The 261,643-nt window shown below is 35.3% G+C and overlaps 1 protein-coding gene across 8 annotated transcripts; it reads left to right on the top strand.

The window, feature by feature from the left end:
* Positions 1-20,071: 20,071 nt before the first annotated feature.
* On the top strand, positions 20,072-184,644 carry Adamts20 (ADAM metallopeptidase with thrombospondin type 1 motif 20). Of its 8 annotated transcripts, none has more exons than XM_063254584.1 (39): positions 20,072-20,422; positions 20,980-21,320; positions 41,328-41,490; positions 59,346-59,605; positions 67,360-67,443; positions 67,971-68,095; positions 69,420-69,460; positions 76,918-77,023; positions 78,847-78,993; positions 81,616-81,757; positions 91,510-91,614; positions 98,132-98,277; positions 99,483-99,664; positions 99,768-99,904; positions 102,203-102,320; positions 104,658-104,753; positions 107,739-107,905; positions 108,060-108,189; positions 112,289-112,415; positions 114,025-114,235; positions 114,721-114,885; positions 115,331-115,495; positions 116,701-116,820; positions 117,337-117,444; positions 118,254-118,418; positions 118,528-118,812; positions 119,476-119,637; positions 121,223-121,399; positions 143,368-143,535; positions 150,276-150,449; positions 150,528-150,698; positions 156,018-156,083; positions 156,762-156,891; positions 157,075-157,169; positions 157,256-157,350; positions 157,966-158,099; positions 162,410-162,501; positions 180,531-180,635; positions 183,151-184,644. In XM_063254584.1, the coding sequence occupies exons 1-39, from the start codon at positions 20,332-20,334 to the stop codon at positions 183,238-183,240; spliced, it is 5,586 nt and encodes a 1,861-aa protein (XP_063110654.1). In that variant the 5' UTR covers positions 20,072-20,331; the 3' UTR covers positions 183,241-184,644. The 8 variants fall into 8 exon arrangements, 4 of the variants coding, with proteins under 4 accessions (XP_063110654.1, XP_063110653.1, XP_063110656.1 ...); XM_063254583.1 differs by having other exon boundaries at positions 155,883-156,083; XR_010049214.1 differs by lacking the exon at positions 183,151-184,644 and having other exon boundaries at positions 155,883-156,083; positions 157,256-157,313; positions 180,531-180,604.
* The last annotated feature ends 76,999 nt before the right edge of the window (positions 184,645-261,643 follow it).

Genomic DNA, 261,643 nt, shown 5'->3' with positions numbered 1-261,643 from the left:
AAATATTGGATAAAGAACTGCTAGACTGGGGAGAAGGGAACCAGCTAAATAACTGCTGCAGATTCAGAACAAACTACTTCATAAAATAAACTGAATTCAAAGACAGTCAGTCAAAAGGTAATTTTAGAGGCTAAGAAGAGGAAAGAGGCTGCTCTCTGACCAGTTCCGCTTGTGCCATCCACTGCTGGTGCTTCCTAGGAGGCAGATGCTCAAATGCTGCCCTTCCACTGATGCAGGCTTTTCCATGACTGCCTCTGAAACTCACCTCTCAGTGTTTGGTAATGTTCTACACTGCAGCATTCTCTTGCATGAGTGTAATTCTCTCCTCTTCACTTTTCAGGTTAACTTTTAGTTTTCTAGGCTTCAATTGTGAACCTATACAAAATCATTTTCTGGTGGAACCCTTTCCCATCAGAAAATCCTCTTTGACTTGTGTAATGGTTGATACCTTATGTCAACTTGAGAGTTTAAAGTTTAACTAAGTAACTCAGCAGAGGACCAGGGTCTGCACTTTTTAAACATCCTCAGCCTGTGCTAAAGGAGGGCAGAGAGGGTGTGACTGCTATACCTGCCCTGGGGCTCGCAGTGGTGGTAGCCTGTTTTCACTTTAAAGGAGGAGAAGAGACTTACTCTCTCCCCTCTTTTGCTCTTCCTGCCTTTGCAGTCTTCTGCCACCTTGAAGTGTTGCCCTGTGTCATGCCACTTTGCCTTGGAGCCAGCTGATTATGGACTGAAACATACACAAACTGTGAGCTAAATAAATCTTTCCCTCTTTGATTTTGAGTGATGGGTATTTTGTCCCAGCAATGAGAGAAAACTAACCAAGACAGAATTTGGTACCAGGAATGTGATTGTTGCCAAGACTACCTGACCATGTGGTTCAAGAGCCTTTGAGAATGGCTTGTGGAAAGAGTTTGGAAAGATTCAGAGATATCATCGAAAGAATAGCACTGAAACAGCTTAGGCTGTTCTGTATGGGAGATTCTTGTCAGAGCTCAGAAGCCCAGAAAACAGTAAAGACCAGGGAAAGAAGGTTTCTCCTGGGAAGAAGGACTACACTGGTTGTTGGACTCCACAAGACATATGTTGTGGCTTGGCCAAACATTTGTCTGTATTTTGCTCATGTTCAGAGACTTTGCCCGAGACTAAGATTAAGGATGGTGGACTAATTAACCTGACAGAAAAAATTTCAAGGCAATTGAACGTTGAGGCTGTGGCAAGGTTATTGTTGGGGAATTTTAATCAGATTTATGTTGCAAGTCAAGAGCAAAGAGTCCAGCAGGATGACTTAAAATGTTGTGAATTTGGCCAGAAGGAAGGTTCAATAAAACTATGGACAGAGGAGATCTCTATTGCTGAGAAGAAACAGGCGAATATAGATGATAGCCTGAGGGTATCATGAAAGCAGAAAGTCTCCATTCTTTGCAGTCTAAACACTGCAAAAGTGAAAGACTTCACTTTGAAGAGAATGCTGCAGAATGTCATGTTCCAGAATGGCTGTGGTGGTACCATGTTCCAGGGTTGTGGCAGCATAGAAAATTTGTTCCTCAAAATTGGATTCAGAGTACCCAATGATCCAGGCTCTTGATCTCTACAGCCAAGAGAGAGGAAAGCTTGGCTACTGCACAAGCTGGCAGCAGATCTTGGCATCATCCACATGGTGCTGGATTTAGGTACATGCAGAATACAAGAGTTTTGGGGTTAAAAAAGCTTTTACTTCAGTTGCAGAAGGCCAGAGAGGCCAGGCAGTTTGGCCCTGAGAAGGTATTCTGTGAAGCTGTGAGTATGAAGTCAAAGTTTCACTGGAGACTCCAGAAGCATGGAAAAGCCAGGAACATGGATTATGTAAGTAAAGCTGCATGAGAGAGAAAAGCAGGCCTCTGAGAGAAACTGCAGGAACTGCAGCTGCCAGAAGGGCCACAGGAGTGGAGTCCCTGAAGCACTTTCAGTCTCACAATTTGCTGCAACTTGCTTCAGATGCTGGACATAGAATCACAGGACTTAATGATTACCCCGCTGGGTTCTGGATTTCCTTTGGTCCTAATCCTTTGTATTCAGCTATTTGAAACTTTTGGAATGAAAATGTTTATCTTGTGCCATTGTATGTTAGAAGTGTTTAACCTTGTTTTCATTTGTACAGGCCTTGCAACTAAGAGTTTGCCTTAACTCTCAGAGGAGACTTGGGACTTGGACTTTTCAGCAATGCTAAAACTGTTAAAACTTTGGCAACTCTTGGAACTAAATGCTATTTGTATAAAGGAATGCACATTAGTCTTTGGGGGGCCAAGGATAAAATGTTATGGTTCTAATGTAATATGAAGTTGATAGACAATATTAGTTCTTAAGGATTGTTAAAACTATATTATAATATTTAAATTGTGAAATGATAGGAATAAGCATGTCTTTGTATCTGAAGACCAGTTTAAAGAAATGTGTCTGGTTGCCAAGGTGACAAGGGGTAGATTGAAACAAGCGTGTTAACTTGAGAAATTTAGAAGCTTAACTGAGCAATTCAGCAGGGAGCCAGGGTCCTCACTTTGGAAACATTCAGAGTCTGTGCAAAAGGAGGGCGCAGAGATGCTACATCTGCCCTGGGAGAGGACGGTAGCCTGCTTACAATGTAAGGGTTGAGAAGAGGCTTGCTCTCCCTGCTTTTGCTCATGATGCTTTTGCTGTCTTCTGCCTCCTTGAACTGTTGCCCCTGTGCTAAGCCACCCTGCCTTGGAGCCAGCTAATTATGGACTGAATCCTCTATAACCTGTGAACTAAATAAACTTTTGCTTCCTTAAATTTGGGTGTTGGGTATTTTGTCCCAGCAGTGAGAGAAAAGTAACCAAGACCGCTTGAATCTGAGTTATATTAATGATGTGTGTTTAGTTCAACAGAGTTTGTGCATACTAATTCTGCCAAACTCTGGAAATGTATGCTAACCACTCCCATTAATGGCCTTTGTCCTGTCCTCATTTAGCAACTGTTATGATTTAGATTTAAAATGTCTCCCAAAATTCTCCTATGTTCAGAGGTGGAATTTTGGAAGGTGATTGGATCATGGGGACACTATGGTCACCAATGGATTAATCCACTGGTGAGTTCATAATTGAATGTGCTGTTAGGAGGTCCAGCTGAAGGAGGTTGGTCACTTAGACATACCTTTAGTCTCATATTCTCTCTCTCTCTCTCTCTCTCTCTCTCTGTCTGTCTGTCTCTCTCTCTCTGTCTCTCTGTCTCTTTCTGCTCTCTCTGCTTCCTGGTTACCACAGGCTGAGCAGTTTTCCTCTGCTAGGCCCTTCTATCATTTCTGCTTTGAACGTGGTAACCATGAACTGAACCTCCTGAAACCATGAGTCAAATAAACCCTTTCTCTTCAAGTCAGGTATGTCAGGCATTTTTTTTTCAGTGATGGTAAAACTGACCAATACAGCAACCAAGGGTAACTTCACTCATACCTTGCCTCCAGACTGCTTCAGGTAAGTCACAAACCTTGACTTTCTGTTCCCAAATCGTAGGGTTTTTTTTTTAATGTCTCAAGGACTCTCATGTTTCATTTTTGAATAAGCTGTGGTTGAGCTAAGTAATTTCTACAGTTTATGAAACATCCAGCTAGGGAATGAGATACTAACTGAAATTCCCTATGAGTATGTTATCATATATCTCAAGTCTAAGATTTTCCATGAAGGAAAACAGACACAAACACTTAACTAGGGGGTTAATTTTGTTCATTGGCTTGGAGTTGGATAAAGTTTCCAATACTAGGAATTAATTTATCAGGGTTATGACTTTTAAATGGATGAGATGCATGAGCTAGGAATGAAGAGACTTGAGTTCAGTTCATGGTTCAATAGTTAACAAGGGACATGAATATAGACAACTTATATTATTCCCCTGGCCTTATTTTCTGCATTTTACAATAAAGGAGTTATACTACATGAGGAGACAGTGCAGTGAAGCTAGTGCTAGTTATGGTTTTTTTTTTTTTTTTTTTTTTGAGGAAGCCCATCCTCCATCAGTAGAAGCTGTGAAATCTGTAATTATACTGACTACATTTCCTGATGTTAGCCCTACCATTTCACTGCTTCTCTCCTGATACATTAATCAGATATAAGGCTCTTGATCTCAGAAAATGGAAAGATATGTCTTGTTCATGGATAGGAAGAACAAATATTGTGAAAATGGCCATTCTTCCAAATTTGTTGTATAGATTTAATGCAATTCCAATTAAAATACCAATAGCATACCTAACAGATCTAGAGAAAACACTCCTAAAATTCATCTGAAACCAGAAGAGATGTAGAATAGCAAAGACAATTCTGGCAACAGAGGCAAGGCAGGAGGCATCATAATCCCTGACTTGAAGTTATACTACAAAGCTCTTAGATATTTATTTGTTGTTTTGTTTTTCCTCTAATACAAAAAAAGATAGATGTACATGTATCTGCTTATATATGCCTAGAACTTCACCTAAAGTGTTTATAAGAATTGATTTTAGTATGTGTGATAGTATGAACAACTACACTGAGTTGAGAAAATGTGTGTTATCATGGTAGCCATTGATGATTTCCTATCATTTTGATTCAAAAGCCAATAATGCTTTTATTCTTGGTTTTGATCGATTTTAGTCTGTTTTTGATTATTTGATTCCAATATGTATGATGATATGGACAACTATTTTGGAAAAAAACAATCTACATTAGGGTACCATTATTGATTTCCTAGTGTCTGGTCTTAAAAGCCCTTAAGGCTCTCATTATTTTGTTTTGATTGCTTTTATACTATTTTGATGTGTATTAACGTATTGTGTGTGATGGTATGGACAACTATTTTGAAGAAAACAAGAGACATTATGGCAGCCACTGCTGATTTCCTGCTGTCTTTTTCTGAAATCCTGTGTTACATGCATTGTTTTACACTGTTCTACTTTGTTCTGTTTTGCTTTGCTTTGTTTTATTCTCTTGAAAATAAAAAAACAAATATAAGGCTCTTCCTTCTCAAATATATTTGTGTGTATTTTAAGAGCATGTTCTTCTGAAAAAGTAATAAATTACAAGTGCAATTATATCTTTCCATATGTCTTTTTGCCTGTTAGTAGTCTGATTTTCTTTTATTTTAATGTATTTGAGCTGGTTTTAAAGACCGGTAAACATTTCCATTATTGTTTAATCTTAGGAATCCTTAGGAGGATGTACATTGCTTTAAGTTTTAAAATATGCACGCATGAGTGAAACCATGACCACACTTACAATTTTGTTCTTTCTCCTGCCCTTCAACTTCAGGAGACCACAGATTACTTTGTTTCATGATGATAGTTTACCTCTTCATATGGTGTTTACTTTTTAACATTTGATTGTTTTTCTTTTTCTTTCTTTATTGTAAGAACACTGAATAAGAACTCTGCCCTCCTCTTAATTTTCGTTTTTATTAGTACATGTTTGAGGCACACAATGACAGACCACATCTTAATTCTATTTTCATTCTCTTCACCATTTTTCCTTCTACCCCTCCCTCCATCTCCTGGTCACTTTAATCTAAGCAAGGAACTGAAAATCCTCTACAACAAAAACCACAGTATGGTCAAAAAGAAATTGAAAAGGATATCAGAAAAAGAAAGGATATCTCCTGCTCCAGCATGGGCAGAAGGAAAACAGTAAAAATGGTCATACTTTCAAAACTGATAGACAGATTAATGCAATCCCAATCAAAATACCCATAACACTCCTCACAGAACTAAAGCTTAACCCTCTTGACAAAAATTTAAGTATGCATAGGGTAGTTTAATTTTTAATATTTGGAAGAACATTTATTTTGTATTTCCTTAGCAGCTACATTATTTCATATTCCTAACAACAGGTTCCAGGTTCCAGTTTGTCCAGTTAAATATCTTTCTGTCCAAGACAAATCCACTCACTGCTTTCCTGCTCTTTTTATTTTCTCCTGTGTCTCCTTCTCTACTGTTCATTTTCTCCTTCTCTACTGGCCTTGGGCAATCAGGTTTTTAAATATGCTCAGCACTTTCATTATGAAAGACATTTAGAAAAAAAAATATGTGCTTCTTTAACCATATGCCCCTCACTGACTCCTCTGTCGTCACCTCACTATCTAAGTTACCCAAAAGTTACCTAGTCCACTTTTGTTCTACTCAACTTCCACACCGATAGCTCCACCCAAGTGACTGATGATTGCTTTGGGGCGGGGGATGCAGTAGACATTTATAATTTTATTTGATCATTCTTTCATTATTGGTTGACTATTTCTATCCTACTGGAAATATTTTGGCTCTTAAATAAATAATCAAATTTTGACTTATATTTAAAATTTTTTTCCTAATTCTTTAAGATAGCATCTTGGAATGAACCATACAGCCTATGTGAACGGCTGAGCATTCTATTTGTGCTAAGTACTCTACAATACATGCACAACGATGAAAAATGCTAATGATACACTTCTTGGAGTAAGTATATCTGTCATTAAGCGATGCATGACTGCATTTTATAAGCTGTCTCTCTTATTTTAATTTTCTGTAAAAAGCAAAAACCTTTAAATAACATATACTAGCATATAAAGTATATACACACTGAAATAATACTTATGAAAGTACTCACTATATAGGTAAAATACATATTTATGTTGGTGAAAATATCAAATAATAAAGGCTGAATTTCTGAGATTCAATTTCAGTTTTTAATTACTGTAATAGGTATGGAATTTTTTCTGTTATGTGTGTGAGTATAAAAGAATAGAATAAATGACGCTGATGTATATATATTCTGTTCCTATGGAAATATTTCAAAATTAATAATGCTATAAATACTTTCTCATCTGTTTGCAAAATTTGACTACTACAAAAATTCCTCCAAGTTTCTCATCTGTTTGCAAAATTTGACTACTACAAAAATTCCTCCAAGTTTCATAAATTTCCTTTGAATACCAAAATACTGACTTCAACCTTTGGTTTCCACCTTATTTTGATTCATCATCAAACTATTCCTTTGATGATGGAAAAACATCCATTTTTGCTGCCTTCTCTTAGTAAAGAAGATTCAGCATTCCTATGTCCTTCTGTAGCCCATTACTTCTCCCATGCTCTCATGATCTTAATATACTTTATTTTAAACCAGGACACTATAAAGAAATTAAATGCTAGATGAAATGTTAGATGTGAAAATAGCCATAGAAGTTACTTATTCCAATCTTCTTATAGCATAGATAAGGAAAACAAATCGATACTTCAAAGACAGCAATATTTGACAGATTTTTTCATTTGCTGTGCCGATGTCTTCAGCATCATAATAACCAATTCATATCTATATAAAATAAATAATTGCATCTTTTGAAAAATATGGTGATGCACATTGAAGTGAAAAGGCCTGCATACATTTTTCCCTAGTGTCATATTTTCCTGAGTACAGAGATATTTACTTGGCTCCTTTCAAATGTATCCCTGGAGTCTTATATTTAAACCATTTACTCATCAGCATTTTAGCCCAGTGGATTTCCAGGCACCTCCTCTATTAGAACAGAGCCTTAATTTTAGCTCCTCCCATTGCTTCCAGAGTTTTGCAATTCAAACCAGACTGAGAGAGAGCAGCCCCTTTCTTCTTGGGACCCTGGAACGATGCCATCCTTTTCTCCACTGGCTAGCTAAAGGCTCCTTGCCTTATTTTCACCTCATCCTGGTTTCATTCCACGTTATTTGGCATGCAGTCATATAACTGGGGCAGACTCCAAGACTGGCTCCTGTGTGTTCTCTGATCTTCTGCCATTATTATTTTTTTCTAGCATCAACAACAACAAAAACCCTTTACTGGTTAAATGCCACAGTGTTCACATTCTAATTTAGCAAATTCCTTAAAATAAAGATTTTTTTGTTTTGTTTTCTAAGCCTAGTATAGCTTTACTTTAGCATAGAATTAAAAAAAACAAAAGAAAAAGAAAAAACTCATGGTAGTAACTCTTTCGACCTTTTTTAACCCTAATAAATTGCTAGTATTTTGTCTCATTAACAAAACAAAATGTGGAATATACTATGTATTACATTCTTTGTTGAGAAGAAGCCATTTTACTCATATTGATTTTAGACCATAAATTACTAAAAACTTGGTTTTTAAAGAATGTTTGGGTAAAAGACCAATTTTCAGAAGCAAGACATATCAGTTCATTATACTTTGCGCAATTCTGATATAAAGACCATTTAAACAAAAATAATTGTGCAATTGTTTAGAAAACTTATTTCTTTCTACAAATAGATGATTCTTCTACTTTTGTTTCACTTTTCACAGACTATAAATGTCATTCTATATAGAAAGTCAGTTGATATGTTCAGTGTGGATCTATTGTGCTAGAAATAAATTTCTAGTAAATAATAATATAGCATTTGCAAAAGAAACAAGTTGTGGATCTTGAACAGCAGAGTGCTAAAGGTCAGGAAGTTTTAAGTGATTGGAAAATGATGAATTCTACATTCTACATTCGCTAGGTAAACTTAGCAATATTAAGTACCTACCAATGAGTAATTCATAAATTCCTCAAGATAAAGAAAAGTTAGCAAATTTCATTTTTTCTTTCTTTTTCTTTTTCTTCCTTAATCCATGACTCAGGAACCATGTAACCAGCAATATGTATACATTTCTTATTATTATTTGTACTCAGGGGTTGTAAGGAGAACAATTAGAATCAGGACATAGAATTTATAATTTTATAAATTTTATATAGTTTTATGATGGTCACCCAGAGTTTAACTCAAGAAAGTGCAAGAAATCTATCCACAACGCTAGAGACTCAGAATATTCAGCCAAGGGCCTGAATCCCACAGCAATGTCCTGCATGAGTCCAGAAAACCTACAGCCCAAGACAATGCCTCTCATGAGTCCAGCTGTAGGTCTAGAGCCCATGAGAAGGACTCACACCAGAACATTTTACGGATCCATGCTGGGAAGGCCCAAAGGTCAGTGGTGGAAGCTAGAAAGTCTATGCCAGCAGGGAGAAAGAGCTGAGCTCCTAGGTTGAGGGTTCTATACTGGAGCTGAGAAGTCACGCTCATAATAAAGACCAGGGCTGTTCTGAAAAGCACCACAGCCATCCTCAGTGACACTGAGGTCTCAAGTTCCTCCAATGATAAGAACAGAGTACATGCCAGAAAGCCAGCATGACGAGATGCTCCCGGAGATTAAATAGCACAGATCTTCCTCTCTGGAGCCAGGAAGTGATGCTGGCTATAAGGACCAGAGGTCCCCCAAAGTGAACCACAGCCACTCTCACTAGCAAGGTCCCGAGCTTCTCCGATGACTTGAACTCATACTGAGGAAGCTAGTCATGATGAGCTCCTCCAGGAGAACCAACAAATAGCAACAAACAGCAACAAATAGCAACATTTGAAGAAACCCACAATGCCTAGCTTCTCTTTCTCCACGTCTCTATTTTCAGGTGGACCATCTATACTCAGCACCATGCTGATTTAATTCAGCTGGCAATTAAGTTGACCACCAGTTTTTCATCCGTAACACATTATTGTTACTTTTTTGTTTTTCTATTTTTATTTTTTATTAATACATGTTTATTACATAATGATTGCTTTCCTTGTAGGAAGTTAGTACATGTACTTTAAACACAAATATGTTCTTTGGAAAAGTGTGTGGTTATCTTTCTTTCTTTTTAAATTTTCCAAGAAAAATTGAATATATGGTTACATAACTCATAAGTAGCCACAAGAAACATTTTTGTCTAAATTTTCCTGATATTTTTGACTTGTGAATTCCAGTTATGGGCTCTGATTATTGGATTAAATTTTATTTAGAAAGAAATATGTACCACAAAATATTTTAACATTTAGGTATCTGAAGTTCTTTTAAACATTTCCACATAGTAAAAAAATTTTATATGTTAAAATATATTATACACCCACAGAAATATGATCATGAGTGTAGATATACAGAATTTCATAAAAATTCACTTCTACAACTAGAATCTAGATCAAGAAATGAATGTTAGTAACCTTTTAAAAATCCACTTACTATTACTCCAATATGTATTCTTTCTATATGAAGAATTAGCCATTATCCTAAGTTCTGACATAGTTGAGTTTCACCTGCTAATCATGCATAGTATATAAATTTTACATTCATGAAGTATACTTTCTTTCTTGTGGAATATATGTCACTCTCTAACCAGTTTTGTGAGATTCATTTGTTCTTGATTTAATTGAAGGTTATATGTTCCACTGTTTTCATATATGGCATTTGTGATTTGTAATCTACTGTTGATTGGCTTTTGGATAGTTTTTAGGTTTGGACTTTCCTTCTTTTTGTCTTTTTCCTTTTTATCGGTACTGGGGATCAAACTCACGACTGCCTGCTTGCAAGCCAGGCGCTTATGCCGCTGAGCTAAATCCCCAGCCCTTAGGTTTGGACTTTTACAAACAGGATTGTTGTGCCCTCTCCTATAAATATCTGTTATGGTTTATATCTAGATGTCCCCTAAGAGCCTCATGCACTAATTGGTGAGACCTAGGTTATAAAAGCTTAGAACTGACCTGTGGAAAGGTTTCATCTCCCTTTCCAACTCCTCTTTTGATTCTGCTTCTAGTCTGTTATATGGAGATCAGCGCTCCTTTGCTGTTCTCTCCATCACACTCTTCTACCTTGTAGTCAGCTAACTATGGACTGAAATGTGGGTCAAAGTAAACCTTTTCTTCTTTAAATTGGAGTATTTGGTATTTTGTCCCTGCACCAAAGAAAGTGACTAAAACATCTCTTCTTGAATTTATGCATGTATTTCCTGTGAAAATATACTTATCCTTCTCTCCACTTGAAATTATTCATTTTAAAATTTGTTCATTCTGTGGTTGGATGCTGGTATTTCATTGTACTTTTATTTACATTTCCTTGACAGTTGATGATTTCATGAAAAATTTCCTGTTAGGGAGCAGCTGGTTTTATTTTTTTAATCCTATTTTGTGAAAATGTCTTTTAAAGTCATTTTATTATATTTCTGGTGTCTTTTTTTAAGTTAGAGGAGTTTTGTTCTGGATATAAATCTTTGTTAGATAAATGTATTACAAATAATTATTCTCATAATTTTCATTTTCTTGATAGTGTTAGATGGAATTTCTTAATTAATCCTGTCATGGTTTATGTCAGTGGCCCCCAAGCCTCGTGCAATTATGGACATGACCAAATCTAGTGTTTGTAATTGGTTCATCATCTAACGCTCAGATTGGTGGTTTGAATGCTACAACCGCCAAAGGGTGGAGCCAGGATACAATATAATGGTGGGAAAAAGATGTGTCTGTCTCTGTCTTGCCGGTTAGCTCTTTGCAGCCAGCCATGAGCTGTGGCCACCATGCTGCCCGGCCACTTGGGGCCAACTGAGTTTAGATAAAAACCTCCAGGAACTGTAAGAAATACACCTTTCCTTCCCTAACTTCCAGTGTCAAATATTTTGTCTCAACAATGAGAAAAAAGTAACCAAGACAAATCTCGTGTGTGATTTTTATGGTCATATATTTAGAAACAAGTGCTTCATCATATTTAATTATATTTCAGTTAGTGATGGGAGTAAATTCTGAGAAATGAGTTATTAGATGATCTTTGTCAGTATAGAAACATGATAAATTGAGTTGCTCATACAATTCAAGGTGGTAAAGCCTAAAACCTACAGGCTGCTTCATAATCTTACAGATCACCTTCTTAAATGTGGTCAGTTATTGAAGGAAACATCAATTTGCAGCACATGGTTATAACTATAATCAATTTCTCCCAAATTCTTCAATTTCCTAGAAATTCTTCATTTCACTATAAATGAGCTCAACAGTTTTAGTTAACTCTTTTGAATTCTTTGGAACAAATTTTCATATTGCAATATTCATGTTATCCTATGTTTTCGTTAAAACTTTATTATTTTTTCATATTTAGATCTGCAATTCAATTAGAATTGATCTGTGGATGTGTTGTGAGGTATGGGATTGCATTTTAATTGTTATTAATGAATTCATGTTTGCAATGGAGAGAATCAGAAAATAGAGATTGTTTATGATGTCCTGCCCAAGACCACAACTCTGATTGGTGTTGGTAATATTTTTTCAAAGCTCACCACTCTTCATTTCACTTTCAAAGCACTTCTTTTTTGGTTGAAGTCTGGCTTCAGAAAAATATTTTGAATTTTGCATATTTAAAACTCTTATTTTTAGTAGTTGTACTTGAAGTTCATCATTGGAGTTTTTAACTCCAGTGATGACACTGTGCTGATATCAGTTCAGTCAGTGCTGCATTGGTGAAACATGGGCATAACCTAAGATTTATTTTGCCTGCCTGGGAAAGAAGTACTACTTATTTTAAAGCTCAATAACTTTATTATAACATGTTTTCATGTTGACCAATTTTAGTCCTTTTTATCCAGGATGTTTTTTCATGAAAGATTCAGGTTTCATTTCAACAAAATTACATCTGCTCCATTGTCGTCTTTGATTTGGGGAGGGGTATTGAAATAGGGTCTCATGTAGTCCAGGTTGACCTTAAACTCACTACATAGCCCAGACTGGCCTTGAACTTGCTTCAGCCTCCTGAGTGCTAGATTATAGAAGTACATTACTATGCCTGGCTTCAACGAAATCACTTTTGCATTTTAACTTTAAATTTTGTCATGTTATTTTACTTGATGTTTTTTCTTTAGGGACAATTTCAAATGTGTATATGTGTATTTAATCTTTACTGTGTAAATGTTTCTACTTTTGCCTGCCTTCTTCCTCCTATTCCTCCTCCCTTCCTGCTTTCCTTTCCTCCTCTGTTTTCATTTCAGTATGGTCAATTTTCTTTTTCTCCACTTTAGCCTTTATGTATTTTCTGCTCTCCTCTCCAAGTCATTTTCAATTTTATATTGTTAGGGTCATTTCTCCTCTGCTTCTTTTCTAAATTATGCCAGATTATAATTTTTTCCTCTGATTGCCCTTCATGTGTTTTCCTTCAGTTCCCATATTCCTGTTTTGAAATCTTACATAAAAAATAATTATTTTATTCATTTAAAAAATCTCCACAAAATGATTAGTCAACTTTACTCCATGTCTACAATCCTTAAAAAACAGAAACCTTATGCTTGAATCAACTGGATTCTCATGCATTATCTTTTGGGTCTGAGAGTTATGGCTTGTCCATTTAGCCTCTCTCATTCGCTCCAATATTCTTTTGCTTTCTCTTCCATTCTTTCTCTCCTGTGTTGCCCAGTTTCCCAAATCTCGGGTGATCATCATATGCCCTCCAGCCTTCTTCTACGTGTTTGTCCTCATTCATCTTTCTGTGTGGTTCTCTATCCCTCTTAAATCCAACTCCCCCAGGGAAAAATTACTCTACTAAGAGAAAATCATTGCATACAAGTTCCTAGTATATGTTGGATTTTGTTACATAACTGTAGAACTTGCTTCTATTGTTAAAGGTATCAAGTCAATAGTTCTCATGGTTTGTCAGTAGTGAGGCTGTGTTTGATACTATTGTTAGTGCTAATGTATTATTTTAGCCAAGATGTTCTATCTGTTATAATCAGTTTTTCTCCCCAATAACATCCAGCACCCAGAAGGCAAAATTCACAAGGTAGGATGATATCCTTCCAAAAATTTTTAGGCACTCAAAGAAGCAGAAACTTATGCACAATAACAAAAGGAGAAAAGTGACCAATAACTGACTGATATATTAAGAAGAACATTAAAAGAATTATTTAACTGCATTCTATATGTTCAAAAAGTTAAATAGAAGCATGAGGGTGATAATTTTTAAAATCAAAATTAATGTTCTACAGATTAAAACTACAATATATGAGATGAAAGGTACACTGAATAGGATTCATGGCAGAACAGATGGGCCAAAAGAAAATAGTGAACTTTAAGAAGGGAAAAAAATATACAACTTGTAATGGAATAAAAATACCTTTATAACACATCAAAAAGATATTCCATGTACAGAGGACAACATTGTAGTTTTCATCAGAAAACAATTCTAAGAGGAGTTTTCTGAAACTTTTGGATTCTTGAATGTAAATGAGAGATGTTAGAAGCCATTCCATGGCAAACACCAACCCCTAGACAGAAATGGAAAATTTCCAGGACAGTGAGAGCCAGATGCATAATTCTGTTCATTAACAAACTTGAGAACAGAATGAAAGCCTTACTCCCTGACTTTTCATTGGAAGGGGAACGAGTAACAAGTAAACCAATAAGTATTAACAAGTGACAAATGTCCCCCAAAGACCTGGTGAAGTGGTAGAAGACATGGAGGAGGCCACCTTAAGTCAGCTTTCAGTGCCTTTGGACTTGTGCACTGATGACAACAGCAACATGACAAAGAGTTCTTGGTCTCTATAATAGCATTTTCAGGCTTACAGGGAAATGGCTGTTGGCATTGGGGCAGATGAGAGACATCATCAAAGCAAAGCAGAACATGTTAGATGAAGTCAGAGTGCTGTTTTGGAAAAACACAAATTTCACAGATATAGACCTGAATATACAGTGTATAGCTGAATGGACATCCAGAATTCCAGCTGGGGCTGGGGATTTAGCTCAGTGGCACAAGCACCTGCCTGACAAGTGCAAGGCCATTGTTTGACCCCTGGTACCAAAAAGATCCTAAACAAACAAACAAACAAACAAACAACCAGAATTCTAATTGAGGCACATTGCTAACTTCCTTTCCCCACACCAAATCATCTGCTGTCCAGGGGCCTCATACCAGTGTGAACTGAGACTTGGAACCCTGGAGAAACTGAAGAATATTTCAAAATTAATGTATCTCAAGTCTCATAATGAAGTTTTCTATTTCAGAAAAAACTTCAGGGGTTGGGGATTTAGCTTAGCGGCCTAAGTGCCTGCCTTGCAAGCAGGCAGTCGTGAGTTCGATCCCTGGTACTGATAAAAAAAAAAAAAGAAAGAAAGAAAGAAAAAACTTCGTTTCATGAAAATAATGAATCAACTAGATCTTAAATGTAAAGCAGACAACACAATCCTTCTCCTTGATTGGTGTAAAAATTCAAATACTGTCTCAATCTCTACAATTTTCTCTCACCATGATGTGCTTGCCTGCACATCCCTTAGGGCGAGCCAGGGTCTTGCTGCTTGAGCAGAGGTCATGGACCTTTCATCCTCTTCGTGACTTAAGTAGTCACCCTTGGAAGTAAGACTGAGGCCACAGAAGGAAGGCTGAAGGTGATAGAACTAGTTGTTCATGGTATGCTATTCACCACCCATTTGCTGATGAAAAGAAACTGGCCAGCCCCTGGGAGTTCTTATGGCTGCTCAAAACTTACACCATACCCAGAATATTTTTGAGCTTTTTTTCCTTGAAGCTACAGATTTACTTAAGAGTGGGGTTTTCTAATATGCTTTTTTGGGGGGGAGGGAGTATCTTTTGACTTTTCCAGTTTCAAGATAAGTTTCTTGTTTATTTTAAAAAGAATAAAACCAAACAAAATAAAACACAATAAAGCTAATCAAAACAAAACAACAAAAGTGATAAGGACTTCAAAACCAGATAATAGGAAATCAACAATAGCTACCATAATATATCTTGTTTCTTTGAAATAGCTACCTATGGCATCAGATATAATAATCTCAAAACAAAACAATGAAAATAACACAGGACTTTAAAACAAGAAAACAGGTAATTAATAATGACTATCATCTTCAGAAGGAAATTCTCCATAGTTGCTAGACTACATATTATTATCCTCTAATTAGATGCTCAGACCACTGACCTTAGGCCAGTGAGGTCAATCAAACAGTAAACATTACAAGCATTAATTGTTTTTTTTCTGCCTCAGTACCTATCATCCCAGCCTGTTTCTCTGGATCAGCCAATGGCCTACCGGGGTGGGGGGAGGGCATCTTGGCTCCCAGCCCATGTGCTGGCCAGCTCACAGGAAGGTGTTGGCTTCTTGTGCCTCCTCCCTGCAGCTTACAACTGCTACCGACTTACAGTATGAAAAAGTTAAATGTAAGACAATGACAAAACAAAAATTGCATGCAAGACACTGAATTAACATACTCTCACTTGAAGGTTTACAAATAAATATGGGTAGTGAGAATCCTAAAGTAACAACTTAAATAATGAAGAGTTACAACTATTGAAGCATATCCAATACAACTATAAAACATACTTCATCTAACTCAAAAGGAGGTAGAAAAAGGAAGAAACAAAGGATGATAGACTTCAAAGTAACCACATAAAGTTATGCTACATGAAAAGAACATAAAACAGTCTTCTTAAAAGATAATGTATAGTTAGCTGATAATGTGCCAAATTATTTGTAGGCTATATAATTCTCAATATAATATTTATATAATTAATGAATATTTATTTCTATTCCACTGGGATTATAGCATTTGTACTGGGGAAATTGCTTCAAACATCTTTTTATAGTCAATCTTCACATGATTCTAATAATATAGTACTGAATCACATAGTAAATAGATTATTATAGCAGAGTATATGTGATAAGAGAAATTTGCTTTTCTCTGTATACCTGAAAACAATAATAATGCTTTTAAATCACCAACAAAATGACCTTAAGTGGTTCACTTATTTTGCTTTAATCAATGGATCATTTTTACCTTCTAGAACTCAGATAGAGTTTATACTAAGCAATTAGTATTTGTAATAAGAATGGAGCCACACGTGTTCAGTCCTGCCAACCCCTTCTGTGCACTTAGCATTTTTCAGTTCTTTCCACTGCTATCACAGTGGTTCTCATTCAGTGCCAAATTTGCACTTATAGGATATTTGGCAATGCTTAGAAATTGTTTTGGTTGTCACCACAAAGGAGGGGTATTACTGGCATCTGTCGAGTAGAGGCTAGGGAGGCTGAAAAAGTCTGTCTCAGATGCTTTTTCTCATGGCTGAGACAAAATACTTGACACCCAAAGTTTAAAAAGGAGAGGTTTATTTCAGCTCACATAATGGGTTGGCTCCAGGGTGGCATGACAGCAGGGTGGCATGGCAGAGGGGCATCACAGGGCAGTAGGAGGCAGCAGCAGATGGCAGGAAACTTCCCTGTCTCCCTTTATAGTCCATCCAGGTTGTAAGCCTATTGATTGATGCCACCCATGCCTTGGGTGGGGCTTGTATAATCTACCCCTTTAATTCCAGCATTATAGCATCAACTCATACTTATACACCCAAATCCAGCCAGCTTCAAAATTTCCCATCTATGACCACATGATGCTTTGGGGGAACTTCTGGATACAGCCATAACACCATCCTTCAATGCATGGGGGCAGAACAACAGCCATTCAGTCCAAAAAGTCAGCATTGTTTTTGTTGGGAAGGCTTGATTTTGGGTGATCAATTTATTTCAGTTTGCCCAAGATATCTCAAGTTTTAGCACTGAAAGTCTTGTATCTCAAGAAACCCCCAGTCTGAGGTAAGCTGTGACGATTAATCACCTACCTCCTACATACTAATATTAGAGAAGCAGTCAATATTCAGATTTGTTGTTCTTGATGGTATGAGCATGCAGTCTCCTATAGTAAGTGGTAAAAACATAATTACCATAAGTAGATATTGAGAATATATTTTTTCCAGTGTTATACCAAACACGTTATCTACAGAATCTCTTTTGATCATCTTTCACACCACATGAGTTACTATTAGTATCTTTATTATGCAACTAAGGAAAATAGTCTTACAATGGGTTAATTGTTTGACTTTATACAACTAGCTACGGAATTAGATTTATAAATCAAGGTCTGCTCAACCCTTGAGCACAGTGAGCATATTCTTCAAAAGAAGACCGAAGGATTTTTTTTTCTGCTATACCAACATTATTGTGTAGCATGTATGTATAATGATAATTTTCTAAATTACAAATCAAACAAAATGATATTTGGTATAAATATGGCTTTCATTTTCCAAGTTGTTGCTGGCTACAACTGTATCTGTGTCAGCTGATATGAAAAGTTTAATTTTCTTCTGAGAAGTGTGGAATTTGAAACCAAAGAAATTTAAATTAACCTTAATTTATGACTAAATTCCTTAATTTCTTGCACCTAATAGAGGCAATGAGTAAATTAAATAAGATAACCTTTCTAAAGTCTGTTTTACAATACCTGGTATGTCAGAGAAATTCCAAAAGTGGAAGCTGTAATAATTATATGAAGAAATAGCTTGATTTAAACACAGATTAGCTTGTTCATGACATTTTTGTTAGTAGGGAAGGAGAAAGAAAAAGAAACAATAAAAACATCATAATAATTTAACATAAAGAAAAAAAGAATTTGAACTCAGGACTGGCAGAAATCCAGTTTAAATACTGTATTAAATTTAAATACTGTTTAGATACTGTATAAATACTTAGATATTGTGTGAAAATATAACTTCACTGCAATGAAGGGAATGATACTCTTTAGCTAACATTGTAGAGATTATGACATAGAACAAACATACACACTGCATCTACTCTTAACATTTTATTCCCGAAAAGTTATGTTGAATATCAAATAATTCACTGCATATGCTGTTTTAAGTGATAAACATTCAATGATGGAAAAGAAGTATCTATTTTTCCTGTAGTCAGCAGTTAGATATCCAATTTAAAAGGTACAATTTTATTTTCTGTTGTTTGTAGGAAAAGACTTACTCCTAAAGATGTGTTCAGAACTGTAGAGTAATTAAAGTGGCCAAATGATAATATTCTGCAGATAGCTATTAAACACAGAGGTCTGGGTACAGTCCAGTTTTGTTGTGTTTACAGCAACAGTGTGCTTAACTTACAAAAAAGCCACAAGAAGTTTGTAATTTCTCTGATGAGTGAAATGGCACTTGTGAGGAAGGGTTACAAAAGAAGGGGAGTGACTGTGGAGAATTACCATCACCAAGCTGGATGATTTCCTGGGGAGATGTAAGTTTAAACCCTCCCTTCCTGAACACGATTGTTCCACCTTTGTGGTGAACAACTGATAATAAAAGAGGAAAGAGGCATGCCATTAGAAGTCACTCTCAAGAGCGCAGGAGTGCAGGATTTCCATTGTTAAGGCTTCAGAGGAGGAAGGGTAACCCGGAAATGAACCGAAAGTGTATTCCCTTGTGCTTGAGTTCTCTACTTTTTCTCTCATATTGTCTCCTTTGGTTGGATTTCAAGCTGATCTGTTTTTTTCTGTTTCTCTGTCTCTTTCTGTCTGTCTCTCATTCTCATTCTCTCCTCTCTTTTGTTTTCATATTGGTTATACACAGAAGTAATTTTTGAACCTGCAAATCAGACATGCGAATTTAGGACAAAATTATACTGAAATGATAATTACTGTCTCCTCCCACTGCAGTTTATCCAATGGAACAGACTTTTGGTCACATAAGTGGATTCAGAGCCACAATCATGGCTGGGAGGGGGGATTTTATGTGGGTCGTTCAGTCAACAGGGTATAACCATACTGTGGAACTATCCTGCCATAAAACCAATGACTACTGTCCCCGGAGCAGGGGCAGGTAAATTTTGTGGATCTTGAAAAAAATATTAAGCCCTCAAACGAATGTTAAGGCAAAAAAAAAAAAAAAAAAAAAAAAAAAAAAAAGCACGATAAGTTGCAGGAATTTTGGAGATTCAGGCTTTTTTCTTGAATTTGAGTAGGCAACGGCAAGCAATGATCACTCAGAAGTGCTAGTGACTGCAAACTCAGCTCTCCCTTCCCTGCCCAAAGCTAAGGCCCAGAGGAAAAGAGATCTGCCCGCTGGCTTTCTTCGGTAGCATCCTCTACAACCTCTACAATTTCTTTTGGACGCTTAGTTTGAGAAGTTTGAGTTTACTGTGATGCATAGGTAACAGAAAACTGTGGTTCTAATGCATGTCAAGTCACTCTTGAGACCCCACGTCTCTCTGGCCTACGAGTCGCGCAGGGTGTCCGAGGCGTGTCAGGTCTGGGACCCGCGGCCCACGCCGCCCGCCCCGGCGCAGCCCCAGGCAGGTCCGCTCGCGGTTGGGGGCGGGCGCTGCCGCGGGAGGCCGGGGGCGGCCCCGGCCGTGCGGATTGGCCAGGCGGCCCGGGGCGGGCTCCACCGCGCGTCCCGGCGGAGCGGGCTATATTGGCTCGGTTCCTGCCGGGGCCATGAGTTTAGCGGCGCGGAGCACGAGTGGAGGAGGTCGCTGGAGAGCGCGGCGCGGGCGCAAAAGCGAGAGAGCCTGCCTAGAGCGAGCCAGGGGCTGCGGTGCCATGAAGCAGCGGCTCAGGGAGCGCAGGCTGGCGGTCTGGCGAGGCAGGCCGACCCCGGGCCCGGGCTGCTGCTCCGGAGGCTGCTGAGCGCCGGGCGGCCCGCGCCGACACCGGAGAGGCGGCGGCTGGGTCTGCCTCGCGGTCGGGATCCCCCGGGTGGAACCATGCGGGTGGCCCGGTGGCTGACGGGGCTGCTCTGCCAGCTCTCGTTCCTCCTCACCAGGTCGTGGGAAGTGCATTTCCACCCCAGGCAAGGTAGGAAACCGTCGAGCGCCTTCTGCGGCGAGATGGGCGGTCGGGCCGACTGAGACCCGCGGCCAGAGGGGGCGGGCTGCGCTGCGGGCTGGAGGCTCCGAGACCCGGGAACCCGCTCGCCTCCAGCATCCCGAGAGGTCTCGGTCGCGCAGATTTCGAGGAGTCGCGCGCACTGGGCACGTATCTGACTCCCGGGACTACGCGGCGGATGCGCCTGGGGCAGGGTGGCGCGACAGCCGCGGGCACGGGTCTGTGGCAGGGAAGCAAAGGGCACTGGAGACGAGTGGGCTGCCGGGGCCGAGAAAGCCAGGGTCTCGGCGGGGGTCGGTGCAGCAAATCGGGGTGTGGGAAAGCGGGGCGCGGGCAGTCACAGAGCCCGCGCGCTTAGGGCGTCCCGGGCCCGTCGTGTTAGGCAGGCTAATGGAGCACTACTCTGCCTTAAAGAAGGATAGACTTGAATCATTTATAGGAAAATGATGCACCTTGAGACACATGTTAAGAGGAGATTCGGGGTCTGGAACGCATGGGGTTCAAGTGCCTTATCGCTGTGGTTGCAGAAGCGCTGGTGAAGACGCTGGCCTCCTACGAAGTGGTGACCCCCGCGCGGGTCGACGAGTTCGGAGAAGTGTTCCCCCAGAGCCGCCACTTCCCCCGCAGGAAGCGCAGCTCCGGGGCCCTGGAGCCCACGCCCTTCAGGACCCTCTACCGCATCAGCGCCTACGGGCAGCTCTTCCAGCTGAACCTGAGCGCGGACGCGGCGTTCCTGGCTGCCGGCTACACCGAGGTGCACTTGGGGGCCTCCGCGCGTGGGGCCCCAGACCTGCGCCACTGCTTCTACCGCGGCCAGGTCAACTCGCGGGACGATCACACGGCCGTCCTCAGCCTCTGCGGAGGACTGGTAAGCGAGCCCTGGTCCCTGGCCATCATCACCTTGGGATCTCCTAAGGGCTGTGTGCAGGGAGCCGGGTAGTGGGGTTTTTAGGGGGCGGTTTGTGATCCAGGAGTTCAGTGGGTCACGAGAGGGCTTAACACCGGTGAAACCGAGCAAGGGGCCTCTCCTTTCCTGAAGCTGGGAGAACAGTTTACAAGGTTCTCGAGTCCAGATGACCAGTTCTCTGCATGCTGGGCAAAGGAGCCACGCTGAGATTCTTTCCTGCTGTGGGAGGCTTTGCTACAAGTGGAGTGCGGTTTCCAGGACAGCAGGGTGATTCCTTGAGGGCTGCCTTTCCTGAGTCACCTGTTGAGGTAGAACTCCCAGACTTGACTTAAATTTTTTGAATGCACTGGAATTTAGAGTGATAGAAAACAAAATATGCATGAAATGAAACGACATTTTTCTGAAAGATGGTTTTGTCAGTAGTATTGGAAGGCCATTAATAAGGAAGAAGCCGAACCCAACTGTGTCAAGTACATTGGCCTTGAAAAGGGCTTTATCTTCAAAGACCCCTTGCCGGCAGTCGAAAAAAAAACCATCATTCTCATGAAAAGAGAGAGAAAAAAACAGTTTTTTAAGAAAAATAATTTATGGCGGAGAGAGGAAATGAGATAAAATATTGCATTCTTTTGTTTCTCTTCCTCTAAAATAAGGATTCATAACTTTTTAAGTGAGGTACAATACTTTAGTAGACTGATAAACTCAAAACCTATTTTTAGCATAATTTTAGTATGCAAAGTGAGATAAATAGTCCAATTAAGTAAAAATATAAATAAAAATAATGCAAAGCCTATTTTCAATTTACTAAATATATGTTTATTAATGTTAAACTAAATTTAATAGTGGAGCTGTTTACTGCCATATTTTTGTTCTATAATGAGCATAGACAGTCCAGAATGTGAAACAGAAGTATATATCAGCAAAGTAGTAAAGTAACAGCAGCCTGGTGACAATGAAGATGCAACTTTATGTTTATTTTTTATTAGTATGTATTTGTAGTACCCAATGTTGGTATTCCTTTTAGGGAATAGATGCATGTTCTTAAATATATTGTTTCTTTTTATTCCTCCTTCTCCTGTATTCCTCACCCCAACTCTGGCACTCTTTCCAATTTGCAAAAGGTTTATCTCCCTGTTTCTCATTGTTTATTTTTATTTTGTTTTTAAAATTATTTATACCTTGGTCTTCTCATATAAGAGAAGTTACGTGATATTTAGGCTTGTGTGTCTCATTTATTTCACTTAACATGTGTCTCAAGGTGCATCATTTTCCTATAAATGATTCAAGTCTATCCTTCTTTAAGGCAGAGTAGTGCTCCATTATATATAAATTACCACATTTTCTTTCTTTATTCATCTGTTGATGGATGTATACATCACTGTCAAGATTTAGGTTTTATGAATTGTGCTGCGATAGACATGGATATACATGTGTGTATCACTGTGGCATGATGGTAGGAACACTTTAGGGAAATACCTAGAAGGGGATCTGCTGGGTCAAATGGAATTTATTTTTTGAAGCATATCCGTATTGATCACCATAGTGGTTGTACTAATTTTCATTTCCCAGGATCAATGGAGAAGGGTTGTTCCCCAACTCAATCCTACTCTTGCCTGAATGTGTTATTACTTGATTTTCTTTATAATAGCCATTCTATTTGGAGTAAGATGATATTTTGAGATGTAACCTGGAGCCTCAGGTTAAGGACACTTGCTTTAAAACAGGCAGATTTTTGCTTGTTCCATTAGTAACTCCTCTGATAAATACCTGTTCAAGAAGAAATGAGAGCTAGGATTTTGGTGCTAGTTTTCAAGTATTCTACCTTTTGTTTAGCAGAAACAGATAAATGAAATAAATACTTTTAAACGATGTTCAAAGATATTTTCCGAATATCATCACTGTTTGTTAATGGACCAAGAAAAAATTGATAGTTCTCTCCAGGCCAAATGTAATACTTGCTTTCAGGTAGGTAGATTTATGATGTGTTTCTGGGTGTGAGCATTGGCTGTGGGTAGGTAAATTTGGAACACCTCTTTGCTCTTTTCTGAATCTGTTATCTTGAGCTGCATTTATGTGGAATTCCTTGAACGATTTTCTTCCTTTCTGTTGTGGATAAGCATAAAATATTTGTGACATCAAAATGGCAGAAATACACAGTAATATTTATGCAGCGATCTATATACTTCAAAGGAAAAAATTTCTCTTTTCTAAAACCTTTTAAAATAATGCTTAGCTTATCTTGAAAATCCTAGATTTACTACCACAAATTTGTCATGGTCAATATATTTTCTTATTTGGTGTTTTATGGCATGGAAAAACCTTCCAGATGGGAAACATTATTAGGAGGGATATTTTGCTTATTCTGAATCATAATGTGAGTGTTCTTGAATTTATTATTCAGTGTGTACTTTTTTAATTCAGAAAGCTGTTCAAGAGGTTCCTGAGAAAGGCTGGAGTGGCAGTAGAACATATGTATAATCTCAGCTTCTCAGGAGGCTGTGTTAGGAGGATCTCAAGTTCAAGGCAAGTTGGGACAACACAGTGAAAACCCGTTTTAAAAGAAGTTTCTGAGATGTCACCAGAGTCTATCTTTTCCTGTCATAGTCATCAGTTTAGATACAGTTGCCTGTCATTACCCTGCATCATCAATCTTATTTTTGCAAATATACTTTGCTTGTGATAAATTTATTAGTATTTGCAGAAGATTTTTGATTTAATGTTTAAAAATTTATTTGCAGATAGGGATTATCTTAAGCTCTTTGAATTTGTACAAGGGTAATTTGAGCATATCAATCGTGATGGAAAGTGAAATTCTCTGCTAACAAAGTTCTAAATGTTTTTCATGTGTGACCTAACCAATTGTAAGTCTGAATTACTAATGAACTTAGTGATATGTTCTTGATTTTTCTTATTTTTTGATATTAGAACTAAGTATTAGCTACTTATTTATGATTGTATATTTTTATTTGTACCCCAATTCTAACATTAATTTCCTTTAGATTAGTTTTTTCGTCAAAGAGCAGAACCCCTGGCAGTCTGAGAATCCATTTGTTACTATATCAGAGTTATCTTAGTCTCAAATCAGTCTTCACTGTTTATATCTGGATAAGATTGTGGTACCTACAGCCTGGACTAGTGGAGTTGTTTGCAGATAAATGTTGACACCAACCTTCAGGCCCTCCTCCTGCTTGCCTTCTAACTTTGTCACCTTGTGCACCTGATTGCAACAATCTGGCTTTGACCACTGTTGGTTCATTAAGCACTATTTGCTGAAAGACTTTTGCAGCTAGTGTTATTAGCTTAGGATCTTTTTTAGTTACTTGCTTTGCTTCAATTTTGCTTCTGATCATGAATGAATTTTTCATTGTATGAAGTGCTTTTCCTGAGCATATTGAAATGAACAGGTGATATCATTTTTTTCCCCATAATGTAGATTGTTTTACACATTACTGAATTCAAGCATACATTGACCACTGATGATAGTCGACTATACAAAGACTGTAAAATGTTCTGAGGTTTTTTGTTTTAGTTGGGAGAAGGCTGAGGAAATTGTGCTGTCCTGTTCTTCAGGTTGCTGGTGATGTCATTTGTACTGGAGAATTTGCACCTTTCTGGCACGAGCAATTCAGTTTTGGGCTGGAGAACTTCTGGGCTTTATTCTCCTTGCTCAGTCCAGGCTCACTGGTCCTGCTATTGACTCCTCCCCTCCTGGCTTTGACTAGTGCTGCAGACCATTGGTACTCAGCTGGGGGCAGTTTTGTTTTGTAGAGAACATTTGCAATGTCTGGAGACATTTTGCTTGTTACAGCCAGTAACAGTCAGCTGAGCTGAGGAGGAACACCTGTGTGGGTGATCCATTAGAATTGTATACCACATGAGAGGGTCACCGAAATGAGTTTAATGACACTGGCTTAAATGACTGAGAAACTCCAACTCTACTAGGAGAAATAGAATGAGAATCTTTAGACAGAAAAACATAGAAAGAGCATAGATTTTTTTAAAAAAAATAGTAATTGAAAGGTATATATCAAAATGATTAAAAGTTATAAATAACCTAGGAAAAGATATGCTATGAATGGACTGGCATATTAAAAGCATATCTCCCTTAGATAATATATTTTTTGTATCTATGTCTCCATGGATATTTAAGTGAAAGGTTAGGAGAGGGTCTCCTGATGACTATTGCACAGACTCTTAAGAACAAGAGCGTTTCTGTTATATTTTACTTCTTGTCAGTTCATATGACTTCAAAAATACCTCAGTGCTTACCAGAAAGAGAAATATTACGGAATTTATTCCTTGTTATTGAGATTGCTGTACATACTATTTGAGTTTAATCCCTCTAGCTACATATATAAACCTTGGTTAGATGTGTTCAGCATCTTTTAAAAAATTACTATGGTTTTTTTGCTCCAGATGGGCCAGGGCTTGGTGAAAGATGAGTTTCTTTATGTATGGTGTTAGTCGTACACTTCCGTTCGTTATGTCCTTAGACTTGTGCTTCAGAAATCTAGAGTCATCCAACAGAATGGGGAAGGTAAAAAGAAATGGAAATATGAACTTTTGCATATGGGGAGAAGAAGAAGAGTTGGTGGGAGGAGGGAGGAAGGGAAAGAGAAGGAAACCAAACAACAACAACAACAACAACAAAAAGTTAAGATGTGCTCTGCACATGTACAAACTCTCCATGGTTAATGGAATCATTATGTATAGGAAAAAAATAGCCAAAAAAAGTACTCTCAGAAGACAGAAGAAAGGAAAGATGATTCATCTTTAAAAAAACAATCCCCCTGAAAAGGCAAACAAAACAAAACAAAATTGGCCATGAATTTTCTGCTTTTTGCTCTGGAGCCAGTTCTTAATCATCACTGATTTTTTTAATCATCATTGATTCATTCATTTATTCAGTGAGTGTTTTGTGTAGTACCCTGTTTTCTAGGTGTGACCAATGGTGGTGTAATGAGGAACTGTCAGGAAAAGAAAACTTTATGCATTTACCAAAGTATCTGAAAAGTGAATCTGAGCCTTTGTGGTCTTATGTGACATTTATACTCTACTGATGGTGAGAAAAATGGCTATTACATCTGCTTTTTTCATCTTGTTTTAAAGTATGTTCAATTGTAAGATCGACATTGGGCTCCTATTGTGAACATCATTTTAGAACATGTTATCCTAGGGATTGGCCAGATAAAATTCTTTCAATTTAATTTTTCAGATAATGGCACTGAGGATCAGAGACATGAAGTAACTTGCCCAAGTTTCCCCTAGCACAGAGGACTTGCACCTCTAGGCTTTTAAATATTCATGGGATATGATCTAGAAATACAGATTGAAAAATAAATATTTTAATTAGCAATTTGTAGTACCTTCTTTTCTTTTTTCTTTTTTTTTTGTCTTTTTCCTTTTTATGGGTACTGGGGATTGAACTCAACGAATGCCTGCTTACAAGGCAGGCGCTTATGCCGCTGAGCTAAATCCTCAGCCCTTTATTTTCAAATGTTATCTTCCAGCAATTAATGCATAGTGAGATAGCTGTAAATGTTTGGGAAAAGATTCCAAGAGGTTGGTATTTTGCCCTTGTTGTTTTTGTCCTTTAGTGAAATCTGAGACAATATTAGTTGTAGCAATAGTGCGTGTACTGCCCATGTATTTAGTATATGGATGAATGCCAATACTGAAATAAGAACATTTTGAAAAAATGATTGTATGAAAATGCTCTAAACATGAAAATTTTGAGCTATGGAAATAAATTGGAACCAGTTGTATAATCAGTATTTCCTTTCAAAACAGCTTGGCAAATAGATGATCATTATTCTAAGTAGTTGGGAAACCCCTGCCGAAGTGAAAACTAGTTTTACAACTTTTAATAGTTATTGAAAGAAATTGTCTGGAATCTGATTGGCATTTCTTATGAATTGAATTGCAGGACTCATTTTCAGATAGGCAAGCTGCTAAAAATATGGGGTGATCTAAACACGATTCTATGAACCACCTGTTTTGCTAAGTCCTCAAATTCCTTAGCAGGTTCCTTTCCAAGTTAAGAAAAAATGAAGTGCTTCCTTAGGAGCCATTAGGCAAAATCTGTATCATGTTATTATTTTAATAGGAATAGAGTGGATTATAGAAAAATTGATGGAAGTAAAAATACTCTTAAGTCTTGAAATTATAAAAGCAAAATATCCTTTAAAATACTTTGCTATTTTTTCTTGAAATTGGTATTTCAAAACATACAAGGTTTTGTTTAAGAAAAGGCCTTTTTTATTGGACAGGCACCATCCTTAGAAAGCTGTGGTGTTCCAGCATAATTTAGAAGGAAGTGCTGATGAACTCAGGTAGAACTGTATTTACTTCTCAGATGGAAGCTCAGATTGAACCCATGGGTAGTTTTCCTGGGGCATTAAAATAAAAAGTACCTCAGAGTCAGATTTTGGCCCAAGAGGAGTATGAAAAAATTCCATATGTATAAATATTTTCAGTAATGCTTACAAATGCTGTAATGTTATTTGCATTTAATTAAGACTTGTGTCTGTATCTTTTTCCAGCATGCTATCACATTTCCCCTCTTCAGCAGGCTTTCTTAAAAGTCAGAAAGGAATTTTCCTTAGATACATGTACTCAGATTTCAAAAACATGTCTTATAAATATAAGTGAAATTAGTATTCTGGGAAGGCAAGAGATACTGGATTTTTGGTGTCTATCAAAAGTAATTGATTTGTTTTATTTTAAAAATACACACTGATAACACTAATACAAAATGCTAAGAGATAGGTTACTTGAAAAATTTCTAATTTTCAAAATTTTGCCTTCTATTTTATTTTATTTATTATTTATTTATTTATTTTTTTGTCTTTTTCCTTTTTATCGGTACCGGGGATCGAACTCACGACTGCCTGCTTGCTTGCCTTCTATTTTAGTGCTTTATCATCAGTTAGCTGATGGAATTTCATTAATTCTTAAACCTTTTAAAAATGTATAATTCGGGCCTGGGGATTTAGCTCAGTGACATAAGCATCTGCCTTGCAAGCAGGCAGTCATGAGTTCGATCCCCGGTACCGATAAAAAAGGAAAAAGACAAAAAAAAAAAAAAAAAGTATGATTCTAGTATCTTAGCATATTACCTGAGTGTTAAAAGTTTTTCTTTTCAGCAGAGAGAACTGTCATGTAATCATATGTCAGACAAACCTCAGATCATCGTAAATTTAGAATGTTTGGAAGACAAGTGCAGTGGCACATGTCTGAAACCCCAGCACTAAAGGAGACTATGAAAGTTTGAGTTCCTCTTGGGCAGTTTAGGGAAGAGACTCTTAAAATAGAAGATAAAGGTGGGGTTGTAGACCAGCGGTCCAGCACTCCTCAATTCTGTCCTGGAACTTGGGGGATAAAAAGAATGTTCCAAAAGAAAAATCAAAAAATTATTCTAGAGGATATGAAAATAGCCTTGTAAATTTAGACTTATCACTTTCATATTTTAATACCCTTGTAAACAATGTGTTTTATTTTTGTTTGTCAACATGAAGTGGAAGTACAGTTGCTTTTCAACAAACTTTATAACAAAAAAGAACACATGAAAACAGGCCCATGTTTATTGTAAAAATGTTAATTTCTATAGGTATGCATTGAATTTGTGCTATATTTCAGGCAGTTTTAGATGTTGGCAATGTAAAAATAAGAAAGATGTTGAACTAGTAATGGTAATTAGTGTTCGGAACTTTTGTTTGCAATTTTGGTAATTTAAATGTTATTAAGTGATAATTTTATTAAAATAATGATGACTATGTATACATTTTTTATTTACAATGAAATTTAAAGTAATTTTAGAGTTGTTCCTAAATAATTTTAAGGTATTTATAGTTAGAAATGAAGTCTCATTCACTAAAACTATACTTTTGATATTAGTCATATTTCAGGAATCGGTTCATCACATAATTGTGTTTTTCAAAAGCGTGCAAAGTTTTAAATATAGGTCCTTTTAAAAATATATTCTGAGAGTGATGAGTTTCTTCCATGTCAAGCATACTTCCCGAGACCCGCCTCTGTCTGACCCCATCTTCTATGTCCGGTCTCCAGCTGCTGCAGCTTTGGCCTCTGTTCTCTCTGTCACTTGAATATGTCAGCCTAGTATCATCTCTGGGCCCTCAGTTCTGTTCACAGTGCTGTCCTAGACTGTGTTTTTTAAATGAAGATTATTGGTACGTTTTGGATCTACATAATGATCACATTCATCACTGGGAATTTGTACCTCTACATGATATAACTGGATTCTTTTTTTCCTCCTTCCCCTATCTGCCTTCAACCACTCTTCTCTTCCTTATTGACAAAAGCTTTGTATCCATTTTTTCCTTTTTCGCTTGCTTTTTTCTTCCTCCATGTCTCCCTTCCTTTTCCCATTTGAACATTTTCTTTCTATTTCATAATATCTCTTATACATTTTGATCTTATTTTCAATTTTGGTTTCTCAAACCAGAAAATCAATACAATATTTGTACACACATGTTTGATTAGCTTCACTTAAGAGTATAGTCTCAAAGTGCATCCATTTACCTGTAAATGCCTCAAATTTATCTTTTATGGCTGAATATTACTCCATTGTATAGAAAAATCTTTATTTATTCATTGGTTGATGGAAATGTGAGCTGTTTCCAAATTTAGCTATTATAAACTGTGCTGCTGTAACCATGGGTGTGCATATATCACTGTGGTATTATGTTTTTAATTCTTTTGGGAAGACACCAAGAAGGAGAATAGCTGGATCAAATGGACCATCTAGTTTTAGGTTTTTTTTTTTTTTTTTAAATCTCCATGCTGATTTCCATTGTGGTTGCACCAGTCTACACTCACACCAACAGTGGAGAAGCGTCCCTTTTTCCCCACAACCCCAATGGCATTTGTTGATTTCTTGACAACCATCATTATTCTTGAAGTGAGATAGAATCTCAGCATTGTTTCAGTTTGCATCTCTTGAATGAACAGTGGTGTTGAACATTTTCTCATTATTTGCCATTTTTTACATCTTCATTTGAGAAGAGTATACTCAGTTCAGGTTCCCAGTTTTGGATTGGGTCTTTAAACTTGGGAAGGGGTCTCATGTTTTTGAGTTCTTTATATATTCCAGGTACTGGTCATTTGTCTAAGGAACAGCTGGCAAAATTTTTTTCTCACACTTTGGGTTGCCCCTAACTCTGTTGGTGATTTCTCTTGCTGTGTAAAACTTAATAAGATGAGATCCCGGTTAATTCTTGGTGATAATTCCTGTGAGATCGGAGCTTTATTCATAAAGTCTGCATACACCAGTGTCCTCAATAGTTCTACCTATCCTATCTTAGTAGCAGATTTAGTGTTTCTGTTTTAATATTCAGGTCTTTCATCGATTTGAATTTTTGTTTAGTTTTTGGTGAAAGTTATGGGCATAGTTTTAGTTTTCAGTGTGTGGAAAGTCAGTTTTTCCAGCACCATTTATTAAAGAAGCTAGCTTTCTTCCAACGAAAGTGTTTGGCTTCTTTGTCAAAGATAAGGTTGCTGTGTGTGTGTGTGTGTGTGTGTGTGTGTGTGTGTGTGTGTCTGTGTGTTTATCACAGTTTTGTAGTAGTTTCAAGTCAGGGATTTGTTAAACCTCCACCTCGCATTTGTTGCCCAGAATTGTCATTGCTGTTCTAGGCCTCTTTTCATTCTAAATGAATTTAAAATTGTTTTCTCTAATTCTGTGAGATATGCTGTTGGAATTTTGATTGGATTTTACATCTGTAGAACAAATCTGGAAGTATGGCCACTTTCACTACTTTGGTACTTCCTACCCAAAAACAAAGGATATCTTTCCATTTTCTGATGTCCTCTTCAGTCTCCTTTTTCAGAGTGCTGTGGTTTTCAATGTAGAGGTCTTTTACTTTCTTTGTTAGATTGATTCCTTATATATTCAGTTTTTTTGGATGTTCTTGTGAAAAGTGGTTTTCCTAATTTCACTCTCAGTGAGTTTGTTGTTTGTGTACAGGAAGGCTATTGATTTTTGAGTGTTGACTTTGTATATACCTGTGCTACTGAATTTGGTTATTGAAACTAGCATTCTTTTGGTGGGATTTTTGGAATCTTCTTTGTAGAATATCATGTCATCTGTAAATTATGACAATTTAACTTCTTTTCCTATCCTTATTCCTTTTACTTCGTTCTCTTGTCTAATTGCTCTAGGTAATGTTTCCCGAAATCATATTGAATGAGAGTGGTGACAGTGGATATTCTTGTCTTGTTCTTGATTTTACAGTGGAAGTTTTCAGTTTTCATTCATTTGGTATGATACTGGTTATTGGTTTATCATAGGTGCTTTTATCAGATTGAGATAAAGACCATGTATTCCGATATTCTGCAGAGTTTTTTTTTAAACATGAATAAGTGCTGGACTTTGTCAAATGCTTTTTCTGCATCTATTGAGATGATCATATGGTTTTTGTCCATGGCTCTGTTAATATGTTTTATTATGTTTATTGATTTGTGTATGTTAAAACATCCCTGTATCCCTAGAATGCATCCTACTTGGTTATGGTGTGTAATCTTCTTGATCATTTGCTGCATCCTGTTTGAGGATATTTGTGTCTGTGTTTATTAGAAAGATTGGCCTGTAATTCTCCTTTTTGTGTTAGTCTTCCTCTGGTTTTGGTATCAAAGTAATAAGTTTGTATTAGGAATATACTTGGGAATATTGGTTACCTTTCAATTTCATATAAGAGTTAGAGAAGCATTAGGTTTTCTCTAAATTTCTTGTGGAATTCAGCAGTGAATCTGTCAGGGCTTGCGCTTTTCTTTGTTGGTAGGTTTTTAATTGTATCTTCAATTTCATTGATGGAATTTTTATATCTTGATTCAGCTTTGGTAATTCATATGTATCTAAGAATCTATCTATTCTATATTTTCCATTTTTTAAGAATACAGGTTCTCAAAAGAAATATTGATGATCTTTTGGATTTCTTCAGGATCTGTTTTGATTTCACCTTTTCATTCCTAATTGCATGGATTTGGAGTGTTTTCCTTCCTTTTATGGATAAGCTTAGCAAGAGTTTGTTAATTTTATTTAATTTTTTGAAGAATCAACTCTTCAATTCATTGATTTTTTTTTTTTTTTTTTGTATTCTTAGTCTCTATTTCATTAATTAATTTTTTTTCTAGAAGCTGGAGGTTCAACATTAACCTGCTTGTTTCAGCTTCCTCAGATTTCTATGGGTATTCACCACTCTAAATTTCCCTTGTAGAGCTGCTTTCAGTGGAATTTTTAATTTCCTGGATATTTGTTTGAATGTGTCTTACGGATTCCATTTTTGCCTTTGTTGGGTGTTCATGATTTCCATCATTTTCCTAAGATCCTTTTTTTAAAAAATCTGCACCTGCTCTGGCTCTGCTCACTAAATCTGTCATGATCACCATCTCAATAGTTGCCTGAGAAACTGTTTCTGATTTGATTTCTTCTAGAGCCTCATTCATCTGTTTTACTTTATCTGTTAGCTGTTCAGAATTCAGGTGGGTGGCTTTTGGGTTGTTACACCTCATTGCCCCCTGGGTTTGCCTTTGGTGAGCTGGAAGTCTGGGGTTGTATCTTGTCTTCTCATTTTCTATTTTTTTTTGGTTTTGTTTATTTCATGGGTTGATGCTTGTAAATTGCCAGTGGTGGGTAGCTTTATTACTAACATTTAGAACCTTTAGGAACAGATTCCTTCTCAGGGGTGTCTTCCATGTATAACTGACTTTAGGGTTTTGAATCTGCTGCAAGATCCTACTCCTTGAACTTATTGGGAATGAGAAGTTGGTGTCTATTTGGCCTAACTCCTGGTTCTTTATACTGGTCGATAGTATTTTTTTATGATCCTTAAGAAATCTCCACCTTGGTGTACCAGGATGAGCAACTGATTAGAAAAATTTATGTCACTTGGCTACAGTGGTACAATTGGCATTAATAATAGCATCAAATATAGTCTAGAAAATGCCAAACTGTGATAACTATTAATTTGCTACCTTTAACCATATGAATTAGATTTGTGATTCTATAGTAAAATATAAAATTAATCAGAAAATTCTATAGAAGTCTTCAATATGGCAATTTTATCCTCAGAGAAAATGTAAAAAGGGTTAGGGGGAAAAGTAGGGACATTGAAGAGGAGAAAGAAATTAGAAACAAGGCTAGAGGACAAAGGAAGATTATGCATACTTTGAGAAACTGGTAAAGAAGGTAGGAGGGAAAGAGAGAAGACAAAAATAAAGATAGGAACAGAACAGAAAAGAAACAACAACAAAGATGAGAAACCGTGTTAACAGTCATGTAAAAACAGGAACAAACAAGAAAAATCAAACCAAAACAAAACAAAAGAAAAAAACCCCAAGAAAACAGAGAGTTGAAAACACTTCTTTCTTTCTTTCTTGGTACCAGGGATCAAACTCCTGACCACACACAGGTGCCTATGCTGCTGAGCTAAATCCCCAGCCCCAAGAAAAGAAAGAGAAAAAAGATAATAAGGAAAAAACATGTCCACTTCAAGGTGTATCTTTGCTGTCACTGGTAGACAAAGTGAGCAGACTCCAGATTCGTGTTGATGAATCCTGGGACTTTACAGCAGGGTGGTGGATAATCTCAGCAAGCCTGTACCTTAAGTAATACTGATGTTCAGGCTAACTTCTCTCTGTGAGGCTGGAACCAGAGCTTCAGCCTGCAGTAGTCTGTACGCCTGCTGTTGACTTGAACTTGGCTCCCTGCTGGCTCGAACTTTGCTCCCTGATCTCCTGCCAACTTGAATTCAGCTCCCTGATGCTGATACTGAGAGCAGCTAGATGAAGCCAGCAGCTGCTCTGAGGCCTGAACTCAGTTGGCTTCTCTCTAAGGCGGCTCCCAGCCAATTGCCCTCTTGCTGGGGACATCTGAACCAGAATAACTTAGCAGCCACTGCAATATCCAGTGTCTGTTGCTCCATTGCACTGGTGCAATTCTCTGTGGAGGCCTCTGGGGTCACCGGTAGTGTGCATCTTCAGGTTTGAGCTACCCCACCCATATAGTGAGTCCCAGGCTCAGGGAGAAAGCCCTGCCACCTCCTCTTCCTTCACTGAAGTCTTTGTTTGTTCTCCCCATTACCCTCGACTTTCACATGGATACTTTGCATTATTCCAATCTCAGCCCATCTTTTCTTCCTGCAGTGCCTCCTTATCCTCCCCACCTGTTACTTTCTGTTTCCCTACCTTTTTTAGTTCCTTTGTGTACTTATTGAAATCTAGCATAGTATATTTTTATGGATTGACTGCACTTTTCCCATATCAATATAAGTTCTTGGGATGTAATGATATTTCTTTTACTTTTAGCTCTTAAACCTGTGTCTGGCCAGTAAGAAGTGCATGAAAATTTGTACTGAGTATTTTACAGAGTTTATGAAAATTCATATTGATTACTAGTATGGTGTAATAAGTTAAGGCCTGAATTTGGAAGCAGGGTGTTTTAGGTTCACATGTTAGTCTTGTCATGTATGAGACTTGGACAGTTATTTAACCCTCTATTTTTCATTTTCTCCCCTGTAAAGTGGGGAAAATAATACAACTTACTTAAAAGTATTAGGCTTAGTTATATGGAATGAACAACATACATGAATGATGTCTGATCCCTGTATTGGAGTTAGCTATTGATATTATAAATACCTGCCCTGAATGACTTAGTGTCATCTGACTAGGGAGGGATCTGTCTGTATTAGTTCAACATTTGAGGGTTTTTGTACTCTTTGGATTGACAAATAGAAGAAAAGCACTTATTATTTCATATGTAGATGGCCAAAGCATTCTCTTATTGGTTTTCCCTTAGTTGTATAATTTTGTTATTTAATTTTCAGCCTTATTGCTTTGAATCTCCTCTGTCCTCCCACTTTTGTTTAAACCCTTCAGTAATTAATCAGCGAAGCCTTTTTAATATCCCTAAAATAAAGTGCGAAGTCAACCAGTTATATTGAAATACAGTATCAAAAAATTAAAGTTATATATATTTTTATTTATTAGCCTATAAAATATTAGGAGGTATCACAGACTTAATTTTAACTCTGAAGCATTGATGAGCCCAAACAATATTTTGAGAAATTTCACACACATTCCTGTGATGAAAATACCTGTGCTTTCTACTGGCAACATCACTGGGATATATTGCCTACATTTATGGTTGAAAGGAAAGCTAAATTTCAGTGGTAGGTTACTGAGAATAAAGATGCAATATTCTTCACTCATTTATGAATTCCTCTGTTTAAAAAAGTTCCTGCATGTAAGACTCTGCAGGTTCAAGCTCTAGTCTGTATCCAAACTTACGTCCTACCTCTGTGTAGCGTAACTCCATCTTATAAAGGTAGGACATAGTTTTTAGGGTTAAATTATGTCATGGTTTATGTGGGTGGCCCCCAGGCCTCTTGTGTTGGCATTGTGCATTTGTGATTGGTTCAGTGAATTGTGCGTGGATTGATGGTGTCAGTGCTACACCCACACAGGGGTGGAGCCAGCATACAAAGCAATGGCGGGAAGAAGATGTGTCCCTCTTTTGCCAGTTTCTGCCTTGCTGTTTGCAGTTGCCGTGAACTGTGGCCCTGCTATGCCATCCTGCCTTGGAGCCAACTGAATATAGACTGAAACCTCCAGAAACTGTAAGAAATAAACCTTTCCTTTCCCAGCTTTGGTCATCAGGTATTTTGTCTCAGCGACGAGTTAAAAGTAACAAAGACAAATTACCATGTACCATGTTTGCTATTTGTTAAGATATTCTAGTAGGCAATGGAATTCCTCTACCTATATAAGCCTCCAGTCCAATATGGGAAGAATATGAAATGTGTTCAAAAAATACAGTGGATTTTTAAATATAAAATTTCTATTATAGTAGTAGGCACATTGCTGATTCCCCAGAAAATACTTCCCCTTGATTCACAGACACTTACTTATCCCATCATTCTTGCTACTTTCTGCAGCAGTTCTGGAAATCCTCTTTTCTGTCTTTAGTTATGCTGTTGTGGCTAACTTGATTTTCTGCATCAATTTAAGTTGTTTAGCTTTCATGCTCATTAGAATTCGGGGAAGAACCAGAAGCCACATCGGGCCAGATGGTGAATACGGTGAATGAAAACACACTATAATATTTGTATTTGACAGAAAGTACTATAACCATTTGATCAGTGAAGGATGATCATAAAATATGATGGATGTTTGAATTAAATAATTTATTGTAGTAAAAGACACATTTCCTAATCCCCTGCACAATACTCAATACTCTTTCATTTCAACCTACTTACCCCATCTCTTTTCACTGTATCTTTACTGTGATAAGTTTTTAAAAACATTTAAAGTTCACTGTATCTTTTGATTACTCTAATAGTTGTAAATAGTAGGCAAATATTTAAATACAATGTGTGATAAAACATACTGAAGAAATTGGGCAGATGTGATGTATTTTTAGGAGGAGGGGTAGATATATGGTTTCCCGGATTCCTGGTCGAGAGAAAACTTTCTGAGTAGTTTCTATTTAAACTGAGTCTGGAAGGTCAGTGGAAGCAGCATGTACAAAGTGTGAGGAAAGAGGGGTGCCTTACCTGATTCATTCTGCATTCTTCATTGACTTCCGTTTCTACCTGGTTTGTTTATAATAAATCCTTCTAGAGTTTCTTTACTAGTAAGTAACCAGGCAGGTGGAAATGTTTAGTTTTTGGTTTTCTTCCTATAATACACAAATTGTAGTGAGATAGACATCCTGCTTTCTGGTGTTTTTGTTTGTTCCAGCTAATATAATGTGCTTTGAAGTTCTATTTATATACGGTATAGAATGCTTACTCTTGTTTGTATATAACCACAAGAAAAGTATTATATAGGTGTAGCATGATTAATTTAAATGACTATCAATGTAATATTTAGTTTCAATATTTTGCTACTAGAAGTAATACTGTAGTTACTGATTTTGTAAATATATTATTTTACATGTGCAAATGTATAGGGTTCATAGGATAAATTTTCGGAAGGGAAATTGTTGCGCCAAAGAGATAATTGTGATCCATACTGCCAAACTGGCTTGCATAATGATTATACTAATTTATATATTCAACAGTTATATATGAAACTGCCTATTTTTCTGCAAACATATGTTTAGAATATGTTGTAGAACTTCTAAATTTTTGCCAGTGCCATATGTGAAAATGGTTTTGTAGTTAAGTGTTAATTTCTGTTTTTATCCTGAGAAAAGTTTAATATTCTCCCCACTTTTGGGAGAGGGGACAAAATGTCCATTAACATTCTTTTTTCATTTTTCCTTTGAATGTTAGTCATTTTATGAACTTTGAAATTTTAAGTATTTTTTGAGAATTTATGAAATATTTTAGATAAATAATTCCTTTTTAGAAAAACAATCCCTTTGCTGGTTATCTGAGTTGCAGATATTTAGTATTCTGTTTATCATTTATATTTTGACTTGTATGTATTTATATGAAATGAAAGTTTTATTATGAATGTTTTTATGCAACATGAGTTATGGTTACCTTTTCTTTCATTCCAAAGTTAGAAAGTAATGTTCTTAAGTTATGTTCTGATGTTTTTTATAGTTTTACTGAGAAGGTATACATCATTGATCCTTTGACATTTGTATTGTTTGGGATGAATTTTTACCTTTTCCAGATGTCTATGAACTAATTACAGTACTGTTTATTGTTTTTCCCCCACTTTGCTATTGATCTGAGATGCATCCATTTACAATAGGAAGTCCTATATTAGTTAGAATTTATTACTTGCTTTTCTATTCAGTTTATTAGTCTGTCTGTTTCTTCATGTGTTAAGAATATTTAATGCCCCTTTACAGTGTTTAACACTGTGTAGTCCTAGTCCCATCTCATTCATTGTTCTCTCATAATTATCTTTACTGTTTTTATTTCGTTTTCCAAATGCAGTTTGAATACAAAAAAATCTGTTAGTGGTTCTTTATTTTCAAAACTGGAATCTTGTTATATTTATAAATACATTTGGGAAATTTTACTGTTCTGGAACATACAAGTTTCTCTGTATTCTCTAATTCTCTAGTGAGGCATCAACATTTTACAGGTCTCACAAATTTATTATTGGTTTTATTCTTGGATATTCATCAGTCTTTTAAAAATGGGTTTGTTTCTATCGTAATATCATAATATAATTATTGTTTTTATGTATATGAAATCTATTGTTGCCTGTATGTATTTGGCTCACTGAATTCATTTAATGTTTATAGTTTTTCAGTTAATTTTATTTTTAATTTTAAGGGTTCAATATAGAAAGATGACAGTTTTGTGGCTAGCGTTTTATATTTTTATCTCTTTCTTTTACTTAGTTCTCTTGCCTAGTATAGAGCACCCTTGTGAAGTGGGAATACTTTGGATATGTCTTCATTGAGCATCATGCTTTCTTTGGCTATGACATAGTTTGTCATATCCAAGAAGAATCCATCTGTTTCTCCTTTACTTATTAAAAAAGTCAAGGACATTCATTACATTTTAATCAATATCCATGTGATTTTCCTATTTTCATAAATGATTATAATAAATTATATTAATAGATTACTAATATTGAACTATACTTATACTATCATGATGTACAGTTCTTTTCATATGTTGCTGGATTCTTTTCTAATAGAATGTCATACTTTTTGCATATAAATGAGTTTTTATGCTCTTTCCCCATGCAGTGGGAGTAAAATGTCATACTTTTACCTTTTATTTTATTTATTTATTTATTGGGGTTTCACAAATCAAACTCATGACCTTGCACTTTTCAGGCAGGTGCTTATACTGCTATACCCCCAGCCCCATATTTTATCCTGATATTTGTTTGTAAGCTTGGCCCGTATTTGTTTTTGTTGTTGTCTTTTTCATGTTTTGGTATAAGGTCAAACTAATTTCATAAAAATAATTTAGATGTTTTAGTTTTTATATTTTGGAACAGTTGAAAGACAGTGGAATTATTTGCTCTTTACAGGTTTCATAGAATTCCTCTGAAATCAAGGCTAGGATTTTTTTCTGGTGATGTAACTCTGACATCTTTTTCTAGGTCTTAGAGAAGGAGATCTGTTTGGATTTCTAATATTTCCATATTCTTTTTGGTAAATTATATCTTTCCAGAAAACTATCTCTAATGTAAATTATCCTTACTGTCTCCTTTTCTGCATTCTTCAAATATTGGTATGTAGTAGGCTTTCTGTTCCAGTTGCTTAGATAGCGCCAGTTCCTTAACTCAGGCTTTGTTAGCTCTGTTCTGGGTTATTCCTTTTATCTTACAGATATGAGTGTTTGTTTTCTACCATCCATAATATAAAATCTTACTAGATTCCATTTCACGCTTTACAGTTTCAACTATTCACATTTAACATATATTGATAATAGTGTTTCGTATGTAGCAAGCATGTAGAGAAGAATATTGGCAGCCCTGCTCTTACAAAGTTGATATTTAATGGCTAGTATCAAACAAGCAACAAACATAAAAATGTGTCAAGCAATGATAAGTGCTGTGAAGAAAAAGTAAACAAGATAAAAGGAACAGAGGTAGGAAGTTGGATACTATTGTATGTGTGGTGATTAATGCTGAGCAAAGAACTCAAGTGGTGGAGAGAGGCATCAGGGAAAAGTGCTTTGGGCAGAAGGTTGTATGTGCACTGGTGCTATGTTTATCATGTTTAGAAATACCAATGACAGCAAGAGTAGAGCTCCTTGGTGAGCAAGGTAGAAGTAGAGCTCTTGGCAGTTTATGACTAGAGGGATAGGGTGGCAGAACACATGAAAAATGGAACATAGTAAGGTCCTTTGATTTTATTGACTAGCATCAGCAGTCATTAGTTTTGTTTATGTTATTTTCAGTATAATTGCATGGTTCAAGCTTCTCTTTTTTAGATTCTTTTAAAATTTTTATTAGTACATGTTTGTAGTGTATAATGATTACATTCATCACGGGGACTTGATGCATGGACATAATATATACTAATTATTTTTATTTCCCCTTTCCCTCTCCCAGTTTCCTCTCTTGAAAAGAATTCCTGTGGCTTCTGTATGGACACTAGATTATAGAAGGCTTTTGATAGTTTTTAGAAGATATTCTATTTGATCATGGACATATTAGTAAAAGTTTGGAGGTAGTCATTCAATTTTATTTATACTTTGAAGATTGAAGCATGTAGATTTAAAGGTTGGTCCAGTGTGTGGTAAGAGAGAAAGAGTCCTACCTCATTTTTCTCATGGCTTTTATGATATCAACAATTTTAAAATACTGTGGTCATTTACGGAAGTAGGGAACATTGCAAAAATAGCAGGTTGGAATCAGAAATAAGGTGTTCGGTGTTACACATAGTAAGGATGGGAATGTTATGTAAGTGGAAATGTCAAATAGCAAGTTTGGTGCTGTATTCTGGGATTCAGAATTGTTGAATTCTTTGTAAACACTCTACCATGGCTGCTCATTGTTGATGGACAAATTTCAAATACTGCATACAACATCTTCATTCTGACCCCGGCCTACTTTTTAAAGTCTTGTATCACAGTATAACCTTGCATAGACCAAAACACACAAGCTTTATTATTTATAGAAGATTGTAGATATCTCTTCCATTTTGAGGTCTTTATTTATCTCATTATCCATAATGTGGAATACCATTCATGTCACCTCTGTCTATTGGTATATAATCTTAAGCTTCATGAAGAGTGGAGATATAAAAATGAGCCATGGAAAGGACAGTTAATGTTCAGTTGGTGAGAATTAATGAACAGTCTTTCCTCATTTACTTCTGTGCACTGTTTTAATTGTATTTTATTTCATTTTTTGCTGTTCTGTGGATCCATCCCAGTTCACTGTACATGATAGCAATAGCAAGGACTCTACCACTGAGCTACTTCTCCACCCTTGTGCATAGTTTAACCTGTGGTACCGTATGCTCCTAGTGGCTGTTGGAAAAAAGCTGTCACTTACTTTTTTTTTTTTTTTTTTTTTTTTAAGATGGGAACATTTAAAGCACATGATGGTGAATATTTCTTGGAACCTATCATGAGGGCAGATGGGCGTGAGCAAGATGACGACCACAACAAGCCACATCTTATATATAGACACGAGTTAAAGAGGAACTCTTTTCTACAGTTGCACAAGCCTTGTGCAGTTTCAGGTAAACTATGAAGTAAAACTCTGTTCATTTAGATTGTGATCAAATCTTTTTGTGGGTTAGAATTTATGTTTTCCTTAAAAATTTATATACTTTTGATGAATTTGTTCTTATCAACAAAAATGTATATATTTATGTTGTACAGCGTGCTGATATGTGTACATTATGAGATGACTAAATCAAACTAATTAACAAATTATCTCATTTTTTGAGGTGAAAACACTAAAATTTACAAAGATTTTCAAGAATTTAGTACTAGTCACTGGATTGTACAAATTTCTTGTATAAAGAACATACTCCTTGCATCTCATTGAAATTTTACTCCCTGTGACCAACATTTTCACTTCTCTCTGCCACTAGTCCCTGGTAACCACCTTTCTATTCTTTAATTTTATGAGTTCAATTGTTTTAGAATTTACATAAAAGTGAGATCATTTGGAATATCTTAAATGTGGAAGTATTCGATATTTTAAACAATTTTTGATCTATAAGAATCTACTAGAAATTAATGTTTGTAGGTAATTTTTAGTAGTAAACTAAATTTAAACTAAAACATAACCAATATATGAGATTTATAACAGATAATTATAGAAGATTTTTACCTCAATCTGCTAATGACAACTGCTGATATAGTATGGTTTTGCTCAGCATAATTTTAGATTAAAAACAACTGAACCTAAGTAACAGAATTACACTGCTTCATTTTACATGATTTTAACTTGATATAAATGGAAATAAGTTGTACATGGCTTTCAATGACTTTTCCCTTTTGTTCTACATTGCATCTGCGATTCATTAATTTTGACTATATGCCAGCAGTTCATTCATTTTCATTGTCTGAGTGTATTACTGTTCTCATATTTATTTTCTGTAGACTTTTGGGTTGTTTGTAATTTTGAATATAAACAGTAGTGCTCTGAGTGTTCTTGTACTCGTCTCCTGTATTTGAGAATTTCTCCAGGGTATAAATATAGATAATTTCACATCACTTTACAAGATGGCCTTTGTCAATTTTATCGTTCCAACAACATATGAGAGAAGTAGGTTTTTTTCATGTTTTCTCCTATAGAACTCACATTACTAGAGATTCCTAGATTGGAACTTAGTAATGATGGATTTCTAAAAGGATAAATTGTTACTAGTAAAATATTTTACTTGTACATTGTGTAAAAATTATCTTTATTAAGAATTACGTTCATCTATATACATGAATCTTCATTCTTCACAGAATGACGTTTGGTAATATAGTAGACAATAAAGCACCTGCAGTCATCATCAAAGTATAAAATGTAGACAAAAAAATAGGATTAGAGAGCATTTATTTGAGATCGTAGGTGTTCATAAACTGTAGTTCCAAACACTGTGATGCCATTTGTTTGTGGATATAACGATACGTGAAGCTTTGAAAGTTTTCCCTGGGAACACACTTCTTAACCTTGCTGTTGTAAGGTTGCCAGTGTGGAGTGGTTCTCACTGTGTCTAAAGCCGTGTTTTAAATCTATTGACATAATAGATGTCTTTCTTATGCTTTTAATATGAGCATAAGGGTTTCATTTTTACGACTTCAAAGAGAACATAAATGGGTACAGCTTCACAATAGAACTCCTCAGAAGGCAGCTTATGCTTGTTCTGATCACTCATTCAGGAGCAGCTTGTTTAATGAATTGTTTAGCTTCTTAAGAAGAAAGCCACCAAGGAGACATTCTGAATGCATAAATGTTTCACATAATGATATGCAGGGTTTTGCATTCATGACCAGTGTTCATAATCAGCAGGAAAATGGTTCACCGAAAGCCAAGTTCTTTTACTTAAAAAATATTTATACTATAGATGTCTTATAAAAATTACAACTAAGAAACAACAAAAAAACCTATGTAGAAAAACACTTTTTCCATGACATTTATTTGTTAAAAATATAAAAATGCGTTCATTCTTTACATTAATTAAATCCTTCCACTTTTAGGTACAATTAATATATACATTTTTAATCACTAATAAACACCATCAATAGCCTAAAAATGAGTCATTAATCATCATTTTGTTAGTAAAAGTGAAGAGTTATGAATGTAATTAGTGAAATGTTACTCGAAGTATTGTTTCCTTCCCGCTTCACACATTGATCAGAAGTACTTCCAGGAGCTTATCTAATTCTAATCAGTTTATCTTCAGGAGAATCTTTTGCATAGGTGGGCTAACAAGAACCAACATGATTAAATGGAAAAAGAGAAGTGATTTTTTTTTTCTTATTTTTATGAAGGTTTTATAGTGCAGTTTATGGTTGCTTTAGCTTTGATAAAATAGATTACATTATTTGCAAGGTCAGAGTTCATTATGTACTGCAAGGCTGTACGAATTAAATTTGGTAGCCGAATGGCAGATGCCAGGCTCCCAGAAGTAAAATCCAGTGGAAACTGGGAAGCTAGCACATAAGAAATCATAAAAGGAGCAAATGTAAAATAATAACCCACACATACCGCTTCCAAAATAAAACTAAACGAAATAAATGAGACTCAAGGGAAAGAGCCTAAAGAGATTGCCAAGAATGAAAGGCATCTCCCAGGTGTTACGTTGTCCAGCCGCTGTTGGTTCTCCAACGGCCTCCTTGTGACCCACTCATCTCACCGTCGTAGGTAGTGGCACAGAGCTTTGGTAGAAGAATAAAACCTATAACTGGATGTGAGAGAATGTGAGATGTCTTTGAATTAGTTTTAAGATATTTGCCAGTTTTAAATTTCTATGCCTTTCTGACGTTTTTCTACATTTAGTTAGTTGTATGGCCCTTTTTTTATTATTATGGCAGCACTTTTTAAAAAAAGGTAATTTTAGATTTAAATTTAAAGAGATTAAAGGCAGGGAGGCTAAAAATTTTTCTTTCAAAAGTTGTTTCGTCAACAAAGAGTTTAGGTTCAAACAAACAAAATACATTTTAATATAAGTAAATTGAAGATATTTTACTTTTTCTCCACTTTGATGAAACATTTTTATGTGAGTAATCTATTTGCATATTTCTGTGAGTGCATGATAACTGCTTTTTCTTTTTTTTTTTTTTTTTGGTCTTTTTTCCTTTTTATCTGTACCGGGGATTGAATTCATGACTGTCTGCTTGCAAGGCAGGTGCTTATGCCGCTGAGCTAAATCCCCAGCCCCCGATAACTGCTTTTTCAATAAAAACAGATTTAACTGCAGACTATTTCCTTTAAGCATAATAACTTATTCTGTGCTTGCCTAAAGAAAATCGACTTGTTTTTAGTGTCAGCAGAGGTCACATTTCATTTACTAAGCTTGAAATTGGGAATGGGAGTTCTGGCTTTATTACTAACTGGCTTTGAGACCTGTACTTCTTTATCTCTTATCCAGACTAAATGTTGAATGTTTACTGCCTTTAATGTTCCTTGTAAAAAGTTTTTAAAAATTCATTTTTATTTTTAACTAACAATGATTATACATATTTATGGGGCACACTGTGACATTTAATACATACACTTAGTGTATAATGACCAGATCAGGGTAATTGGCATTGTATCACATTAGACATTTATTATTTCTCTGTATTGAGAACATTCAAAATCCTAGTAGCTATTTTGAAATATTTAACTCATTGTACTATAGAACATTAGAAATTATTTCTCCTATCTTCCCACACTCTTGCACCTCTTATCTATGTTCTTTCCCTACACACACCCCCGCCCCAACACATTTCCTGGGCTCCATTAACCACCATTTTACTCTCTGCTTCTGTAAGATCAACCTTTTAGCTCCTACATTTGAGTGACCACATGTGAAGTTGTTTTCCTGTGCTGGAATTATTTCACTTAACACGATGTGGTCCTGTTCAATCCATGTTGCTGCAAATCGCAGGATTTCATTCTTTTGGTCTATGGCTATACCATTCTGAATATACCCAGATTGGTTCTGTTTGCTTTTTAAATCAATTTCACAGATTTAGGGGTTTATAAGCAAGCTAGCTATTGGGAAGAGACAGTTCCTGAATATAGGGAATTTCCATTAAGATATTGTATGTCCGTGGGCATTGGAATGAATATGTATATATATAAGCTCCTTGCAAAAGGCACTTTGGGAAAATGGAACCAATATTGCCAGATATTTTAGAGAAGTTAAAAAAAGTCAAATTTTCAAAAGGGACTACTGAATGTGGATTATTAGGAACCAGGTTGTAATATTTTATTTGAGGATTTTTGAAGTCACTATCATTTATATTATTTTATAAATTTATGGGAAGAGAGGAATGTGTCATTAATTCATCTAGGGATAGAGGGTCTAAGCATGGTCATGATCACAGCCAACATTTTGCATTAATGGTTGATTAACGGCATTTTCAGGGGTCAGCTCAAGAGTCTGCATGTAGAGAGATAGCTAAGGAAATCTAATTTTCCAGCCCATCAGTTTACCAAATTGCTCTCTGAAAAGTTACAATCTTCTACTCACCAAAGCAACAGATCTCTGTCGGTCTTCCTTTTACTATTTGGGGGAACCATTGCACACTACTGGTCACCTTCTAATTGAGTTACCTGTTTTTTTGGCTTCTCCAAAGTACTTTGCTTTCATTTTTTGCTTCTTTTTATTTTTTCCTGTTGATTTTTCTTCATCTTCTAAGTTAAATATTTTCTGAAGTGCTCCTCTTGGCCACCAATTTACACTACTTTTTGTAAGTTTTTACCAATTTATTTTTTTCTACTTTCCTATTGTCTATTAATTTAAATAATATATAATTTTTTAAAAAAAGTTTTAACTTCAGCTCCTGTTTCAAGATTGAATCTCAACCCTATGTACCACCTGATGTCCTGTTTTTGCTGTCTTGGTGATATCTAAACCAGGACCCTCTCTGCTTCCTTCTCTGGAAACTGATCCTCCAAATGAAGTCTTTTAGTGCCCAGGTTTCTGTTTAAAGAAAGCAAATGTGATAATAGAAGCTTAGCAAGTACACTTTTTAAACCTAGACCTACTTTACTTACAAGAAAAGATTTGTTTATATTTGGACAACAAACCATTTGCTTCAGGTATCCAGGCCTCCCCTCTTGCTTGTTTGTCAAGCAGTATTGAACAGAACATGAGAGTAGTTGATTTTGTTAAATAGCATTCTTCAGTCTTATTATTGTACTCAGATTCTGAAGTTAATTTTGTTCCAGACAAGGAAAACACCCTAAATGGTGAAATTTGCTTAAGTAAACATTAAGATTATGAATTATTAGGAAAAGAACTACTTCACAGAGATTCTCTCTCTCTCTCTCTCCCTCCCTCTCTCTCTCTCTCTCTCTCTCTCTCTCTCTCTCTCAGTGCTATATTTTCTTGATCCTTTGCATAACTCCTCCAGATGTGTTTTGTCTGGAGAAAACCTAGAGGTGGCATGGGTGTTGGTTCCATGTATACAGGGATTATTGTATTAGTTTAACTTTTTTGCCAGTTGTGTGCTCTTCTTGCTACAGTAATGAAATGGAAATGTATTTAGCAATACATTCCTAAGAAAATAATAAATCCATATATATGATGGTTATTTTGTGTTGCCATAAGTTTATCGGTGGCAGTTTCCCAGAGCTCTGTAGTTTTATTTGTTCACTAAGTCTTGGCTTATTTAGTTGATTATTTAAAAAAAGATGAATTATGTGAAATGGAAAAATAAGAAAGAGAACTATCATGCTAGAAACTGATGCTTATTGTGGAAAATATGTCACATGGAAGGCTATTGTAAACCTCTTGACATTTTCTTTGCAGGAACAATAATGTTTTCCAGGAAGGATTGCTGGACTGTTCTGGAGAATTAATTTAACAAGTTTGAAAACATCTTCCCTTGTTTTAAGATTATGTATTTTATATTATGTCAGTGTTTGTTGGTAGACATAATAATTTTCTCTGTTATGGTTTTCAAGGCAGGTTTTTTTTTCTAATTTTCTTCTGTGCTAACCTGGAAATGAATAGGAGAGGATTATGAATATTGAAGTATAAGAAAAGCTATCATAGTCATAAACCCTAACCAAGGAGTAAACTATGCTGCTATTTTGAATATAACACTCTACGGTCTCTTTTTATATTCCTGTTGAGAGTTGATTTCTGTGTTTGTAAATTAAGCCTTTCTTATTTGCTGGTAGGAATTCTGGTGTTTTCTTCTGGTCCATATCAACTTATGGACCAGTCAGTGATCAACATGTAGACCCTTGATCTGGTCTACATGTTCATCAGATCTATTGTTGAGCAGGGACTGTGAGACTATTGGCCCTTCTCTGAAATATAATCTGCAGCTACTTTTTCATTCTACATCCATTAAGAAGTTTTCTGTCTTTGCATAAGATTGCACTACTTCTTGTTTTGAAATTTGTGTTGCAGAGTTTCTTGTCACTGAGATGCTTGTAGATAAAATAATAGTCTCTAGTAAAAGGGAGGGAACTAGCTGTATTCTTAGTGGAAAGCTGCCTAATATTTTCAGTCAAGTCATTTCTTCAGTGCTATGATATTCTATAATTTTTTATGTCATCTACCAAACTGGAGTAATCTGATGATCATCCTTCAAGGCCTGATGATTGAACAGTTTGAAGTAGCTCTATTTAAGAAAAATCATAGAAAATTGTGAATGCAACATTTTCAAAGTTCCTTGTAAGGCTTTATGAAGGGACATTGGAAATGAAAAAAAAAAAAACCAGAAGTTTAAGCTTTTAGGTTCATGGTGGATCCACCTGGACTTTTAGGATATCATAAACCACCATAATAACTTTACCTATGACTTCATCATTGGAAGCCAATACAGAGTTTGGGACAGAGGTGTAATATAATTAGTCTACAGTTTAAAGAGACTTGTCAGATAGTTATGGAGAAAGGACTAGAAGAACATGGGCAGAAGTAACGAGACTAATTAGGAGGATAGTGTACTAGTTGGGTAGAGAAAAGTTGAGGTCTCCCATTAGACTTTTAGATACCAAAGAGTCAGAGTTTAATATTGTATAATGTAAAGTAGAGGAGAAAACATGCTTCTGTTTATACAGTTTTAGGTTTTTAGGTATCCTGTGTCTCATTAAGTTCCCCTTCCTTGGTCACTTTCTCATCACCGAGGTCTCTGATACACAGCAGGTGACACCTGTTTCTGCTCATAGTTGGCGGTATCCAAGGTAGGGTGGCATGGCAGAGCGGCCTGGCAGAGGAGAGCTGCTCACAGCAGAGTGCTCAGGCAGCAGAGAGTAGAGAGAGGGGTTGGGAAGGGATTGACCTTCCAGGTTATGTTCGGTCACTGCCTCTTCTACCTAGGCCACCATTTCTAACAGCAAGTCAGGTAAATGTCCCTGTAATCTAGTCACCTTCCAGAGTTCTTGCCCTGGATCCCATGAGGAGGATTTGTAGATAAAAACCATAACATCTCCCAAATTTTTAGTTTATTCATAATAATAGATATTAAATTTTATCAGTTTTTTTCCTTGCAAGGGTCAAAGTTTTTATATATTTCTCCCTATTTTTTTTTTAGCTAATATGGTAAATTATTGATTCTCAAATATCTGGTTTACTTTGAATTTATACCAAAGTTTAGTAATTTTTTTTACAATTTTAAAAATCTGTGTTCATGAGTGAATTTTGTGATTTTTCTCTTACTTACTGTATATGAAAACAGCAAGAAAAATGAGGGTTTATTGCAAATGAATAAAATTGTAGACCATGGGACATTGTTTAGATCAACCAGGTAATGAAGAGAAATAAAAATAAGTCACTGGATTGGTGGAGAGCAAGAAACATTTTTTTTCTCTCTAAAATATTATGCTACTAGAATCAGCCATGTAGCTCATTTTATAGTTCACCTTTGATCTCCCAGACACATACTTAATTGCAAATATTTAGTGAAATAAATTTGAATCCTTGGCTCTCTACTGCTTAGCCACATGATGCTTTTCTCATGAAAAGGAAGCATAGATTGTAATTATTTGCAATTAGAATCTGATTCAGAATTCCACTATTCAGAAACAGGCCTATTTAAAGACATTGAGACACAAGACTGGGCTGCTCTCAAAATGCAAATGCAAGGGAAAGCTGCATTCGGGGGATGGTCTGTGTGCCATGCTTTGTGAAGATTCTTATTGCTGGAGTGAGAATTGGACCATCTCCAATCCAGGGGCAGACATACTGTGTTATGCAGAGGCCACCCCAGACTTCTGGATCTTCCCCAAGAAGCTTGCCTCAGGTTTTCTACCTTGGAAAATAGCCAGGAAGCTGAAGGGAAAGCAAAAGTTTTTCGCCTTTCTGACCTCTCTGCAACTTCTTTTGCACATATCAACTTGTATCCAGATCCTAGATTAACTTCTTGTGTTAAATAAAATGGACAGGAACATGCATTTTAAAAAATGGTGACTTATCAAGTCACCATTAATGGATGTAGCAGAAAGTAAGCAAAACATTTGTTGGAAAATAAAAGATCAACCTATACATAATATGTTTGATCTTTTTCAGTTTTAAATTTACTTTGGAAAATATTTATCCTTATTTTAAAAATATTTTAAGAATCTACTAAAAGTAAGTGAACATTTCATGTAAGAATTCTATTCTTTTCAGTGAGGGCTATTTCAGGAATTATAGAGCTGGAGTAGGGACAGATATGCTTTAAGAAATAAATTATTTCTAGCTAGAGGAACATTAGAATAAACAGTGAGGTAAAATATAATCTTGTTTTAGATTTCTGTTATGACTTTATTTTAAAAATACTCAAGTCAGAAATTGCAGAGTTAAAACTTATTAGAAAGTGCTCATATTAGTTATTTAATCGTTATATAATAATAGTGTTGAACGTGGAATTATGCCAATACTTAACTGACGGAACAGATAGAGACAATTTTAGTGCATGTTGCACTGAACTAGCTTTGCACTTTCAGAAGTGTATTGGATTTCTTATTACTTAAAATTATGTCAAGTTATTCCTGGAAGGACTCCACGTATAAGGATCATGTTGTCAGAGAATCATGGAGCTCAGGGGCAGCCCATGTAAAGTTTAAAAAGCAAAAATAAAGTGAGTTGTATGTTATTTACAGCTATATTATAGTAAGTGAACATGGTTTAGAAATGAATGGTCCAGGAGACTCATACAAAAATATGAAAGTAAAGTATGGTAGAATTATGTACCATTGCCAACTTTTATAGCTGTAGGCCCTATTTTGATTTCAGTAGCTGTACACATTTGCAAGAATTATCTCACTGGATAACAGTACTCAATGAATTTTGAATAAATGATGTTTTAAAAAAATGAAATGTTGCACTTTATACATTAAAATTCTTAATTCACAGATAAAACATTTTCCACATACATCTCTGAAGAAGTAATACAGAAGTTTGGAATGAGTATCACATATGGGTCCATATAATATATGTGATATAATTTGTACTAGCTGGTTTGTCTCAGTCTTATCTCTTAGAATTTCTGATAAAGGATGGGGTAGAAAGATGTGGTAAAGCAATTTGCAAAATGCAAAGGCTATGCAAGTATTCATTTTTACAATGCACTTTAGGTATAGGGCTTGGATGCTAAAAACTAGAAAGAGATAGCAGCTGTATATTCCTTTTCAATTAATAGAACATCTTAAAGGTTTTGGGGTTGTGCTTGTCAATGTGTGCCTGTTTTTGACTCCTGATCTATGCAAGATTCCTTGATTTTGCTCATTGTGAAAATCTGTCTTATATATGTTATTAGAAAATCCCTGAGGGTTAACTTCTTAAGATTGTGGAAGAAAAACAAGTATTTCCTCTGTGACACTAAAGAAGTATGCTTCTTTATTTTGTCAGCACACATAGCAGAAGAACTGTAATTTCTCTGTATATAGAATAATTCAAGAGTTTTCTGTGCTACTATTTTCTTTCAGGGTCACTAGATGAAAGGGCAGTACTGGATTGGTCACAAATCTTTATCCTGGGTAGGACTATAACTCTGTATCTCCAAATTGTGGTTCAGCTTCATAGTCCTGTAATACAAGGACTAAAATCCATATTTAGGGACTATGACCAGTTAGTCCCTTTTAGTTTTCTAGGAAGCAGCATTTTCCATTATGACTCTGGTTACTACATTCTCAACATTCTGTGTGTATTAGCACATATGACCTTTAGAAGAGTCATGTGCTGTGGCATTCAGCTGTAATAATTGCTATTGAGGAAATCTGAATTCATTTCTTTGTTATGCCATTTATTCAGCTGGGTCTGCTGAAATTCCATGAAGCCTGTGTCACATGTCTCTGTGTTTAAAACGTGCACAGTAATAGTGACTGATTCATGGGTCCAAGGAGGAATAATGATGTCATGATTCTTTTAGGCTTCAAGTTTTGGTTGGGGAAAGGCAAAGCCAGTACCTTATGCACATTTATTGCTAGAAGGTGGAGCTCTAATTATTATTATTATTATTTTTTTGTCTTTTTCGTTTTTATCGGTACCAGGGATCGAACTCACGACTGCCTGTTTGCAAGGCAGGCGCTTATGCCGCTGAGCTAAATTCCCAGCCCTGGAGCTCTAATTATTAACTTGTGAGACTGTTTGAAATAAAATGTTTGAAAATATTTTATACCTAAGACTCATAATTCTAAAGTAGTGAGATTTCCAATCATATTGAGGAACCAAAAAGGACTGTAGATTTACATATCATATTCATGTTTTAGAATAACATTTATTTCAAAAAGTAAATGTATTTCAAATTTATATTTTTTAATCTATGTTACCATGGATAGTTTACTTAACCCTTGCTCCTTGATGTAAAATGAGAATAATTATGATGCCTACTTTATAAACCTTTAGTATCAACAGAACGTGTAAGATATACTAGTACTAATATGTAATAAACATTTAAAAAGTAGTATGTATTTTATTATGGCTAGTAGTATTAAGAAAACTGAAGAGCATATAATAGATCTATATGGATGGCATATAATAGAATGTATGATTGATCCAGGAAACAACAGTTGCCGCCATTGTATGTGTATCACATTGATATTTCCCAATCTGGAGTTCTAAACTCGTTTGTTCCTTGCTATATTCCTTGTTTCCATCTCCCTGCCTTTCTATTTTATAGCTCTGTTATTCTTTCTTCATCCTAATCCTCCTTCCTGCCTTCCATGAACATTCATTGAGCATTTAAAGGAACACATGGACCAGCAGCATTCTCAGTGTTTAGGGAATTCACAGCTTGATGGTGGTTCTGGTAGTTACTGTTTAGTGGTGAGCTGATGAGGACAGGTTCTTACACTTTATCTTATGAGGATCTATTCGATCTCATCTCAGAATGACATAATAAATCTTCTAGAACTTCAATAAAAGATGAGTGGAAGGAACAGGAAACTGAAGATGATGGGCCCATTGGGAAGGCTCTTTGTGTTTGGTTTAATTTTGTTGATTGTAATAGTGTTCTACAGCAAGAGCAGCCTGAAGGAAAATTATAAAACTTTGTGATTAGAACCTACAAGTAAAGGAAGAATAGAGAGAGACCAGTGGGTGTACAGTTTTGTGTGTGAGTTATTGGTATTGCGAGGCTATTGCTCATATCAATAGGAATAGGGAACCCCGGTATGAGAGAAGAAATGAATTTAGGGATTTAATTATGTAAAAGTTGATGATGAGGTAGCAGTAGGATTTTAAAATAGAAATATGGGATCCTAAGCACATTATAGTCTAGCAACAATTTTAGTAGTTTATATTCTTAGGATTTATTAATTTTAATATTGTAGTGTAACTCCTTGCCATGAAGTGTTATAATGACTAATGTAATTTTAAAGTTTTTTTTTTTTTTTTTTTTTTGTGGTCTTTTTCGTTTTTATTGGTACCAGGGATCGAACTCACGACTGCCTGCTTGCAAGGCAGGCACTTATGCTGCTGAGCTAAATCCCCAGGCCCCCCCCCCCTTTTAAAAAATTTTTAAAGTATTTTATATTCTATGGAGTGATTGTTATGTGGTGTTCATGGTATTTACTTTGGTTTGGTCTAAACTAGTTTTAAGTCATATTATACTTATTATTAATAAAAAACATGACATCATTTTAACGTTTGACTTGGTAGGACAGAGAAAAGAAGTATTATATAGGAGTGCTATGGTTGATTTGGCAAGCATACTTTGAATAATGGCCAGTTAAGTAAAGTATTTGCAAAGCTCACTTTATCATCATTTACTGCACTGTTTAGGGATAAGTAACAAGAACAAGTAATGAGGTTAAATATCTATCCCACAAATTTTAAATAGATGTTGTTTTAAAAAATAATGTTTACTTTCTTAAAATTATAATAACAGCAAGCTCATGATAGTGATTTTAAGGGCACTGAGGTGTTAAGGAAATTATCCAGTAGTTTCTTTTATCTTCCTTTTAATCATATGTTATACTCACAAACATTTGTGAAAGTGTATGTATTTTAACCACATAAAACTATATTTACTCGCTGTTTACACCTATTATACCAAAATTCATTCATATTATTGCATGATGAAGCATAGAATTATGTATTTTTCTAAATTGTTTAATTATATTACCACAATTGTATATTCTGTTATGAAGTTTTTTTGGTATAGAAATTAAGCTCTTATGATATGTATTGATACCATTTATTTGTTGTTAAATTATGATTCTCTTTTTTTAAATAATGTATCGAATAAACATCAAGAAGTATTTTTACTGTTTTTATTTTGCAAGTTAAAGCAAACATACTCTACATTGCAGTGTATATGTACAAATTACAAACTCAGGCTCTCTTTTTTCCCCCTCTTCCATGCCCCATACACCAAATCTGGTGCACCACACCATAGCTATGTTGTTTTCCAAGATGGCTTCTGTAAAAGGCTTTCAGCATCACTGGGCTTTTAACAACAGCAATGATAGACTGATAACTGCTCAAGATGGCTAGGAGTAACTGTAAATGCTTGCTTTCTTGCATGCTTTTTCAAAAACTGCTCTTGATTACAAATTTGAATTAATAAAAAGATAATAGAGGAACAGATGTTTCTTTTGCCAAGTGAATGCATAAAATTTTTTCCATAATTTTAATTTTAGGTTATAAATTATGAGGTCAGGATTCTGAAATGTTTATTGTTATCTCATTAACTAAAAACTTTTTACTGACTTAATGGCTGAGTGTGTATTTCTTTAATGTTTATGCAAAGACTGAGGCATGGTTGAATTCTTGATTCTTCTGGACAAAAATTTAATGACTGAAATGACTGAAATTAATTAGTAAAGGAGAAAAACAGTTTTAATCTCACACTTCCACCTGCCATTGCCTTTGAATGACCAAGACTCAGCACTTGCCCAGGAGAAGAAGCAGAACCAAAACTAAAAGAAATCAGAAAATAGAATTGAAAAGCCATAGCCTTGTATGTTTTTTACTGACGGCATTTAAAAATAATACAAGCAGATTTATTTCTTATATGTATGTATATGTAATGTTGGCATTAGGAAAAAAGTACCGTGTCTATTTATAGAAACACCAAAATCATACTCAGATTTGCAAGATAGCAAATAGCCCTTAATGAATCATCATGCCTTCTCTAGTGGACAGGGTACAATTTAATTTCTTTACTATTTTTGCCCATTTTTATGACTGTTACACTGTTAGTAACGTAGGAAGTCTAAGGTTTGTTCCCTAACAATCCAGTGAGTTCAAGCAAAGGGAATTTTTAGGATATTTCTGGTGTTGTACAATTAGTCTGTCAAAATGTTACGTGTCTGATTGAAATATATTCCTGTATGAATGACTGAAATGTTGTCTAATTGTCACTGAAGAGTTTCCTAGTTATCAGGTAACAATTGGATCTTGTCTGATATATTAAAATTCCTTGATGAATGAGATTAGATCTTTTACTTTTTATATGTCATCTAAAACCTTTTAAACTGTTCAAGATACATGCCAAAGAACTAATGTGTGATAGGGCAGAAACTGAATGAAAGGAGATTACAGTCATGACAAAGGCATCTGTTACTTCTCTTACTCAAGCGATATTTGCCAGAGGAAATCACTTATGTTGTCACGGAAGAACATTGTGTATGTTGTCCCGTAACACTTCTGTCTACAAGAGAACAAACTCTTACTGTTGAACAATCTCTTACTAATTTCTCTTAGCCACTAAGAGACTGAATGTGGGCACAAGCACTGCCTGATGTACAGTATCTGGAAAAAATGCTTTTCTGTCCCAGGGGAGCACCCGTCTGTGATAGGGTACAGTTTAATCTCAAGAAAAAGTTTAGAAACTCATTAACTTTAAAAAGTATGTTAAACATTAGCCCTAACTAGATTTTTAAAATGTTAGCCTTACTCTGAGATTACTTAAAATGTATTTGAGTTTTAAACACTAGCATGAGGTAGAAAGAGAAGTAATCTCAGCAAACCAAAACCTATTCCATATAATTAGCCCCAAAGCAGAAGAAAAGGTGTAGCCTTAAATGGATAGATTATTGACTACTGTTACAATATTACTGTTAGCTGAAATAAATTCTTTTTCTTTTCTTTTTTTTGTCTTTTTCATTTTTATTGGTACTGGGGTCGAACTCAAGACTGCCTGCTTGCAAGGCAGGTGCTTATGCCGCTGAGCTAAATCCCCAGCCCCCTGAAATAAATTCTTATATTGAAATTGCCTTTGTGTTTTCCATTTTAATGTATTACAGAAAAAGGAAAATACACAATCCAAAATATTCATAAAGATACAGCACCTTCTCACAGTCATCATTCTTCACCATATTCTCAATTGTATCTCAATTACAGTACTGTTTCCTTCTACTAAGTAACTGATCAAGCATCATAAAGGAAGTTAAAAATCCTGGTACGAGAAGGAAGATAAAAAGAATGTTTCACACATAAAACAGTGTAATTTACTCCTCATGAAAACTAACAGTGCTTTATTCTAATCAGGGCCTAAACTTTCGTCTTTATTGACTGGTCAGGAACAAAATTTATGAAGATTCAAAAAGGCTCTTTACATAAGAGGAATATGATACTATAAGAAACATCTTAAATAATTAATCATTCGTTTGATAGTGTGAGAAACTACTGAATGTCAATGGTTCTTTTTCTTGTTCTTTTTTCCTTTAAATTTTATTGTCAAATAGTATCCTTCTGTGATTGAAATCCTACTCTGGAGCCGGATCTCTGTAATTTGAACTCCAGTTGTGCTATATTAATGCGTAACTGCATTATATTTATTAAGCCAATTCTACAAAGCTTTTGTATTATGATAGTCAAAATTAAGCCATTCACATTTATTGTGTTCAATGATCTGCACAGCTTTGTTCCTTTTATTTGTTCTTATTTCTACCTCTATTATTTGCTAATTATGTCTATGAGTTCCTTAAACTCTCTCTGCTGTAGATTCTGTAAAGTGGGATTAACAGTATTCTCATATGTAATTATTAAATGAGGTAATACAGATGAAGTTCCAGAAATGTGTTTGCCTTTGAATAAGCAATGCATTTGTTAAGTGTAATTTGTATTTCATATTGACATATTGTTTCTTATTTTTCCTTCCATTTTCATACCTTTGTTGACTTTCCTCATTAAATTAGAAGTTTTCCTGGAAATCTGTTTTTCTTTGGTAATGTTACTTTTATCTTTTTCTTCGATAATGTGACTCTCTCTCTCTCTCCCTCTCTCTGTCTGTCTTTGTCTCTGTCTTTCTCACACACACAGACACACACACGCACACACACACATGTACACGCAAGCTACACGTCACACATGAATACCGTTTCCACTAGGGTTTATGTCATATCCAAGTTTACTCCTCCCCTAAGCATATGTGCCAACCTGTACTGCTACCAGCAGTTTATAAAAGATTTAGGTGTTCCAGCACAACTGTTTTTGTCAGTTTTTTTTCATTTTAGTAATTGCAGCAGGTATACGATCATGTTTCATTGTTTTTTTGCTGGTATTTCCTTGACTACAGTAACGTTTAGGGCATCTTTTCATGTACTTAACTGCTTTTGGGTTTTTGCTTTTGTGAGATAAGGAGACTCCTTGATTGTGCCTGTTGCAAAAGAAGCTTTTGAGCAGCATAATTCCAGCTGTGTAATTTTTGCCTGACTCTTTTTAGCCTCTTCCTGTGCTATTGTATCCACAAATTCATTGCTAAATTTCACTTCAAGAAACTTTCCCCCACATTTTATTCCAAAAGTTTTAGACCTTGGGTCTTACTTTTAAGTATTTAAAAGTAATTTTGAGTTACAGTAATTTGTTATATTTGGTGGTCCTGGGAACCTTGATGAAGATGATTTGATCATATAGCTGAGGGTTTATTTTTGCCTCCTTATTTTGTTTCTTTGGTTTATGTGCCTGCTATGAATATGTTTACCTAAATTTTTATATAGCCGTATGTTTTCCTCCACTTCTATACATACCTAGCTGTGGAAATGCAGTGTCTCAGCATAGGTGAAATCCAGCTCAAAAACTGCCAGAAAACCTTTCGAGGAGATTATATCAGTCCTTGGTTTTATCATTTTTTAAAATTGTAGACCTCCTCTAATAGATAGAACCAATGTTTTGTCTCCAGTTGAATTATTATTGAGACACTTAAAGTAACTGAAATTTATCTTCGGTTATGTGTTCATATTTTTTGTCTCGTCCCACTAATGTGTGAGCTTTATTGAGGTCATTTGCTTCTTATTTTCTAAACATTTCCTGACATAGGCTATGTGATGGTGAACCTTTTAGGGTTTTCAATGATAATAAACAGTCTGCAGCCCCATGTATGCCATAGGTTTGCTACCATGAGATTAGTTACTCCATAAATGTTTTTTTTTTTTTTAAATAAATGACATGGATGAGCAAATAAATCAAACTGAGTATTTTTTTCTACTTAGAAATCCTTCTTACCAGTGAAGGATTACATTTATATTTAAAATAAAGTAGATTATTTTAATAACAAATATATAAATTTGTCTTTGTCTAATAAATCTTAAATTTATTTTTGTGTTAGTTATTTTTGTTTATAAACTACTAAGGGCCTTCTATTTCTTCTCATCTGACTTTTTTGGTCTATTTTTTGCTGACACTACTACCACTAAATAGTTGGTAGAAAGATGAGCTAAAAAAGAAAGTAAAGAAGAGGTAAAAAGAGGGGGCTGGGGATTTAGCTCAGCGGCATAAGCGCCTGCCTTGCAAGCAGGCAGTTGTGAGTTCGATCGCCGGTACCAATAAAAATGAAAAAGACAAAAAAAAAAAAAAAAAAAAAAAAAAAAAAGAACTAGAAAAGGTACCCAAACTGCCTGAGTATTGCTCTTTAGTGGCAATAGTCAATAATTTAAATGTATAGGTTTCTGTGCATAGTACTTAAAGATATTACTTACAATGTCCAGTAATTCTATATATAACTACAATAATCTGGTATTTTATACTATCAAATATTATAAAATATATATCTGCATTTGACCTTTTGGTTTTAAATTCACATCTATTGTGACATTGCTTAATTTTTTGTTATTCCTGGGACTTTTTACACATTGTTTAATAAAAGTACATTTTGTTCTATGCTTAATGAAGTTGTACTCTACAAAATGTGATTGCTCTGCAGTGAGATTAAATATCATTGATGACTTAAGGGCTCATTCTACCTACTGAGAAAACCAATAGAAATTTATTGATTACCCACTGGTAAATACTTTTTTTTTTTAATAGTTAGACTTGTTAAGGTAAGACTTAGATTCAGTCTTTTAATATGGTCTATAATGTAAACATTTTTCAAACTGTTCATTACTGTGAAATTTAGTGCTTGTGATAACGTGGTGCAACATTGTTTTAAATAATTTGTCCTTTTATTGTTTCACATTGAAGGAAGATGTGTAAGTATTAAATGTTTCAGCTAGTCTTTTCTTGCAATACATTTAGTCACATCCAATTTAATGTCTTTATTATATTTTTTTTCTTCTCAGAAAATCAAATAAAGAAAACTGCTTCATATTTATATAATGACAGCAACATGAATGAAGGTCTTAACATAAAGAAGGAAATGGCTTTTGGATACCCTTTAAAAAATAGGTCACTGGAAGATGAAAGAAGCCCATTACATTCCAGGAATAAACGTTTTTTATCATACCCAAGATATGTGGAAGTTATGGTGACTGCTGATGCTAAAATGGTTCGTCACCATGGACAGAATTTGCAGCACTATGTCCTAACCCTGATGTCAATCGTAAGTAAACTTAGTTGGACTTGTGTGTATCCTAAGGTACTTATCTCAGTTTTCATATGTCAGTGAAAAGTTGAGTGAAAATTGCTTTTGTTTCTGGGACAGCTTTCTAAAACACTTGAAAATTTGTGAAACCACTTGGAGAAAATCCTTGAGGTGTTCTTTACTTCTTCCCATGAATGGCTTCTGCCCTCTAGTGACAGGGAATATCCTCTGTCACATTGATCTTTGAACTTTTGAAACTTTATCCTATTTCAGCCCTGAGGGGACAGGATACTGCTACATTATCTAAATCAGAAATTTGTATTTTATAAATACATTTGTGAGAATAAAGGGGTAGAGCCATGTTTGCAAGTTTTGATTATAAGATAGCACTAGGTATCTTTGGTTTGATGTTAATATCTCTGTCAAACAGTGATGACGCCAGCATTCACAGAATAGAGTTCTAGTGCAGGTAAGGAACACCAGTTCTGTGTTAGTGATGGTGCCTTATGTCATATATATGCACATGTGTGTATACAGATAAACACAACTTATCATACCACCAGGATTATTCCTGAGGTTAGTTAGGTCCGGTGTTTTAGAGACTTGGCCATGACACATTTGTAGCAGATTGTCACTTCCCCTTAGCTAGAAATTTCTAGTTAAGTTCATGGGGAGTTGATCCTAAGTCAACCCTGTCATTTTCCTTTTTTTTTTTTTTTGACATTTTATCTTAAATTCTGATGTTTATGTCATGTTGTAAGTTTCTAAATTCAGTATCTAGTATAAACTGAGTACTCAATATACAGTTACTAAGAGAAAGTAAGAGAAAGTGGTTAAAATAATATTTTTCTGAATATAGCACATTATTATAAACAAAAAACAAAGGTAATCCAAAGTGATTTTATGAAATTGAATAATACAGACACTCATTTTGTTTATTTGAATTGATTTTTAAAAGTGACACAGAATTATGGATAGAAATTTATCCTGATGAGTGATAAACTTTGCAATTGAAAATGGTTAATTTTAATTTTTAAAATATTTTTCAGTTAGTGTTTTTATAATATTTCATATAAGTGATGTAATTTCCTACATTTGGCCCATGTGTGGTGGGTAGTACACGCCTGTAAACGCAGAATAGTGGGATACTGAGGCAGAAGGATTACAAGGATAAGTCTAATATGGGCAAATTAATGAGTTAGTGAGACTCTCAAAATAAAAACAAATTTTTTTTTAAAGAGCTGGGGATCTAGTTCTGTATAAACGGTCTAGGTTCATTCCTCAGTATCACAGGAGAAATGAAGAGAAGAGAGGGAAGGAGAGGAGAGGGGTCAAAATTGATTAATTAAAAAATTAAGAGAATTGAATGGGTGAATGGAAAAATAGCAGATTTTATAAATGCAAGGGAATTTGAAGAAGGAATTTGGAAGCATGGTAAATGACAGGTAACTGATGCTGTGGTTTTGAAATACTAACTAGAAGAAGTAATATAAGAATAATTTTAGAATAGCTACATTTAATTGTGAAATACATATTTCAATATCTGTGTATATTTTTGGTGATATCACCACCCTCAGAAAATTTTAATCTATATTTTACATAAAAACATCACTGTTAGAAGATACTGTTGCACAGCTTGGAGTTGAAATTTAAAGCTGTGTCCATGCGGGGCAAAGCAGAAATTTTGATTTCATGGAAAAGTGGTTGTGTCTGATGTTGCTTGAAACCACAAACCATTGCTGTCTGTATCATTTCCTAGATTTTTAGTCCCATTAGAAGGAGAGCAGGTTTCAGCTGAAGAGGAAATGTTTGTAGATGCAGTGACCTGTTTTGCATTAAGCCTGATTCACGAGGAGATAGGTGCGGTGAGATTGAGAGAGAGGGCAGAATTCCAGATATCTGTGGAGTAAGAAGAAGAATTTAGTACCTCTTGAGAGGTACTTCGGGCCTCTGCACGCTTTTCTTTCTCCTCAGAGGACAAATGCCAGATGATTTCTGAATACTTGACTTTCGTGCTTCTTCTTCAATTGTTTTCTTCTTTAAATGAAAAAGTATTCAAAGAGAATTCAGGCAGGTCAGCAGACTGAAAGGCTCTGTGCACACACTGTTGTTTTATGGGTAAAATCAGCCCTGTTAATGTGGGAGGAAACCTAGAAAAGGATATAAACTCTTTATTTTGCATAGAGCCTTCTTAGTTTTAGTATGAAAAACCTCACATTTTAAAAATGCTTTCAGCCCTGGGTAAATTGGGACAGGTACAGCTCAATTTCCAAAATTGCTCTAAAGAAGTCAAAGGAATGTTGTACCCACATAAATGTCGACAGTTGTTTCCATTTGAAGAAGGAACCATGTAGATTTTGCACACTTTCTTCCCAAGTTTTTAGAAACCATGAATTAATCATTAAAACACACAAACACTTGGACTTCTGGTAATAGTCTAATGATAGGAACTAGGGAAAAGAAAAATTTGCTTTAGACGTGGAATATGATAGTAAGTTATTTAAAGTTCAAAGTGATGAAAAAGAGTTTGTGTGTGTTAAGAGTTTGCATGTAGTGGGGAAGGCAACTGAACAGATGGATTATATACACAACTTAGAAAAAAGCTTTTCTAACATTATCTGTTCTGTAGAAAATAAACAATTGTGCTATCTTTTTTTTTTTTTTCTTTTTGTCTTTTTTCATTTTTATTGGTACCAGGGATTGAACTCACGACTGCCTGCTTGCAAGGCAGGTGCTTATGCCACTGAGCTAAATCCCCAGCCCCACTGTGCTATCTTCTTAAACTGTTTGCTTTTAAGAATTTAGCAAGCTGAGTGCAATGTTATAAAAAGTGTAATTTAATTATCTTTTTAGGCTTCTGTATTATGTTACAAATATAGTTTGGTGATATTTATTATTTAGTAGGTCTCTGGAATTGACAGTGAGTAAGAACACAACTGGTGTGGCATAAAATGAAATAAGTGTACTAACTCAGCAGAAATACTCCATCATCTGCTGTATTAAAGCTTTTATCCTTAAGAGAATTTTGGCACCAGCATTTGGTTAAAATAGTATTTCTACATGCATTACTAAACTACTTAAATATATGTAAAATAGAACAGTTATTTTCTTTGGCATGTTATTCTAGTATTTGATGACGTTTAATAAACTTTAATTACAATGTTTCAGGGAGTAGCACTCTCCATTGTATTTATAAAGGTTTGTTTTATGATAGTCTCTCTGTCATAGACTTACTAATATAAATTTAAGGAGCATCGCTTGATCCTCAAGAAGTAGTCCTATTTAGTAGAGCATAATTACTACTGTTAGAGGCATTATTCGAGTATGAACCTTCTTTGTAGTACATTGGTTTTATACCATTGCTTACAATTTCTTGGGCTGCTCTCACTAATATTATTCAAGATGAGGAAAATTTCATACATGTATTATAATTACTTGTGATATTTTTTCCTTCCTTCAACTTGGCACTTTGTGTATTCTTAATTCTTTGTACATATCACTTTATATGTGTGTGCAATGTCGATCTTTATAAATTAAAGAGTATTGTTCTTGGTAAACAAAATTTATTTTATTAGAATCAGTTTTTTAGGAGTGACTGCATGTGTTAATGAAGGTCACCTATATTTGTGCCATATGTGAACCTTTCTTGTAACTCTAAAAGTTAACATTCAGTATATCATTTCCTAAGAGGTAGTCTATGGAATGGAATATTAACTCTGTGTGACCTGCTGTTTGAGGGAGTAGGACAGATGACTGCAACTACACAGTTGCAAGAAATGCTACAAATAAAACATCCATAGATTATTTATTAGCTTATTCAAGATCTGATGAAGATGTATACTTAGCTCTTTTTGTCTCAGTGTTTCTTAAAATATAAGAATTTAGTTCTTTAAAGAAAGTGTTCTTCACATTCCTCCCCCAACAATCACCTGGTTAGCACCGATCCAGTACACAAGGGTATTATGAGTGAGGGAATCAGTGTCTCAGAGTGTCTGCAGACACTAAGACAGAAGAAGCATATCTATTCTGCAGGTTGAGCAACTGGTGTGTAACTAACAATGGAGCTAGGATTCAAATACAGGTCCCTTACTGCATAGAACTTCTCAGGGGCTGTGATCCGGTTAACCACCTGCAGGACAACATCAGAGGTTAGGAAATGAGTTGCAGAGAGTTTTCAAATAGTTTTTGTAGCAAGAGCTAATGAGGAAGTACTTGAGGCAAAGTGCTAAAATTCTGTAAGATAACATTATGTAGTCAGAGCCCACACCTACTGTGTGGGTGGTGGTGAAGTTATTTAAGCTGAATCCACTGTTTTCATGTTTTACCCTAGGAGACTGTAAGTTAAGGGTAAAAGATCGTGCTTTATTCATTTCCATGACTCTAGTAAGCAACATAGGGTGTGCCAGGCAGTAGTCAAAAAACATGAAAGTAAATAATGAAACAGTGATGCTTTTAGGGACTTTGCTTTCAATTTAGGCGTGCTGTCATAATTTAAAATAAGTGTCGGACATGGTTGCACACGCCTGTAATCCCAGCACTCTGAAAGCTGAGGCAGGAGGTTCACTGTGAATTTGAGGCCAGCCTGGGCTACGTAGTAAGTGTAAGGTCAACCTGAAACCCTGTCTTAAAAAAAAGTATATGTGCATATATATACGAGAACTAGCTTTACACAGCAGTCATGCATCCCGTAACAGTGGGGCTTCGTTCTGAGAAACACATCGTCGTGGGATTTTTGTCCTATGTCTATATCACAATGTGTCCTTACACAAAGCTAGATGATACAGCTAATGGCACATGTAGGCAATGTGGTGTATAGGTACCATATGACCTATTGCTCCTAGGATCATGATGAACAAAACAACACAAGATTAAATTATAATGTTTGTTTATACCAGCATCAGCATAAATACGCAAGTATGCACTGTGTTACGTTATGGTGGCTGAGTGTCAGTAAGTACCAGGAATTGTTCAGCTTTACCTAATCGATAGGTTTACCTTTGCATGTTTATGAAATCTAGCATTGACTGAAAAGTCATGTGGCGCGCAACTTTTCTTCAGAAAGTTTTAAATCGGTGGTAGTAATAATAACAGCTATTGTGACTGATCCCTACAACCCAGGCTCTGATCTAAATCTATTGGTATCATCTTATATAAACCATATGGCCTATTAAGTAGAATCATTATTAGCAAGTGGCTCTCAGAATTTGAGCCTGATTAACTTAACAGACTTTATAACCACTACCTATTATACATAACGATTGTCTGAATTACTTTTAAAATTTTGTTTTAGAGAGCAAAACCGATAAACAATGAAAACAAGTTTCAAAACAGAGTAGTAGGATGGTTACAATACTTGATACATTGTGTGTGCATGTCTTTTAGTAGTTATTCAGAATGTAGGACATTGACATGACATCTTGTCTAAACATTATTAGCACAATACATTCTTTTCAAGGAACAAACGGAAGCTAACTGTATAACTGCCTTAACTATCTTGTATATACATATACTTTTTCCTTTTACCCTTCCTTCCTTTTCCCTATCACAGTTTGTCTTTTCTTTTGAACAGTTTCTTCCCAATCCACAATATCTATTGTACTTTTTTTTATTTTAAAGAGAAGAAAGAAAAAACAGAAAAATCAAGATGCAAACAAATGTAAAAAACAATAAGATGCAAAATGACCGCATTATTTTTTCTTTAATTTTGCATTTTAATGATATTTTGTTGTAATATTATTTTGAATCATAGTGTAAGTACATTGGGAATCTGTGTCAAAATTCTAGCTGGTAAGTTGGTTACTTTTCGATAAAAGTACAGCATTTATTTCCTTCAGACACTGGAAAATTTTTTTTTGGTGTTTTTTTGTTACAACTCACGACTGCCTGCTTGCAAGGCAGGCACTTATGCCGCTGAGCTAAACCCCCAACCTGGAAATCTTTTTTTAGTTATATATTTTATAGCTGATATGTTAACATCTGGATTGCCATTTTTAGTCAGTATATTTGCAGCAATGAGCATAGTAATTAGCCATTTGGACCCCTTATCATGTGTAAGCTCTTTTTTTGGTGGACAAATAGGAATGCATGTTATCTTTTAAGACAACAGTCTTTGTAATGCTTTATCATTTTTAGGGGGAAAAGAGTCTTATTAATACCTTTGGGTTGTGTTGTTTATTTTAGAATTTGACTTGAAAAGTACCTACTTTTATACTTACAGAATCCAAGGGTAACTCTAACATCAGAAATATGATTATATTGTTTTCTGTGGTAGATACGTATTTTAAACTTGCACATAAAATGGATATTTATAAATTCCACTGTAAATTTCCACAGCTCCCATTTTAAAGTGGGCAATACTACAGTGCTAACAGATCTGCTTGAACTCACCAATCATCTGCCTGTCCTTGTCTTAACTTACTGTCAACCCCACTGGGGCTACCGCCACTCTTGCCAAAAATGCTACCACCAGAGCCAAAGGCATCACTGCAGGTAAAGACAGCAAACCTGTAAGTATTTGTGGCTATAGAGCTCAGGCAACAGCAAAGGTGCTGGAATGTATTTTTATGCCTGTTGTGGGCTGATCCTGTAGTGTCAGCACCTCCAGGATGCTTTTGGCCCTGGTTCTGGTAGTAGTCCCTTTGGTACAAGAGTCACCAGCAGTGGTCATGTTATGCATTGTCCTAAAGCGGGTTTGGCTGATGCAGTGAAGCTCATAGTTCAGATAATTCTAGCAAACTCTAAGCTCTACAAAGCCAGGGGCCATGTCTTCTTGTTTATTTCTGCATTGCTGGCCAACAAAATCAGAAGTAGAGGCTGAGAATTTATTCCTTAAACCAATGAGACAAGTAGCACTTTTGAAGCAATATCCTGAATTGGAACAGAGTACAAGAGAAAGTGATTTAGCTATGGGAGAGTTTAACACTGCTTAGGTGGCTCAGATCCAGAGAGACTTACATCCCTGAAGTAGTGCCTTCTCCCTGTAATGGTAGGTTCTTTAAGCACTATGGGAAGAGGATGTGGAGCAGGGACAGGACAGTAGCTTAATCACAAACTGAGCCCAATGCAGAGCCCACCCACAAGGCTGTGTGGACTTATATTTTCTAGTCTTGGATTATTGAAAAACAGGTTGTGACCCATGACTTCTTCTACAGCAATTTACATGATTCTAGATGAATAGTGCTAAATGTAAATAACAATGACCATATTCAGAATGGGAAATATGAAACTATGGCAAAAATATTAATGCTAAAGAAGAGATCAAATTGGATATACTTTCTCAAATATTATGGTCATGTAAATTGCAAATTACAACCCAGAATAAAGTGAATTTCTTACTAATAGCTCGCTCCTACAAGTAGTTTTTTAAGCTGTAATATGTATTTAAATCATATGAGCATTTTGATAAAATGCAGAGTCTGAGTTTGTATTTCTTAAGAACTCTTTAGCTCTTGGTTACACTGCATAAATGCTGGCAATCCGTGCACTAATCTTAGTGGCAAGTTTTAGGATCTTGGTTCTAAAACTTTGCTTTACATTAGATTCATTACAATACAGGGGAATTTGAAAAAAATACTGATGTCTGTGTCACAATCTTAGAGATTCTGATCTAATTCATTATGGATGTGACCTGAGCATGAGAATTTGTAAAAATTGTCTATAAGATTATGATATGTACAACTAAATTGGATAAGTGATGTGCTAGGACTGGTGTCAATTTGCTTTTTGAGAAGAAATAATCATTTTAGGCATGTAATCTTTCTTTTTATTTACAGGTTGCAGCAATCTACAAAGATTCAAGTATTGGAAATCTTATAAACATAGTAATTGTAAAATTAGTTATAATTCACAATGAACAGGTATGAAGCAGGCTAAAATTAGTACTTTTGTTTTATTAGATTTTTGTATGATTGTAGACAACAAAACATTAGAAATTAGACATTTTTGAAATTTACTTTAAGAAGTTATTTTGAAAAAGAGTGATGTGTTATTCTGTTGTGATCAATGTAAAATGAATAACAGTGTTTAACTGAGCCAAGGAGATAGTATAAATGAATAAATAATTTAAAAATCTAAGTTTACAAACACCTAGCTATTCACTTTACAGTCCTAATATGGAAGGATTTAAATATGTGATTTTTTGAAAGTTAGTTACTTTTTATCCTAAATAATTGATGGTTACAATGAGATCTAATTAGACTCAGTTTTGATTACAATCTTTTAGATATAACTAAACTATTTTTAAATCTGTGAGGGAGAGATAATGCCATTCTTTCATTGGCCTATGAAAATACTGTTTGATAAATTGTGTGCTGCAGATAGGCTGGGAGGGAAAGAGGACTTAAATGCTCTGGCATTATATTGAATTTCTTGTTATTTTGTACAGGAAGGACCAGTCATCAGTTTTAATGCAGCTACTACACTACGCAACTTTTGCTTATGGCAACAAACTCAGAATGTTCTTGATGATTCTCATCCTTACCACCATGATACTGCTGTTCTTATTACTAGGTACAGTTTTAGAAATGACCCTTCCAGTTGTAACTTCTTACTCTTTCTTTTTCTGTCCTACACGATGACTGATACTCTGTCAGTAAACACAAAACTGTTACATGCAAACATTTATTGAATGAAAGAATTTATCTTTCACACTGTAATATGATTTAGATCCTTTGGAAGTTAGCAATGTCAGTTTGCTGAGTAATGGTTTGAACTAAACAAATTAATTTCATTATATTAGTGGCAAAATGAGAGAATTGGGAATAATTTCTAATCTGATATAGAACTGAAAGTAGGTTTCATCCATTCTATTCTTGATGTTTTAGTCACTTTAAAAAAAAAAACAGCTTTGAATTTATTGGGTTGCCCATTTTTTCGACTCCCTGTACTTTAAAAAAATGTCTGTCATTTGTCTGTGTGTCTACATACCTATCTGCTTCTTTTTTTATTGGTGAGTACATGCCATAATTATCAGACTGCCTTTGCAAGGGTCTTCACAATTCTATTTATTTGAAAACAACTTCTTTTATAAAATTGTTTCCATTTCATAAATATTGCTGTGCAGTGCTAATTCACAGTTTGTTTTGCATCACCGGTACTATGAGGATACGTGGATCTTAGCTTTTTGTTTTGTTGATTGGTTTAGCAAATAATCATTTGTTGGGAGCAAGCCTCCAGAAAACATTAACTTTCTAGAACCTTAAAGTGAAAAAGTAAATAAAGCTCCTGTGAAAGAACAGACTTGTTGCCCAGGTACTTCATCTGTTTTTAAGATTAAAGCAGAATTGGCAGTTTATACACATCTACTCTATCACAGCCCATGTTTTGTCCTGGATTATAGTTAGAGGTCAAGTCGCAAAGAGTGGGGTTAACTGATTTGATTAAGAAGGAGGGGAAAACCCATGTGAAGAGAACATAGGAAATTGATGAGTGAATTCTCAGATTGATTGGTCAGTGACTAAATACAGTGTAATGCAGAAACACAGTTTAAACAACTTGCTAACATCTGAGAGGGTCATTATTTTACATAATAACTGAAGCTTTGTGATGGTGTTGAATTACTTAGAAGGATGAACAGTGTTATATATTCATTGTGAAGGCAGAGAGGTGAAACACATACAGAAAAATTTTTATGGAACTTGACTAAAACTTCAACTTTTTTCTACCTTCACTTCTATAGAGCACCTTTTGCTTACACACACAGGATGCTTATCACAAAAGATGCACTACTCTGGAGTTTTGAAGTTATTTGTGGTATTAGTCATGTCATAGTATTGTTTTGGCTTGTTGCAAAAATATTTCTGAAGATGTTTCAAAATAAATCTTTTATTTTAAGGGAAGACATTTGTGGAGCTAGAGAGAAATGTGACACATTAGGTAAGTTATTGTGTCAATTAAATTTAGCCTGTGTAATTGTTTATTGAATTATTTAAAATATTTATGTTATTTTTCTTTTAACATTTTAGTCATTTTAATTAATTATGTTGGTAAATTACTATACAGTACTTAACACATTACTTGATTCTGTCTCTGTAAACTTTACATAATACAAGAACTAATATTTATTACTAAATATCAGATACTATGCAATGTGTGACATTTAACTTAGAGTGTTTTATTAGGTCATATTTGGTTGATGAAAAATGATAAATAACCTTTACTAACGCAAAAGGATAAAATGAATGCTATGAACCCCCCAGTTGTCAAGTGTTAGAACTCTGCTATTTTGTTGCTATTATTGTGATTCATTCTTATTTTATTTCTCTGCTGTTCCTGAAGAGCCAATTTTATGTTTTGTCAATTCCTTCTATCTTTTGAAAAATAACATTTTTATATGCTGTATGCATTTGTTTATAAGCAGGAAATTATTTGGTTTTTCTTCTTTTTGGACTTTATATTTGAAACTTTTTTTTTTTATTTTAAAGAGGATAAAACCAAGGAAAATAAAACAATAAAAGCAATGAAAACAAATCAATGTAAATAACACAGGACTTCAAAACAATACCAAATCCACAATAGTTACCATGATGCCTTTTGTTTTCAAAATAGCTGCATATACCTTCAGACATAGTGAAAATCAAACAGAATAGAATAGCATAGAACCATAGAAAACAAAACAATGATTGCAATAAAAGTCTTCTAAATAAGACAATAGTAAATCCAAAATGGCTACCATAATATACCTTGCTGTCTTGGAAATAGCTGCTCATGCCATCAGATAGGACAAAATCAAACAAAACAAAACAGAACAAAACCCAACCCAACAAAACAAAATGATAGAGGAGTTCAAAACAAGATTACAGAGAATTAACAATGGCTACCACCTTCAGAAGGAGATCCTCCATAGATGCTACCCTGTGTACCTCTATCCTCTGAATAGCTGATCAGACCACTGGTCCTAGACCTGGAAAGTCAGTGAAACACCAAACACCACAGCATCAAATCACATTTCACCTCAATAGCCATCACTGCAGCCTGTGTTTCTCTGGATCAGCTGGTTGCTTATGGGGTGGCCTTAGTGGGAAATTGGCTCTTTTTGTTTCCCTGCTGGCGTGCCAGAGGGTGCTGGGGTCTACCACCCCACGCCCTGCAGTAGCCCATGCTTTAGGGTTCACCCGGAGGTCTTACTTCCTTGTGAATCCTTGTTCTCTCTCTGTCTGGGCAATCTGCGCTGACTCCTTTCCCCCACCAGCTGCGGCCTGTGCATGGTACGGTTAGAAGGAAGGTCTTGCTTCTTGGTGAAGCCTTATTCTTTACCCCTGCAGTCCGCGAATGGGGGAAACCTTTTGAGTGCTTGCATGACATTTAAAAAATTTCAGATTTTTGTTGGGTATGTTGACACATGCCTCTAATCCCAGCAGGGAGGGAGGCTGATGCAAGAGGGTCTCGTTTTTTTTTTTTTGTCTTTTTCTTTCTTATCGGTACCAGGGATCGAACTCATGACCACACACTTGCAAGGCAGGTGCTTATTTGCTGAGCTAAATCCCCAGCACCCAGTCTCCATGTTTTTAAGACTAGGTTGGGCTACATAGTGACTTAAAGTCTACATAGTAAGACCTGTCACAAAAAGCCAAAAATTTTTTTTTCTAGATTTTGAAACAATTTAGTTTTTATTTTTAGATTAGGAATTCTTAATTGGTAACATCTATATAAATATGCCAAAATTCAAAAGTTGCTGCAATCTGAAACACTGTGTTTCCAGGCATTTTGGATAGGAATACTGAACCTAGACTCAACATTACACAAAATGCCAAATTATTTTGTATAGGGCGTATACCAATATACATCTTTTCTGAATAAAGTCTGAGAGTTCATTCAACCTAGGACGTCTTCAGATTTCTCGTATTTGACAATCTAAAAACAGTGTTTCATGACAGTCATAATTTGTATTTTTCTGACTGACAAAGAGTTTGAATATATTTCTTGGCTATTTCCTGCAAGAAATAAAATAAAGAAACACTACATTTTTAATGCTGTGATATTTGTTGTCTTTCTGCTTTTCAGATATTTATAACTTCACAATAGCAAACCTTTTGTGGCTTATGTGTATTAAAATTTCTATTAAAATTTGTTACTTGGTTTTTATTCTTCTGCTTAAGAAAGTATAATATAGCATGATTTATAAGCCTTTTTATGGTTAGCCTTTATGTATTTTACTTTAAGACATTCTTCTGTACTTCAGTGTCTAGACATCCTGTTACAAATTTTTAAATTTATCCATTTACATTCCTTTTTCCATTTGGATAGACTTTTCTGTTTTTATTTGGGCTTTTCTGAACCACATACTGAGTAATTGTTTTCCTTTTAGAGTTTACAGTGTGACATAATCAAATTTCTCTATGCATTTGAGTCTCTACATTATCCCTTCATCTTATGAGTGCATAATTATTTAATTCATCCAATTCCACCATTTTCATTCTTATTATTCAATAATAAATCTACCAACTGGTACAGAATGTACCCTATCTTGTATTCTTAAAGTGTATTTTGAATATTTTAAGACTTTGACTCATCCAATAAATGTTACGGAATCAGCATATCAAGTCCTTCTAAAGCATTTATAAGTTCCTTTAGTTCTTTAAAAAATTATGTATTTTTTTAAGTAGGACTCTTTAAATATCTTCCAATAAGGTCTCTTTTTAAATATATTACATATTTAAAGATAGTGTGTCTGGTTATATAAAAATTAGTTTAACTTTCTCTTGGATATTTGCTGGCTATATCTTCAATTTTCCAATGTGCTTATGTGCTAGAGTTTTTTTTCTTCTCTTGAAATCAACATATACTTATGTTTTTAAGTTATTGAGTATAATGGCCTTTTAAAAATTGGAAACATTTATATTGTAGTTACTATTATATAAACACACACACACACACAGGCACACCCCATCTGTTTCTGTTTATTGCATTCTGTTTTGTGCGTCCTCAACTTTTCCTTTGCTTTTTCTAGTTTTATTAAAGGCTTATTTTTTAAATCTTACTTTCCTTTGCATTTTAAAAATTATTTATACTACTTTATCAGTTTTTAAGTCACACTGGTTTTTTACTAAGAATACTTAAGCTTTATCTTAAACATTTTATTTAGATTATTTTAATTTTGTTCAGCTTCCCCTTAACTTACAAACTGTTCATGTTCTTTATTTTATTTGTGTCATTTTGTAAGTCTCGAATGTTAGACATTTTAGATTTAATATTTATTCAAGTTTGTATCCATGTATATAAAATTGTCATAATTTTTAAAATCTTAAATCCTAGATTTCTGAGGTCATTTTCCTTTTTATTTTTTCCCTTGAAAAGTGCCCTTAAAATGTTTAGTTAGTGAAGTGGTGGTAAATTATCTGTTTTGACGTTTTTAGAAATATCTTAGATACATTATGATATTGAGAATATAGCTTTCTAGGAACCAGTTCCAGTTATTTTCAGAGTATTTTAAGTATATTCTTGCTCTGTCTTTGGCATTTGCTGTTGTGAATTATAGTCTGTTTAGTTGTAGATGCTTAGGTGATATTTCTTTGACTTTTTTTAAATGAGGTCCTCTTTTAGTCTTGGATGTGATGCAGTTTCATTAAACTTTGTTTATTCTGCTTAGGTATATTATGAATGCTCACTTGATTATCTTTCAGCAATTCTGGAAACTTCCATATATTTTTCATTTTTTTCTTGTAATTTTGTTATGTAACCTAATCTACTTTTACCTTGGGTCCTTAATTACACATATATTGACTTATTCTGGTATCTACACCTTTTTTTTTCTTTTTTAATCTTTGTGCTTCATTCAGGCAGTCTGCTTTACCTTCTCTGTTTTGACCGTATCTAATTTAGTCTTTCATTCATCCTTTTTATTTTCCATTAATATATAAATTCAAATTTAAAAGGTAATATTATCCAACCTGTTCATGTTGTTTACTCTTTAAAAATATTTGTTCACATTTACAATTGAATGTAATATTTCCTAAAACATTTTATATGAAATAATTTTATATTTTGTTTGTGAAAATACAGTTTTCTAAAATACTTTATAGCCAAATGTGTCAGTTTGCTGACTTTCTCTTTTGCTAACTTGTATGTATGTTTGATGATTTTTTGACTGTGAGTTTACATTTACTTAATATTCAGTGGATTAATTTTAAGTAAGTCTGGACATAGTAGCTCATTTTTTGCTTTCCTTCTGGAAGATTTTCATTTTTTTATTGCAACTGAAAGCATGTTCATAATTGGGATACCTGGCTTAATGCAGAAGAGTCAGGATCTACATTTGCTTTGCATTTTCCCCTAACAATCTCTGCATTTCTGGATTATGTTCCTTTTGTCAGTATCTACCCTTAGATATCTTCTAACATTACTATTCATTGCTTACCGCTTGAAATTTAGCTCAGTGTGCCTCTCTGTGTGTCTGTGTGGGTGTGTGTATGTGTGTATGTGTCTTTCTGTCTGTCTGTCTGTCTGTCTATATGTATATGAAGGAGAGACAGGACGTGTGTGTTAAGTTTCAGAGATAAAGATTTAATAGTTTTTGTAAATCCTGTACCTAATTTTTATGCAAGGAAATTCCTTAGAAACTAATCTTGTACAATTGTGAAAATAGATGCCCGGTGCTCTAATTTGATAGCAAACTGAATTATTTCTACCCTACAAACTATTCTCTGGCTTTGTTAGGTATATTTTATGGATTAATAATTTAATAACAATCTACTAAATATATTTATCACAGTATACTTTTTTCACATCTTTAGGCTTAAAGTGAAGTAATACAAACTTTCACAGAAGGATTGCTATTCTTATTAATTTTAAGTTGTTTAATATTAGACATGCTAGGCCCTTCCCAGGCAGTTGTGGTCTCCTAATCCCATTTATGTTTTTGTAGTTTCCATCCACCCTTAGGCACATAAATTATCATGACATTTAGGAGCATAGACTGTGAAGGTGAAAGCATTACTATTATCCATTATTCAAGAGTGATGATCATGTTGACAGCTCAGATTTTTTTGTACTTCCTACGTCTCATATACCATATGACAGTTCCACATGATTTAACTTAATCTTCACAATAAACCATGAATTAAGTTGAGGTACCATTGCAATTTTATAGATGAGGATAACCAGTTTTCCCCTATATTAATATAAGAATTAATATCTTATTTTCTCATCTAAAATATATTTAAAAATAAATCAAGAAAGACTACTAATGACAAGCACAAAATGCTAGCAACATTGACTAGATTTCTTGCTATATCCATTCTTTTATAGGTACTGTTACCTGAATTTCTAAGCATGTTTTACAAACTATGTTGAAAAAATGTTTTCCATTCTTCAAGATGCCGGACTGGGTGATTCTCATACTTCAGACAGAGAACCTGAGTCATATCTGAGGCTTGTTCCTTTCTCTCTAGGAAAACTTTTAGAGAATCCTCAGGCAACTTGAATAAATCTAGTCATGAACTGTCAACCAGCACTTTGCTACCATAATATACCATTCACTTCAATTTTTGTTGATGTCACCTATTTATGGGGACATTTGAGCCAGTGTCTAATCATATGTGATACATAGTTTCATAATCCTATGTGACAGAAATGCTCACTATATATAGAAATATAATTGCATTTAAGCATGAAATATAAAGTTTGGCGTATAATTGATTCAGTACTGTGTTCCAAATATCTACACAGCTTTGAAGACAAACATATTGAAAGTAAGCCGCAGGGGCTGGGGATTTAGCTCAGCGGCATAAGCACCTGCCTTTCAAGCAGGCGGTCGTGAGTTCGATCCCTGGTACCAGAAAAAAGGGGGAAAAAAAAATCAAAAAACAAAGTAAGCCACTTGGCAGATTAAAAATATCAGTGAAAGAAAGCATGGGGATAGCAGAATAATGCAATTACCTTACAGTTAGGAAAATAGAGATTTGACTAAGAAAATCTACATGTAGGCATGAATTTTAAAATCTTAAGGAAAGCAGGAAAAATTCCCTCATTCTCCAGAGACTTTTACAGGTTATTGGCTTGTATAATGTTAGTCTTTCAGTCTTTTTTAAAGAAAAGTTCTCCCTCACTTCTTCCTTTCCTTGCTCATAGTCTTGATTTTAACTAAGAAAATGCTGTTTTGGGGGTAGGTTAGGGACAATGAAGGATGTGCCCAAGTAAGCCCTTTCAGCAAGAAGTTCAGAAAGATGAAAAATCATTTCTTCTTTGGCTAAGATACTTGTTTTGACTTTCTTCCAGACATTTTAGATTCCTTAATTTAACTTTTATTTCTCCTAGTACACAACAAAACAGTCTAGTCATTAGGAAATCTATGTTAAATAATAAGAAGGTGTTCATGTTTTTAGCTTTTATAAATAAAAGAATACTTAGGAGAGAGGCTAATTACCATTTGCTAGTGCGAGTCTATTTTGTATTGAGAAGTTTCTAAATGCAAAAACTTTACAGTAAGAAACTGACTTTTTATGTATAATTTAGATGAAATACACTGGCTTTGAGAAGGGAGTTGTGACAGGAGGGCAGATAAGTGTACACCTGAATATTGAAGGATGCATTAGCAAAAACCATGATATTATATTAGATTAAAAGCTAACTGAAAAGTTAAATTGATTAATGATAGAATGTATCTTGTTATAATAAATATTTATTTGATTTTCTTGTTCTGTGTTGTATTTTAAGATGGCCCTACTGACTAATCATTGCTGTTTTTGCTGTCCAGCTAGTTTATACTACCTTCACCATTCAGTGGCATATTTCAACTGCATATTTTTTTATACAGTGTAAAGATCCTAATATATTCTAACATGTACTATTGCTGAAATAGTTATACGATTATTGAGGGCTTACATTAATTATATCATACTTGTGTTTTGTTTAGCATCTATCAAATGGCAGATATCATTTTGAACACTTATACTCTACTTCTTAATTATCCTGTGGCAATTGATATTTCTGTGATGTTTCAAGCTTCAAAAGTTAGAGGAACCTCCTAAATTTATAGCAGTCTGTGCTGTCTTATTCTTAGTTTTTCTAATACTAGTTTATAATTCATTGCCTTGCCTACTGGATCAATTATCTTTTTTATTTTTCTTGTATTTTTAAAAATTATTTGGTCATCCCATTATTTTGTCAAATAAAAGAATCCAAGGATTCACTAAAAGAACTTAAGTTAAGGAAAGTCAATCCATTCTTTGTTCATTCACTTCAAAAAATTGTGTAAGTCTACATCTGTGCCCAAGTATTAAGGACAATGATTAAATGCTTTGAAATTTAGTTCTTATTTTTAAAAATTTAGTTCTTACTTTATGCTTTTGGTGGTATTTTCCATGTTGAGTAAACTCAGATGTGGAATTTTTCAGGCTTAGCAGAATTAGGTACCCTGTGTGACCCTTTACGGAGCTGCTCTATTAGTGAAGAAAACGGACTCAGTGCTGCCTTCACTATCGCCCATGAGCTTGGGCATGTGTAAGTACTTTCCATCACCTCGATGAAGTGCTTTCTATTTGTCACTATGCAGAATGCACATAATTATTTACTCAGTCGGATGATCAGCAGCACCTTTATTTCTCCACAGAATATTAGTAATGTATTTTTCTACCCTTAAATGCTGATTGTGGCTCTTTCAGCATCTATGTTAGTTCAGAAAGGCTGCACTGATCAACAGACTTAAAAAACAAAAACACCAGAATCTGGCAATTCTTTCCTTTCTTTTACCGTCCTGGATTGCACGACAAGCACTTCTGGCCTCTAATCCTTGTTATGCTCAGGTACTGTCCTCCACCACCATACAGGAAGGCCTGAAGGGGCTCTTCATTTGGGGGAACTCCCAAGAGTACTTTTCAAGTCAACTCATTGCTTATTTTTATAGTTCAGAGCCACAGCCGAGGACATGCATAGGGATTTCTCATTTATTATCATCCTCTCATTGCTTCCTGATTCCATCATTCATCATAAAAAAACGGAGATGCTTTTATCCATTCCACTTCGTAAAATTTTACTGGGTATTCTGTGCTGTGACTAGGATTTACCAGAATAACTCTGGAACTTCCATGAAAACTCAGCCCTACAAACTCTGCAACTGAAAAATGATCGGCATGATCTCAGTGTATCCCCAGTGTATATCAGGAAGGTTCTTTGTTACCTCCTAAAAAGGAATTGAGGCTAGAGTTGCCTGACTTAGTTTGACCGCATTTGTTTTGCTGGTTATGATTGCAGACATCATGAGTGCCTTCATGCAGAGTAATTTGAAGTGGTGATAGTTTTTAGTGAGCTAGCATACCTTTGGATCCCTTTCAGCCTAGTGACAGCTCATGACTATCAGCAAACTATGCACTCAATTTTCTAAGTTGCTTGTCAAGTGGTGGGGTAGGATGAAGAAGGAACCCATGAATTACTGCAGCAACATTTGGAAAGCAGCATTTGCTGGTTTTTAAAGTTGCTGACTAGAAGTTTTTTTGCAGAAAGTACTATCTCAAACGTTTATTTTTTTCCTGAGAAACCCCAGAGATCTTTAGATGATTGTTAAGTAGTTTAATAACTAAAGTAATTTAAATAACAAATTTCAATAGGTAAAAACTTGAATTAGATGACTTCTGTATTCCTTCTAAACTTGAGTTTATGCTTGAGTCTTCAAATATAGAAGACTGTAGTTGACTTGATAGTTATATAATATCTTTGCTTTTGTTCCAATGATTTGCTTGCCCTTTTGCGAAATTTTTTTATTGTTTGCACTTCTACTGATCAACACTGATTAACTATAGATCAGAGGTGGTGTTTAGGTTATTTCATAGAAAATAGATGGGTATTATAATATAAACAAAGTTCATTATAGTTCATTATATATTCAGTAGAGTTCATTATATAGTTCACTATAGTTCATGAACAAAGCCTTTTAGCTCCCATAGCAATAGTGAGTGGCTTAGAACTTAACATAATGTCACCTAGTATGTCCACATATCTCTCCTTGGGATATCTATGTTGAAACTTTCAGTCATGATTATGTGAATACTATGCCCATATTGTGAGAAGTGAGCCATTTTCTAAATATGCTAATTCTTTAAAATTGCATGCGAGATCAACAGAGCGAGTTGGTGACTGACCAAAGCATAACCTTGAGTTATTTACTTTTAAACATCAAACTATGTGGGTATGTGTGCCTTTTGGAGAGTTCCAATGTACAAGAGGTAATGTAGCCAGATTTATCTATATTTTACATTCTTCTGTAGTATAGAAATATTTATTTTATGTATATTTTTATAGTTTTCTTAAATGTTTATTTTTGCTTTTAGATTTAATGTTCCACATGATGATAGTTTTAAGTGTAAAGAAGTTGGAAATAAACATCAGTATCATGTAATGGCCTCAACTTTAAATTACGATTCAAGTCCTTGGACCTGGTCAAAATGTAGTCAGAGATATATCACTGAATTCCTAGAGTAAGTCTGAATTTATAATGCTTATATTGAATAACTGAACAGTTATTTTACTATAAATTTGTAGTTTGTGTGTTTTATTAAAGTGACTCAATTTGTTTGCTTTTTAATCATGCAGATATAAGCCTATTTTTAATTGTACAAATGGAAATTTAAAAACAACAAAAATGATGTATATTATTTCACGTCTTTACCAAAAAACAAAAAAAAGTATTTTCATTGCAGTTGGACCCATGTATCTTTTAAAAAAACACTTTGGATCCTTTCTTGTTTTGCAGATACTGTATGAAAGAGACGTAGTGGCAGTCACTACTTCTGTATGTGTTTTTGGCTTTTTCAGAAGTTACTAGGTAATATTTTGAGATGTGATTGAGTGCCTCAAGTTGGTGGTATTCTTGAAGTCAGACAATTAGCTGTCAAAAACCACAGTGATGTGGAGTTTCCAGCTTTCCATTCTTTTTTTTTTTTTTTTTTTTTATCGGTACAGGCGATCAAACTCATAACCGCCTGCTTGCAAGGCAGGTGCTTATGCTGCTGAGCTAAATCCCCAGTCCCAGTTTCCCATTCTCTTTTGGAGGCTCTTCTTATCTCTTAATTTCTTTTCCCCTTCATTTCTTGACCTGTCAGTTTTCTGATTCTGAAGTTCTTTTCCCAAATGTTGTCTTTACCATAGTCACTGAAATATCCAAAAGGGCAAGCCAGGACATCTTTTTGAATAAACACAATACTATTTCATGTCTTTTACTATATATTTTGATTACCAATTCAACATTAGTATTTCCTAGTTATTCTGTCTTGATGAAAGGTATGGGAATAAGTAAAACTGTGCTTTGGAATATGTGTTTATAATTATGACCTATAATTATCACCACTGATGAAAATTTATCCTTCTAGGGAATTTGATTTAAAAGCATTGCATATAGTTGATTGATTTGTATGTGATGACATATAACTGTGATCAGTGGTTAACTTTATGCATTAGTGAAAAAATCACATAATGTGCTTATTTTTGAAAGGGGGAAATATTTTGATTCTCTTTGTTAAGAGATTTTATCTTTTTTCATTTTTATCGGTACCGGGGATCGAACTCACAACTGCCTGCTTGCAAGGCAGGCGCTTATGCCGCTGAGCTAAATCCCCAGCCCCCTTGTTAGAGATTTTAAATGTTACATATTTATCTTATTGAAAAAAATTATGTCTTTTTAGCCAGTAAAAGTTTACAAAATTATTTCTTTTGATTATTACAATGGAATACATTGTTGATTTTTAACCTATAATAGCTAAACATTTTCATAGTTTTTTGTAGGTTGAACATTTTGTGAAAAAATAGGGGCAATGTATTTATATCCCATGCTATTTAGCACTTTTCTATTTAAATAATCTCGTACAGCTGTGTGTCACTTAATAACAGATACACAGCCTGATAAATGTGTCCTTGAGTACACCTGTTGTTTTTATGAACATCATGGCATGTACTTGCACAAACCTAAATAATACTGATCAATTATTTGATGTGGCCTCTTGGTACAATTGAGAGATACAGTAAACATGAGATATATGAAGCTGCTGCTAGCATATACTTGGGTGGGCATACAGTTCTAAAGTAAAATTTTTATAAATAGGAAGTACATTCTTAAATAATGCTAAGTACAGTACTATAATGCATAATTTAGTAACAGTCATTTATTACCAAGTATTATATACTTGACATAATTATGTGCAATACACTTTTATACTGTTGTCAATGTAGAGGTTCATTTTCAGCAGCCGTGCTACAAACTGGGGTAACGTGTTGCATTGTATCGTTACGATGTGCAGTATCACTAGGTAAACAGGAGTTTTTCAGGTCTGTATAATCTCACAGGACTACCATCTTGTTTGTGTTTCGTTATTGGCCTAAAATCTCTACATGGCAAATAACTGTATTCTAATAACAAATTACTAGATAAACACTACCGCTGTCAGTTCACTGATGAGGCAAATTAAACTCAGGATGACTGAATAATTTGTTCATACTCATACATTAGATGTCAGGATCAAAATGTTAGCTCCCAAAGCCAATGATCCTGACTCTGCTTTGTGTCCTAAAGAAACTCTGAACTGAAGACAGCATGAAACTTCTTGAAATTTCCTTTTTTTTTTTTATTTTTAACTGGTAATATACTTTCTCAAGTGATTTAAAAACTTGTTTTTATTTTTACAGCACTTTGACGCTTTGTACATTATATTTGAGGCAGTACTATCGGATAGCAAAATGGACCAAAATTTTTATACAAATTGCATTCTGATGAATTTATTACGCAAGGATGTGTGGGTTACACACATAAGACAAGTGTTCTATTATACAGCAACATGGTGCAACCTATTTTTTTTTTTTAAATTTGCATGGTCTAGTTAGTTGTGGGGATCAAATACAAACAAGCACAGTAAAAATTCCTTTAAACTATGAGGTTGTCATTGTGCATAGGAACATTGCTCTACTGATGTTTATATGAATTGATTTTTAAATTGTGGAAAATAATGCATATTCTCTTTTAAAGGGAAGAACTGTAGTAACTGTGGGAGAGCATGCTAGTCTGAAATATATGCACATGTATTCAGAACATTTGTTTTCTGTTGGCACAGCACTGGTCATGGAGAGTGCCTTCTCGACAAGCCAAATGGAAGAATATACGACCTGTCTTCACAACTTCCTGGCTTAATGTATGATGTAAACAAACAGTGTGAACTTATGTTTGGTCCCGGATCACAAGTATGTCCTTATTTGGTAAGAAAAATTTTAACCTTTTGTTTAAAATAACTGTAGAGTTGTAGTTAAAATATATAACTTATATCTTACATGGCTGACTAGAGGAGGAGTCATGTCAGAGGTGCTCAAAGAGAAGTCGCTGAAGCCACAGATACTCTGTGGTGGGGGAGAGACTTATACCCTAAAATAGAAAATTGTTTGGAAAGACCATACATATAGATCAAACCAAATAGCTTTACCATTAAAAAGGGAATGTAGGGGCTGGGGATTTAGCTCAGTGGCATAAGCGCCTGCCTGACAAATGAGAGATTGTGAGTTCCATGCCCGGTACTAACAGAAAAAAAATACAGTGGCACCTCACAGCCTGTGCTGCTCCAGGCCCAGTGCCTTTGGGGAGCAGCCACCGTGAGCACATTCCACGCTGCCTGGGGGAACAAATGAGTGCTCAGCTGGGCCTGTGCGGAGCCTGCTTTGGGAAGGCAGCTTCCTGGTGGCATCCTCATCAGCACTTACTGCTGGCAAGGGACCTCCCAGCCTCTCTGGGAAGACAGGATAAATCAGCAAATAGGACCTGTTGTCTCTCCTGGGTGCATACTACTCCCGTGGATCCCTGCTGGCATGCACATGCGCCCCTGACTCCGTTACCCCACTTCGGAGTGGGGAAGAGTCCTCAATCCAAGCCTATTGACAGGACTGGGTTCCTGGTGGCTGCAGGGGAGAATTCTTGAGACTGGGTTAGTTAGGCTTTTGAGTGCAAAGGAAAAGGGGAAATTGGTGGGCTATCTGCAATCAGATAGCAGCTAAGACAGGAAGGGACTTGTGTGGACATTGGGCTTTATTGTATAGTGGTTATGCGGGAATCGTGTCCACGCTGTCTTTGATCTGGGCGCCCACTGCATTTTTGCTCTTGATGTTTGTACTTTGATATGATTGTTTCTTTTCTTTCTATCTTCTAGTGTATTTGGTTTCTTCAACTCAGGCTTCTGAAGCAGTACTGTTTTCTTATTTTTTACTTGTTTTTCTGACTTTTCGAATTCTTTCAAGTTTCTTTCCTGTGTTCTGCTCTCTCAGTGACTCCTACCTTCTGTCGTATTAATTAATCTTTTGTCCTCTATTGTGTTCTTTCTCTCTTTGTCTTATGTTGTCCCCTTGCCTTCTCTTCCCTCTTCTCCACTTTATAGGTACACAAATATATCTGTTCTGACAGCCTTGCAGTTCTGAACTTGTAGTTTTTCCGAACTCCAAAATACATCTCTCTCCTCCTACATCCCATTCTTACCCCAACAGATATTTTCTTAAAACACTCAATATCATTCCAATCAAGAGAACTTCCACAGAACTTGACCCCTTATCTAATATTTAGCTGTTAGCATTTCCTCTGTCTACCTCCCCTCCTGCTGATTTACTTTCCTGTTTCACCCATCTTTCCTTCCCTTCTCCTTCTACATTGCAGACTAACTGCTAATAATAGGAAAGTATAGGCTAAAAGTATATTGATAAAAGATAAAATTATAAATGCGAAGCTTTTCACATGTGATATGTATACGGTTGAATCTGTGGATGCTGTTATTACCAGTAGTAATTCTTTCCTCAAAACACAATGATAGTGTCTAACCACTAAAATCAAATAGTTGAAGGAGTAAACTTTCTCTGTGGGTAAATAAAGCTGAAAACGTATTACTGGAAGTCGGTGTCTAAAACTATAGTCTCTCCTAATCTTACTGGACCTCAACCCTCAGCATCAAAACAAACAAATACAAACCATGTCTATCTATATCTAAACCTATATTTACATCCACAAATACAAATAAGGCAACAAAAGGCTTCCAAGCATCCTCAGTGTTTCTTAGATAGATCCAGGATAACTAAAGGAGAGGAAAGCAAGCACCAGGTAGTAGAACATTAGAAATTGACTAAAGAAGAAGTAAAAAGGCCCCAAAAATCAAAAAAACAAAATTTGGCAAGGTCAAAGGGAATATGACCCAAAAGCTCACGGAGCTATCTTACAAAATAACCAATGTAGATATTGGAGAAATAAATAAAAAACTGGTTCACAAAAATAGTTCAAATGATAAATGTATCAAAGATGTAGGCTCCGTGAGAACATATCAAGAGGAATACCAGAAGTTTAAAAAATGTATAGAATTTTTAAATCACAGAAATAACCAATAGAAAGATAGAATTTTGGCAATCAAGGACAACATGTTTAATTGTGGTGAATTACTCAGAGAAGCGTTAAAAACAATTAGAGAACAAGAAAAATTCATCTAGCAACTATTAGACAATGCTAAGAAGACCAACTTTAGGCAACCTGCATTTGGAGAGAAGCTAGAAGACAGTACACACATGGTAAAAAAAATCTATTTGCAACAATTAAGAAATTTTCGAAGTATGAAGAAAGATTTCAATATATAGATAAGCAATACTAAAGGAACACAAATCAATTATAGTAACAAAAGAATCTCTCTATGACCTTTCAGTAAACATTTTGGATGTCCAACAAAAAGATGGGATCTTCAAAGCTGTCAGAAGAAAGCAAAAAGTTATATAATAAGTAAACTTTTTAGGATTATTATAGATTTCTCAATACAAACGGTAAAGGTGAGGAGAACCTGTAGTGACTTATTTCTAACCCGGAAAGCAAACAACGTCCTACCCAAAGTAAACACCCTACAAAACGTTCCTTCAAAATAGAGAGAAAAAAGAAACTCATTCATGAAAAAGAAAAAGGTAAGACATATATGAATATGGAATAGCAGTTTAGAAAATACTTAAAAATATACTAGACAGAGACAATAAAGCCAAAAATTCAGGTAAAATAAATACATCAAGCCAGGAAAATGGATAAAAAAGAAAAAGAGTCATCAAGAGAAAAATTAAATGTCAAGAATAAACTAACCTTTCAGTAATAATTGTCAATGTTAATGGTCTCAATTCCCCTCTTAAAACACATAGATTGGCAGACAGGATCAAAAAACTAAACCAAACCAAACCAAAACAAAAACACTGCAGTCTGAAAACAATTTTGAAGTCTTGTGTCACTTATACTGATTTGTTTTGATTGGCTTTATTCTGTTTTAGTTTGTTTGATTTTATTCTCTTCAAAAACAACAGTATATTGCATTCAAGAAGTTCATCTGATTGAAAGAAATATTCACAGAATAAAAATTAAGGAATGGTAAACAACATTTCATAAACTAAGGCCCCTACAATAATCAGGGGTAGCAATTTTACTTTCAAACAAAGTAAACTTCAAGCCAAAGATGATCAGAAGATGCAAAAACTGTCAATACATACTGGTTAAGAGAAAAATCCAACAGGAAGAGATAACATTTGTGAATATATGTGCTCTGAATACTAGAGCACATATAGTTCTGATTATTAGAGCACATACCAGGAAACACATGCTGAGAGACATAAAACATTAAATAAATGCTAGCACTATTATAGCAGATACCTCAATATCCCACTTTTACAAAGAGAGATCAACTAAAAGAAGTCAACAGTGAACCAGTTGAACCACACATAGGAACAAAGGAACTAATATACAATAATTATCAAACAGAATATACAACCCAACTGCAACACATTCTCAGCAGTGTGCGGAACTTTCTCCAGGACAGGCCACATACTGGTCCACAAAATATTCTTAAATACATGCTAGAGAATCGAAGTCACCCCATATTTACCATCAGACCGTAGTAAATTAAAGCTAGAAATCAATTTTAGATAAAACTGTGGAAAGCTGTAAACACCTAGAAACTTAAATACTCAGTGAGTCATAGAAAATTCCAAGGCTTTTTTTTCCAAGCTGCATTAATGTGAGTGTTTTTTTCTGTTTTGATAAGTCTGATTAATGGGTTGTATGTTTTTCTTTCAAAGAACCAACTTTTCAACTCCTTCATAATTTTTATTTTTAAATCACAATTTCATTAATTTCTGCTATGGTTTTTATGATTTCCCTCCTTAAATTCAGTTTGGGTTTGGATTATTGTTGTTTTTCACATATCTGTTTTATTTGGGCTTTTTTTGTTTGTTTGTTTTGTTGCTCGGGTATATTGAAGTTCATCATTAGGTTATTTATTTTCATTTGCTCCATTTTTCTAGTGTGAGCATTGATTGCAGCAGCAATTCAAGCTCAAACAATTTAATGAAGCCATAAAGATCAGAGGAGAAATTAATGAAATTGAGACTAAAAAAATATAAAATATCAACAAGTTGAAAAGGTGGTTCTTTGAAAGAAAAAAAAAAAGGTAAATCATTAGTTAGACATACCAAAAACTAAAAAAGAAACAAAAAGAAAAGAAAAAAAGCACACATTAATGCAGTTTCAAAGGAAAAAGTCAAAATAAATTAGTGGAAGATAAAACAGGTTAAATTCTTGAAATCACTGGAGTAGGCAAGAACTCAATAGAGCTCCCAACTGCACAAGTAATAAAGCTTTTATTAGAGAAGGAAACAATCATTAGAATAAACAGATAACCTGTATAATATGAGCAAAATTTACTATCTCTTCTTCAGACAGAGGACTAAAATGTAGAATACATAAAGAATTCACAAAAAATTAGACCCCTCCAATAAGTGACCCAATTAAAAATGGAAACTAAGATGAACTTCTCAGAGTCCAGATGATAAATAAACATGAAAAAGTGTTCAGCATTTCTGGCCATTATAGAAATGCAAATTGAAAGAAACTAAGATTTCATCTTATGGCAGAAAGAATGGCAATTATCAAGAAATTAAGGAAGAGCAAATGCTGGCATGGTTGTGGATAGAAAAGAACCCTACCACATTGTTTGAATGTAAACTAGTACAACCATTATGAAAATCAGTATGGAAATTTCTCAAAAATTAAAAGTAGAACTTTTGTTTGACTTAAGTGTTCACCTAGTTATTTCCCCCACAGAGCTAAAAACATTGTATTACAGAGATACAAACTTAGCAATGTTTATAGCAGCATATTTCATGATAGCTAAATCTTGGAAGTGGCCTATAATGTCCAACAACAGACGAATGGATAAAGCTTATGTTATAAGTATATATTCTGGCATACTAATATATCCAGCTATAATGAAGAATAAGTTCATGACATTTGTAGGAGTTAAAGGATACACCTTGAAAACAACATGCAAAGTGAGGGAAATTAAATTATACAGATTTAGATACCATAAAATTCCTTTACTTTGAATAATCTAGAGTACAAATAAAGAGGAAAATGAAAGAAAACAGGGAGATAGATTTTTTGCAAATAGGAAGGGGCCAAGAGTGTGAGGGCAGGGAGAAGCGGGAGGGGAACAGGCTGTAAAACATTTCAGTGAGTCAGGTTCTTGCGCAACTGTCCTCCAGAAATCTAATCTTTATACATCACAAGCATGAACTGAAATATAATAATAATGAGAATAATGATGATGATAATAATACTGAAAGTGGGTAAAGTGGGTCTAGAGCTTGAAGGAAGGTAGATAGGAAAGGAATAGATAATAAAAGGAGTCCTGACATGTTTGGGACATGTAGCCATTCCCTAAAGATAAAGGTAAACATCATATACTTTGAACTTGCAATTAAAAAAATATATATATTTCACAATGCACATTTATTCTCTTGAGTGGAAGATGAACTAAATATAGCTTTTAAGTCTATGAAAAATTCAGTGTTTGGAGGAAAGGGATTAAAAATGAGAACCTAAAACTAATGGAGTACTTATTTGTGTCAGATAGTGTTAGGTACATATGAGTGATCTTTGTGTTCCTCTACAGATCACTGTGATATATTCTCACTTAGAAAACAGTTACAGAGCAAATGTATGACTTGAAAAGTAAAAATATTTAAATTTCTTTATTTTCAAATAATATTATTTTGGGGGTAAATGGTAGATGGTTTGCTAGTGAGTCCTTTTCAAGACCTCAGGAATCTAATAAACTACATTTTCTTTTACATAGATTTGGATTCAAGAGAATTAAATTGGGAGCATATTATTTAATTTTCATGAAGCTATTACTTTTTAATTTACTTTGAGAATTTTTTTCATAATTTCCAGTGAATTATTTGATTGTAACATTTTTTCTGAATCTATAATCATGTTTGTATAAGTTTAGAATTTAGTTTAGAATAAAAATCTTAAAAAAAAAAAAAAAGACTTCAGGCCTAATTTTTCCAAGCAGAGTAGGTATTCTACTTTCTCCATGAGTTACACACCTGAGGTAAATTGTTTCTTGCTTTACTGATTGTCAAGAACATTGGAATAGGGGCTGGGGATTTAGCTCAGTGGCATAAGCACCTGCCTTGCAAGCAGGCAGTCATGAGTTCGATCCCTGGTACCGATAAAAAAAAACGAAAAAGACAAAAAAAAAAAAAAAAAAAAAAAAGAACATTGGAATAGGAATGCAAATTTATTCATTCATTTAAATAATACATGCATGTTGCACTTCCCTAATCTGAAAATCTAGAATTGGAAATGTCCTGCGATCTGAAAAATTTTGAATGCTATTGTGACCTTACAAGCAAAAAGTTCATACCTGACTGCATGCAACTCAGTAACTGCCTTCAGGCTATATATATAAAGTGCATATGAGTCATAAATAGATTTTGTGTTTATACTTGGGTCCCATCCACAAGCTACCTCATTTATTGGTGAACACTCCAAGACCTGAAAAAAGAAAAGCCCCAAATCTTAAACATTTCTGTTTCTAATCATTTAATTTAAGGGAAACTCTACCTCTATTCCCAGTTTCTAGTTTTGATCTGGAACATAGTAACTGGCACAGAATTAATGTTTATTGAATTTTGAGTGAGGGAATGTCTAGAAACAATGACTGGGGAGACATGAAACTTATTTCCACATCGTAATATTATTCCTAAACCCTTAACTTTATAATCACAGATTTTAGTAAGAACATCCATGGGAGAAGGAACCTCTGCCTTACTATTTTATTACAAATACACATTTCTTTCTCACCCAGAGTGTCTACTTGACAAACTTTGAATTTAAATTCATAAAAGGATACTTACTGGGTATTGTTCCTGTGGCCCTCTGTGGACTTCATTTCATGTGAAAATATCAGAACCCTATGTTCAAAATTTGAAAGTGTGCTTTATATTCACAAAATAGTAAACCCTGGTACATTAAACTATTTTCATGTACATTATTCATACATTCCACAGTTATATCAAAAGTTTTTTAAGACCTTTATGAATAACATTTTGCAATAAAAAAGTCTTTGTAAAGCGAGAAAAATGTCTGCTGAATTTGTTTTTTGCTTTTTTTAATTTTAAAGATATAAACCAAACCAAACCAAACAGAATAAAGCTAATCAGAATGGAACAATTAAAGTGATGCAGGACTTCAAAACCAGATTATAGGAAATTAGCAATAGTTACCATAATACACTGTTATCTTCAAAATAGCTGCCCATACCATCAGACACAGTAAAATCAAACAAAACAAGACAGAATAAAATCAAACCTAAATAAAACCTGTGAAAACAATGGAGGAATTCAAAATAAGATAATAGGAAATTAACTGATTATCACCTTCCCTTTTTGGATATTTCCTCCTCTATCACTTTCACAATATCTATTGTACATTTGGGATCCCACTGACACCAATTTTTATACTAGGAGATAACACAATGTTCACTCATATGAATCTAAACCATTTCACCCATGAACATGATCTCAAGTTGCATCCTTTTACCTACAACAGCCTCAAGATTATCCTTCTTCCCATTGTATGAAAATACCAGATCTTCCTTAGCCATTCTGTGGTTGATAGGCAAGCTACCCCTGCTTTTTTATGGGTCCTCATCCCATCGAACAATTGTTTTCTCTCCTTTGACTTTTGGTCTGTGAATTTCCTTCTGAGTTAAATGTATTTTTGATATACAGCGTACTGATGGATCTTGTTTCGTGATCTAGTCTCCCTGTGTTTCTTTTTACTGGTAATTTGAGACTGTCTACATTAATGGTTACAGCTTACATGCATTGGCTCATCTCTGCCATGCTGTCCTCTTGCTGTTGTTCCCCTACTTTTTCCATTCATTTAATTGCCTGTCCTGTTAGGTGATCTTCCTCTGCTGCTGTTCCTGGAGAATGTCATCTTTATCTGTCTCTAGAATATCCTTCAGTGCTCTTTGTAGGGTTGGTTTGGTGGTTGTGAATTCCTTCCGTTGTTGTTCTTTATCATGGAAGTATCTTATCAATCTGGGATGGAAGTTGTTTTCTTTTAGAATTTGAAACACTTCACTCCAAGCTCTTCTTGACTTGATGATGGTTTGTGTTGAGAAGTCTGTCATGATTCTGATGGGTTTTCCTTTATAGGCGATCTGTTTCTTTTTCTAATAGCTTTTAATTTTGTGTTCTTGTGCTGAATTTCTGGGATCTTGATCATTTTATGTATGGGTATAGATTTATTTTAGTTATAGGTCGTTGGAATTTTCTGTGTGCCAGGATGGTATCTGTGTGCCAGGTCCTTTCCCCATGTTTCGGAAGTTTTCTGCTATTGCATCTGTAAATACTCTGTTTACATCATTTGTGTTGGCCCCCGCTTTTTCACTGACCTCTGTCATACTTATTTTTCTCTGCATTGTCTTGCAGCCATTGAATTGTTATTTCCTGGTTCCTTAGTTTTGAGAGCTCTTTCCCTTCACAATCACTAGCTGCAATCCTGTCCTTAAGGTCTGAAAGTCTGAGTTCAGTTTCCTTCAAGTGGTTTTGTCAGTTTTTGATGGAGTTTTTATTTCCTGAATATCTCTTTGAATCTGTTTTTTGCATTATAATTCCTTCCTGTATTGTTCATTCAAAATTTCCATCATTTTCTATTGCTCCTCTTCTTTTATCTATGTCTTCTGTAGATATGCTCAGCAATTCTTTCATTATGTTTGTGATTTCTTCTTTTACCTGAGACATAATTTCTGATTAGATTACTTTTATACTCTCATGGAGTTCTGCCTTTACTTCAGTTGCTGTCCTTTCAGAGATTTCAGGTGTGTGACTTAGTTTCTTCTGTGTCTGTATTTCCCAGGCTTGTTCTGTGTGGGCTGGAGGTCTGAGATTACCTTTTCCTCCTTTGTCTTGATACTTTTCTGGGTTCCTCCCAACAAACTGGTTGCAGAGCCTCAGGTGCTTCCCAGGTTGACTGCCTCTGTGTGGTGGAGGGAAATGCCCAGGCCCTGGGGTTTTTCCAAACTCAGGTTACTAGGGTGGCAGTGGGGCATGTGGTGGACTCTCCAGATCTGTGTGGCTACACTAAGACTTCCCCGATGGCCATGGTGCATGGTGGGGATGCTGTGTCTTCCCCAGCCTATATGGCTATACCAGGACTCCCCTGATGGCAGCAGGTACACAGGGGCAGGCTTGTCTGATTTCTAGCCTGTGTCAGCTTCCCACAGGAAGCAAGCATCTCTAATGGTGGCCTGTGGGTACATGGGGTGTATCTGGCTGTTTCTCCCTACCCATACCTGAGGGAAGTGAGCTTCCTGATGGCAGCAGGTGTACAGGATGGTCTGGCTGTTTCTATTAATTTTAAATGTTTGCACTCTGTTTCTTTTCTCCCATTGTTGCCTGTATAAACAGAGCTTAAATTTTGTTTTTGAAAATGAATGATGCTATTTTGTGGTGTTTAGAGGAAATCAGTAGCTGGAAAATATTTAGTAAGGATGTTTGCAGATTATTTTCAACTGTGACCACAAGCTCGGGAAGTAGATGAACTAACTGATCAACTGATGTCTTAGACTTAGTGTGGTGCTGTTCACCTGCCTTCTGTCGCTCTGCAGAAACAGTGCCGACGTCTGTGGTGCACTAGAGCAGACGATGTTCGCAAGGGCTGTCGCACGCATCACATGCCGCTGGCAGACGGAACCAACTGTGGTCCTGGGATGGTAGGTTTCCTCCAAGGGTGAGTCTTGTAGCACGAGTTTATCCAAGGATGTGATTGCTCTGTATTTTGGCACTCTGTTCATTATTTGCTGCCAGATTCTAATCAGCTATTGTCCTGTTTGTTAGATGTTGTAGACTGTGAACTGAATTAATATTCAATTTTATCCATTTTGAAACATTCAATAGATGAAATTGAAATTGCATAAAATTATGTAAATATAGAACTACATTATAGTCTTTTCATGAAAATTCATGCAGACATCAAGACACCACTATTTCATCAAATCCTCCCAATTCAAAAATGTTTCTATTGCACGTATTTTATCCCTTAATGATCAGTTAAGGATAGTTGAATGCTTAAGTGGCTTCTTCAAGTCTTTATGGTTCTAAGTGCATAAAAAATACTCGATCCTCCCAAAAAAAACTGCCTACTATACTGCATCTTTACTGTCCTACAATTAATTGTGGTATTATCTAAAACTATTAATCCATTGCAGAATGATAAGGCTCATTATTGTAATACAATATGTTACGTGTGGAAATAGAATCAGATTGTGCTTTGTGCTCCAGGGTGAAGTCCTTTTTACATCATCAGCCAGGGCATTCTGTAGTGTTTTTAATCTATCAGGTTTCCTTGAGCTGTCACACAAAAGATGCCTGTTCTTCCAATGAGTTGGCTTCTGCTGCAGCTTCTTTTATCTTCACATTGAGCAAAAGGAAAACTCCTCAAAAATAAATACAATTCAGTAGCTGAACTTAGTTTCCCCCAATGTTGCTATGGAAATGTTACCAGCTACTGGTTTTCTTTCTTTCTTTTTTTTTTTTTTTTTTTTTTTTTGTTGTTGTTGTTGTCTTTTTATCGGTACCAGGGATCGAACTCACGACTGCCTGCTTGCAAGGCAGGTGCTTATGCCACTGAGCTAAATCCCCAGCCCCCTAGCTACTGTTTTTCTTTCAGATCACCTTACCATTAAAAGATGTGTGTTTTCTGTAAAGATTGATCATGCTAAAAAAAAAATTAGCAATTTTTGTAGTAGCTGACCTACTCATTAAAATGATATAAGACTAATTTCCTTTATGTAAGTTTAGGATCAGCATTTTTGTGAGCCTTTTTTAGTTTAGCCATTGCTGAATCTTAGAATCTGATCTTTAATTGATCTGATGTTTCTACTTAGGGGTAAAGAATTATTAACAGTGCTGCCCTTTTTTTCCTTCCTTATTTTCTGTGACTAATATTAGTAAGTAGCTATTTGAGGGCAGTGGTGCATTTGTTAAAGTAGCTATCATGATAAGCAGAAGCACAACCCTATTTGAAATTGGAATGCTAGCTACCGATTATAACCCATTAGATGTCCCAAGATATTTACCTGATTTAAATATAAGATTGGGCCTTACTATGTTTTTTAGCAAGTTTTAAAGTTTACTATATACATGGGGCTGGGGATGCAGGGGTATAAGTGCCTGCCTGGCAAGTGTGAGATCATGAGCTCGATCCCTGGTGCCAAATAAATAAATAAATAAATGAAATTTTTAAAAAAGTTTGCTATATGACATGAACCTTCAGGATTGTTTGCGTATGGACAAAATACTGGCTGATATATTTAAAAATTTCAAGATATGTATTTATTATAGCTAATTTATTGCAATACTAAAAATGCAATTTGGGCATTAGCATTTTTTATTCTAATGTATATAAGTATAATCCTTAGATTTAAAAAGTGTGTTTTAATAAGTTTTAACAAACATGGATGTAATATTCCAATCATAAATTGAACATGTCTACTGTTCTAAAAATTCAATCTCATCTTCCTTCCTTTCAGAGACAAATTCTGTTCTGATTTCTGTTTCCAAAGAGATGCTTGTATTTTCTTAATCTTAATGTAAATGAAAACCTACTGTATATGTTTCTTTTGAGCAAGAGGATAGATCAGGCTTTTTTATCAGCATAATATTTTGCTGCTTTACCCACATTATTGTGGATAAAGTACTCATCAGCACTCATTCCTTTGTATGGTGTTGTAATTCAGTTATACAAAGTACCTAATTTGTTTATTCTTCTGCCAAAAGACATGCAGATTTTTTTCTGACTGTTATGAATATTTTTACAAACATCCTTTTTATAGACATGTTTGCGTTTCTTTTAAAGTATAATTGCTGGGTTATACAGTGAGAATATGCGTAACTGCATAAGAAAATATCAAACAAAATTTGAAACCATGTACAACATTTCAGATTCACTTGAGCTGTACAGAAAGTTTCAGTTACCCTGCATTCCTTGTCAGGTTTTGATATTGTTAATATTTTCTTTTGAATAGCTATTCTAGTAGTATAAAATGCAATCTCATTGTGGTTTTAATATACATTTCCCTGATTATCTATCTTGTATATCTTTTCATTTGTTTATTAGCCATTTGAATAATCACCCAATGAGATGCTATGGTTGTCATGGATTCATTGGGATTCAAGGTAAATGCAATGAGATAATGAGATAAACTTAAAAACCCTTTAAAATCAGAATAGATGAAGGGCAGAAGTGGCATTTAGGGTATATCATGTGGGTCATGACAGATACAGTTCTTTTATTGATTAAAAACAGTGAGCCCTATATTTTAGCTGTATTCATTATTAAATGGCTTCTTACTGAAGGGACATTTTCAAAAGTACCTTATAATTTTGTCTTAACAATCTTCTATAGTAATTGTTGTAAATCTGTGGCATGAATGCGCTGTGGGCTGTGTGTATTATTGACAGCTCTAAAAGGTTCACCATCACTGTCCTATGGTCTTTTAATCTTGTGACTATCTTATAAAGTGAATTTTTATGTTAAATATTTTGAATAGTAAATCAACATGTATGAAGCCATGGTGAATCTTTAATTGTAATAATGCGTTAATTTTACTACATGATGAAAACGTACTATCCTTTTGATTTCCTGATTGCACAGATTATGTACATAAATTATAAACATATATATGTGTACACACACAGTATTCAAGAAAGAGGATTATTTTAATTGTTCCTGGGAGAGCCCCATAAATTACACTTTCTCATAGTATATTCTACTTTGAGATTTTGTTTTCATTTATTTGTAATATGCCTATCTTATGGTGGATAATTTGTTCTCATGGATGTAAGGCATCATTCAGACTGCTAATTAACTTGACAATATGATTTATTCATTCAACAAAGGTTTGCCAAGGGCCTGCTATTTGAGGCACTATTATAGGTGCTAGAGACATGTGTGTGAACAAAGCAGACAAGATACATGACATCAGAAAGCTTACATTCTAGAGGCAGGCTAGAGTGTTAAATGATTAATAAAGTAGCACTGTGGACCTAATCAATGTCATGTACAAGGAAATACAGTAGGCAAAGGATTTTAATTTTCTTGTAGGAGAAGGCAGATTGCAATTTAGGGTGTAGTGTTCAAGATAGACCTTACATGAATTTACCAAGCGAGCTGTTTTAAAGGAGGTGAGAGAATTACTTATGACAATATCTGGGGTGAGTGTGGGATGAGAAGAAAAGCTGAACTCCTAAGACTATAGTGTTCAGGGAAGATCGAGGAAGGAATTTCATTTGCAGTAAAGGGAAGGAAAAATGAGACTAGTCGAAAGTAACTAAGGGAATATTATGTAGAGCCCTGCAGGCCACTGGAAAAACTTTACAGAGAGTAAACTAATTGAAGGATTTGAAGAGTCTCATAACCTGACTTGACCCAGTTTAAAAACTAAGTTGTAAAAGGAGTCATTCTGCATTGTACAGAGCAAGAGTAGAAACAGAGGCCACCTGTCACTTACAGTGATTAAGTGGTGGTTCACCAATCAGGAAGGACCAAGATAGAGCTAAGAGTGGTGCAGTATTGAGGTAGGCAAAAGAAAAAATAATATAAAAAGAAAGAATGGCAGATGAAGCTGTGAAAAAGGATCAAAGAGAAAGAGTTATTGTGTCACGTACTGAATGAAGATAAATGAGGGAAGACAGAATGAGGACTGGCCATTAGTTATGGGAGCACGTGAGTCAGTGGTGACCAACACATGAGCAGGTCCAAAGAGGACTGGGGTTTAAGCCCCGGGTGGCGTGAGGTTATGAGAAAATAAGCCAAGTAGGTTAGATAGTGAGTGCAGATCACTCTTCCAAGGAGAATCATGCCAGGGGCTAGTAGGAAAGTGAGAATTAAGAAAGGCTTTGTGGTTGCATTTGTTGTTTTTGGAGTTAAAGAAATAAATACTTCATGGAAATGATCTAAAGAAGTACTCTCAAACCATCTATAGTAAAGGGTAAAATTTTTTATAACTTTTGATTATGCATAAGCTGATACACTTCTTTTGTATAAGATAAAAATTATTAGCGAAGCATGGTATCATACACCTTTAATCTCAGCATGTTGGGAGCTTGATTCAGGAATGCAAGTTGGAACCCAGTCTAGACAGGTTAGCATGATCTGTCTCCAAATTTAAAAAAATAAAACAAAATTGTCAGGGATGCGGTTCAAAGTGCAAAAAAAATCTATTTACTAGGAACGAAACTCAAAATATAAGCCAAGTTTTCTATGGAAAACTTTATAACTATCCTTCAAAGAATTAAAAGCAGAATCACCATAGAAACCAATATTTTCACTTTGGATATGTATTCCAAAGAATTGAAAGTACAGCCTTGAGAATGTATTTGTGCGCTCATGTTCATAGTACATTATTCACATGAGGCAGAATGCAGAAGCAGCCAAGTGACCGTCCTTAAAGGGACGGATCAATGAAATGTGGGATATATCTAAGCTATGGTTTGAATGTGTGTTCTCCAAACTTTATGAGGAAATATAATAGCCAATGCAATGATACTGAGAAGTAGGGCTTTTTAGGGGTGATTAAGTTCTGCTCTTATGTACAAGTTAAATGCCTTTTTTAAGGGGCTTATAGCAGGGTACTTGTTTGTTCCTTTTGCCTTCTGCTTTGTGAGAGTCCAGTCTTCCTCCTCTTCAGAGGATGCAGCATGCACAGTGTTATCTTGGAAGATAGCAGTGTTTTGATGTAAGAATTCTCAGACCTGTGAGAAATAAATTTCTGTTCTTTATGAATTATGCAATCTCAAGTATTCTGTTACATAGCATCACAAAATGAACCAAGAACATACAATGGAATATTAGATATCCTTAAAAAGGAAGTTCTGAGGTCGGGTATAACATGCATGAACTTTGGGACATTTTGTTAAGTGAAATAAGCCATTTACAAAAAGCTGAATGCTCGATGGTTCCAATTCTATGAAGTATCTGCAATATTAAAACTCTCAGGAGCAGAAAGAATAATGATTACAAGAACATAAAGAAAGGGACATAGGAATTGTTATTTAATGGCATAGTGCTTTATAACATAAAGTTCTGGACATGGTTGAACAACAATGTAAATATACTAACACTACTGAACACGTAAAACTGGTTAAGATGGTAAATTTTATGTGTATTTTACCACAATGACCAATAAATGCAAGCCAGTTTTTAAATTGTAATCATAAAATTGATCAAAACTGAAAGATGCAGCTTATAAAAGGAAAGGGGATGAGGAATGGAGAAAAGCAAGAAAGAGGGGAGGGAAGGAATGTAAAGAGGATTAAGACGTTTTATGTATATGTACCAACTCTCCACGATGAGTGTAATCATACACTGCAAACATGGGATAATAAAAATAAATTACTCCATCAGAATCCTACCAAAGTGCTGGAATGTAGCTTAATGGAAGGGGGCTTGCTTAGCGTTTGTGAGGGCCCGAGTTCCAGACCCAGCACTGCAAAAAAAGTTTGTTTGCTGTCAGTTTTCCTGAACATTTGTAACTAGTTCATACAGTGTCAGTATATGGGTGCATTGGTTAGAGATCATTTAAACTATGACTTAGGACAGATGGTAGAGAGATTGCAGTGATGTTTTGAGGAACGAGAAAGGATAGGATTAAGAGTGCAGGTGGAGAGATGGACTGAGGTCACGCAGTTATCATTGTACTAGTGGCATGAGTATTGGATTCAGATTCTGTTGGGTAAGTAGGAGTTCTGAGAGATTATGAGGAGATTCTTTTGCGAGTTTCCATTTTATTGATGAAAGTAAGAAAAAGTTCATTATTTGGGACTTTGGATGAGATAAGCATAGAAAGTTATCTAAAAGAGTGAGAAAGTCAAATGTATCTTGGAGTAAAAACTGAAAGCATGGAAATATACAGTGTTTTAACTAAAATTTATTTGTATCTTTTTAAAAAATACCATTTTCCGTTCTACTGTTTAGTTTTTCTCTTCTCCCCAGTATTACTCTAAATCTCAAAAGCACAGATCTTGCAGTTGCTCAGCAAATAGGAAATGTTTATAAATTGGTAACAAATGTAATCTTATTTCTTAGTAAGTTTCAAATTGTTTACAGATTATTGTACTGATTGTTTACAGATTATTGTACCAATCTTTCCAATGCTGTTATAATTACTTCGATGCTGTAACTGGATATCCACGAATTATTCCTTGTTGTGTGCTTATTATTTTTTATAGCATTGCCGCCACGGGCTGTGTGTAAACAAGGAAATGGAGACACGTCCTGTAGATGGCGAATGGGGACCCTGGGGGCCTTATAGTCCATGTTCAAGAACATGTGGAGGTGGAATCAAAAGCACAACCAGGCTCTGTAATCGTCCTGAGTATGTTTTTTTTATGTCATTGTAAATTAAGATTATCTCAAGGCACCAGAAAATAAACATCTGTTTCATTCACTTCTAAAACTGGAGGTCAGTTTGTAAGTTTCTGAGATTCAGAAAACTTCTGGAATACTTTAAACTATATTATTGTTTTATAACTTTGTAGATTTGGACTGTAAAACAAGGTCTAAATAGATTGCATTTTATAACCTTAACTGAGAAGCATTTTAATGTACTTTTTTTTTGTTTTCTGACAGTATAAAATTAAGAAACAGTTACAGATAGGAGTGGCAGTAATATAATGGCATTTCACAGTTAGTATTAGGAAGGGTTCTGGCTCTTTGCACTAATGTTTTGGCTTGACTGGACAAAATATTTAATTTGGTTATTTAGTTTATTGCTTTGCCTAATTCGTTAGATCACATTTTATTTCTCTGCTTCTCAGGTTCTAGATATATCACTGTCTCTAACTGAATAAGTACTAAGGCATATCTCCTTATTAAACTATTTTTAAGAGTTTCCAATTGCATACAGATTTTTGAATAAGTGTTTCTATTGTATGTATGAAATATAAACTGGTAAGCAATGTGACACTTTCCTTAATGTCTTAATAAGTATTTTTATCCAGAAATTTGGTATACTCTGAATAAAACCTGACAATTCATTTGAATTTTAGAATAGCTAAATCATATAGAGGCATTTATATTGTGAAACTTTTGAAGAATCCTCATTTTCTAGTGTAAGTTGAAAAGAGATGAGTATAGATTGATATCTCAAAACTGCTTGAACTGAGTTCTATGTAGGGTATACATAACAAAGAATCATGTGTTTTCTTTTACTACAGTGTCTTCTCTTGTTCTCTTGTTACTATGTTTGACTCATTACACAGGTTTTTCCCTAGAAAAATGCCAGACCTTTTTTTGAAGTTTTAAAAACAAAATCCTATCATTAATTTTTTGTTAGATGATCTTCCCCTCTCCCCTTCCCTTCCCCTCTTTCTGCTCTCCAGGCCCCCCGTGGATAGTTTTATAATTCATTAGCAGGGAATTGCTTAAAACCCATTGCATGTTTCCATTAAAATTAAAGAAAAAACAAATCTTAGTGCAATGTCAGTGATTTGCCTGATCCTGGAAACAATGAAACAGTTATGGAAATAAGTGGCAGAGATAATGTACTGATGTGCTTTAAAATGTAATGAATTTGACTAGGCCAAGAAACGGAGGAAAGTACTGTGTGGGCCGCAGGATGAAATTTCGATCATGTAACACTGATTCATGTCCAAAAGGCAAGCAAGACTTCCGAGAGAAGCAGTGCTCTGATTTTGATGGTATACATTTCAACATCAATGGTCTTTCCTCTAATGTGAGGTGGCTTCCAAAGTACAGTGGTAGTAAGTAATTAGAATATTTCTTTTATAGAAAAGTTTTTGAGACATAGGAACGCATGGCTTTTTGAGTGTACATGTAAAATTTGACTTTTTTTTTTTTTAATAGTTGCCATAAAAGATCGCTGTAAACTCTATTGTCGGGTTGCTGGAACCACTAATTTCTATCAGTTAAAGGACAGGGTTGATGATGGTACTCCATGTGGAACTGAAACGAATGACATCTGTGTTCAAGGCCTCTGTCGGGTAAGTGGACGGTATGTTTCTGTTACATTTGAAGTGACTTTAAGGATAATATTTTTCTTCTCTTTCCCTAACCAAATATTATTTCTACTTCTTTCTGTTTCTTTAGCCAAATATTGCTGTTACTTCAGAATACCGATGAGTTCCAATAAAGAAGGCTTTGATGTCATATTCTATAGGAGTATGCTTAGATTTTTAATTAGGCAGTCTCTGTAACTTTGCTGAAGAAGATAATTTTAAAATTACTGTGCTGATTCTACTATGCCATAGTATTCAGCATCAAGATGAAGATGCTGACAGTTTCCTAAAAAGGTAGAAGATGCAAGGGTTGAAAAGTGTTTTTGCTACTTCAAATGTGACCATTTTACTGTCCTCAAATCCACAGAATCCTCTCTGTCTAGCCTGTTTCTTACTTCTTATGAACATTCAGCAAACACTAAGTAGCTACTAGACGTCAGAAATTATTCCTTTCACCAGAATAAATACACAGAACACAGTCCTTACCTTACAGATTCGAGGGGGTGGAAGAAAGCCTGTAAACAATTAGAATGCTGTGGCACGAGGTCCTCTCTGAGGCACACTGGGGCTGTCCAGGGAGGAGCATTTTATTTTATAGAGAGCTAAGTATGGGGCTGGGGATTTAGCTCAGCGGCATAAGTGCCTGCCTTGCAAGCAGGCAGTCGTGAGTTTGATCCCTGGTACCAGTAAAAAGGAAAAAGACCAAAAAAAAAACCAAAAAAAAACCTGAGAGCTAAGTGATGGGTTTTGAGAAATTTTCACAATGATGTGAGCTCTGTGCTAAGCATCGAAGATAAGGTTTCACAAAAGTGAGGAAGTAAGGGAGCAAGATTGGAGTTAGGGACCAGCAAATGATTTTATAAGTACTTTTTGTCGTAACTCCTTAGAGATCCATAGAAAGATATCAGTGGAGGGAGAGATGTGATTTGCTTTGCCCTTTAGAATTCTGCAGAATGTGCTGGGCTAGCTGTAGGTAGCTGGGATGATTGGCAGGGTTGCTGGTGACAGATAAACACATGCAGATAGTGATGCTGAGAATGGGTGTCAGGTTAGAGAACTGGGGCAGTTCTAAACACTTTCAAGTTATTCCTATGAACTCCTTTCTTTAGTTAAGAAGAAATTTAATTTCATTTCCCTACATACTGATAGGTTTCTTTTACCATTTACGTAGATGTTAAGGCCTTGCACCCAAAGAGCTAATGAGGTGATCAAAGAGACTTAAAATAACTCATAAGTTAGAAACAGCTTATATATTAAGCAAAGTTTACTAAGTTGCCTGAAAAAATTATGCTTTATATAAATGAATATATAAAGTCAAATAAAGATATGATTAAGATCTGAATGTATAGATACATCCTTCTTTCAGACAATACAATAAAGATGTTTATTTTGGAAATATTTTTCATGAGAAACTAGGCATGGTGTCACATCCTAGTAATTCCAGCACTCTGGGAGACTGAGGCAGGAAGATGACAAGTTGAGCTGAGCCTAGGCATGGTTTAGCAAGACTGTGTTTAAGTAAAAATAGAAAAAAAAGAGGGGCGCCAGGGGGGTAGTTCAGTGTGAAAACCCTGGGATCAATTCTTAGTACCAAAAACTAAATCATAAGGCTTGTGAAATTTTTCTGCTGGTTACTAAACATAGAGAACTAGTCAAAGAAGTAAAAAAAAATTCCTGTGTTAAGCACAGAGTGGAGCCACACTTATTTTCTGAAATCCCAGTGACAAACCATTTATTTTTATAGGTATTTTATTCATTCTTTCAATAAATGTAGTATGCTAGTTTTAAATAAATTGTTTCTTTCAAATATTTATTTGAATCTGACTTTATTTCCAGTTGATGACTTTTTTTAAAAAATTGATTTATAATAAAAAAATTTTTTATAGTGTCTAATGTGTTACCTAAATTATATTTCTTTAAAGATTTTCAAATGCTAATGAGTAGAGACATCTCTGTGTCAATGACACAGTGTGGATCCCTAAGTTTTATTGCCCAGGACATTGATTGAGAAAACCTTAGAATCTCTTTTTTCAAATATCACTGTGTGTGACTTTGATGCAGTGTGTATCTGGGCATCTTTTGAAATACAATGTTTTTTAGATCATGTGAATAGATTTTTTAAAATATCGATGTACAAGACCAGTAAATATTCTGAGAAAGCCAACTGTTTGAATTTCTTGTTAATTGAAAGAATATTTGGAAACAGAACTTTGTAAATTTAAAAGCAGCATGTTTATAGCTAATCATTTGTATAGTATTAATTTTAACAATTGTATTTTGAAGCAAGCTGGCTGTGATCACGTTTTAAACTCCAAGGCCAAGAGAGACAAATGTGGAGTGTGTGGTGGAGATAACTCTTCATGCAGGACCATGGCTGGTGTCTTCAACAGTGCCCACTATGGTACATTGTGAATTTGTTTCTAGTTTTCCCTTTTACTTGATATAATGTTGGAGCATATAGTGGTAGTGTTGTAGTAGTGGTTTGGTATTATTTTGTGTACTCTATAACTTCAATCTGAAATGACTAAGGACAAGTTTCCTAAATATGAAACACGAAATTTTGTATCCAATATTTCAGTTATGCTGATGATAAACTTTGTGAGTTCAGGAGACCTCTAGGGCTTAATGAAGTACATTTTTGCACGTGTCTGTCAGGAGTACAGGGACTGATTTTGGGTACTTTATCTGGTCCCTGGCCCTTTCCTCCAGCACTGTTTCCCCAGTCTATTTCCTGGCCACAATGAGGAGAGCAACTTTGCTCTATCCTATGTCTTTTCTCTGTGATGTTCCTTCCAGGAATCTGCTGAGCCTAGATAGAAGCCACTGAAATCATATTACGTTGTGAGTGTTGAGTATTGTTATGCCAGCAATGGAAAAACTGATCAATATACAGAGTGCCTTTAAATTAGTAAATTTATTTGCTCAGGAAAATATAATTATTAAAAATATGTAAGGTGCATTTATGAGACAAAAGAATAAACTCAGTGCTATATAACTAGTGTAACTTGATCTGTTATGTTTCTTATTAATGTTATATTGAAAATGATAATTGATTATGAAGGATGAAACCATCAATTTAAATGTTGGTTCCTGGAGCTGGGGATTTAGCTCATTGGCATAAGCACCTGCCTTGCAAGCAGGCGGTGGTGAGTTCAATCCTCAGTAACGATAAAAAAAAATGTTGGTTCCTAATTATCTTCAGATTTGCTTTCCCAAGAAGTATCTAGATCACGGACATAATTGCTTTTGTCTGTGATTTCAGTTTTCTTGTCATTGTCTGTGTTTGATGAAAAGTATTTTTTTAAGAATAAAAACACATGTTTCAAATTAAGATTAAGTGTTTAACCTTGAAAAAAAACATGTTGTGACTTAATGTGTAATGGAAGAAGTCCTTCACAGAATGTGAACACATTTATCACACGCCTGCCCCCTGCTGGTTCCTTTTATCTTGTCACTTTCCTAATACCTTATGCTTACCTTCTTGAAAAAATGAAATAGCAAAGGCTTTAAGTAGCTGAACAGAGTATGTTAGAGAAAAGGGGGTGAATTTAGATTATTCTTGGAGGTTTATATCCTACAAGCAATATGCATATAATGCATATGCAGTTAATACACCATGTATCACCTTATATTTAAAATGTGATGGTCTTAGTAAGATATAAATAAGGTTGCTCTAAAAACATCCAAGGTGATCTGACGTCACGATTATAAATAGAAGTTCTTATAAATTTATACTTCTTAAGTTTTTCCCATATTTATCAAATATAGTACATTAGAAAAATTATAACTTCTTTTGCTCATTATTAAACATGGAGAAATCCTAATTAAAAAGTACAAAGAAAAACCTAGAATATCATAGAGGAAAATTAGTTGTATACTTAGCCTAAGAATATTCACACACTCTGTAATGAGTGTTTTGTCACAAATACATGTTCTTGTTTAATGTATATTTGATAAAGTATTTACTCTTTCAAGTAATGCTAGATATGCTGAATTAAGTCTTATAACAAGATATGATGTTCATTTCACTTCAGTAAATTTTTTATTTTTCAATGTTAGTCTATTAAGACAATTTTACTACAGTATAATATTGGGAGTAGATGTAGGGATTGCAGTTTGTTACACTACAAACATAAAGCTTAAGGAAAATGGCTTTAAAAAGTAATTGTTTTCTAATAATGAAATTTGCTACTCAGTAAGTCTCTGTGAACATCATGTGACATTTTCTAGTTATATTGGCATCTCCTGTGTTGGTGGACAGTATTTGAAATTCATGGATCTCAGCAGTGTGTAAGTGCCTGCCTGGCAAGTGTGAGGTTGTGAGTTTGCTCCCTGGTATAAAAAAGAAAGAAAGAAAGAAAGAAATTCTTTTCCCAGTAGAATGTGTAAAATATAAATACATTAGCCAGACTTAAAAATGAATACAAGTCCTAAGTGTCTGAATAGTTGAAAGCCCATCTTTAAACTATATAAAGAATTTTAGAAGTAAGAAAAATTAGGAAAAGTTGTACTTTAAGAATTTTATAAACTCTCATGTTTCTGAACGACAACCATTTTTTCTCAATCTTGTGCAGTTCATTAAGACATTGATTCAAAAGAATAATTACTGTAATATTTTCGAAGGTAAAATGAAATGAAGAGTGACCATGCCGTTCATTTTTTTTCAACCATTCATCAGTAATATCCTCTGGGATATCGGCTTTTTGTGAAATTCAACACGTATAAAATTGTATTTCAGGTTACAATATTGTTGTAAAGATTCCCAAAGGAGCAACAAACATTGAAATTCTTCAGCACAGCTATTCTGGAAAACCAGAAGATGACAATTACCTTGGTAAACACTTTTAGTAAACAGCAATCAATATGGGGTTTGTGGGCAGTTTCACGGAGGAATGTGGTCAGCGTAAATTATACTTTCTTCTTAAGCAATACAAAATATGTTCTTTAAGAGAACGGATATGAAATTCTGAAATTCAGTGTTTTTCTTTAATAGTATTTTAGATAACCAAAAGGAATGTTTAGTTAAAGTTCTATGTGTATTTAAAGTAAAATTCTCTTTTTATTTAATACTAATTACAGAGCTCTTTGGAGTTAGATGGTTTGAATAGTGGTCTGCTTCCATGTAATAGGAGTTTTAAAATATAGTTTTGAAAAAGCTCTTGTGTTAAAGAAAAAATACAGTTTCATATTTATAGATGTAAACGACTTTAGTCAAGGTATTTTATAATTTAGCTATTCCTAGAATCTAGGCTTAATTTATGAGAAATTAGCTTCTAGGTTTAGTGAATTTCACAAACATGAAAAGGATATTTTTCCAAGCTTTCTTTTTGGTCTTAGAAGTATCTTAAAGGTGAATTTACCTGTGTTTCACCAAGCTGGAGTAGGTTTTGAGGTAGAGCTGATAAATTTTGTTTCACATTAATAAGAAATGAAAGTAACATATTATTCCAGATAATTTACACTTATTGCTGGGAATATTGATCCTCTTACCTAAGGAATTTTCTTTGGCCTTACAAAGTCAAATGTAAGAGGTACAGCTGCTCAGTGGGTACTGGGTTTCTCTCTGGGTTGATAAGAAGGAAGTAGATTAAGGTAATGGTTGTATAAACACTTTAAATATATGACTGACATTGAGTTATTTACTTAAAAGTGGTTAATTCTGACCTGGGCATGGAAGTTCATGCCTGTAATCTGAATAATCTAAAAGCCTGGAGCAGGAGGAGTACAAGGTCAACCAAGCCTGGGTAACTTAGTGAGACACTGTCTCAAAAAAAGATTTGAGGATATATCTCAGTGCAAAGGCTCTGTGTTCAAATCCCCAGTATCACTAAAAAAATTAATTTTATGTTTTGACAGTTTTGCCTCAATAAGCACAAGAAGATTCCCATAGAAAATCTGATATAGTTATTTGATTTATTACTTTTCAGTGGAAACTGTTTTCAACTATTGTTTTTCAACAAAAATATTATGTGTATAGACTTAGATATATTTTACCATGTTATCATTAAGTAATTCAATGGGTCTTTTTAAAATTTTTTTTTATCAGTATTGGGAATTGAACTCACAATTGCCTGCTTGCAAGGCGGACGTTTATGCCGCTGAGCTAAATCCCCAGCCCCATTCAATGGATCTTTTTAAAGTTCCAAGTATAAACATATATCTGCCCAAGTTTTAAAGTTAAAAATATCCATCAATAAAGTATTTATTTTGTAAGGAGTTACAAATGCAAGAAAACTATCAAAATCTAATTTGAAGCAAGTAAAATAAATATGACATTACTAGAAAACATTTATGTGTATGAACTTTGTAACTAATGTAGTTTTCCTATCATTTGTTAAGGTTTTATTTCCATTAGAATGAATGTAACCAGTAGTCCCTTTTCTCAGCCTACCTACGTTTGCTAAAAAGGAAGGACATCAGAAAATGGATGGAGAGAGGATGAAGGGAAGGGAAAAGGATTGTAGAAAAGGAATGCAGATGTACTGTGCTGTGTACATGTAACAGCTCCTACAAGGAACATAAACGTTACATACTGTAAACATGTGCTAAGGAAAAATTTTTAAAAAGTGCTGATTCTGGCATAAGGAATGATTGAGGAATTTCTTTTTAATGAGATAAATATAAAATTTCATTTGTGCCTCAGTGAATTCTGAATAATATGTTAAGACAGTTAAATTAGTTCACATGTACATAGAAACAGCCATTTTACTTTGCAGTAATTCCCTCGGAATTGCTTTTTCAGAAGAGTATCATATTTATTATAAAGTTTAATTGTAACTTGTATTTTTTGGCTGAGATTTCCTGAAATGCCAAATGAATGTTTCCTGTATAGATTGCTGTTCCATTGAGAAGTTTAACACAAGTAAAGCAAACAGAAAATACTTTGCTAATGTGGAAGTTTTACTATTATAAAATTTAAATATTATACGGTTTCTTAAAATTAAAAATACATAACATAGTGCTTTATAGTTGACATACTTTCACAAACATTTTCCAAATTTGAGTCTGATTGAAAGCTTTTAAAGGTAGAAATTTTTATTAGCTCTATTATGCAGTTTAGGAAACTGACCAAAAGGCTTGTCAAAGTTCAAATAGCAATTAAATAAACAACTGGAACTCAGAGACGTTACTTTCAACACCAAATTACTTTGCCTTTTTAAATATTGTGGATAATATAAAATTTTATGTTTAAAAATAAATTCTAAATCTATACTATTGTTTTATATGCATACAGAGTGTGTGTATTTATATATACACCTGTCAATGGGAAAGAGATGAAGGGGTTTGAAGAGAGAGAAAGATAGGAGTATTAGTCACATTATATTTCAATAGTGTGGACCCACTCTTTATAAAACGATCCAGACATTTATTTAGAGAATGATATAGTCATTGAATGGCCTTTTAGAATACTGACCCTGTACATTTAAAGCTTTGTACATTTTGTTAGAAGATAAACGTAAATAGGATGTTGTATAGCAGTCTTTTCCTCCACTGATGATCCACACTGACTTGATGATCTGTGTGCTGGAACTGTGGTTTCTTTCAGCCCTGCCACTTCCTGTAGGTCCCTTCCTGTAGGTCTCACTGACAGTGACCTTCTCAAATAGAAAAGTGGATTTATTTTAAAACCTTTGTGCTTGTCCTTCTGTACTCACAAATTAGATACCTCAGTACAGTAAAAGAAAGTTCATTTCCTAACATTAATTGATATTTACATTCTGTAAATTTCAGAAGTGATTTCAATTTAAGAAGATAAATTTGAATTTTCTCTACTATTGTTTGACTTTATTGTCTCAAGCAATATTTTATTCTTTTACAGCATTATCTGATACTCAGGGGAATTTTCTTTTGAATGGAAATTTTGTTGTAAGTATGTCAAAAAAAGAGATCAACATACAAGGAGCTATTTTTGAGTATAGTGGATCAAATAACTCAGTGGAAAGAATTAATAGTACTGATCGACTGGAAGAAGAGCTTGTTTTGCAGGTAAAATTTCAATAGACATTAATAAGACTTAACTTAAAAAATACTAGTGGGCTGTGCTGGTTAAATGATTAGCATTTATGATTAATTGTAAAATGCTGTCTTAAGAATATATGCTTTATATATTAACTGTCTATCCCTTTGTATTTTTATTGAGGTGTTATGTGTGGGTAACTTATACAATCCTGATGTACACTATTCCTTCAACATCCCTGTGGAGGAGAGGACTGACCCGTTCACATGGGACCCCTATGGACCATGGCAAGATTGTACCAAAATGTGTCAAGGTAGCCTGCTACTGAATACTGGAGACACCAGTTTGGCTGTGCATGCTGGTATTATCGAGTCCTTCTGAGTCTGGCTGCCTATGGAATCCTCCTCTCTCTCTGTACATGCATAGCACACAGGTGTAAGATGGGTTGATCTTTTTCTCTTGCTTGCTTTTCTCCTCATTTTATTTTCTATGTCTTACACTTAATAGTCCTATTTAACTCTGTGCTTTTTAAACAGTCTCTATTACTTCTCTTTTGCCTTTATATTCTCATGTTCTTTAGTTGCAGCCGAGAAAGTTTTTCTAACATATGTCCTGCTTCCCAGTGAATCGCCTGCTGTCTCACCCATTCTATTCAGTCTCTGTCTTAGCAACCTGTCTCCTCCTGTTAGTTTTGAGATATAAAACTTTATTTCCCTTCCTTGACCCCAAAAACATATATTTGTGCTGATGGCATGAATGATAATGCAGGGAAATTCATACTAGAAAAGCATATGGAAAGGCAGGAATGTTCGTGTAGACTGTGATTGTGGAAACTTAATTGAGCAATCTCAGTTCAGTATATAAACACTTACTGAGGGACTGCCTTATTTCAAATTTTTAATAAGACCCCAATTCTGCATTCAGGTTTTAAAGTCTAGTGGATGCAACAGAAGCATCAGTAGATATTTTAATAGAAAATGGTAAATCATACAGATGGACAATTAAAATATGGAGAGAGCTGATTGGAGAAGATACTGAGAAATTGTGCAGAATGGAAAGTGGTTTTCATGAACAATAGAAAAAAGGTTTGTGAATGAAGAGGAGCAGTGAGTGAGAGTGAAGAAAGTTCAGCACAGCAGAGGACCATTCCTTCTGAGAGGTGGCCTGAGAAACCGATACATGCTGAGAATGTGAGGGGCAGACTAACAAAACTACGTCGCGAGGGGCCTGGGGAACTGTGGCACTCCATTCAGGGAGAGGCACAGCCTTGGACCTGGTGTATTGGGACAGTACGGCCCAGAATGAAGCAATGGGACAAGTACTCCTGTGACGTTTGGGTAGGTGTCTCCGAGAAGAGATATGATCATAGGCAACACCAGGTCCGCTGGGATAAATGCTCAAGGAGAAATGAGGATCTTGGTGAGGCAGAGGAAGAAGGGGTTCAAAGCCCTGGTGACCCTCACAGAACAGAACTGGAGTTTAGGGAGCTGAGACAAGCATCCAGCACAGAGTGTGTCTGCTCTTCATCTTGTGCTTGTGTTCTCTGGTTTGTACGTTTTTTAGGCTCATCATGTGACTATCACTTTGCTGTCTTCCCTCGTGATAACCTGGTGAATCCTATTCCACTTTCTCCTGTGTTGATTTCCTTGTTTTCCAAGTCCCATGAATGTTTCATTTTGAGTTCCTTCCCTTCTTGGTTGAAACATACTCTTCAGTACTTCACTGAGAGGCTTGTCACCTCTGAAAATAACATTATGCTATTTTTATACTTGTTAGATACCTTCAGGGTGCAAATTTCTAAAATAGAATACTTCCTTTGGAACCCTTGTTTTTTGGATTGTAATTCTCCTTGTTTCTCAACCTCCTGTACTTGAATATTGCATTTTCTATTCTGAGAGTTTTGTGATTCCTCCCCTTAATTCTAGAGTCTGAAATGTGAGGACATTGGACTTTGATGTGATTTTTTTTTTACATCAATTTTCATAACTAATTGCAATGCTTTCTAAAATTCTTTAGATTCTTCAGAAATTTTATTGTACTATTTTTTATAATTTCTACATGTAATTCTTTTACCTTCCTAAAATTTACATTGTTGTTTTTCTTCTGAATGTTATTATTTTATTAGTGTTTCTTCTCCCTATGCCTTGCTTTTGTTTCATGGATCCAGTATCATCTACTGTGTCTCAGGATATTCATCATAATTTAAGTTTTCTTCTGTTCTCTGAATTTTACCTATTCATCTTAGTCTATTTTGTTTTGGTTCTCTTGGACTCTTCTGTGTTACAATCTCTCCTAAAATATCTGCAGATCTTTTGTATCTGTTAGTATTTAAGAAGTATTAAATTGCTGATTGTGAGTGAGCCATGAACTTCATTCTAGGGTAATTGTGTCTTTGGGTACTTCTTCCTTAGGTCACTGGGGAGAAGACCCAGATGCTGTTGTCAGGCCATCACTTTGCTTGAACTGAACAATTTGCTTAGAGAGGTGTTCTTTCATCTTTTAATAGTCCTGATGGGGTTAGCAAATGACAGAAGTTGCCTCAGAGTCAGAGAGGGACACAGCCTGGTGAGATGGGATCTCATCACGCAGTGTAGAAGAAACTTAGTCACTGCGTGTTTCAGGCCAGTGTCTTGACTTCCCTGCTTCATGTCTTGTTGTTTCAGGTTCTTTTCTAGAATTACATTGCCAGTATAGTAGCCACCACGAGGCTAGTCTATTGAAATGTACTGTAAGTGTGAATTCCACACTGGATTTTAAAAATAAATATGGAAAGTAATGTAAAACATGTTACTAATATTTTTATATTGACTTTGAAATCAATATAAAATATAGTCACTGTTGAAATGATCATATCTTAGATATTTGGAATTAAGCATAAATGAAATTAATTTCATCTGTATCATTTTGCATTGTATTGTGACTAAAAGAAAATGCTAACATTGTATAACGTGATTGTCATAGTATTTTTAATGAAGCAGTGCTGGTTTTGGCTAGGAGGGTAGTGGCCTAAGGGTTCTTCATAAGTACTTTTCCATCAATTCCCTGTTGTTTTTAGGCCTGCTCCACGCACATTCACCTCTTCAAAGGAGTCTGGTACTTTTGATTCCTGAGTTTTTCTTGGATTCTGTGGCATGAATTATTCCCTCCCCCCTTCACAGGCTTAGGTTTCATCTGCCTTGGCTCTGTTAAATAGCTACTCCCACTGTTCATATTCAGACTTTCCTTGTCTACTGTATTTCCTCTCTATATATTTTTCTTTTAGATATATGTCTTTCAAAATTCTTTAAAGATATTTTAAGGGGTGTTTGGGAAAGATCAAAGATAAGTATATGTGTTCATGTTTAGTTAACTGAAAGTACAAAGTGGAGCTTTGATAAGGCAGGAATTTGATCTCATCTGTTCTTACATTCTGTACTGTCGCCTCACTGCAGAAAATGTAAGTTCACACTATTCTGGCTTCTCGTGACTACTTCTCTTAGTTTACTTTCGCTGTTTACTGCTACATGTGAACAATATCAAATTTCAGTGCTTTAAATTAAGGTTTATTTATTGTTCATCTCATGCTTTGATGATTGGCTATGGTACTGCCCTAACTTGGTATCTCAGTCCACTGATTTTAAAAAAATAATTTGTAGATTTTATTTATAGAAGTTTTAAGTGTTTTGGAAAATTGAACAGAAAAAACAGGAAGCTTGAATATTCCCTCTTTTTCTTCCCCTCCATTCTATTCTTTACATATTAATTTTTTGTCTTAGGTGCATGTGTATAATCAGTGAAACAATTTTGATATATTATTTTCTCCTGAAACCTGTACTTTATATTTGGGTTCACTCTTTGCTGGAAATTCTATAGGTTTTGACCAATGTATGCTGATATATTTCCATCACTGAATTATTAGAGAAGTTTCATTACTCTAGAAATCCCCTGTGCTTTAAGCAACACTACCACGACCTTTTTTTGTCAGTTGATGCCTTTATCATTCGTGATTCCAGGCCGACACACCAGTCCCACCTGAGAAATGCCATTCTGAAGACAGAAGGGAAAGAAAAAGAGAACTAATTGGAATTTATAGTACATCACATGGCATCAGCACTAGGCCTAGCCACTCATTTCCCCCCAAAACTACTCAATCTTAGCTGTAATGGATTTCTTTCTACTTTATACCTTATTTCATCTTCCTTTCATCTCTTCACTAAACAAACTTACAAATCACTCAGGCCTTAACTTACTTATAATAAAAATTAATTCTTGATTATGTGAACATAATATAGTAGTTTATTCAGTTTGAGGCAATGAAAGATTTTGCTTCTTTAGTTGAATCCTTTAAGCTGTGATCAGAATTAAAAAATTTTGGATTCTCTACTTATCTGAATTTTTCTTTAATTTTTAATTTCTGTGTGACTTTGGCAAAGGTTTTCATAGAAGAAAAATCACCTGTATTCGTAAGAGTGATCGTATGGTTGTGTCTGATCAAAATTGTGACCACTTACCACTTCCATTGTTTGTAACTGAAAAGTGCAATACCGACTGTGAACTAAGGTAAGGGAAATCTAAAGTATGGTGTAAACAGTATGTAGTAGAACTAGCTAATAGTGAGATAAGGAGTCAGTCATTTAGCACAGTGCCTGACACACAATGAGTGTGTTATTGATTCCCAACATCTACCCCTGCCATTATGAAATTTCAGGCTCAATAATGTGTGGTGAAAACCAGTACCTAATTTGAATTTTTATTCATAACATTAGAAAAATATCAGATTACAGTTCTCCATAGTTTGTGTAGGGAATGGAAGCAATTTTGTATGTAAAACCAATACAGGTAGATAGTAATCTAAAAGATCTGAAATACAAAATTTTGTATTATGATTCTGTAATTCCCACTGAATATACAAACTGGTAAACTTATAAAGTTTGAGGATTTGCGGATTGAGGTATATATAGATTGATTTGCTTGATATTTTAGCATGTCTTTTATTAACTACTAAGGAACAAGTTTCCAGATTATGGCAGGAAAGTTTGCAAATCCACCTAAGTTTCTTGTTGTTTGTGTGTGCATGATTGGTAATGGACTGGTGCCGAGGACAATAACCCAATTTTTAAATTTTTTTTTATTGTAGCAGGTGATATTTAATATTCAAGGATAACCAAAACCTCTTGCATTCCACAAGGATAAGAGTGCTTTTTTGATTAGATCAAAGATAGCAAAAACCAAGCTGTGGGAAGCATAGTAAAATTCTTTACTATTGAAAATGCTATTGAAAATGACCTTTATGATTTCTGTGCTCCCTTATTCATATTGTTTTATATATTACTTGATTCTAATTGAGTTAATTTTACTGAAAGTAGCTTTTTTTTGGAGGGGTACTATGCACTGAACTCAGGACCTTGCATTTGTCAGGCAGATACTTGTGCCGCTGAGCTATGTCCTTGGCCCAAAGTAGCCTTTTTGCTTGTGGAAAAAATGTTTTCCTTCCAAACATATTTAAATGGAAACTAGATGAGTATAAAGAAAGAGAAATCTGCTTTATAAAACTGTTCTGTCAACTTTTAAAGGCTTTATATTTATTGAGTAGATTCCCAGACAATCCCTGTTTACTTATCCAAGTTCTGAGCGGGTCCTGTGTAAGGAGAGATGACCTGATTGGCAGACAGACACATTCTGATACAGCCTTAAATCTGCTACTAAGTCACTGGGTAATGTTGATTGAAGCCAGTTGTTTTCAAAGGCTTTGAGGGAAATTGGAGTTCCTTGAAAATATATCCAAAGTTGTCACCAAATGTCAGGGTGAGGTCAGTGAGTTTAGTGTTGGTTCCCGTCTCCAGCCATAGCCAGACCAGTTCCATTTTTATGTATTTTGTGAGTAAATATGATCTTATTTAGAAAAAAGTGGATTTCTGACAAAAAATTTAATTATTTATACCATTGGAAGGTAAAATCTCCTTGGGCTTTTTTTCTTATGTGTAAAATGAAAGTTTGGGCTATATGAGCTCTAAGAACTTTTTAGTCCCTTTAGTGATATATCCATTACTTTAGGGTGCTTGTTTGTCAGCTCTTAGAATTTTAAAGTCTGCATCATATCTCTCTGAATCTCTTTGTTTGTTAGTGCTATTGAGAACACCTCCTATGTGTTAGCATCTTTTTTTCCTAGGTGGCACATCATTGGCAAAAGTGACTGTTCATCTCACTGTGGCCAAGGATATAGGTCCTTGGATGTCCAATGCATGAGGTATTCTGTTCACAAAGGACAGACTGTTCCAGTAGATGACCACTACTGCAGTGACCAACTGAAACCTCCTACCCGAGAATCATGCCATGGTGACTGTGTCTTGATAAGATGGCATTATTCAGAGTGGTCCCAGGTACAGTAAAACTTATGGTTGAAGATTAAGTTAGCACATTTTTTCTAACTAAACATTTATATTTTTCTGAAATCTATTTTCTAAAGTTTATTTGGCTTGAACCAAAATGTATAATAGATATTATGAAATATGCCTGCCTGACAAGCATAAGGTCGTGAGTTCGATCCCTGGTAACAACAACCCAAAAAAAAGATATTGTGAAATAGAAAGAAATTGTTCAAAAGGAAATAGGAACTGAAAGAAGGAGGTGAGGAAAAAGAAAAAAAAAATAAGATGAAGCAAAGCTTTGTAAATAATGAGAGGAAGAAGGGTGTAGGAGAAAAAAAGAGAAACTAAGATATATCATGTGCAGATAAAAGTTTCCTATGGTGCATGTGATCAGTATGTATTTCTAAATTATACCAATAATCTTAATTAAAAATTTTTGGCTTGTTTTTTTATTTCCAAAAGTCACCTCTTTTTGTTTTGTTTTGCTTTTGAATCAGTGTTCCAGAAGTTGTGGAGGAGGAGAAAAGACCCGAGAATCTTACTGTGTGAACAACTTTGGCCACCGCGTTGCTGACAGAGAATGTCAAGAACTTCCCCGTGTGCTGCTAGAGAATTGCAATGAGTTTTCCTGTCCTAGCTGGGCTATTAGTGAGTGGAGTGAGGTAACATTACACATATGAGGCTTAGAACTGTTAAAACTAGTTAGAAAAGCATCATGCTAACATTTTTAAAAAGTCTATCATTTTATAAGCAGCTTTATTATCAAGGAAATAAAAGCATAAAAATGATGTGTCCTTAAATTGTTCACAAACTAGAAATGACATTTTCTGATTTTTACCCTATGACTATTTTTATAAGAATGTGTTACTGCCCATGGCATTCTGGGTCATATAATTATTTTAAGCTTAGCTTTGCATCTTTGTTTCTAGGCAAATAAATATTTTAGTGGGGCTTGGTAGCAGAAATTAGAGTTGGCTGATGTTATTCAGTGAATATCTCTGGAGGAGTGGAGAAATACACTTAGGAATAGTCTTCCAATTTGCATATTTTAATATGCATATGGACCATTACATCACTGTGTAATGCATTTGTGCTGATTTCTTACAGTGTCTTGTTACATGTGGAAAAGGAACAAAACAGAGGCAGGTATGGTGTCAACTGAATGAAGATCGGTTGGGTGATAGTTTCTGCAATCCAAGTACCAAACCTGAATCTCTGAGACCATGTGAACTTCATCCATGTGCTTCCTGGCAAGTAGGACCATGGGGTTCTGTGAGTATATGAAATAGGTTCTTCTCATTTGATCCATCTTTACAGAATAGCAGGAAAGGTGGGATATATCAGCTGCCTACATACCAGATTCAGTGAAATATGGGTTGATTTATTAGGAATATAACCCTGAAATAAATATCTTTATATGTAAAATTTTGACATTCATGCTAATTTTGTTGTGGTAAGTATTTCATCTTTGCTTGTGAATTCACTTAAGTTAACAAAGATGCTATAAATCTTAAGTTTTCATCAGCTTTGTTTAAACTGTAAGTATTTTCATGCCTGGTGTTTACAGTGGTAGTTTTACTGTATTATGTTTAGATGTTTACTGGCCATGAGCTAGAAAACTGCACAATGAGCAATGCTTAGGCTGGGTGAGGGTGGGTGGCTTGTGACCCTGCAGAGATTGCACAGCTGATGGAAGTCTTCTCTCATCTCCTTAACTAGGAATCTGCCTTGTTCTTTTCTGATACTTACTTAATATACTAAATAACATACATCAGGTTAAGTTTGAAAAAGTGTTTTGTTTCTTTAAATTGTATTGGTTGTACCTCAAAAAAATCACATCTCTATCAGTAATTCTATAGTTACAATTTTTAAAAGATACATTAATAATACCTGGTATGTTTTGTTAACATCAGTGTGTTAGTAATATCTATGAAGTTAATTTGAATAAAGGAGCATATTAATTGAATATGCTAGTTTTAGGTTTCAAATCTGTATGAAGTCTGGGTAAAAGATCTAATGAAGATATATTATTAGCTATGTGTTACAGTTTAGAACCAACATGTCCCCTAAAAGATTCATATAGAAGGTGATTGGCTCATGGATATCCTTTCCTCATCAGTGGTTGGCATGCTGATGGGTTCACTCATAGATCACTTGCTGTTAGGGGAGAAGTTCTGGTTGGAGGCAGGTCACTAGAGTTGTGACATTATAGGGGAAGATATATTCTTGCTTCTGGCTTTTTCCTTTTTTTCTCTGTTTCCTGGCCACCATGCAGTGTGTAGCTTTCCTCTCCTTGCTCTTCTACCATATGGTTTCTGCTTTGGAGCCATGGACTGAACCCTCTAAAACATGAGCCACAATTCACATTACTCTTTAAGTTATGTGTGCCATGTATTACTATGTAGTCATTAAAAGAGTTTATGTAACTTTGAAAACAATGGTTCTTTATATCTGTGTATTTTTTTTTTTTCTTGTAGTGTTCAGCCACCTGTGGACATGGGTATCAGATGCGTGCTGTTAAATGTGTCAGTGAGCAGTTCAATGCAGTATTAGATGATGCAGAATGCCAGGGAGCCAGCCATCCAGGTGACAGACAGGTAAAGGAAACCTCTTCATAGATTAGAACAAAAAATATTTTTCATACAGAAAGATTATTGATCTGTTCGAATTATTTTATATCCACTTTTCCCACTTCAATTTATATATCTAAAAGTGTGCATGAGAGATGTAATATTTACTATTTTTGTTTTTATCAGGTATTTTATAGCATTATTATGAAATATTTTACTCTGTCATTAGACCAGTTAATTTATATATTCGTATTTTCTCACCTGTATGAGATATATTATTTCTTATTATGAATGTGATGACCTCTTGATTTTTAAGGTAGAGTTTTGTGTGCCTTCAAAAGTAAGGATTTTAGATTGAGAATCTTATTTTCTATGATTAGTATATAACTACTTTGTATTGTAATAACCTTTAGGTCATCTACTTGTATGCAGCTGTTCTTGAATTAAGCATGTAAAAAATGAGATAAAGTATCAGATTTTATATAAATTGGCATGGTAATTAAATGATGTTCTATGACATGCTTTTTTTCCCCTTTGGAACAGGACTGTATAGTTATACCTTGCCTAATTGCCCCTAACATGGGGACCACATCATTACCAGCTCTTCCCATGACAAAGATGGCACAATGGCGGCATGGATCTTGGACCCCAGTAAGTGAACTCATTTAAACACCTCTGTTACTTTTACAGAAGCTTTGAGACATTGACAAAATAGTTGTTCCAGATCTCCCCAAGTTCATGTATGCAGTAATTCTGAAATACTTTGAGGGTATGGAAGAAGCACAGGATTTAGGATTAGGTAATTTAATAGCTAAATCTTACTTTACTTTTGAAAAGGCCTGTGTCTTTGACATCTTTGTGGACATCTTTAAGGTTTATTTTCTAAAGTACAAAATGATAAAAATACTGTTATGTTTATGTTGTTATGAGAAACACATGTGCTGATAGGTATTTTTCAACTTTAAACTACTTGCATTTGTAGTTTTTCTGAACTTTAGGCTTTAATGTATTTGAAATATATAATTTGCTTTACTCTTATATTTTACTTATGATCATTTAGATATTCTATTGCTTTAGTCCTTTAAAAAGTCTATTTAGAGTATAGAATTTGCTTTACTCTTACATTTTGCTTATGAGGTCATAGACACTTTATTACTTGAGTCTTTCAAGGTTATTTTTAATGATAAGATTCTCTTACACAAAATATTTTCAATACCTTTACCGTTGATATGTAAGCATTATTTCAAATCATTATTTTCATTAAATTATTATATCTGCTGTGTGAAATTTACTGTGTAAACTGGAATACTTACTGGCCCCATCTGTACTTGACTCATAAATGATGGTAGGTGATAGTATTTCTAATTTATGGTTTTTTAGGAAAGGGCCTTTTAGAAATATAACAGCTCTGAGGAGAAAGGCACTCATTATGGTTTGATTTTTTTTTTTTTTTTTTTAAGTGCTCTGTATCTTGTGGAAGAGGTAGTCAAGCCCGTTACGTAAGCTGTCGCGATGCTCAGGATGCAATAGCAGATGAAGCATATTGTGCCCACTTACCCAGACCTGCTGAAATGTATGTCTGCTTTAGTCCTTGTGGAGAATGGCATGCAGAAAATTGGTCACCTGTGAGTTTTCTTATTAAAATATAAGTAGTACAATTTTATAATATTTCATATTTAATATAACACTAATATAGTATATTACATTGTAAATATTGACTGTCCTTTTTATAAGTGTTCAGCTTCCTGTGGCCATGGAAAAACAACTAGACAAGTTTTGTGCATCAGCTACCACCAGCCAACGGATGAGAGTTTTTGTGATCCTGAAGTTCGTCCTTCGGCAGAACAAGAATGCAACCTGGCAGCCTGCCCCGTTACATACAGCCACTTTCCTAGTTCCTCTGAGCAGCCCAGCTATTTCCCAGGCAGGAACTTTCCTCACAAACCTGAAGATAATCAAGATCAAGGAGGCCATCTGTCAATCAGAGGAGACCAGTGGAGGACAGGGCCCTGGGGATCAGTAAGCCACCATTACTGAGTTATATTAGTCTTGTAACTTTTATGTTACAGCTCTTTACCTGCTTTAATGTTTAATTTATCTGATGATATGTAACTTAAATCTAAAAGTATTAAGCAATTTTAATGCTGGGTACAAATTCCCAGAGTTCTTATTGCACATATATTAATGTGATATTTTGATCACAGAGGAATACACTTAAAAACTATCTGATTAGAGTCCATTATAATAAAAACAAAGGAAAACCTTTTTGGAAGAAAGACTAAAAATGCTGATAATAAATATTATTGTGGTAGCAATACATTTGCTATTTTGGTAGCAATTTTACATGTGATTAATGAAGAAAATAATAAGAAAACACCAAAGAAGAAACGTAATGCTATCTTGTATGTTTTATGCCTTCACAGTGAGTCCATAAAACTTTAAATTCTTTTTCCTTATACTGTACTCAGGATGAGGGTGAAGGATTCTTCCCTAGGACAAATGATTTCTAGGAAAACCTTCAGTGAAACGCAAGTGCTCTAACAGACTTTCTTGATTCTGATTGTGATTCTAGTGAGGGTGATTTTAAAGCTGAGTTTGCTTCTGGCTGAGTCTGTGGTTTTGTTGCTCTGTTTCGTGGTGTGGAATCTGCAGTTGTGTGTTTCTGTGCTTTCTCCCTGCCAGTGCTCTCGCAGCTGTGCTGGGGGTCTTCAGCACAGGGTTGTGGTCTGCCAGGATGGAAACGGACAAAGTGCCAGTTTCTGTGATGCTGCCTCAAAGCCACCAGAGTCAAAGCACTGTGATTTGGGACCTTGTCCACGCTGGAACTATGGCAGCTGGGGAGAAGTAAGCCAGATATTCCCTGCATTTGTGGAGATAGTTACACCTCTGGAGAGTAAAAGTAAAGTACTATATGTCATTGGATACAGTGGGATATTACTTCACTATGCTATAATGGGAAGAGGTTTTTTCCTTTTACTTTTCATTTTCTTGCTTTCTTTCTCTTTCTTTCTTTCTTTCTTTCTTTCTTTCTTTCTTTCTTTCGAGTCAGGGTCTCACATGCAGTTCAGGCAGGCCTTGAACTCACCACCTTGTAACCCACACTGGTCTCAACTTGCAACAATCCTCCTGTCTCTGCCTCCCGAGTGCTGGGATTACAGGGATTACAGTGTACCACCATGCCAGGCTAACTGAATGGTTATAATTGTTGTTTTAATAGATATTCTTGTGTGATGTAAGTCCCTTTCTCACAAGTATTCCTGATTTTGGAACAAAACCTGATGAGCCTGCCAGTATGCTTGAACTACTAATATCCTTTTATCCTTACTAAGTTATTATTTACATTTCTTAGAAATTGGGTTGTTAGAAACATAGAAAAAAGTTTGATGTTTAGACCATGTTTCATCCTATTGCTAAGTTGTTTACTTTATGAATCTTTTCCTTTAAGTCAGACAACTATAGACACTGGAAATATAATTTTTTGCATGGTTACTTGAAAACTGGTAGTGCACCCTATAGTCCCAGTGCTGTGATGGGGAAAGGCAGGAGGATTGCATGACCCAGCCCCACTTAGGTGACTCTATGGCTTAACAAGACTTTATCTCAAATAAAAACTAAAAAAGGGACAAGGATATAGCTCAATCTCCAGTCCCGGGGGAAAAATAAAGTCACTCTGAATATTATTTCCATCCATATTTTGGATGTATAAGAATAAGAAACAAATATATTAATTTTATAGGTCATATAATTTAGTCAAATGATTTGTTTAATGATTTTTATATAAAATTTCTCATAAAAACTTGGAACTCAAATAGATACACTTTGACTAGATGTTATTAAACATCAAAAACATTTTAAAGAATGGACTATTTTCCAAATTATAGTTACTTCATTATTTCTCCATTTAAGTATGTTCATTTTGAAACTTCAAGTCATATGAAAAAAACATAAAGAAACAAGAACTTTTACCATTTTAATATACTTCCTGCTAGTCTTGTTGAATGTGGGTTATGTTATTAGATTCATAGTACAAACTACTTTGTTACCCACTATTTTCATATAGTATGTGCTGAATATCTTTATTAGCTTATTAGCACTCATGAATACACTATAATCCATTTATTAGATAGCATCCATTATAAAATTAATACTTACTAGATAAATTAATTTGTGTCTGGTTTACCCCGCTAACATTATCATATAGATCTTTGATACCTCATTCAAACATCATATTGTACTAATAATCAGAATATCATTTTTTTAAATCATGGAATTAAAACTTTGATTTTTTTTTAACTAGAGAAAATGATTAAAATTAGGAAGAAGTAAACTTTAAAGTCTAGTGTTGCTAATCCCATTTTAACATTGAATAAAGGAATAGAACAGTCTCTCTAAAGCTGCATAACATTGAATTTTCTATTCTTATTTTTAGTGTACACAAACATGTGGAGGAGGAATAAAGTCAAGATTTGTAATATGTCAGTTCCCCAATGGCCAAGTGTCGCAAGAGCACAACTGTGAAACGCTGAACAAGCCACCTAGCGTGGTACAATGCCATGTGCACGCTTGCCCTGATGATGTGTCATGGCGTCGGGGACCATGGAAATCGGTACGATAGCATTCCTAGTTTTACCTTATGGTTGCTTTATTACTATGCCCCTTTCCTTTTCATTTCCTCTCCTTATACATTGTGAAACCCACACACTGTAACTGTAATTGTTTTTAAAAGAGCAGACCATTAGCCACCTTAGCTTGTGTTATTAAGCTTGATAAATTGAGGAATCCATTCAAGTACAGTAATATATAATGCTTTTGTATGTATTTATTTTTACTTGTGAATTTTGAACCATAGTCCTGTTCTAAAGGAAATAGTTTCCCCCATTACATCTTTGGCTTGCCCTCTAATTAACCAGAAATGTCTTGCTATTTACATTTGTACATAATGTTAACATTGTGCATGTAATAATGACGAGTTAAGCTATGTATTGTTTGAGCAGATAATTGTATGTGGCTTTTGTCTGTCTATGTCCAGTAACTGATACAGAAGCAAAAAACCATTCTTTTAATACTTGTTTTTATCATTGTTAAACTTACTGTTTTGTTTGGAAATGTGAAAATACTATGTTAAAGAAAAGATAGAAAGGTTTACTTACATAAATTGTTTACAGTTTGTTAAATACATCATGAGAAAGTGTGATTTATGTAATTATTTATATGAATATTCACTTTTTCCCATTATGTGAATTTACTGTGGTATGGGAATATTTTAACCTTCTAGCGTTATTTTTTAGAATTGTAGACAAAGCTCAAATATTACTCATGACTAGCTTATTTTTCTAGTGTTCTTCAAATATCCAGGCTTTGAGGAATAATTTATATAGAAATATATTGAAATTAACATTTTGATCACCTTTGTCTGTTGGACTCAAACTCAGGATATTGCTGAACTATAACTATGATCCCTAACTTTGTCTTTTAAAATCATGAACAACAGTACATTTCTTTCAGATGAAGAACTGATTTAAGTCTATAATCTATTTATAACTAGGCTTATAGAGCAAAGCCATTCTTTACTTGGAAAAAATTGTAACTCTAGTTTTTAACCAGTTCTTGACACTTGCCTCTGTTTTTCTCAAAACAAACTTTTACAATGAAATTATATGAGATTTTAAGCCATGATAGTTAAATTAAGTGAAGACTAAAATTCACATTTATAGTCAAAGTGTGCCTGATGTTTTAAGCAATATAACAATTTAACTTCATTAGGAGTATTGTAAAATAAAATTGCTGCTTCAAAATACTGTCTCTTCATGGGAATTAATAAAAATCCAGAAAATTTCCTGATCCCTGTTGTATTTACTAAACAAGCTTAACATGAAATTTATTAGAAATAGTCTTTTTGGGACAGTTTTAAATCCATATTTTTCACCCTTCATTTGATATTTTAAAACATGTTAAGGTTTACTAACCTTGTATAAATATCTTACATGGTATTTATATATTGTGTTGGAATGTACCTAATACTATATTCCAATATACTTGCTTTGTGCTACCTTTTGTACATGAATGAAAAACTTGAGTTTTCATTAAATTTTTGTGCATAGGTGACTTTTTTTATCTTACAAAGTAAATAATAAAAGAAAATAGTAATCCCTACAAATTATGAAATAGTAAGAAATAAGTACAAAATTTCTTAATTGTTTACTGGATGTCTCTTCCAAAAGAAATTCTTTGAATAATTCAGTCTTTGCACTAGTGAAGAACTGTAATATTTTTTTTTGATAAATTGAAAATGTTTTTAAAATCATAAATGTTTTTATCAGAATGTTTACAAACTTATTTATTTACTTCACTACATGTGTATAGTACATATATATATTAGAGTGCCTGAATTTCTTTTATCATATAAAGATTATTTATTTGTTCAGCCAGCCTTTTATATTAAAAGGATTTAGGGGATCTGAAGTTTTGATATCAAAAGCAAGTATCATTTTTAGTCCTTTTAGTGTTGCTACGTATTTTCTAAACTTCAGAGTACCTTTTTCAACATACCAGATTAATATTCTTTCATGAATAATTTTATTTTCAACATATCTTGTTCATTAAGTTAGAAAATTAAGAGAATATATGTGTGCCTGTGTAGGTATGTGAATGAAATCTCTTTTCATTTTAAAGGGAAATAAAAATAGAAAGTGCCAAATCATAAGTTACTATTAGAAAGCTGTAAGAATACACCTAATTTTTCTCCATGATGTAGGAAATGTTATTCTGCAATAATGAAAATAAATAAACCTTAACTTATGCCTGTTAATTTAATTTCTGTATTTTTGTGATTAGTCATTGTGAAATGGTTGTATTTTAACCCTTGTTTATTAATGATGTATGTTGCTTTGTGCTGTGCATAATCTGCATGTATGTTTTATTTTTACTGATTGAATCAACACCTAAAATATTCTGTCACTGATCAGACGTTGTATTGTAATGAATGCCTCCTTTTTTGGTGCTATTTTTCTTAATGAGTTTGTTTTTCTTATTAAACATTTTATTGCTGAGTAGTGTATTTTTTCATAATTTTATTTGATATGTGTATAAGCTAATGCTATTTTTAGATAGTAATTCTTTAAAAACACTAACATGAGTCTTAAAAAATAAGGTTTATTATTTAGCTGTCAATGTTTAAATACTATGTTTATATTTTTATTTTTGTATATTATAAACAATGAATAAAAATAAGTGATGTGCACGATTTTATTTAGTAATTCAAAACAGATATGCCTGTGATCAAAGTAGTCTTTAAAAGATGAGTAAAGTCTTTGCTTTTCTCTTTTTCATACATAATGATGTACTTGAACCATCCTAGCAAATACTTTTTAAGCAAATTTATAGTTTACATAATTTTCTCAGTAGGTCTCACCTAAGAAGTAATTCATTGTCCTATATTTTACTTATTCCCTACATAGAATGAAGTATTTGATAGACAGTGTCCATTCTAGTGGGTTCTAAAGTTGAAGACAAGTTCACGAAAGTAAAGAACATTTTTCTCCCTAATTTTCTAATGTGATACAAGGGAAAACCACTTTTAGAAATGAGCTTGGGGAATAGTATGCATCCAGAAAGCCCTAAGTGTGTTGGTTAAGAACTGTGTGTAGTGCAAGAACGCCTCGGGTCTCAGCCAAGCATCCGCTTGCTCTGCTCCTGCAGCGCCCTCTTGAGGTAAAAGGTAGGCAAAAAGTGTGTCCACAGCTACCAGGGTCAGTACTGTGGGGAAGTGGGGGACTGCAGTAAGGAAACCGTTCTTGGTTTTGACTTCGTAAAGTGGGCTATTATGTGAAAACATCCATAGTCATTAGTTATTACCTTAAGTTTACAAAAGCCACATATAAAAATAGCAGACTGAAAGGAAAGCAATTTTAGATGAATTTTAAAATTCACAATAGAAATACTTATTATGTATGAAAACAGTCTTTCCGTTTATTATGCTTTCTACTGTACCCTTTGTGTGTGTGTGCGTGTGTGTGTGTGTGTGCATGTGTGTGTGTGTGTGTGTGTGTGTGTATGTATGTGTGTGTGTGTGTGTGGGTACCGGGGATTGAACTTGTGACCTCGCGCTTGCCTGGCAGACCCTTATGCCACTGAGCTAAATCCCCAGCCCCACTACCATACCCTTCTAGGGTACATTTGTTGATTTTCCTAAAAATCATGAATATCTACTATGTATTAGGCATGATACCTAGTCACTAGAAACGAACTAGACTAGTTTTACATGCTAGGAATTTACAGTTTAGTGGTGAATATAGTAAATAAATGGATGATCATAATCTGGGGTGGAATTCTCATTTTATTTCAGTGACAATCATGAGATAATATTGAAGATGCATAAGTGGTTAATAGTTTACAATAATTTAAGAATTAATATGGAGATTGTATTTTACTACAGCATAATTCTGCCAGTAACATCTAGAAAACCTGAGCTAGTAGGATACATTGTATCATAACTTAGCAGGAGATGAGCCAATGTCTAGTTACACCCTCTAAGAACATTGATTTCTGGTACCCCTTCCCCCACAAAAAACTCTAACAGTCTTTACATAGATGCAAGCACTTTACTGCTTTGCCCATGGGAATTTTATGCCATGCCAGAAGGGAGAACATGGAAAGCTTTATAAATTGACCTAGATATGGATGCTCCAAAAGTAATTTTAGAGACACAGTTGAACCTTGCACATTTGAAATGTATGATATGAAAATGTAAGTAGATATTCTAAGCCATGATGAGATCATAAAAGAAGAAATAAACTGTGGCACTTAATGATGTTAAACGAAGTTAGAGCGTAGGACAAGTATTTCAATGTACATGGTGATACGTGGTATTTTTTACATTTTTATGTTAAGGAAAGAGAAATGCCCATGTGTCTATGGTAATTTTCTCTCCTCAGGCACCCTGATTCCAAATGTTTAAGAATTTGTGGGAAAAAAATTAAGGTGTTTTTAATTGAATTAAATATTCTACAATATAGATGCACTACTTGAGACAGATGTTTATATGATATATAGACATTGTTGATACTAGAGCATCCCAAAATTTTGTGTAGAGATTTTACATGTTTGTCTTCTTTTTTTTTTTTTTTTTTTTTGTTTTTGTTTATTGGTACCGAGGCTCGAACTCACGACCATGCACTTGCAAATCAGGCACTTATCCCTGCTGAGCTAAATCCCCAACCCCTACATGTTTGTTTTCAGTTAGTTTGAGAAATCATATTTTATTTTCTGCATAATTACAAGGAGACATTAATGTTTTGTCCTTTGAGATTTTCTAGTCAATTGATTACCAATGTATATTTCCCAAAATGTTTTAAATGTGTTTTTATGTTATCATATATTCACACATATGTATGCAAGTATATAATTACCTGATTTATAGAAGATATAAGGTCATAAATTTAAAAGGTAGATTAAATGTTTAATATTAAATATAATGTTTTTAAGGAATACTTAAAAACTTTCCTCTAATTGAAATGGTGCTACAACCATGTCAATTCTAAAAAGTGATAATGTATGTTTCATTAGTTTTGAAAATCCTGTTTCAACCTTGTTATAGTGGCTTAAAAACAGTTTATTTTAAAATGAAGTTTTAATAGTTTTCATAGTGAAAAAAACTTTTAATACTATTTCCAAATAGCAGTTTATCACTAGATGCTTCTGTCATATACTAGAAATTAGTTTTAAATTCACTATTCATTATACAAAAATCAAAATATGCCTTACATATTTTCATTTTAATTGATGCTATTTTGATATCTTAACAAATACCTTTGAAACTGAAGGGTTTTAAAATTTGAAAGATTTGAAAGTCTTAAACAGGTTAGAAATTTTTCTTCAATGTTTTAAAGACATATGCTTGATAAAGTCATATAACTTAAACGTTTATTTTCAAACATTTAAAAATGTTCTCCTAATAAGGAGTTTTCAAAAGTAGTTTGTTTCTCATCCACTGTTAAATTTCTCCTTTACCTTAAAGAGTGGCTGTTAGACATCACATTTGAAACAGGCCTGTTTTTCATAATACAGAATTAGTAATTCGTCTTCATTAGCCTACTACTGTGTATAAGTTAGTGAATATGATTTTGATAAGTATTTGTTCTCCAGTTGAAAAGCATTTGGAATTGTTTTGAATTTGGGTCTCACAAGGCACATGTCTCTTTTGGTAAATGTGTGTCTGTTAGAATTTGATAGGGATTGAATTATAGAATCTTAGTGTATGCTTATGTCCTGTTTTAATACTATTAGTTTCTGAAGTGGTTTTATAAAGCAACTCCAAGTTCCTTATGTCTCTGTTACTACCACGTTTGCATAAAAAGTTGTGAGTAAAAATGTGAAGTGATCAAGGCATAGGACAATTTATATAATAGAAACATTTAAAATATGTGTATAATTATGCCTGCACACAAATATGTGTGTATAGAGGAAAGACTTGAGTATCGAAGGATACACAATGGGGAAATTCTTCAAAAACTGGAAAGAGAAGAAATGAATTTTCTTTTGCATGAGAGACGTTTCATCACTGTTAACTTCTTCAAATGATTTAAATATTTTGGTACTCAATAAAAAATTTCATTTCTCAAAGTTAGGAGACATTCAAAACCAGTAGAAACCAAGGATGGAAAAACCTGTTTTGCAGAAAGAATAAAACACTTATATAAAATCAACACGAGATGCTTAATCATAAAATTTGGACTAACTAGATGATTATCAAATTATTTTTGAGAAAGATGTTTCTTTCAATGGAATATTAATGCTAAGGAGTACACTAGTTATAAAATGTAATTAACATTGAAACAGTATCAAGTGATCAGATTTCTGCTTTGGTGTAGACATTAAAATTGTCAGAAAAAGATTCGCCTACATTAGAACCAATTTTATTTCTAGTCTGTAATTTTTCAGGGTACAAATGTATATTCAGGAAAGTCTACTTGTTATATTTTAGATTTTGCTCATAATGAACAGACCCAATGTAATAATATTTGATGGGTACAATGAAAAGTCACTTAGTATCATTAAAGACTAATCATTCTCTGAGATACCATTAAATATAGTGTGAGAATTAAATTGTGTGAATTGTGTAAATGAAACCACAAATACATCCACATCCTTTTTTGATGACTGTAAGAATAAAGGGGAGTTATTTTGTCACAGCAGTCAACATTACTGCCTGTTTTCTAACCACAGAGACTTCTCATCATTGCATCTGAGAGATGCTCTTCCCCATTTATTTCTGAGCTGACTTTTGCATAGTAGCTCACATGGGCTACCAACACCAACTCTATGTTGTTTCTCTGCATACATTGACATGGGCTCAAGCTTAAAGGAAACCTATTCTGATCCACACAGGGCACCCCTGTTGTAGTAAAGTCACTACAACACAAATCCTGAAGAAAAAGAATCCGTTAATGCATATTTCCTTTCCAATTTACTTTTGTAGGACTAATGATTATCCAATTTTTCCTTGTTCGAGTAACATAGATTGCATATTTAAAAGGGCTTGCTTGACTGTACACATTTCACCTTTTTAAAAATGCACCTTTTAAATGAAAATGCTGCAACAACTGTATTTTTCTCTCTAGATTTTACATTTCTGGAAAAAAAATATCAGCTTGAAACTCCATGACGCAAACAAAAGTTAAAAATATTTTAAATAGAAAAACAGAAAGTTACCTGTAAGAGGGATGATCTCTGTATCTACAGATTTATTCTTGTGTTCCTTTTATCTGTATACCACTTACTTCTTTTTTATTTAGTAGTTCATTACAGATGTGGTATCTGCCTTAAACTTCAAATGCTCATGTACAATTTTTCATTTTAGTGACATTAATGTGGGTATATTTTGTTAGAAAGTAGATATTTTTGCTGACAAATTTATACATGATAACCATACTAATATTTTATTATAATAATAATAATGTATCCTATTTATTTTTAATTTTTGTATCAGAAATTGAACTTACAACCTCGTGCTTGTCTATTTAGCTATGGTAGAGAAGGTCATTTAACATTATAGTCTATATTGAGGAGACAGCTTTAGAGTTTTTTCTTATAGTTTATTAAATGCTGTATTCAAAGTTTTCTGTTTTACTTTCAAACTATAAAGATTTTATGTAGCATTGTTTAAGGGAAAGTACTGAAAAATGGATGAGTAAAACTCAACCACTTTTAGATTGGGAAAATTTTTATTTATATATTTTGATGCTTAGGAAAATAGAAAATAGTTGGGAAGAACATTAGCTAGTGGTTTGATAATAAATTTTTTTTAGAGAACTATGTTATCAGAAATAAATAAAATGGTGAGGCATAACTTCAGGGTTTCATTTGGATACCTAATGTCATAGTAAAATGTGCAATAAAAAACAAGTGACTTTATTTGATAATTTTCAAGGCAAAAGGATGACAAACCTTGCATTTTATCAAAGGGTGCCCTGTAATTCAAGTAGGTAGAACTTGCCTTTTTGCATTTGAATAAGCAATAATAATGCAATCTGATTTTATAGACTCACAAATATTATTTATGCAGTTAAATTATGGTTATTAAAGTACTTTTAAGATAATGTTTTCTATAATTTTTGATATAATAAGTTTAAAATTAACTTATTAAAATTAAAATTAACTTAAAGGAGGAACTTTCAGTTTTTCTCTTACTCTTTTACAAAAACATACATTATTTAAACAAATTTACTAATGAAGTATATAATTTCCATGTCATAGTTCATCTTTCTAAAATTGAAAAACATATCACAGCATCACATACCCCTCTTACATTTAGGAAATCTGTGTTGTTTTTATTCCTTAAGTTTAGCTAAATATACATTTGAAAATTTCACCTCCAGTTTATGTTCCACATAAATTAAATCTTTTGTCCAAAGGGTAAATATTTGAAGATGGTTGTTTTCCTGGTGAAATGTATCCCTTTTGTTCATTTGTTCAATTTTCCCAGTGTCCTTATTATGACTACCTCAAAAAGTGACACCTACAGTTTTATTCATTCACACAAATGATCTAACTTTAAAGAATGTATCTATATAGAATACTGCAAACTATATTATAAAACATTGCGTGGATTGTGACCAGTATAATGTCCAGTTTCAATTTTTAGTAATAACTCAGATTTCCTATACAGATTTTGTACAATAATGGAAAGCATGCTTTTTAATTCATCAAAGAACGTTCCCAATAGGATGGACCTGGAGCTCTAAAACCTTGCTAAAAAGATGGCCCTTGAGTTTCATGTTGTCATTAATGAGCTGAATCTCACTGATTACAATTTTAAATCTAATTTTACCAGTGTTGTGCAAATACATAGTTTAAAAAGAAATCATGTTGAAAGACCAGTTTTTAAAAAAGTTCTATGTCTTTTCCCACCCCAGAATTCATCTTTAATCCTCTTGTCTATGTCTTCTGATATTTATCTCCAAATAATAGGCTTGTCCTGCTATGTCTTTATGCATCAAAACATTACTTTTTGAATTCCCCTCATAAAAACTGAAACTTTGGCTTCCTCGTGTAAGCCACGAGTCCTGCAGTCTGTCCTCCAAGTGGGTTTTGGTCAGGTCAGTCATCAGTGCTGCTGTGTTAGTATGTGAAACCAAGTAGAACTAAGGAGCAGAGTTTGAGCACTCTACTGTCTCAAGCAAGTCTTCACTTTGAGTCAGAAATTGCTTTGCTTGAAGTTAACTTAGTTTCTTATGCTCTGATCACTGTTTTTCACTCTCAGGTGATGGTCCAGGTGTGTATGCTCTACGAAAGCCTTTCCTAAATGTTCAGGTCCTGCCTCGTTCCTAGACTGCCATCCTTAGCTCCGTCCATCCTCTGCTGAGGTGACCTGGATAGCCCTAACCCTGCTGCCCCATCCTCTCGTTCTGGGAACTCTCCTCCTTATCTGTGGTTTTGATGACTTTTTCTTATATCACATTTTCCCCTGTCCCTCCTTCTCCCACTCTCTCTGTCTTTCTCCTCTGTCCCTCCCTCCACCTCGGTTTACTGTCACATTCTAAAGCCCTTCTTCCTGAACCTTACTTTAAAGCAGAAGACAAAATAAACCTCAATATGTTTTTACTCAGTGGCTATGTTTGATTAATTGGTTGACTATAGAATTCTAGTGTGAAAATAATTACTGTCAGTCTTTCAGGCATGGCCTTATTTTTCTCTTGTTGTATTACTGAGATACCTGGATGGCCTGACTCCTGGTCTGCTGTGTGTGTGACCTTGTTTCCACACCTGCACCCTTGAAGTTTTGGTGCCTTCTCTTTGACTCTATCCCTCCAACATTCTATGAGAGAGGCTGCACCTGTGTGTATGTGTACACATGGGTGTAAATTCCGCTTGCTAAGTATTTCTTTTGGCTCTGTCAGGAGAATGGTGTGAGATTTGATATTAGCCCTTTGATAATTTATTTGCAACCCTTTTCTTATTTATTCAATTCTTTCTCATTAAATATAGGGATCTTGGGTTGGTTCTCTGACTTTCTTTTCTTTTCTTTTTTTTTGGTCTTTTTCGTTTTTATTGGTATCGGGGATCGAACTCACGACGGCCTGCTTGCAAGGCAGGTGCTTATGCCTCTGAGCTAAACCCCTAGCCCGTAATTTTCTTATTTTTATTCCTCCTATTTTCTGCTTATCTTTGGTTTTACTTGCTGTAAGACTTTGTAAATAACCAAACTATCTACTGAATTATTTAATATCTTAATTATCGACAGCTTTCCGTGCAGTCTAGTTATTTTCCTGGCATTGTATTCTATCCTTGCTTTGTTATACAGCATCTAAGGCCTGTCTCACTAACTGTTGTTTCTTTTTTAGAGGAAATACTCTTTACTGTCTCTTTGCCATTAGGTCCTACTTTTAGAGTGGAGGGGAGTGATTTTCTGTCTTCTTACTGAAAACTTTCCTTAACTGTTGATTTTCTCTGTCTCGTCAGAGTAAGGAACCAAAGAAATGATTGGAAACTTTATTTGAGTAGAGTTTAGCGACTAGCGACCTTTCCTGGAAGTCAGTATTTTAAGATCCTTCCTCTGCCTCACCCAGTTTCCCCTGTGAAGAATCCCCTAAAGCTGTGCTTATGACCAAGAGGAGCACAGTAAGAGGACAGGATCTGAGAGCTCAGTGTGTCGAGGAAGCCTCTGCTGCCTACACACGCAGCTTCCTCTGGAGCCCCATCCTACAATTCCTCCAGAGTCAGCCCCACAGCTGATGCTGCAGCTGCTGGTAGGTAGGAGTTTGTCTTGGCTCAGTTGGTCTTCCATTCTACTAGCTTTGTCAATCTTTTGAAGCCATTAAAATATATTTTTATATGTGTTGATTTTGTGAGAACAAATGAAGAAAGAACAAATGAACACATATGATCATTTCATTATTTTAATTAAATGTTTTAAAACTTAGATGTTTGTTTGTCCTCCTTTTTTCCTAACTACTCCACTCCATCCCTACTTTTAAAATAATTTGAAGTGTACCCGATGCATTTTAAAATTTTAGGTAAGTAAACTTTTCTCAAGAGGAACAAGATGAGGTTCCTAGATTCCACCGGGACCATTAGCTCCTTATCTCACCGTGGAGTTCCAGATGTTGAGAGCTAAACAACTCCCATGTTCCCTTTATGTGTTTCATAAAGAAATCAGGGCCGTAGATTGTGTTTGTACATTTTGTATTTCCTCAGGAATTGAGAAAGAAGAAAAAGAAAAGGGAATGAAGAGTTTATATGCACTTGTAACACTGTGTCACACAGTGACATTTGCATATTATTTCTTTTAGTAGTATAATTATTATCCTGCATGTAGGATTATGTTGCTATTTTATAACTAGAAAACAGGATCAGCAAGAGTGAGTATCTAGTCACTTTGCTCAACGCACAAGTGAGATTTAAATGCAGGTGTCTGACTCCAAATCCATGCCCTTTTTATTATTCCATTCATTACTACTCAGTAATGAAAAATCAGTAAATTTCAACAAAACTCCTTTTGTGTGATCAAGGTAATAATTTTAAATTAGCTAAATTCATTTAAGTATGACATTAATTGTTAGCATATCCTCCCCTCATGACTTCTATTCTTTATGGTAAATAGGCCTTAATTTGTGCAGTGAGTGGTGTTTCTTTGATCTCAAATGTGATGTTTCTTATTTCCAAATATTCTTAGAGCTCATTTACTTCTCATTGGAGAGTTCCTTATGTGTATACATTTTTGAACCTTTATAAGTGAACCCAAAACAAACTTCTTAACTTTATTTCTGCTAACTCCCAGCAAGAGTATATAAAATATTTATAGACACATGAATGGTAAATCTACTCTTTTGCTGGCACTTGGTTTTAAGAATTTTGTGAATGTTACTGTAGTAAGTAATGCCTTAAATGTCAGTATTTTCAAAAAAAGTATACTTTAGTTACTTTTCTGCCCTTTAACTTTTTGTGGCCTTTCCATACTCAGGAATTTTATGCTTTATTCCATCCAGGAAGCCACATGTTCATGATTTTGCAAATATAGGGGTGAACACAATACACAGTAGAATTTAAATTTTTAAAAAATTACCATAAAAGACACTGCACCATTAATCTTGGTCAAAGAACTCCCTCTTGCTTCAAACATAGTCCACTGTCCTTGCCACTTCCTGAAGTAGCTCTGGAAGTCTTTTTTCTAATGTGTCATTATGCACTGTGATCAAAAATATGGTGGGTGCTGTTGTCAGGGGCCATCCGATGGAAAGGCAGGCTTATTAAGACATTATAGTACTGTGTCTCTTTGACCACCTTACTCACCCAGTCTGGTGCTGTATGACTTCTGGCTCTGCTCCAAAGTCAAAATGACCCAGAAGGGTAACCATTTTCAATTAATTTACCACACTGAGGAAACCATGATAGCACAACTGAAAACAGGAAAGAGGACTTCTTCAGAAGGTGGCAAGAACCATGAGAAAACATGTATTTGAAGCAAGAAGGACTATTATAGGGCGATTAATGTCGATGTGTCTTTTACAGTAATGCATGTTTTAAAAATGTAAGCATTCACAGTATTTGACAATTACAGTTCCTAACTTTTCTGGGACAGGGTTGGGGCGGGGTACCCATATGGACTGTGCCACTCACTTGCAAAATCAGTGCCCCAGATTCCTGTGATTTGTGTAAAAACGGCAAGAAAAAGTACATTCACAATAACGCCACCAAAATAATTGTTAAAATTAGAAAAGACTCACGTCACTCTTAATAACTGTGCCTTTTTTTTTGGGGGGGGTTACAATGTAATTATATAGATTTAGAGGAGTCAATTAAAACCCTAAACAGGACCTCTTTAGATTAGTCTCCTGGCATACAGGATCTATAGTGGAGTCTCATATGTTCCTTACCTTTTGCAGCACAATGCAAACTATACTATAAAAAACTAAAAGAATAAATTACATGCTTTAAATGAATGACAGTTTTTCTGAATATTTCTTGAGTATAAATAATGTTTACATTTTGAATAGTTCCATTTACCAGTGCTTCTAGCAAAGTAAACCTAAATTCAGTAACTTATATTTATAGATTTGAAATTATTCTTCATAAAATTTAGAACTAAAATTTTCTTTTTCTTTTTTTTTTTTACCGGTACCAGGGATTGAACTCACGACCACGCGCTTGCAAGGCAGGAGCTTATGCTGCTGAATAAATCTCCAGCCCCAGAACTAAAATTTTCACTCTGTAGAATTTAAAAACTTCCAAAGTGTAGGATTTAGAAAATTTGAGCATATTGAGACTTACACAACTTTGACTATAGTCAAATTTAGAAAATTTTTATTATTCCAAAATGAAACTCTACTCACTAGCTATCACTTCAATCTTTCTCTAAATCTGCAACCACTGAACTACTCTCTAGCTTCATATATTTTCCTATTCTGGGAATTTATTTATGTTTTATTCAAAATAGACCATGCTTATAACAACAGTAAAGACCTTAGCATATCCTCCAAAATGGAAATCCTGCAAAATGAGCTCTAACACCATATTGCAGTGAAACTAGCTACTGCCAGTAAAAACATACTTAGAATACAATAACACTTTTCTATCTCCTCTTTCCTATTGTTTACCTTTTATTTCAAATTTTGTTTGTATATTAACTTACTCATGTAAGGGAAACCATTGATGTTCAAATGTGTCAGTCTGATTTACTTAACGTTATCAGCTTAAGGTGCAACATTTTCCTACAAATGCCTGACGTTTCTTTCTTTACAATAGAGTAGTGCTGCCTTGTCTATAAATACTAGATTTTCTTTATCCATTCATCTGTTGTTGAGCATATGCGCTGTTTCCAGGATTTAGCTGTTATGAATTGTGCTGCTATAAACATGAATATAATACTTCATTTTGGTATGTTTTTAATTCTTTTGAGAAGATCTTAAAAGGGAACTAGCTGGATCAAATGGAATTTATATTTTTGGTTTTTTGGCATCTCTTTAGTGATTTTCATAGTAGTTGTATCTGTTTACACTCCCAAAAATAATGATGAAATCTTCCTTTTCCTCCGCAGTCTCTCCAGCATTTGCTGTTGGTTGATTTCTTGATGTTAGCCATTCTTCTGGAGTGAAATAGAATGTTAGAATTTTTTAATTTGCATTTCTTACATGGCCAGTGATGTTGAATATTTTTTCATGTATCTATTGGCCAATTGTATTTCTTTATATGAGAAGAGTCTATTCATTGCAGATGTCTAATTTTTATTGGGTCTTTAAATTTGAGAAAGATCTAATCCTTTTTTTTTTGGCGGGGGGTGGGGGGTTCCTGGGGATTGAACTCATGATCTTGCACTTGCCAGTCAGGCTCTTATACCACTGAGCTAAATCCCCAGCCAAGATCTAATCTTTTTGAGTGTTTAAAAAGATATTCTAGCTGTTAGTCCTTTGAGGAGTAACTGACAAATTTTTTTCTCATGTTTTGGAGATTCTGTTCACTTTGCTGGTGCTTTCCTTTGCTGTGCAAAAGCCTTTTAATTTAATGTGATCCCATTTGTTGTACAAGCCTACATCTATGTCTTTGAGAATTTTTTTTTTTTTTTTGAGAGTCTTGCTGTTCCAGGTTGGCCTCAAACTCATGGTAGTCCTCCTGCCTGAGCCTCCTGACTGGGATTACATGCGTGCACCACCATGCCTGGCTCAAATTTTACCTATTTTATATTCTGGAGATTATTTCTTTTATTTTTGGTATCAGGAATCAAACTTGGGGCCTTGGCTTTCCAGGCAGGTGCTGTGCCACTAAGCTATATCCCTAGCTTAAATATATGTCTTTTAAATATATGTTGAGATCTTTGATCCAATTTCATTTTAGTTTATTATATGCAGAGAGATGTGGGACTAACTTCAACTTCTGGCATATGGATAGCCAGTTTTCCAGCAACATTTGCTAAAGAGGCTACCTTTCCTCCAGCTAAGGATTTGGCCCTTTGTCAAAGAAAGAATAACTGAATGTGTCTAGAGTAGTTTCCATTTCTATTTCTTCTGTTCTGTTCCACTGATCCACAAGTCTGATTTTTTGCCAATACCATGCTGTTGTTTCAGTCACTATAGCTTTGTAGTATAATTTGAGGTCTGGGATTGTGATGCCCCTTGCCTTGACCTTGTTTCCCAGATTTGCTTTTGTTCTTCTAAGTCTCTTCTGGTTCTATGTGAATTTTAGTATTAGTTTCTCCAGTTCTGTAAGAAATATCATTGGTATTTTGACTGTATTAAATCCATGTAACAGTTTTTGAAGTGTGGCCATTTTAATTATATCAGTTCTGCCTATCCAGAAGTAGGACATATTTTCCATTTTCTGGTACCTTCTTTGATGTCCTTTTTCAGAGTACCATAGTAAAATATTGTTATTGAAGGCACAATGTTCCATTTTAATTTTCTAACATTTACATGTAGAAAATAATATGATTATTTCTATAGAAGACACTTGCGTGAATTATTACAGTTTTGCTTCATGTCTTATGAGTGAAAATAATCATGAAAATTTTCAGTTAGAATTTAGATAATATTAATAATGTTATAATAAATTGTCATTATAATAAATTATCATTTAGTATTATTTCCAATTGAGTTAGGCAGAGAAATGACATATGAAATCACTAAAATTGTATTGGTCATCTTAAATCTGTGAATCTCCTATATGTGTACCTACATATGTGTATATGCACTCAAAAATAAAATTTTAGGTCATGAAATTAAAAAATAATAATTTGTTAGAATTATATTAATATAAAGGAAGTTTACTAGATGTATTTAGCCATCACTTATTTTTTGATCTTTAATTGTGAATTAGATACTTTGAAAATTACTCCAATTTTAAAATTTTAAATGCATGAAGCTACAAGTTTTAAACATGGCTAAATACAGAGTAATAGAATAAAAAATGTAGTATATTTTAAAACCAAATGCTGTTTTGGCTTACTAAAGCTATGTAGTCAAAGGATGTCTATCATAAGTTAAAAAGGGAAATTTCAAACTCCATTACACTTTAAAACTGTGAGTATAATCTTTCAGGAAACACTGTGAATGGGGCCTCTGTTGATGGATTTAATATTCCACTCCTAGGTGCACATATGCATTGAATTAAGCAAACAGTAGCGGAACTATTTTACAGAGCTGACCCTTTGCAGAGGCATATTTCTTCCTGATTTATTTTTAGGAGAGCTATATCATTCTAGTGTAAGTACTTCAGCTATGTTAATGCTTTATTTTTGTAATAGTTGAAATGCTCAATTTAAAAATCATTTTTGTCCTTTATGGATCCCTTTAACTGTAAAGTATTTGATGAAATTTGCACGTAAACTTTTACTGTGGCGAGCTTTGCTCTGAGATGTACAGGAATCATTGGCTTCCTAAGCCCTCAAAAACCTATCTCTCTTCATTTGTTGATATGGAAAATATTTTAAAATAAATAAAATATTTCATAATTTGATAGCATAATTGTAAACAATTCAACCAAATACTTTCTGAAAAACAATTTGAGGGATGGCTAGAAATTATGACATTTAGTTTTCCAACTATTACAAGTCAATAATCTAGGTAATATAAACTTAATAATCATAATTTTCTCCCTTCTCCACTGCCTCATTTTATTTTAGATTTGTAATATTTTTAGTAAGCAAAATAATAACATTTTAGTTGTTCTAAGACATTTCTAAATCTTACTAGTCTTATGACCCTTGCTCATTAAATGGCCTCTGCTTATTTTAACATTAAAGTTACTCATTGAAATTTCATGTAAAGAACTGGAGATCATGTAGGCAATCTATAAAATATAAATCTAAGAAATTTTAAAAACAAGGATTTATATGAAAGAAAAATGTATGAAGATAAATGTTCTTCCTTTAAATCTTTCTCAATGACTTACCATTTTGCTAGTCAATAAAAATATATAATGTAGAACTTAGCTGATGTCAGAGCCCTAACCTATTAGTGCTTCCAATATGACTTTTTGTTTTAATATTTACTCTTAGAAAAGTTTACATATTAAACTAAGAACCAAAAATAAATACATTTATTACTTTTGTAGTCAAACTTGGTTGAGATTGATCCTGTGGCTAATTAATTCTTACTCTTCAGATTTTTCTTGCTATTCTGCTGACCAAATTTCAGATTATTTTTTTCCACAAAGCTAATTATGACATGTTCATAGCGAAAATTAAGGATGATGCTTACTGTCTGAATAACCACTACATCTGAAAGTTACCTTGTAAAATCAATTCACGTGCCACCAGTGAAATGTGTGCCATTTTGGAGAGACACCAGACACGTACCTATGGCTCATGAATTATTTTCTCCTTTTAGAAAAAGGAACAAAGAATGACTCATGACACATTGAATTAGGAACAAGCCATTCTGGGTTCTCTGTGTTTTTCATATTTCCTCACCTATGGTCCCTTTTCAGTACATTTTATAATTTGGAAGAGAAAATAGAGATAGAGCAGGTAACTATAGGTGTATTGAGCATAACAAAGGAGAAATTCAGGCGCTAAAAACTTTTTGTGGCTATTCTTACTCTGATTTTAGACACCAAAACATGTCCATCAGGAAGTAGAAAAGGAAGTTTAAGTGGAACAACATATAAAATATGAAATGGGTGAAGGTGCTGAGGTGCAAGGAAAAGATGTGAACAGTTATTCCTGAGAGTAAGCGGAGTGTTCCGGGGAGCAACGCTGGCACTCATTTATTCTTCTCCCCCTGTGTCATCTTCCCTAACCCATTTGCATCTGCATTATGGGAATCATTTTTAAGCTTGCCCTGTGCACAAAATCAGTGTGCTATTCTGCAGTACTCTTTTGGTAATTTGTATATTGATTTTATCTTTAAATATTTTCTATTACATTGTAAATGTTTTTAGAATTTTCTTAGTTTGATCATTTTTCTTAAAAAAATATTTTCCTTTTACCTTTGCCTATAGATTTACAGGAAATCAGAATTGCTTTAGAGATAGCACTTGTGAAACATGAAGATTCAGTGATGTAAAGAGTTTTCTTATGCTTTTCCAGCAGCGTGCAGTTTTTCGTGACTGAGGTAGAGTACGTTTCAGGGCCATTTCATTACTAGTTAGGGCACATACTAATCTTTTCAGTGCTATGTTTTCTCACTACAGTCAGAAAAAATACAGTGCCAGAAGAACATGACAATTTGTGAAAGCCTAAAAAAAGAGACCCGTCCACTTCCCAGAATGACATAAGCTTCATTTCTTTAATATTGCTCAGTAAACTTTCCAGAATTAAACTAATCAACAATTGACCACAAATTAAGTCATTCATTCTTCTTTGGTATCCTTATATATGAACAAAGTAATCCAGACCTCCAACAGTAGAAATAGTCTTAGTGAAACTATGTACAATCTTTTTCTAAAAACAATATACTTGCTCTAAAGTTAATCATATTAGAAGGGACCAATTAATTGTCTTAGGATGAAAAATACTGGCCAACCTATACAACTGTGAAAGCCTCATTACCTTTTTAGTGTTTGCACATTTGTTTCAAATGCCTTGTTTTATCTTAAGTTTACAGTTGTCATTTCCTAGGTTATAGTGATTGTCAATTCAGGATACTTACATATCAGTTTAACAGCACCACTTCCAAAGAGGGGTATAGTCTTTATCTATTGTTTCATAGCAGTCATGTAAATTCTTAAAACTATGTCAGTTAAGGGACTTTTCAGAAAAGAAAAGAATTTTGAGAGGAATGCTAAAAATGATTTATGTAGTACTAATAAAATTTCCAGGAAATAAGAAGGTGTTGGGGGTGGGGGAGATTTCTGCAGTATGAGAGAAAAGCACTGTCATGCTTGGTATTCCTACTAAATGGGCTATTCTGCAGGACTTTACAACTCAGGATGTACTGTGGTTTGGGAGAAGAAAGAGAGTAACATTTCACTGATTGTTTATTCTGTTGCTGCCTCATTCCAACTAAAACATAATTCTTGGCATAACCTGTTCTTTTTTACTTTAGAGAAATTCCCACATGGAATTCATCAGACATAAATAAAATAATGTTTTAGTTCTCTCTGGATCTTAAGGAAAGAGTTCTGTAGCTATTTTTCTTCAGATCTTGCAGAAAAAGAGCTCTGTTTTAAAGACTAATTTACATTTATTTTTATGATTTTTTTGAATGTGTATTTTTCTATCTAACCTCAAAACTGTTTATTGACTATTCCTAGTATAACTTTAAAAAATAAAATTGCATTTTCACAATACAAATAAATTGCTTCCCCAAGCCTAAACACTAAACAACTCTGTATTTATTGTTATAAGTAATAGGAGTATTTTAAAAGGCTCTGATCTCTAGGTGTCTAGGTAGATAAAACATAGTACAAAAGTAGAAAATTAGGAAAAATTATTAAGAAAAATTTAAATTACTAAAATTTTTAAGCTATTAAAATTATTAAATTATCGAAATCATTTAAAGTTATTTCAAGTTATTAAAAAGAATAATTATTAAAAAGAAAGTGGGGCTTCAGAAGAAAAATGAAAATAAATAAATATTTACTCTAAATATGTGGTTGCTTAAGAACATAAAGAATAAGTGATATTCAGAAAGCATCAAATGAAAAATAAGAGAGGGAAAATAAGATGAGATGTAGGACTCTTTTCTTAAACATTACAGAGAATGCAATTATATTTTGCCTCAAAATTTGGATGGTGAAATTTGTATGTAGCAGAGTTTGAAGCTAGAAACATACGCTGAATGTGCTCACCAAAGCAAGGAAAAGAACAAAGACAATAGAGAGCCATTCCATGACTAATGAAGAACCTTCAACTAATGCTTAGTTTTTATGGTAGGTTTTACATACATAAAAAAATACTTTAAAAAACAAACATATAACATAAAATATGTTGATAAAATCTGCTTGTGTTCAAATTATGTTTAATAATAGACTATATTACTCTAACATTAAAATTTAAAAAAAGAAGAGTCGAAAATTTAAAAAAAGAAGAATTAGAATAGGTGACTATTGGGGCTGGGGATTTAGCTCAGCGGCATAAGCGCCTGCCTTGCAAGCAGGCAGTCGTGAGTTCAATCCCTGGTACCAATAAAAAAGAAAAAGACAAAAAAAAAAAAAAAAAAAAGAATAGGTGACTATTTGAAGTACAGTCTTGACTTCGAGCATGCACTGCATGTCTGAACTTACAAGCCACTCACAGATATGGTTTATAGAGGAAATACACTGCTGAATTCTAAATGCAATCTCTGATTTAATCCATCTGCTTTTATGTTCCATCGTTTTGTAAAAGAATTGGTATTCTTTTCAGAAATACCAGCACTTTATTGAGTGATTCTTGGTTTCCTAGCCTGTTAAAAGAGCCATGGGAATTTTACCGAATCAACACACACAGGCAAATCCAACAAATACTAAAGCCATCCGTCACTGTTCATCAGCACACCCACTTCTCCCTCAAGACAGTTGAAAGATCACTTTCCTAAATACTTACTTACCAAATAGCCTAGAAAGAAATGTCTACTCTTTGTGAATTCCTTAATTCTGTCATATAATCTTATTGGCATTTAGTTTTTTTGTAGTGGTTTTGCTTTGCTGATTTTTGTTTGGGCTTAGTGTTATTTAAGACTTACTCTGACACAATTCATTCTACAGATGTTATACATCATTTATTTTATAAACACTTTGAGACTAAATTATAGGGAAAAGCAAGAAATCATGCTTCGTGAAGCTGCACATAAATATTCACAATAGTTATTACTTTTAAAGGAGGATGTCAAGGAGAGTAATGAATGTTTTTACAAAAGTTGAAAAAATACATATCTAGGAGAAAAGTGTTTTATCCCATGTAAACATGTATGTCTGAAATAATTTTCATACTGTGTTCTTGCATGCTTGTTGATAATATTTGAGTTTTAAGTGTATAATATGTTATACCTTTAGAAAAATAATCAATGAAGGAAAGAAAGAGCAAAGAATATGTACAAGATTGATGACCAGGGAGAGTAGACCATATTAGTAGGACTAGACCAGTAGAAGAGAAGAATGTTGTTTTATACATTATGTGAAGATTCAGAGATTTTCACAGAACTGATTTCCAAATAGGAAGATTATCAGTATATTGAGGAGAGGAGAAACCTGTTAGCTATGTTAACAGTAAGTCTTAATGGTCAAGTCACTACATTAATTGCCCATACAAATGGGATACGCTATTACCAATAATACAAAAGATAAATTATCCACAAACTATGTTTTTTAAAGTTTAAAGTATTTTAAACATCTGATAGTCTGTATTAGACAGCATAATAGTTTGTGAACTTATATATAAAACACATAATGTACTCTGTAATGTCCTCCAAACTCAGTATATGTATCTAAAAGAAGCTACATGTTAATGGTTGCCTCAGAACAATAAAAATTGTCATGGGATCCATGTCTTCCTTACTTAACATTTTCATGAATATAAATATATATTAATATTTGCTAAAGATATAAAATGTGTACTAGGAACTGAATTAGACATTTTATTTTATTCTTTTTAACAAGTTTGTAAGATTGGTGTTATTATCCCCATTAATCATTGAAGAATTAATGTTTGGTAAAGTATGCTTGAAGTTACCCAGATGTGAATAACAAAAACAGTGTTCATTGTTGGAGTACTGTCTTTTTCTGCCATAATGTGCTGGCCTTGCTCATAAAGTGATAATGGGCTGGGAAAAAAGGTCATTGTTTTTAAATTTGAAGAGGTATTTCACTTTGTTTTCTTACTAAACATATTGAAGGGGTGATGGTACATAGTGACTGACGGTCGAGAGAGATATCTTCCAGATTAATGCAGTAAACAAACCTGAATTGAACTGAACAATATACAGTTTCTTCTTTCTTAGTTTCCTGAACTAAGAGATCACTGAATTTTTTGGTTTTTAACAAGAATGAATGGCTTACGATAGCAACATCGACTAATGTGAGCAGATTGATAAATTTGAATTCTCTCTGATTTGAAATATCAAGATGTATCAATACAAATAACAAAGCAATGATGTTTTATTTCATTTCCTATTTCTTGAAGATAAACTAATAAATTAATTAAGAGAATTCATGTTTCTTTTCTAGTGCTCAGCTTCTTGTGGTAAAGGTATAAAATACCGTGAGGTGCTCTGTGTTGATCAATACCAAGAGAAATTAGAAGAAAATTACTGCAGCCATTTGCGGAAACCTAGAACTCACAAAGCTTGTAGATCTGTCAGATGTCCTTCATGGAAAGCCAATAGATGGAAAGAGGTATGTGGTATATTTTACAATTCCATACATATATTTTGCGATCAAAATGAAACTTTAATTTAGTTTTTGTTTTAAATAACTGTAAAACTTTTACTTCTTTAAAATGTGTATTATTAGCCAGACAGAGTGGCAAATACCTGTAATTCCAGCCCTTGTGAGGCTGAAGCAGGAGGATCACTGTGAGTTCAAGGCCACGTTGGGCTACAAAGTGAATTCAAGTGCAGCCTGAAATGTATGGTGAAACTGTCTCCAAAAAAAGGACAAAAATAAAATGAAATAAAATATAAATTATTTTGTTATACACTTATCTGCACTATGCTCCAAATTAGTACTGTACACTGTTGATATATGTGCTAAGTTAAGTAACAAATTAGTCATTTGATTTTTTTTGGTGGCCATAAATTGTTTGTTACTAAGTGACAGTGCTCTTGGCAGTCTAACAGCAAAATATATATAGGATGATGCATTAAGCAACAACCTTATTTCTATCCCTGCTTGTTGGATTTGAGCTAAGACTGCGTCTTAGAGAAATTGAACATATAATGATTATTGTATATCAAGAATTAGGGAGATGGGAAGTCTAGGTAACCTGGACTGGGATAAGACCAAAGTAGAAACAGGCAACAAAATAAAGCTGATATTAAGAGTTCTGGGCTGTGCATTCAGTTTGTAAACAAAGGCATCAAAGGCCAATACCCCCCCTGACATACTCAAGAAAGACTGTCCAGAATGTGAGTTGGAGGAGGCATGTGTCTAAGAGTGGTTTTCACGCAAACACTAGCTTGGAAAATGATCTCTTCATCTTTCCTGTTTCTGGGACAAAATACCTGACACCATAAATTAAAGGAAGAGACATTTATTTGGCTCAATGGTTCCATCTATTTTTGTCCATGGTTAGCTGGTTGTAAGGCAGAAACATCATCACAGAAGGATATATTAGGGCAAAACTACTCAATTCAGTGCAGCCAGGAAGCAGAGTACAGGGTAGGTAGAGTAACATCCAGAGATACACCCTCCAGAGGCATGAGTGCAGTGACCCACCCCAACAACATAGTCAGCAACAAACACCAGTGGATTAATCCACCGAGAAGTACAGCCATTCCACCATGCCCTCACCTCTCCAGGAGCCCCTTCACCTATTAAGTAGATAACCAAGGTTAATTGGTTTAATTAGGAGTAGACAAAAACCATAAATAAAGTCAGATTATTCACTGGAATCTTCACCTAAAACCCGATTTCATATAGCTGCTTCCACCAGTGCCTGAAGTTGCTTATCCATTGCTTAAAAAACCTGGTCTAGAAATGAAAAAGTTCTCCTGCCACAGAATTTGCTTATCTCTGTAAGATGTCAGAGTTAAATCTTTTGGGAAGAGGGAAGGTTTTAGCTAGAGAAAGTAGGGTCGTCAGGGCTCTCAAGTCCTAGCCCTAGAGCCTCAATACAGAAAACTAACCCTAAGTTTCCTTGTACAAGAGGCAATCTAGATCAAGAGTTAATGTTCTGGGAATTGTGGTTGGTATTTGACCAGACTCTAGGGACTAACGTGTTTAATTTCATTTCACTGAGGGTAAGAGCATTTGCTCCTAGATTAAATTTTGATCAACTAAATAAATGTTTTTCATTCTTTATCATAGGCATAATTTAAAGATGTCCCTCTTAACCTGTTGTATTTATGGAGAGTCATAACTATTCATTGAATTATTCAAAAAAGAAACATTGGTCCATCTTGGGTCCTTGGTTCTCACAGTATGCCTGTTACTCAATGGGTTCTTTCAGTTTTTCTGTCGCAGTAGCTTTGGAATTTCCATTGCTACCACCCTGGGGTAGTTCAATGATTTATCACCATTTGTTCCCAGGTCTACAATGGCTTCCCACATAGGTTCTGGCCTCTACTTACTTTTGTATGGTGTGAGCTCTAGAAGAACTCAAATATGTGCATGCTGCTTAACATGTCTTATGCTCTCTGTGAAAACTAAGTCTAAGGCTAGCACATGCTTCCTTCTTCAGCACTATCCAAGCCGCTCTTTGTCCCTGAGACAATGGATATCTGGTTAGCTATCTAACTTCATGACTATCTGAATGTACACTTTGAATACTGTTGACTTAATTGCAAAAGGACTCATCAACTCATTTAGCTAATAAATTTGTTGTATTGTGGGTTTGCTTAATGTGAAATGTTACTTTCTTTGAACCAAGTTGTGTCAGGATAAGGAAAAAGCTTTCCCCAAGAGGCGAAACACACACCATAAAGGCACTGAACCCCAAAGGTCACAGAGGCACCCAGTGTGAAGCAGATAAGTCTCAATTCTGATTTCAGCCAGCAGCCATAGGGGTAGCAGGGTAGGTGGGAGAGTTTGCCCTTCTGGGTACTAACATTCTCGTGGGTTTCTCGGATTCTTTTGCTGTTGTACAGCTGCTATGGCTGTTGTGGCTGATATTCATGAGATACCTTCTGGGCCTTGATCTCCAGCCTTGCAGGGGAGAATCTCTCATCAACGCTAAGGAACACCCACTAAAGGAATGTATTTCAGGGGAGTCAAAGGCACACATATAAATATTCAAAGACCATACAAGACCCAGATGCTTTTTGTACAGACTGATTTATTCTCTTTGAATTTTTTTTGTTACAGAGGTTATCTGCATTCAACCACACTGTCCCAAATCTTTTCCAGAAACAAATGATAATTTGTGAAGTTCTTGGCTTTTGATTTATTCTATAAAAAGTACTCACATGAAATTAATCATTGTAGGTTTCCTCTGTTACATATAATAATGTATTCAATAGAAGTGTGATTTCAGAGGTGGTCACATGATAATCACTAGCTGATGCTTTGTTCAGATTGTGAAAATTATAACATTGCTTTAATATAAACACTCACTGTGAAATAATTTCATTTTACACGATTCCTCAAAAGGAAGGACTCATTTAGTAAACTGTTGTCCGCAGAGGTACTCGGAAAGTGAGTTTTGAAAGAACACTTTACATCTTGAACATGATGTCTTTCTTTACGTGAGGATTTGGTAATGAATTTTAGTGACTGCTGCTAGACAGGAACAGATATTGCTGTATGGGACCATTTGTCTTCTGTGTCCAGATGATATCTTCAGAGGAAAATTAAAGTGCCAGCCTACGTTGTGCTATCAGTATGTGTAAATAAGTTATGTGGGTAGCTCCTCCTGTTGGAATTGAGATACACAGAGTTAGTGACTTAGTGCATTCCTGGCAATTATTTGTTATGTACAAGCACATATGGCTTCACAGTGCTCTCAGACATGTTAGCTAGATTTTTAAAGTTTAACACACTTGTAAATATATATCCCGGCAAAACTGCTAAAGGATCATAATGCTATTGAGAGGCCATACTATTAGACTGCTTAAAAGTCAATGCCAATACCTTCCTTATAGGTTTGACACTGGCTTGGGCATATGTAATAACTTTGCTATGGAAAAATCAAATTCCGGTCCCTGTGACATATCTAAGTAGGAAACAGATAAAAATTCTTGTAAATCCATGTGAAAATATTGGAAATACAAAAAATATGAATGTAGAATTCTGAGTAATGCAGCTGGAGATAACAGATTTAGAAATCAATCCTGTATAGAAGACGTTGCTCAGAGAGAGTTAGGTGTAAAAATGGCTAGGGATAAACAACCCAGAGGCATGCTAGTGTTTAAGGATGAACAAAGGAAGTAGAGTCAGGTAAAGATGAGAGAAAGCAATATAGGAAGTAAGAGTGTAACGCCAAGCCCCTCAAGTGACTGCAGGTGCAGAAGCAAGATGGCACCTCAGAACTGGCAAGGGGAGCCAAATGTGTTAGTGCCTCTCACCAAGAAAGGCTTTGAAAAACTTGTATTAAATTCATTTGGTAATTGGTGTCATTGGTGAGATAGGGCTGAGGAATATTAACTGGAGTAATAAATTATTCTTTGCTCAAATCTAAAATCATATTGATTTATTCTCTGAAAATCTGAAAAAGAAAAGTTACTCTTTTTTCAGCCATGAGTCCACTTGTTTCCCTTCAAGGAAGAAGTTCATATAAAAATACGGTAGCTACTCATGGTCTCAGTTTTTTTTTTTTTTCTAAAGTTGTGCTATGATCAAAGGACCAATAAAACAGTGTGGTTTGTTGAATTATAGGAAACTGTATTCATCTTGTAGAACTTCATGCTATGTTGTTTTGTGAATTTTTCCTAAATTTTTTTTCAGGTATGAAGTAGGTATCTGTCAAATACAGCTTATATATCTGATTTTTAAAAAAAAGTTTGCTGGAGACTTATTTCATGGAATAAATATTTTCCTAAGATCTTCAGATAAGCTAAATTGCATCCAGACATTTTAGTCTGTCTAACATTGTTCTTGGCACCAAGCACACATTAAATTATTTTCCCTATAGGAACAGCTATATTTTTGTGAAAACATTCAATGAATTAGTGAAATTCAGTAACTTTAAGCATAACATGCTTAACATAAAGCTATGTAGATATGTATAATGTTCTTCTTAGGTAAAAGCATGTAAATTCTCTTTAAAATCAGTAATTGCTTCTCATACATGTAAAACAGAAGAACTAAATTTAGTATTTTCCTTTATAGGTAGAAATGTTACCATAATTTGTATGCGGAATTTGAGCCTACTGGGTAAACGAAGTTGTTAGCTTTGGGGAATTTAAATTCTTTTCTTATAGATAGTTATACAATAAGATATGTTTGCAGATATATTACTGTTGTGGAAGAAAAAAAGAAAGAAAGAAATTAGCTTTCTGGGGCATTTAAAGACATAGGGAAGTAAAGAGTGACCTGATTTTTTCCCTGATAATATCACTATTGGGAATATTGATGGAGCCCTCAACAACTTTAATCAGTATGTGATCTCCATTCCCTTCTGGAATTAGAGGTTATATAAGCAACTGAACTCGCAAATTAAATAAACGCCCTTCGTGTCCAGAGGCAGAACATGGAGTCTAAGATTATTCCTGATACAAACCCCTGTTGAGGTTTGCACTTAGGACCTATCAAACACCCTTTCTTCCCTCTATTTCCCCTGTTTCTCTCTTTTAGAATGGAACCATCTGTCTTATGTCTGCTCCACCACGTAACTTGTTTGATTTCTTTACGTTTCTTTTCTTTTTTGGTGCTGGGAATCAAACTCAGGACCTTGCGCTTGCTGGGCAGGTTCAGTGCAACTGAACTATGTCCCTGGCACTTGCTTGATTTCATAGGTTCACACCTTAAGGAGGATTTGCCTCAGGATGACTCACACCTTCATCACACTCAGATCTGATTTAAATGGTAGTTAGATGAGACTCTGGACTTTAGACTTAAGTTGATTCTTAAGACTTGAGTTAAGACTTTTGAGATTAATGAGATGGAATGACTTATATTTTGCATGCATTTTAGGAGGCCAAGGGAAGGATGCTGTGCTCTGAATGTTTGAGATAGGGGTTCCAGAGGCCATAAAGGCAGATCTCTCTGGACTGGGATTAGTTCCTTTTAGAAAGAGAGTGAGAAGGTACATGCAGTGACCCAGACAGAGGGTTCTCATCAGGCTCTGAACCTGTGACATCTTGATTTTGAAATCTGCAGCCTTTAAGAAGTGTTAGAAATATATATTGTTTATCAGTCACCCACTTGAGGGCATTTTGCTGATGCAGCCTGAGAAGCAGCTAGAGTCAGTGCCTCAGGCAAGTGACTGAACCTGAATCTCAGCATCTTCAATCATGATACCTCTTTTAAGGAGCTGCTATTAGGGAAAAAAATGAAGGCAGGCAAATTCCACAGTAGAGGACAGACTTCACTGGTGCTAAAATCTGAAAGGGACCACCTGGTGCCAGATCAGACCTTACTGTCTTTGAGGCTCAAGGGGTTTTATAGGGTTGGAAGAGGAAATAGTGGTTATCTTGAGTTAGGTTGCACTGTAACCTTTGACCACTGGCCTGTGCATGTTTATCGCTAGGGCTCATCCTCTTGTCAAGGGCCTGTAGGTGGGGATGGCAGTTCTGTCTCTCTCATTCTTGATTTTTACCAAGGGTCTATAAATCTTGAGTGTTAAACTAGTTGGGACCTGATTAAGATGGCCATGGTCTAATTCTTTCCGTTGCTGTCAAAAATAAATGGACAGGAAATGTTATGTGAATTTTTATAAATAAAACAAAACTTTTCTTGTATACATATGAAAAATAAAGCCTGATGAGACTAAAATAGAGTTGACTGAATTTGGAATGTATATAACAGCTTCCACAAACTTCCATCTAATGAAGCATAATCATGATTCACCAAATCAGCAAATATTTGCATCCTTAAAAAGTTTGAACTATAGTAGGCACTGTAAGTTAAAAATGAACATAACACAATTTAAATTACTATCTATTGGGAGATAATGCATATAATATATGAATGTAACTTCAAGACAATGCAATACAGTAAGTTTATAATCATGTAGTGATTTTGTAGATATTAAGAATATTTAATTCTGCAGAGAGTTATCAACTGGGACATGACCTAAAATGAGATGATTTATTTGTCATAGTTTCTGGGAGACTTGAGGTACTTTATGTAACAGAGAAATCTACTTATATGTTTATTTAGAAGCTCTAGACAAGAAAATGTTAAAAAATACTTGTTGCAGTTATTGTGTACATGATACATAATATTTATAAGACATGAGATGTGATGGTTCTAAGGTGATATTTTTATATAATTTGACATTTATTATCTGTATTCACGTTATCTTGGCTCCTTTGTAGTGCTCTGTGACTTGTGGTTCTGGAATTCAGCAAAGAGACGTGTACTGTAGACTGAAAGGCATCGGTCGAGTAGCTGAAGAAATGTGTGACAGGTCCACTAGACCTTATTTTCAGAGGCAGTGTTGGGGTCACGACTGTGTAAAGTACCAGTGGATGGCAGGAAAGTGGACTGGCGTAAGTACTCTTAACAAGTGAACTTTCAAAGACTCTGAATAGGAGAATGCATGGCTCATTTTGTCTTTGCTTTTCTAGTGTTCCACATCATGTAAGAAAAAAGAAACTCATCGGCTAGTGAAGTGCATTGATGCACAAAACATGCAAGTGAATGAGAGTTTCTGTGATCCTTTAACCAGACCTCTTTCTGTGAAAAAATGCAGAAACTTGCCCTGCAAGTATGTTGTGGTAACGGGAGACTCAGCACAGGTAAGCTAAAACAAGGGAAGAGAAAAATATTGTTAGGTTCTAAAACCCGAACAATTTGAAACTAGGCCTAAAGTTTGAAAACCGAAGTAGGTAAAGGGCATACACACCGATCTAAGGAATAACATCACTGGCAATTGGATGGTGTGAATAGAATACAGCACCAGTATAACGAGCTATTAAACTCTAATGGGAGCCTGAAGTATCCATCCTTACCACTGTGAAACCAGTCACAAAAACAGTCCTGCAATCTGTTTCTGCTTAGTTACTCAGTTTTGGAAAATAGATTTTTGAGGTGCAATTGACATGCAATCAATTGCATATACTGATCATGTATGCTTTAAAGCCAGTACCATATAATTTAAAACCAGTACTATGTTCAAAATAGAGAGCATCTTCTATCACCCTCATGCTACTTCGTAATCCCTCTGTTCTTCCTTTCCCATAAATAACCTCAACTGTTTTACTAGTGTGAATTTTGTAGGGTTTTATATAATGAAATCACATAATATGTGCTACCTTTGTCTGATGCAAAATAAATTTTTCAGGATTGAGTCAGATTTTAGTATATATCAATGGTTTATTCTTTTTATTGTTAATTAACATTCCACTTTATAGATGTCTTTGAGTTTACTAATATTTTCTCCTCTCTGCCTGATCTACCTTACTGTTTTCACCTCCAATAATATAACCTTTATGTTTAGGAGGCTTTTTTAAAAGGGAATAAAACAAAACAATAAGAGGCCAGGGATTTAGCTCAGTGACATAAGCACCTGCCTGACAAGTGCAACGTCGTGAGTTTGATCCCTACTACAAACAAAAGCAAAAACAAAACAAAAAAAGCCCAATAAAATGAAACAAAACAATGAAAATGATATTGGACTTCGAAAACAAGACAGTAGGAAATCACAATAGCTACTCTATTGCATATTGTTATCCAATAAATACACGCTCAGACTACCAGGTTTAGATCGGCAAAGTCAATCAAACAATACAAGCATTAAGTTCATTCTGTACTTCAGTTGTTATCATCTCAGCCTGTGTTCCTTCAAATCAGCCCTTTGCTTACTGGAGGGATGGGTATATAGTTGGGTGGGGGTATAATCTTCTCTCTGGGCCTGCTTGCTAACTGACTCTCAGGGCCTACTTAAGTGACCACTGCTAGCACACACTTCTGGTTTTACTTCTTGATTCATTTTTAGGAGTTTGATGTCAGCTTCCTTTATATCTTCCATGCCTCCACATCATTTTTTAAAATCATGAAATAGTCATTAAAACATTTAAAAAAATTTTTGATATCTTTCAGTGATGCTTGTAGTATCTCTCTATGTATATGTGTTTATAATTTAGGGGGTTTTGTATACATGTGTGCAGCTATCAGCATGATCTAATTTCAGAACATTTTGTCATACCCTAAAGAAATCTCATACCTATTAATAGTCATATCTCACTGTCCCACTTTCCTGTGGCTCCAGACAATCCTAATTCTTTTTGTCTCTGTGGATTTTCCTGTTCTGAACAACTGCATAATATATGTGGCTGGCTTCTTTCATTTACTATATTTTTAAGGTTTATCTACTGTGTAGCATACATGTGTACCTCGTCTTTGTGAGCCTGAATAGTCTTTCATTTTAAGGGTATGAGATATTTTGTTCATTCTTTAGTGAGTTGATGGACCTTTGCAGATGTCTATTACAAATCCTGAGATTCTTGTTGAAAATGAATTGAGAAAAATATATTGAATTATTTCTGATTACATTTCTGTTCCTTTATGTGTATGTCTCTCATTATGGCATTGTCATATAATCTTGGTTACTGTACTTTCATAGTAAGTTTTGGCATCAGGAAGTACATGTGAATCAACTGTGGCTTTTTTTTCCAAGGTGGTTGGGCAATTCTGAGTCCTTTACATTTCTATGTAATTTTTAAAATGTGTTTGTTAAATTCTGTGAAAAAAAGCTGGATTTTTGATTGAGATTACAAATCCTGGTCAATTTGGAGACCATCACTATTTTAACCATTTGATCTTCCAATCCATGAACATGGACTATCTTTTCTTTCATTTAGGTCCTATTTAATTTTTTTCCAGAATGTTTTATAGTTTCAATGTGCAAGTCTTGCACTTGTTAACTTTACTCCTAAGTATTTTACTTTATTATGCTTTTTCTTGTTTAAATGGGATTGTTCTCGTAATTTCATTTTCTGGTTGTCCATTGCTAATATATATATATAAATAGAATTGATATTTGTGTATAAAACATGTTTGTTGGATCTAATTTTGTGTGTGTAATGTTTGAAGTTTTCTACGTATAACTTTATACCACTTGTGTATAGACATGCAGAAATATCTCAGTTCACTAATAAAGTTCATGAACTGAAGTATCACTGTAATTTTATTTCTTTAAATGTGGATACTTCTTTTTCTTGGCTAATTTTCTTGACTAAAGACTCTAGAACATCAAATAGAAGCAGATTAAAATAGATTTATTGGACATATCCCTACTTTGTACAAAAGGCCTTCTGATTTTACAGTTAAGTTTGTTAACTATGGATTTTTTTGGGTATTCACTTTATCATATTGAGGAAATATTCTTCTAGTTCTAGTGTGCTGAGTGTTTTAATCATGAAAATGTGTTTGTTTCTGTTAAAATTTTTTCTGCATCTATTGATATAACCATGAAATTTTTGTCCATTATTCTATTAGTGTAACAGTTGTTGATCTCCATGTATTGAAACAACTTTGTATTGTGGGATAAATCTACTTGATCATTGTGCATAATTCTTTTTTATGTGTGGCTGACATTTTGTTAGTGTTTTGTTGAGAATCTTTGTGTGTACATTCATAAGGGACTTTAGTCTGTCGTTTTTGTGTGGTATCTTTTCAGTTTTGGGGAGATACTGGCTTCATGGGATGAGTTTGGAAGTGTTTCCTTTCTTCTGTCTTTTATTGAAATTTGGGAAGGTTGGTGCTAATTCTTTAAATACACGGGGCTACTATTTGTGTGAAGTGTTTTAAGTTACAAATTCAGCCTCTTGTGACAAGTTTGTTTAGATTTCCTCTCTTTCACAAAATTATTGCTGTTTCTACTTTTCATGGTTTGTTTCGTGAGTTTTATGAGCTTAAATTTGTGTTTTCTATGATACATGATCACTAATGTTTCTGCTAACCTAATTTAGTTTTCAGATGATTAGACAGTGATTTTCTTAAATATCTGAAAGCAAGTTGTAAGAGGCTCTGTGAGTGTGCATGTGTGCACATATGTAAATGTGCATCCTCAACACAGCCAGGCAATTGACAACTAAGTTCCTGCCATTGACAGCCTACAAGTCAGCTTGAGGTGAAAGAATAGGCCCTCCTCAGGTATTTTCTAAGCATCTGGACAACTCTGAACATATGTGTAATCTATATATATCTACACATTGATAAATTGGAGATTTTCAAAATCCTTTAGGTGTCTAATTCCCCAGCTTTTCTTTTTAAGCTTTTAGGCCAATCTGTTTTTTTCACAGTATCCACCACCTCTGGAAATTACAAAGTTAAACAATAGCTTCAGTTATGTTGAACAAATACCTTCAAAGCTTTTAGAACTAGGAAAATTAAGTCAAATAAAGACAACCTCTTGCAAGTGTTGCCTTCCACAAAACTGCTGAACAGTGATGACAATTCTTTGGGAGTGGCTTTGAGGAATGTCCAAGCCTGTCCTACCCATGACAGTGGCTGCCACATTGCTGGTTTTTACTTTTGATTGCAGGACTATTAATTTTTAAGGCTACTAAAGAGCAACATAAAATACCCAGAGCTCACTCTTCTTACCACAATTCAGCTGTGTTTTTTGAATGAATGTCTCCTGGTACTCAAAGTCTTTGGTTAATTTCCAGAGTTTTTAAAAGTTGATGTGATAAATTCTTTCAGTTTCCTTGTTGCTATATGAAGAAGAGAATATTTAGATGTCCTTACTCTGCAATTTTCTTAGATGGTGTCTCTAGTATGTTTTGATTCATGCATGAGTTTTTCTCTTTGTTACAAGTCTGACTTTTGTACTTCTTTGCATGTTTTTAAATTTGTTATTTTCTGTCAAATGTTGCAAATTTTGCCTTATGGTACTGGGTATACTTCATTCCTATGTATATATTTGAGCATTTTAATGGGATGCAGTTATTTCATCTGGAAGCAGTTGGGTACTCTTTCACGTTGCTCATAAGATTTGTTAGGCCAGTGCAGTATGTTGGTTAATCTGGGGTTGATTATCTTCCTCTACAGCGGTGAGACTTTTTTGAGCACTGTATTGCTTCCTGTGATAATGTTTCAATTTGGTTGGAGGGTACAGGCACCATGCTCAGCCCTGTGTGACTGTCAGGTACCGCACAGTAACTCCTAAGCCTTTTGGTCAATTCATTCTCTGGCTTTGGTTGGTGTTCTAACATGCATGTGTGTACTGGTCATAGATCTACTGTCTCTTTTCCTCATACCATGACCTTCAGAGCTGCAGGCTGGAACAATTATAGGATCATCTTGTTTGTTTCCCATTTCCCGGGCAGCTCTATACTTTATTGTTTCCTGTTGACTATCTTTAAAGTCATTGTTCAATATGTTTTATCCAGGTGTTGGTTGCTACAAGTTAGAAGGCAAATATATTCCTTTATACTTTATTTTTGCCTGAAGTACAAATCTATTTGCCTACTTTCAGCCTGGGACTTTAGTCCTTTTTCTACTTATGTATTTAAACAAATGAGACTACACTCTATACATTAAGATACTTATATCTCTATACTTGTACATAGTCATTAATAAGCTAAACTAATGAGCTTTACATCAGGTAAGAACTCTCAATATTTTCATTTCTCCAAAACTATGCTTATTGGGAAATAATTTCTTTGAGTAAGATAATGTTTAGTGATGCAATGGAAGATAAGATAAAAGAATAAAACAAAACAAAATTAGAGAAATCCAAGGCTCTACAGATAGAAGACCACACCTAAATTCAGGTTCTTCTATTTATTAGTACAAGACTGGGGAAGTTGCCTAATGTTTTCTAACCTTTGTATCCTCATTTATAAATAAGGCTTATTAAATGAGTTTATTGTGGAGATGGCACAACAATATATGCGTTAGGTACTTGACAAATAATAGACTTTAGTTAAGTTTCTGGTCCTCTTCTTATCTCATTGTTTGTATGTATTTTTCAGTGTGCAAGTAATTGTGGATTTAGTTATAGACAAAGGATTACATACTGCATTGAAATCCAGTCTATTAAGAAACATAAGCTCCATCAACTTTGGCCCATAGTCTATCAAGAATGCCCTGTGCTAACTCCCTTTCAGATTTACAAATGCAATATTAAAAGCTGTTTGCATGTGGCCACTTGGAAAGTTGACAAATGGAGCAAGGTCAGTATACAATTATGAATTTAAAATGTTTTGGGTAAGAATTTCCATGGGTGAAGTTCTTGGTAATCTGCATGTCTACTGGATCCTAAGAGTTGTTTCACATCCTATTGTCTAAAAACTGATTTATCAACTTCTTGTACATATACTTCATCTCCTGTGCTTGTTATAGTTTGCTTATACATTTAGGACTTATTTCTTCTTCGTATAAAACCATGAATAGTTGCTTGTATTTTATAGGTACTTAAAAATAGGCTAATTGAAGAAGTAAATTCATTACTCGAATATATGCGTAATAAATGTTTTTGAACTATATTCTACTCTGAATTTAATTGCTAAAAGAATAAGTATCCCTTTGCAAACTCAGCATGGAATTTAAAGAGAAAAACTTTTACTAGTCTTAATAACCATAATTAATTAATGCATTTTAAGCATTTACAATATACTGTTGATATAACTACAAAAATTAGTAAAAAGAAGCTAGTAACTAAAACAATAGAATTAGACTTGTCCCTAAGTAATTCTTCCTTCTGTATAGCCCCTGTGTATTTTTGCAACTTGAGTCAGTCTAGCCATTATTGATCCTCAATTGACTGAAAGAACGTAGACTGAAAAGATGAAGCATGAATTTATCATACTTATTATGTTAAATTTTACCTTCAGATTTTACTCTTTTCACAGTGCTCAGTGACTTGTGGAGCTGGGATAATGGAGAGAAGAGTGGAATGCGTGGATGAGAATGGTTGGCCTAGTGACTTGTGCTTAAAGCGTTTAAAACCTGATGCACAAAAAAAATGTTATGTCAATGATTGTAAGTAAAAGATTCGAAAGTCTATCTAGTGTATAAGCATTCTAAAGAAGTTTTAGTTAAAATGTGAAAGAAATATATGAAGCAGTCGACTATTCTACACCACGAAGTATTAGATTCTTTAGAATAAGTTCATGCTGTGTTTGTGATTGTTCAGTGACGATGTATGCTAATTTGTCTTTAAAGGTAAATCATTTAGCACCTGCAAAGATATCCAAGTTAAAGGCAATGTTACCAAGGATGGTGATTATTACCTTAACATCAAGGGAAGAATAATAAAGGTATTATGAAATCTGTTCCTCATTGATTTTAATATTAACCATTGTCTTTGGAAGAAGTTTTCCTGATGTTTGCATTCTTTGTTTAGATCCATTGTGTGGACATGCACTTGGAGAACCCCAAGGAATATTTATCACTGGTCAAAGGTGAAGAAGACAACTTTTCTGAAGTATATGGATTTAGGTATTAGCTGTGTTTTGTCAAGTGTATTTTTAGAATTCTCTAAAGTTAAATAACTTAGTCGACTGTCAACAGTTACGTGGATAAAGAAATTGTGGTACATGTACAAGTGGAGTATTATTCAACCATACAGAAGGATTAAATAAGGTCATTTACAGGAAAATATATGGAACTAGAAGCCATCATACTGAGTTAAGTAAACCAGATTCAGAAAGTTAAATTCCACATATTTTCTTTAATTTGAGAAACCTAATTAATGCATTAATTAAGGGAGAAATGACAGGAAACTAGGAAGTGACTTTTAGAGAAGGGGCAGGAAATCAAAGGGAGGAGAAAGAAAGGGACCCGTGAGCTCATGGGAGAGAAAAAGAAAAATTGTTTCAGTGAGTAACTAAGTTGAGCCTGAACTTGCAGTCTTCCTGCTTCAGTCTCCCAGAGTGCTGGAATTACTGGCATGCACCACCATGCTCTGCTTACTACATTTTCACTTTACTGGTTGACCTATAATATTGAAGGGAAAGAGCGCATATCTTTTGCTTCCTCACGTCTGAAGCTTACCATTCATCCACATGAAGTCTGTTGGATATGTCTAACACTAAATATATTCCAATGTTACAGACTTCAGAATCCATATGAATGTCCTTTTAACGGAAGCAGAAGGAAAGACTGCAAGTGTAAAAATGACTACATAGCTGCTGGATACACTGTTTTCAGCAAAATAAGAATCGATCTCATTTCCATGCAAGTTAAAAGTAAGTGCAAATTCTCTATGTTTAAAACACAAAAGCCTTCATTTGTAATTGAAAACCTAGCAATATATTGGGATATATGATTGCCATGGTTATTATTTTATAATGTATATAATCATCACTCATTAGTTCATTTACAGTTAATTCAACTGCTATTTTTTATTTTATCAAACAAAGCTTCCCTACTGCTAGACATTCGATTGGGTGCTGAGTGCACAACAGCAAATACATAAGTACATGCATATCTAATTCCTCTCCTTTTTCTTCTAAAAAAATTGTATGGTAAAAAAAAGTCTTGATGAAATTAAACCTTTCCCCAACCCCACACCTATGCTATGAAACTGAATGAGGCACATCACACACAGCCCTTCTGGTCAGATTCATTCTTTTTAAATGTATTATCTTTGGTGAGATGGGGTCTCACTATGTTGAAATCCTGGGCTCCAGCGGTCCTTCTGCCTCAGACTATAGCACTACAGGCAAACGCCACCATGGGTGACTCTGATTGGAATCATATTAAAGGCAAAACTACTAAGCTCTACAAGGACCCGTGGGGCTACCAAGAAGTGATCCTGCTGTATTTCTCTAGTGCATTTCTCACCTTCCACTTTATTCATAAATAGCAAAAAACTTTTCTAGTTTTAAATTTCTAAAATCTTAACATTTCTACTCTATTCATTGCTGGTGATCTTTCTCATTTCACTGAGAAAAATAAGAACAACCTTATTTCCACAAGGGAATTTCTACAAGTTGCAACCACCACATCTACCAACCCACCGGAATTTTTACCTGTGTACTTTGGCACTTCTCTTATTTGCTATAGTTGAATTATTCATGGTCTCCTCTAAAGTAAACTCCTCTGCCTGTACCTTAGCTTCATTCCTTGTACCTACTCAGAAGTGTTATTTCAACAAATTTTCATCTCCCCTTCGTCATTAGTTCTTCTTTGCTGGATCATTTATGTGCTGCAGAAAAAAATACACTCTCATCTCTCCTTTTATTATTATGAATAATTTCTTTCAACTCTCTTCCAGTCTAGCCGCTGCCCAATTTCTCTGTTTCTTTATAGCAATTTTACTATAAAAGAGTTATTTTTCCCCCTTTCTGATTTCTATTCCTGCATCCTGTCCTGAACTCATTCAAGTTAGTTTCTTCATACTACTCCCAGGAAACAGACTTTATTAAAATTGTAAGTGACTTCCAAATCTCCAAATCCAATAATTCTTGCCAAATCCTTGCCTTTCATATTACATGATAAAATAGCAATATTTGGCTTCCAGGATAACGTATCATCATTGTTGTGTGCCTCTTTTGGCTACCCTTTCTCTTATCTTTCTCGCTTTTTCTCAATCTGGGTAACTGCTCTTCATCCTCCATAGCATTGAATGTTGGGTGCTGGATGTGGTACGGTGTTTCTGTAGGTAAAACTAGCAGTATCTTTATTTTTTTCTTCTACAAATATATAAAGTCTATCTATCGTAAAATTATACTAGATGAATTTTAACATGCACACTGAAATAGGCTAAATTGTGCTTTCCCATTTATTTGTTGAATCTTTAATAAATTTTTTGTATTTAGAGAAGGAAATTTGAGCTATATTTAGATTTAGATGAAATCATAAAAATGGAGCCTTCAAAATGGGATGAGTTCCCTTTAGGAAGAGGAAAAGATACCAGAGCTCTCTCTCTGTCATGGGAAGGTAAGCAGGTCTTCAGCCATTTGGAAGTCAGTGAAACAACCCTCACCAGAGCCTAACCATGCTGCCTCTTTGATCTCAGACTCCTAGCCCTCAAAACTGTGAGAAATAAATATTCATTGGTTAAACTGTCCAGTCTGTGCATTTTTGTTTTGACAGCCTGAAGTTTAAAATATATGGCAAATCTCATACTAGCTCATTTGCTAACACTTGGTCCAAATCCAGATACCAGCTGATATTCCTGCAAAGTATCATTCCATCTCCTTTCTTCTGATCCAGAGGCTCCTCTCAACAGATAAGCCAGAGCAATCTCATGAATTATATGATCTGTCAAGCCTTGTATATTATTTCATTTGATGTTTTAATCCTGAGCTCTGTTCAACACTTTCCAGATGTATCTTGTCTAACTCAATGAAACCAAGAATTATTTTACAGAGCAACAAAACTCAACACTATCTTCTCACTCTGCTTGCATACTGGGTTCCAAACATATTGGACCTTTGCTGTTCTTGGAATTCTAGGCCTTCTCCCTTACTATTCTACCATCTGGGAATTCTCATCCCACAATTTTCTATGTGGTTTATTCATTCATCTTTGAAGGCCTCTGCTGAAACTCACCTTCTTACTAAATTAAACTCTTTTTCTGTGAAATCTATGTTCCTGCTGTATTTTTTTGATTTATCCTGGCAATTATCACCCCTAACATATTCCAACAACTTTTTTATTATGTCTCACTCTCTGGTAGGATTCCATTTCCATCGAGCTCTTTTTCATCATTGTTGTGTTCTCCAAATCCATGAGTTCCCAGCATAAAATAAGTGGAAAGTAACCATTTCTTGAATTAGAAGTCTTTACTTTCCTCAAGAAGCTTTTAGGGAAAATAACTTTGAACAATTTTGAAGATAAATTCAATTTAACTAAAGTGGGGAAAATTAGTTTAAGGGAGAGGGAAAAGCACGAACAAAGTCATGGAAAGGAAAAGCATTTTGGTGACATCAAAGGATAAAAGTCATCCAGTTTGTCTAACTACAAATTGAGTGGAGCTGGAGGGACAGTAGCCTATTAGAGAAGGTCCCTTGGAGCAGGTCTTGAAGACAAATGTATACCAACTACAATGATCCCCCTTACGGTATCTGTGGAAAAACAATTAGATATCAAGTGCTACAATTCAGGAAGAAAGTGATGGGGCTCAACATAGGGTGATGGGTCAGTGGAGAGAGTTATTTGAAAAATATTAGAAGTAACTAGAGGGTTTTCTGACAGGAGGAATGTGGGAAACAATGAAATGGACTATTTAAAAAGATTTTATTTAGAAAGATTTCCAGAATAACCAAGTGGATGATTGTTTATAGTTCAGTGAGACAGAAAATAAAGTGGGGGAAATAAATTTGGAGAAGCAGTTTATTCTTTTAGCTTTCATGTGTCAAGTTAGGGATACTTGTGGGTCATCCAATAGTGGTGCCTTATAGGAATTTGATATTTGGTCTGGAACTCATCAGAGTCAAGTGGAGTGGATATATACTCAGAGTCTTCATTGGCATATGAAACTGTTCTGTTGGCTAGTCATTATGCCTGTGGAAGACATAGTCAATCATACTTTGAAAGTTGTGTTTCTCTCCACCCTAGCCTACCCTGTAAGTGCAGTGCACATGAAATGCAGTATTTGTCCATTTACTCTGGCAAATTGTAAGCCACCAAGATGAATTTGGGAAGAGATGCACAAATCAGCTCTCACTGTGTGGTCCTCTATTGTTTTGACTAACTGTCCATGGAAGAAGGTAGATATCTGTAGAAATGTTACCTTTGAAGATCGACTCCAGAGAACTGATGTCATTGTGGGGAATGACATGATCTTTCATTTTCTCAAAAAGTAAATTGTTTGAAACAACAACTCAGTGGAAGTGCAAACCACTGTCTAAATAATTTGGTTAGGATATTATTTTAATGATTCAAGCATGAATAAATGATTGGAACAGATGAGTTTTAGGATTTCTTCCAAACTGTTTTTGAAGCAATAATTCTAGTCTTGGCAGTTTATGTAAAATCTCCATTGCTATTACCTACCAATCAAGAAATTTTGGTAGCAAAATCAAAAGCAAGATGAAAACAAAACAAAACAAAACAAAAGAATAATATATTATAATAACATAAGAAATCAAAGAAAGTAGCACATATTTTTGCTTGATTTTTTGGACTGTCCAAATCAATAGTCATATTTGCAGTGTATATGTACTCATATATCATTTTGGTATAATTTCTCTTACTTTTTAATAATCTTTTTCTTCAGTATTTTTTATCCCAACCCCACTTCCTTTATTTTAGGTACTTGATATAAGACCTAATAAAGCATTTATTTAATTTTAAGTCTTCTGTTTCAACTACAAATGTATCTGTTTTTTTATTTTTGAAGGCAGCTTATGAGATCAACATTTTTATATTAAAGAAAATCTATTCATTGAAAGACTTTTATCTTATGCATTATAATTATTAAAATCTTTTTAAAACTTTTGAGCTAATTACCCAAATGCATTTAAGATAATAATATGAAAACTGCATGTTTGACAATAATGGTTGTGTTATCATCTCAATGCTATAAAATATGCTTTTTATTTTCTAGCTACAGATCTCCTTTTTTCTCAGACACTAGCTGGAAAAGCAATTCCATTTGCCACAGCTGGAGATTGCTATAGTGCTGCCAGATGCCCACAGGTATTTCATCTTTATTTGATTATTTTTCCTTCTTCTTGAAAAAGTAATAGGTTTGTCTTCATTCACTTTCTTGTCCAGATTCTTGCAAAATACTTAAGAATATATATACATATAACTTCATATATGTATATATATATAGAGACATATCTGTATATATCTTCCTATATGTACCTTATTCCAAAAGTTGTAGATAAATACTGGAGTACTAGCTTTATTTGAAAGATGTTAACAAGAGTTTTAGACTTTTCAGCTCCTACTTCTCTTCTGTAATATATTTTTAATCTTTCCTCTTAGTCCATGGACTTGAAGGGTATTCATTAAATGGCAAAAGATTGTAAGCACGTGACTTTCATACACTGCTGCAAGGTTCAGTTACATTGGCCATCTGGATCTCTGACATCCTGCTGTAATTTAGATAAGGTTTAGTGTACATGATTATCTGTTTATAATTATTATAACTTCTTACTAAACTGACCCCTTTATCATTGTAAAGTGTGCCTCTTTGTCAGTAGTAATGTTTCTTCTTTTTAAAAAGGCTGAATCTATCTGTTTTGAAACTCTAAATCCTATGGCCATTTCTACTGTCTTAGAGTTTTGGTTAACCTTGTGTATGTTACTTTTTTTCAGTCTGAGGGTCTGAGTGCAGGAGCTTTGTACTCAGCTTCAGCCACTTATTATTATTATTGTTGTCATCTTTTGAGAAAGGGTCTTCTAAGTTGGTAGGTTGCTTCAGTCGGGCTCGAAGTTCTCATCTTCCTGCCTGGAATGCCACACTCAGCGTCCTGATTTTCGGTTTATATCTCCGGGGCTTAAGATGATGTCATGTGTCTTTTTAGGTTTCTGCCTTTTGATTGATTTGTTTAATTTTTATTGATATGTCTGGTCTTAGAAGCATTATTTTTTGTCTTCTAAAATCTCTCCAGTCATTTTCCCTCAAAAACAGTGAGGAAGGACTGTGAAATTAAATTTTAATTGTCTTAATGTGTTTCATTATTTTAAAAATTGCTTCCTTAATTATTATTATAAGGCTTCCAGTGTTTCTCTTCCAAGAATCTATTTCAGATTTATGCTAATGACTATTTCTATATCTGAAGTGACATGCAGAAGCAATACTTCTGTATATAGCTACTTTTGATATCAGTGGGACATTGGTTCCAGGAATCTTCATGAAAATCAAAATTTGTGGGTGATCAACACCCTTAGATAAAGTGATGTAGTATTTTCTCATAACTTGTGCATTTCATGTCATAAAATTTAAATCATCTCTGGATTACTTATAATACTTAACACAATTTAAATTCTGTGTAAACAGTTGTTTTACTATATCGTGTAGAGAATAATAATAAGGAAAAAAGTCTCTGCATTTTCTATGTAAGCAGGTTTTTTTGAAACATTTTTGATCCATGAGTGGTTGACTCCTGGGTGCAGAATCCACTGATGTAAGAACCAACAGCATGGGCTGTTTCTTCTTTCTTTTACTATATCCCCTTTGTCCTATATCTGTAAGTGCAACAGCCTATATTTTTATATCATATATTATGATATATTTTATATTATATTGGTGGATCAATATTATATTGTCTTATGTAATTTTGTCTTTTAGAGATATGAAAGAAAAGGGAGCTGTTATATTTTTGTACAATTTGTTACATGAACTTTTTTCATAGTATTTCTAGCCTCTTTATTTCTTTGTATAGATATATCATCTGGTGTCATTTCCTTCCTCCAATACAACTTTGTATCCACCTGCCTATTTTCAAATGTATTACACATATTTCAGGTCAATAACATACCTATATTAGTTTCTGTAATTGCTTTTGAATCAATTAAGAGGAGAAAAGTGAAGAAATATAATTATGGTATAATTTATAACTACCTGTAACTGTCATTGCTTTTACCAGTTGTATGTGGTTGTTTCATGTTGATTTGTGTTAATGTTTGGTATCATTTGGTTTCAGCCCAAAGAATTTCCTTTAGTATGTCTTGGGACGGGGTGTAGCTTAGCAGGAGCCTGCTTGCCTGGTCTGCGTGAGGCCCTGGATTTGATTTCCCAGAACCACAAAATAAGAAGAAAATTCAAACCAAAAAATAAAGAGTATGCTTTGTAAGGCAAGTCAACTTATAGGAAATCTTAGTTTGTTTATCTGAGAATATATTTTTGAAAAATAGTGCTTGTTCTAAAATTCTCAGTTTACGTTTTTTATTTTTCAGCACTTTGAATATGTCATCCTCTTGGGCCCTGCATTCTAGATAAATAATAGATGATAGCTTTTTATCTTATTGAGATTTCCATGTGTATCATCAGCTGTCCCTTAGTGATTTAGGATTTTTTTACTCTCCTCTTTCAACATCTTTACGGTAACATATTTAATGTGAATCACTTTGTGTCCCCTCAATTAGGAGTCTATTGATGTTTAAATAATAAATTTTGACAGTCGCAGATATTGAATTTCTGGTTCTCTCCTATTTCTTGCTATCGTTTCCCTCTTTGTGTAATTGTTTAGTTACCGGATGGCCTGATCCAGTGAATTCCATGTCCCTCGTAGCTTCTCAGCGAGTACTACCTTGGGCATATACAGTCAACCTGATCTTTTTCCTAGGTCTGAGCTTTTCAGTTTTCTTTCCCTGACTCCTGGGTAAGTTTCTAGCTGTTATGCTTTTATTAAAATGATTCTCAGCTCTAGGTGTGTGCTATTTGCTAGAGGATCCTTTTATTATTTCAACATCACAGAGGTATCAGTTGCTGCTCAGTCTGATCCAAATGAACTGAGATCAGGGTAGACCAGCCTTCGAGGTCAGCAAAGACTACAGAAGGGGCCTTTTTAACTCTTTCCCCCTTTCTGTGGACTTTCATCTTAAGTCATTTTCCTAGTTGTTCTCATTGAGCTACACTCTCTTTTTAACTGCACATCACTACATTCTTGCTTCCAAAAGCACCGTTTTACCTTGAACTTCCCATATTCTATTCCAGATCATCTCAACCCCTTTACAAAAACTATTCTGATTTTGCAATCTGGTTCTCCACACGGGAGCAATCTATGCACTAATCCTGTGGATATGGAGGCAGGTTTAATGGCCTTTCCTCAGTATTATGCTCTGATCTATAAACAGATTTATCTATGCTCTTCTGTATAAACAGACTTATTCTCCTCACCACTCATAATCCTCTTCTATCAGTATTTTTACGTGGGAATGATCTGTGCCCAGCATTCCTGGGCATGCCTAGATCTACATGCCTAGATCTTTGACTCTGTGTAGGGACTGGGTAGAAAAGGGAGCTTCAGACTCAGCTGCTCTTCACTGAGTATAACTTCTGTTACACAGACCTGAGTAGCACAGAAATGCCAGGGGCCTGGTGCTCTGTGGCTCCTTTTTTTGGTTAATGATAGTTTAAACACGGCAATTATTTATTCTCCAACCCATCTCAGGACTGGTCAACTTTGTTTGCAACCCATTGGCCTTTTAGGCTATGATTTCTAATCATATAATTGATGTGTTTGGAAAAAAGTAAATTGACACTATAACCCAGATAGGTGACAGTTTGCTAACACCAGGTCTGACAAATTCCTCATTTTGGAAAAGTTGCCAAGTTCCAGAAATCTTCTCTTTGTCATTTAATACTGAATTGAGTAAAGTCTGGCTAATGAGACGTAAATAAAATTTATGGAGATTGATATAGAAATAAAATCATTTAACTGTCAAGTGTAATAAAAAATTTCCCTCATCTTATTAGTGAATACTTCCCATAGGAAATATCTTAACAGAAAGCCAATTATTATAAATACAATATGTCTTAATAAGCATGGAATCTGAATAGAAAGTATTTGCATAACCATGTAATAAGATGACTATTTCTATTTTTTTAACTCCTTTTTTTAAATTTCTGCATAATTATATTTCCCCCTACAATGTCTTGAGAAAATTTGTAGCTATACAGTGTAATCCCAACTTATAGTTGGAAAGAGAGATATTATCCATTAATTACCTAAGAGAGATCATATGCAGAACCAGCAATAAAATGCATGAAGATCAGATACTACCCTCTCATAGTTTTCTGAGGTATTTCTGGAATGTTAAGCTCTTTTCCAAAGTTAGACGTTACTGGGTGTAGTGTGACATGCTCTCTAAAGAACAGCATCTAGCTCTATTTAGTTTGCATATATTTGCTTCAGGCTACTGTTACCAAAAATACAAACTGCCCAGCAATTTGATACATATTCTGTCAAATACATAAGCCAGATTCTGTGTTGTTACACAACATTTGCATGTATTTCCTCCAGATGTTTGATGTCACAGAAAGAACTTACTTGATTGTATGGGATTCATCAATATCACATCCTCTGTGTTTGCACAGTACTAGGTACCCCAGAACATGAATGATAAAAAAAAAAATGGGCATAGGTGGCGTTCTTTAGGGAAAATAAGCTTTGCTATATTGCAATGTGACATGAAGCTAGGAAGTGTGATGTGACTTTAGAATACATATGTCAGAAGTAGAGTTAATGTTCACAAACGTCAGTGTTTTTTTTTAAACACCCACTATGCATCTCTTTGGCTGGCTTATAACTAATATTTAATTAAATTAGAATAAATAAGGGTTTGGGATATAGCTCAGTGACAAAAGCACTTGCTTGGAAAGCGCAAGGTCCTGAGTTTGATTTCCAAAAAGAGGAAAAGAATAAAGAAAACAATCCTATTCAGTCAATTCTAGTGGATCATGGCCAGCATCCATTGTGACTGTTTAATTAGCTGTTACATATTTGGATGCATATTCTTTATTATCAATGGGTAATAGAGTTTAACATAAGTGTATCTTTAAGATCCCTACTTTTTGATTATATTGTTAAGGCTTCTCTCTCCTTGTCCCCCCACCTTTGATTCATTTTGGTACTGCATATGTACATTAAAATTTCCTATTATTAGGGGATATGTATCTCTGCCCCTTTGTATGCCATAATTTTGCTTCATAAAAGTTGCTGTTGTGTCATATGCTGCACAGTATTCAGGTGTCAGGTTAGCTTGTGGATTTTAGCACTTTCTCTGCATGGCATTATGACTGGACCTTGAATTTCCCTTTGTTCCTATTAGGACAACTTCAGCTTTTCATTTTTATTTTCATTTACATTTTACTTGTTTCAATTTTTATTTTATTCGTATGTGTTCGTAGTACATTATGACCACATTCTTAGTAAGGAGTTGATTCATGTGCATAACACAGCTTAATTCTTTTTTACCCCTTTCCCTCCCCCTGCAAAACAGTCCTTCCATCTCTTTGTTCCCTTTTTAATTTGCAAAAGATGTATCTCCCTGTTTTCTATTATCTCTCTTTTTATATCCATTGCCTGTTGCCTTGGTTTTGGGTGTGTGTGTGTGTGTGTGTGTGTGTGTGTGTGTGTGTACTTCCCATCCTTTTATTTTGTTATTTTGCTTTAGCTTTGTGTCCTTGATATAGCATTATCTTTGGGGGTTTGTTTCACAAGCTAATTGGCATTTTGTTTTCTCAAAATACAACCCTTACATTATTAATATATGCTTTAAATTAGAATACAGAGGAATTGTCAGTTCTGAATTTTGTGTGTAAACATAGCGAGTGTATAGATCACATCTCTTAATTTTAAAAGCCTCTTCAGACTGCTTTTTTTGGAGCCAATTCTCTCCTCCTTCTGTACTTTTGGTAAACACCGATCAACTTTTCTGTTGCTGTGGTTTTGCCTTTCTGAAATATCACACAAATGTAATCACATACATACTTTGCATATATATTATATAATGCTTTGAAACTGACTTCTTTCTCCCAACATAATGTCTTTGAGTGTGGATGTCTTTAGTTTTCCTATAGTTTGTCCACTGGAGGACAATAAATTGCTTCTGGATTTTGGAAATTATGATATACACATTTATAGACAACTTTCTGAGAAATCAGAAGTTTATTTCTCTAGGATAAATCCCTAGGAGTGAAATCATAGAATTGTGTGGTACATATATTTGCATGTTTAACTTTGTACAAAATTGCTAAGCTGTTTTAAATCCTGTACTATTTTCTATTTCTAACAGCAAAGATTAGTCCTAGTTGCTTTGCATTCTGGTCAGCATATGGCATTGTAAACTCTGTTTTTTCATTCATTTGTTTGTTTTCTCATCTTGGTGGTATCTAGATGTGGTTTTTGCATTTCCCTGGGGGCTAATGATGTTAACCACATTTAATGGGCTTATTTTCCATCTGTATATTTTCTTTAGTGAAGTGGTTGTCCACATCTTTTACTGTCTCTCTTTTTTAGCTTGAGGTTTTGTTTCCTTACTATTGAGTTATGAGAATTTTTTATATATTCTGGACACAAACAAGTCTTATATCATATATGACATTTCCAAATGTTTTATCTGAAACTTCACTTTTTTCTCCTAAATATCTTTCATAACAAAAGGATTTTAACAAAAGGCAAGTTTATCATTTTTTCTTTTATATATTGTTCATTTTGTGCCATATCTAAGAAAATTTTGGTGAGCCTCAAATTATAAAGATTTTCTCCTTTTTGAAGTTGGCCTCAAAAACTCTGATAGTCTTTCTCTATATCTACACTTGATTCATTTTGAGTTATTTTTAAAAATAATACTTGAGGGCTTTTGCTTTATGAAGCTAATGCAGCAGATGCAAGGACCCAGGATTGGCAGGACACAGATATGCAACTGTGCTAACACAATGTGTTAAAAAGTCTATGTTTTTTCTATCCCTAGCACCATAGACCTTGGTCCCTGGGAACTTCAGTCCTCCTGCACACTGAACCCTCTGCATCACTTAGTGCCACAGTTGATATGGTGTCCTAGAGATCTAGAGGCTTAGGCGACCCATATAACCATGCTTCCTGAGGCTGAATACATGTAGTATCTCATATCCCAAAGAATCAGGCCCAGCCCCTGGGCCTGAGATGTGGGTGTACACCTCAAAAAACTGATCTCAGTTTATGTGGAAAACTACATACACTCATACCTTAGAAAGTGAGCCCACATACCAGCAATTACATGTTACACAGGACTCTAAATCTTAGAACCTAGCTCCCTAGCTGTACTGAGCATCTGTCCTCTGAGATCCAGCATCTCTGCAGCTGCCTTGGGGCTGTGTAGGACCCAACACTAATAAATATTTTCTCAGATAAGACTCTTCACTATAGTAAAGACACAAATAGGAGGTTCCCTAATAACTTGTGCTTCAGCTGCTATCACTACCACACACATCTGTAGCCTAGACCACTGAGGAACCAACAGTTATCACTGATGTTAAACAAACCTAATAAGCTGCATAGATCACTGGGTCACATGGTACTACAGCCACTGTCCAGCCCTGCCCCAGCTAGTGCCCTCAGGTCCATTGGCAGATGAAAGTCACAGTAACCACTGTGAAGTCTTTAAGGTGCACACACATCAACACAAGAATACAAGAAACATGAAAATTCAAGGAAACACAACATGACCCAAGACTGCATCAACTGCACCACAGAGGAAATTTTCATAATTACAGAAAGGAAATAATGATGTTAACACTCTGAGATACACCAGGAAATAAATAATTCAATGAAATCATGAAAATAATGTATGACTTGAATTAGAAATTTAACAAAGTGATACTTCAAGATAAAACCAATCCTAAATTATAGAGCTAAAGAATTTAGTCAAAGAAAAATAAAATATGATAGAGTTCAAACAGTGACCTAGATCAAGCAGAAGACACAATCTCTGAACTTGAAACATTTTAAAAAATAAAATTAAAAATTAAATTAAAAGATAAACACAAAGATCTTCTCTGAGGCACGTTACAATCAAACTGTCAAAAGTCAAAAACAAAAAAATTTTAAAACAGCAAAAAAAAATCTAGTCCTATATAAAGGACTCCCCATTAGATTATCAGTGGGCTTCTCAGCAGAAACCTTGCAGGCCAAGAGAGAATAGAGTGATATATTCAGGTTTTTGAAAGAAAGAAACTGGCAAGTAATAATGCTACACCCACCAAATACATCCTTCTGAAAGGAAGTAAAATGAATTCTTCCGCAGACAAACAAAAGCTGAAGTAACTTGTCACCACTAGACCTGCCCTACCAACCACAAAACAACCAGAAAACAAATAACAACATGGTAGTAGTAAATCTTTATCAATAATAATCTTGACTGCCAATGAATTAAATGTCCAACAAAAAAAAGAGAATGACTGAATGAATGAAAACAACAGTTGCCAAGCCTATATTGCCTAATAAAAAACCATGTGGGCCTTAAGGATAACATCGAAGGCATGAAAGAAGGTATTTTACACAAATAAAAGAGAGCAGTGGCGGCTATACTTTGCCAAAATAGACTTCAAGGGAAAATTTGTCACAAGAGACAAAGAAAATCATTGTTTATTGAAGAGGAGGTTAATTTATCAAAAGCACGTGATGATTGTAAATATATACCCAATATATAAATATATACACCCAACATCAGAGCACCTAAATGTGTCGAATAATATTAATGGACACAAAGGGAGAAGACGATTCTAACACTATAGTACCAGGAGACTTGATAAATTCTGGAGAAATTTAATAAGAAAATACTGGGCTTGTGTAGGACCTTGACCAAGTGAACCGAAAATATATATTTAGAGTTTTCTTTTCAAAATAATTGTGTATACACACTTCTATGTTTTATATGGAACATTCTTTTGAATAGGCCATATGTTAGGCCACAAGATAAGCCTCAAAAATTTAAGAATTTGACATTATATCTGGTATTATTTATAACCACAATAACATAAAACTAGAAATCAGTAATAGGAAGAAAATTCAAAAATGTGTGGAAATTTAACAATATACTTCTGGAAAACTGATGGCTCAAGGAAGGATTAAAAGGTACATTTAAAAATATCTTGATAAAATTGTTAATGAAAATACTGCATAGCATTCCAAATCCTATGTACTGCACAGGCGGTTGCAAGAGGAAAGTATACAGCCATAAATGGCTACCTTAGGGATTTAGCTCAGCGGCATAAGCGCCTGCCTTGCAAGCAGGCAGTCGTGAGTTCGATCCCCAGTACCGATAAAAAGGAAAAAGACAAAAAAAAAAAAAAAAAAGCTACCTTAAAAGTAAACAAGATCTCAGATAATTAGTATAACATTATACTCAAGAAACTGAAAAAAAAAAAAAAGAAGACAAACTAAATTCAGATTTATCAGAAGGAAAGAAAGAAAAAGCAGAACTGAAACAGAAAAAATCCATTAAAAAGTCAATAACAGTAAAAGCTTTTATTTTGAAAAACAAAATGACACTGAAAAACTTTTAGCTAAACTTATTAAGATTAAAAACAAGAGAAGACTCGGGACAAAAAATGAAAGTAAAGAAATTAAAACACCTCAAAAATTTAAGTGATCATGAGAGATTAAAATGAACATTTCATATCAATGAGTTGGATAACCTACAGGAAATGGACACATTCCTAGAAAAATACAGCCTACCACCATCAAGTCAGGAAAAAAATAAAAAGCCTGAACATATTAGTGACAAATAAAGAGACAAATAATTTAAAATCTTCCAACAAAGAAAAGCCCAGGACCAAATGCCTTCACAGGTAAATCCTGACTCAGATTCAGAGAATAATAATAGGCCTGAGTGTGGTGGGGCACACCTGTAATCCCAGAACCCTGGGAGACTGAGAGAGAAGCTTCATGAGTCTGAGGCCATCATGGACAATTTAGTATTTACTGAGACCCTGCCTGAAAGTGAAACTAAGAAGGGCTGGGAGTGCAGCTTAGCATGAAGACACTGCCTTAGTCCTTCCAAAGCAGAAGGGGAGGGTTAGTAAGAAATTTTTATGAAGCTAGAATTACCTTGATATCAAAGCCAAAGATATCACACACCAAAAAGAAAACCACTGGTTTATAACTTCTCAAGGGTATTGATACAACAATGTTCAACAAAATATTAGCAAACTAAATCCAACAACACATAAAGAAGATTATACTTTATGACCAAGTGGGATTTATTCATATCATGAAAGGCTGCATTTATAGGCATAAATCAACTTGCTATGTCACATAAACAGGGTGAAAGATAAAAGATATGGCCATTGCAACTGACGTGAATAAAGGTTTTCATAAAGTCCAGCATCATTTGTTTTTAAAATTTCTCAATAGTTTGTGTATACAAGGAAAGTTCCTCAACACAATAAAGGTTATTTGCAAGAAAAACCAAAAACAAAACAAAAAAACCCCAAAACAAACAAACAAAAAACTCAAAGTTTTTTCATTAAGATCTAGGATAAGGCCAGGATATGCAATCTAGTATTGAAAATCTTGGCAAGAGCCTTAAAACATAAAGATAAAATAAAATAAAAATAAGAAAGGGATTCAAATGCAAAAGGTAGTAAAATTTTCTCTACTTAACAGGTGACATGATTTCATGTGAGAAAAAAACTCAGAGAGGCTTTTATAGGAACATCAATGCAACTTGAGACCATACTCATGAGTGAAATGAATCAGATTCACAGCTTTAAACATCATATTTTTCCCTACTGTAAAAAACTGAAAGAATCTATAAGCTCCAAAATGTACAATAGATCTTGAGAAAATGAAAGAAGAAATGACTCAAAAGGAAAAAACTATATAATTTACTACTAATCTCTCCTCATTCATCTAAAAGAACTGTTTGTGATTTCATTGTTTGATCATTTTTATGCCTATATTTTATGCCCATATTTTACTTTGAAGATAATGATACATAATATGTTAACAATTGTTTTTCTATTATTTTGTTTTGAAATTTTGTATCATTGTTTTTATTCTTTTTGTTTTAAAATTTTTAAACACTCAGAGATTTTACAAACACATGCACACACACAAACCACACTAGTGGAACTGATTTCAAATGAGTAATTTCAAGTAAAATTGCAGGATAAAATGCCATGCAAAATTCAGTACTATTGTTATATGCAAATATTGACCTAACTAAAAACAAATTAAAAACCCTACTATTCTATTAAAATAGTGTTTCTAAAATCCTAAAATATAGGAATATATTTAAATAAGGGAAAAAATCTTTATGATGAAAATTATAAAATTTGATAAAATAAATTAACAAGAGACACAAAGAAATGGGAGATTTTCTATGCTTATGAAATGAAAGAAACAATATTGTTGGACTGTCTATGCTATTGAAAGTAAGTGGAACACAATGTCTATCAAAATCCCAATGACATGGTTCACAGAAATAGAGAAAAATGCTAAAATCTGAAGGGAAACATAAAACACATAGCCACAATTACTCTGAGAATGAAAAACAAAACTGGAGGCACCAGCTGTCCTGATTTAAAAATATATTACAAAATGATAACAATCAAAATAGTACATTACTAGAGTGAAAACAGGTATATACAAGTAAGATAGAATATAGACCACAATAAGAAGAAATCCAAACATATTTAACTAAGTTTTGACAAACACACCAAGAAGATACAATGGAAAAGGACTAGTCTTTTCAACAAATAGTGTTAAAAATTGGATTTACACATAAAAATGAATGAAATAAAAACTTTATCTTAAATCATAATCATCAATCAACTCAAAATGGATAAAAGTAACCTTAAAGTAAGGCCAGAAGCTACAAAACTTCCAGAAGAAAATGTAAAGAAGCTTTTGGAATTAGTCTTGGCAGTGATATTTTTATGTGTGTTACTTCAAAAACTTAGGTCACTAAAGCAAAAATATATACTGTATATAACCAAAAAAGTTTTGTACATGTGGGGAGGAGCAAAGATGGCAGATAGATAATAACTGGCTACAGAGACTCCCTGATAGTCAACTTAGAATTCAACGTAATACAGAGTGGGGAGCCACAAACAGAGGGAGATGAATTCTTTCATTCCAAGAAATTAAGGTGACTTGCCAACCTTTCGAGGTCCCATTGCAACTTGCTGAGCCATCCGAGGTCCTGCTGCTTAGACATTGAGTTCAGGCTTTGGCGAGGCAAAAGGAGAGCTGAGTTGGCAGGGTGCCTACGACCTGTGGTGAGTGGTGGGAGTGGAGCCAATCAATAAATAGGGGGGCTCTAGCAGAGGACATTCTGGGACTGGCAATTACAAGGGGCAGCAGTGACTTCAGTCAATTGTTTCCTTCCCGAATGGGATTGGTGGAGTGAGCTAGGCCTGGGTCACCGTGACCTGGTTGAGACCCAATAGGTTATCCAAAATTAAGTCCCTATCCCCCGGTGGCACACACTAACCATACTAACCCAGTGAAAGTTCAGAAGTTTGACAGTGTAGGCCACAGCAGCTTGACTGATACCCCCTCTGGTGCAATGGGCCGCCAGCAAGACCTGTCACCACGGGCCTGCCAGAGGCTGGGGGAGTGAAGCGACTTGGTGCCCACTGGCTGCCCCTGCCCTCACCATCGCTGCTGCTACTGATGATCTGGAGGGAGGTGGCGCAAAGTCCGCTGCTGCTGCCACCACCACCACAACCTCTGTGCTCCAGCCGCCACCCTGAGGGGAGGCAGTGCAAAGTAACACAGTTCAGGCCACAGCAGCTTGACTGATCCAGAGGAGAGGGGCCAGCATATGCTGTCCCTGTCTGCAACTCACTAGCACATGGCAGTATGAAAGGTCATCTAGCCAGTGCACTTCAGAATTGTAACCAACAAAGAAAGAAACTGGGGCCTCCTGGAAGAAGTAAAAAAGATGGGAAGAGGAAGCAACAAAAAGTCCCCAGGTTGCAACCCTGAGAACATTGACCAGAGCAGGTAGATACAAAGGAGAATGAGAACAGCAAACATATAATATCAGACACAGCACCAGTCGACATAAAGAGATATATTTGGGTCCTCATAGATGAGTTCTAAAGTGAAATATTTAGCCAAATAAAGCAAGATATAAGAAGATTATAAAAGAGATACTAAGCACCCCTCAAGCAGACACAGATGGAAGAAGGGAAGAACTCAAAGGAGAGAACCATTTGATGAAGAATATTAAAAAATATAGAATATATGAAGCAGAATCAAGGAGATCATCAGGAAATTAAAAACTCTATGGAAAGATGGCAAATCAGCTTGAAAGAAACTAAGGATAGATTATCCAAACTGAAGGACAATTTTGCAATGTGGGAGTATGAAGGGAAAACTTTTTAAAAATAACAAGGAAACAAGCAGTAACAATACAAAGGCTAGAAGATGACAAAAGGATCTACAACTTAGAATAAAGAATGTGAATGAAGAAGCTAGGGTACAAACAAAGGAACTACAAAGGTTATTCACAGAAATAATTAAGGGAAACTTCCCAAACATAAGAAAAGGAAATGATATTCTGATATATGAGGCATACAGAACTCCAGCCACCTACAACCAAAACAGAGCTACACCCAGGCATATAATAAGATCTCAGAAATTCAATATAAGAACAGAATATTAAAAGCTGTTAGAGGCAAGAAACAGATAACCTATAGAGGAAGGCCCATCAAAATAATGGCAGACTTCTCGATACAAATCATCAAGTCAAGAAGAGTTTGGGGTGAAATATTCCAAGTCCTGAAAGAACATAACCTCCAGCCCAGATTGATATACCCTGCTAAACTGCCTCTAGAAATTAATGGAGAAACAAGATGCTTCCAAGACAAAGAGAAACTTGGGAAATTCGCAACCACCAATCCAACTCTACAGAGAATACTCCAGGGCATCCTAGAGAGAGAGAAAAGTACTAGGATTCCAGGAATAGTGGCAGAGAGGCTCAATGAATGGAGCAGAAAACAGAATGAAGAAGATAAACAGACAACTGATAGCAAAAAAGGAATAACAGAAGTGAGGCAGAGAAGACTTTATGCAAAACTGCTATGATTGATGGTATCAAGTCTGAGAGTATAGGCAACTACATTAAAGATGACAAGACTCTATGACATTCTGGTTTGATAACTGCCAGTTTTTGAAGTTTTATACTATACACAAAGTTGTATTTTTATTAATACAGTTACGTACTGATATATTCAATTATACTATGTCTGATGATATAGCCAATTCTATTGGAGATCACAAGAGACAATACAGGAACCATGGTAGAACAATTTGTACAAACCTCTTTATATGTTTATTTCATTTCATGTGTTTATAGGAATATGTTTTGTTTTGCCTTGCTTTGTTTTGTTTCTCCCTCTAATATAGAAAGGATAGAAATATATGTTAAGACTCATGCATGTATAAACAGTTTAAACTGGGAACTGATCATATGACACATGATGAAATGAACTGATACTTTGAAGAAAAAAGAGACACTAAAATACCCAGTGCTGATCCTGGAGTGTCATAATGTGAAACCCAACAATAGTATTATTCTTTGTTCAGAGTGATATTAGCTTGCTTGGGTTTATTCATTCTCAACATAATTGAAGATATGGATGACTGCATATATGTTTAAGTGTATAGAATTGATAACCATATTTCTAAGTTTTTATTGGATAGTTGAACAGAATTGCTCGCAATCTCACTGTTTGAATTCCCACTTTATAAGCTCCACTTTAGTATCTTGAATAACTTTTGTAAGAAAACAATCTGTAATGATCAACTAGTGATTTTTTACTGTTTATTTTTTCTTTGAAATTATGTATTATTTCTACCCATTTTCTGTTTTGTTTAGTCTTTCTTTAAATTAAATTTTAAAAAAAGACACTACAGTACCCAGTGCAGATCACAGAGTGTCATGATGTGAAATCCAGCAATACTATTATTCTTTGTTCAGAATGATTTTAACCTGCTTTAGTTTGTTTAATCTAAACATAAATGAAGATATGGATAGCTGCATGTATGTTTAAGTTTATAGGATTGGTATCCATGTTACTAAGTTTCTGTTGGACAGTTGAACAGAACTGTTTTCAGTCTCACTGTTTGAATTCCCACTTTACATGTTCCATTTTTGTATCTTGAACAAGTATTTGTAAAACGACAATATGTAAACATCAACTAGTGATTTCTTATTTTTTCCTCTGAATGTATGCATTGTTTCTATCTATTTTCTGTTTTGTTTAGTCTTTCTTTAAATAAAATTTTAAAAAGTTTTGTACATGTAAGGAATCAAGCAATAAAGTAAACTTGCAGGCTACAGATTGGGGAAATATTTGCGAACCCTACATCGGATAAAAGGTTAACATCTAAAAATTTATAAAGGACTCATACAACTCAATGGCAGAAAAACAAACAATGAAATTTAAAAAACAAATCAGTGTTCTTGCTTCAGCAGTGCAAGATATACAAAAAAACACCAACAAGTAAATCAAAGGCTAACTCAGCCTAGGCACTTGATGAGCACAGTTATTGCAACATCCATTATGGGAAAGTGTGGAATTTTTTTTAAAGAATTTAAAACCTGTATAACACAACAATCCCACTATTCAGCATAAGCCAAAGGGAAATTGAATCAATACCTCATAAAGGTGTCTTCACTCACATGCTGACTGCTGCATAATGGAAACAACCTGAATGTCCATCAGTGAATGCATTGATAAAGAAGCCATGATACACTTGTACAATGGAACATCACTTAGTCTTCCAAAAAGAATGTGGACTTATCATTGTCTATAGTATGAAAGAACCCAGAGAACTTTAGGCTAAATGAAATAAACTATACACAGAAAGAAAAAAAAATATTGCATATTTCTCAAGCATATGCAGAATCTAAAGAAATGCTATTTATACAGAGGCAAAGAATGAAATAGTCGTGACCACTGGTGGTGGGCATGGGGAAGAAATAGGGACATGTAGGTCAGCGGGTGCACTGTGGTACATATGGAAGTGAACAAGTCTAGAGATCTAGTGCAGAACATGATCAGATTTTAATTGTTTTTTCCACAAAATGGCAACTTTGTGAAATGGTGGATGTTAATTGCTTTGCCTTCAAAACTTTTACTACAAAAACCTTTTTACTATCTGTACCATATAACATCATTTTATATCTTAATATACACAGTAAATCTATTTACTATTCTATTTGTTATCGGCTGCCATAATGAACTAATTTTTTCAGGTTAAAGAATGGGTTTATGGTGGTTTAAATTAAAATAAAGTAACTAATTAATATATTTATTCACTCATTTATTATTTCTGATACTGCATCAGAATGTACTAGTTTTTTCCTATTAACTTAACAGTTTTATAATTGCATTATGTCATTACATATACAATCTTCCAAGGCTATTTCACTTATCAGATTTAAACTGAGATCCTGATTTCTGAGTTCCTGCAGTATTTGATACTTTTCCATTCAATTAATTTTAACGCAAAGAATATCAATGTATTTTTATCTCTTTCAAAATCACTCCAAATTTCAGTTGAATTATTTCACCAGTTTATGTGTCTTTATTACATAGCTTTCAAAATAAGGGCTAAGTACTGACATAAAACTCACAAATAGTAGTTCGGGGAAATGGAGTCAGATATTTCTGGACACCGCTGACTGTATTAAGGACCCTGGAATCTCTGGATAACCTTTGGATGCTTTTCTGAACTTCTGAACATATTCTTGCTTAGTCTGGAGGTAGAAAATGAATGGGTGGATGGATGGCATGCCAGTATGAAGTGGTAAAAGCTGAGTGGCCCAAACCTAGATGCTCAGTCAGCATCTGGTTACAGAGAACTATGTGTTGGGAATATTATTTGGTGGGTAGCTTACCTCTGAAGGAATACGGTACGGAAGTATGCAGTGCAAAAATAAAAACAAGTTAATTATCCAAAAGGTAGTGCTAGTCACCATTATGGGGTGTGAAGGGTCTGTGTGTTCATGTACTTCTTTTACAGCGTTCCCACTTAACACTTAGAATTCAGCACTTAATCTATGCATTCAAAGACACTTCTTGAGTATGTAGGCCCTATTCTAGGAATTCAGCAATGAAGCAAACATCCAGGTCAAAATCTCAATTTCAGAACCAAATGATGCTGCAAGTGTTTGGAAATTATATAATTATTTTTGCTATGGAAAATCTATATTTTCATTGTTTTATCAATGTATTTGTTTTTGTTTTTAGATAACATGCAATGTAAGTCACTAAGAAATTGAAGTTAATAAGCTAAATTGATATCCGGTTATTCTAACAATAATAATTCATATTATAAATACATTTACTATTTAGCCTTTACCTTCATGATACAATAATATTTTTATTCACATAATATAAATCTCAGTGTTTCATCAGAGTCTTGCTCAAGTTTTGTGAGAGTCTTTGTCATTGGGATATTATGATGTGTCTCAGAACGTCTTAAAATTGCTCTAAATGTTCATGCATTTTGTCTGTAGGCTGAATTAGTAGGCACTTGTACTTTTTGGTATATAAGTCTGTACTGTAATGGCATGGTGCTCATTTTCTCAATCAACAGATATATGCAATTCAATTATTAACATAAATAGTGTTAATTAGTTTGACATAAAAATTGTCTTGTACATGAAAAAAATTAGTTCATAAAACTGCCAGGGTGTCCAAATAATACAAACTATATCATGTGGTATCACACATCCACTTCTGAATGCTTAAAAAGGACATAATAGCTACTGTGAAAAATACCACATTCGGTAGTGAAAGAAGTAATAATTTTACTACAAAAGGGAATGGCACAAGAATAAAAGATTTCAGAAAATGTCTTAGATAAGTGTAATATCACAAAAGTTTTTGAGCAGAGTGAAAAATTTTAACAGGGAGGATTAGTCCGGCAAGTGTTTGGCTCTCTGAATCCCCCTCTGTCAGGATTGACAGTCGCTACAGAATCTCTAGCTGTCATGTTGTAGAACTCTGGGGTTGCACAGAATTCCTCCAGCACAAACAACAGGTAGTATAAATTTGATTCTTACTTGTAATTGAGAAGATTTATTTGCAGTGGTTTTTAAAATCCTTAGCATTCATTTTCTTTATGATAAGGCTATATCAATATTATTTCTTTCATTCTATAAAAGACCCTTGAAAGGTAATTTGAGTAATTTGATGCTGCCGGACAAGATTATGCTTATGTACTTTATGAATGAGTCTCCTTTTTGCTTTTGTTTACCTCCAGGGACAGTTCAGCATTAATCTGGCAGGAACTGGCATGAAGATATCGAGCACTGCCAAATGGCTTGCTCAGGGGAGGTCTGCCTCTGCCATAGTACACAGAGCCCAAGTAAGTCTCGCTGGCCGCACCAGCTGGGGGACTGCTGCTGAAGCAGCGGCAAAGGTCTGCTACTTCAAGTTTAAGTCACGCAGAGGGAGTTAGTCATTGCATAGGGTACAACACTGTTTTGTGAAAAGAAATCAAATTCCTTTTTTATTATAGAGAATATCCATATCTATCTCTATCACCCTCTCTGTATCTACCTCTATATCTATATCTATCTCTATCTCTATCTCTATCTCTATCTCTATCTCTATATCTATATCGTCTGTATCTCCGCACATGAGCTACAGATATCTGACCATGAAGCACCAAATGCCAGGACATACAGACTTTGTCTCAAGTTTGCAGCCAATATAGACATTTTAGGAAGAGGTAATGGTTTCAAATATACCGTAATTATTAAAGATTTGTAGAGTTTAATATTTCAAAGTGGGGGTTAAATTTTTGGTTTGCTTATCTCATGACTTTAATCTGGTGATAGGAGTGTTGAGGCCACTTGTCATTTAAAAAATGTCTTTCCCAGTGTTTTCAAGAATTAGGATTATGTATTTATGTTGTATCAGTATTTTCTGGGCTAGCTAGGTAGATTACATTGTTAAATAATAATGTAGATAATGGTTATTTGCTATATCAAGATTACTATATTGTATTTCTATATACGTTTATAACTTTATATAGTTATTTTCACAATTTTTATTAGTACCTGATTACAGTGCATAATGGTTACATTCATTGTGCAGAGTTGGTACATGTACTTTACACTTTTACTTTCTTGTTCTGACTCATCTCTTGCAAGAGAGTCCACTTAATTTTGCCACCGGTATAGCGCACACCACACTTTAACGAAGTTCTTTCCGTTTTAGGGTCATTGTTTGTTGGATAACATGGCTTTATCTGTAGGTTATAAGTGTTGGCACCATTGCTGCATGTAAGGCAGCACCAGAAAGAGCCCTGTTCACTCCAATGCTTTGTGATTCTTCTTTCTTTTCATAAAACGACCAACGTTATGTTCCCACTTCTATAAACATTACTTCTAAGTGAAATTCAGTATTCTCATATTCATATTTCTTAAAACACTTTTTCTGAGGCCTATAAAATTATCCCTTAATAACCGAATAATTTTAAATTTACTAATTCTTCTATATACTAAATTAGTAAATATTCAAAACATATTTTTAGGCATTTTTAGGCATTTAGGTCTAATTTTTTGACTAAAAATAGGAATAAATTATTTACTCATTTAAAATATACTCAAAGTGGGTAAAATGTGAAGCATTTCAATAAAATACTCTGAACTCATGTATCCTGCTTTTTTCTATCTTTTGTTTAAAGACTCTGTTCTGAGAAAAGTCACCAGGAGATATGAGTATTTAATAATATTCATTTTGTTGCTATTTAACTTCTCAAAATTACTTATATAACTCACAGAGAACTTCTACCTCCACCTTTTTCTAATTTCTTTAAGACATTTAATTTATTTGACTAATTTGGTTTAAAAACTATTGAATCTATCATGTCTATGAAATACAAACAGCCATGACAACGTTTTTTGGAAGCCTGGTAGCAGTTATAAATCTGAGACTTACACCCTGAAATACTTAGTGGAAATGCAAACATTTTCATCTAACACTAAGTTTAATAAAGATTAAAGTTTACTTCAATCCCCAAATAGAATAAGAAAGTATACAAAGTTGAGTTTTGCCATCATTCTCTCTCCATTTACTTAGATCATCTGAAGTTAAAAAGACTTTAACCTCCACATCTTAAAACATGTTCCCATCTCAAAATGTCCCAAGAAACAAGTTTCCTTCTTGACTCTTCCTTTCCTCCCAGAGTAGAAATAACAACGGTTTACCTTCTCCAGACAAGTCATGTGGTCCACCTATTTGTGTCTCATCCTATCAAATCTTTTGATTTGAACTTAAGGATGGAAAGCACTGTGCAGAGGATGCTCCCCTGCAGCTCCCCTTCTGATCTCCTTTTAGTTCTTCTCTATTACAATTGCCACTTCAGTGGGGTTATTTTTTCTTCCTTCATTTTAATGTATACTTTTCTCCATGATTTGTTTCCAAGGTTTCCATGAGAGGTTTCAGATGAATGGGGTAGAGGATGAGTAGTGTATTTTAAAGATCAATTTTGTAAAACATCTTTTTAAAAAAAATTTAGTCAAGAGAGTCATATAAAATTTTGAAAATATGGACAGAAAATTCAAATAGTTGAAGGCCAAATAGATACACTGATGAAAAATAATGTAGATCGAGATGAAGTGCAGTTATGTATATGTGCTTTATAATTACCAACCAGCTGATATGAATCTCAGAGTATCTAATTCCCTTCTAACTTTCTTACAACCATCAATTTGAACTAATAGATATGGTTTTGACTACAAATGTAACTTTTTAGGAGCACAAGGGTAATGATGTGAGCCATGTGATTCAAAACAGTTGCTTTTTCTGCTCTGTGCACTCTGATACCAACTTGTATAATATTCTCCTGTACTTATGCCCCTTCCTATTTTTAGGATGGAACCAAAGTCTATGGCAGATGTGGAGGGTTCTGTGGAAAGTGTGTTCCTCACACGACTACTGGTCTCCCAATTCAAGTAGTATAAACATTCAGAAGAGGGAAGGATGCTCCAAAGAGGAAAGAGTCTCTGGAATGTGCAAATAAATGGTGCTCCTTTCTTTACTTTTCTCGTCCTGAGATTTCCATATCCAGCAGGTCTCTGCCTTCTTCTCAAGGTGCTTACCAGGGATTCAAATCACTCAAAACCATAAACATAGGCAGGAGCATTTTAAAATAATGTAATTTATGGTAGGAAATACAGACATGTTTGATGGGATGATGCCAAGACATTGTTGCTGTTAACAGTTTAGACTGGACCACAATTACATGGTATGATTGAACACACATGTAAATGTCTGCCTAGAATCCTATTATACAATGAAATGTTTATTCTGCTGTTAAAATGGAATGAGTAAAAATTAGGAAAAGAATTTACTCAAAACTACTAGAAGCACTGTGTAATCTGTCAGGTGAATATGAAATCAATAGTTACATCAAAAATACATAGCCATTATACTTTCTACTGATACAGTATGAATACCTTAATTTTTCCTTTGATTATAATTATGGATTGTGGTGGTTCAATGAATAAAAATAAGTTCTGAAAATATGGTACAAATTTTATATTAAAAATTCATGCTTGAGTTAAATACTAAATATAAAATTTTGTGGGTATTAGAAGTCATGATACATTATAATTTGATTTTTAAAATCTACCTCCAATTTGATTGTACTTAGAAGAGTAATGTGTTTTTATAATATTTATATAGTATTATAACTTTGTAACGGTTTTATATATATATATATAGCTAGTATTTTTAAAAATCTATTTTCTAAACATTATGTAATGTATTTTATTAACCAAATTGAAAAATGAGAATTCTTAAAATTTTGAAGATCTTATTTTGGTAAACATAAAATTATGTTTACAAACACAAAATTTTTAATAAAAATGCTCAGGTTATTTTATGTTGGAGGTGTCTGAAACTCAGAACAAAAAAGATGGTATAAAAATTAACTGTTCAGAGGGAAATTCACAGATGTTCAGAGATATTTTTCCATTGGTTAATTTAAATGTGTATTACTTAGTAATATAATTTTAAAAGACAGAGTGATAAATATTTTTTTCTATGTAAGAAAGATAAGTCAAACAGAATCTACCAATAGATTTTTGCCAGTAAATCATAGTGTGCTAGTTTTACCCACAAAGTGCCCCTCCCAACATTTACTAGGGCTCTATTGTATCAGGTAAGGTACTAAATCAATTTGTGCCAATGTGGTTAAGTAAACATTAGGGAATCTCTGTATCAGAAAAAAGAAGTATTTTGCACTATGTGCCTTAAACCAATAATAAACATTAATATGGAGTATGTAACATTTTCCAAAAATGTTTTGTTTCATTATTAAAGTCTTATAATTTATAAACATTTAAGTAATAAACATCTTTGTGTGACACAATAGCACTTTGTTTTCATTTTCTTTACGTGTTATAAAGAACCCTTCACCACAAGGGTCTATGAGCCTAAAACCACTTCAGGAATTTCAAGAAGTTATTTAGTTGTTGCAGTTGGTATGGAGACAACTCTTGTTTGGTGGACACCCTTCTGGTGACAAATGAAATATGGATTGGAAGACTGACAAAAACTTGCGGTACTTCTAAGTGCTTGGTCAACCAACTTATATGACTGAGTCCTAACCAGTCAAAGAAATGTTTACTCCTGAAGGTCAAGGTGCAGGGACACATGGAAACTGGTGGAACTGAACAATTCTTTCCCAAGGCCAGGAACAGACCCTTGGACTACTACATTGATCTATCCTCAGTCTCCTTAGAAATTGAGATCACCATTGAAAGGGTATAAAATTTTTATTTCATTCACATTTTCAGTAACGTATAACCCTCTTTTCCCTTTATCTAATGGGATATAACATGACATTTAATCATTTGAATTTATACTTACGAAATTGTTAGAATGGATGGAGATAGTCTCCTATATACCATGTGGGTATTGTTTTTTCTTGATTGCTTGTTTATTGTCTTTGTCAGTTTTTGAATTAGCATTTTTTAACTGAAGATTTTTTTAGGCATGATCTGAATGCAAACAGGAAAAGTCAAAATTCTTGGTTTGATACTGGTATTATTTCTTTTACCTTATTGCAGTTAAAGAGTTGCTGCTTTGTTCAAATATTTTTGTCTCTATTTTGCCCCAATTTCTCAGTAGATAGCACTGTTTCCATCTAAAATAAGATCACCCCCCAACTCTGCTGGTGAGAATCTTGAAGCATTTAAGCATTCTGTAAACGTTATCTCCTTCATAAAGTCTCTCTCAATACTTTTGTCTATAACAGCTTCTTTTAAGTTCCACATGAATTTTATTACTTTATATATCACTCTTTTCAACTGCCCATGTTACCTCTTTTCCAAGACCATTATTTACGTAAAAACTAGCACTGCTCAATTCCTTTGTGCTGGGCATTGAAGAGAACTTTACATTTTTATTTATTTAGTTCTTAAAGCATTTTTATAAGGCTTTACCATTTAATGGGCCCATTTATATGTACGAACAGAAACTTTTTGGTCAGGTTGGGTCTACTCAGACAAAAAGCTTCTACTTTATTCTACCATATGCTTTGCTTAAGGACAGAGGTCTGTTTATTCCACACCCTTCATAACAACTATTAGAAAGCCTACTCAACGGTATAAATTTAGTTTTATTGTGGCTAAATTAAATTAATTAAACTGTATGGAAGAATTTGACTCCACATGAACCTTTATGAAATATTTATATGCACTATGTTTTACAGACATTTTGTGGAACTGATGATTTTCAAAGAAAATATGCAGTGGCATCCCAGGAATATTTTCAGAAAGACACAGGTGTCACTGGAAAGCGCAGTTATGCTTAGCTGTCTCCTTGCATGCTATTTGCGACCAGTTTAGAAAAGGGCAATGTGTCTTCTATAATTACTGGCTTAAATTATTTTTAAAAATACTTCACTGATGGAAATGGAGGATAATGCCATAATTGATAATGAATCATGCAAGAACTACTTTACAATTGAATATTGGTTTTATAAATGTAAAATTTTTATAATGTCGCAAGAATAGTGGAGAAGAACAACACTGATTCGTTTCATTTTTCTCTTTAATGTCACTCTTCAGGGTAGAATGTATCTTGATTAATAAAAGTTTCTATTGGTTCACACTTGCTGCTACAAAAGCTTTTAATTTTTCAAAATAGCCATTTTCAAATATAGAAATCTTGTCCTCTCCCTTGTTAATTTTTTTCTAATAACCTAATACATATATTTTACTTGCCAAAATTTTAATTATTTTATTAAGTACATATAATAAGATTATATTATGCAGTACTTTAGTGACTTAATTTTTAAAAGATAACATGATTGATTACTTTTATTTTATTTACAGCATTTTTTGGGTATTGATTGATTTTCTATATTTGAACCTTGAAAATATACAACTGACAATAGTGGCATCTGCTGGCCAGTCTTAACTGTTTTTCAACAGAACAACAAAAAATTTGCCAAATGTATTTTTCTTCTGCAATTTTTTGGAGAGCATGTGATACAACTGCTTGCAGTGTATTAGGCAGGTTCTTATCAAGACATCCTTACACTCTTTTTAACATGGAGCACTCTATGCATGGGTATATTGCGCATATATAAACAGCTTTTTATTTTTACAATTTCAGTCTAAGGAAATTCTCTTTGGATTTCAGAGCAAAGAATGAAAATTTTTTCCATGCAACATAATTCAGTACCGAGAACTGAACCCAGATCACTGACCTACATCTTCAGCCCTTTTTATTTCATCATTGAGGCAGGGCCTCGCTAAGTTAGCCAGACTGATCTTGAACTTGCAGTCTTCCTGGCTCAGCCTGCTGAGTAGCTGGGATGACCAACACACTCAGCACATGCGATAAATCCTTTTTGAAGAATCTTCATTATATAAACTTTGAATGGGGACAGGAGCATTCTAGATTAAATTATAATAGAATGGATAAGGTAAGTTCACAACTTGGTGTTTTATTTTTCTGCTCAGTCATAAAATCAGCGATTTGAAATAACTCCTGAAGTATTTTTCATCTGTGAAGGGGTATCGGAATGACTTGTGTCTGAAGCATTAGTTGACAATCATTGTTAAATGAATACAGTTAATATTTAATGTGCAAAGAGTCCTAGGAGGGGGTAGAGCATCAATCCATCCTTTCTATCTCTGTTGTATGTCAAGCAAAGATATGCATCTTTCATGATTTTATATCTAGTGGCTCATACCTAAGAACACCTTAGGGTTGGTGAGTTCGGCTGGCCTCCAGCTGTGTGGCCTCACAGCAAAAATCTTCATTTGAATCTCAGTATTCTCTGCTATAAAACAAATAGAAGAAAAATTGCTGTGCTTTCCTTCTTAACATAAGAAGTTATATGAGCTATTGTTTACGAAGATGTTTCAAACAGTTGAAAATGCCAAATTAGCTGTCTCCCCTCAATTTAAATACAGAAAACAACTTTGAAAGCATTCCAGTGAGAAGAGCAGGGTCAAGCCTCCAACTCCACTACTTACACCTGCTCTGTGAACTTTTAGAAAGAAGTTTGAGTTTCAGATTTTTCTACTATAAAATTGAGATGTTTGTAAAACCTGTTTCACTTTTTGCTTCAAATGTTAATATGTAAAATGTTGCCATAAAACCAGGTACATGATAAATTTTCATAAATATTTATTACCACTATAACCATCATTACATAAGAATCATGGATAATAGTTTTGTTAACTGATCATAAAGCATTCGAATGTTTCGTGTGTGTGTGTGTGTGTGTGTGTTGGAGGTAGAGGAAAGCTTGGATACAGGGGATAGTGGAGAGGCTTCTAAGTTTTCAATGAGTTGAGGTCACCTGGAGCCATTTTACGGTCTCCTTGTCTCTGTGAGACACCATGTTATGACCTGCTCCGAATTAGGCATCATTTCTTACCTTGGGAAGTATTTGCCACAACGCACTTTGTGAATTAGGTCCCTTTATTGATGTCTTTTAGGGCTTGCCATTCTGTCCTTGCTGACCCCATCGCAGGTCTTGCTTCTAAGTTTCTGCTCTTTGCTCTTGCATGATTTTTCTTGTTTCAATGTGCAATCTAATGAATATCAGGACTATCTATTATAACACCACCTTGGAAGGTAATGGTAAGTGCTTTCTAAGCATCTTCATCACATGCATAACCCAGATGGCTGAAAATGATTCTCTCAGTGTGATGTGTCTGTTTTACTGCCAGCTGAGTAAGAATGTAGCCAACTCCATTTGAAATAATACGAAGATTCTCTTTAGAGAGGCACTTTTTACTCTGTGATTCAATGTTGATTCTTACTTTTGGACATGTCTTTGCATCATTGCTTATAATCAGACTTTTGAAGAAACTCTATTTGCTTTGACTAAATTAAAAAATATAATAATGATTTCTTTATGTGTGTGCTAGAGACGGTACATGCCAATGCCAGAATGGTGCCAGTACTCTTCCATTTGGCACTCAGGGTGGGCATTAATCATTCCAGACATTTCCTACTAGTCAGTCTGGTTGTTTCCTCAAAACTCTTAGTATAATTCCCCAGGTAACTAGTTCCAATATGTCAAATTTGGCACATGTTAGGATATCTGTCTGCTTCCTCTGAACAAAGTCTAAATAATGAGGAAAAACCAAATTTCTCAAAGCTTATCCTGGTGGCCTAATTAGCTGAGGAGAGATGAATTCCAAATGCCATTTGGGATATATTTACTGAAAATAACTCTAATGTAGAGACTGGGCTAAGAATAATTGAGCAATAATTGAGACACCATCCCTGCAATCAGAGTATGTAATTTGGTGTGTAGTTTTTTTCCAGAATCTCCTGAAGTAGTATGTAATAAAGGTTTATTTTTATTTATTTAATTTGTTGAGACTGGCCTGAAAAACCATGAGATGTTGTGTTATTGAGGCACAAGCAGGATAAACCTCAGCTTTGTGTTTGTGGAGGAACACCGCAGAGAGTCGCATGGAATCAAAAAAGAAACTCCACTGAACCTAGGGCACAAGTGGTTTAAATTATGATTGGATACATTCCAGAAGGAAAGACATCACTTATTTTCATGCTCAGCATCTGAATCACTTTTCTTGTGTTTCATGAATGCTCCATTATCTGGTGGATCTTGTTTCCCAGTGTAAAGTCTGAAAATATAAGGCACAGTGCCTGCTCTCATGTTCCCCGCAGCTAGGACACAGATCTGTGACCCCCGCTCCATCAATCGGAAGCACCACCTCTACCTATTCTCAGAAGATAGTGACTCCACGCAGAGGCAATGTGGTCCACACCATGACAGATGGTGCACTGGTAATGGCCTCAGCCAGGGCCCAAGGCAGCAGCAGGAGTTCCTGCATTAGGCATCAGGCAGTGTCACACATCAGCAGAGAAAGCCAAGGAGTCAAGTCACAGCTGCTCTATCAGCAAATCTTCATTGCTTCTGGGCTTTTGTTCTAGACCCAAACAGATATGCTTTACTAATTTACCTTGACTTAAAGGAACCCAAATCAGTTTCTGAAGCAAAGCCCAGGAAAAAATAATAAAAGAAAGATTACACTGCAGGCCCAATGTATGCTCAATGTTGTTAGAGGCAGTTCTCTCAATAATGTAGAGATAGAGGTCAGTTTCTAATTCTAGTCATATGACAAAGCATAACCCACATAAAACATGATTTTTTTGTTTTCTAGTCAACTATGGATTCTTTGAATCTTTTAGACCATTTTCATAAATAAAATTTTAGGATAAAGATATGAATTTTACAAAATTAAAAGGTCTGAATTTCTAAGATCCAATAGGTTGTAGCAAATTTAAGAGCACGTGGAGTCTTGTTTAAGCAAAAACAATGTAAAAACATAGAATAAAACATAATGTGTGATTGTACATTTCTGGTATGGCATACTTACCTACAGTCTTGCCATTTCCAAGGATACATTCTGCAACTACATTTGAGGATACATACCAAATTCGAACAAAATGTATGTGCTTCTCACAAAGTAGTTTAAGTTAGTATTAAGTCACTGCCACCATTATTATTACATACAAGCTTGTGAGTACTTTATTGAATTAAAAATATATTTGTCAATGACAAAGCTCATTTTATTGAGATTGTTATTGAGAGACTCTGGGCAATGCCTGAACTACTACCAACACTCAGAAGTAAGCCAAACATGTTCTACCCTGAGAAAGTCACTCATTAATTGATTCTTGCATTCAAGGAACATTTCTATAGACTTGCAGTCCTCTAAGTGCTGTGTGAAGGACTGGAGAGCAAGTCTAATGGGGCACCATCTCTGCCCTCCTGACACCTACATTCTAGTGGAGTCGCTGACTGTGGATAGAGTAACTCACCGTGGTCGTGACAGTGCCATCCTTCAAGGTGGTTCGGAAGGATGGAGCAGAGGAAGGACTAACTGCTTTCATTTAGGTTTGGGTTGTGCCCTGGGAGAGGACTGATAAACCTCCCTCAATATCCTCAACCAATGATATATAAAGCCAGCTTTATAAGTTAGGATGCCCGTATTTGGAAGCAAAGGAAACTCAGCTTAAAGTGGTTCAAGCACTAGAAGGGCTTCTGCACAGCTGCTCCGTGGACCTGGGCTAACAGTCTCAGTCTTGCCGCAGAGAAGCTGGATAAGGTAGAGCAGTAACAGCCACAAATGCACAGCCATGCTCAAAGTGCAGAGGGGCAAGAGGCCACTTTGTTACTGTACAGTCAGACAAACACTAATAGGTGCGAAGTGGTCGTTTCCAAACCCTTACAAATGACCATTAAAAATTTATTCATTGATCTCAGACTATAAATGCAAAGAATTTAGTAAACACCTGTATGAATTTGAATAAAATCTGATTACAAAAACTAACAATGAAGAAAATGTCATTTTTTAAAAGATACACAATGAGCCTGAAAGTAGTGGGCTGGTGATTTGCCATAAAAGCTTTCTGAGGATCTCATTTCTAAGAAGGCAGATAGGTATAATTTCTTCTGTAATCAAATAACCATGATTAAAATGATAACTGAAAGTTCTAACTTCTGAATACTACAAGAAAAAATATATTAAACAAAACTCAGTCAAGAAAAAGGAGAAAAAGGAAGCGAAGCAAAAGCATGATAAAGAAAAAATCAGACTGTGAGAAGAGAGCAAGAAGTCAACAGGACACTAAGACCTCCTGTGAGTCGGCGCCGGCCGTACTCAGGCTGACTGGGGAAGAGCCAGATGCCAGCCCCTTCCGGCCTGCAGGCAGGGAGACAGAAGAGCTAATGTCCCGCCCCCCACCCCAACCAACAGGCGGAGCCAGAGAGACACAGCTGTAATCATAGCTAATGACCTTAAATACAACTTAGTGCTTGCAGTGTTTAGTGTTTCACTGACTTCGCAGCCTTAAAGGCTGCATTCAGAGGATAACAATACACAATGTAGCATCTAGGGGGGATCTCCGTTCGAAGGTAGTGGTCATCATTTATTCTGTATTATCTTGTTTTGAAATTCTGTATTATTCTCATTGTTTTGTTTGGTTGGGTTTTATTTATTTATTTTTGATTTTGTTGTGTCTGATGGCATGGATGGCTGTTTCAAAAATAATAAAATATATTATGGTAACCATTTTGGATTTACTATTAACTTGGGTTGAAGTCATGTAATGCATTCATTGTTTTGTTTTTATTGGTTCTATTTTGTTTCTGTTTGTTTGATTTTACTATATCTGAAGGTATAGGCCGCTATTTTGAAGACAAGAGGCGTTATGATAACCTATTACCTTGTTTTGAAATCCTGTGTCACTTAAACTGTCTTGTTTTTTAAAATTTTTTATTTGAAGAGGAAAAAAAGCAAAACACAAAAAAGGGTACCAATATAATACAGAATTTCAAAAAAATAAACACTAAGAAATCACTAGTTGATAAAATACATACTGTCATCTTAGAAATAGCTGTTCAAGTTACAAAATTAAAGCATACAAAGTGGACATTCAAACAGTGAGACTGCAAACAGTTCTGCTCAAGGATCCAACAAAACAGTAATATGGTTATCTATCTTACACACTTAAAAATACATGCAGTTATACCCTTTAGAGCACTTTCTTGTTCTTTCTATTTTAAATAGCAATTACTCATTTGGGCTTTATTACTCCTACAGTTATTACTTTTTACACTAGAGACACAATGTGATATTAATAAATATGATTCTTATTTATTTCACTTATAAGGAGAGTTTCAAGTTGCCTCCATTTACCTATGAAGGCCTCAAGATTATCCATTTTTATAGCTGAGTAATATTCCATTGTATAAAAACACCATGTCTTTTTCATCAACTCTGCAGTTGATGGGCATTTTAGTTGTTTCCAAGATTTAGCTATTATAAATTGTGCTGCTATTAACATAGGTGTACATATATAACTGTGAAATGACCTTTTCAGATTTTTCTGGGATAATACCCAGTAGGGACTGAATGGAACTTCCAATTCTAGTCTGCTGAGAAATCTCCATAGTGATTTCCATAGTGGCTGCACCAGCCTACACTCCCACCAACAGTGGATCAGTGTTTTTTTTTTTCCCCTGCAGCCTCACCAATATTTGTTATCAGTTGTTTCTTTGATGGCAACTATTCTTTCTGAAGTGGGATGAAATCTCAATGCTGTTTTAATTTGCATTTCTTGAATGACCAGTCATGGTCAGTATTTCTTCACCATTTTTGGAGAGGGTCTTTGTATTTGGGGGGCTTGATGTTTTGCAATTCTTTATGTGTTCTGGATATAAGTCCTTTGTCTGAGAGATTGTAAGCTAGAATTCTTTCTCATTTTGTGGGTTTTCTTTTCACTATATTGGTGATTTCTTTTGAAGTGCAGGAACTTTTCAATAATATGAGATCCCAGTTACTGATTCTTTGAAGTGTTTCCTATGCAGTTGCATTGTGTTCATGAATTATCTGCCTATTCCTATGTCTCCAAGACTTCTACCTACCTTGTCTCCCAGTAGATTTAGTGTTTTGTTTTAATATTTACATCTTTGATCCATTTAGTTTTGTGCATGGTGATAGGAATAGGTCTAGTTTCAGTCTTTGCCATATGGAAAGCCAATTTTTCTAACATTATCTACTAAAGAGGCTATCTTTCTTCCAGTGAACATGTTTAGCCCATTTGTCAAATATAAGGTGGCTGAGTGTCTTAGTAGTTGTGCTTGCCTCTTCTAATTTGTTCCATTGATCCTCAGGTCTACTTCTGTGCCAGTACCATGTTGATTTTATCATTGTGGCTTTGTAGTATATTTTCAAGTTAGGAATTGAGATGCCTCCTGTCCTGCCTTTGTTGCCCAAAATTGCTTTTGCTATTCTAGGTTTCTTCTGTTTCCAAATGAATTTTAGGAGTGTTTTCTCTACATCTGTGAGGTATTTTAATGGTCTTTTTCTGGGATTGCATTAAATTTGTGTAACAGTTTTGGGAGTATGGTCATTTTCATAATGTTGGTTATTCCTAACCAAGAGCAAGGAATATCTTTCCATTTCCTAATGTCCTCTTCAATCTCCTTTTTTACTGTAGCATAATTTTCAGCATATAGGTCTTTTACATTCTTAGTTAGGTTGATTCCTAAGTATTTCATTTTTTTGGATGCTATTGTGAAGGGCATTATTTTCATAATTTCTCTCTCAGTGAGTTTTTGTTTGTGTACAGGAATGCTATTGATTTTTGAGCGATGACTTTGTATCCAGCTACACTGCTGAATTTGTTTATTACCTCTAGAAGTCTTTTAATGGAGTTTTTTGGGTCTTCTATACAGAGTATCATATCATCGGCAAATAGTGATAATTTAACTTCTTCCTTTCCTATCTTAATTCTTTTTCTCTCTCTTGTCTGTTTGCCCTGGCTACTGTTTCCAGAACTATATTGAATATGAATAGTGATAGTGGACATTCTTGTCTTTTTCCTAGTTTTAGAGTGAAAGCTTTCAGTTTTTGTCCAGTAAGTATAGTGTTGGCTGTTAGTTTGTCATAGATGGCTTTCATGAGATTGAGGTAGACACCATATATTCTGAGTTTCTGAAGGGTTTTTATAGTGAAAAGCTGTTGGACTTTATCAAAAACTTTTTCTGCATCTATTGAGATGACCATGTGGTTTTTATTTTTTACTCTGTTGATATGGTGTATTACATTTATTGATTTGTGTATATTAAACCATCCCTGCATTCCTGGAATGAATCCCATTTGGTCATAATATATAATCTTCTTGATGATTTGCTTCATTCTATTTGCCAGTATTTTATTGAGAGTCTCTGCATCAATGTTTTAGTAAGACTGGCCTATAGTTCTCCTTTTTGGATGGATCTTTCTCTGGTTTTGGTATGAGAGTAATACTTGCCTACAGGAATGATTTAGGGAGGGTTGTTTCATTGTCAATTTCACTGAAGAGTTTAAGGAATATTGGCATCAAATCTTCTCTAAATTTCTTATAGAATTCAGCCATGAATCCATCAGGACATGTGCTTTTCTAAGTTTTTAAATTATGTTTTCAATTTCAGTAGCTGATATGGAGTTATTCAAAATTGCTATATTTTGTTTTTTGAGCTTTGGTAGTTCATATGTTTCTAGAAATTTGTCTTATTTCCTCTGTGTTTTCCACTCTATGTGAATAGAGATTTTCAAAGTAGCTATTCGTGATCTTTTGAATTTCCATGGGATCTATAATAATTTCCCCCTTTTCAGTCCTTATTGCATGAATGTGGGTTTTTTCATTCTTTTTCTTGATAAGCTTAGCTAGAGGTTTGTCAAGTTTGTTTATTTTCTCAGAAAACCAGCTTCTGATTGATTAATTCTTTGTATTGTTTTTTGTTTCAATTGCATTGATTTCTGCTAATTTTTGCAATTTCCTCTCTTCTATGAATTTTGGGTTTAGCTTGCTCTTCTTTTTCTAGAAGCTTGAGGTGAAGCATTAGGTTATTTGTGCTCATTCTGTTTTCTTGATATGACAATTTATTGCTATATATTTCCCTCTTAAGACTACTTTCATTGCATCCCACAGATTGCAGTATGTTTTTTTCTGCATTTTCATTGAATTGTAGGTATTGCTTTATTTCTTCTTGAATTTCATCTGGTTGTTCAGAAGGTTGTTATTTAATTTTCATGTATTTATGCAGCTTTTGCAATTTCTTTTGCCAGTAATTTTCAATTTCAGTGCACTATGGTCAGATATTATGCATGGGATAATTTCAATACCTTTGCATTTACTTAAGAATGTTTTATGGGATAATATGCGGTCTATTTTGGAGAATGTCCCATGTGTAGCTGAGAAGAATGTGTATCCTGATGTGGTTTGCTGGAACTCTCTGTAAACATCTACTAAGTCCAATTGCTCGCAGGTATGAGTCAGTTCTATTATTTCTTTGCTGACTTTTTGTCTAGTTGATCTAGCTGTTTGTGACAATGGGATGTTACGGTCCCCTATTATTATTATTATTGGTGTTCTTGTGTATTTGGTTTTTCTTATATGGTAGTGTGCTCCTGTTTTTGGTGCATATATATTTCTAATTGTTAGTTCTTTCTCTTGAATTGTTTCACTATTGAGTATGTAGTGACCTTCTTTATCTCTTTTAATCATTTTAGGTCTAAAGTTCACGTTGTCTGCAAATAGAATATTTAGTTACCCCTGATTTTTCTGTGTTCCTGTTTCATGGAATACTGTTTTTATCCTTTGACTTTTAATTTATGGGTTTCATTTTGGGTCAGATGTGTTTCTTGTGTACAGCATATTATAGGATTATGTTTCTTGATCCATTCTGACAACTTATTTCTTTTGATAGGTGAATTGAGGCCATTTACATTTATGGATATAACTGATATGTACTGGCTCGATTTTGTCATGTTATGTTCCAGTTGTTTGCTTTCTGCTTTTCCCCTTTGGTTATTTGCTTGTCCTACCTGGTGGTTTCTTTCTGTTGTTGTTCTGGAGATTGTGGTCATTTTTATCTCTATCTAGTATGTCTTTCAATACTCTTTCTAGGTTGGTTTGGTGGACATGAATTTCTTCAGTTGTTCTTTGTCATGGAGTATCTTGTTTCTCCATTTGAATGGAAGTTTTTCTGGGTACCTGAGTCTGGGTTGAAAGTTGTTTTCTTTTAGGACTTGAAACACCTCACTCCAAGCTCATCTTGAGTTGAGGGTTTGTGCTGAAAAGTCTGCTGTGATTCTAATGGGCTTTCCTTGATAGGTGAGTTGTATCTTTTCTCTAAACAGTTTTTAGTTTTCTGTTTTTATGCTGCATGTCTGGGATCTTAATTATTATATGTCTGGATGTAGATTTATGTTGGTTGTGATTATTTGGCATTCTATATGCCTCACTTATCTGCATATTAGATTTTTTCCTCATGTTGGGGAAATCTTCTGCTATTGCTTCTGTGAATATTTTAGTTATGTCATTTGCATTGACTGCATCTTCACTGATGCCTATTAATCTTATATTGTTTCTCTTGGCATCATCTTGAAGCTGCTGAATTGTCATTTCATGCTGCTTTGTTATTTTTAAAAGTTCTATCCTTTCCTGATGGCTAATTGTGATCCTATTCTTAAGGTCTGAAATTCTATCCCTAGCTTCATTTAAATGGTTTTTCCAGCTTTCAATAGAAGTTTTTGTTTCTTGGATGTCTCTTTGAGTTTGTTTCATGAATTCTGCTTGTTTTCTATATTGTTCACTCAAGGTTTCAGTTTCCCATGCTCCTGTACTTTTTTTTTTTTTAAATCTATTTCTTCTCTGGCCGCACTGAGCAACTCTTGTACCAAGGTTGTTATTTCTGTTTTTACATGAGACATTACTTCTAATTTGATTTCCTCTTCAGCCTCATGGAGTTGTGTTTTTATTTCACTTGCTGTCTTTTCAGAGATTTCCAGTGTGTTACTTTTGAAGTCCTGTATTTCAACATCCTTATTTTCCGTGTCCCATGAAGTCTTCTGTACTTGCTGCTGGTGGACTAGATTTTTGAGATTGTATTTTGCTTTTTTGTTTGCCATTTTCCCCTTTCAGGTTCATATGTTGTCCTTCAATCCCACTAGTGACAACTGTTGGTAGTCTGTATCTTGGGGTCCTGCTATAAGGTTGATGCTTGTCCAATTGCTGGGTCCCACAATGACGAGATGGGTCAGTCACTTGAACTCTCCCTGCAGGGCCTGTTGAGTGAGTCCTGTGTTCTTTCTAGGCTGACAAGTCTAGGAGTATTGATGGAAATCAGCCCCTAGTTCTTGCTATTATTGTGTCCTAGGGTTGATCAGAGTCACCAGATCTCCCTGTTTTTAATGATGGTCTCAGTTGTGACCCTACTGTGTCTCTGAGTGTCCCACAGGCCCCCTTAATTTTCTCCAGGTTGGGGGAGGCCTCATTGGCACCCTCCTCAACCTATCTGATATTCTCTGTGTGGAGGGAGGACTCACTCACCCACTTGCCAAGCTCTCCTATGGCCTACTTTTGAAGGGGGCTTCTCTATTGCTCCTGTTTACCTATTGAAGGTGAAAAACTCTATTCCTGTTTTAGGGGCAAACTCACCTCATTGATGGAAGCTTGCTGAATTCTTCTTACTGAGTCTCCCCTTCATACTGCATGGTTAATCCATTGCAGTTCAAGTTTCTGGGGGGAGGTGTGGGAGCCAAAGATCAACAGCAATGCTTGGCCCAGGAGGTGAAGGGGTCCCCAATGCCAACAGTAGGACTGTGGGAGTGTGCATCATGGGTCAGGGTTCCTAGGTCCTGAGGTGGGTGGCCAGGACTGTGGGACATGGGAGGGGTCTGGTTCTGGTCTGGTGCCTTGTGTGCTTCTGGCTGGAGTTCTTGGGTCCCACGAGGTCATATACGAAGATGGCTGGAGTCACAGGAAGAGCCCAGGTCTAGCCCTGCCCTGGCCCCATGCACACCTCTGGCTGGAGTTCCCGGGTTCTGTGAGGTTGTCTGCAGAGATGTTTAGAGTCAGAGGAGGAGCCCGGGTCTAGCCTGGCCCTGTGCACACAGCTGGCTGGAGATCCCAGGTCCTATTGGGTCATCTGCAGAGATGGATGGAGTGGCAGGAGGGGCCTGTGTTTAGCCCAGCCCATGTGAACTTCTGGCTGGAGTTCCTGGGTCTTGTGAGGTCATCTGGGGAGATGGCAGGAGTCAGAGGAGGGGCCCAGGTCTAGCCCGGCCTGTGTAGGCCTCTCGCTGGAGTTCCTGGGTCCCATGAAGTCATCTGTGGAGACAGCTAGAGTTGCAGGAGCCACTGTCTTGTTTTGATTGGTTTATTGTTTTATTTTGCTTGATTTTATTCTCTCTAAAATAAAATTTTAAAATTGTGCTGCTATAAACATGGGTACACATAAAAAAAGAATAAAAATTCTAGATGGCATAATAATCAAAATATATCAGTAGTTTAGATTTTTTAAAAAGTCTAGCTTATATTTCCCATGGAAATGCATATAAAATATAGTGACCTCAAAAGTTTAAAAATCAACTTTTTAGGCAATTTTCAACCAAAGCAATGTTGGGCAAGATGTTCTTTCAACTAAAACACTGGAAAAATTAGAGGCAAATGATCAAAGAAAATATTGATAAACAAGACAAATATTAATAAACAAGACACTGAATTCCTTTTAGCAACCATCCTCATGACTTTAAAATATAAAAAAGTCACAAAATTGTAAAAAGAAATATAAAGCTATAATGACAAAAAGACATTTTAGCATATACTTTTCAGAAACTGAAATTGTATGAGTAAATTTAAACACGCATTAGCAAATATAGCTCAATGAATGTTGCACCCCACAATAAGAGAATGCACATTCCACTGCAACACACATAAATTACACAACACTTACCGATGTTCAGTATGTATTACAGCACAAAGTCTCCAAATTCAATGTCTGCCCATGTTTTATAATCATATTTCTTGACTCTGATGAATTAAAATTGAAAATTAATGATTTAAAATGAGTAACAGTCCCAAGAATTTGAATATTAAAACTCAAATCACTTGTAGGAGAGAATACTTGCAGTAAAAATTTCAAAATTTTAGAAGTAAATTAAAAACAAAACACCATTACAACTTGTCAATATTTGCAAAATTAGGACTTAACAAGGAGATAAATTAAAGCTTTTGCCTGCTTGGGAAAAGCTGGGCCTCTCACACATGAAAGAAATCATCTGTTCCTGTTACTCTGAAGAGTTTGACTCCAGAGAATTTCCTGAGCATTCCGGGCCTGCAGAAATTCCCATCTCTTCCCCACTGCTGTGGCAGGTGATACAGAAGCCCCCCTTTAGCCTTAGGTAACCCTCTTTAGATCTGCCTCCTGGGCACTAGACCACTCAACCTGTAAATAATATTTAGTTATTGTGTACCCCATCTGAGAACTTTTTAAGCCTGATAACAAAGAGAAAGAACTGTATCTCAAATGATCGTAAGGCTTAGACAATACATGCAGAAGTTTGAGGTGGCCTCTGAGGGGTCCTAACTTGCTGAGAACTATTTAGCTGTTAATAGAACATGTTATCCCAAGGGATAAAATACAAGAGTATCAGGTTCTGTCCTAGATGCTGATCTCCCAAACGAGTGTATGGCAGAGGTTAAATAAAAGGACAAATTATATGATTTTTTAGGGCTCCAGGAGAGTCAAAACCCTTTAGTTAAGCTCCAGACTTTGAGCATTAAGACAAACGATTATCTGGATCAGTCCACTTATATTAGTACCAAGGACAAAGGGTGGAGAGACTGAGGAAAGTGCGGGCAATGAGCAGGACCTTCAAGGACATCTCCAAGTCATGAATCAAGTCAATTTAGCAGCACTGTCTTATCATGAAGACATGGCAGAAGTGAGACTGTAGGAGTAATTTTTGCAGCTGCAGTCTCTACTTAGTTAATTGGGGTTGGAGCCAGAGAGTCCGCAGCTGTGGCCTTATGTTGCCCTTTGAGGTATCTCTGGCCTCACAGGCCACTACAGGCCTCAGCCAGGACCAGGAATTCATAGAGCTTCACTTAGTATGAATCAGCTCCCATCACCAGGCAAGGGGCTGAAGCCTAGGACAGATTCACAGATAAACATAGAAAGCCAATTAGTAAAATTTAAGTCCTGCTCAGACCTCTTCGTAGTGGTCTCCAAAACAAGATAAGTCAATAAGGCTTTGACAGAACTTGCATCAGCACAGGACATTAGAAGAGGCCAACCACTGTCAGTCCGCTCCAAGTTTTGGGACTTGAGCCAATTTTCAGATTCAACACTCATTGACTTACGGTGTGGTTTGGTCTCAATTCCAACTTCATCCATCTGTCCCTGGATAAAAAAAAGGATGACTGAATTCTAATAGATGACTATAGACTCTCGTAAACTCAGTAGACTTGGGACCAAGTACATTACCTTTTTGCAGTACATTAAAATGGCTAAGGATACACGGTCTTCAACTCCTAGTTTACCAAACATGCTCTTTCCATCCTAGTAAGGGAAAGAGATTATAAAAATTCATGACCATATGGACTGGACAAAAATTACATGTATGATTTCACTCCAGGTTGTACAAACTTTCTTACCTTCTTTGTTGTGACAATATGGAACAGGGATAATGTGGTCACCTTGCACATTGATCTGTGACATCAGTGAGTGTATGTAGAGTGGGGAGGATGACCAAGAGGTGGCTAGCACACAGGAGTTCTTGTCCCCACAGAGATGAGAAGACAGTGTGAAACACCAGAAGAGTGACCCAAATCTATTATTTTAAGACTCCACTGATGAGAGGTATACTGGGACATCACATCCTGATAAAAATCACAGCATTGCATTTTACACCTCTACCACAAGAACAGAGCACAACACTGGGTGGACTGCATATTCCACAACAAAGAATATAGCTTTGGACCTCATGAAGGGTATCTGACAGCACAAGAGATCTGTAAATTGGGTCCAGGACAGAAATGGGCTTTTAAGCTCATCCAAGTTCGGGTGCCAGCAGCTCTGCCTCTTGGTCTGTGTGACCCACACACCCAATGGCATTGGGAGAGTCAGTGGTGAAGATGCCATGTGACAAGACTTAGTGGAAGAGTCACAATGTATTGAAATAAGGCCATGACATGTACAAGGAATTATTATATGTGTTCCAAAACAACTCTTCTGAAAGCAATTTTACTTTGCTGCTCAAAGTTAGTTTAAAGGTCATTTCATTTAATACTCAAATGAGCATAAAATAAAACAAGGGGATAAAAACATAAATAAGCACATGAAAGCAGAAGTGACCTCACTATGTTCAAATATACTGCTGAGTTGGTGCGCCATTGATATTATGAGTCACCGTCAGTAGAGGATGCTGTTGCATCTTTTATAAAATGCTCTTCCAAAGAAGTTTACAGGGCTGTGACCTCTAACAAGGGCAGGAAAAGAAAATGAAAATAAGTGGCAGGGACAGGGACTTCTTGCTGGGCAAAACAACGGGGATTGAAAAAGCCCAGAAAACAAAAAATACAAGCAGATGGAGGTTCTAGTGCCAAACTGTCTGGAAAATAATACTTGAAGGTGATTTTAAAGGCAAGAAAACTGTATACTGCTATCTTCTCCAATATATGATTTAGCCATCTTAAAAGCAGACCATTCCTGGATTTTTGGAAACTTGATCTTCATTAAACAAAGCTGCTCTAATGTAGGATGTGGGTTAGGAAAACAACTTACTCCAATGCTTTTTGACAACTATATTCTGACAAGGTCAAATGATTTGTGGCATTCTTCTTACTGACCTAGACTGTAGAGTTCTTTCATGTGTGCACATGTTTACAAAATAATAAAAATAAAGAAAATACATCATCAACACAGACATTTGAATAGGACCAGGAAGCCTTGTTATGTGGACACAGAGCACAAAAGCAGAAGCATCCAAGCATTGAGGCAGAGTTCCAGGTGAAGGCTGAAGTGACCGGTGCCATTCAACCTGCTAGCCACCCATCTGAGCCCCACTCCTTTCTTTGTAAATTATTCACAGCAGTGGCTTGCAAATAAACAATCTTTAATCTTTTCCATTATTCCACATTGTTTCCCTCATCTTTTTCAGTTTTCACAAGGTAATGACATTGTTGCACTAAATGTTTATGTCCCTGTATTAGAGAAGAAAAAGGTGGAGTTTGGAGAACTAAAATTATATACTGCATTCTTATGCTGGCCTAATAAACAACAGTTTAAGGATTCTAATCTAGCTTCATCTGATGTCAAGAGCCACAGTTTGTTTGTACCCTAAACCATGTTTCTGATGTCATCATCCATGAGCCTGAAGATTACTCTTGGATCCTGGTGATGCGTGGCTGTATGTCCATGGGGTTGGCTGTGGTACTGTCCATGGGACTACCCTGTTGGGGTGGGGAGCTTCTGCCTTTCAGACCTTGGAACAGCAGCATCTTCTGGGTACTAAGTAGAGGTAAGACTTTTGGCCCCAGATCCACTAAACAACAATCTATTTTATAGTGAATATCTTTGTTAGACTTTAAAATGCAATGGGGGGGTATGCAAATTTTTCAGTAAGCATGTGGGTAACAGATATTTTAGGCTTTGCAATCTCTGTTCCTTTGCATGTGAGAATCTTCAAAGCACCAGGTTTAACTCATGCTTTCTTCCTTGATGAAGGCAGAGTGGTGTCTTTGATGAAATAAGTTCTCACGGAACACGTAGGTACTTTTTTTTTTACCTTGGAAAAACTCTATAATCTTCAAAGTGGTCAGTTTCTGTCTTAAAAGAAGGTATCTTATAATGGAACAGGACTCTGTATGTGGGAACTGATATTAAACTAAGTGAAAATGCCTGGCTCCACATGAGTCTGAGCTACTTGTCTATTCTGAAGGATGCTGCAATATACTAAAACAAGAACCTTAATGGCAATGTTCGTTAAGAACAGTAAGGAACTCTGGGCAGACAGCAGGCAGCATGAGCACAGACTCTACCTGTGCGCTGAGGAGGGACCTGGGGGTCCTCAGAGGCTTCCTCGTAGGGGATGGTGAAGCCAGCATTCCAGGAACAGCGGGAGCAGCCTTTGATCAGGCAGTGCAGCAGCAGCTGGATTCAGCACCTGACATGCAAGAGCTCAACTGAAATCTCAAGAAGAGAAAAGGGTGGAGCTTCAAATGATGTCTTTTTATTTGCGTAACTGAGTCAGATTTCTTCAAGTGTACCAAATGCCTGGATGTATCCACTAGAGGTCATGCTTGAATCTGTATTAAGACCAAATTACTACCAGAGCAATAGTTCTCAAGCATTTTCATCTCCAGGGCTCTTAAAATACAAACATTTAGGAAGATCACAGAGTTTGGTTTAAGGGTGTTGTATCAACTGATGTATAGTATATTAGAAATAAAAATTGAGAACTTTAGAAAGTATTTATTAATTTATTTTAAAATACAATAAGTCATTACATGTTAACATTTTTGTGAAAGTAGCCATATTTTCCAAGGCAAAAGCATGACTATTAGGTATAAAGATGTGTGTTTGTTTTGTATTGTTTTTAAAATCTCCTTCCGGTCTGGCTTTAAACACCTAGATTCTCACGTGTTCTTTGCATTCAGGGTGCAGCAGTGGCAGACATCATGCCAAGCTCCACCGCAAACTGTGGACAATGAATGTGACAGCTGCTATTGTGTGATCTCATGGATTCCCTAAAGAATCTCATAGAGGCCTCCAGTGTTTCCTGTCCCACACCCTGAAAATCACTGCTTAGAATAATGATCAAACCAGGGTTTTAGAGTCTAGGGAAGAAAAATCCAAATTCACTATATGGCCATTTTCAGACCTTTGTCTGAAAATCTGTCTGTAAATATCTTTCTAGTATTCCTCTTCATTTTTCTTTTACCTAAAACTTGTGGTATATCAAACTACAAAATTCCCAACCGTAAACTTCTAAATTTGAACTTTTTGAGTACAGAATATTTTTAGAAAAAAATATTTGAATCATTTAAGCTTTTCCCCATGGTTAAACTACAATAAAAGAACAAAATATATAATAGACTGTTCATTCAATCCAGCCAAACTTTCTAAAGGCCCACAACTAATTTTCTATCAGAATAAAGAGAACTTTGCCAAACCTGAGATCAGGACTAAAAGCTCAGGTTCAAATCTTCAGTTAAGTTATATTTTTTTTGAAGCTGTGTTTCTTTACTGATTTTAAACAAAAAAAAATATTTATCTTATAAAATGTTGCCTATTTATTCAAATAATAAAACATGATATAAGAGGCATTGTATATACAGCATTTTATTTGCTCCATATAACATACATGTCATGACAGTGTCTTTACTTAAGATGAGAATGCTGATTTTTAAGCAAAATTTTTTATTGAAACTCAATTTATATGAAATAAAATGCACAGATTTTATGTCAGTTAAGCGAAGATATAGACATCTAGGAACCAATATCCCAATCAAAGTAAAGCAATATCCAGGAACCCTGAATATAATTACAGATGCTATCTGACCTAATGTGGCGCTCCTGACAACTATTTGACTTTACAATGGTGTGAAAGCAAGTTGCATTCAGCAGAAAACCTTTTATGAATTTAGATTTTTTCCAAGTTAGTGGTATCTAGTACCATACTTTCTCAAAATGTTAGACAGCAGCACGAAACCACAGTTGCTAGTTATTCTATGTGATATTCATACTTAATGTAGTAAAATAGTCATTTTGTGACATGATTTTGCCCAACTGTAAACTAATATAAACATCTGACCTTGTTTAAGTTTGGCTTGATTAACCTACAATGTTTGGTATGTTAGTTGTATAAAGTACACTTTCAACTTATGATATTTTCACTTTATGAGAGATTTAATCAGGATACAGCCTCATTGCAAGTCAAGCAGCATCTGTAACTTCCTCCAGTCTTCCCATATAACCACTGAGCTGTGTTCTGACCTTAGGTCATGTAATTCCAGGTTCTACATTCTTGTCCTTTTCATTTCTGCTTCTTTTCAACCTCCCCTGGCATTTAGACATGGGGAGTTTTTGGTTTAAATGTATGCAAATCACAACATACATTCTGCTTTTATCTACATAATCTACAGAGATTGTACTTATTTGTTTGCCCATTTTTAAAATCAGGTTTATTGAATTAAGTAATTTCAACAAAGAGTTTACAATGCATTATCCATTTGTAACAAAGAATCCCTTTTTACACTCTCTTTCTCCTGTGCTAGTAATCATTTGAAGTTCCAGACTTTTAGCTTGTTTCCCACAAGTTCTGAGTCCATGAACGCTGATGACAGGCGGTGATAAGTGCATGACTCAGAGTTTTATGGAACATGACAGTTGTGGCTATGCACCCAAAAATGTTTCTCCACTTCGTGCACAAAGTTTTACACTGATACTCCTTTGTTCCAAGTGGGGTTTAACAGATCATTTTATTCTGTTTCATCACTTATTTGTTTTTATTTTAAAACCAAGGATCTTCACTTTGAATGCTTTTATTTAGGATCAGACTATTTCTGGGAAAGATTTGTAGAAATGCAAAGTATCCAACTATGTGACATGTAAATATTACATCATAAATTGTGAGAAGATAAAAACCTAATGGCATTTTGTATTTGGATTATATTACTCTTCTGAAGTGCTAAAAGCACTTTGTGTACAAATCCTGAATATTTAAACTTTAAGACTGAATTATAAATTAGGACAAATATGTCACTTAGAGTAATATTTAGAGTTTGCTTTAAAACATATCTCTGTATACAATGGCTCTGAAGATGATAAAGTTAAAATAGAAAGCCCAACAAGAGCTTTTCTCTAATCCAAGTATGTATTAGAGGTAATCTGAATATATCACTAGCATCGTAGAAGTGCGGTGAGAAACAAAGTGGAAAGGGAAAGAATGGAAAATCTCTATACAATCAATCTTCAAATTTATTCTTTGATCTCTTATGTGCTTATTTTTTCTGCTCATTTACAAAGTCTTCCTCCTCCTCCTCCTCTCTCCCTCTTTCCATTCCCCTTCTTGCTCTTCCTCTCCTTCTCCTCCTTTCCTTCTCCTCTTCCTCCTTTGTCCCCTCTTCCTCTTCTTCTTCGTGCTACGCAAAGGTATAGTGAATATTTTACTCTACAGTACAAATAGGGGGTCTGATCTCAGATTTTTACAGTTCAGTACTAAAAACACACAAATAAGCATAAGTTAGGACAAAATTTAGCCAACACGTAAAACCAACACTGCGTACCAGTCAACGCTATGTACCAGGAAGATTTAGATGCAGGCAAGGTTGTAAAATGCTTTCTTTTTTAAAATTTTATTTAAAGAAAGACTAAACAAAACAGAAAATAGGTAGAAATAATACATATGTTCAGAGAAAAAAATAAACAGTAAGAAATCACTAGTTGAAGATTACATATTGTAATTTTACAAATAGTTGTTCAAGATACAAAAATGGAACTTGTAAAGTGGGAATTCAAACAGCAAGACTGCAAACAATTCCGTTCAACTGTTGAACAAAAACTTAGTAACATGGTTGTCAATCCTATACACTTAAACATACATGCAGTTATCCATATCTTATTTATGTTTAGATTAAATAAACTAAAGCAGATTAAAATCATTCTGAACAAAGAATAATAGTACTGCTGGGTTTCATATCATGACACTCCGTGATCAGCACTGGGTACTGTAGTGACTTTTTAAAAAAATTTAATTTAAAGAAAGACTAAGCAAAACAGAAAATGGGTAGAAATAATACATAATTTCAAAGAAAAAATAAACAGCAAGAAATCACTAGCTGATGATTATGGATTGTCTTCTTACAAATAGTTATTCAAGATACTAAAGTGGGGCTTATAAAGTGGGGATTCAAACAGTGAGATTGCAACCAGTTCTGTTCAACTATCCAACAAAAACTTAGAAATATGGTTATCAGTCCTATACACTTAAGCATACATGCAGTTATCCATATCTTCAATTATGTTGAGATTGAACAAACCCAAGCAGGCTAATATCACTCTAAACAAAGAATAATACTATTGCTGGGTTTCACATTATGACAATCCAGGATCAGCACTGGGTATTTTACTGTCTCTTTTTTCATCAAAGTATCAGTTCATTTCATCATGTGTCATATGATCAGTTCCCAGTTTAAACTGTTTATAGATTCTACACATGCATGAGTCTTAACATGTATTTCTATCCTTTCTATATTAGAGGGAGAAACAAAACAAAGCAAGGCAAAACAAAACATATTCCTATAAACACATGAAATGAAATAAACATATAAAGAGGGTTGTACAAATCGTTCTACCATTTTTCCTGTGTTGTCTCTTGTGATCTCCAATAGAATTGGCTATATCATCAGACATAGTATAATTGAATATGTCAGTGCATAACTGTATTAATAAAAACACAACTTTGTATAGAGTATAGAACTTCAAAAACTGGCAGTTATCAAACCAGAATGTGTATCGGAGAGTCTTGTCATCTTCAGTGTAGTTGCCTATACTCTCAGACTTGATACTATCAATCATATCAGTTTTGAATAAAATCTTCTCTCCATTTTTGTTATGCTTTTTTTTTTGCCATCAGTTGTCTGCTTATCTTCATTCTGTTTTCTGCTTCATTCATTGAGGCCTCTCTGCCACTGTTCTTGGAATCCTAGTACTTTTCTCTCTCTAGAATGCCCTGCAGTATTCTCTGTAGAGTTGGATTGGTGGTTGCGAATTTCCCAAGTTCCTCTTTGTCTTGGAAGCATCTTGTTTCTCCATTAATTTCTAGAGACAGTTTAGCAGGGTATATCAATCTGGGCTGGAGGTTATTTTCTTTCAGGGCTTGGAATATTTTGCTCTAGGCTCTTCTTGACGGTTTATGTCAAGAAGTCTTCTGTTATTCTGATGGGCCTTCCTCTGTAGGTTATCTGTTTCTTGTCTCTAACAGCTTTTAATATTCTGTTCTTATATTGAATTTCTGGGATCTTGATTCTTATATGCCTGGGTGTAGCTCTGCTTTGGTTGTAGGTGGCTGGAATTCTGTATGCCTCATATATCAGAATATCATTTCCTTTTCTTATGTTTGGGAAGTTTTTCTTAATTATTTCTGTGAATAACCTTTGTAGTTCCTTTGTTTGTACCCCAGCTTCTTCATTCACATTCTTTATTCTCAAGTTTTAGATCCTTTTGTAATCTTCTAGCCTTTGTATTGTTCCTGCTTGTTTCCTTGCTATTTTTAAAAAGTTTTCTGTTTCATGCTCCCACGTTGCAAAATTGTCCTTCAGTTTGGATAATCTATCCTTAGTTTTTTTCAAGCTGATTTGCCATCTTTCCATAGTTTTTAATTTGTTGATGGTCTCTTTGAATGTGCTTCATGTATTCTATATTTTTTATGTTCTTCACCAAATGGTTCTCTCCTTTGAGTTCCTCCCTTCTTCCATCTGTGTCTGCTTGAGGGATGCTTAGTATCTCTTTTATTAATCTTCTTATATCTTGCTTTATTTGGCTAAATATATCACATTTGAACTTGCCTATGAGGTCCCAAATATATCTCTTTATGTCCACTGGTGCTGTGTCTGATATTGCATGTTTGCTGTTCTCATTCTCCTTTGAATTAACCTGTTCTGGGTCAATGTTCTCAGGGTTGGGGTCTGGGGCCTTTTTTTTGTTGCTTCCTCTTCCCATCTTTTTTGCTTCTTCCAGGAGGCCCCAGTTTCTTTCTTTATTGATTACAGTTGTTCTGAAGCGGCCTTGATAGATGACCCTTCACATTGCCGTATGCTAGTGAGTTGCAGACAGGGACAGTGTATGCTCGCCCCTCCCCTCTGGATCAGTCAAGCTTCTGTGGCCTGCACTACTGTATTACTTTGCTCTGCCTCCCCTCTGGACCAGCCAAACTTCTGAGGCTCCACTGGGCCAGTGTGGTTACTGTGTGCCACCACTGCAAGGACTTTACCTCAGATTACCTATTGGGTCTCAGCCAGGTCACATGATCCAGGTTTAGCTCACTCCACCAATCCCATTCAGGAAGGGAGCAATTGACGGAAGTCACTGCTGCCCTTTGTACTTGCCAGTCCTGCCTGGTCCCAGAATGTCATCTGCCGGAGCCCCCCTATTTATGGAATGGCTCCATTCCCATCACTCACCACAGGTTGATGTAGGCACCCTGTCAAATCAGCCCTCCATTCTGCTCACTGACCCCTGAACTCAATGTAACTGTGCCTCTAGTGAGTTGAAGCGGCGGGACCTTAGACATTTTGCAAGTCATGGCAGGACTCTGCCAAGTTTTGGCGGGACCCTGGCCAGTCATGGTGGGGCCTTGGTCATTTGTGGCAGGACCTCGGAAGGTCGGCAAGTCACCTTAATTTCTTCTTGGGACGAGAGAATTCATCTCCCTTTGTTTGGGGCTCCCCACTCTGTTTTATGTTGAATTTTAAGTTGACTATCTCAGCGAGCTTCTGTAGCCAGTTGTTATCTATCCACCATCTTTGCCCAGTGGAACCAAGGTCGTGAAATTCTGAGGCACCATTTATACAGTGACTTGAGTAATAGGCAGGGTGTCTATAAGCAGATACTTATGGGGAAATAGCTAAAAACTTGACATTTTCATTTATCAAACAAAGAAAATATTGGACAAAGGACAAATAGTGGCAATGCCTAGTTATGTCAAAGAATAATATGAGGTCTGACTTGGGTGAAGCACAAATTATATGAATCATAACCTGGGAGGTATTTTAAAACAAAAAAAAGATATTAAATTAGGGAAGAAAGCCATGAAAATATTTTAGCTGAAGAATAGCATTACTGAAGCTGTGACTACACAATGCTATCACAGAATTGTCTAAGGCATTGATTGTACAGAAAAGAGAATAGATGTAGGGAACTTAGGTGTCACTGCAATCATCCTGCAAAAGCAAATAACTAAACTAAACTTGTGGCTATTCACAAGAAAAAGGGATTCAGGATTCGATAAGTTTTACAGAAAAAAGCATCAAGATATTTGAAAGCAGAATGGGTAAAGAGGAAGAAGAATGAATGGAGAAGAGTTAATAGACAACTGGGATTTCCACTCCAAGTAAGATGCAAGAGGGTACAGTAAACAAATACTCCACTTCAAAAACTAGACACATTAGATTAAAACAAAAACAAAACAAAACAAAACCGCTACAATTTAAAAGACATCAGAAAGGTATTTAAGCAAGGATGTGAGGACAACTGAATTCCCAAAGAAAAATAACTTTACTGAGGACAGCACAAGATGTCTAAATCTTTTCTCCTGCTCTTCTTGAAAATTTTGCTGATTCTGGATCTGGGCATGGACAAACTAGAGGCTTAATCTAGAAGACAAAGCTCCGATAGGGGAAATAAGAGATTGGCAAAATTTGTACAAGTTCAGAGGTCTGATGTGACACGTTAGAACATTAAGATGATTCAGATTCACTGTATTCCCCTCTCCTTGCATATGTACTGATTTCTTTTCTGGAGAGAACCAGAGTGGGATACACTGAAATATTATACCTTAGAAACAATGAGTTGACTGACTCAAAGTGTTCCACAACCTTCCTCCCCCCAGTAAGATGTGTGACTGATACAGAAGTCCATTTAGGTAGGAAGCACATGGAGTAGGATGTAAGCTCTGAGCAGTAAAGTTGTTCCTCCAAAAGTCAGGGTTGAGGTGATAGAGACATGTTAGACTTTCACCATGGACACTACTTCAGGAGCTGAATGAAGATTTCCTGAAGTGGGTGAACTAGGTACGGGGACACTGAACTGAAATTCAGATCCAACAAATTCTTAGCCAACCCAGCAGGAATCTCTGGAGTAGCTACTGCCATCAGGATTGTCTGTTCTTTGAACTGGTGAGGACTTTGGAACTTGCTTAGTCATCCTGCATGCTACACTACAAAGAGCAGATGGAGTGGGCCAACAGGTCTCTTTCCAGTTAAAGTAGTGAAGAATCTATCATTGGCTGGCTGTTCTCAGGTAACACTATCCACGGCAGGGAATCGAGGCCTTGCCTGAGGACCTAAGAACTATCTCAGTGAGCCTATAGCAAAGGTAAATGGGCTAAATTATTCAAGTAAAAGAGTCATACTACATGAAGATGGGGAACACTAAAACAGTAATTTAACCAAAAGAAAAATCTGATAAAACTGCACTTAGTGAAAATAGAGAAAATGTAAACTTTAAGTCCTAGAAGAGTATAAGACATTAAGAAAAACATGCCTTATACTATTTTACATTTGAAAGATATCACATTCCTAAATCTGTGTTTATCCAACAACAGTAGCTTCAAAATATAAAAGATAAATTTGTAATCCTAATGTTAGACTTTAACATACAATTCTCAAAGAATATTACCCCTATAAAAAGCTTAATTCACTTTTTAAAGGCACAAAGGTTACATTTATTATACCAAAATGAAAGAGAAATGCTAGATACATGATAATAGAAAAGAAAAGTGTCCTTCACAGGTCCATTTAGAGGTTTAACAAGCTGAGGAAAGCATATATGAACTAAAATATAAATCAAAAAATATCACCCAAGCTAACTGAAACAAAGAAAAAAGATTAAAAAGAACAGAACAGAGCATTCAAAAGCTGCAGGCTAGAGAGAGAGAGAGAGAGAGAGAGAGAGAGAGAGAGAGAGAGGGAGAGAAAGAGAGGAGCTACAGATAGGATAAGAATAATATAGCTAGAAGTGGTATTTCAAAAGAAGAGAGAAAAACTAATACTGCATTACTTAACAGACTATTCTTTGACTAAATGAATATTTTGAGTTATTAATCATTTAACTAATATTGTATTTTTAAATTTTGCTCTAATTTAAAAAATGAGACCACTCATAGTTCTGCCTTTTACTTTCTCTCCTCTTTTTTCTCCTGCTGCCCATATCTCCCTCTATTTTCTGTCTGTCTGTGTTCCTTGATTGCTCTTTCATTGCCTGTCTTTCTTCTACTTTCTGGTACTACATAAGGTTTTGGAATTAAAGCCTGGTTTTATTAAGGGAACCAGGAAGACCTATATCCTTTTACTATGGTCTGGAACCTTTCTCAGTCATCTTGAAATTATCTGTGTGTAAGATTTGAGAAAAATTAGGTGTGAGACCTTCCTATATGATAGTAAAATTTAGTAACATTGGCACATGTATGATTTTATCCCTAAATTGCTGATAATAGGTAACCCCAAAAGACACAACTGGGTTTTATTCTTATGAGTTCATAGATGTAAGGAAATACTCTTCTTGCAATTGATTCTTCTTAGTCATCCATGAGTTTGCTGGGGACTACAGATTTCTGCTAACTTGGCTGGCACCTCTGTCTCTCCTGTCTCTTCCATTTTTTTTTTTTGACAGTGGCTACTTGGGGCAAATCTTTTTCACAGTTGAGTCAAAATCAAAGAATTCAGAAATGCCTGACACCTCTCAGGGCCTATGCTCACACTGATTTTCTCACTCTCACCCTTGTATTATTAGACAAAGACAGTTTCATGGTCAAGTCCTAAGCCAAGTGGTAAAAGTTACACAGTGACCATGAATGTATGCATGAAAAAATAAGAAATGTAACAGTTTAAATAGCTCCTCTTGTAATCAGTTTATATAAGGATTCCACTCGATTTTAGGTAAAGTTTTACACAGATTTTTTCCATTAAAAATGGCTACTATAGATTAGGAATGGTATTTGTTATGGTCTAAATCTAGACCGTCCCCTGAATGTCTCAAGAGGGGCTTCTAGAAAGTGATTTGAGTCATGGGGGTGGTTTAGCTGGCTCCTTTGGGGAGGTGGCCTGGTCAGAAGAAGCCAGTCAGTGGGGTGAATGACCCGGAAGGGTTTGTCTCTCTCTCTCAACTCTCGCCTTCTCTCCCTGCTTCCTGGCTGCAGTGATACAAGCAGCTTCCCTCTTGGCAGGCCTTTCCAGTGCATGTGCCTGCACTGGAGCTGACTGACTGTGGAAAGGAACTCTAAACCATGAACCAAAACAAACTTCTCCTTTAAGCTGTGGTTTGGGGTATTGCGTCTCACTAATGAGAAAAGTGACTAAGACAATATTATTCCAGAATTCATAGGTTACCAATTCGGTGATGTTCTCTCATTGCAAAATCTGTATCACTTCTGTTTTTGTATCTTCCCTTTAATGAAGCCTGGTTGGGATGTTGGTTTCCTGATTGGTCACTTAAAATAATATGGTTCGGTTAGAGTTAGGCTTTCTTAAGTGTTTTATGTTTCTTTTTTCATCCCAGTTTTTTCTTATTTACTATTTGTGTACTTTGCTTGGTTTAATTTGTTTTTTTGTAAGTTTTTTACTATGTTTCTTTTTAAAATTTGAAATATTTCAGCATCAGGTATATTCCACAGATTGTAGTGTATTTTCTCTTTGTACTGAGTATAGTTTTATAATTTTAGTTTTAAGCTTCTCCTTTAGAGGTTTTTTTGGAGGATAGTTCTTTATTTGTAGATTGTTCCATATACTAAAATTTTCCCATTAACTTTTTATATTTGTATTGATGTCTAATCAAAAAATGTGTCCTAAAACTTCTTCAGTATTTTGATCCAATCTAGGTCTCCCTTATGGAAATTAATTTACTTTATATTGGCATCAGTAAAATCTAAAACTATAAGTTATTTAATGTTGGGAAACAATATTCTCTCTCTTCATACTCATCTCTACACAAGAACACACAAACACATGAAATTAATTGAATTTTTTTTAGTTCTTTATCTTTGTTTTCAATTAAGTACCTTATTTTGAAAAGTTGCATGAAAATCTAGAACTGATTTCTTTTAAATCATATTTTATAATTCATTCTTGACATTTTTACTTCATATCTTTGTTTACTATGTTTGATGTGTATGAGTTTTGATTTTCAGTACATAATGTCATTATCTTTTTTCACCTTAAATCTATTTAATCTGTTATTAAGATGGTCATTTTTGCTTGCTTTTTGTATATTTTGCCTGAAGCCGTTTTTGCCCATTATGTTATTTTCATGTATTATTACTTGTGTTTAGCATATTTCCTTTAAAAATATGTGCTGTTTTTTAACTCAGCTTTCAAGTTTCTGATTTTTAATAGATTATATCTTATTCATTTTTAGTTTTTCAACTATATAGTTGACAATGTTTCAGTTATTGTTTTATAATGCTCTATGTTTAATTTTGCAATTTAAAAAAATTTCCCCTTGCTCATTTGGAAGTTGCTTCCGCTGTACCATCCTGGTAGTAGTAAGCTTTACCTTGAGGAGCAGTTTCCAACAGAAGTGTGTACAAAGGCTCTGTGATGACAAAGGATGTGGAATGTCAATGACCTCATCCCAAGGAGTGAGCATTCCATTGGACACCAGAAAGTCCTTTGCCATTGTGCAGGAGGGCTATATTGCTATCTCTCTCACATCTGGTTGCTCCAAGACCAACTGACTCACCAGAAGCAACTGACATAAATAGCTATAGTTTTGGCACATTTAAGAATGTTTACAATATTCAGATATTGGATAAAACAAAGATCCAACTTTCTAAAACTCAAAACCTACCATTAGTCTTCTTTTCTTCTCTGATTTCATCCATTTTCTTCCAACAACTAACTTAGAATTCTGTTCAAAATAATGTAAATATTTGCTTAGGATTCTGTCCCAATACCCACTCAGTGAGACATCAGTGTTAATAAAACAGCAGGGAACTACCAGAGAATTTTCTACATTCTACAACTTAGTAGCTAAACAAGATCTTTATTTAATTAAATCTCATATCTGTCTTTCTAGTCTTAAACAGCATTGAATGTCTGAGGGCCCTTATTTGCATTTTCATTTTCTTTAAGTTAATGATATGTTGAATTCTTGGCTGCGTCTCAGCAGAAAAGTCATTTGCCCTTGAGTATGAGTTGCAAATGTAATTTAACTCTTAGATCATTCTTCAGATTTCCTAGCAAGTTCAGGTAGCTGCTGGAAGGTCCTATGGCTGGTATCATTGTGCAGAAGTCTCTAAAATCCTACAGGGTTCAACATCTAGTTGTAGAGGTCACATTAGGTAGAAGTGGTAAGTAATTGTTTTGTAAATGTTTTCCATTTGTAAATCGAAAGACAATCTGTTGATCTGTCTGTATCTAAAATAGTTCCATAGTAATGACTCTGTTGGGGATTGTTTAGGACTATTAACTGAATTTTAATGGATTCTATGCTTTTCTCCTTCTGATTAATCTAAGGAGCTGTGTAAGACCTAGATTTTGGTCATTGAGGACCAGGAAGAAGAAAAGAATGTATGCAAAAGGCTTGTCATGTGGAGGAGAGAAATGCAGTCCAGAGCAAGAATGTGGTGGGCAATGAGTCAGTATCTTATTTTTGTAGAATGGTGCAGATACATCTGTTTGATAGAAGAAGGAAGGGTGCTCCTGGGAAAGTGACCTTTAGGGCAGTCTACAAAACAGGCAGTCAGGGAGGGTGGTGAGCAGTCAGTGTAGAAATCCCTTTGAGAACTGCAGAGGGACTTTCTCACACCTGGTCAAAGGCTTCCTCCCTGTGGGGGGTGTCATCCACAGCTGTGCAGAATCTAAATATGCTGGTGTCTTTTTATGAGTTGTCTTTGATAGAACACAATAGTGTAAAAATGTTGTGACCAGAAGAAATTGTCCTACTTTGAACTCTTGGCAAAGCCATAAACATTGCTGACATTTATTAATGTTAGTTTTTGATTGTACTTTCTAGCACTTTCTTAATTGGCTTAGGCTGTACTGACATAATTATAGTATTCTTAATAATTGTATCTAAAGTTGTCCAAAAATCTTAAAAAAACAGAGCATACAACTAAAATTTCTTGAGAAAAAAGTAAAAATGTCTTTAATATTCATCAAAGTGAACAGTAAGAGAAGAGGTTTAGATAAAGTCTTAAGAGCCAAATTGGTTTGTACTTTTCATGTTATTTCCTTCATCTATGAAATAAGATGTTCTCTGAGCCTATCACACATTCTGTGCTTGTACAACATTGGAGAAGGCTGGAATTTCATTTTACTTTTCATGCAGAATTAGCATATTTACTAGAAATGGCATATTTAGGACCAAACCCACGGTTATTGAAAGGAAAAATGTAGAATTTAAAATTGTGGAAGACATTGTCATTTGGACACATTGTTTGATATCTCTGTTTTATCATGGAGTATCAGATTTGGTGGAAAGAGGGGAGAATTAAACTCTTGAGTCAGATCAAAATAAAACTTTTTAAAAAGCTACTTGAATTGGAGAAAGCAACAGAAAGAGAGATAAAGAAAATAAGCTGAGTCTAGAAGAGGCTACATATCCACCAGGATACTAGAAAAGAAAAACAAAAGGTATATAAAATTCTAGGCAAAATTATATCTACTAATAGGAATTCAGTGACCAGTGCCCGACAGTCATGCTTATGGAAGAGGTTAAGGGAAGATAAACCCTTTCATTAATAACAGTGGCCATATACTTTTATATGTTTAATTAATAGGCCATATATAGTCTGTTTGAGACATTAAAAATATTAAGAAAACATGGAACAAAGAAGAGAAGAAAAAAGATAAAGAAAAAAAGATGAAAAAAAGAGCAAATAAGCCATGCCTCAACAACACATTGAAATGTAGACCTAGAAGGGTGAGCAAGAACAACTTTCAGGTGAATGGGAGGGGCTCGCTCACAGGTAGCATGGAAGAGAGCCTGTGCAACTCCCTGACTCAGGTTACTCAAAAAGTTTCTTTCCTTTTCTTTTTTAAGTCTTTTGAAACAATGACCAGGGGTCTGCCACCTCTAACTTTACTATTTGATGTTAGAAGCTAGTGTGTATACTTATAAAAGAAAGAACATCATGTAATAGATAAACGTTCACTAGAAGCTAGATGGTCAAGAATGACTACCACTGAATAACTGGGAAGATTTAGTGATGTTGAACTCACTAGTACTGAAGGGGAGTTGTAGTTAATGGAATAATGAGAATATTTCAAATGAGTCTATGTTTAATCCATAGATTCAATGACATCTTTGGAATTTGGAAAGTTAGGGATTTCTTTTTAGATAGGAAGTTCCATTTCTATGTATAATGGATTAAGATCTTCTGAAACAAATTTTTACCAAACATCGGCATGATACATGCAATAATTGCTTTAGAGTAGTAGACAGCAAGCAGAAAAGAGATCTGGTGGAGATCCATGCTTGGTTAGAGGAGGAAACTTGGAGATACGCACACACACACACACACACACACACACACACACACACTAAAACACGAAAGCAGTCTGTCCAGGCAAATAAGAAATGTGTATTCATAAACCATGAAACACTGAAGAAAGTTGTTTAATTTTACAAGAATAGAATCCAGAAAAGGAATTGTCAAATTCTGCCTATCAACATTCTTTATTTACTTTTGACCTATGTAGGCATAGAGCATAGTAAAAATAGATCAGCAAAAGTCAAAAAGAGCTGTAGACTGAACAAAAATAATTCTACTCAAAAAAATCAAAAGTTTGAAGCTGAAGCCTAACCTAAAAAATTATCTGAAGTTCAAACCCAACCCCCCAAAATAAATTAAAACCAAAGAAAAATAACAGAATCCAGAATCCCCACAATTTAAAATGATTATGTCAAGATATAATTCAAGATATAATTCAAGATTATTCCAAATTTGAAAAATCAAGAAAACAAAAACTTATTCTCAGGTGCCAGGAAATCCATTGAATTTGAGTTTAAGAACAATTGTCTATCAGAAAAGAATTTTAATGTAATATTCCTACTTCCAAGAAAGTAAAAATAAACAATATCTGTATTTCCAATGAATGAAAATCTCAGCAGAGAAGTGATAAATTCAGCAGAGAAATGGATATTGGAATAGGAGAACCAAATGAAAAGCAAAATAAACTTTCTGAAATAATACCTAAGCAAACTCAGAGAGATTCCCATGCAATACAAGACTAGGCTCAGGGACTGGAAGACTCAATTTTGTTACTATGGTAATCCTTTTAAACAAAATGATCTATAGATTCAATGCAATCCATTTAGAATGTTGACCGGTATTTTTTTGAAGAAAAAGAAAGGCAAGGTACCCAGAATTCTTCAGGTAAACAGAATTATGCACATTATCTACTATTTACTTACCAACTCAGCCCTCTAGGAAAGGTGGATGATGTATAAGAAAATACCTTTGAAGACAAAGGAAATTGCTGCATATTGTTCCTCCTACGAGTTACAAAGAGAAATGAGAAACTCTCACGCCATCAGTTGTGAGTACATTACTATAAATGAGATAGATTTTGGGGTGTGTATGTGTGCGTGTGCACATATATGCATGCATGCACATGGGTGTGTAATGGAACATCAGACCCATCCACAACAGACTCGTCAAGAAAAAGGTTGACGAGACTATCATACCTTGAAAATAAATAGAGGCAAATAATCCCTTTGGGGATTCGCTATGTCCGTACCTGAGGCAGGGTTCTGAGATTTACCATAGGCCTAAACCTATTTAATGCTGCTTTTCAGTATACAGACTGAAACTATAAGAAAATTATTTGAATAACACATAAAGTTAAGATAACTCATTTAAAAATGTTATTATTTATGTATGGTTTTCCATTCTTCCAGTCGGCAGTGAAACAGCAATTAGGGGCAGAAGGAATATTTCTGGGAGTACAATTTTTAATCAGCCATTTTGTTACTGAAATAAGATTTTTAAAAATACTGTGTGTATTTAAAGAGGTGAAGTAAAGTAACAGTTAATAAGTAAATACTAAAATGACTACAGGTGATATTGAAAAGAATATGGGGAGATTGCAAAGTGACTTAATTATATCATAAGATTTCTTAGGGTTTGAGATTTTTCAAGCTTTTAGGAGAAACATTTAATTACAAAGATTCAGTTAAATTTACACTTATTTTATTAGTCTATAAGAAGGTTGTGAAGATCAGTAAAGTAATGTAAAATATGGAAGGGCTAATGAATTACCACTGCCCTGAATGGCCAACATGAACTGTTAAGAGTAGCCCTTGCATTGGAAATGAGTGACTTAGCAGGGAGAAAGAGATAATATTTACACTTAATGTACTCAGCAAGTTTAAGGACATCATCTTTTACTTCCTATGGTTATTGTCCAAAAGAATGGTAGTAGACCAGCAAATGCACATTGGGTTTAATGGTCACTTCACTTTTTAAAATATTGCTGACATTGGGTCATGACAACATAAAGGTCAATGGAATTTTGCTCAGTGTATACTTTCCAGACTACATTTGTAATCAAACCTCACATGGAAGCTCATGTAGTGTCTAAAATACTTTTCTAGCACTTTCTCCAATGCCATGACATTTCTCCTAAATAGGCTAGCTATTTAGCTATTTCTAAGGAACTAAGCCCAGGACTACCTACACCAGGAACATCTGGGATTCTTGTTAAAAAATGCAGACTTCTAAGCCTTGCCAAAGACTCTGGTGGGAATCTGCATTTCCAGTAGGCATCCTGGATGATATTTACATTCATGGAATTTGTGAACTACTGAACTAGTGGATAATGCTGATGGAGCACCTAGATGACTTATCACCGACCTTCCTTTATACAGCAAAGCACAGTATGGGCTGTTCCGTTTCATCCTTGGGTGACTTCCTGGATTTTGTGAGTCAGAATAGCAGAGTTAAGACTCAGACTCAGATCTAGAATAGGCCTTCCACTTAAAACACATAATTCCCTGGAACATGTGAAATTGTAGACAAACAATTAATTGTTATTCTATGAAATAAATACTAAGCAATTATGTGTTAATGATCTGAAATTCAAAATAACTGGTATCTTGTACCTTTGCTCAGTTCAGTTACTCTGCATTAGACTCAAATAGGCCCAGATTTGGATCTAGATTTGGAACTTGGGAAATTTTCTTTGCTTCCCTAAATTTTAATTTCCCAAACCATGAGATGGAATAACAATAACAAAAAACAAATAAAGTCCCTCAAAAACTTATCTAATTGACTTATGGGAAAAACAATACTATATTTGTTCTTTAATGTATTTTTTTCATATATAGTGCCTGGTGCATGTCAAAATGTAGCTTTTATTATTATTCATTTTATTATGAATATGTTAGTCAAAAAGAAATGTATGCCTGGATAACAAATATTATTTTGGGTTAAAATTGATAATAAATTCTTTTGTTTCAATACATTAAAGAAACATATAAAACAGCAAATTCCATGTACCACCTTCTATCTGCCTACTTTTTCCTTTAGTTCTTTACTGTTATGGTATCACCAATCTAAAAACAAAGCATGTGAAATCTATTGACTTCATGCAGTGTTCCCTCTTGTGGTTGCAAATTTTACAATTCATCTAGCAAGTATAAGAAGTTCTTTATTTTTTTTCCTAATAAGAGAAAAAAAATTTTTTAAGATTAATTGTGTTGTAGTCAGAATTTGCATGGAAAAGGAATGCAGGACACATTATTTATAGGATTATTTTATAATATTCACCAAAAGAGTCAAATGCAAAAGAGTTTGAGATGTCTGTCACACATTAGGGATCCAAAGAATTCAGCTGAGGCAGTATGTTGCGGGAGTAAGCTGAAGACCTAAAACCCATGACAATGACCTCTGCCCGGTCCATGCTGAGGCATAGAGCCCACAACAGCATCTCATGCAAGCCTATTTCAAGGCTCTGAGCTGGCAAGGCCAAAATGTCTATGACAGAAGCTAGAAAGTCTGTGCCAGTGAGATGAAGGGGTTTGAGCGAGCAGGCGCAGGAATCTACCCCAGGGCCAGGACACAACACTCCAGGTAAGGACCAGAGCTCCCCCAAAGTGACTGCAGCCATCCTCAGTGACAATAAGATTCCGAGCTCCTCCAGTGATAACAGCCAAGTTCACATCAGGGAAACCAGTGTTACATGCTTCTCAAGGAGAACCTCCAGCATACCATCTTCCTCTCCAGTTCTCCTTTTTATGATATTGGCAGCAATCCTCAGGTGGCCCTCCACACCCAGCACCATGCTGATTCAATTCAGCTGGGTGTTACAAGCTGCCCAGCAGTGGTCAATCCACCGCAAGTGTATTGGTTCATTTTAAATACACATAATGACCACTTTCATCATAGGGAATTTGACTGTATATATGATTTATCTCAATATTTTTATTTTCCAATTTGCTTATCTTCTCTCTTTCCCTGTTGCCCATCTTCTCTTCCTTACTTACAAAAGCTTTTTTTCTGTTATCTTTTCTTTTCTAACTTTTTTTCATTTCTCTTCATTCATTTCTCCTTCACCTCTCCCTAGCTCCCCTTCTCAATTGAGCATTTTACATTCTGGTCCTTATTTGACTCTGGTGTGATTTTCAGTTTCTTGCACCAGAGAAACAATGCAATGTTTACAAATGTGTGTTTGATTTCTTTCTCTTAAGCTTATGGCCGATGTCTGAAGCTTACCCTTCTTTATGGCTGAGTAGTACTTCTTTGTACAAAAACTCACATTTGCTTTATCCATTTACTGGATGGTGGGCATTTGGGCTGTTTCTAAGATTTATTTATTACAAACTGTGCTGCTGTCAACACGAATGTGCATATTACACTGTGGTATGATGTTTTTAATTCTTCTGGCAAAATACCAAGAAGGGCAACAGCTGGGTCAAATGGAACCTGTAGTTTTTCTGTTTTGAGGAATTTCCATGCTGATTGCAACGGTGGCTGCTCTAGTATACATTCCCATGAATGATGAAGTGTTCCTTTTCTGCCATGTCTCCCTTAGCATTACTTATCTGTTGATTTCTTGATAACAGCCATTTTTCTGAAGTGAGATGAAATCTCAGCATTGTTTTAATTTGAATCTTTTGAAATTGAATATTTTTCATACGTTTATTTGCATTTATATTTATCTCACAAATATCTATTCATTTCAGATGTCTATTTTTGGATTGGATCTTTAAATTTTGGAGGGCTGATTTGTTTTTTTGAGTTCGTCGTGTATTCTAGATGTTAGACCTTTGAGGAACAGCTGGTAAAATTTTTCTCACTCACTATGTTGTCTCTTCACTCTGTTGATGATTTATTAAGCTTTTTAATTAGATGAGATCCCAGTTGTTGATTCTTTGTAATGTTTTCCTCACAGTTAGGGTTTTGTTATAAAGTCTTTATTACACTTGTCCAGAGTTCTACCTATTCTACCTTCCAGCAGATTTAGTATTTCTGTTTTAGATCTTGATCTATTTTGATTTTAGTTCAGTGCACAGTGAGAGACATGGATCTAATTTTGTCTTCAGCATGTGCAAAGCCAGTTTTCCTGCATTATTTATTTATTTATTTTTTATCGGTACCAGGGATCGAACTCAGGACTGCCTGCTTGCAAGACAGGCGCTTATGCCTGCATTATTTATTAAAGAGGCTATCTTTGATCCAGCAAAGGTGTTTGGCCCATTTGTCAAAGATAGGATGGTTGAGTATGTTTGGAGTTGTTTCTACAAGAAGTTTAGAATGTCTTTACTCCTTAGACTCTTTAATGAAATTGAAGGTAAAGCAACGAATGTAATAAACCATATTAACAGATCCAAAAAAAAACAAAAATCACAAGATCATCTCAATAGATGCAGAAAAAGCAGTTGAAAAAGTTTAGCATCCATTCATGATTAAAATCCTACAGCTAATTGGAATAATCTCAATTTGATAAAAGCCATGTGTGACAAACCAATGGCCAATATCATACAAAATTGAAAGCTTTCACTCTAAAATCAGGAACAAGACAAAGATGTCCCCTATCACCACTCATATTCAATATGGTTCTGAAATTATAGCCAATGCAATTAGACAAGAGAAAGAAATAAAAGGAATAAGGGTAGGGAAAGAAGAAGTTAAATTATCATTATTCACAACACTCTACACGGAAAACTCTCAAAATGCCACCAAAAGCCTTCTAGGTTTAAATTCCAAATTCAGTTACATAGCTAGGTACAACATCAACACTCAAAAATCAGTAGCCTTCCTGTACACGAATAACAAACTCAGTGAAAGACAATTTAGGGAAACTACGCCTTTCGTAATAGCATCAAAAAATGAAGTACTTAGAAATCAATCTAACAAAGGAAGTAAAAGATCTTTACACTGAAATCTATAGTACTTTTAAAAAAGAAATCAACAAGGATATCAGAAAATGGAGAAATAGTTATTGTTCCTGGGTAGAAAGAATCAACATAGTGAAAATGACTATACATTCAAAATTGTTATACAGATTCAGTGCAATTCTGATCAAAATATTTCAAAACAGTATACCTCACAATTAGAAAAAAAACAATCCTAAAATGTATTTGGATTCAAAAGAGACCTAAAATAGCAAAAGCAATTTTGGGCACTAAAGGCAAGTCAGGAGGCATTGCAATCAGACTACAAAACTACTGTGATTAAAAAAAAAACCAAAATCAAAACCAATCAGCATGATAACTTATTTTTAAAATAGTAACATGGGCTGGTGATTTAGCCCCGCAGCATAAGCATTTGCCTGATGAATGTGAGGTCACGGGTTCAATCCCAGGTATCAAAAATAAATAAATAAATAAATAAATAAATAAATAAATAAGTAAATAAATAAAACAAAATAGTAATCTTAACATAGACTTTCATAAAAATTGAAACAATTTTATTACATTTTTCTTTAACCCTTAGCATTTCAACTACTGAAATGAATATTACCAATATATTCATTCCAATCATTAACATATCACTAAGAATCATATACTAGCTTCCTCTGTTTCTTGTTTGCTTTCAGTAATTGTTTTGTTAAAGGAAATTCTTCTTTCTAAGTTATTGAGATGATATTGGCAGTTGTTTGGAATCTAAATATTGTCTGAGGTAAAGACATGCACTCTCATGTCAACTTATTTGCTTGTTCCTGAAGACATTTCTTGCAAAGTCATCATTTGTATGCTGGAAAAATGGACAAAAATGGAATTTAATTTGGCAGTTTTGCAACATGACATCCTTTTGAAGAGTTTTCATAGCTCTAAACAATATTTTGGTGAAAACATTTGGTTATTTACTATGTATTCTTTACAATGCATGAGCATTATGAAGAGCAGATTTTACTTTCTCAATTATTCATATACTTCTGACTACAATCTACAATCTCAGATCAATCTCTAAATCTTATCCATACAGTGTTGTAAGAAAAATAGTGGCAGAACTAAATGTAAACTATAGGTGTGAAAGAAACTAATAGTATTCAGTATTTATGGGTGCATTCAAGTACAGTAAAGATAAACAGCTGGGAATAAAATGTGTTCTTATTCTTCATGTGTGAAAAACTGGCACTTTCAGCTGCAAAACTAACACTTTCCAAGTGTGTGGCATAGAAGAGACTTTAAATATAGAACCCCATCTTTCCTTGGAGGTCTCATATTGTGAAGTTTTGGCCAACATGGCACTAAGCAAGTATCAGAAAAAAATCCTTTGCTTCATTATACATTACACAATTTTCATGTGATTTTTCCCCAGCACTTTAACTTGTAAATTTGCTATTTCTTTCTGTGCTAGCACACTTCAACTTTTGTTTTTGACAAATTCAGAATGAAAAACATTGAGAATAAAAAAGGCAGATTAGCAAATGAACAGGCATTCTAAAAATGTTCATGCAGCTTATATTACGACTTTAAAAGCTTTTTCTTCTAAATATGTAATTAGTTGGGGTACTTTTCCTTTTCTACACTGTGATGCTATCAGATATCTCTGGCAAAAAAATACATTTATTTTATGGCCTGAATATCTTTATAACACAGTTTTATGCATTAACTTCAAGTTTATGAATAGAATAAAGAGTACTTTTCATTGCTCTTATGCTTTTTCTATTTCATTGTTTTCCTGTTAGATTTCTTTGCACATATAAAATATACACTATATATAATATACATATATAATGGCACAAATATATAATTCTAAAAATTTCTGTACAACAAAGATGTTGCAGGTATCAAAGGGATTTTATAATTTTTTGTAAACCTATCAAATCTTAGCCAGTATATCTACTTTTTGAGGCAGTGTGGAATATTTTATTTCTAAAGTGATTGTGTCTTATAACTGTCTGTTATCATATGATTTTAATAGTGCTCAAATTATCAGTGTCAAGGGTAGAACAGATTTTTCTTTGTTGTCTTTTCTGGGTCTTAAACACTGTAAGTCATCCATGATTCTCAGTATGATTTATTGGGTTGACAGCAAAACAAAACAAAACAAAACAAAGCAAAGCAAAACATTTCTTCAAAGTCCAAACTTACATAAATAAAGTGTGGCATTTCAATCTTATGGATAGATCCATGTTTTGGATTCTTTTAAACTAACCATTTCAAGAAGTCATTTGAGGATTTTCGTCAAAACAAAGAGTACCTTCTAAACAACTGTACAGTTACTTTGAAGGCCTGCTCTGAATTTTTATTTGTTTTTGAATTTCATTTTCTTCTTGTTTCATCTTCTTTTGTTTTTGAGACAGGGTCTTGCTATGTAGTTAAGGCTGCCCTTGAACTTATTACGTAGCCCAGGCTGGCCTTAAATTTATGGTGGTTCTTCTGCCCTGGACTGCAAGGATTACAGGCATGTGTCACCATGCCTGGATGGAAAGGAAAGAGACTGAGATGTGAAGGTTCTGACAAATAAAGTGCAAAAATTGTAAATATTAATTACGTGTTTCATTCAAAACTCTTATTTGAAACAAATAAATTGTTTAATTCAGATATTTCATAATGAAAGTGACTTTTGATTGGTTTGGGCTTAATAGAATAAAAATATAAGAATTAGCAGCACACTTATCAGTTTCCTTTTTGAGGTACATCTCCAAATTCTAGGCCATCATAAATATAAGATAAATTCTAAGGCTCTCTTTAGAAATCTCTGTGACCTTGGGTCTCAAATCTGTTATTTTATTCTGTGATCTTGGTACCACACGGAGAAATACATTTTTTCAAGGAGTCGTTTTGTCATTGATGGGAGAAACAGCAGAGTTGTTATAACATAAACTTTTTTTCATACAAAAGAAAAGGTCATTAGTCTATTTTTTGCTCAGGAAAGAAGCTGAATAGCAAAGACAGCAAAGGTATTCTTCACAAAACACTTTTTTTGGGAGTCATGAGCTTTAAATATAATAGTGATTCCAATGGTAAGAAACAAGCCAGAAAAGTCTACCTCTACCCTTTAATTTCTGGGATGACAGCACTATTTGACTTTGGGAAAATATCTGACAATATCTTATGAATAAATTAGATGGTTTCCTTTTGTACAATGAAGTTTATTTTACAAGAGCAGCATACGATAGGCTCATATTGGTTTTGTTTATCCTGGCTTGGAGGATGGGACTTGGGCTATGTTTTTGATAAATTTCTCCTTGTTTTCAGTGATGACAGATATTCCTTTGACTGTGGTATATGAAAATATTCTAGCACCAAACCAAGAATATCTAACCTTATGTATGTCTGTATTCTGTCTTTAAATGCAAACAGCTGTGCACACATACATCTGTCTCATGTCTGACCAAAAACTGCTGTCCAGGACTTCATATACACAAATAAATGTTCCCCCTTTTATGGGAAATCATGGCTGACACAGCAGGACTTTTGAAACCCACAAGCATTTTTTAAATCTTACTTGCACAAACAAAGCAGTGCTGGGTGGGGAGTACAGACAAGCCATGTTGGAAATTGCTGACTTTTAAAGTCAGTATAGAAGAGCTGAAGAATCCCTACTTCAATGTCAAAAAATTAGTAAGTTGAGTATGTATGAAAAAAAATCACAACCTAACAAAACTCTCAAAGCCAAATTTATGCTATGTAAAAGGAAAACTAGCTCTAAAGTCTTCAGTAGTACAATTTCTGCATGACATAGGGAATGCAAATTACTGATTATTAGTAAGTTATTATGTGCTCAGATGAGTGAAATGTTTGGAACATTTTTGCTTCCATTATTAAAAAGTTTTGAGAAGTCACAAGTCAATCAGGGATTCAAGAAGTTCCCCCACTTTAATGATAGAATTATGTTTACTTCATCCATTATGCTTCAATGTGTGTCTACTTTCTATAACAGATGTCAACTGTTTATATAAACTGTAAAAAATCTCATTAGGAATTTCCCATACTTTGCCTTAAGGTTCATAGAGCAAACTAATTGCAGTCACATATGTTTCAATGATGGGATAGCTTCTTAAAAATAATTATAGGTGATTTTGTCACTGTGTAAACATCTCAGAGTGCATCTATACAGGCTAAGATGCATATAGTGTCATAGGCAAGATAGTTTAATGCGACCACTGTCTATTTATGTAGCCTATCATTGACTAAAATATCATTGCATGATACATACCAGCATAAAAAGATGTGGGTAGGTTTTCAAATATGTATGCATAATTATGAAATATATTTTTAAAGAGTTTTGTTCTTTGTTTCACTTCATCTGGAAAATCAAAACATCACACTAGTGTGGAGAATTTATTTTAAAGTGAAATAGACAAATAAAAATAAATGGCAGAGCCTCCTCATGCACACTGGCTGCAACTGGGGATACTTTCTGCAGATTACCAGAGTGGGTCAGGAGAAGCAGCAGCTAGCCCTGCCCCCCCTCTCCCCCCATTCCCCCCACCACACCAGTCACCAGCAAGGAGCTTCCTGCAGGTAGCCAGCATGGGCTGGGAAGCAGCAGCCATCCCTGCACCAGTGCATCTGCTGGCCACCAGCAGGTACCCTTAGCCAGCACTGGTTGGCATAACCAGCCAGCCATGCCTCAGTGAAATCATAGCCAATGCGGAAAATGCCTGGGATCTGACAACACGCTTGTCTGTAACAACCCAGGAAAATGTCAAGATGAAGAAGCAAAAGGTAGTCTCTAGCCTCCAATCCATGCAAAGCAAGTCCAAGAGCTGTAAACATGGAAGAGATTGAAAGGGGCACACCTAAAGCTTCTGAAGTGATGGCAACTGAAGTAAAGAAATAACTTCATGAGGCTGTAAAAGAAATTAGATCAGAAATACTATCTCAGGTAAAGAAGAAATGAGAAACATAATAAAAGAACAGCTAAACACCTCTAAAGAAGACATAGACAAAAAATAGAGGAGCATAAGAGAATGAGGGAAATCTTGATTGAATAATATAAGAAAGCTTTAGAATACATGAAACAGATTCAAAGGGATATACAGAAAATTAAAAAAAAAAAACCTGAAAGCTGATAAAACCTCTTGAAAGAAACTGAAGATAAACTTTCAAACTTTGAAGATGGGTTTGCAGCTAGCGATCACAAAAGGAAAAATCCCTTTTTTATTTTTTATTTTAAAGAAATTAAGACAAAAGACTGCAGGACAAAGCAGATCAGAATAGAACAATGTTAGCAACACAGCACTTCCAACAAGACAACCGGATATTAACTGTAGCTACCATAATGTCTCTTTCTTTGAAATAGTTGAGCGTATCTTCACGTACAATAGTATCAAGCATAACAAAATAGTATAAAACTATTCAAACTATTCAAGAGAATGAAAGTATTACAGGTCATTCAGAGCCAAATAACAAAATGAACAATGGCTACTATATTATCTCATTTTCCATAGAAAATTTGTTTATACTATCATAGAAATTAAAATCCAGTAAGACACAACATAATAGAACAAATGGAGAGAGAAGAACAAAAGCATGATATTACTTCAAAGCAAAATGATATTAAATCAACAATGGCTGCCATAATGTCTTGTTTTCTTCAAAATAGCTGTTCATACCATTACACATAATAAAATCAAATAAATCAGAATAAAACCATTCCAACTAATGAAAGAAAACATTATAAGGTTTCAAAGCAATATAATGGGGAATCATGGTTACAATAAAATCTTATGCACTCTTACCATTTATGACACTAGGGAGACTCTACGGTATTTATACATGTGAGCTTCATTTATTTCAATTATGAGTGTGTTCTCAAGTTGCACCCATTTATTGTAAATACCTTAGTGGAGTCACTCTTTATAGCTGAGTAGTACTCCATGGTATTAGAAATACCACAACTTTTTTTTATCCATTCTGCAGTTGATGGATGTTTAGGTTGTTTCCAAGATCTGGCTATTATAAATTGTGCTGCTATAAACATGAGTGCACATAAAGCACTGAGGTATGATGTTTCAGTTCTGGGAATATGCCTAGAAGTGGAATAGCTGAGTCAAATGGGACTTCAAATCCCAGCATTTTGAGGAATCTCTAGACTGACTTCCACAATGGTTGCATCAACCTAAATTCCAATCAACAGTGCAGAAGAGTTCTTTTTTCCCCACAGCCTCTCCAGCATTTGTTGTTGGTAGTTTTCTTGATCCTGGCCATTCTTTCTGGAGTGAGATAGAATCTCAGTGTTGTTTTAATTTGCATTTCTCTAATGAGTAATGATGATGAACATTTTTTCATGTGTTTATTTGCCATTTTTATTTTTTCATCTGAGAACTATGTATTCATTTTAGGTGTCCATTTTTGGGTTGGGTCTTTGAATTTCAGGGATCTGATTTTTTAAAATTCTTTAAATGTTTTAGACAGAAGTCTTTTGTCTGAGGGATAGTTCATTAAGTTTTTTCCCAGTTTGTGGGTTTTCTTTTCACTATGCTGGAGATTTGTTTTGACATGCAGAAACTCTTTAAATAAGACGTGATCCCAGTTATTGATTCTGGGAAGTATTTCCCCGGGTGGTTTGTTTCCTGTTCATGAATTCTCTACTTACCCCTATGTCTTCAAGATTTTTTCACAATTTGTCTTCCAACAGATTTAGTGTTTCTGTTTTAATATTTAGATATTTAATTCATTTAGATTTTAGTTTAGTATATGGTGATAGGCACGGGTCTAGTTTTAGTTTTGACATATGGGGAGCCAGTTTTTCTGGAACCATTTATTAAAGAGACTGTCATTCTTCCAGAGTACATGTTTGGCCCCTTTATCAAAGATAAGGTGGTTGAGTGTGTTTGTAGTTGTAGTTTTGTCTTCTAATCTATTCTATTGATCTTCAGATCTGTTTTTATTCTAGTACCATGTTGATTTTATTACAGTAGCTTTGTAGTATAACTTCAGGTCAAGGATTGTCATGCCTCCTGCCTTGCTTTTGCCACTTAGAATTTTCTTTGCTGTTCTAGGTCTCTTCTGGTTCCAGATGAATTTTAGGAGTGATTTCTCTAGATCTATGAGCTATGTTAGTGATATTTTCATTGGGATTGCATTGAATCTGTATAACAGTTTTGGGAAAATGGCCATTTTCACAATATTTATTCTTCCTATCTATGAACGAGGCATGTCTTTCCATTTTCTGAGATCCTCTTTGATACCTTTTTCAGGATATTATAATTTTTCCTGTACAGATCTTTTACTTCTTTTGTGAGATTAATTCCTAAGTGTTTCATTTTTTTGGATGCTAGTGTGAAGTTTGTAGCTTCTCTTATTTTTCTCTCAGTGATTTTGTTCTTAGTGTGTAGGAATGCTATTGACTTTTGAGTATTGACTTTGTATCCAGCTGCATTGCTGAATGTATTGATTATATCTAAGAGTCTTTCAGTGGAGTTTTGGGGGTCTTCTATGTAGAGTATTATGTCATCTGCAAATAATGATAATTTAACTTCTGTTTTCCTATCTTTACTCCTTTTATTTCTCTCTCTTGTCTAATTGCTCTGGCTAATATTTCTAGTACTATATTGAACAGGAGCAGTGATAAGGGGATCCTTATCTTGTTTCTGATTTTAAGATAAAGGCATTCCATTTTGTCCATTTAATATGATGCTGGCTGTTGGTTTATCATGACATAGGCTTTATCATATTGAGGTAAAGACCATCTATTCTAAATATCTGTAAGGTTCTTATCATCAATGAGGATTAGACCTTATCAAAAGCTTTTTCTGCATCTATAGAAATGATCATGTGATTCTTACTTTTGGTTCTGTTGATAGGGTGGATTACATTTATTGATTTACATAGGTTGAACAATCCCTGCATGCCTGGGATGAATCCCACTTGGTTGTAGTATACAATCTTCTTGATGACTTGCTGCATCCTGTTTGCAAATATTTTATTGAGAATTTTTGCATCTATGTTCATTAGGGAGTTTGGCCTGTAGTTCTCTTTTTCAGTTGGGTCTTTCTCAGGCTTTGGTACTAGAGTAATATTTGGTTTCAGGAATGAGATAGGGATAATTGCTTCCCTTTTGATTTCTTTGAAGAGTGTGAGGAGTGTTGGCATTAAATTTCTTGTAAAATTCCACAGTGAATCCATCTGGGCCTGGGCTCTTCTTTGTGGGTAAGTGTCGATGTCGCTCCCGGCCGGCAGGAAAGACACACGACAAGGTCTGGCGGTGGTCAGGCTTTTCTTTATTCTCTCCTTATACAGTCTGCCCCGAAGCCTCTACCGGTCCGCTCCCCGCGGCTCCTTTTGTGCTTCAGTCTCTCCCGAAGCCTCTACCGGTCCGCTCCCCGCGGCTCCTTTTGTGCTTCTCTCTCTCTCGGGGGTGGAGGCACTGGCTATATATAGGATTAATAGCTAGGCAGACTACCCTGTGAGGCGGGAACTTAGTGGGGTGATAAGAAACAGGTGCCACACAGGCGGGCTCGATGAGAGGGGTAATCTAGCCCAGGCTTTTGTACTTTCCCACAGGCCTCGCAATCACCGCGTCTGATGACTTGACAGTGCCACGGCTCCCAACAGGTAAGGACTTAATTACATTTTCAATTTCGTTAATAGAAATTGGGTTATTCAGCAGTTTTATATCTTCTTGACCCACCTTTGGTAGTTCACATGTTTCTAGGATTCTGTCCATTTCTTCTGTTATCGAACCTGTGATAGTAGTCATTTTTGAAACAGGTGTTGATGATCTTCTGTATTTCCACAGAGTCTATAGTGATTTCACCTTTTTCATTCCCTTATTGCATGAATTTCAGCTTTTTCTTTCCTTTTTAAATAACATTGGCTGGGGACTTATCCATTTTATTTATTCTTTCAAAAAACCAACTCTTTGATTCATTGATAATTTGGGTTGTTTTCCTAGTCTCTATTGCATTCATTTCTGCTCTGATTTTTATAATTTCCTTCCCTCTTTTGGCTTTGGGCTTGACTTGCTCTTCTTTTTCTAGATGTTTGAGGTGTAACATCGGGTTGTTTATTTGTATTCATTCTGTTTTCCTGATGTGAGAACTCAGTACAATAAATTTTCCTCTGAGGACTGCTTTCATTGTGTCCCATAGATTCCGGCAAGTTGTATTTGTATTTTTGTTTGCTTGTAGGTATTGTTTAATTTCTTCTTTAATTTCCCCTGTGATGCACTGATTGCTCGAGTGTATTATTAAATTTCTATGTATTTTGGGGGTTTTTGCAATTTCTTTAATCATTAATTTCTAGTTTGATGACACTATGATTTGATAACATGCATGGGATAATTTCAACTCTTTTGCATTTACTTAAATATGTTTTGTGGGCTAGTATATGGTCTATTTTAGAGAATGTTCCATGTAATGATGAGAAGAACATATATTCTGATGTTGTTGGATGGAACACTTTGTATACATCTACCAAGTGTATTTGTTCATGGGTATGATTCAGTTCTGTTATTTCTTTGCTGATTTTCTGTCTGGTTGATCTGTCCCTTGGTGTTAATGATGTGTTATTGCCTATTTGATTTTTCATTTCTGTTAATACTTGCTTTGTATATCTGGGTGCTCTGGAATTTTGATGCATATATATTTAAGATTATTATCTCTTCCTCTTGAAGTTTTTCCCTAACTAGTATGTTGTGACCTTTTTATCTATTAGGATCATTCTTGGTTTGAAGTTCACATTGTCTGCAAACAGAATAACTACCCCTGCTTTTCTGGGGGATGCTGGTGATGAAGTATTGTTTTCTATTCTTTGACTTTCAGTCTATGAGTTTCCTGTTGGGTTAGATGGGTTTCTTGCAGACAGCATATGGCTAGATCTTGTTTCTTGATCCATTCTGCCAGTCTGTTTCTTTTAATTGGTGAATTAAGACCACTTATACTAATGGTTATAGCTGTTATATATTGATTTATTGTTGACATGTTATCTTTCTGCTGTTGCATCTTTACCTTTCCATTGTTTAATTGTCTGCCTTGCTTAGTGATTTTTTCCCTATGTGTATCTACACTGCCTTTCAGTATTCTTTGCAGGGTTGATTTGGTGGTAATGAAGTTCTTTAACTATTCTTCGTCATGGAAGTATCTTATTTCTCCATCCACTCTGAAGGAGAGTTTTGCAGGGTACATCATTCTGGGTCTGGGAAGTTGTTTTCCTTTAGGATCTTAAACAATTAACTCCATGTTCTTCTTGACTTCACTGTTTGTGTTGAGAAGTCTGCTGTGATTCTGATAGGTTTTCCTTTATAGGTGATCTGTCTTTTCTCTGTAACAACTTTTAATATTCTGTTTTTATGTTAAATTTCTGGGATGGTGATTATTATATGTCTTGTTGTAGCTTTATTTTGGTTATGGTTATTTGGAGTTCTCTATGCTTCACTAATTCATATGTCAGTTTCCATTCTCAAGTTTGGGAAATTTTCAACTATTACTTCTGCAAATAGCCTCTTGATATCATTTGTGTTGCCCCCTTCTTTTTCATTTATCCCTATCAGTCTTACGTTGTTTTTCTTTGCATTGAATTTTTATTTCCTGCTGTTGAATTTTTATTTCCTGATTCCTTGTTATTTAAAAGATCTTTTCTTTCCTGTTCACTGGCTGCAATGTTGTCTTCGAGGTTTGAAGTTCTATAATCACTTTCATTGGGGTGGTTGTGACAACTTTCAATGGAATTTTTCATTTTCTGTACATCTCTTTGAATTTGCTTCATATACTCTTTTTCTTATATTTATCATTCAGGGATTCTATCTTTTTGCATTGTTCCTCTAATTTTTTAACTGTGTCTTCTTTAGGTGTGTTCAGCATTTCTTTCATTACTTTTATCATTTCTTCTTTAACCTGGGAAATTATTTCTAATTTGAGTTCCTTTATAACTTCTCAGAGTTGCTTCTTTATTTCAGTTGGTATTATTTCAGGCATTTGAGGTGTATGGCTTATGTTTTCTTTTATGTACATGGCTCCTAAGCTATCTTGGGATGGGCTAGAAGTTTAAGATTGCATTTTGGTTGCATTTAGATTGCATTAAGATTGCATTTGTCTTGTCATTTCCCTCTATTTCCATGTTTCAAGTGATATTAAAGCATTCCCTGGGCATGTTGGAAATCACTTCCTATGCCCTTGGCTCCTGAGACTGAATGGAGGTTGCTGAGTGTGGTACAGTCAGGCCCACAGGACCTCCTGTGCCACCTCTGATGTTCCAGGAAGCTGGGTGGGCTCCTAACTACTGTGGGTGATGGTCCAGGCTCTCTCTGGGCTAATGCTGATGCACTGGAACTCACCTCCCATGCTCTCAGTTCCCCTGATTGAAGAAGTTCGCTGGGCATTGTCTAGTTGGGCCCAGGAAACCTGCAGAGCATAGTTCAGTGTGGCTGGAACCTGGGTGGGCACTTAACTCCTGGGAGCAATGATCTTAGGCTTTCCCTTGCCTAAGATGGTGTGCTGGAATTCACATCGCATGGCCTCAGCTACCTGGATTGAAAGAAAGTCACTGGACATGGCCCATTCAGGCCTGCGAAACCTGCTGAGCCTAGTCCAGTGTGGCTGGAAGCTGGGTAGGCACTTAACCACTGGGAGTGATGATGTTGAACTCTCTCTGGCCCATACCAGTGTGCTAGAACTCACCTTGAGCAGCCTCAGCTCCCCAGATTGAAAGAAGGGTGTGGCCCAGTTAGGCTCTTGAAACCTGGGGAGCCTAGTTCAGTGTCAAGGAAACATCTCTTGTAAATAAGAAGGAACCAGGAGATAATAATGCAATGGCTGCAAAACAATGCATAGAAAAATAATTTAAAAGAGATAGATTCAGTGAAAAAGAGTCAACAGAAACGACATAAAAGGACTATTTATAGAAGTAATAGCAGATAACTTCTTAAGCATGGGAAAAGGACCTGAAATACAGGTAAGTGAGGCATATAGAACTCCAACTATCCATAACCAAAATAAATCTATACCTAGACATAAAATAATGAAGATCCCAGAAATTCAGCACAAAAATACAATATTAAGAACTGTTAGAGAGAAGAAACAGATCACCTATAAAGGAAAACCAATCAAAATCATGACAGACTTCTCAACACAAACCACTAAGTCAAGAAGAGTTTGGAGTGAAGTATTTCAAGTCCTGAAAGAAAACAATTTCCAACCCAGATTGATGCACCCTGCAAAACTATGTTTCAAAATTAATGGAGAAACAAGATACTTTCTTAACAAATGACAGCTGAAGGAATTCATGACCACCAAACCAACTCTACAAAGAATACTGAAGGACATTCTAAAAAGAGATAAAAGTGATCGTGGTTCCAGGAATAGCAGTGGGGGGGGGGGTCTTCAAGCAGGGCAAGCAATTAAATGGAGAAAAAGTAGGTAACCAGCTGCAGAAAAACAGCAAGGAAGAGCTAAGCCAGTGCTTATTGGCTGTAACCATTAATGTAGATGGCCTTAGTACATCAATAAAAAGAAACACAGGAAGAGTAGATCAAGAAACAAAATCCATCAATATGCTTTATACAAAAAACACATTTAACTTGAAAGGAAATTCATAGACTGAAAGTCAAAGGCGAGAAAACAATGCTCCATATGACAGAGAATTAGAATAAAGTAGTGATAGCTTGCCCATCAACTGCAGAATGGATAAAAAAAGATATGGCATTTTTATACAATGGAAAGCTATCCAGCTGTAAAGTAGGGTAACCTCAAAACTCTTGTGGGCAAATGAATGCAATTTGAAATCATACTCCTAGGAGAAATAGTTCAGAGTCACATGGGTGAACATCATGTCGTCTCCCTAGTATAAAACCTGAAGGAGTTGTGAGATCCAAAATGCAAAGCAGATACTGTGAAAGTGAAAGTGGAGGAAACATTTAAAAAGGGAAGGCAGTAGCTACTGTTAATTTCTATTATCTTATTTTGAAGCCTGCTATCATTTTCAATGTTCTGTTTTGTGTAATTTTATTCTATTTTGTTTTATTTGATTTCATTATATCTGAGGGTATGGGCAGCTATTTCAATGATAACAAGGTATATTATGATAGCCATTGTTGATTGCCTTATTTGATTATCTTATTTTGAAGCCCTGTATTACTTTCCTTGTTTTATGTTGACTGATTTTATACTGGTTTGCTTTGTTTGATTTTATTATATCTGATGGTATAGGTAACTACATTGAAGATAACAATAAACATTATGGTTGCCATTGTTGATTTACTATTATCTTGTTTTGAAGTCCTGTGTCATGTTCAATGCTTTCTTTTAATTGACACTATTGTTTTATTTTATTTGATTTTATTCTCTTCAAAATAAAACATAAAATATTAAGTGGCAGAATATATCCTGGCAAGCAAGACACTGGGAAAATCTGCAAATATTATCAAATCAATTATGGTTGGTGCACTTTGAGTTATGTTATGGTAAATGGCTCTGTTTATTTTATGATGCCAATTTATAAATATAAATTTTTATATTTATAAAGCTGAAGAAATATATTTTTATATTTATAAAGCTGAAGAAACATATCTAGATAAATTTGAAATCCTTCTCAAGAATTCATAATTATTTCTATTCTGATTGTCAGATCCACAAGTAGACAGAGCATATGTGTTTAATGTACCTTCCCCTTTCCTCACTAAAATGCAGCAAAAAGGTACCAAAGAATATAAGTCCCTCACAGTACAGGGCTATCAGTTGCCTGGTAGCCATGAGGAATCCCCTCTGAATGACAGGTATGAAAGTTAAATTTGTCTGCAGAATGAACCAATAAAGAACCTGCTCTTCCTCATCAAGACTCTAATAACTCTGTGTTTGGATAGTTATGGAAAAAAGAGAGGGCTATAACTTGATGAATTAGCTGTGCTTGAAAACAAGGACTAGTCATAAACAAACCATTTATTAACTCTAATCTCTATGGTCTTGGCTACAAAGGCATTAACATCAAGTTAAATAAATGGTTACTTCTTAGGAGATTTAAACTAGGCCAGGAGAGGTCAAGGAGGTGAGTATGGTTAGTAGCAGCGGTTGATTCCTTTCTTAATTTCACCTGCCAACTTCCAGCCCATACAGCGTAAAGGGAAGTTAGTCAGTTGAACACTGGAGATCTAACTTTGGAAGAAACAGAGATAATTTAGAGAACAAAAAGTGGTAGGAATGTGTGTGTATGTACACACGTGACATTTGAAAATAGTGTATGTAGACCCTGAAGACACAAGAATCTTTGTTCCCTTAGCGTTTCCTGCCATAATCAGCAGGTTGGAGAGGCCAGTACTGGTGTCCATAAGTGAAAGAAGACATATCCTTGGATTATCTCCTTATAGAATTAATAAATTATCCTTATAAAAAATACTTTTCAAAATGTTGAGTCAGCAATGTCTACAATGTTAGGTTGGAGACAAAATCATCTTGTACCTCTGACAGTTACCCTGACCAATGTAGGGTGTGGAAAAACTTTCTTCTCATTAGATCCAGGGCTCCACATCCCAGGGTCACTAGAAACACTCCTACAGCTGCTGACTGGCATGGTTCCTCCTCACACTGTAGGGGGATGCTTGCTTTGGTGACTCTGAGACACCGTAGTGAATATATGTGAGAAAAATTCCTGACAGATTTGTGCTTAGATTGGGTGACTGGAAGAAGAGTTTGTGAAGTTTGATTTTGCTCTGAATTGAACCTGTTCAGAAGTGGTGTGATTGTGTTACTGCGTATTTTTTAAAAAAATCTTATCTAGAAAGAGAGACGTCCAGGACAAATCTAAAGTCATAGTTAGCAAAGAGAAAGCAGCATTCATAACACTCATCATGGTGGTAAGCTGTCATATTCATGGCTTAAATAACTTTTATGTTTCTGTCTATATGTAATCACGATTACATAGTAGTCCTACTTTTTACCCTGATCTAGAATAGCCACAGATGGCCTGGTTTGAGTGAAATTATTTACATTCAATTTCAGAGCACCGAAGCCTATTCATAATAGGAAAAATGTGGGAACAATTAAATACCCATCAGTGAGGATAATGGATTAAAAAATGCTAACCAGAATTAACATATTTTTTAAATGTCCAAAACTGTGTTATTAAAAACATACGAAACCCACTATCATGGACCCTAATCTCCTGCAAGATGTGGCGCACGGTGAAAAGAAAGCACGAGAGAAAAAATGATGATCCAACAGGGAACTGGGATGACCAGTTGTTCCTGTGGAACAAAAGACCACAAGGAGGATGAACCTCAACCTTTATTGATTGAGGAAATGGTGAGAGGGTTATTGGATGATTCGGAGGGTGGTGGTCGTCATATGGTAAGGTTCTTTTTGTTCTTAAGACAGTAGGGAGAGATGGAAAGTTACAAGGAAGTTTCTGCTTTCCAGTTGAGCTCAAAGAGCAGGATAAGGATGGCCTTGGACATTCCCGGTACTCAATTTGTAATCTGTGGTCCCTGACAGCACACAGCATGTTATTAATGAAAAATGGAAATATACCTTAAGTTTAAATACATTATTAATTGCAATGAAAAGTATAAAAATTTATGGATATGATAAGTGCAAATTTAACACAGTGGGAACATGTGAACTGACAAGGCATACGCTATGAGCTTCAACAATTTGAATTACTTCATTAAAACTTTTTTAAAATTATGGTAATAATGCCAACAGTTGTTAAAACTAGGTTATGAGTGTTTAGATGCTTATTTTATACTTTTGCATTTAGTGCTTGATTGTTTTTCAGTTATAGAGCTTTAAATCATAGTTTCAGAAATTGCACATCAAATGCTTTTGGAGTTTTGTGCCTCATTCTGTTTCTCTAGAGAAAATCTACTATAGCTCCCTATAATGAAAAATAATATCCATCTAGGAAGAGTTTGTACCACTTATGTCATAATTAAAGGTAGAGTTTAAACAGAATGTTTCTATCCTTGAATTCTTGAAGCAAAAGGAAGAACAGAAGATCTTGAAGTCTAGAGTTTGATAAGTTAACTGCCAGGAATTCTAATTGAATTATGTCTTTTAGAATTCTAAAAACACATACTGTTTATCTCACAAGCAGTTAGAAATGCCCTCATCCTAGTGGTAATTTTAGTGTGATTTAAGACATTTAAATATGTGATCTGAATTATCAAATTAAGGCAATGGGGTAGAATGTTAACTATCTAGCTAGATTCATTTTGTGGGTTTAGTTCATCTGGTATAACTTATCGGCATACATTTTCAGAAAGTTACAGAAACAAAATCCGTTCTTGTGGCCAGAAATGTTATTTTCTGTATAATCAATTAAACCTCCCTTTCTAAAGTAAAATACCACTTTTGTAAACAATATCTCTCACATATGCATTTTTATTAGCATGATTTTGAAACTAATTTTCTTCAGTAGTAAATTATGTTTAAGAAAAATAGAATTTTAAGTCGATCTGAGCCTTAATGATACTGATACTTTTTAAAATTAAAGCTGTTTAACTCATTTATTTTGAGTTTACTTAAATAAATCAATATTTTCCCTAAACTGTCAAGTATTACTACATTATGAAGAATATACTTAAAATCAATATGAGCTCTTTTGCAGTTTTCACTCAGAGTTGACACTTTTAAGACCACATATTTATAAAATTTCCTGAACATGTTTAATATTTTTCTTTTAAGTATGATATATTTTGTTTTTCATAAAAATGGAAAAATACATGTTATTATGTTTGAATTTCTAAAGAAACACACATCTGTCATGATTAATCAAAAGTCACAAGAGCAGTAGATTCCAAAAGATACTTTGAACAGAACAGGAGGAAAAAGCTGCTATAGGACAAATTTGATAATGCTTATTAAAGATGACCTTTCACAGTTAAGGAGGACTTTCTTCAAGAGGGACTACTGCAATGAAAGTGAAGTAGGGAAACCAGGCTCAGCTCTGATTAGGATGAGGACAAACACCGATCTAAGCCAAACTGACGCGTGGAGTCAGAAGAAAATTTCTCAGAGGAAACTTGAGGGTAAGGTAGACAGAAGGATTCTTTCTGGCTAACCTGAACTGGCAAGATTCTTGCTGAAGACAGGCAGGATGGTAACACAGTATGGATGAAGATGAGGAAATGATCAAGTGTTGACCGCACTCATATAGGTGTTTAGGGAATTTTGATAAATGGTTACAGAAGGATTCTTGCTGCAAGATCACAGCCTAATGCAAGTCCGGTCAAAAAGAGGACTCAGGGGAGCCTGACTCAAATTTGGTCAGAGTCTTTGATAATATTTAGCAAAATAACTGTGATGCTTATGCACGGAGCGTGTTAGGACTTGGGATGGAATAAGATGAAAGTTATCCTTGATAGCATGGCCTACAAAATTCTTATACTTTGGCTATGGTACACACTTTTGCTATTATCCAAAAGCTCCTATAAGTGAGAAGGAATGAAAGTGCTACCCATGAGGCACAGTATTCAGTGTCACCAGTCCTTTGTGGCAACTCTTTAAAGCATCTAGATAACTCCATTGTAAATCTCTACTGGTGACTCTCATGGGTGAGCAAGCAGCACAGGACTACAGCTGAGCCTGACAAGAGAAGCAGACAGTCATTGTTCCTTTCATTTTGTAGCTATAATCACCAGACATTGTCATAAAAAGCTCAGGTCCTCCTGGTCATGGGCAAGATGCTCTATCAGTTCTGCTACTTAACAAGCCCAGGAAGCATGCATCCCACCGCGCTCGGTGTGAGGGACCATACCAGCTTGGCTGAACACCGAAACCCAACCATACCAGGAGGCATCTGTGGCATTTACAGGTCAAGAATAAGCACACATGGTATTAAATCATTCATTTTCAAATCTGTTTGATATATTCAATAAACACATGGGATAGGCATTGTTCAAAGTGAGGATGCTGGATTTATAATGACATTAGAATTTAAATCCATATACTAACCATGTGTCTTGGACACAAGTTATTATGTCATAGTCTCCTTATTCATCCCTACAGTAGGGATAATAATAGAATTTATCTCCTAATTTTTGTGACAAGTGAGATACATTTTAGTCCATAGCATAGATCTTAGCATAGAAAGAGGTAAAAAATACTAATTTTTCTTACTGTATCGATATAGCCTATCATACTGTATAATATATAATTTGTGTTTTAACAAGTATCATGGAATTAATTCCAAAAGTAATTTCTTATATTTTTGCCTTAACTTGGAGAAGACCCTGATCTTTTAGTAACACATGGTTCTCCTGCTCACGAACTGATATCTGGGACACAAAACCAAAGGCTGACAATAGTGGCTACCTAATCTCTAGAATATGGTTGATTTATGATGATGTGTGCTAGTGGCATCTCAATACTTCTCTGTCCTATAATTCAAATAATTTTTAAAAAGCCTAAGGATAACATTTTCTATGTTGTATGCTGCAAACATCTGGTGCAACTTTTTCAGAAGTTCTAAACGATGCATTCAATCATTCTGAGAAAATGTTATGAAGTCTTTATTTGGAATGTTTCTAAGGAGAAGTAATCTTTGTCACAGTTCATAAGGAGAAAATGTGTCGAGACATGCACTCAAGCATGTAGTGTGCATATTAATGGAATTTTTAATATTCAAACAAAGTCCAGGTCTCCAGACTTGTACTCCATCTGCGTAGGAAAGTGAAATTAAAACTGAAACCAATTGTAATTCGCACCAGAAGAGCAAATCCTAAACCTATTCTGAGGCACAGGTCATGTTAGAAGTACAAAGCAATGCCATTTTTCTGATGTAACAGGGAATGCCAGAGCCAAATACTACAAATATTATGCACAGACAAAACTGTGAGTGAAAATCAAGGTCAAGAACTGCCTACCAGCTTGGGGTATGTCGCTGCACACCAGTAATCCTGGCTACTCAGGAGACCGAGCCAGGAGGATCACAAGTTTGAGGCAAACCTGACCAATTTAGTGAGACCCTGTCTCAAACTTTGTTTTGAAATACAGAAAGTATGCTGAGAATGTAAATTAGCCCAGCACCAGAACATGTGTGAGGCCCTGGGTTCAAGCCCTAGTCCTACAAAAATATTAAAAATTGAAAGAAAAAGACCACCCACAGGTAAAAAAGTCAATACAAATGGAAGTCGGGAAGGAAACATACATAATACAACATACTTCCAGCTAGCAGAAACTTATTGTGTCAAGTTCAATTTAAAGGATGGTGGTTACAACAAGTAGTATTCTCTATCGCTAACCATAAAATTATAGCAGGCCAGAGAAACTCAGTGATTGCTAAGTGGCTTGTGCCTGAATGATCCCTCAAAGCCTTATGCACTCATAGGTGGGGCTTTCCAGATGTGGCTGGATCATGGTTTGTGATGCTGGATTAGGAAGTATGACACTGGGATCAAGGATGTGTGATAACTGGTTCAGCATAGCTCTGGGTGTGAATAATGGAAGCCCCAACCTGGGGGTGGGTAACACCAATCCATAGACTTAAAGCCTGGCTGAAATATAAAGGGATAGAAGGAGGTTGCTTTCCTACTTCTTGTCTGCTCTGCCGTAGACGGCTTTGCTTCTATGATGCTGCTCTGCCAGGCCACCCTGCCTTGGAATCAGATGACTATGGACTGAGCCTTATACAAATATGGGCCAGAATAAACCCTTCCTGCTTTAATTGTGTCTTGTTTCACCAACAAGAATAATAACTAAGATGCTAAGAATCCTATTATTTCCTGAGAACAGTGTGAGGGCTAACATTGTGGTCTCAGGGGCCGGGCTGTGTGGGTTTAAATTCTGGCTCTAAGGGTTGCTAACTTTGTGATTAAAGACTACCACTTAAAATTCTGTGTCTCCATTTGTGATTGCATACATGGATGTTATGGCTTATGTCTAGATGTTCTCTCAGAGCCTCATGCAGTCATGAATGGTTTTTTTTCAAAGGTGGCTGAATCTAAAGTGTGTGATTGATTCATGGTGCAATGCTAGCATTAAGGGTGCTAGGATTAATCAAGGGTGATTACTAAATCAGTCCATTGATTGGTTTGGCACTGTCTTAATCCTGATAACCTAGAAAGAATATAAAAGCGGCAAAACAAAAAACAAAAACAAACAAAAAAAATATGCCAAGGTTTCTTCCTTGCTTTGCTATCTTGTTCCTTCCATGAGCTGTTTCTTTTCTGTGATGCAAGCCGGCCTTGGAGCCAGCAGATTATGGACTGAAACCTCTACAAACTGAGCTAGATACACTTTTCTTCCTTTAACTTTGGGTGCTGGATATTTTGTCTCAGCAGCAAAAAAATAACTAAGACAATGTGAATAATGGTGCTATCTCAATTATAGAGCTGTCATTAAGATTAAATGAATTATCTGGAACCACATAGATAGTCTTATTGGTTAATAGTCAGTACTTAACATTAGTTACACTATTAGCAGTATCCATGAAACTTAGGAAGCATTACCATACTTGATGAGTGGCAGTAGTGGAATCTTTTAAGTCAGTATTTACCTAGAAGTTCTAAAACATAGAATTAGAAGTTGATGAGATTCTCAGTGTGATTCCATACGCATCTGGCCTTTGTCCCAATGCATTTGACAATTATAAATGTTTATTTTCCTGTAAAACTTAAATATCAAATAAACACATATTTTCAAACCACTTATATAGAGGTTTGGTAAACTGGACATTGAATCAGATTATGTTGGATCCTCTTTTGGAAATTTTGATGTTCCAGTGTTTTTAGGTTCATCATTATTATAATTTTAACATTATTTTGGGTCTTACACTGGGTATGGAAGAATGTCCAGGACAGAGAACCTTGAATTTCTGGCCACTCCCATGCCTTCAATGGGAAGCCTGTTGATAAGGATGACATTTACAAGGAATGGATGTTGTTTTAACAGGAGGTTTCAGTTCTTGCCTTATTTCCTTTTTCTCTTCTCTCAGTTCCTTCTTGTTGAATTTACTAATGCGCTCTTAGCAGGCTTTGGCCTGCTCAGTTGTTGAGCCAAGGCTGACTGCGTCAGGAAGCAAGGCCAGCCAACTCTTCCGAGGGGGGCCTAGGAGTGAGTCACGCTGGCAGGCCCGCCTGGTATGTGGGGCCAGCACGGAGTCCTGGAGCCACCTCACCTCTGGGCCTCCCCCTCCCACTCTCATTCACTTCTAGGTTAATTCAGGTTTAGGCCTCTTCCTCCACACTTCACAAAACTGCAGGAACAACAGAAACTTACAAGGCCTCCAATTTTTGTACATTCCTGTGAAGGAACCTATTGCTGTAATGTCCTAGACTTAATGATAAAGTGTGTGGAGGTGGTGGGGGTGGTGTGTGTGTGTGTGTGTGTGTGTGTGTGTGTGTGTGTGTATTATGGTGAAGGTATGGAAAGGAAAATACAAACTACGGATGGTTGAAGAAAATGTGAGGATGTGGTTTGATTTTGAACAAGCTCATTAGGACATAGATGTAATTTCTCACAGGTGGAATGAGATAATACCCCCCAAAATTAATATAACCAAAATTCGACTTCACATAAATCTACTTTTCTTTCTGGGACAGCTTATAAGTTGACAGTATGTAAAAGTTCTTGAAATCTTTCTGAGTATTCCCAGTTAACACATATTCAAACCATTCATTATTCACCCAACTTTTCTTATTCCCTGACCATGTGCTCTGTGTCAGGCATTGGCAGTGGGGAAATGAGAGTGAGTAAGGTGAACAGCACTTACCTTATAGGGTCAGAGTGCCAAAAAATGTTATTGAAATACAGACTGGGAGTGCATCTTTATTGAAGGATAAACAAGAAAGGTAGAATGTTGTTCTCTATGGATATGTGTGGGACACCTCTATGTGTTGAGGGTGTAATTATGAAGGAAAAACTTTGCCATCATAACATTTATAGTCTAAAAAATTAAACAAAATAAACAAATAAACAAAAAGTAATATTTATCCTGGGCATTTTAGATGATGATAAATACTATGGAGAAAAGACAAATAGGTAAGGGGAAACAGGAACTCATGGGTGCAGATGCAACTGAGAGAGCTTGATCAGGGAGATTTATGGAGGCCCACTTGAATGGCTATCTGTGGGAAGAAAGTGAGCTCATGTCTGTCTGAGGAAGGAGGGTTGCAGGCAGAGGGGACCCCAGCAGACAACCTGGCATTCTGGAGGAACAGCAGCAGAGTGGTGTGCTTGAAGCAAAGATGGAGACAAAGATCAGAACAGAAGAGTCCAGACTGCAAAGGGCCTTTCAGTCATTGTAATAAACTCGGTTTCTACTTGGCAAGAGCAGGAAAAATGCTGGAATTGACGAAGTCTGACATATCTGCACAAGGTCATTTTTCTTGCTGCTTTGAAAAGAAACTGCCGAAAACCCGTAAACACACTGGCTAATGTCTGCGCATGCCAGGGATGGTAAACCTGCCCTCAAGCCTGCATGGCTAGCTAGTCATGGAGAGAAACTTGAGCTGATGTTGTTCAAAATGAAACAAAATAAAACAACCCAGAATGTTCAGCAGTGAATGGTGATTGTTGACCAGGTTGAAGCCCTAATTTTTCATTCTGATGGTGGTATGGATTAAAAACTAGTGGTCAACTTAATGCCAGTTGAATTAAATCAGCATGGTGCTGAGCATAGATGGTGCACCTGAGGAAAGTTGCCAGCATAAATACAGACATGGAGAAGATGACTGAGGTGTGGTGGGTTTTCCTATGTGTTGCTGTTTGAGCCCTTGGTTCTCCTGGAGGAGCTTGTCATAACTAGCTCCCCCAGTGTGAGTTTGACCATTGTTATCAAAGGAGCTCCAGACCTTGTTGGTGAGAGTGGCTGTGGTTCACTTTGGGGAAGCTCTAGTCCTTACACTGAGTGTCGCTTCCTAACTCCAGAGGGGAAGATGTGTGCCATTTAATCTCAAGCACAAACGCTTCATGCTGGCTTCTGGCATGTACTTGACTGTGCTTATCGTCGGAGGAGCCTCTGTGTCGCTGATGATGGCTGTGGTGCTTTTCAGGACAGCTCTGGTCTTTATTATGAGTGTGACTTGGCTCCAGGGTAGAACCCTCAACCTATCAGCACAACTCCTTCACCCTGCTGGCATAGGCTTCCACCGCTGACGTTTGGGCCTTCCCAGCAAGGATCCATAAAACAGACTGGCGTGAGTCCTTCTCGTGGGCTCTGGACCTCCAGTTGGACTTGAGGGAGGCATTATCATGGGCTCTAGGTCTTCATCTGGACTTACATAGGGCATTGCTGTGGGATTTAGACCCTTGGCTGAATATTCTATGTCTTTAGTGCTGTGGACATATTTCCTACACTTTCTTGTGTTAAACCCTGGGTGACCATTTTAAATAATATTATGAATGCTGTGTCCTGATTGTGTTCCTCCTAACCCCTGACTGCCACAGGTGGTCACCCCTGACAATTTAGGGATTCAGCTTTCACACTCTGACCAGGGGTTTGATGGGCCACATAGTCCAGCTAAGCAACAGAATTGTAACCTACGCCTAGACCAATGATATTGCTCTAGAACAGTTTCAAGGTGAGCATGTGACTCAGATCAGTGGATGAAATCCCCAACAAAATGTATTTGTTGCCTTGGAAACACTGTTATGACATGAACACAAAGAATCTGACTCTGCTGTGGCCATCTGTGTTAATACAAAGACTTAAAATGAAGCATGCCAGCTTACTGTTTACAATATTTGTTTGCTAAATTTGAGGTAACACACATAAGCTTTCATTTTTATAAATCAATTTTTAAATATTTTCCTATAGTCTTCAACAGAGCAGGAAGATGTTAAATATAGTTTCTCAGATGGTCCTCCTCGCCCGATGGTGTTGTGTTGTACAGAAGTAAATCAGCTGAAGACAAGGACTTCAAGAAATCATTTGTAAAATGTAGTTCCTTGTAATATAGAACAGAGCTCAATGAAACAATAAGCAAAAGAATAAATCCAAAACAATCTAAAGGAACATTCAGAATGGGCTGTAGAACCATCTTGAACCCCAAAATATGGAATTTATGCCACTCTTAAAATTAAAAACTATTGAAAATAAATTTTAAAATTCATTTGGATGATGGGACTTAAAAACAGCTGCTATGCTAAGACCCTAGTTTGACTGCTAATGACAAAATTAAACTACACTAATGGGTTATCTAACTTTTTCTTCATTCAAATACATGTCAACATCTCAAAACAATAAATACATGTTAATTCACAACTACCTAATTTTAACTATCAATAGATGTTTTAAAATTGTAGAATAAAATTTAAATATACCACTATATGTAATGGTATATTATACTATGTATTATTATTAAAAGAAAAGCTTGTAACATGTTAACAGAATTTACCTGATCTAAGAACATTTGCAAGTCAGGTAGCCCTCAGAAGCAGAAAAGGTTCAGAAACCTCCACTCTGCATCTGTCCATTATTCATAGACAGAAAATTGATGTGAGGGACAGACACAGCTTGTCTGGTTATAGTTTATCATTTGTATTAGTTGGGGTGAGTCTGACCAATCATCAGCCTGTGGCTGGCTGAAACTCTGCTGCTGTGATTGGCTGAGATTCAGCTAGTTGTTACAAACAATATATTTCTAAATTAGGCTGTTTATGTACTAAGTTAGGTTGGATTTTATTATATAGGGACTCGAAGCATGGGACCTCAGAACAAGCTTAGTCTAACAACGTTTTGCAGCGTTAAGACTTAATATTGCAAACCATTTACTATGTACTCCGAAGGAGTCAGAATTTTACTTATGCTTCCTAATTCTCGTAATTACACTTCATGTTTAAATTATTTCCTGTTGTTACATAACAAAAGACACAGAGAAGGCAATTGTTCAATTTCAACAGTTGGAAAGTTAGAGATTTGGGAGGAGATTTTTTTTCTTGGAGCTTACTAGCAAAGTACATGCATTATTTCATTACATCTTTACAGTGACCTTATAACGATAAGGAAAATTACATGGAATTCAATAAAAATAAAAGCAGAACTCATACCAATCTGTCTCTGCATTCTATTATCTTACTCGCACTGTATTTAGTAATTCTGTTTGACTTCTGAATTTCTCATTTGACAATGTTCCTAAAGTTCAAAATACTATGAGTATGAGCTACATTCTGGTCTCTCGTTTGTTAACTCTCAGACAAGTTCAAAGTGGTGATCTTTCACCCAAGACGTCGAGATTGGAACTAATCGAATTGGAACTCTTCTCTAGCCATTTCTTATTGTAGTTATTATTTGTAATTTTCTCTTTGTTTTCAAAATTTGTTATCTTTGTAGGACAATAGACAAATTCAGGAAGTTCAAATGAAAAAACAGAATGGTCTACTATAGGCTTCATATTTCTTAGGGATCAGAAAGCCCCAAGCTAATGAAAGAAATAGCTATGGAATTGCAGGAATTATACAATTCTAAAATATTTATTGAAACTCCATAGTTTGCAGAGGACAAACTCTGGAGGCAGGATGAATAGGTTAAACTTTAATTCAAGTTCCACCATTTATCATCTGTGGATGGCCTTGGCTTCTCTTCATCTGTAAGGTGAAAATAATAATGCTAACCTCATGTTTAGTGAAAGTAATTAGGAGACTGAATGAATTAACTTAAGAGTTAGAACACTGCCTGTTACATGCTAACGGTGATATAAACTGTTCTTAGCTGATACAGTCATCACTGTGAGGATGCACCCCATAATGGTGGCTGCCTGCTCAGTGCTGATGTGAGGCTTTTTAGAGTGTAAAATTCATATTCATCAAGGCATTACTATGTTCCAGGTACAATAATAATCATTTGGTGTGTATTGTTTCATTTCATTCTCATGATAGTATGTAAGGGAAGGTATTTTCTGATTGGGAGGTAGAAATTTTGAAGCCCATAATAATAAAATAAACTTTGCTAAAGTTTCAGCTGGTAAGTGAGGAAACCAGGACTCAAACCAAACTACTTTCCTTACAGCACACTGCCTGATCATCAAAGAAAATCCATCAACCATTTACATCACAGGAAAAGAGTGTCGCCTATGTGTCTGCTTCACGGGGTTAGCAGAAGTATAAAATACCTAGCTTTCAGTCTATGTTCCTTAGCGTGGCCAAACATAATACTAGGCACAAATGAAATATTTGTTGAATGAAATAACTTTTAAAAAAATCTGTTCTCAAAATATTCATTTTAAATATATTTCTGACAAGTATTAAGTGTGAACATTGTATTAAGCACTAGAACACAGGAGAAAACAAGAATGCAAAGGTCCTTTTGGGAGATTATGTTCAGGTGGTGAAGAGAAAAAACTGACTACAGCAATGAACAAAACAATTCCAGATGGTGCTGATGCATATGAGAAAAGCAAGATAGGATTTTTTAAAAAACTAGTGAATTGTATTCCTGAATATTTTTTTTTTTTTTGAGACAGAGTCTCACTATATAGTTCAGGCTGGCTTTAAACTTACTACAGAGTCTTGGCTGGTGTTGAAGTCACAGTGATCCTCCTGCCTCAGTCTTCTGAGTGCTGTGAATCAGGCATAGGCCACCACGCCTGGCCTGAGATTTTTTTTTTTTTTTTTGGTCATTTTGAGACAGTGTCACTATGCAGTTCAGGCTGGCCTTGAGCTCACTTTATAGCCTATGCTGACCTTGGGCCCTTAGTGATCTTCCTGCCTCAGCCTTCCGAGTGCTTGGATTACTGAAGAAAATGTATGTGATCAAATTTCAAATTTATATGGATCAGTTTAAAAAGATGCATAAAGCTTACAAAAATATCATTTTTTATCATGCCATGTTCTTTGGACTTGAAAAAGATTATGAAAATATTTAATTAAAATGCAACTTTTTGCAATGTCACTTCTGGAAAAAAACAGTATAACAGTTACTTTGTTACAGGACTGTAAATTGCTACAAAATCTCAAGAAGAAAGAAGATGTTTTATGCTTAGAGGAGAAGGAAGTCTCTTGTGAGTCTGGGAATAAAACCCATTGCCTTACCAGGCAAGGGTTACAGAAGGGCATTGTCAGCCAACACAGGCACAAATGCACAGACTGAGCATATAATCTGCCACTTAAATGTGCATCTTAAAAGAAAAATAAAAAATAATTTGAAAATCTTAGACTGTGTACCACTTTGATGTTTTTCCTCCTTTTAGAAAAAGGCCTTTGCTCTGCTAGTACTGCTGACTGAGGTCCACTTTGCCCATCATACAGAACAAAGTGTATGAGAATGAATTTTGTAAAAGAGAGCATTTACTCAATAATTCCTAATTGTGATGAGGCGAGCGTCCCACATCACAGATCTGCCTCCTGAAGAATCAGGTGAAGTGTTATTTGTGGGCTGGAGGAAGAAAGATGATCTGAGATGCGGGGGGGGGGGGGGGGGGGAGATGGTTAGAGATAAGGAAGGAGGAGACAACTGTGAAGGCACGTGTGTAAACAAACTACAGCCCGTTCAGAAGCAAGCAGCCTCAGTAAGATGGAAGGTGGACTTTCCAGTGCTCTGACCTCACACGGTCCTGCTAACCATCTGCACCCCGGGCCAAGTGAAGCTTGGTGGATTCAACCGGTTTGAGACAGACAAAACAACTTGTGTGTTTCTGATAGGACAACTTAAACAATTATGATAGCAAAGCAGAGGGAAGTGTACTTCCAGCGAGGTGTGCTCTAACATTGGTGGTAAGAGCAAGTAGTTAGGGCAGCTAGAGCAGTTGTTTAAGTTTAGCTTTGGTTTTAGCACTTTTAGGATTACTTCAGAATACTGAAAATGATAGCGACACTTTAAATGTGAATTGAGTTTCAAAGTCATTACTTACGACCTTAAAGTTATTTCAAAGAAGTCATTTGAAAGTTATAAACTGAATTATCTACATACATAGGACAATATTCATTTTTTTTCAGTTCTAACATAACTAGGGCACTGGCTTAAGGTTTTATTCTTCAATGTGAATTTGCAGCAGAATCTCCTAAAAGTATGTCACTTTAGCATAAATGCTGTGTAACTGTAATTTTTATGGCCTTGGAGATTTTTATAGGTAAAAAGTACATTCTGATACAAATTTAATTTGAGCACAAACTTTATCTTAGTCAATTCCTTGACCTATGATACTGAATTTATTTAAAGATAATTATAAAACCAGAAAATATTTTAAAATGTGAAGTTTATATAACCTTATATTCTGCTGACTATTAATTTGAATAATAAAGTGATGCATTTGTTAATTGCGGTGTTTTAGATACATTCAGATTTGTCTTCTACACTAGATTTTGCTGGTAGCCATTGTTTATAGAGTTTGATGATCTGTCTTCTTTCTCTTAATTGTGAGAGCACGTAAATTATGAGAAAAATCTATTGATAAACCATGCAAATGAAATACCAAGCGAGTGGATGTATTGGTTTGTCTTTAATTAGTTATTGAAACACTCTAAAAATACAGTCTGACATAGCTGACCCCACCTCTCAAGCTTCCAAAGAATCATTTGTGTGGTCAGTAATACAGTCAACACAGAAAACACTTATTCTCTGTATCTGTGTTTTAGAAGTCCGCAGGTTTTCAGTTACTCTGGCAGGGACCCAGATGACAGCTCTCTGTACTGCAGCTGTACTGTCTGCCACATTTTTAGAATCCCACACTAAAACCTGAGGAGGAAGGAGGTAGCCCGGGCAATATGCAAAGTGGGCATAGATGAGTTCTCCAGACAACACTTCTAAGAAATAAAACCTGCTGGGAAAGAGAAAAGAGAAGGATTTCAACCTTGTTTGTTTTCTCTTTTTAACTTGGCTTTGCCACACTCCTTTTTCTAAGATGCCATTTGTATGTACAAATCACTCCTGTTTATTTTTAAAAGCCGCACAGAGAGATGTTGTTCTGTTGTGGTTTCCCTCCGGTCCGGAGAGGCCCAGGTTCTCTCGTGGTGAGAGGAAATGTACCGGCTGCCTCTTTTAGAGGCCTCGCAGGACGCGTGGTTGCTTTCATCTCAGGCCTGGAATTGCTGAGATTCAGGGCCCAGCTTATTTCCAGGGTCAGCCCCCTGAGAAAATTCTTGTTCACTAACCCGGATGCATTAAAGAAGGTTGCTCCCCCATGTGGAGAAAAGCATGCATCTTTAACACGCGAGAGGGGAGACAGCTTCCCTCCCTCACCTGAAGAAGCTTTCATTTCATCGGTGTGCTGCTCTGCAGGAGTCCCACGAAGGTGAGGGGGTGAGAAGACCCAAACAAACATTCAGATGGGTCAGATCCCAAGGCTTCCAGGACAGGCCCTTGCTATGTAGCCAAATTGGCCTCAAACTAAAGACTACATACATTTTCTCCAAAAATATGTTCAGGCCAGGTGTGGTGGTGCATGCCTGAATCCCAGCTCTCAGAAGGCCGAGGCAGGAGGATCTCTGTGAGTTTGAGGTCATCCCGGACTCTAGTAAATTCAAGGCCTGCCTGAATTTACTACAGAGTTAAGGCCTGAACTTTGAGACCCTGACTAAAATCAGTCAATCAATCAATCAAGAATAAATTTCAGGGCCTGAACTTTGAGACTCTGTCAAAAAAAATTCAGGAATACAATTCACTAGTTTTTAAACAACCTGTCATGATTTTCTCATATGCATTAGCACCGTCTGGAATTATTTTGTTCATTGCTATAGTCAGTTTTTATCTTTACCACCTGAACATAATCCCACAAAAGAACAAACCTTTGCATTCTTATTCTCTCCTGTGTTCCAGTGCTTAGTACAATATTCACACATAATACTTGGCAGAGTATGTTTGAAATGAATATTTTGAGAACAGAGTTTTAAAGTTTACTTCGTTCAGCTCGTATAACATCTGTGCCTAGTTTCGTGTCTGGCCAACCTCAGGGACATGGATTGGGAGCTAGATGCTTTGTGCCTTCTGCTGACCCCACGAAGCCAGACACACTGCCACTCTGGACCTCCTGCTTTGCTCTTGCCTGTCTTTTTCTCCTGCAGGGTCTCTACTCACTGGCAGATTCAGCAGCAAAGTGGAAATAGCACCGGCTTAAATGAGCAGCTGACTTCCAAGTCCTGTGATCTTAGACAAGCTGCCTAGCTTCACAGATGTAGTGTTTTCACCTGAGAAACAGGAACAAATTGTTTTTACTTTTCTGGTTGTTGGGCAAACTGAGTATAACAATGAATGTGTCTAATAAATACACCTTAGCACATCATTGGCTTCCTGTAAGCAGAAGGTTTTATTACCACCATATCATGAAGAGATCTGATATCATCCATCTTCCAAGCCAATTTTCTTTTGAATAGTGTTTGCATGAGGCCAATTTGTGAATTAATAACTGGCAAGTAGCAAGCATACTAGAATATAATAGGTGTAATATTTTTAAAGGTCTGATTCCTTTCCTTGCCTTAAGAGCAAAGCAAGGGGAATCGTGATGTTAATTCCTGTTGTTTCCTGTGTAGTGGCCGGATCCTGTGGTAGGCCTGGAGGCAGCTGTCTGTCAGTAATGCCTCAATAACAAGTTGCCCTTACATCAGAAATTTTGTGCAGCACTTCCTAGTTGGAGGTGGGAGGTCAAATAGCTGGCTGAGGAGGTAGCAGCCAGTACACCTAAAGCAGACAGAAAGAATAGTCACTTCATTATTATCCAAGAAGAAATTTGAACTGCGTTTGACTGTGTTATTTATAAAACTGTCTAGAGCCTAAAAATGCCTCTGAGGTTTGACACCAAATATGAAAGCTTAAATCAGTGACAATGTAGTAATTTTCATCATTGAATGATTTAATATCTGACAGATAATATTTAATTTGTTGCTTGATAAATGGCAACTTCTTCAAAACAAGCTCAGTTAACAGGTTAGGTATAGTGATCTAAAACAATTTCAGTTTCATTTCTTTTCACTTTAAATCTTTTATCAAACTCTCAACAAAATAATGGTGTTAAGTACAAGTGGCCAGTAAGTTTATGAGAGACCCCAACACCCCAAGGCACATGTGGATGTGAGTGTGGTTCCAAGTCCTCCAAAGGTGATGGGGAAGTGAGCTTCAGGGTGCATGCCACTCTCTGCAAATTGTCTAAAACGATGCTATCAAATATGTGCTACTAAAGCACATCTAGCTGTTAAAATTAAAATTTGAAACAGTTAAAATAAAATTAAAATTTGGTCCTTCAGTCTTGTGAAGAAACTTTTCACATGCTTCCATCCATGTATCTAGGTACAACACAGGTATGGAACCTCTCCATCAGAAAATCTAAAAATCGTAGATATAAAATTTACCTTTGCTCAACCCACACAAACACATACATTTATGGCAATATTAACAATATGTGTCTTCCACTCATATTTTACAACTATTAATTAATAGTAAGCTACTCAGGCATGAGTCCAGGATAGGAAAGATTATTTCTTGGTAAAAGCACTACTTGTACCTGGGTGTGATAGAGCAAACCTGTAATTCCAGAACTATGGAAAGCTGAGGCAGGATCACGGGTTGAGCCCAACCTAGGTAACTTAGCAAGAACTTGTCTCAAAATAAAACAATAAAATAAAAAATCCAGGGAACCTAGCTCAGTATGAAGGCCCTGGGTTCAATACTCAGAATCAGAAAAAAAAAAGTATATTTCCTAAAACAAAAGTGCTTCACAAGCTGAAGAGTATTTTAGGGCTTCTAATAATCATGTGTTGAATGACTGGGTAAGTGACCTATCTTTGGTACCTGCTTAGCACTTTGTGCTTCCATAATGCTCACAAGCTTTTTCATGTAGGCAATATTTACTATTGCCACTAAGCTGAGAGGTCTGTGAACTTTGTCTTTCCACTTCTCCATAGTAGTCTCAGCATCCACACCACACCTGGACTATTGGTATTGTAAGTAAATGTTTCCTAAATGAATGGATGAATACATGGTAACTTTCTACGCATTCCTTCAGAGATAAGAATGCCAACATCTTGGGGTTAGTGTAGAGAGTAAACAGTGTAAACAACCTGACAAGTGCCTGGTACCTGATAGGTGCTCTGATACCACTTCTTCTCTCCTCCTGTGATCAATAGAAGTGCGGCTCACTTGTATCCACAAGTTGAAGAGGCTTATGGCCAAGCTGATAATTTCCCCATCTCTGAGCAGTTGTGCTTCCTTCACTTTGATCAGAAGCTTGGTTTAAGTCATTAACTACAAGGGAAAAAATAGTCAAGAGTTAAGTTCTGTTATTTGGCAGTCAGGCAGTAGTTCTGCAAGGAAACAAAGTACTAAGCAGAGCAGTTAGCTTCATAATTCATTCTAGAAATCTCTTCAAGTCTAAAATTCTGGCTTTCTACCAACCATCTGGTTCTTTCAGCCTTCTCTTCTCCAATCAGAATGTCTGAGAGCAAAACCCTGCCAACAATTAAGTGTTGAAACCCTTCCTAGGAATTCTTCAATCTGAACAAGTATGGCAGGACCAGTTTGAGGGAGAAATCTGGAAAGACAGGGAACTCTAGCATGAGCATTTCCAGTGTTTTCCTTTGTCCTTTTCTGGGCTCTGAAATATCCCTTAAAATGCTACATTTGTATATTTTAGAAGTAGGAGGGGTGGCAACGTTTTGTGTAGCTTAGAGGCATTAGTATAAAAGCTAATTCTAAGATATACAAAGAAAAGGAGGAAAGGAAAAGACTGACTGTTTTGCAGCATGGCTGCAAGGGCTACGGCGCATGTTGTGGTAACAGTTTTAGCCATCTGCTAATGGATATTAGTAAAAGTGGAGACTGTGTTAAAAAATCAAGTGTCGGGTTGTTCTTTGCAGAAAGTTAATAAAAAGAAGGAAGTGAAAGACGGCTCATTATTTTTAATGACTCTGGTTCCAGCAGAGTGCCTGTATCTCTCTGCCTTAAGTTCTGCCTTCTTTCAGTTCATTACAGCACACTCAGCTACTCCTTAGAATGATGGCTTTGTTCTAAAGCAGAGTTCATCCAGAGGCTTCAAGCTTCAGGCTGACCGGTTGTTAATCACACTGCCAGCGCCAAGGTGATGATACAAAGATGAACCCAAAGCATTGTTCACAGAGAAACCACCCAACCTGACTGACTTCCCTGTCAGCATGTCCGGATTATCACACGGATTCAGCCTTCAGATGTGTCATTGTGCTTGTTGGGTGATGTGAGTTTGGCCATCCATAACAGTTTTTCTTAGTGTGGTAGACTCAGACACAACTGTGTTGTTAGAAGCCACCTTCATCCTGGAACATTCCTTGTAGATATGTTTGTATCATACTAGCCTTTCTGATTTTATTACTTTGTTACAAATATTTGCATGCATAAACCCTCTCCTGCTCATTTAGAGTAGTGAGCTTTCTCTGCTAAAGCTCAGAGATAAATTATGGAAAAGTGTATAATAAATTCATTAGCAGTGAGATTAAAAAGTAATAAGTAATCCTTCTATATACCATGACACTGAAAAATGATAAGACCTTCAGTCTAGGAATGCAAATGTTTTATAGGACAGCGCAGTAATGTAAGCCCATAAATATAAAATAGGGAAACACACACAGGGAGAATGAAAATTGCACTCTAGATGCTACATTAGTATACTGACTGTCATGCTTCTCTTCCAAATAAGGGCTGAACAGGCTGTGCTTTGGAAATCCCTTTGAACTTTGTATTCACAAATCCATGTGTTTTGAAAAAGAGATAAGCACTCTGCAGAGCCTGGGGTAGGTAGGTGACACCCAGTCCTGAGTGTGGGTAGAAGCGGGAAATGTGGCAGTAGCATTTTCTCTGACCGAATGGGTCTGAGTCCCTCTGACACTCATCAGGCAGCATTATTAGAGATTTTCCTCTTATAAATTTAAGAAAGACTCTGCCCGGTTTACCCGTGTTTCTGTATGAACATATGTGTTTTTTTAAACAGAATAAATGTGTCTTTTTTGCCAAAAGCATTCAGGCAGCACACCCTTACAAAAAACCTTACTAGAAATACAGGATATGTTTATTCATTAGCTGTCAGGCACTTCTGGGCTCAATACCCACACACAGAAGCTGTTTAATAACATTTATGTAAAACTGTGCTGGAAACTATCTTGGTGGAGAAATATCCATCCTGGCAAAACTCACTGTGTTGCTCGTCTTTAGACAGGAGAGCAAAATAGGATTGTCCCTGCCTTATCTAAATACCGCCACATTGTTGACAAAAATTAAAAAGGCACTTTATTGTCATTCTAGAAAGAGAAGAATTAAACCAGTCAGCCAACTTGAAAGAAAAATGAACATGTTTTAGTTTTCCCAAAGCCCAGAAGAGATTTAGTTAGAATTATTTTTACTCCCTTCCCAAATGATTTAACTCTGTCTCTTGACAACAGTTCAGAGTTGTTTGATCTATTTAGTTTGGAAGAGACAAACTTGATAAGCTACTGAGAAGAAAACTAATTAGGAAAGACAGGGTTCATTGGATTGCAGGAAAAATAACAAAATGAACAAAGAAAAGAAAGCAAACATTCTGTTCTGTCATCAATTGGGCTCATGCTGTGCAGCGGGCAGTCACCAAAGTCATTTCCCCAACTGCCCGGCTTCTCTAACTGACTTATTATTAGAATCCATAGGAAGACCATCTGATGCAGTAGAAGTTGGTAGTGTGAGAGGGAAGAAAGATGCTTAACGTCAGTGTGGACAGTACGTAGCCATAGGGGGTAAAGAAATATCATTTAGGGGTAGAAAATTGGTTAATCATACTGATATCTAAACCATGCTATTAAGGAATGCTAATTGAGGTGTAAATTGCATTTTCATTTCAGGATAGAAAGCTTTCCTGAGGTTTGTGATATACTTGTACAGTACTGTAAGTGTAAGAAAAGGACAGAATGGAGAAATAAAGATTTAAGTTGCATAAATTATTTGTTGGAATTTTAAATAGGTGAAAATTACAATATATTGGCTACATTATCCTCTTAAAGACTGGTTTGCTCATTTATAAGGGGTTACACAAAGCAAATTATGGGCTAGTTATGAGCGCTGAATAGGATGATTATGTAAAGCATGTTTGGTTATCTACAAAGGAACAAATATCTATTGATTAGCTTTTCACTATCCTGAGACTTACTCTGAATAGTTATCATCTTCCACAACCTACTCAAGATAAAACAACAATCCACAGTAAGCTACTGGACAACAGCGGAATTAAATATTTACTCAGAACTAAATGCCTACTGCATCTGAATACATAAAGAAGATTGGGGTAGGGCAAAGAGATGGAGCAGATCTACTTAGTAGATCATTAGTTTCAATTTCATGATCTATTATGCTCTAATTATTTTGATCACTGTAGAGTGACACAATAGGGACATATTGCTAATAATGAACTCAAATTCAGGCTAAAAATAATCTTTCAGCACCACTACTTTCATCCTTTTGGTTGTCACGACTACTGAGCTAGTAGGTTTAGAGTCTCCAGCATGAAGAGAAAATATCTAAAAAGAGACGCTATTAAGAGCCATAGGGAAATATTCTATAATTGACTTTCTTTCTTTCTTTTTTTCAATTGGTACCAGGGATCAAACTCACAACCACCTGCTTGCAAGGCAGGTGCTTATGCCACTGAGCTAAATCCCCAGCCCTCCTATAACTGACTTTCTAGATAAATCTCTTAACAGGTACACATGAATCATTGCTCAGTTATCATAAAATTCCTATGGACTTACGTATTCTATGTGAATCAGGTTGAGCTCATTTGGCTCACGTGTTACAGTGGTGGTGAGGAGCACAGCACAGTGGTAAAGGCTTAGATAAGACAGAAACAAATGATGTAGGTGCTAAGGAAACCAAAGCCAAGTGCAGAGAAGTGGAAAGAGGGTAATAAGTCTCATCTTAGAAAAAAGAGAGTGGTTCGGGATTTGTACTTTATGTTAAACTTTACTTCATGAAAATGTTTCATTTCCTTCTCCACAGAATAAAATCCTAGGTTTGGTAGCAAGGAGTAAGTGAAAATTGTAAAATGATAATTTTCTTCCTGGAACTACATAAAATTTTTGGCTGCTTTTCCTGGCAAAGAAAATGTTGAATTATTTCTTTGTCATGTAATATATGGCCTTCCTATGAGATAAGTCTTCAGGGAAATGAACCAACATCCTTTCCCACTTTAACAAGCTATCCAACTATTCTATTTGTTTTGCAAATTTCATTTTGCCAGAAGTCATTCACCAAAATGGACCAAATCAAAGACATTGAAGCGGCACACCACATAAAATCTCAATCAACTCAGTGTAAATGCAGTTCCTCACCAACTGACTCCAGATTCTCATTTTCTCATCCATCTAGAAATCTCATCCATCAGGATTTCAAACAAGTGGAGGTTACTTTGTTCAACAGCATCTAATGAACTGTAGCTGATCTGAGCAACACCATAATGAGAATTTTTCAGGGAAAACACACACACACACACACACACAAAGTAAGGTGAAATACATTAACACTTTTTCCAGCCAAGTTGAAACCATAGACAAGGAAATTTGATCTGCTGGGTGAATGAAACAGAAATGGATCCTGCTTCATTTTTACTCATTAAGTATGCCATATCTACATAAGCTTTCTGCCAAAGATTTTGCAATATGATCTGAAATGTATCCTAAGTGGTTATTTATAATCAAACATCACAAGATTCCATATTGCTTGTATGATTGGTCTGTTGCTATTGCATAAGCAATTTGTTTCCTTTTTCTGTTTATAATGCTACATTTTTTACCTCAGTGCTGTATAGAAACTTCCTAGCATACTGTGATCATTCTCAGAGATACTCTGTAAAAATAGTGAGGAGTAGATCAGCAAACTACTAATAACTAACCATAAGTAAGTTTGGGGATTAAAGATTCCTGTCTAGATCTTAGCACATTTCATCCATTAGTTATATCACAAAACTCTTAACTCTAGTTACATTGTAACCCTAATATCAGGAAGCCAAACTGGTATACCAATGGGTACTAATGAGTTGTAGTAGGATGGACAAACACATTAACAAAAGCATTTAAATCTGGTAATTTTACAGTTATTTTTTGTGTCTCACCATTATATTTGCAGGGACCCACTCCTACAAAAATGAATTACATATGGGTGCCAGCTAGTGATTCACTATCTAGTTGTAGATAAGAGATGTAAGTCAATAAATAATAAAGCCACAACCAGAAAAATGCCAACAGAGAAAGAAAAACACTACAATTAGTGTTAAGATGGTTGAAAATAGAGATAATAATTGACAAAAAAAATCTACAAAATTTATGAAAGATGGTTTCTAATGAACAGAGCACTGAAGAGAACGTGATGGGAAAAACTAGAATAAGATTTAGCAGGACTTTAGCTGGTCAGCCTATATTAAAATTTAAATTCTACCACCATCTGAAGTTGGCTGTGTTCTCCAAATGAAGTTACTTAACCACGCCCAGTAAATGAGGATGGCAGTAGACTCAATCTTATGGGGGAGTTAGAAAGATCCTGGTAGTTACTCTATGGTTTTTCTGATAAATATGCAATGTCAGATGAGAAACTTCTGTCAACGAGGGGTCTAGCTCTTCCACAACTTGGGAGAACTTCTTCAGTGAAATGTAATGAGGAACATATTCAGATAGTATGACCAACAGCACATTTCAAAAGGCAGTGGACATCAGATGGTTTTGGACATGCTTCCCTGGACTCTGCAAGCAGCTGCAGTCACCTAAAAAGGGACTCTGTCTTGTGTGGACAGTATTTCCCTCACCTGGTGGAAGCCATCCTGACACGTGCAGTGATGGTGGCACTCATGAAGATCCCTCATTTAGCATCCAGCCCAGCAAGAGGCCAGGTAGGGAGCAGCGGAGTGAGGAGTGTGTTCTTAGATTTAAAAACCTGTGGTGCTCTTTCCAAAAATCTCCCTAGTAAGTATAGCTTCCCTTCATGACTTATGAAACAGTTTTCATAGGAAGGAAAGGATTTATGGTAAAACTGCTCATTTGGAATTCCAGGAGACATCTACATAGGACCCAGTGAATTTTTACCTACTCAGAACTTTCAGGGAAACGCAACAGAAATGGCATAAGACTTCTAAAACCATGGATGAGGGCTCCTCATTATCCTCTTCGAATGTAGTATGAATGTTACCCCTGTTCACTGATCTAAAAGCTTTTTACCCAGAACTCTCCAACCCAAGTTGGCCTTTCATACGAAGCATAAAGACTATGTATATTTTGTCAGGTTCAATGACTTCCTCAGGAAGACAGGACTGTATAAGTGGAAAATGAACTTTCTTTAAAAGTAATAGCATTACAATACATCCTTTTGTGCAGCACCACATTGCTCAGCAGCATTATGAGAAATGACAGGCTCCAAACAATGGGTGTGTTTGTGTTGCCTTTCCTGCGTTAAAAAGCAGTGAAAATTGGAGTATTATTATTTATAGATTTAGCTCTGGAAAATTGAAATTTCCTTGCAGGGTGCAATCATGTCAGTAACCTTGCCAAACAAAACTGAAACTTGTTTTAAAATAAGCTGGATCTACTTGAACCCAGGTATTTTTGAGATTATTCCTCTCCCCCAAAATTAAA

The sequence above is a fragment of the Cavia porcellus genome, unplaced genomic scaffold (genome assembly GCF_034190915.1).
Source record: "Cavia porcellus strain 051 isolate PalLab524CR breed Dunkin Hartley unplaced genomic scaffold, mCavPor4.1 scaffold_8, whole genome shotgun sequence".
Classification (NCBI taxonomy): domain Eukaryota; kingdom Metazoa; phylum Chordata; class Mammalia; order Rodentia; family Caviidae; genus Cavia; species Cavia porcellus.
Note: the sequence above shows the minus strand (reverse complement) of the source record. Positions and strands in the feature narration are given on the sequence as shown.

Bases quoted from the DNA above. Each gene is read 5' to 3' on its own strand.
- Adamts20 (XM_063254583.1), top strand. From the start codon at position 20,332: ATGCGGGTGGCCCGGTGGCTGACGGGGCTGCTCTGCCAGCTCTCGTTC. The intron at 102,321-104,657 runs GTACATTGTGAA...ATTGTATTTCAG, and splicing joins CTTCAACAGTGCCCACTATG to GTTACAATATTGTTGTAAAG. The intron at 119,638-121,222 runs GTAAGCCAGATA...TCTTATTTTTAG, and splicing joins ACTATGGCAGCTGGGGAGAA to TGTACACAAACATGTGGAGG.